Source organism: Amphiura filiformis, chromosome 4, assembly GCF_039555335.1.
Source record: "Amphiura filiformis chromosome 4, Afil_fr2py, whole genome shotgun sequence".
Lineage (NCBI taxonomy): Eukaryota > Metazoa > Echinodermata > Ophiuroidea > Amphilepidida > Amphiuridae > Amphiura > Amphiura filiformis.
In genome coordinates, this window is record NC_092631.1 from 30,204,803 (window position 1) to 30,463,397 (window position 258,595).

At 36.3% G+C, this 258,595-nt stretch overlaps 2 protein-coding genes across 3 annotated transcripts; both read right to left on the reverse strand.

The window, feature by feature from the left end:
• Nucleotides 1–16,014: 16,014 nt before the first annotated feature.
• Nucleotides 16,015–158,932, reverse strand: LOC140150792 (uncharacterized). Its single transcript, XM_072172916.1, has 2 exons — nt 158,415–158,932; nt 16,015–18,425 (listed from the first exon to the last, which is right to left on the reverse strand). The coding sequence occupies exons 1-2, from the start codon at nt 158,618–158,620 to the stop codon at nt 17,240–17,242; spliced, it is 1,392 nt and encodes a 463-aa protein (XP_072029017.1). The 5' UTR covers nt 158,621–158,932; the 3' UTR covers nt 16,015–17,239.
• A 63,394-nt stretch (nt 158,933–222,326) lies between these two features.
• Nucleotides 222,327–252,168, reverse strand: LOC140150790 (uncharacterized). 2 transcript variants are annotated; one of them, XM_072172914.1, is made up of 10 exons: nt 251,699–252,162; nt 241,855–242,579; nt 233,447–233,611; nt 231,598–231,758; nt 230,829–230,990; nt 230,302–230,416; nt 228,914–229,143; nt 225,254–225,372; nt 224,364–224,536; nt 222,327–222,748 (listed from the first exon to the last, which is right to left on the reverse strand). In XM_072172914.1, the coding sequence occupies exons 1-10, from the start codon at nt 251,719–251,721 to the stop codon at nt 222,570–222,572; spliced, it is 2,052 nt and encodes a 683-aa protein (XP_072029015.1). In that variant the 5' UTR covers nt 251,722–252,162; the 3' UTR covers nt 222,327–222,569. The 2 variants fall into 2 exon arrangements, 1 of the variants encoding a protein (XP_072029015.1); XR_011858846.1 differs by lacking the exon at nt 222,327–222,748 and having other exon boundaries at nt 224,439–224,536; nt 228,910–229,143; nt 251,699–252,168.
• Between the last annotated feature and the right edge of the window lie 6,427 nt (nt 252,169–258,595).

The following is a 258,595-nucleotide window of genomic DNA, read 5'->3' on the forward strand; positions in this document are numbered from 1 at the left end:
CAACAGTAACTATGATCAGAGGTAGTTCATCAGTTACTGTAATCAGAGGTAGTTCAACAGTAAATGTGATCAGAGGTAGTTTAATAGTAGCCGTGATCAGACGTAGTTCAACAGTAAATGTGATAAGAGGTACCGGTACCAAAAGTAAATGTGAGCAGAGGTAGTTAGTTCAACAGTAACTGCTATCAAAGGTAGTTCAACAGTTAATGTGATCAGAAGTAGTTTATTAGTAGCTATGATCAGAGGTAGTTCAACAAAATGTGATTGGAGGTAGTTCAACGGTAACTGTGATCAGGGGTAGTTCATCATTAACTGTAATCAGAGGTAATTCATCATTAACTGGGATCAGAGGTAGTTCATCAGTAACTGTTATCAGAGGTAGCTCAGCAGTAACTGTGATCAGAGTTACCAAAAGTAAATGTGATGATTGTGATCAGCGGTAGTTCAGCAGTAACTGCTATCAGAGGCGTAAAAACAATAACTGGGATCAGAGATAGTTTAAAAGTAACTGTGTTCAGAGGTAGTTTAACAGTAAATGTGATCAGAGGTAGTTTAACAGTAACTATGATCATGATCAGAGGTAGCTCAACAGTTATTATATAGCATAAACTATTCTTTTTCTGATTTATTATGGAAAGATAAATAATTTGAGATATTTTCAACAAAATCGGAGCAATTTTGATTTACGCCCCTACATTGTACAAGTCGTTGCGTTATTTCTAAATTGCTAACATAGGGGAGTCGGTGCATGCTATTATAATCGAATGTTGTATTCATTTGCCAGAATTACGTTAAATCAATGTAAGCACACTTTCGTATATACCTTTTCCCTGGCCATTTCCTGGAAAGAATTGTCATTGCTGTGTGTACAATAAACCCTACACCAGGAAAACCAATATAACTAGAGCTCGTTGATCGAGTGTGGTGGTTGTTTTTCATGGATAGTGTTACCACCACTGGGTAATCAAAAAAGTCCTCTTGCTATCCTGTTGACAAAATTAGTTTACAAAACTACACTTCAGGCTGCTACTTGTAGAACTAGTATTTCAAACGTAAGTGTATAGAAGCTTATAGATGCCCCGCGCATTTTGATATCAGTGCGTTTTTCTTTGTTAGTGGTGTGTGGGTGCGCATGCGCTTTACTTGTGTAGACCAGACATGAGAATTTTTCTGGTTTAAAGGTGGTCTTAACCCAGGACTTACGGAAACTTTTGGCCCTCATAACTATTATGTTGTCTTAAGGGGGTATAATACCCTGATTTTCATCAGTACCCATCTTCTTTTTTTGTTGCAAATTTATGAAGTATATAAATATGTTCATCACCTCATGTCCTGAACTTATAAAATATCTCTACATACAAAGTGCTTTTAAACCATTTTAGAAAATCATTTTAGCCCTATATATTTTTTTGTTTACTGTATCCTAGTAACTGAGATGTGTGCGTGTTTCATAACAAACCATAATTTATTCTATTCAACATGTCCAAGTAGAATACATGAATAGAATACATTAGTTTGTTATACTATCTATAGAAATGTACTCACTGATTATAACACTGAATAAATTAAATAGGCCTAATCTCTTCCACATAGACAATTTAATACTACACCATGTATGTATCTTCTATAATGTGTTGTTAGGAAAAGAGATTAAAAAAAGGCTATAAGGTCATCAAAGGTCAGGTTATAGTTCAATTGGTTCAGGTCAAATTCAGGCATCAATTTTGAATACATGTGATAGTCTGTGATATCATACACATCAATTTTGATATTTTGTCTGTTACTAGATATATAATGGAAATGTGTGAGGTGGATATACTAAAATACCTTGGGATGTAAATGGTGAGTACAATTTAGATAGCCTAGTTGAGATGGATTGGGCAAATAAATATAAAATAGTTACCAAAATCACAAAAATGAAGCTTACGGAAAACTACCTAATATGGTGGTATAAGAGAAAAAAAATACAATCTTTTTCAACATTGCTGTAGTGTGGTTGTGGTAACCTGTTACCTATGGCTTAATTAAGTTTCAGTGACATAGTGTTGCAAGTTCAAAATACAAAATATAGCTCAACATTGAAAATAGAAGCATTTTAACCGGTTCGTTTTTTGATAGTTGTGGAGCACCAAGTTCATGAAGTCATAAAAGAAATCAGGAACCACTGATTCCCATTTTACATATCAACATTATTTCCCTAATGTGTTAGCAACACATATCCAAAATTTTAACGAAATCCGTTGATAGTAAGCTTTCCAAAATGAAGTGAATTTAAAACATCAGTGATGTACCACTTTTTGGCTTATACCATTAGAAGCATGTACGCTTCATTGATACTGATGCCACCAATAATTGAACGAGAAGATTTGCCCCTTCATTTTGCATACCACTTTGTCCAATTTCTTTTTCTCATTTCTTCACAAAATGCAAAAAAATGCAATGGGTGTAGTACCCCCTTAAGAATATAAAAGTATATATATTAAAATGGCAAAGACTTGATGAATTCATCTGTGAGGTCAAATTAGGTCAATCAAAATGCTCATTTTTGGAGAAAATTTTAATAAACTGGTTGTTTTGCCCAAATCTTTTGAGTCAACGTAATTTTTTTGAATTTTGACCAACTTTGAGAAATTTGCACCAAAAATAGTAAAAAAAAAAATGCTAAATTTAAAAAAAAATCATGAAAGTCTGATTTTCGCCCAAATTTCAAATATATTTGGTGAAGTTGGTCAACATTTTACGGAGCCTCATGGGTGACATGTAATAAATATTTTTTTGAAAATTATCCCGAGATAATCAGGTTATCTCGGGATAATTATCCCGAGATAATCAGGTTATCCCGGGATAATCAGGTTATCCCGGGATAATTATCCCGAGATAATCAGGTTATCCCGGGATAATTATCCCAAGATAACCAGATTATCTCGGGATAATTTTCAAAAAAAAAAAATTGTTACATGTCACCCATGGAGCTCCGTAAAATTTAAAAAAGACGAAAATAAATAAAAACAAGAAAACGGTTCCTAAATATTTTTATCTAGTTTTTAAAAATTTATAAAAAAAAAAGAAACATTTTTTGGGATTTTCTAAATTCTAAATATGTATAATGGTATATACTTTAGACCGGCCCAATAATTCCAGGGTTAAGACCACCAATAAGCCTGAATTCAGGTGTGTTTTTTTGGGTCAGTTTCCGCACTTTCTTTTAATTTCAGCCCCGTTTTTGGCCTTTGAAGCCTAATTTCACGCGGGTTTTTTCAGGTTTTTTTTCAAACTTTACAGGTTTTTCATGGGTGATCATTCTCATACCTGGTAGGCCTAGACAACACACAGACACGGCGAGGACCTCGTGCATGACAAGGACGAGGACCGAGACACGTAGGACATGTAGTTACAAGAGAATTTGCGAAATGAAGTTTACTTCAACTTCCACGGCAACTTCACTTGGATTTCTTGCTCAAATTTGCTTCAACGCGAACGTCTAATCGGTTATTGCACCATCATCGTCTTGTCGCTGAAACCTTGAAACATGTGAATCATAAGGCGATCAAAAAAGGGCATGTGGGGGCACTTCAATATGAAATGGATATAGGTGTAGGGCTGGCACTTCCGCACTAAGGGGCATTCGGTGAGAGCAAAATGTAAAAAATATGGGGTCATTGGGTGAGAACATGACCTTTTTCTTAAATGGAATCTTTGGGTGAGAGCCGAAACAGCGCCACAGAAACCTCGAAAATCAAATTTTTAGTTCTAAATGGCTTCAAATTTCATTGTTTTTTCAAAATAAGTAGCAAAATCAGTGATAAATGAAAATTGCTGTTCAAATTGAACATGTAAGGGTCTTTGGGTGACAGATCAAATGGAAAAATAAAGGGGTCTTCGGGTCACAGAGCATCTGTTCGTAAAAAAATATGGGGTCTTTGGGTGACAGCGATGCTGAAAAAGGGGTCTTAACAGCCCTACATACGCGTCACCTCCAAAGTTGAGTGCCCCCTGGGGTTTAAGTGACTGCTGCAGAATTTCTCCAATTTGTTTGCTCATATGGGTTGTTGGTCACACATCAAGACAAAAGACTCTACCTTAGTCGCTTCTTTTGAATAAACAAAATGGGGTGAGGGGACCCCCTCCACTCTTCATCTCTTCCTGCTATAAGTAATTAAAGAATTTGAGCCTTGAATGGACGGACCAAAACAGAAACGACACATGCCTGCCCAACGACTACGTGAAACGGACCTGTCTTCTATAGACATGAGTGAACATCAGAGGACTACGTTCGAACTGTCCAATCTGTGCCATGAACTAAATCCGTCCATTACTGTCATGTCATCGTGAAAACCTTGGATACCATACTGTGAAGATGGTGCTGACTGTATAAGTACTCCAACAAAGGAGGGATCGCCATCTATTGCATGGAGGGTATAGCCATATTTCATGACTTCATGACAGTGCTCTTGATCCAGAGGACATGGAGCTGATGTGGTTTTCAGTAACAGTCACAGAAAATACTCTTTGCTCCTGTCTATAGGCCACCTAGTGCTAACAGTGATATCATCAGCTATCTGAACTCCACCACCTTTTCAAAGCTTTCTGAATTCAATGCACGATCAGTAGTTCTAGTGGGGAATGAGAGGTTTTCTTGCATCTGCAGGCTGATCCCTTGCACTCCAATCTGATGACCCAGAAGAAGCTTGCAGCAACATCACTACTATTATCAATGATGCAATGGAGATTTTTATACCAAGAAAGCTTGTTTTTAAGAAGACTTGTGACAGGTATGGTTTGATAACCACTGCAAACGAGCAGCAACCAAGAAGCGAAGCATATTCAGGAAGCTAAAAAGAACAACACCAAGGAAAATAAGGTTACAAAAGCTAGAAAGGAGTACAATCATGTAGAGAAGGTATAGCCAGAAGGAGCTATAGCAACAAGTTGAGGAAAGAACTCTCAGATGGCAGCCTCAGCAGCAAGATATGGTGGAACACTGTTACCCTGTCAGGTAAGTCCACCAGAGTTGATATGCCAGTGCTGAAGGATGGGCGTCAAGTCTACACTACATCAAAAGTCAAAGCTGAACAATTTTGGCGTGGACTTTGCTGCTAAATGTCAGATTGCCATCACAGAGGAATTTGCTCCTGAAGTTCAGCTTTCAGCAACATGCTCAATGAAAAAGATAGATGTTATGAAGCTTCTCGGGAATCTACAACCCGATAAAGCTACTTGTCCTAATAACATCCCTGGACTATTCTTGAAGGAGTGCAGCGCAGAACTTGCATGACAACTCAGCCTGCTTTTTGAGTTTTGCTTCTCCGAGGGAGTTTTTCCAAGCCAATTGAAAACTGCACCTGTCATCAATATTCACAAGAGAGATTCGAAGTCTAATCCATCTATGTACCGCCCCATCTATCTGGTGCATCATTAGCAAGGTCATAGAAGCTGTTGTACAAAACCAACTTCAAAAGTACCTCCATGGAAACCAACTGATTGACAGTTTTGATTTAGGCCACACCACAGCACAACTGACATCCTTACCATTCTGACCCAAGAGTGGTCCAACTGCCTGGACAGAGGCAACGAAGTGCGTCTGATTGCCATGGATATCATTGGAGCATTTGACAAGGTCTGGGATAATGGCCATTGCTCAAAATATATGGCAAAAAGCGTACCCGGCAAGCTGCCCACCTGGATTAGGAGCTACGTGACAGATCATTCCATTAAAGTATCATCTGGCCAGTCATCAAGTACTTCCTCGTAGGGTCACGATAGGAGCGCCCGTACATATGTACACGCGACCCTGGATAAAGCTTTAACCAGCTGAACTAATCCTATCACCACCACGTACAAGTAACAAAGAAGAAACATCACCACGATGCCTCGACAACTACCACGAGGACCCTTTCTAGGACCTGCGTTGACAGTCATATCATCCAATATCGAAGGTTTCTCAACTGCTAAGCAAAGCTTATTAACCGAAATGTGTAATAATCTACAGTGTGATGTCCTCTGTTTGCAAGAGACACATCGAGGAAGTATCAACATCCGCCCTACTATACCTGGCATGTATTTATCTACATCTGAAACTTGGAAAAGATCCATCAATTTTAAAGAAATATCGCCAATATCACTTCTATTATACAAGCTCTTTGCACGCCTAATACTTAACAGAGTCGCACCTGTCATCGATGAACGCCTCATCCCTGAGCAATCCGGCTTTCGCCCTGGCAAGTCAACAAGTAGCCAAGTTCTCAACCTTACCCAGTACATCGAAGAACGTTACAGGGAAGGAATGGTGTCTGAGGTTGTGTTCGTCGCTCTATCACAAGATCCAGGAGCTGACTAAAGATATACAGTTAACAGAACTGATAGAAAGCATGCTTAAGGATAGACTCTTCTTTGTTGAGCTGGGTAGCAAGAAGAGCAGATGGCGTAGGCTCAAGAATGGTCTTCCACAGGGAAGTGTACTTGCACCACTCCTCTTCAACATCTACACGAACGACCAACCAAGAAGTGAGAACACTGTTCGATTCATCTATGCTGGCGATCTCGGTATAGGAGCTCAAGATCTAGATTTCACAGTTGTGGAAGATCGTCTCTCTAAAGCTCTGGATGAACTTACACCATATTATGAGGATAACCACCTGCGAGCCAACCCATCAAAGACACAGGTGTGTGCCTTCCATTTACGCAACCGTGAAGCCAAACACCATCTCAAGGTCACCTGGTCTGGTACAGCACTTGAACACTGTGAACACCCTGTTTATTTTGGAGTTACTCTGGATAGGTGTCTCTCCTTTAAGAATCATGATGCTCACCGGAACAAGCTGGGGTGCAAGTGCTCATACTCTGAAGGCAACGGTCTTGGCTCTATGCTACTCAACAGCAGAGTATGCATGCCCTGTATGGGAGAGATCTACTCATGCAAAGAAGATGGATCCAGCCCTGAATGCTAGCTGTCGCCTGATAACAGGTTGTCTTCGAGCAACACCAACTGAGAGTCCATTCACTCTAGCAGGTATAGCGCCACCAGATGTAAGCCGTATGTAGCAAGCATGAAAGAACGCCAGCGCCAAGCCACTGATGTCAGACATCCCCTGTTTGGACATGTCCCTCCAGAAAGTCGTCTGAAGTCCAGGGATAGCTTCCTTAACAGTGTCACTCCACTTGGAACATCAGCTAACAGTAAAGGAGTGGCAAAATGGGAGGAGAGATCAACCAATCACCCACAAATTTCGAATATTCCTGTTGGCGAAGAACTACCACCTGGTGCAGATGCAATTGTGTTCATTGGTGGTATCGAAAGAATACAGATGTAATCTGCGATTGTGCAACAGTACCACAAACAATGGATCACCTACTGCGTTGCCCTCAAATGGAGCAAACATGCACAACTGCTGACTTAGCAGTTTACAATGAGAATGCTAAAAATGTGTGCAGCACTGGCTGAAACACGTTTAATCTTGTGCCGTGGTCATGCTAAGAAGAAGAACTTCCTCCATCAATGCATCAGTTCCCACGTATGTGTTCTGTATTTATTGATGTCTTGGGTGATGAGTGTGAAAACCAACTCTACCTCTACGCAGATGATTCCACCTTTTACATCAAGAGACAACCCTGAAGCCGTTATTGCTAGCTTGAACAGAGATCTGGAGAAAATAATGATCTGGGCAGACATATGGAAGGTGACCTTCGAGCCATCGAAATGTAAGGCAATGACAATATCAAGAAAGATGAATCCAACCAAGCTAGATATTCTGTTCGGTACCACCAAACTGGCTGAGAAGAAGGAGCTGGAGATACTGGGAGTCGACAGCAAGATGACCTGGACAAAGCACATATTCTAACGTCTCATCCAGAGCAGGAGAGAAGCTGGGTGCTCTGAGGAGAGTTTCAAATAAGTTTGATGTCAGAGGCAGAGCAACCGTTTACAAGGCTCAAGTTCGCAGTGTGATGGAACACGCCACACTGTTTTGGATGAGTGGCAGTGCCACCACTCTATGATTACTAGACTCTAACCGGGCCCTTCGAATCATAGGCGTGAGCGAAGAGCAGATCAAGTACAGAGCTGAATATCACACCTCTCCATCAAAGACGTCAAGTGGCTGCAGCAACAGTCCTCTGCAAAATGCACATCAGCTTGTGCCCACCAGATCTGAAGGCACTGCTGCCAAAGCCACTTGTAGTCATAAGAGATACCCGCTCATGCATTGCACTGCAGGAGGAAATATAGAAACTATTGTTCTTAAATTAACGTATTTTCGTGCATAATTTACTGCTTACTATAGATTTCGACGTTCACTTCGACTTCTAGTGGCTATATCGTGACATAGTGGTTTTGAATAGATAATCATCTAGACGTTGAAGTTTGTACTTTTGAACCGCATTTCGCAAACTCTACTCTTTCGGTACAACAACACCGACAAACAGGACTTTTGCATTGCAACCTTTTTGTCATTTTTCAAGTCATCGGAAATAATAAGCGTATATCTCTCAATGTAAAAGAGTGAAAAACTCATCCTCCAAAAGAGTGAGAAGAGTGAAAATTACTCCAAAGGGAGTGAAATCACTCCTAAAGGAGTGAAATCACTCTTTCAAGGTATGATATAAAAACATTATTCGAAAACGAGTAACATCCCTTATATCATACAGGGTGTCCCAGAAAAAATTACCGGGCGAATGAATTTGAACGTAAGTCGAGAAATAGACATCAAAATCCAAAAATCTAAACATCAGCGTGTATCTCATCTTATTCTACATCTTATATGTCAATTTTACTGGAATCGGTTGACTGATTGCGAAGAAATAAGCGATTACATAACGCATGCGTCAATTCACTTCATTCCAAGTTTGAAAGAAAGATCATTCAACACAATGCACACTGGTTAACTGTCAATGGGCTTCATAGTTTGTTCTGTGAAATCATTTTCGTTCTTTTTAAACAATCTGTTTCTTGCAAAACATTCAATTAACCTGCACGATATTGATAATGAAAGCTTGTATGTAAGATGATGCTCGGTACTTGTAAATATCTTTTTTCGTTAATGTTGATATAAATGTTACAAAAAGAATTATTGCATAAAGAATTCTAGCTGGCTTAAAAATTTCTCACACACATTAATGTTTTTGGAATATTTCCAAGAAATTGTAATGCAAAGTTTAAATCTTTTAAAACTTCAACATTAATGTTGCATGGTATCAAATATGACGCGTAAACCTGTAAGCACTTGATCATTGTCATTCTTGGTTCAAATGTTCTTTGGAAAGTCAAAATGTAACATATTTGCACAACCTAAAGAATTAAAGTTGGAAAGCTTCCAATAATTGCAAAAATTAAAGTTTTCTCGGATAAACTGTTATTCATCTTCAGTGATCGCATGAATAACATAACACCGTCGGATTATGAAATAGATAATGTGAACTACATTTAATGAGATACACAAACTTTAGGAAGCGGTGAGCTAGTATGAAAGAAGTGCCTATTGATCAAACTTGGAATGAACTGCATTGATGCGCGCATTATGTAATCGTTAATTTCTTCGCAACCAGTCAACCGTATCAAATGACATTTTCGTATGTAATGCACAATTAAATAGGCTATGCGCTTCATTTTAATTTTTTTGAATCTGATGTCTATTTCTCGACTTACGTTCAATTTTATTCACTCGGTAATTTTTTCTGGGACACTCTGTACATTGAAAGAGTTTTTTTTTTCATTTAGGAGTGGTTTTTCATTCCCTTACGAGTGGTTTTCACTCTTGTGGATAGTATGGATAAAGTGGTTGATGTGGGGGTGGGGTGTGGGTTTTGTGTGTTTGGAAAGGAGAGGGTTTTGGATGAAAGTGTACCTGTGGACATTACTAGCATTGTTTAAAATATTTTATCAAAACGAACGAAGATTTTGACCCCATTTTCATCAAGATCGGAGCAAGTTTAAAATTTTGACTTCTGACCTTTTTGGTAATAACTCAAAGACGGTGATGATTTATCTTTGTTTACAAAGTTAATGAGTGATGACATTTTGGGGGAATTCCCCTCTCAAATTGAGCAAAACAAGTTGAATCATATCTAATTTGGAATATTTGGAAACCCCCTGAGATTGTAAATTGAAAATGATGTCATGGAATGCCCCTAAGGAAGTGATGTAATGAGAAAGGTTAATGTTATAAGTAAGACTTGGGAATTTCACGATTGAGCATAGTGTGAAGCTAGTAAATGGCCCATAATAGAATGGGGTTTTTCCCATGCTTGATATATAAGAAAATGTAAACACAATTATTGTCACAGTTTATAGTGTTGATCTGGGCTAGCTAGCTAATATGCTTACAGTCCAATTCCTTCAAAGAAAGGAAATTGCAAACCAGAAATATTTTATGTAGTCAAAGTACTACTATTTGCCAGTGTTGTCGGAGAAGATCTAGAATACGTCAAAGAACGTACTTCTTCCAAGAAAGGAATATATATTCGTCTGTCGACTTGCTGAAGTCTGGTGTTTTGATTCAACGCAACTGTCAAATTAAGTGGGGACAACTGCATCGCAGTCCTGCTTCCTGAAGATATTGTGTGAAAGGTGGAAATAGCACCAAGTTTGGAGAAAGCGGCGCAAGGAGTTTAGTATTGGAGAATGGCGCAAGGAGTTTAATATTTGGAGAACTGCGCAAGGAGTTATAAATGTGTTTGGAGAACGACGCAAGGAGTTTAGCACTTGGGAGAAAGTAACACCATTTTCGTATGAGGATTTTATACGCAAGAATTTATAAATGCAAGTGTACAATGGACTTAGCTGATTTTCGCAGGACAAGTGAATAAGGATATATTACATCAGTCGTCCAGAACATTGCAAGAACTTTATAATGACCAAGAAGAAGAATGCTGGCTAAGTACTAAATAGATAAAGAGTGATTATATTTGATTATTGTGTATGTGCATTTGTTGTCATATATTGTACCAATAATAACGTGCTTTCAATTAAAGACTTAGATTTTGTTCGCATAATCAAACAGTGTATAATTGTGTTGTGCATTCGTGTGAGTTCGGGTAAAAGGTGATTTTGGCCTTGAGTCAAGTACGGCTCGTAACAAGGGGAATACATTAGTAATGTTTCGAAACAATTGATGAAGTTTGAAATTTGACCCCATGTAAAGTTTAATGACCTTTCCGCCACCAAATGGGACAATATTTGTGTACTGGGGACTTTAAGGATTACGAAGAAATAGGTAAATCATCTGGGTACATGCGAACAATAGCTAGGTACAAGACTTAAAGATGGATCTAACTATTTCTTACTTGACTTGTTTTTTCATGACAAGCAATTTGAGTTCATTTTCGTTGAAATCGGTGCGTTTTTAATTTTTGACCCCTGGTTGGCCAAAGAAAAGTCCTTTCTTCTTTTCTAGATGTTTCTCCATTAGGGCCTATTTGTTTTAGGTTGAAGTGATTGATGGTTGACCGTCCTGGTCTACATCCTGTTTGAGCTACTGACAGGATTTCTTTGGTCCTTTTCATAATACTTATTTTGCATGAATGTCTGATTGCCACAGTCTAGCTTTATCAAAAATGGGGGTGATGATTGCCTTCACCAGTCACTGGGAGAATTTCTGCGTCCCATATGTTTTGCAAAGTTTGTGTATTTTCAGTTTTCAGTAATGCTATCGTAGCCCGGGTTTTTTTTTCATCGGATAGCTTTCTGGTTGACGTTCTCGTCGCGTATAATACCTGGTTGCACAGTTGCATATCCGCATTACTTGGCATTTGAGGGATGTTATTTGTGACTCCTTTGTCAAATGGGATGTGCTTGTCACTGTTTCCATCTTTCTTTGACTGCTCTCCTTGCTATTTTAATAAAACTCTCTGCATCTTGGCGGTTGCTTTCCTTGTTTTATTCTTAATGGTCGTGTTGACTTCTTTTGATTTAGCTGCCTGATGTGCGTGGTTTTGTGCATAAAATGGATAGCAACGTTTGCACAGTATTTTGTGGGACATGAGAGCACATTAGACATACCAAATTACATTTTGAATACGAGGCAAATTATTAACATTTTTTATTTATCAATCCTCGAAGTAAACTTGAATCCAATGATATGCACTTAAAGGGTATGTAGCTGGGAGGAAAAGCCACCCATCACTTGAAAATTTTGACCTTTCGTATTGAAGATATACATTTTTTTCCCGAAAAGGCTAAAATGTTTAGGGTTTTTTTTTTTGGAGGGGGGATATACATACACTTTAAGTCCATATCATTAGATTTGTAAGGTTTAGTTCAGTTCAGTTCTCTCCATATGGAGAGATTTTATTTCTCAGTATATAGGCCTTCGGCCTTACAATACAACAAAGTACAGTACAATATATTTACCCATCACCAGGGGGCAAAAGATGATGTGTATGTAAGGTTTACTTCGAGGATTGTTAAATGTCAAAAATATAAATTTTTTATAATTTGCCATAAAATTTGTATTATATCGCTAATTTCAAGAAATCAAAATTATTTGATATCAGAAGGACATTCCTCGTATTCCGAATGCAATTTGATGTGTATGATGTGCACTCATTGCCCACAAAATATACTGTGGAAAACGTTACTATCCGATCCCTGAAACTTGTCCCGAAATTATTTAGTTTATTTCATGTAAGAAAGCTGTATCTGCTTCGCCTAGTTGAATCAAGAAGTTTCTCTTACTTTATGTCACTTCGATTGCAAAAGGGCAAGCCCATCACAACATCCTAGGACTTCTTCTGATGAAGATGTGTGTCACACATCGAAAATTGAAGGTTAGTTGGATTTTTGTGCTGAAAGTCAGTTAAACTTTTAGAAATTGATAAGTAAGCAATAAGAATAAATGCATGCACTTGGAATGCGATAATTTTTCCTTTCTCTGTTTCATTTCTGGTCGAATACGATAGACTTTCAGTCTTAGGCACGTAAACACAGCTACCCAATAGGACTAGGGTTGAAACTTCGGCAGGCGATCATGCAAGGAGGCTTATAGGCTTGAAATAGACACTGTCATTGATTAAGGTTAGTTTAGGATTAGGAGCTATTAGGGTTCGAGTTAGGATTAGGGTTATGAATAGGCTTAGGGTTAGCTTTAGACAAAATAATTACATGAAGGTTGGACACCGCCCCCCTCAAGTAGCTTGTTGAATCAAAAGCTAGATAGTGAGGGCTCAAACATATGCGAAGCGCTCGTCAGAAAAGTTTCTTAGTATTAACACCTGAAATCCTATCGTGATCGACCAGTAATGTTAAATCTTGCAGATGATTAGACATCATCTCATTTTCATGACACTTTGTGAAAATAATACTTGATAATAATTGCTTTGTCTGGTTTTATACATCACTATTTAAGTACCGACAATTTGCACACCAATAAATGGACAAGAAAGAGACAGTTAAAAAATGTGATACAATGTTTTAATTTAAAAAAGTGCTTCACCTGCATAAACAAACTACCGTAGAATTCCATATACAAGCATAATGCCTCAAAATGACTTGTTATTTTTGACGACAGAGACGAAAGGCAGACACCCACTACAAATCATTAGTTGGGTTTTTGAGCAACTATATTACTGATCGGGGGTTTTCTAAAATTTTGTACGAGAATGTACCACGCCGAATTTTGATGTTTTTACAACCCATCAGTAGTATACCAATTTTTCACAAAAAGCACCCACAATTGCCCTATTTGGACAATTTTAAGGGCACTTTTGCCCAATGCGCATTGGTCTCCACTAAAAACCCACCCATCTATATATCAAAATTCTGAAAAGGTACCCCAAGACCGTGGCACATCCTCGTATATACTTTGAACCAGGAGTCTCTCCCCCAGTTACTGGTACAGGCGGCTGTACAAACACATTGTTAAGACCAATCTATTGTAATGTATTTGTTGAGGGTGTCTGTCTTTCGCCCCCACCCCCCTCTATATATCAAAATTCTGAAAAGGTACCCCAAGACCGTGGCACATCCTCGTATATACTTTGAACCAGGAGTCTCCCCCCGGTTACTGGTACAGGCGGCTGTACAAACACATTGTTAAGACCAATCTATTGTAATGTATTTGTTGAGGGTGTCTGTCTTTCGCCCCCACCCCCCTCTATATATCAAAATTCTGAAAAGGTACCCCAAGACCGTGGCACATCCTCGTATATACTTTGAACCAGGAGTCTCCCCGGTTACTGGTACAGGCGGCTGTACAAACACATTGTTAAGACCAATCTATTGTAATGTATTTGTTGAGGGTGTCTGTCTTTCGCCCCCACCCCCCTCTTCCGTACTAAAAAATCCTCACATGTTTAGAGGCAATATAAATGCTTGTACATGGAATTCGACGGTATATCAGACATATCTATGGCGTGATAACTTAACATTCAATGTGAACCGTCAAGTGTTGTTGAGATGGAATCGTTTTAGTTGCACAGTTGACAGAATAGTGTAAGTATATGGGCCAAGATCCGAGTATTATTCTAGATTTGGCTATATTACACTCTGAGTTTCTAAAGCAGCTTAACCCATAGCTCGAGCGTAAATTCAGCCAAAGAACACACTACACGCTTTAAAGCCATATTATAACATTTTCAAACAAAATAGATTAGCATTTCTTAAAATGTTAGCTTTTACTGTCAGATATATCCCTTTTATTTTTGAGCCGAACAACTACGGCAAAGCAAAGAAAATTGGATTTTACTACCGGCGCACATGTCGCCAATACGTACCACTCCTTCGGTCATGTTATAGTATTAGTACGACCTTAATTTGTTGTGTATATCACCGTCCCGCACGCCGCCCGTACTGTGTGTTATGAACATCGTGTATGCGTTCGACTAATAATTCCATCGTAAAAACGGCGTTTTATTCAAAATCTCGGATTTTGACAAAACTACAGCACCTAGAGTATTGATTTTTGCAGGCTATATTGGTTTAATAAAGTACAATTTAATCGTGTAAAAAAAATGAATTTAAAAATTTCAGTGAGGGCGTCCTCCTCAGCAAATGTTATAATATGGCTTTAATTGAACGCTCGCGCTCGTCAAATCTTTTGTGTAAGAGCAGAACAGGGATTTGAAGAGGTCCGTAAAGATTTCAACAAAATACAGGTGTTCTAACTTCCAATCAGGGTTTATTCTACTCTTGTTTGAAACTTTAAAATCCTAGTCCTTAGGCAATTGTTGCTTAGATATTTGTATCAGGAGGGTGAAAGTGCATAGGAATAATGCCGGAAACTACGTCACTCTATTGTTCGACTTAGGCTACATCATTTTTAACGCATGCGTGTTCGTTAATACAGCTTTAGTCTCCTCCACCTTCTCAACATGGTTTGTAAGCTTAGAAATTTGCAATGAATTCATATCAAATCATACGGAAGCGTCTTGCCACGACATTATCTTGCCATGTCGACTTACTATCAGCATTATGTTCACATGTCAAGATAAATTATCACGCCGCTAAATCAATTTAGCAAAAAATTGGATGTTGACATGAGATAAATTAACATGCCAAGTCGACTTAGTAAAAATGGATGTCGACATATTAAAAGTAGAATATATATTTTGTGGTGTCAAATTACATTAAGGTCAATGTTACATTAAGATTACTGTTTTACATTAAGGTTATTCTTGCTTTCTTGCCCTGCGGGGTCTTTATACTGGGAATGTTTAGTCGTCGTATGGGAGTCGCGGGCCTGATGGCTCTGCGGCCTTAATGTTTTTGTTAATGCTACGAATACGTACACCGCAGTACGTATCTTAGGCTTGGTGAACGTATTGGATCGCTTCACATATGATTTAAATTTGTTTCAGATTTAGCAAACCATCCGCTGGAAATCACAATTTTGTAAGATTTTTTTGTATAGAATTTACAACATTGCGAGGGCGCACTCATATTATGACGTCAAAAGTGAAATCATATGGAATAAATTTGTACTTATTTTGGTATCACTAGATAGCAAAGAATAATAACTATACATAATACCAACATGCAAAGCATTGGATGTTTACTATGGAATTCATGGTGGTTAACAACCCCATTAAACCCCAACGCATTAAAAAAAAAATATGAGAAGGAGCTTTTTATTTTTCATTATTTAACGAAAGTTAGGTGTAAATACCCATATCTGACCCTGTATTTAGCGTATACAATAATGCCGGAAAAAAGGAGGCGGCTATTTTTATCCCCCCCCCAATGATTACAGAACTTTCCAGAAGTGTTTCGTGTATTAGCAATGCTATAGAAAGCGTCTCAATTCAAATAAGGAAGCGGGAGGGAACGAGAAGCGTGTTTGTTTTTTATTCGGCCTAATAAAACTCAGAGGATGATTTAAGCACTTCCCACCACGCCACTGTGTTGACTTGCGGTTAGCACAGCTGTGTGAGTGAACATGACACCACTGCTCGCACATTGCATTGACGGGCATGGTTAAATTTGAATTTGGATTGATATATTTACAATAAAAACGCATTCAAAATGCTAGTCGATTTCACATTTTATGTTACCTACAGAAGGTGTGAATTATCCTTTATGCATACATCACTTTTGTTCTGAAATCGACCAAGTAATAATGACACACGCACAATTCTTAAACAACATCTTTTGCACAGAATTCAATGGGATTTGAAAAGTAAAGTGGCAGTTGAAACTCTAGTGATAACACGTTTGCAGTGCATGATGGGGCTTCCTTAAACCATCCTCTGAATAAAACCTTAGCAGGACAAAAACTTAGATCTACGATATTCTCGTTTCGTGACTTTTTATAAAAAGTAAAAGATATAATTGTTTGATTATACATCTCTATTACCTTTCCTGAAAACATTATTTTGCCCTCGACACGACTTCAAACAATATCAGAGTACATGTACCTTTAATCATGTAATCTTATTATATAGGGATGTAAGGAAAAATGTTAACCTTGACAAGAAATGAGAATTGCAGAAATAAGTACCAACTCAGTTTAAAAGCCTTAGGGATAAAATCAGAACTCGACCGGCGGTTGACCGCCGGTTCCGTCCTGTCCCGTCCGGTTTCCATTGTTTACATGCGAGTGGTAAATGTGATTGACTTTGGGTCTAAAATCTTGGAAAGCACCCTTTTCAGAAAGCAATTCGATGAAGAATATATCATTGTATACAGAGATGTTCATTTTTAGTTTGGCATTTCGTGTGTTTGTCCTTATGCTCATAATAAGCCTATAATCTAAACAAATAACTATATATAATATGTACAAATGATATAAAATGCGTCTAGTGTTATATAGTATTATTGTTTCTTTTCTCGTTGCTCTAAAAGTTTAAAGAAAGTCCTTTTTTGTTGATCAAATATTTCAAGTGCTCGTTCATAAAGTTGAACATCAGCTTCCAACACTTGCCTAACTTCGGGATCCGACATAAGTTCCCGGATATTTTCATTCACAATATCCGTTCGAGTACCATTTGTGTTTCTTTTAGCGGAATCAGTTTGCATATTTTTATAATCACTTACATTAATTTTTTGTCCCGAACAACGGGTATGAAAAGGTAGTCCATATGCTTCCTGAAGCATTGCTAATGATAAGTCGTACTCTTGAACAAGTCCAATTACAGTGAACCAGTTTTCTAGATTCTGAAGAGCGTATTGTAGTACGTTGTCCATTTGTGTTTGGTTAAAGGCATGATGAAACACAACTTTTTGTCTAAACCAACAGGGTGCGCCTGTGAAACCTGCTTTGGAGCGAGCAAACTCATGTGGAATTTTACTTAAATTACTAAATGCAGTATGGTCATAAAAATGTCTACAAAATATGGGATCAAATAGTAACTGACGAAAGAGAAAGCTGCCTTGATGCAGTGCCCACTCACGGAGCGATACTTTCCCAGCATTCAAAGCAGAACATAGTTGATCAGATCTTGCACGACGACAATACGAATAAGAAGAAATAGTTCGTTCATATGGTTCTCTTAAAATGGTAAAATACGAACATGATGCATTAAATTCATCACATAATCCAAAAGCATAGCCGCCCATCAATATATTATGTTCATGTTTAAAATCTGGAAATCTTCCAATTAAATTATGCACATTGAGTCGTCCCATACTGTCTTGAACTGGTCCTAAATGGCGGCCGGTAGAGAATGCAACTTTTCCGATACAGTCTTTGGTTGTGGACCCAGCCGCTTTATTATGATGCATATAGATAATGACGTCATTCTCTGCCGCTAAGGACGTCCTATTGCTCAAATTTAGTAGCGATGAGGAGTTGGTCAAATAGAAATTCGGACGGAAGTTTCTTCTGATTGGCCAGACTGCCACTGAACTTTGCTGTGACGGCACTTTTGGTAATTGTCTACTTTGGCGGGAGATTTGATCGTGTGCAAAGTGTAACGTGGATTTATCTGGTTTTTGTAGATTGTTATTTAACAGTGGCAGGTGGATGCCTTTTAGAAGTATATCTGGAGATATGTGTTTTCTGAAAAGAAATAAAAAGAAATATGGAATAGATTAGTTTATGATAATTTTTATATTAAGAAAACATTTTTCAAGTTTGAAAACATTCCTACGCTCTGAAACATTGTTTACGTTATACAACTTCAACAAAATAAGTTTTATTTTGCACTTCTTTCGTATGAAAATATTAATAATTTCACGTAATATAATATAATGTCCAACATGTCCAAGATTATAACACTCATACGACACAGCCCCTACTTCATATTACTACTAAAGATAAATAAGAAATCAGCCAAGTCATAATAGTCATAATTTTGTCTGAAACTGTCATTCTTTATCTAAACAGACTATACTGTTTATATAGTCTGCGAATACAACTTTGACAAGATAGTGCCAACTTTCCGCTTCCCGCGTTTCCTTGCATACTAATTTGCCAGCAGACAATCGTGACAAGCAAGTAAGGCAATTCCTTTTGTACCCTATAGTAGTTTGATTTGAGGCAATTGAAGCGTGAAGCGTGCTAGGCATAAAACAGTAAACCTGGTTACTGCTGCAAAGGACTTATTGTTATTTTCATGTTGAATTACAAACCATATACATTGACCCAATTGATAAACGTGCCTCGTAATGCTACAGGCATTATGGATATTCCGTCCTCTACTTTTGAGATGACATTCTGTGTTTATTGCATTAAAATAGCATTCCTAAATTTAAATTTGATTTGATTTGACTCTTATGTATTTGTCAATCAACAAGGTACTGCACTGTCGAAATGTCATCGACAGTCGTCTTAGAAAATCTCTGATGAATTTAACAAAGTTGCATCTCTCTATCAACGTTTCTAGAAGCAATCAAAGAGCACATTTCCGTTCATTTCGCAAGCTTCATTCGCCGCGAAAGATTTCATTTTGTTGCCTCATATTAAATTGTCTCGCATTGCCGTTAACTTCAGGTTTCTCCATTCAGTCTTACACAAACCCTAGTTCACCTTTTACATATAGATTGTATTTCTGGCGTATAAAAAGGAAAGATTCGGAGCCTCATCTAGTACTTCGAGTCTTGTCTGTCCCAAAGCATGATAACGTCTGTCGTAATTGGCACATAAGGCAAACTCTTCTTCGATGAAACATAGACGATATAAATGACACTGCAATGTGCCGTGTCTCATTTCTAAAATCTATCATTTTGAGCTTAGATCAGGATCTGTGCAAGAAACATGTTGCAAATGGTCGCGTGTTTTTAATTTGCATAATCATTATTCTCACTACCCAAGAACATATTTAGGCACCACTAAGTTCAAGTACACATTGTGTATTTTGTTGTAACTAAATAAAATGATAAAAATATATATAATTTACAATCGTACAGCTCAACTGATCATACTTTTCCTACATTCGACCTTGCATGATTTTTGAGTTGACACAGTCATGAAAATAACTATAGATACTTGACAGACCATTAGTAGCCCAGTTCTGAACCTTTTCATTGATCATTCATAACAATAGGTATCTGATGGATCAGTGAAGATAAGAAGGGATTATAATATATCCGTAACCTTGATATTACAGTACATCTCGAGGAAAAAGTGCAATGTTTTCATTTTATGTTTCAAATATCCCGCGCATGAAAATTGAGTATTTAACCCAAAATGGAAAATTTATTGGAAATCTGTTTAACAGATTTTTTTGACATCTTTTTCTGCACTGTATTATACCTAAATTAAGAAATTTGATAAATATTCAAAGAAAATATACGTCATCCAAAAAAGTTTGATTTTTACACATTTTGGGGCAAAAAAGGAAAAATAAGCAAAAATATCAAAATCTGTTTTAACAGCTTCATTCATCAAGTCATAACAAACGGCCTACATGCTTAATTTCTAATAAAATATTGAAATTGTGAAAAATATAGGTATTTATTGATTTTCATGTTTTTTCTTGCAAATATGCTAATAATATGCAAATTATGAAATTGCAAAATAAAGTTACTACATAGCATACATCTTTCAAGTGTGATGTTCAAAATGACAGACATCAAAAAGAGATTCAATGAAATGTAAAGGTGTAGTAACAATTTTGGCATGGACTGTCTGGTTAGGAAAAGTACGGTAAGTTGAGCTGTAGTGTAAATATTTTTATTTTCTCTCTGTCCCCTCTATCCATCTCTCTTAACCTGTATATTTATCAATCTCTCCCCGATATCCTGAAACATTCGAGGTGACTGGCTCTCCAACTACTATTCATATTTTATAAAAGATAAGAAATACGGCGCAAATTTTATCAATATTAGTTGATACGTTATTTTTTTTCTCACAAATTAGATCTCTAATATATATCTCACCAACTCGCATTTCCTTTTCCTTTTTAGCATATTAAAACTCCGCTTATTTGCACAATGGTAGAATGCTGACCGCAAACCAATATGGACTCCTTTAGGCCATGCAATAAAATTATCCTGGTGTATAAAAATGTAGCTTTGAATATCAAAATGGACGAATCTCAAGGTAAATACTTACTGATGTTATTATGTTAACTTATTTGAGTTCATGTGTGATTTTTAATAATTTTACAAAGATATGTACAAATGACTTCTTAATCGGCAGTGTCAGTTGACCCCTTGATTTATATATTATATTTCCCAATTGCATTGTAAAAAAATCCTACTTTAACACTATATATATATACTAGAAATGTGTATGCACCCTTTTTGATCATTGAACCCAGTATATGTTTTGAGCACATTGTGAACATGGTGAATATGCTTGTAGCTTTGATCAAGCTGTTACATTGTCACATTGTGACAATTTGTTATTATACACAACTAAGTTAAAGCGCACATTGCTGAAAGACGAGGTTGCATAATTGAAAAGGCAAATAAGTCTTACAGAAACGCTAACGAATTATTAAATTTAATTTGAGATCAAGATTGGACTTATTCGTGAAGTATGGGTAAAAAGGATGATATGGTATTAGGGTCTCGTAAGAACGGTCTGCAATGTGTTCCATTTTCGTCACTTTAGTATAGATTAAGCCTGAAATAGGACATGTATACGCTAAAAGAATTCCTAGCTAAAGTATAAATGTAATATCGCAATATGAATATAGAAAACCCTCTGACCCTCCCTTATATACTCTCTACCAACCTCTAATCTGTAAATTAAACTGTTTCCTAGCTCCTGGTATTGATATTCTAGAATATTTATAACGAGTCTGTAATATACCGAGTCGAATTATCCTAGAGGTATCAGCTGGTGTCTTTATTTTGTTAGTTCCTTTATATAGTAGTAGCGCCGAAAGCTTTTTTGTAATTTAAGAATTAATTCGCGCAGAAATTAGTGAGCTATTATAAATTTAGTCACACCATAATATGTACATATTATTCTAGCAGCCCGGGGCAAGATCATCACTTTTTCGCTCTCTGTCTATTACCATTGCAAGGCCTTTTTCTTCACTGGTCTCTTTGATGAGCTTCAAAATATTAATCAGCTCTACTCTGCTGCTACAAAATAAGAGCAGTATTATCAGCGTACCTATTGGTTAGTGATCGTTGTACCGGCAAACTGTTCTCATGTCTTCAGAGTAGATGTAAAACAGGTTTGGTGATAGTTGTAAACAACCCCCATATAATTATTCTAAGAAAATCATGTTTAACTTATGATCAAAATGTACACACAATCTTTAGTTATATAATTCATAATTTTTGCGTGCTCCGCGAGCCTTCTTTACACTTCCGATCAAAATTTTAACGCATTCCACCAAGTTTCTTCGCATTTGCGCGATTCGCGCCTTAGTTCCGGCGATGAATAATTTGTCGCCAGTCTGTGTAGACGGAAGGGGGGGGGGGGTCATAAAATGTTCGAAGTGGGCGAGTCAAAAGAAGTGCAATAGAGAAACTAATCCATTTTTATTTAAGAACCGAGTTGAACCTTTTAGGTTTTAAATCATTTTATAAATCACATATCTATTAGTGATCTTGTGTGAAAAAAATAAGGAATTAGCATTTACCGTTTTGTTTTTATGACACATTTTATAGCGATAGCCAATTTTAATGTTTGTTCAAGAGACATCTAAAATGTGAATATCAGCCCACCCTGTGTAAGGTTGATTTGGAACAACTGCCATTTTCTTAACCTAATTCAGGCTCATTTGCATTGAAATAAAATGGAGCACCGAAATGTTATTGCCCTTGGTCTTGTTTAAGGAGAAGAACTATTATTTGTTGTTATTTTCATATAAATTTGTAGGCGGGTTTTTCAAATGTCGAAATGAAATGCGCGCAAATTGAAGTGGCGTGAATAACAAGATATCCAGTAAGTTGGACATATTGGGATAAAACAAACTGGAGTTGGAGTCGAGTGATGTATGAAGGACTTAAAGTAATGTTAGAAAGTTTGTTTGAACAGAAAAAAAGAAACTAAAATAACGTAAAAATCTACCTTATTTAAGTTAAAGTCAGTTTCAGAGCTGGTGCCTTTGTCGTGCATTGTGTGCTCTCATTCAAAATATATGGTACCTCGTGGACAAATAACGAAACTGGGTATCGCAGCAAAAGGACTCAAAATTAAACGGTAGTAGTGAGTCACTTCATTTATTCACACTATTGAGTGTGGCATTTATAGAAACTTTCAATAATGGGAAAGTTCAACTTGGTTCTTACATAAATATCGATTCTTTGCTCTATTGCACTTTTGTTTTTGACTCACCCTGTATAAAGCTTTCATATTACGATGTACCTGCTTAACATCACGGTTTTGCGCTGTATACATACAACATACGCTTAATATGTGTTGCACCGAAAACTGTTAAATCAACCTTTTGGTTGTATTAACTCGTTTGGGTTGGTATATGAATGAACATAAAACGATTCCATGTTGTCATTATCGTTACATTAAGTTAAAATCTATGTGTCGTTAAAGGCATACATTGGAATGTCATCTTTCCCTGGGTAAGATCTGATACCAGGCCAGCCCATGGCCAGAGGGTAAATGAGTAGGTTTGTTTCACCTTGAAGGCAAGGTTAGTCTTACAAATATGGGTTAACTTTCCCCTAGGCCATCCAATATGCCATATACAGTAGGACTACAAATTGTATCTACTGGTCAGTTTATACTCCTATTTCCATATCTGTTATTCCAATGTATGCCTTTAAGACATCTTCAAGTTTGGGGGAGTATGGCTGATTATGGATAATAATATTGGTAATTATATCACGAGGTATAACATTTCTTGCCTGTAATGTAAAGAACTTATCGCACACTATTGACAAAAACAAAAAAACTTTCGAGTTCCCAATTAAACTTCCTAAAAATAATAGCTTAAAAAACCAAAGTGTTCATGCAAGAGCAAACTAAATCCCACCATTACCTATGCGTAAAAACACGCTCTTAAATGGAGCGGCAAATTAGTCTCGGATCGTGACCGCGAAGCGAAAAGAACTTGGGAGAGAGACTTTGTCAGTTTGACCTAATCGTGCGTGTCAGGTTCATCTAGTGTCTTCACTTTGGCATCCAGGGATCTGCAAGGTTCTAACTCTTACATATTAAATATGGGATGTGTAGACTCTATGTCACGAATGGTGCGTTTCTCCTTATGAAAAAAAATATACATTTTCTCTTGTAAGAATTGACATTATCATGACTATAGCAAAATACACATATAAAAGATAATTAAAGCAACGTGAAAAAAGGAGCTTTTCAAAAGTGACGAAAATGTGTTTTGACTCATGTCATCGAGGCACACAGATATTGATCATAGCGGAGTGAGCGTTCATCTGGGCTGTATTGAACCGGTAACAAAGGGTAGCAGAAATCGCCTTGTCACTTTTGAAACTCAACCATTTGTCATTCAAAAAATGTGAACAAAATTCTCAATCTATCGACTATTTTATTTTGCAATTTAGATTTAGTGTCTCTAAGCATATTAAGACACGGCTTTTGTTTTAAGTGTTCGGATACTCTTTGGGTGCAAAAGATAAGTTCTTCATTGGTAGAACACCCTGCGAACTGAATCAAGTTGTGTGGTGCCATACGAATTTTTGTCACAATAGGATTTCCATTTCTTTTGGCATCCTGGCGGTCGGAGCATTTCGCTTAGTGCCTCTGTATGTTCTACACAGCCGGATGTACTTTTTCCATGAAGCCTTTCTGAATGGATTTGTCAATGTAGTTGTTTTCAGTCAGGTGGGTGATGGTCCTTTGAGCTAGGATCCCCATTCCAAGATTACAGCTGAAGTTCTTCAGTGTGATTGGTCTGATGTGGGAGGGATACCGATGTGTCCTCGCTTCAGCTTCTTAGCCTCCACCTTGTCTTCATTTTTAGCGCCAATTTGAATCGGCGCTTGTCTCCTACTTGAGACGTCTCAACTTTCTTTGTTGTCTTGGCGTCTATCTGCCTTTCTTGATGATGCTGGTTTCACCCCGAATCTGTCCACTAATCTTTTATGGACGTTGTTGAGTTGCTCGACAGGTGATCCGCCAATTTATGTATCATCTTGTAATGTCCATCAGAGCTCATCAGCAAGTACAATGTACTAGTAATCACTGTTCTGACAGACTGGTCAACACAAACAGCCTCTAAAAATGAACGTCTGGTCATCTAAAACATCTGATTATTTCTCACATGATAAGAACAGAGAATTACTCCAAGGCGATCAGTCAATAAACAAGTGTGGTCATGATGTGGAAAATACTTTGACAGGTAGACATTCAAGATTTTTACGCAAAATGAAAACAAACTCTTGCGGGGGGAGGGGCGGGGTGGGTGGGCTTACTTTACGCTACGTTCAGGAGTTTGATTAAAGTGATGTTTGCCTAGACATGTCCTCTGTCAAAGTTTTTTTATACTACCATTGCTACATCATAATGTTATTCACTCTTAGATTCGTAGAAATATCAAAGTTTATGCTCTGACAAAATTGATCAAATAAATGAATTACAGAATGATTTACCTAACAGAGACACATCATAATCGGCATCAAGAATCAAGTCTTATATCGTGTTTTTGTACATATTGATATTCGACTGTACCATTGGACTTGAAGGTCAAGTATAACACTGAGATTCAATAAGCAAAGCACATGTGTGTTTACTTGCTTGCCAGACGCTATTTCTCATGCATCACTGGAATAATGTTTTCCAATGTTGAATTAATATTTTCATTTCATTTCAGAGTCATGTATTAGTCATTACTTGATGTCAACCAGCACAAGAAAATTGCTCGGTCAAAAATAATTAAACAAAAATGGATTTGCATGATTTTACTTTTGGAGAATAATATTGTATACAGCGGGCTTATACTGTACATAATTGCTCGACATGCTTAATGTAGCATGAATAGTTATTAACGACATTTACGAAAATGAAATTTCCGGGAAATGTATATTTCACGTGCATTTTATGCAGCGGATATGATGTTCAGTTGATGATGATGATGATGATGATGATGATGATGATGATGATATTATCATTGTGGTATTGTATCACAATATACTAATTACTTCCAAGTTAATGATAATGTATGTGCCAAGAAAACATAGCCTCAACTTTAAATGCATGTAGTGGAACAGTGCCTAATTTGCATAAATCTAAAATGGCCGCTTATGCAGGGGTAAAATTTCAAAGTTGGTACAATCGTGCTAAAAATGCAAGGGGCGGCCTACATATCTCATTCTTAGGTACTTTGTACTGTAGAAGTCAGAGCTACTCCTGACGAAAGCTTGATAGTTCTAAACTTGTCCGACGGCGAACCCGCTAAAAACCCACTAATTGAAGTTCATGAACGTTGGGTATAAGGCCGTATAAAATTAATGTTTTGGTTCTCGTCCAGAGGATTTTCATGAATTGATGAGGGAGGAGGTGTTTTTTTTTTTTTTTTTTTTTCCAATGTAAAATTAGCATTGTCAGTAGTTTTCGGTCTTCTCCAACAGTGCTCGAGGAAACGATGAGGCCCTTTTTTTTTTTTCAAATGTGAGATTCTGAGGGATAAACCCCCTAGAGTACCACAAAAAAAGACTTGGAAGTGATGCTTGTTCTCTAATAAACTTATTTACATGTATGAAGATTTCATAAATCATTCCAAAGTCTAAAAAATCAGAAAAATCTAAAAAAAAAAAAAATCTGACAAATCCCAGAAATTGAGGAGGGAGGGACGAGAACCAAAATATTAATTTTACACGGCCTAACGAATACTTGTACGAAGAAATAAATCATTTTTTCAATCTCTAAGGATGCCAAAAACTAAGAATTCTGCATTTTTAAAAGCTCGTTGCATGAAAAGTAGTCGATTCTTGTCAGTGTAACTTCGGTCTTTAAAATTCGGTGCTAATAACGATAATTTACTTTTATCTTCCTACTGCAGTTTATGATTTATATAGATTTGAATTCATAACCTGATCAAAATCAATGTGCAGCAGAAATGTCTCGATATTCATGATAATTGCCAGTAATGTATCATTTACTTCTTCCATGCCCCCTTCTCCGTCCTCTTATCTTCCTGACTCACTTTTGTTACTTTTGAATCGGTCAAGATCCCCCATCAGATGTAGGGCCATATACCAACAAAACTGGAATGAAGTATCTGGATTTGTATCCACCAATATTTGTGCGTCCTTCTATTAAGGGTTTTATTTTTTTACTTGAATAGGTTATTTTGAATAATGAATAAAGCCAGTTGAAATCAATCTATATGACTACTTTGACTACTAAAGTCATAGCAGTCATAAATTTGAACAAGTTTCTGGGACTGTGTCATTCTTTATCATGTTTATCTAAACAGACTATACTGTTTATATAGTCTGCGAATACAACTTTGACAAGATAGTGCCAACTTTCCGCTTCCCGTGTTTCCTTGCATGCTAATTTGCCAGCAGACAATCGTGACAAGCAAGTAAGGCAATTCCTTTTGTACCCTATAGTAGTTTGATTTGAGGCAATTGAAGCGTGAAGCGTGCTAGGCATAAAACAGTAAACCTGGTTACTGCTGCAAACGACTTATTGTTATTTTCATGTTGAATTACAAACCATACACATTGACCCAATTGATAACGTGCCTCGTAATGCTACAGGCATTATGGATATTCCGTCCTCTACTTTTGAGATGACATTCTGTGTTTATTGCATTAAAATAGCATTCCTAAATTTAAATTTGATTTGATTTTACTCTTATGTATTTGTCAATCAACAAGGTACTGCACTGTCGAAATGTCATCGACAGTCGTCTTAGAAAATCTCTGATGAATTTAACAAAGTTGCATCTCTCTATCAACGTTTCTAGAAGCAATCAAAGAGCACATTTCCGTTCATTTCGCAAGCTTCATTCGCCGCGAAAGATTTCATTTTGTAGCCTCATATTAAATTGTCTCGCATTGCCGTTAACTTCAGGTTTCTCCATTCAGTCTTACACAAACCCTAGTTCACCTTTTACATATAGATTGTATTTCTGGCGTATAAAAAGGAAAGATTCGGAGCCTCATCTAGTACTTCGAGTCTTGTCTGTCCCAAAGCATGATAACGTCTGTCGTAATTGGCACATAAGGCAAACTCTTCTTCGATGAAACATAGACGATATAAATGACACTGCAATGTGCCGTGTCTCATTTCTAAAATCTATCATTTTGAGCTTAGATCAGGATCTGTGCAAGAAACATGTTGCAAATGGTCGCGTGTTTTTAATTTGCATAATCACTATTCTCACTACCCAAGAACATATTTAGGCACCACTAAGTTCAAGTACACATTGTGTATTTTGTTGTAGCTAAATAAAATGATAAAAATATATATAATTTACAATCGTAGTGTAAATCTTTTTATTTTCTCTCTGTCCCCTCTATCCATCTCTGTTAAGGGGGTACTACACCCCTGTGGTAAATTTGTGACTATTTTTGCATTTTTTCTCAAAAATAATAACACAGTGGTAACAAAAGTTACGTATATTATAGGGGCAAAGAATCCAGTTACTACACTGGAATTTCAGTGACTAAAGACAAGTAGTTATTGATTTATTGATCAAATATTGGTTTTCCCTCATTTTTGACTGTAACTCCACAACTGTTGTCTGTGCTGAAATATAATTTCCATTGCAGTAGTTGTAGTCCTTGCCCCTATAATATACATACCTTACTTGTCACCAATACGCTAGAATTTTTGAGAAAAATGCAAAAATAGGCACAAAATTGGGCAGGGGTGTAGTACCCCCTTAACCTGTATATTTATCAATCTCTCCCCGATATCCTGAAACATTCGAGGTGACTGGCTCTCCAACTACTATTCATATTTTATAAAAGATAAGAAATACGGCGCAAATTTTATCAATATTAGTTGATCTCTAATATATATCTCACCAACTCGCATTTCCTTTTCCTTTTTAGCATATTAAAACTCCACTTATTTGCACAATGGTAGAATGCTGACCGCAAACCAATATGGCGACTCCTTTAGGCCATGCAATAAAATTCTCCTGAAATGTGAATCGCAAAAATCACGATTCGTGGTGTATAAAAATGTAGCTTTGAATATCAAAATGGACGAATCTCAAGGTAAATACTTGGTGATGTTATTATGTTAACTTATTTTAATTCATGTGTGATTTTTAATAATTTTACAAAGATATGTACAAATGACTTCTTAATCGGCAGTGTCAGTTCACCCCTTGATTTATATATTACATTCCCCAATTGCATTGTAAAAAAATCCTACTTTAACACTATATATATACTAGAAATTTGCATGCACCCTGTTTGATCATTGAACCCAGTATATGTTTTGAGCACATTGTGAACATGGTGAATATGCTTGTAGCTTTGATCAAGCTGTTACATTGTCACATTGTGACAATTTGTTATTATACACAACTAAGTTAAAGCGCACATTGCTGAAAGGCGAGGTTGCATAATTGAAAAGGCAAATTACAGAAACACCAACGAATTATTAAATTGAATTTGAGATCAAGATTGGACTTATTCGTGAAGTATGGGTAAAAAGGATGATATGGTATTATGTACATCAAGTCGGGTCGCGTAAGAACGGTCAGCAATTAAATGTATAAGGGTCACATTTTCGTCACTTTAGTATAGATTAAGCCTGAAATAGGGCATGTATACGCTAAAAAGAATTCCTAGCTAAAGTATAAATGTAATATCGCAATATGAATATAGAAAACCCTCTGACCCTCCCTTAAATACTCTCTACCAACCTCTAATCTGTAAATTAAACTGTTTCCTAGCTCCTGGTATTGATATTCTAGAATATTTATAACGAGTCTGTAATATAGTCGAATTATCCTAGAGGTATCAGCTGGTGTCTTTATTTTGTTAGTTCCTTTATATAGTAGTAGCGCCGAAAGCTTTTTGTAAGTTAAGAATTAATTCGCGCAGAAATTAGTGAGCTATTATAAATTTAGTCACACCATAATATGTACATATTATTCTTGCTGCCCGGGGCAAGATTATCACTTTTTCGCTCTCTGTCTATTACCATTGCAAGGCCTTTTTCTTCACTGGTCTCTTTGATGAGCTTCAAAAGATCAATCAGCTCTACTCTGCTGCTACAAAATCAGCGTACCTATTGTTGTACCGCCAAACTGTTCTCATGTCTTCAGAGTAGATGTAAAACAGGTTTGGTGATAGTTGTAAACAACCCCATATAATTATTCCAAGAAAATCATGTTTAACTTCAAAATGTACACACAATCTTTAGTTATATAATTCATAATTTTTTGCGTGCTCTGCGAGCCTTCTTTACACTTCCGATCAAAATTTTTAACGCATTCCACCAAGTTTCTTCGCATTTGCGCGATTCGCGCCTTAGTTCCGGCGATGAATAATTTGTCGCCAGTCTGTGTAGACGGAAGGGGGGGGTCATAAAAATGTTCGACCCGGCGAGTCAAAAGAAGTGCAATAGAGAAAAGAATCCATTTTTATTTAAGGGCCGAGTTGAACCTTTTAGGTTTTAAAACATTTTATAAATCACATATCCATTAGTGATCTTGTGTGAAAAAATTAAGGAATTAGCATTTACCGTTTTGTTTTTATGACACATTTTATAGCGATAGCCAATTTTAATGTTTGTCCAAGAGACATCTAAAATGTGAATGTCAGCCCACTCTGTGTAAGGTAGATTTGGAACAACTGCCATTTTCTTAACCTAATTCAGGCTCATTTGCATTGAAATAAAATGGAGCACCGAAATGTTATTGCCCTTGGTCTTGTTTAAGGAGAAGAACTATTATTTGTTGATATTTGCATATAAATTTGTAGGCGGGTTTTTCAAATGTCGAAATTGAAGTGGCGTGAATAACAAGATATCCAGTAAGTTGGACATATTGGGATAAAAAAACTGGAGTTGGAGTCGAGTGATGTATGAAGGACTTAAAGTAATGTTAGAAAGTTTGTTTGAACAGAAAAAAACAAACTAAAATAACGCAAAAATCTACCTTATTTAAGTTAAAGTCAGTTTCAGAGCTGGTGCCTTTGTCGTGCATTGTGTGCTCTCATTCAAAATATATGGTACCTCGTGGACAAATAACGAAACTGGGTATCGCAGTAAAAGGACTCAAAATTAAACGGTAGTAGTGAGTCACTTCATTTATTCACAGAAGGTGACTATTGAGTGTGGCATTTATAGAAACTTTCAATAATGGGAAAGTTCAACTTGGTTCTTACATAAATATCGATTCTTTGCTCTATTGCACTTTTGTTTTTGACTCACCCTGTATAAAGCTTTCATATTACGATGTACCTGCTTAACATCACGGTTTTGCGCTGTATACATACAACATACGCTGAATATGTGTTGCACCGAAAACTGTTAAATCAACCTTTTGGTTGTATTAACTCGTTTGGGTTGGTATATGAATGAACATAAAATGATTCCATGTTGTCATTATCGTTACATTAAGTTAAAATTTATGTGTCGTTAAGACATCTTCACGTTTGGGGGAGTATGGCTGATTATGGATAATAATATTGGTAATTATCACGAGGTATAACATTTCTTGCCTGTAATGTAAAGAACTTATCGCACACTATTGAAAAAAAAAACCTTTCGAGTTCCCAATTAAACTTCCTAAAAATAATAGCTTAAAAACCAAAGTGTTCATGCAAGAGCAAGCTAAATCCCACAATTGCCAATTGCTTTAGTTACCTATGCGTAAAAACACGCTCTTAAATGGAGCGGCAAATTAGTCTCGGATCGTGACCGCGAAGCGAAAAGAACTTGGGAGAGAGACTTTGTCAGTTTGACCTAATCGTGCGTGTCAGGTTCATCTAGTGTCTTCACTTTGGCATCTAGGGATCTGCAAGGTTCTAACTCTTACATATTAAATATGGGATGTGTAGACTCTATGTCACGAATGGTGCACTTCTCCTTATGAAAAAAATATACATTTTCTCTTGTAAGAATTGACATTATCATGACTATAGCAAAATACACATATAAAAGATAATTAAAGCAACGCGAAAAAAGGAGCTTTTCAAAAGTGACGAAAATGTGTTTTGACTGTATTGAACCGGTAACAAAGGGTAGCAGAAATCGCCTTGTCACTTTTGAAACTCAACCATTTGTCATTCAAAAAAATGTGAACAAAATTCTCAATCTATCGACTATTTTATTTTGCAATTTAGATTTAGTGTCTCTAAGCATATTAAGACACGGCTTTTGTTTTAAGTGTTCGGATACTCTTTGGGTGCAAAAGATAAGTTCTTCATTGGTAGAACACCCTGCGAACTGAATCAAGTTGTGTGGTGCCATACGAATTTTTGTCACAATAGGATTTCCATTTCTTTTGGCATCCTGGCGGTCGGAGCATTTCGCTTAGTGCCTCTGTATGTTCTACACAGCCGGATGTACTTTTTCCATGAAGCCTTTCTGAATGGATTTGTCAATGTAGTTGTTTTCAGTCAGGTGGGTGATGGTCCTTTGAGCTAGGATCCCCATTCCAAGATTACAGCTGAAGTTCTTCAGTGTGATTGGTCTGATGTGGGAGGGATACCGATGTGTCCTCGCTTCAGCTTCTTAGCCTCCACCTTGTCTTCATTTTTAGCGCCAATTTGAATCGGCGCTTGTCTCCTACTTGAGACGTCTCAACTTTCTTTGTTGTCTTGGCGTCTATCTGCCTTTCTTGATGATGCTGGTTTCACCCCGAATCTGTCCACTAATCTTTATGGACGTTGTTGAGTTGCTCGACAGGTGATCCGCCAATTTATGTATCATCTTGTAATGTCCATCAGAGCTCATCAGCAAGTACAATGTACTAGTAATCACTGTTCTGACAGACTGGTCAACACAAACAGCCTCTAAAAATGAACGTCTGGTCATCTAAAACATCTGATTATTTCTCACATGATAAGAACAGAGAATTACTCCAAGGCGATCAGTCAATAAACAAGTGTGGTCATGATGTGGAAAATACTTTGACAGGTAGACTATCAAGATTTTTACGCAAAATGAAAACAAACTCTTGCGGGGGGGAGGGGGCGGGGTGGGGTGGGCTTACTTTACGCTACGTTCAGGAGTTTGATAATGATATCTTTTAGTGTAATGTGGACTTATGAAGTCGTTACACTGCATTAATGCAATTTTATAAACTAAAACATTCAACCAGACCACTAAACTGATTGAATGTGGCAAATAATCCCATTAATAAAGTGATGTTTGCCTAGACATGTCCTCTGTCAAAGTTTTTTTATACTACCATTGCTACATCATAATGTTATTCACTCTTAGATTCGTAGAAATATCAAAGTTTATGCTCTGACAAAATTGATCAAATAAATGAATTACAGAATGATTTACCTAACAGAGACACATCATAATCGGCATCAAGAATCAAGTCTTATATCGTGTTTTTGTACATATTGATATTCGACTGTACCATTGGACTTGAAGGTCAAGTATAACACTGAGATTCAATAAGCAAAGCACATGTGTGTTTACTTGCTTGCCAGACGCTATTTCTCATGCATCACTGGAATAATGTTTTCCAATGTTGTATTAATATTTTCATTTCATTTCAAAGTCATGTATCAGTCTTTACTTGCTGTCAACCAGCACAAGAAAATTGCTCGGTCAAAAATAATTAAACAAAAATGGATTTGCATGATTTTACTTTTGGAGAATAATATTGTATACAGCGGGCTTGTACTGTACATAATTGCTCGACAGGCTTAATGTAGCATGAATAGTTATTAACGACATTTACGAAAATGAAATTTCCGGGAAATGTATATTTGGTTAACACTCCAACCCGGGGGGTCACTCCCATTGTGGCCTGTACACCATCCGCGATAATCAACTTTTGAAAAGCACCCAAAACAAGGATTTAACCCTTGGCTAAAACAATACCCTAAACCTGGATTTTATTCCTTGCATCAAATTTCATACCCTAAATTTCATTTCCGCGTATTAGCAATTGCAATTTTGCTACCCTTTTTTCCAATATTTCATGTTTTTGACACCCTAAACGCGTTACGCGCGTATCGTGCTTACCCACGAAAAACTACCCTTCTTACGCGTTGTCATTATCGGGGATGGTGTACAGACCACAATGGGAGTGACCCCCCTCCCGGGCACTCCAAACACGTGCATTTTATGCAGCGGATATGATGTTCAGTTGATGATGATGATGATGATGATGATGATGATGATGATGATGATGATGATGATGATGATATTATCATTGTGGTATTGTATCACAATATACTAATTACTTCCAAGTTAATGATAATGTATGTGCCAAGAAAACATAGCCTCAACTTTAAATGCATGTAGTGGAACAGTGCCTAATTTGCATAAATCTAAAATAGCCGCTTATGCAGGGGTAACATTTCAAAGTTGGTACAATCGTGCTAAAAATGCAAGGGCGGCCTACACATCTCATTCTTAGGTACTTTGTACTGTAGAAGTCAGAGCTACTCCTGACGAAAGCTTGACAGTTCTAAACTTGTTCGACGGCGAACCCGCTAAAAACCCACTAATTGAACTTCATGAACGTTGGGTATAACGAATACTTGTGTGAAGAAATAAATAATTTTTTCAATCTCTAAGGATGCCAAAACTAAGAATTCTGCATTTTAAAAGCTCGTTGCATGAAAAGTAGTCGATTCTTGTCAGTGTAACTTCGGTCTTTAAAATTCGTTGCTAATAACGATCATTTACTTGATCTTCCTACTACAGTTTATGATTTATATAGATTTGAATTCATAACCTGATCAAAATCAATGTGCAGCAGAAATGTCTCCATATTCATGATAATTGCCAGTAATGTATCATTTACTTCTTCCATGCCCCCTTCTCCCTCCTCTTATCTTCCTGACTCACTTTTGTTACTTTTGAATCGGTCAAGATCCCCCATCAGATGTAGGGCCATATACCAACAAAATTGGAATGAAGTATCTGGATTTGTATCCACCAATATTTGTGCGTCCTTCTATTAAGGGTTTTATTTTTATACTTGAATAGGTTATTTTGAATAATGATTAGAGCCAGTTGAAATCAATCTATATGACTACTTTGACTACTAAAGTCATAGCAGTCATAAATTTGAACAAGTTTCTGGGACTGTGTCATTCTTTATCATGTTTATCTAAACAGACTATACTGTTTATATTCGCCACTTGCACGGTTCCGCCATTATGCACTATGTGCGGGAGAGCCTCGAACTGGCAGCATACATGAATGGGAATTGAACCAGTCATATAACATTCTGTGTAAGGTTACGTAATTCTTCCTTTCATGTATGCTGCCAGTTCGAGGCTCTCCTCGCATATAGTGCATAATGGCGGAACCGTGCAAGTGGCGAATAGTCTGCGAATACAACTTTGACAAGATAGTGCCAACTTTCCGCTTCCCGCGTTTCCTTGCATGCTAATTTGCCAGCAGACAATCGTGACAAGCAAGTAATGCAATTCCTTTTGCACCCTATAGTAGTTTGATTTGAGGCAATTGAAGCGTGAAGCGTGCTAGGCATAAAACAGTAAACCTGGTTACTGCTGCAAACGACTTATTGTTATTTTCATGTTGAATTACAAACCATACACATTGACCCAATTGATAACGTGCCTCGTAATGCTACAGGCATTATGGATATTCCGTCCTTTACTTTTTGAGATGACATTCTGTGTTTATTGCATTAAAATGGCATTCCTAAATTTAAATTTGATTTGATTTTACTCTTATGTATTTGTCAATCAACAAGGTACTGCATTGTCGAAATGTCATCGACAGTCGTCTTAGAAAATCTCTGATGAATTTAACAAAGTTGCATCTCTCTATCAATGTTTCTAGAAGCAATCAAAGAGCACAAAAGATTTCATTTTGTAGTGTCAGATTAAATTCTCTCCCACATTTGACTTCAGGGTTTTTTTTTATATCAAAAAGCAACATAATTGTGTTCTCCCAATAACAACAGATTCAGTCTTACACAAACCCCAGTTCACCTTTTATGCTATAGAATGTATTTCTGCCGATATAAAAGGAGAAGATTCAGAGGCTCCTTTGGTACTCGCTCTCTTGTCTGTCCCGAAGCATCGACGCCTTTAATAACGTCTGCCGTAATAAGCCCAATCGGCATTGGAAGTTTGCAATGCATTGTAGGACATTTTTGCAATTTTAGGACACTTTGTCCTTTGACCTTTCAGAAAATTCAGAAATATTGGGTTTTTGTACGTACAAAATATAATCTAAAATGTTTTACAATATTTAAAACAAATATAAAAAATATTAGTGTTTCATAAATTAATTATTTGGTATTTTTAATGATCAAAATTGTGACAATAATAAGAAAATTAATAATAATTACGTAAATTTTCCCGATATGTCAGAGGTCAAAGTGTCCCAAAACTGCTCTCAAAAACCAGAAGTTAGAATGGCGATTGGGCTAATTGGCAGATGAGGCGAATGAATGAAATATCTTCGATGAAACATAGACGATAAACTTGACAATTAAAGGCGCAGTGTCTCATTTCAAAAATTCATAATTAGGATCAATACAAAAAAAAAAAAACATATTACAAATGGTCGCGTGTTCATTACAGGGACATAATAATTAGATAGCAGTAAGGTCAAGGTATATTTCGTATTTTCTTAATAAAAGTGTGATTTACAGCCGTGGTGTGACTTCGTTTCTCTTATGTCTCCTCTTTTCATCTCTGTCAACCTGTATATTTACCATCGCTCTCCCTGAGTTTCAGAAACATAGGTGACGAGCTGTGACGGGCTCTCCAACGACTTCTACTACTTTTAGAATTCCAGAAATACAGCGTGTAACATTGGTTAACAGGACGTTCTAAAATGTCATGAATATAATATATCATCTAATATTCTATTGTTTCTTCTGTTGTATTAGATTCCACCGATTAGATCTCTAATAGATCTCATCGACTCGAAAACTTCCCTAGTCTCGATCTCTTCCACACCTTAAAAATCATACTTATTTGAACAAAGGTAGAATGGATGGTGACCCCAAACCATCTGCCCCCAAACCAATATGGACTCCAGGACATGCAATAAAATTCTCCTGTAATCGCAAAAATATCCCGTTTTGTGGGGTATAAAGTGTAGCTTTGAATATTAAAAATGGAACAGTCTCAAGGTAATACTTGGTGATGTTATTATGTTAACTTAAATGATAAGAAGATTTATCTAGACTAGAGTTAAGCATCTTACGAAAATGTATTTTTCTTTCCTGTTTGTATTAAGACCCATACTCGCTAGTTAATTTTAGTTCGCGTGTGATGTTTAATTTGACAAAGATATGCATTTTATGAGTGTCTTGTTAATGCCTTGATTTGGATGTTAAATTTCCCAATTTGATTATCATCCTGTTTTAATGACTTCACTAGTAACATAATGATGATAATAAATAGTGATAATAATATTGATGATAATAACGCTAATGAAAATAATAATAATGATAATAATAATAATAATAATGATACTACTTCTACTATTAAAAGGATGGAGACAAAGAGATACCCAAGATAACCATTGAGGGCAAAACACACGGAACGAGACCAAGAGCAAGATCAAGTAAAATATGGCTGAATGGGCAAGCAAGAGGAATACCAACCCTAACAGAAATGAGCAGGCTAATAACCAACCGAGGCAGATGGCAGGACATTGTGAAGCAGAAGCCATCACACAGCCCACTGCTGGTGTGGACGGCATAAGTACGAAGAAGTAAATTACTTATAATACAGCGATTCTTTTACAGCGCTTTACACCGAAGTCCCTTAGGGCTTAATAAAGAAAACAACAACAACAACAACAACAACAACAACAACAACAAAACAGTTAACAAACAAAATAACATTTACAACCAAAAATCATGAGAAATCACTTATTACAAAATGCCAGAGTATTAAAGGTGAACCTCATTGAAAATAAAGTTATATATCAATGGAAAGCTTATGATGTCAGGAAGCAGAAAAGAATATTTTTTATTTGCATAGCGTACCAGGCTAGACATAATCTCCATGCAAAGATTGGATATTGGCACCCCCCCTAAATTACAAAACGAAATCGTTCAAATTGGGCGCTTTCGTTGATGACGTCAGCCAGGGACACACAGTTACTTCCGGGTTTGATTGTAAACACAATGTCCGTGTATTACTGTGGCATGCATCGGGCCAATGCACGAATTCAGTCATTGTCAACTTACTTTACATGAAAACTATCTTCAATAAAATAAGAATAACATGAAGGAAATATCATGATCAAATTAAGAATGAAGTTCCTGAATAAAGTGTGTGGATTTAAAAATGGGAAAAGTGCTGGCCGGGGTGATTTGGGATAGGCCAAGCCATCCACGATATGCATAGGGAATATTACAGTAAAGCACGAAGCCCGGGGCACGAAGAGCGAAGATTCGCCGAAGAACCGGATGAAAACAGATTACAAAAAAATAACTGCTAGTGCTACCAGTACAGATCGTCACACCAAGTTGAGATGAACTTATCACAATGAGAAAATGAAGGAATAGAATAAGGTACATGTACAGGATTTTTTAATTATTTCTTAGCTTTACAACCAGTCATGGCCGGTCATGTATGATAGGCGAACTCGTATAGATACATACGGGATGAGCTCAGTGACTGAGTCTCACTACGCCGAGTGTTCAGTATCCGCGACTGTACTGAACTTGCAGACAAAATGACCGATTTGCCCGATTTGATATTCACATTCTGATATTTCCAACTTATTGCTACTTCATCAGCAAAATTTATTCAATTAAATGTTCCAAATATAAGGGAACGATTGATCAAATCTGCTGAAACACCCCATGAAACACGGAGGACGAAGCCCCGAAGCGAGTTGCTGTGTTTGTGCATATCCGTCCCTGCAATTCAGCAGCAATTTACGCATCGTGTTCGGTAATCCATAAAACATGAATGTTCCACTTTTTCAGTACCGTACACTGATTGTACTATCATTAAAGAATCATGACACAAGTGACAATATTTTAATTTTATTCAGATTTCAGAATTCCATCAAATAACGGCATACTACGCCTAAATTGTATTTATTTTATAATAAAGTATCTGCCCGAGTATCTGTTTCTTTCAATAGCGATTGTGTGGAAAGAATGTATTACCGCAATACGCTAAATATGAAAATCTTTTATGGGCTGGATTTGATGAAATCGGCGGTTTTTTATTAATTTTTAATTACTGCAAGACGATATTTTTTTAAATCAGACATTTTAAAATGAATCAAGAATATATAGGGAATGTCACAAACAACTATTTAATTTGTTATTCGATCATGTTTATTCTTCAGTCCATGACATGAACGGTAGCAGCATTTGCGCATGGGATTGATCCCAGCGCGAAATTCAAACTCAATTACCCAGTTATACCCAGCCAGTTATGACTGATTTTGTCAAAAATGTACGGAAAATTTATGTGTTGACAATAATTCTATTATTTCTAATATATATAGAAGGAACCAGCAATTTGAAGATTCCTCTAATTTCAAGCTTTATTGTGAAAATCAGACTTGCCGGGCAGCTTGCAAAGTACAGGAAGCAAGTCTTGTTTACATGTTTCCGAGTAGGATCACGTGACTGCGAACCCTGAGCTTACGTCACGAGCATTCCCAAGGTCATAGACGATTGATTTGGGTGCTTTTTGGGCGCCTTAAAAAAGACCAAAAATTCAATAATTTTTTTAATTTTTCAGCTTTATTAGCCATCAAAAAACTCGGAAAAATTATTTTTAATATCCTGACATCATAAGCTTTCCATTGATATATAACTTTATTTTCAATGAGGTTCACCTTTAAAATAAATTTGTTCAAGAGTTTTAGAGTCTTTCATATGATAAAGTGAATGTCTAGGGTGTACGCCTCTTAGCTGCAAGTCCCTGTGTTGTTGTTTAATGGTTTATGGAATGATGTAGGGCCGAAGTGGTCGGCGACAACCTGTAACGTGTGCTGAGGATTGTGGATCAACTTTTAGGCGTTGTGCCTGTGCGTAGCGCACTATAAACCATGACTGCGCTTTTTTGCTTTAATTTTACAAGAAGAGAAAAACTGATGTTGAAACAGGATTTAGTTTTGAAGATGAGCGTAGGCTACGAGATGGTTTGTATTCTTGAATTAAGTCAGCGAAGTAATCAGGAGCAAGTCCATGAAGACATTTGTAAGTCAATAGAAGAATACATGACACGATACTTAACAGGTAGCCAGTGAAGTTTGCGAAGCACATGAGTGACGTGATCATAGGAGCGAGTACGGGAAACAAGTCTAGCTGCTGAATTTTGAGTTCGTTGAAGCTTTGTGGTTTGAGAGTCAGGAAGGCCATATAAAAGACTATTGCATTGATAGCTACTGATCAAGATGACAGGTAATAAATTCACGCACTAACTTTCAGTTGATTTTTCATCTAGAAAGTTTCCAATGCGACCAATTTTGTAGAGAGAATATGAGGCTTAGCGACAAGTAGATGCTAAAACTTGCATACATCCTGTTTGATCATTGAACCCAGTATATGTTTTGAGCACATTGTGAACATGGTAAATATGCTTGTAGCTTTGATCAAGCTGTTACATTGTCACATTGTGACAATTTGTTATTATACACAACTAAGTTAAAGCGCACATTGCTGAAAGACGAGGTTGCATAATTGCCAATAATACAATCGACTTACAAAAAGAAAAGAAAGGGAAAATAAGTGTCACAGAAACGTCTACAAATTTTGCAGTTAATTTGGAATCGAGATTGTGACCTAATCGGTTAGTATCAGAAAAAAGAGGAGCTGGTACGAGGAATCAAGTTCTCGGTGGAATGATATACAATGTATTGCGGATCGCATGTTAGGTATAAAGCCTGAAAGAGGTCATGTATACGCTAAAACATTCAAAGTAACGTAATATCGCAATATAAATAGAGAAAACCCTTTTGACCCTCCCTATATACTCTCTACCAACCTCTAATTTGTAAACTAAACTGTTTCCTAACTCCTGGTATTGATATTCTAGAATATTTATAACGAGTATGTAATATAGTCGAATTATCCTAGAGGTATCAGCTGGGGTCTTTGTTTTGTTAGTTCCTTTATATAGTAGCGCCAAAAGCCTTTGGTAATTCAAGAATTAATTCGCAGAGAAATGATATATTTTAAGTTTAGTCACACTATAATAATGTACATGGGGCTAGCAATAGTTATGAATCTAAATGTATCAATGTTAATAATCATACATTATACTAATACTAGTGAACATAATATGAATGAATAAACATTATTTTTCATCAGGTTCGCCGTCGCAAATAATAAAGGAGACAAGTAAAAATTGATTCCGCCCGGGAATCGAACCATAGAAGAACTCCTGGAAGCGGCAGTTTTGATTAGCACGAGGCCGCATTGATATGTAAATAGCGTATTGTTATTTAAATTTGTGCCCAGACGTATTGAGGGCGACAGTCATGTTGGCCAGACGGAGATTGCCTGGATCCCGGGGTCTGGATATGCCGGGCATGTCAAATTGCTGAGTCAAGGCTGATAATACCTTTCTGTATAGGTAATAAGCTAGTATATTTCGTGTACCAGTTGGTTATAACAAAAAATTAGTATCATATTAAATATATTAAGTGTATAAACTTTGAAATTTACATGAATTTGAAGAGCAGAGCTTCGATATCTAGCTAAGTCAGGTGGTGTGAAATTCTGCTGCGTGACCCCCTCTGCGTGGTAGAATTATATTCATAAAACATTGAATTTAACAGATATCATGTGCAGCCAACCACGATTTATCAGCCTTTAAAATATATGTTAATTAACAAAGATAAATAATAAAGAGTACAAATGGCAATTAACTAGTAAACAAGCCTGAAATCTTAAAATGTTGCCACGTGATTTCCCGAACACATGATATGTCAACATGTGACCACTATTCAGATTTACCGTAAATATTTGGAGTATTGTTGCACGGCTTGCACATACACTGTGCATTTCTTTACCTCCGTATAAAATCAATAATTCATGCTGGGAGCCAAGTAACATTCTGTCTGCTTAGTGCAGATTGGTATTTTATTTTACTTGAGAGCATAATAGAAACACATAAAACGAATAAGGCGCCATGATGGAAGGTCAGGTCGGGCATCAAAGGTTATTGTAACTCAAATACTCCTTGTATTTCACACCTTGCCTCTGTCACATATTTCCTTCATGTTATTGACAGCAAGTCCTAATTTTGACTTTGCTATTGCAAAATGACATTTCTTATCAAATTAGTAGACTTTCTTTGAAAAAAACATATCACTGGTGCCTGATGGGAATATCCGTCCGCCATTTCATTAAACTGGATCGTTTTCGCCTGGTTTGTGCCCAGATGTATTGGGGCGCGCTATACTCTCATTGAGCAGGTAAAGTTCGCAGAACTAACAACGTTGTTATTTGCCAATATCAATTAACATGATCCAAGGGGTCGAACATGAATTATTCATAACGGATCGATAACTGGCCTCACTTTCTAGCTAGTAAACCAGCGGAATTTTTCATAGGTTTTGCGTTGCTAATAGAACAACCGTGAATTTAGTGTCACCCCTTGATCGAACCCAGGGCCTCAGGTTTACCATGTTTACAAGACCGCTGCCTTAATCACTTGGCCACGGAAGTTTCGTGATTTGGCTGATCATGCCACAGTTTTGAACGAATCCAAATTACAAGGTTCAGCATTATAAAGTTTGATTACTTATTAATGTATATTTTTGTCAACAGAAATTTTGTTATGTATTATGAATCTTGATCTAACAATTATTCCTATTCAATTGTTTATAGACAATTCCAGAACATATTAAAAATGACAACCACCTCATATTTTTCCAAGAAAATCATGTTTACAATAGTTTAAGGATTTGCAAGTCTGGTTTGTTTAGAAATGCACCTCGTAAAATGATAGTATGAACTCGATCTTTCTGGAAATTCTTGGAATATATAAGGCAAGAAAATAATCATTCTTGGCAGATGGATGAATATCATGTTTGATGATCTTCCAAGAGTAGGCCTACATTAGCTGTTCAGCAATTGTGAATAAATAATTGGTATTGGCCTTCAAGCCCGTTTAATTATCATTTGTGGAAAGATTAACCAGGAACATACTGGCATAGAGATAGCAATTTTGTACCAAACAGAATATCTAGCTTGGTTGGATTCCTTTTTCTTTGATGAAAAGATCTGTCATGTAGCTTCTAATCCAGATGAGCAGATTGCCGGATATTCATTTTGCCACGAGTTTTGAGCAAAGGCCATTATGACAGACCTTGGCAAATGCTCCTTTGAGGTCCAGGGCAATCAGACGCTCTTCGTTGCCTCTGTCCAGGCAGTTGGACCAATCTTGGGTCAGAATGGAGAAAATGTCAGCTGTGCTGTGGTGTGGCCGAAATCCAAACTGTCTATCTGATATTAGTTGGTTTCCAAGGAGGTACTTCTGAAGTTGGTTTTGTGCAACAACCTCCATAACATTGCTGATGGTGCTAAGTAGAGAGAGATTAGACTTCGAATCTCTCTTGTGAATAGGGATGACAGATGCAGTCTTCCTTTGGTCTTCCGTGGAAAAGCAAAGCTCGGGAGGGGGGGGGGGGCAATCATGATGGGGGTGGGGCACAAGCCGTTTTGGAAATTTTCCTATGGGATTTAAAACAAATTCAGATCGATGGGGGCAACGTGCCCCCGTGCCCCTATGACGCTACGCCACTGACCGCCTTAGTAGTATTACACATTTGTGAAGAACCTCGTTCCGTCATGAATTTATAGTTAAGTTTTGGCGCCAAATAGTAGTACATTAGTCGCCGAATATAATTAAAGACAGAGATAAAAACAATTTATCGCGTCTGATGTCACTGTCAATTACGATCCTTGATTGGTTTACACAGGTTAATCAGCGCGTAAAATCAAGAACGATCTATCTGGTGCTGATCGGAGAAAAGGAATAGCAGCAAATGGCGAAAATTACGTACTTTTACAAGGCAAAAAGCAGCTTTTCTAGGCATTGTCGACATGGTGCCTTCACCAAAGAAAGTTTCCTACTATAAAGACCTAACTTTTGAGATGGTTTGCATGTCAAAAGGTGCAAAATTAACAATAAGGCGCCCAGTTATAAATCCGCGTCCAGCAAGTCATCATCGCGACACTTGTAAACAAACCGTGCTCGAGTTTGATTCACAGGTGACGTCAGACGCGATAAATCATGTAAATTGTCTTTATCTTTGTCTCTCATTATAGTCATGGTCAACGCTCCATCTCGCCTAGGAGGATAAATTATTGGCCTGAGCCTTTCCTCTTTCAACCATATGGCTACAGCATATATGCTATTTATTCATAAGAAGAAAGAAACTTTGGTGCTTAAAAGTGTCCAAGTTTTGTCTTCTTTATGTGTTACCAAAATTGGTCAAATAAAACGAATTACAGAACGATTACTCCTTATTACCACACCTAACCCGCGATAATTCAGTATTTTGGCAAGTAAAGCCTTTCCTTCAGACGGTGTAAGATGAAAGCTAACATTCAATACAGCTTCAGTAAAACAGAGACACGTCATAATCGGCATCAAGAAGCAAGTCTTATATCGTGTTTTTGTTCATAATTATTGACAGTCGACTGTACCATTTGACTTGAAGGTCAAGTATAAGACTGAGATTCAATAAGCAAAGCACATGTGTGTTTACTTGCTTGCCAGACGCTATTTCTTATGCATCACTGGAATAATGTTTTCAATATTGTTAGATAAATATTTTCATTTCATTTCATAGTCATTTATTTGTTTATACCTGTAGTGTACTAGCATAAGAAAATTGCTCGGTCAAAAATAAGTAAAAAGGGGCTTTGCGTGATATTACTTTGGGCGAATATTATATACAGTGTGCATGTTCATAATTGCTAGATAATGTACCATGAAAAGATAAAATGACATTTACGTAAAATTACATTTTTAAGTAATACTTGTTGTAACACCCCAACACGCCTATTTTATGAAAATATATAATCAGATATGACGACGAAGATGATGATGGCAACAATGATGATGATGATTATGGATAATAATGATAGGAATTAATACAATATTTTGAACTACAATCTAGGCAACTGGATTTACGTTTTTGAGGTCAATGAACCTTTCCCGGAACTTTTAACGCCAGAAGATTAGTCGGGCTGATGATGCGTTCAGGATCGAACGTGAAAATTTCCTACTAAAAAACGTAAGTCCAGCTGCCTAAATTGTAGTTCAAAATATTATATTGTTTACTACCGGGATGAATGATAATCTTGACAAACGTAATGATAGGAATTATATCACAAGATACCTAGCTACTTGACGTCACCTCGCTTGTTATGTATAGAGGAATCCAAATTCACGCATTCCTACACTTGACTAGCAGCCTTTAGTTGGGTAGCCGCCGGCTACAATGCACCCAAAATGTGAAATGATTCGGCCTTGGCGGAAATTTTAAACTGCATTCCATCACCCGTTTTACACCTTCCGCGAAAACACAGGTGGACAAAAGAATGATTAAACAGTACAGTTCCCTTTGTCAAAACACACAGCTTCTATATTCTCTGTTGAAGTGATATAATAATCGGATTAACTACACGCGGTATCTATGCATTGATGTACTTGCGAACAAAAGGACTATGTATGAATAGATGCGACGGGATTACCTGGGCCTCAAGGAAGAACAGATGATTAATCGTGTTTTCAACTGATTGAGTGTCCCAGGTTAAAGAAGAAATAAAACAAACAAACAAACAATTACCTGCGGAATTATCTATATTGTATAATTCTTCTATTAACCCCCCTCGTCCTTGCATCTTCTCTTGGTGTTAGGCGGCTTTTATTTGCACAATTGAACGCTCAAAACACCAGGTTGGTGCTAGCGGCTACCCAAGGATGTCCGACCAAATCCTGACCATGACCACGGGGGTGACACTAAATTCACGGTTATTCTATTACGCACGCAAACCTATGACAAATCCCGCTGGTTTGCTTGGTAGAAAATGAGTCCAGTTATCGATCGGTTATGGATATTAGCATGTTCGACCCCTTGATTATGTTAATTACGGTTGACAAATAAAGCCGCTATTCAGTTTGCGAACTTTGTCTGTTCAATGCGAGTACCAAGCTTGAAAGTGCGCCCCTCTGAGAGCTGAGACCACTGACCTCCACTGACCTCGTTTGTTTTGTTTCCTCGTGTGATGATAAATATCATTCAATCTATAGTTATCGGACGTACACGTTGTATTACCGCCCTAAGCAGTTTGTTTTTAAAAACAAGTAAATAATCATTACTCGCCGTTCTATTTGATCTTGTGCATTTCCCAAATCACGTAATAAATTGAAACGCCCTCAATTGAGCTGAGGCCACTGATTATGTAATCACCCGAGTGATTTGAATTTTGATTTATACACTACAGCGTGTGAGCCGGTTAGTAATATTAATGAAGTGACACACTGATGCACGGCGTTTATAGCACTTGTATGATGATGTCAGTTGCTCAATACGTAGGCCTATAGGCCTACTCATAGTATTTAAAATCTATGGCCTACTAGAAGAGTTTAGGTCTATCAAAAGAATGATTGAATGATTTTGGAGATTATCCCCGGAGATTACCAAGGGCTGTGTAATAATTCTGAGCCGTGGGGGTAGGGGGTGGGGGGGGTTGGATGGGGTTTTTTGCACATAGGTCCTATTCATGGTAGGCCTACGCCTATTAAATAAAATGCTCTAAAAAGGCTTAGGATAACAGTACGTTACCGGGGGTAAAATTTCCGAATGGCCCGCCAAATATCGTTCCCCCTCTCAGCCTGCCAAAATCGCTTGCACCCCCTCTCGGTCCGCCAAAATTCTTAGCCCCCCCTCTTGCACATGCCAATGATTTGCGGGTATCATGCGGTATGGCTTATTATGTTGCGAGCGCGGCGAGCAGGAAAATTTGCATATTAAAGCGTTTCCGTACTGTTTTTCGAGGCCTTTTTAGAGCGTTTTATTTAAAACGCACCCATGGATGTGTGCCAAATATTGCTTGCCTCCCCCTCTCGGCTGGCCAAAAATTGCTTGTCCCCCTTGCGGCTCGCCAAAAATTCTTGCCCCCCCAATTTTACCCTCCCCAGGGATCATAACTATTGCACAGCCCCTAATGATTTCAAAAGAGAAATAGGCCTACAGCAATTTTATGAAAAAAAAACAAATATACAGATAGATAGCCGTAAACGAAATGGGACATCTATTGCATTGATTTTTCTTGCATAACTTTTATTTATTCATCTAATAATTAATTAGTTAATTAATTAATGAATGTATGAATTAATTACTTAATAAATTAATAAATAAATAAATTAATTAATAAATTAATAAATAAATAAATAAATAAATAAATAAATAAATAAATAAATAACTAAATAAATAAATAAATAAATAAATAAATAAATAAATAAATAAATAAATTAATTAATTAATTAATTAATTAATTAATTAATTAATGTATTTATTTATTTATTTATTTATTCATTTATTCATTTATTTATTTATTTATTTGCTTGTTTATTTATTTATTTAATTTAGGCCTATTGAAGTAACTCAGCTCTTAAACATTTCACGTACTCACTTGCAACGGCTCAACGAATTAATTGATACATCAATTCTTCAAGTTATCAATCAATCAAACAATAACAATATTAATAATTATATAATAGTCAATTTCGATCAATAGACTTATCAAACCATCAAACAATGAAACAATGAACTGATCGACCAATCAAGTTGTCGATCAATTTTAATTTTATGACTTGTGATGACGTGAGACTAAGGCTAGCTTCAGACTCCATATTGTACGTACAATATTGTATGTACAATACTTTTCGTGACGTCAAAAATTATTGCACGTGCAATAAATATACGTGCCACGACTAGTTGAATCAGATTAAATAACGCGCTATAACCCTGACGGTTCATTGTTTGCTAAATCCAAGCGAGGACACCAGAAAATCTATGCAAGATAAATTTCTACTGCTGCTGATGAAAAATCCTAGAGTGCGTTTGGAGGGTTTTGCTGCACTTTACCAGTAGGCCTAATAAATTCAAAAAAAATAAAAATCAAATAAAGATTTAGGGTGAATGTTTTTAATCACTGCTCATCTGATCCACTTTCCCAGGAAACTAAATACCGATACTCCTTAGTTTTTCCCTGACTTTCCAGACATAATTATGAGTAAACATCAAATTTAATGTTTACAAAACAATAAAATATATATACATTCGTTTAAATTTTGTACATAAATATTAATATTAATAATGTACAAACATTAAAAAAGGGGGCCTAAGAGTATGTCTATTTTTAATCATATACTAATTCCGCCATGCCCAAACATATTTTATATAATATGAAATACCCAAATTCAATCAAAAATAAAAACAAATTTGTTATCAAATACACTAGGCCTATGTTGTATTACAGGAATTTAATAGATGGTGCATTTTAATAAATAAATAGATTAACACGGGTAATGGACGATAAATATTTGGCAATACCGGATTTACCACAGAGCCAGTGGATAAAGAAATCAATTACAATTAAAACAATTAAAACAAATTAAATGAGAAAATGAAAGCAAGGACATTTTGGTGTTCAAAGTTCCGGTTCAAAGTATTGTTTTAGAATGCGAAGGAGTCCTAAATGTTATCCTGGCCCAGGACACTGATTAATGTAAATTCGACCCATAGTTATTTTATCTACTTTTGCCACCATTCAACCTGTTCAATGTGATTTGTGCCTATTTTTAATACAATTCCGAAATCTGACGTATCAACGTTGTATCGGTCCACAAACTATGATCCGAGACTATTTCATTTGACACGGTTGTATGGATTTCAAAAGATCGGTCCTAAAATAGATAATAGATATCGATTAGAGAATTACAGCATGAGGCTTTGAGGATGCCGTAAACCTCTTGACAATCAACCAATCAGAGAGACATATTTCAGATATATGTTCGTATAATTAAAACTCCTTCAACTCTGAAATATATATTTCAAGTAATCTCGTTTCACGTTTATGGATGTATTGGGATGATCATAAGTAGGTCTATAACATACACCATCATAACATGCCTCAACGATATCAACATGTAAAAAGCTGTTGCAAATTCATAACACAACGTGTTATAATGTATAATGTTATATGCCAAAACTTTAAAAACAATAAAAATATCGGTATCAATCAAATCAAAACCAGAATAAATACATAGGCCTACAAATAATACTTAAGAAACTGACTAAATCAATATATGACTAAATGTCGGTATAAATGAATCGCTAAATCAATTAATCAATCAGTAATCAATCAATCAATCAACCAATCAATCAACCAATAAATAAATAAATAAATAAATAAATAAACAAATAGGCCTAAATAAATAAATCTATAAATAAATAAATAAAAACTGAATGTGCCATTTATATTATTATTACAATTTTAATATTATTATTATTAGTAGTATTAATAGGCCTTTTAATATTAAGTACAGTTGAATACAAGAAGACATAAAAAGATGTTCATCATTCCGTGCACGAACACTCACTAAATTTACCACTCTTAGAAATTTGGCAACTCCGTATCAATTAAGCAACCAATGATTGTAGCAAAATATATATTTTCCCGGTACATACTATTTATTGCACGTGTAATACTTTTTGACGTCACGAAAAGTATTGTACATACAATATTGTACGTACAATACGGAGTCTGAAGCGCGCTTAAATGACTGACAGATTGACTGATTGATATGTTGATGTATGGGTTGATTGATTGATGAATTGATTGATTGATTGATTGATTGATGATTGATTGTTGGAATAAAGTGTGAAGGTATAACAGGTAAATGAATGAATGCAAGAGTAATTGAGAGGAGGGAGTTGATTGGTTGATTGATTTACTGACCATATATTATTTCACACAATATTATTTTGTAAGATGGATGATTACTGAATCTGTCATTATGGTAAAATAGACAGTGGTGACGGTAGATTTCTTGGCATTGGTGGATGAATTAATTTTCTGAAATAAATGCGAGCAATAAATTGCCATTTTGAAATTAAAGTGAGACAGGTGTCAAGAGAAATCAAAAAAGCATCATTATATCAATGTGTTTTTCATTATTAGACACATTAACATAATGCACTTTTGATAATACATTAAACAAACTTTCAAAAGTTATGCAAATCGGATAAAAACATTTAAAAACAACGTTTTTTTTTATTTTCAAACGCGTTTTTTACACATTTCATTTTTTCACCATATTTCGACCTGAAATAAAATGTAGCTCCAAAAGTATACCCACCATAAAAGGCCTTAAACTTTGCATATATTGTCTTTAGACTATTTTCTACTGCATGCACCTACAATCAAATTAATCTTTCTGGGACAATTATAAAAATATTTGGTCAAATTTACAAAATTTTAATAATTTAAATAATATCGTTCATGATATAATTAATTGGGTTGTTTTGTCATCAGAATGAGATTAATTTTAAGTGAGTGAGTGATGAAGTGAGTATAAATGTTAGTGATTAATAATAAATAAATTAATTAATTAAGTTAGTAAGTAATTAATAATAATATAAATAATAAATTATAGTACACACAAGTTATTGTAATATATTTTTTTCCAATAGAGGCATAACATTCTGTTTCAAAATATTTATTTACATTTATTTGATTATTTTCTAACTTAAATATTTTCTTTAGAGCAAAGACAAATATTTTCCCTTTTCTCTAGTAGAGCTGTCTCCAATTTGAGCCCAAAATAAAACTCTGCTTCTTTTATTATTGATTTAATTTCACGATTTATTCCATTGAGCAATATCAAGGATTAAAATCACACGTCTCACAGCAGATAGTTACTTGGCGTAGTGGTCGTACGCTGTGCCTTTCAACCGAGAGGTACCGAGATCGATTCCCGCCTCCGCCTACTATTTTGTTCAAGACTGGAAAGAATGAAGCTTATTTGACTTTACAACACTAAATTATTCATGGCTTACCCTACCTGGTGGTGTAAAGTGCTACTGGTAAACATGAATATGAATTTATAACACAATGGCTAATTTAAATAAGAATGCGGCCTCATGCTAATTAGGGAGTGCCTCTTCCTATCAATTATTCCATGCCATGACTTGGCTCGTTGGATTCGTCTATAGAAAGAAACGCACGGTATAGAAATAGTCTTTTCGGGTTCCCAATTCTAGCAGTAATACATGTAGCTTTAACAAAAAGTTCTCATGCGACAGCAAACTAAATCCCACTACTGCCAATTGCTTCAGTCTACGCGTAAAACACGCGCTCTTAAATGGAGCGGTAAATTAGTCTCGGATCGTGACCGCGAAGCGAAAAGAACTCGGGAGAGAGAGTTTGACCTAGTCGTGCGTGCCAGGTTCATTTAGTGACTTTGCACGGGCTCTGGGGATCTGCAAGGTTTACCGTCATATCAACTCTTACATATTAAATATCGGATGTGTAGACTTATATTCAATCACAAATTGTGCGTTTAAATATATGTTTTCTCTTGTGCGAATTGACATTATCATGACTATAGCAAAATGCATACAACACAAACAATTGGTCATTAATCGTTTCAGGATGATTATTACATAATCTCTGGCATCAATTGTTAGTACAAAAGTATTGGCTACATCAGGGATATGGCTACATACAAGGTAAAAGCTTTACATTAAGATTCATATTCTGGATGCTTAGCGCATTTTACCCCCATGATTTTACCTTAATACAAGAGGACAATTAATAAGCAAATTGTCCTCTTTCAAAGATGTTGCTGTTTATGAGATGTCTAAGCCTCTTTCTTCTTTATGTGTTGACAAATTCGATCAAATAAATGAATTATAGAATGATTAATACCTACCATCTGACATTTATTTTGGCAAGGAGAAGTAAAGCCTTTCCATTTGACGGTGTAAGGTGAAAGCTAACAATCAATACAGCTTCAGTAAAACAAAGAGAGACGTCATTATCGGCATCAAGAATCAAGTCTTATATCGTGGTTTTGTACATAATTATTGACATTAGACTGTACCATTGAGTCATTCTCAACTTTAATTTTCCCTCTTTTGCAAAATTATTCACTTTTATAACATCTTTATAGCTTTTTCGGATACAAAATGTATCTATGAATGACAAAAATGGTGGCGCTATTTAGTTACTGGAAATTGATCTTTCAAGCTTTTAATACAAACAACTCCTTTTATTGTTTGATAAAATATGTTTATAAAATTTCCTTGTTGCTTGTTTCACCTATTCCAGCTGTTTTAATGGCAGTATTAATCACCTACCCCTTGCAAATAAAGAAATATGATTTAGGATAAATAGCGCCATCTATAGTTTGCATTTAGTTAATAATGAAGCCAATTCTATATACATCAAACAGCCGTGACTTAAAGGTCAAGTATAAGACTGAGATTCAGTAAGCAAATCAAATACGTATTTACTTGCTTGCCAGACGCTATTTCTCATGCATCACTCGAATTATGTTTTCCATTGTAACCCCCTGATACATTTTGTGACTAATTTGGCATTTTCTCAAAAAATAACAACAACACTGGTAACAAAAGTTATGTATATTATAGGGGCTCGGAATCAATTACTTCACTGAAATTTCAGTGATTCAAGACAAGTGGTTCATTATATGTGTTAGGAAATGAGGTACATTCTAGCGGTACCTCCTTCCTTATCATAAATAACGTACCGCTTGTCTTGAGTCACTGAAATTCCAGTGTAGTAACTGGATTGCTTGCCCCTATAATATACATAACCTTTGCTACCAGTGTGTTAATATTTTTTGAGAAAAATGCAATAATAGTCACAAATTTATTTTATGAAGGGGTGTAGTACCACTTTAAATACATTTTTCATTTAAATTCATAGTCATGTATAGAGATCTAGTCATGTATAATTATGCAGGGTCTGTGCATATTTTGATAAGAATATTGCTGTGTCAAAAATAAGTAAACAAAAAGGAATTTGCATGATTTTACTATGATGATGATGATGATGATGATGATGATGATGATGATGATGATGATGATGATGATGATGATGATGATTACGGTGGTGGTGGTGGTGGTGGTGGTGATGATAATATACTAATTACTCAGTTCCAAGCCAGAGATAATGTATGTGCCAAGAAAGCCTCAACACCTGTATGACTCGTTTTCATTACCTAGCTGGGGGGTTTACACCCCCCAGCTAGGTATTGTAATCGTTTGGTTCTTCCGCTGGCAACAAACCACTGTAATCTTCCCGTTTTCTTCCGCTGGCAACAAAGTTAGTACGAGGAACCCATACCGTAGTAGCTCTGCACAATAGGTAGATAGATAGGGCATACAGATAAATGATGTGTCTGTTTTGCCCGTTATTTAACCCTGTTCTCAAAATGCAATTGTCATCTGTTCGTCATCCAAGCCCAGGGAATGTGTGTATGAGAGGATTGATGGCTAATATGATTTTGGAAGGGCTCAGTGGGAATTGAAAGGTTATTGCAAAAAACTTGAATAATAGTGACAGTGATTGGTGTACACTCTAAATTAGAAAGACTTGAAATATTAGTTGAGACTTGTAAATGTTTAAGTCTTATTTATTTTACGCGGGGTTTGATTTAAATGTTACTTTTGGGATCGGGAAATGAAAATCTATTTTTAAATCTTTCGAAAGACTTAAACATTAAACCAATCACAACGCGATGGTGCGTGCACGTGATCAAATCGAAACGTTTTCCTGAACTGCTCAGCCGCCATCTTTCTTTTGCGATTTTGTGTGGTGGCGAGCGAATGAATGAAGTGATATGGACGAATTTGTTTTGCAGAATGGCATCCCAAATGCTGTAATTGCCAATGTCAGTGACTATATGATCTTCCATGAAAAAGCTTACATTGTTGTGCACGAAGGGCCAATGTGAACATTATCTTCAATCGCCAAGGTAGTAGTCTGTGCTTCTGCTGTATAAGCTTACCTATACACATATATAATTTATAAATGGGTAAGCTTATTTCCATGAAGGATCACACTCGGCCACTGCAGTGACACTGGAATTATCATGGCACTGCAGACTATTGCTTGAACTTTATGAAAGAAGTAGTCCTGACTTGGTATTACTTCTGTGAATAGACGTATTACTTGATAAGAAGTCACACAGACTTGTAATTAATATCGATATTTAAATCCCCATAAAGATTTATATTATTTTGAAATAAATCCCAGATATGCTTAAAAGTAAATCTTAAAGGACTTGAATATTAAATCCAATGGACTTGCTGTCACTTGCATTTTTAATCTTTCAAGGATTTGACATTTTAAGTCTAAGGATAGTCTTATTTTTTATTCCAAAGGTTTTGTCACTGATTACAGTCCGCCTTGGATTTAAAAATTAAATCTTTTAAACTTGAAAATAAGTCTTTGAAGTATTAACATTTCCTCTTTGTAAATTTAAACTTTTAATCGGAAAGTTTTATTTTTTAAATCCCTGTGGGACTGAAATTGATAAAACTGTGTAAAGACTTATTTTAATCCTATATTGATTGGTCCTAACTACAGTCTTTGAAAGTTTTGTAAGTAAGTCTTTTGGATTTGAATTCAAATCCCTGTAATTTAGAGTGTATAGTAAGCAATAGTTAAAATAATGGCAGGTGAAAGCAAAGCTACCAGAGTGCCCTATTTTACATCTCTGTACAGAAAATATGTTAGTTTACAACCATTATTATAATAAATTATACCAGATATAGTACACTCTTAGGGGCATATACCAGTTCATCGACCCATTATGTGGGTCACTACTGCTCTGAGCGAAGACAATAAATAAAAAAAGGAACATTTCTGACCAAATTTATGGTCCCCAAGAATTGTCTGGTCAATTATCCTTTTTATGATTGAAAGAAAAACACTACATTTTATAAACTCTTGTGATAAGAACGGGGTCACCAGTGAAATTGGTTTTGAAATAGAAACCAGATTTTGAACCATATAAGAGAGTGAGATTATTGGGATCTGCACAAGGACATTACTTTGTGAAATTTTTGTAACCAGTTTTAGTTCTGCTGTATTCTGTTCAAGTATCAGTATAGATGCAATCCCAAATCTGAAAGGTTTTGAGTAAGGGATTCACGATCTTTGAGCATTTGCTATTATAACTGTTTACATATTTAGTTGATGTCAACTTATTTGTATTTTCTGTGTTTTGTCATCTTGAATGAGCAACAAACAAGGTAAGAAAATTATATCGATTCGATTTCATTGTATTAATTTGGTAATTCTAATATTGGGTGGATGACTTAAATTTAGATTAGATCAATACGTGTCGATATTCATAAATATGTCAATTCAACAATTTAAGGGTAGATGCGGTATTGTTGGTCGAAGCAGCCAAAAAATCGATTTATATTGTCTAAATCAATATATTATTGCAAAAAAACACTTTGATGTTTTGCAAAAGTTCATTATACAAATCATATACTTTGAAAAATTGCTTAATTTATTGTTGTTAATAAGTTATGTACATTTTACAAAAGTGTTGTTGTTTCAGCCCTCTTTACAACATAACTCAAGAACCACAGGACCTACAAAATATTTCTGTGATATTTGAATTCTTCTACACGCTCGCAAGGAAATGAGCAATGCAATTTTTGCCAAAGCTCGCTACCAGTCGCAAGATGTTGTGAACTACCAAATCGCAACACTTTAAAATAGTGTATTACCTTAAAATGAGTGCTGTAAGTCCAACCATCATAATGTGTGCATCTTTTTACATCTTGTGGTTTAGATATAAAAAATGTTTTAATTAATGCAGCTCCATTTCATATTCTGCTGTATGTATTGTACTGTAATTATTTCAACATTGCTCTGTACACTTAGGTTTTTACCTAGCTGGGGGTTTACAACCCCGAAGCTAGGTCCTGTTTTTCTATCCAATCCTTTCTTTCTTTCTTTCTTTCTTTCTTTAGGGGTGGTGCAATAATTATGTGTACCGGGGGTGAATTCTCAAAATGGTCTGCCAAAAATCGCTTGCCCCCCTTTGGCCGTGCCAAAAACCTTTGCCCCCCTTCGACGTGCCAAAAACCTTTGCCCCCCTTTTGATGTGCCAAAATTCTTTGCCCCCCCTTACACATGCAAGATTTTGGGGAACCCGAATTTAAAACCTTAAATTGTCTTAATATCTAATGCGAGAGCAGCGAGTAGGAAATTTTGCATATTTGAACGTGTTCGTAACGTTTTCCTACGCCTTTTTAGGGCGTAATATAGAAACGGTGCCCAAAATATCTGTGCCCAAAATTGCTTGCCCCCCTTTCGACCTGCCAAAAATCGCTTGACCCCTTTCGACCTGCCAAAAATGCTTGCCCCCGCCCCCTTTTGGCCTGCCAAAAATCTTTGCCCCCCCTATAATTCAGCCCCGGGGTACACACAATTATTGCACCACCCCTTACCTAGCTGGGGTATTCTAATGCTATCCGATTCTGCTTTCTTCTTCTGGCAACAAAAACTAGGAAATTTCCCCGGGGGGTCACTCCCCTTTGTGGCCTGTACACCATCCGCGATAATGAAAACGCGTAAAAAGGGTCGTTTTTCGTGGGTAGGCACGATACGCGCGTATCGCGTTTAGGGTGTCAAAAACATGAAAAATTGGAAAAAAGGGTAGCAAAATTGCAATTTCTAAATACGTGGAAATGAAATTTAGGGTATGAAATTTGATGTTAGGAATGAAATCCCTGTTTAGGGTGTCGTTTTAGCCAAGGGTTAAATCCTTGTTTAGGGTGCTTTTCAAAAGTTGATTATCGCGGATGGTGTACACTTGTACAGGCCACAATGGGAGTGACCCCGGGAAATTTCAAAATGCTTCTCCTCCAGGTTACACCCTACAATTACGTATCTTGCACATATGTATCAGCTATATCCAGTGCCCATAAGGTGCAAACAGAATTGGGGTCAAAGGTCATTAAGGGGGAATTTCCGGTATATAACCAAATACCTTCGAAATGCTCCTTCTGCCACATATTACATAGCACAATGACGTAACTTACACATGTGCATCGGCTTTACCCAGTGTCCATAACTTGCACACGGAATCTGGGTCAAAGGTCATTAAAGACCCATTCATGGATCCCAGCGAAAGTGTTAAAATTTTAAATTGTTCATAAATTGCTTAAAAGGGAAGGATAAGTTATTCAAATTCAGGGGTCAGGTCAAAGGTCATACAGAGGTCAAATTTTAGAAATGCTTTTCCTGGACAACTTTAAGGGGGTACGGGCTCAAACTTGGTGACAACAAACTGAATGATCAAAGGAACATTTGAAACACTTTGCAGGGGTCAGGTCAAAGGTTAACTGGGGTCAAATCTTATAATTTCATTTTCTGGATATCTGTAAGGGTACGGGGCTCAAACTCAGTGACAACAAATCTCATGACCATGGGGAACATTTTGCAAAGGTCATGCAGAGGTCAAATTTATTTTTGAAATGCATTTCCTTGACATCTGTAAGGGGTACGGGGCTCAAATTATGTGACAACAAACTTACTGACCAGGGGAACACTTTGGAACACTGTGCAGGGATCAGGTCAAAGGTTATCTGGGGTCAAATCTTAGAATTATATTTTCTGGACATTTGTAAGGAGTACAAGACTCAAACTCGTGACAACAAACCTCATGACCAGGGGAACATTTTTGGAACATCTTTCAGGGGTCAGATACCTCCAAAATACTAACATGCCCCAGCTAGGTTTGTGGTCTATGACCACCATTTGCCTCTAGTTTATACTATAATGTTCTCAACATCTGTGAGAAAATATAAGACAGTTGCTGACTTTCTCAATAAGTCATTTCCACAGAGAGAGACAGAGAGAGAGCCTCTGGATGACATATCAAAACATACTCTATCCATCGTGACATATCCAAACATTTTATAATGGTGGAGGCTGGAGCGTAGTGGCGACAACCGGAACAGTAATGAGGTATAACCAGGGATATATGAGGCAACTCGTGTGAAGAAAAAACAAATTCGTTTTCTCAGGTTCTAAAGGATGTCAAAAACGACGGCCAATTCAAATTCTGCATATAATAAAGCTCAATCCAAGAAAAGCAGTTGATTCTTGTCAGCATGTTAATACTTCGCACACAATTCCTTCGATTTGTACAATGTGCTAAAATGACCAAGCAAATTGTTCATTTGTCACAATAATTCTTTTAGATTTTCAATGGGGACTTTAAAGTACAGTGCTTATGTGCTATTTTGCGACGTTGGGTTACGAAACATCCTAGATGGTAATACTGGTACTTATTTGTCTTCCTTATACGTGACGAGCAAATTTGAGTCCATTTTCGTTGTAATTAAAGTGTTTTCATTTTCTACCCTGTGCGGCCCATAAATGATTACCTCCAGCTTTGACTCACAGGCTCAAGAAGAATATGTCGCAGGTAGGTGAAACTATACTATTTCTGAATACTTGATATGGTATTTAACAAAATCTGAGTAAGTTTTAAAATATGACCACTGTGTTGACGTTTGATTGCCCCTTACACGCATAGAGCCACTTTTTAAGTTAGGGAACATCTCAAATTGGAATAAACACCCCTAGCACTTTAAACAAATTAGGGGTTCATTCATAGGATTGAGGGCATGATCGCCGTTCATGCCCGAGGCGTGAGCCGAGGGCATAAACAGCGATCATGCCCGAAATCCCATGAATGAACCCCGTTCCTACATACCCAACATTCTTAGCAATTCAATACAGATGAAAATAATAAGGGTTTACAAGTTTAAATAACATTTCCATACCGTTTTCCTTCATAAATTGGAAGAAAATGAGTAGGCCTACTTGCAGGAAGCAGCTCGGCTCATGAGGTCAACGGCCGGGAGTCAACGCGTGATACGTGTCATCTTTTGCACTCCGCGTGAGATGGGCGCGGTGACATGCGCGTGTACGCAACACTAGCAAATCGTGGATCGTGTTAATTGGGTTCCAACGCTGCGTGACGCAGCTTGTTTATGCCCCGCGTACTGGTCATAAACGGTATTTATGACCAGCAAAACCGAGCGCAAATCCAATCAGAAACGTTGTTATATCGTGAGTATGTATGAATAGGAGTTATTTAACCCCAGATGGGTGCAAACTAGGACCAAACAAATTTTATGTGATTTTTGCTTGCTACATAACTCCCGGACATAACTATTCTTAGTTGACAATGGTTGAAAAAGAGGTAAATATTTTTGTATTGAGATTAAGAGTTTCTATACGAGTTTCTATTTCTTTCTATACGAGTATAAACTATTCTTGTTATCATTTGTTTAACGTCTGTGGTTTTCTTTCCAATACACCTTTGTGTTTTCATATTTCTTAGCTTAGCATTTGTATTTCATTCGTCGACTGAGGCTTCATGGCCCATCGATAACTAGGGTACAGGTAACAGCCAAGGGGTGATTCACAAACATTACCTTCCTGTTAGATATTTACATTTTGAATACATGGTATACGTGTAGTGTCTCTATAATGCATTAAGAATGATGTATTTTCAACGACTTGAAATGGCTGCCCTGTGTAGTACAAATTAAAAAAATCACGCTTGAATCGACTTGATTTCTGTTTGTTTCTACAACAAGGAACTCAATCAACACTAAAAATAAAAGAACATGGTCTTGATTTTTTGTAAATCCACTTTGTGGTGGATAGGTTATTCCACTATTAGTTGTACCTAACCATATAATACCTAAACCATGATAACATTATAACCCTACACTGTAAATCCCTTGTATACACTTATTAAATACGTTAGGCGTTTAGCCATATTGTTATTATTATCTACATGTACCTTTTAGAAAAAAAGTTTCATATTTTAAAACATATTCTCCTACACATCACAAATCCAAAATAAAATCAAACCGTTCTCCGGGTTTAAAAGTTATCACACTTTAAATTTGCACCTAAACGGAAACGCAATTTAATGAGATACACGTAGCACCAAATTGAAATACCTATGAATATGACCTTCATGCCCATTTTACACTGTAACTCAGAATACAATTGAGGACATTTACGGCTCATTCGTGCTGTACCGTCACATATGTGACGTGTCATGTCAAAAGCAGACACTTTTGGGCAGGATCGTAAATGGAGAAATAGCCAAATGTCTGCCTGGTGGTGATTTTTTCACAATTTGGGTTTGTTGCGAATTTGTAATGTTATTAATGTTAAAAATATTGTCAGATAGTTTCAGACCAGAATATAACTGGCATCTTGTATTTTTTTAGACATTTTTCAAGGTAATTCCTACTCTCAACATTAAGGGGTGGGGTATGAACCTTTAGACAGTATTTATTGTGGGACACTAGAACACATCAGACATATCGAATTGCATTCTGAATACGAAGAATGTCCTTCTGACATCAAATAATTTTGATTTTTTGAAATAAATTCGCAATGTAATACACATTTTATGGCAAATGATTAAAAATTGATATTTTTGATATTTAACAGTACTCGAAGTAAACTTTATAAATCTGATAATATGTACTTAAAGTGTATGTAGATGGAATGAAAAGCCGACGATCAATTGAAAATTTTGACCTTTCGTATTGAAGATATGGATTTTTTCCCAAAACACCAAAAAAAAATTGGTCTTTTGGGAAAAAATCCATATCTTCAATATGAAAGGTCAAAATTTTCAATTGATCGTCGGCTTTTTCCTCCCAGCTATATACACTTTAAGAATATTTCATTAGATTTATAAAATTTACGTCGAGGATTGTTATATATCAAAATGTGAAAAATATCAAATTTTAATAATTTGTCATAAAATTTGTATTATATCGTGAATTTCAAAATGAAAATTATTTGATATCAGAAAGACATTCTTCGTATTCCGAATGCAATTCGATATGTCTGATGTGCTCTCATGTCCCACAAAAATACTGTCGAAACGCTCATTCCAGATCCCTTAATGTCAATAATATATTTAAAGGCCGATATTTCAATTTCGAATTTTATAATACCATAACTTACAAACTCAATATCTTCGCTTAGGAATGTCCGATTTCATTGGGGAAAACCGCGTTGTGGAGCAAAATATCTCTATATTTAAGATATGTAAAAACCTCAAAATTGATAACCTGCCCAAAAGTGTCTGCTTTTGTCATGACACGTCACATATGTTTAAGAAGTGTTACAGCTCTACTGTTTAACTACACGACATGTTTAGATATTAAACATCAACCTGTATATGTGACACGATCAAGCAAAATCAGTCGGAACTCGGCAATATTGATTTTGAGATATAGCCAAACAAAGCGAATATTTCCTTTTGTTTCCTCTTGTTTTGGAAACACTTTAATTGCTAATATCTTTGGAACTGGTTGTCCAATTTCAATGGGTTTTTCTGCAAAAGCAGCTTTGTAAATGCTATTTAATAGCCTATAAGAAACTGAAAATTTAATATTTCCGAGTTCCGACTGATTTTGCTTGATCGCATCACATATAATCTGTTTAGCTTAGACACAACATCTTATTTGCTCCTATAGTGCAATCGGTGCCCCGATAGGTTCCGATCGTTCTTTCATATTGCTTTTGTTTTTATTAACATAAAAAACGAAAACACTATGCAAATGTTAATTATTACGTTTGTATTGAAAGAACCGTCGGTACCCGAGCATCGGTACCCGAGCATCGGTACCCGAGCATCGGTACCCGAGCATCGGTACCCGAGCATCGGTACCCACCGGGCACATGTAGTGCTATAGGGACCAAATTAGACGTAGTGCCTTAGGGTAACGCTGAGCATCGGTACCCACCGGGCACATGTAGCGCTATAGGGACCAAATTAGACGTAGTGCCTTAGGGTAACGCTGAGCATCGGTACCCACCGGGCACATGTAGCGCTATAGGGACCAAATTAGACGTAGTGCCTTAGGGTACCGTAAAATGGGGTAACTTCGGTCACCGGGGTAACTTTGGTCGGTCAAATATATTTTTTTTAATGGTCATATTTTCGTACAGCAATATTGTTTTTAGTCATATTTGGTGTCAATTTGTTACGAAATATATTTGGAAGAAATAATAATCACTCATGTCCAATTTTCTTGAAATTTACGAAAAATTCGGGATTTTTGGCCAAAAATGAGCATTTTTTTACATTTTTTTTCAGAAAAAATATAAATCGATATTTGTGAGCAAGGATGTGTGCTTGATTAATTTTGCAAGGGGTCAAATGTCACAAAAAACAACAACTTGCCCATATACAGCGAAGATCAATTTTTTTGATTTTTTTTTTCTTCATGGAATGTAATACTCCGACCAAAGTTGCCCCAAATGCAGGGTAACTTTGGTCAGCCTATTTTTAACCCCTAGGGCACCCTTACAAAATTATTAAAAAATCTTTTTCAACTTCAAGGTGTAGAAGGGAACCCTAATGTCATAAAAAATTAATTAGAAAGTTAATTAGAATTATATTTGGTTTTGTTTGGAAGTAGTGGTTTAAAAACTCTGAAAAGTGCCCAAAGTTACCCCATTTTACGGTAACGCTGGAGATGTTCGTAAAAGCATGATAAAAGGTCAAATATATAATTTAGGGATTATGAGGTAAGGTACAGTGAGATCTAATAAGCTGAAATAAATATGGCGATGATTCATGACCAATGTTACGAGCATGACTAATTAACTATCGCTCAACGCTAGTTAATGTGTGATAATGACCATTTATTATTTACGCCAGGGGGATGGGAGAAATGAAACAAAAAATCGACACAAACTATCGCGTTCATCTCTCTCAAAATGTTCGGATTCACCCCTTGTTTTCACAGCTGTCTCCATTTATAACTTAACATTCCCGACTCGTGCTTCGAATTTTAAAAAAAATCGATTCCCCTCAAGAACCACAAAAGTTAAAAATATGAAACTGTGCCTAATTTCAAATTAACAGTTCGTACCAAAATTGAATGGAGCCTTTTGGGATGAATTTCATTAACAAGTTTGTTAAGTATAAATACATCAAATTACTGTGCTTTCAAGTTTAATTTGTTCACGTCGGACATCAAATAGTTTGTGTAAATGACAAGAAAAATTTAGACGTAGAGCGGCAGCAACCCATACCAGGAACTGAATTAAACTGTGAAGAAGTAATCGGCTCTCTATCCCGGGTCTCTATCACTCTCTCGTCCACCTGTTTTGAATAACTAAATAATATTTGCCAATCGGTGTCACTTACAGCATTACAAGGACGCGAACCCGGGCTGCAGGTAATGTATCACTTGCTTTTGATCTAGGTACGCAAACAAAGACAGTAAACATGCCATTGTTTAACATATTTAGTCTGATGTCCATAAAAAGATGGACCTCCTTCTTGCACAGGTTCAATAGATTTCCAAATATCTTCCACGCGAAAAAGGTACAATGTAGATTAAATTCCAATAATCGCCTGCCACATTAGTGAACGTAATACTATTATGCATATTAATATTCCATTGGTATGTACAGACTACGTCTGTTTTGTGATTGATTTGACGTCAAGGAATATGAAAATTATCGAATAAGTCTTTCCGTTGCTGTAACGTTTTAAAGTATGCTGAGGAAAATTGAAAGTGGCTTTATTTTGATTTCGCGTTAGTTAAGTATGCGAGAAGAGATTTACATTATTTTCTTTGATACTTAGCTATAATTTGACATGCTTCCCAAATTTGATAGACTATATAGTAGGCACGTTTGTACATAACAGGATGCACTCTTCACGTAGAACTGATGATAATAAAATCAGAAATCTGACATTTCAAAAAATGTTGTACGTGTTTTAACTCGACCTCAGCTCAGAGTGCATTTCGGATATGTTTTATAAAGCATGATTTGAAACAAACGTTGTTTAATGCTGTTATGACGCAGAACTCCTTTACTAAATTATAGTGAGAAATGTACAAACTAATGATAACGTTAGTAACTAAATGCAAACATCTAATTAGTTTTATCATCACGCCTCTTTTGTCTTTAATAAACCACAAAGCTTCTTCCTTCTAATGTATCTTAAGACCCCTATGACCCCTGCGTGACCTTTGACCCCACGAGTTTCATATGACATGTAGGGGCATGGTCAATGATGGTTATGACCAAGTTAGGTCAAAATCGGTGTAAGCATGTAAGTGCTAGAGCAAATGAAGTGGTCGGCAGAAAGAAGAAAGAAGAAAGAAAGAAGAAAGAAAGAAGAACTAGACTTAGCTGTGGTCTAAGACCACGAACACAGCCGTGTTGTGACCCCTTAATGACCTTTGACCCCAAAATATATAAAAACGCCCATAGACAGTGGCTAATGTCAATGTATGGGTGCACGTGGCACCACTTTGCTATGTTATTTGTGGCAGAAGGGGCATTTTGAAGGTTTTCGTCTCAGACCGGAAGTAACCCTCAATGACCTTTGACCCAAAATAAAAAAATACCACATATGAATTGGGTAACCACAATTCATGTGTGAACATATCGTTACTGTCCTATGTTTTTTTAGCAAATAAAAAATGTTGAAGGTTTTTCGTTTTATACCGGAAGTGACCCCTTAATGACCTTTGACCCCAAATATGTGAGGACCCCATAGACACTTGGTAATAACAATGCATGTGTGCAAGTGGTGTCACTGTCCTACGTAATTTGTGGGAGAAGAAGCATTTTAAAGGTATTTTAGTTTTATACCGGAAGTGGCCCCTTAATGACATTTGACCATAAATTAAAAAAAAATACCACATATACACAGGGTAACTACAATTTATGTGTGAACATACCGTTACTGTCCTATGTTTTTCTTAGCAAATAAAAATTTTTGAAGATTTTTCGTTTTATACCGGAAGTGACCCTTTAATGACCTTTGACCCCAAATCTGTGAGGACCCCATAGACACGGGATAATAACAATTCATGTGTGCAAGTGGTGTCACCGTCCTATGTAATCTGTGAGAGAAGAAGCATTTTGAGTTGAAATCACGTTTTTGACCCCTATGACCCCTGCGTGACCTTTGACCCCACGAGTTTCATATGACATGTAGGGGCATGGTCAATGATGGTTATGACCAAGTTAGGTCAAAATCGGTGTAAGCATGTAAGTGCTAGAGCAAATGAAGTGGTCGGCAGAAAGAAGAAAGAACTAACCCACGAACACAGCCGTGTTGTTACCCCTAATGACCTTTGACCCCAAAATATATGAAAACGGCCATAGACATTGGCTAATGTCAATGCATGGGTGCATGTGGCACCACTTTGCTATGTTACTTGTGGCAGAAGGGGCATTTTGAAGGTTTTTCGTCTCAGACCGGAAGTGACCCCTTAATGACATTTGACCCCAAATAAAAAAATACCACATATGAATTGAGTACCCACAATTCATGTGTGAATATACCGTTACTGTCCTATGTTTTTTAGCAAATAAAAAATTTTGACGGTTTTTCGTTTTATACCGGAAGTGACCCTTAATGACGTTTGACCCCAAATAAAAAATACCACATATGAATTGGGTATCCACAATTCATGTGTGAACATACCGTTACTGTCCTATGTTTTTCTTAGCAAATAAAAATTTTTGACGGTTTTTCGTTTTATACCGGAAGTGACCCCTTAATGACCTTTGACCCCAAATCTGTGAGGACCCCATAGACACTGGATAATAACAATGCATGTATGCAAGTGGTGTTACTGTCCTACGTAATTTGTGGGAGAAGAAGCATTTTAAATGTATTTCGTTTTGTACCGGAAGTGGCCCCTTAATGACCTTTGACCCTAAATACAAAAATACCACATATACACAGGGTAATTACAATTTATGTGTGAACATACCGTTACTGTCCTATGTTTTTGTTAGCAAATAAAAATTTTTGAAGGTTTTTCGTTTTATACCGGAAGTGACCCCTTAATGACCTTTGACCCCAAATCTGTGAGGACCCCATAGACACTGGGTAATAGTAATGCATGTGTGCAAGTGGGGTCACCGTCATACGTAATCTGTAGGAGAAGAAGCATTTTGAGTTGAAATCGCGTTTTTGACCCCTATGACCCCTGCGTGACCTTTGACCCCACGAGTTTCATATGACATGTAGGGGCATGGTCAATGATGGTTGTGACCAAGTTAGGTCAAAATCGGCGTAAGCATGTAAGTGCTAGAGCAAATGTAGTGGTCGGCAGAAAGAAGAAGAAAGAAAGAAAGAAGAAAGAACCTGTAAGAAAAAAGACACAGCCGTGACTAACGTCACGGCTGTGTAAAGAACCTGTAAGAAAAAAGACACAGCCGTGAAAGTGTAACAAACAAATGCCTCAGCTTAAGTAGTAAACATATCTAAGATTGGAGTTGATCAAGGTGTTTATCCCTGGGTCTGCATCGACATGCATTACAGCACATAATGAGATAGACAAAGAATACCACTATTGGCAATGCTATTAATTTCATGTCTTACCTTAGGGTAGAATAATGAGTCTGCGGATAATGTGCAGCTAAATGGCACAACTTTAAATTGGCAGATATATTGCAATGCACAATCGATGCTGAAATCTACATTGCATTACACATCATTGCTAACTGTGTTTAGACAATCTGCACATGTAAAAAAAGTTGATAGTATCTCTATGGATAAGACATATTTGTCAGGTACATGAATTACATTTAATTAACCAGCTATATTTGTCCAGTGACTGCTGACGACGGACGGTGCTTGCATGGTATGCTTTGTGGAATTTGGAGCATCTGTGGGAAAATCAACTATCTGTATTGCAACAAAATCGATTTTGAAATTAACACAACATTTAGGAACAACGTAACGTTGATAGCAAACTGCAGTGGTAAATAAGCAGTATTTGGTAAAGAAGGAACCTTTTAAAACACTTCCATTTTTTTATTGTATTGGGAATTGTGCAGCCTCTCTTCACCTACCTGCCATGCTGACAAAATCCTAGCTACGCCCCTCGGCAGACCTCAACGTTTTGTGCAGACAATACCACTGTTAAATATGTTGATAGGCCATAGACAATTGCTCTAAGTGAATACTTTGAAATTGTTGTAACTTCGAAATATTGGTTTTAACTCGCTCAACTTAATTGTGTGCCATACGGAAGCTTATTGTAGTACTAAAAGTATCTTCGGGGATTTTTGATTTTTTGGGGACTAGGGGTTGTTGCAAACGTTGCAAGCAATTGTTTGGAATATTGCCAAAGAATATTACGACAACAGAAGGAAACGCTGAAAATAATTCTTAACTCTCCAGGCGTATCAATCTGCTTCCCTGGATGAAGAATTACCAGGTATGGAAAATGTTTGCTTTCGTCACTAACACATAATATTAAAGGGTTGAGGAACTATAGTATACTTTGAGAAAGTATTCAATGAATGTCTAGATTGTCTTTATCACCCAGTGATGACGGCATTAAAGACGGAAGGTATGTGTAACTCAAGGTATACAACTCCTTTTTCCCAATTCTACTATGCATCCAGGGATGAATCATAGATAAATTGTAAAAAAAAAAAAAAAAAGAAAAGAAGAAAAAATACCAGTGAACTTTGTACCCTATTAGCTCACGTTTTCTCAATCGATGCCTTTCGTCAGGATGACCAAGTCTGCAAGTGAAAGTACTTGATTTACTTGGTCCAATACAAAAGGCAGCCATTTTAAACCCACCGTATCACAAATCTCGCAAAAAAAAGAAAATACTATTCCATGTAATCGGAAGTTAAAGCTAAAAGTTTACGAGTCTCACACCTTTTGGCTGAGATGATAATAATGCATCTGCGATCAACACCTCTATAACTTATGAAATATGGCCTCGTTGTTAATGCATAATGTATACAATTTGAGCCTTTCCTGCAAATTCTGCAAGGTGCATGAATTCCTACCAAATGTGTGCTGGATGCATTGAATGAAGCATGGAAATGATAGATGGTACGTAGCCCTATCAATCATGCAAATATCACTGATTAATTGAGTGATGGTTGAAGTTCAATTCCTGTGTGAAGAGGCATTTCTGTACCCATCATTGGCATGTTACTAACCCGGAAGTACTTCTTCACGTCAGGGTTTCTCTTTTTCCGCCATGGGCGGGTTAATTCTGAAATGACACTTAATTTAGGTGACTTTTGTCTTGGGTCTAATCTCTACCATGGAAAGTTTGCTATATCTTTATGAATATAATGAGTGTTTGTTCTAGATTTGGGTTTTAGCATTTCATTTTTGAAAGAACTAATGTTTAATAGCAATATTTTGAAACCACAAACCCAAACTGGGTGCTATGATGTACGAGATTGGGCCACGAGTATGCATTTTACCATTAGGAATTTACTTATTTTGCATATTATGCATGACTTTCTTCATTGTACTAAAAACGGATTTTAGTATACGAAAGTTATCTAGTGCACATTATAGTCTCCTTCACAGCCTGTTTCTGTCGTGTATGTTTGCGATAGAGCCACATGATCATAATCATAGATAGACTAATTGAATTTGAACACCAAACGATTATTTTGTAAACCGATAATACTCTGTATGAAAACTACGAAAATTGCTATAAATGGAATAATTAATATATTAAATATACATTTTGTTTTGTCAACGATGAAATCCGTTCACAAATAGTTTTTAGGACCTATAATACTGTTACTGTACCTAAGCACACTGCCAACTCAAAAACTTTAAATTCAAACATACCATGTAGATAGAGCCTTGACCCAATAATTATTAGGTTTCCAATTAAAGCAAACATTACTGGGTAGATAATAGGAACTATTGACTCTTCTTGTTTAAGTTTTAGCCATTTATTAATTTAAAAAATGTAGTGTACTAAATGGTAAAAGACACAAAAGGCAAACAGACAGAAGTTTAGAGTTATGAATTAGAGAGTTGACAGGAAGTTCCATAAGAGTCAAATTGTTATGGACATGATGGGTGTAAGCGCGAATATGTTGACGGTCAGGTCAAAGTCATCCGAGGTGATTATCTGATTGTCGATCACTGACATTTCTGCGCCAAAATTGTTAAAGGTCATATGAGGTCGACTAAGTATATATTGTTGGATTGTCAGAATGTTCAAAGTCGTGTCATAAAACATAATTACAATTAAGCATCAAAACCATCACGGTCATATCAGAGTTAACAGTTACTGATAATAAAAATCGTCTGAATATATTCAGAAAGTTGGAAAATAGAACCAAACAAGAAATGTATTTTTGTGCGTGGCACATGCACAACTAATCGGGTGGGAAATATCGTTACCACCAATGACATACTAGGAAATTCTCAAGAATTTTCATGTTGAAAGCTAAATTAACTTTAAAATTTAAAAATTTAAAAAATGAGTGATTTAGCTTTTTAGGTAAATTGGTAAATAGGTATTATAGGTTAAAGGTCATTAAAATATAAATCGTCTATAAAACGCCGGCGTCTAATTAATTATGTGGGTTCCCGGTGTGGGTCGGGGTCTGTGGGTGTGTGTATGGGGGAGGGGTGTAGGGGCGAGGGGGGTGCGTGTGTGTGTGTGTGATAACGAAGGTTATACATTCCACCTGACTAAACTTTGTTTGAGGGGAATAGTACTAAATGTTCAATTTTAACTCACTGAATTGCTTGTGATGTGGCATAATTGGATAAGACGTAGATTCAGTGAACATAAACTATACTCACACGAATCATGTATTAAGTTGTTTCTTATACCCATTTTGCGCCATTTTGGGTTAATGACAAATAACTGGTGGCATTTTCCCGCTGGTTGACGTCGAAGGCGGTTAACTCAAATACGGGGCAAAAGGTGGCACCTAAAAATGTGAACAGATGATCGACAGGTGATTGTAACAAAATCTGCACCTGCTTCAAATTATTCCCACAAAATAATGTAAAAGACTGTCACTGGCAAATTATGCAAAGAGAATAATTTTCGATTTTCTTCTCATGTTCGATTCAAGAAAGAACGTCACACAAAAGTCAATGCGAGAATAATTTAGCACTCATGTTGAATATTTTAGGTAAACTTGTTAAAACGGAAGACGCTTAAGAATAAGGACAACGACGTGAATATTGATGTCATAATTATACAGATAAGGGTGCGAAATTCAAGTTAACACTTGAATTAATACTCATTCAAATTCGAGTTGCAATGCAAGTTAATATAATATCTGAAAAATGTCATGTTGTGCCCTTAGATAAGTCTTTTAATCTCTAGTGTCTCTCTCCACCCAGGTGTGTAAATGGCTACCTGCATAATATAGTGATGGGAAAGTAAAACAGGCTCGTTGTGCGGGAGGAGTTCCAAACCCCCCACATCGAGTTAATTCAGGGATTATGGCCCAAACACCAAGGAAAAAGAGATGGGAAATGCAGCACGTAATTATTGCTCATATTCTTTATAAGTAACCAAAAATATAAAAGGCTTTACTTAGGTGGTGGCCGCATTGCATTCTCTAAATTCAGTAAATTTTCATCGTCAACCGTGTAAATTGAATGGGATTATTTTGAAATTTTAAAACGCTTGAAATATCACAAACAAATAGGCCTATGTTAATAAATAATATAAATACAAGTTAAACCCGTTGGGGTTCAATAATGAACCCCACAAAACTAACTGAGTATATGGAAAATGCCATACGGCCGGGCGGTTTCACAAGTTGCCGGCTCGATCATGCCATTCGCCGCCTGGCTTTACTTAGTGCAATGTACACTGTGTCTTGTTATAAGTATTTCACCATTTATATATGTTTCGGGGATACAATTACAACGATTTCTGTCACCATTGGGAGGTGCACCTGCCTGCCCGTATAAACTGATGTTGAAACTATTAATTTGACGTTATATAGTATATATGTAGAGAGAGATGGGGGAAATACACTTTTTATAAATCATTTGTCAACATATTATGTATGAAGTATCCCAAAAGGAGAATACAAATACAAAAAATCTATTATTGTCGCATCGATCTTTTTGATTTAACAACTTGAGCAGGGGAACGATTCCCCCAGGACAGTGAACGACATGCGTCATTCATCATATTCAGCATTGCCATCAAATGGAAGACATTTGAAGACGTGAGCAACCGATTTCAATATACATAATTGATTGGTTTTCGATGTGGAGCAAAATCTTGTTTGTACTGTATAGCCTTAGGCAATGCCTGAAAATAACTCCGCATGTCATGTGATTGGTATATAAATGCTTGTTCGTTGTTCCTCCTCCAACACCAAATGGCCAAATAGATATTGCACCTTATAGGAAGATGTATTAAATCTTTAATATGTCGTAGACTTGGATATGCTAACGTTATAATTGGGATGAATTAAAAACGTGCAATTATATCTTTTGAATACCACAATGAAGAAATTAAATATAGCTTAATAATTAAGTATTTCTTGTTGCTGACGACCAATACTACAGGCATTTCCATCACCGCATTGGTTTGCTTCATAAAACAATGTCTAAACGGTATGGGATATGTCATAGAATGCGTGACCCTTTTGTTTCTCAACTATTTCCGTCATAGTTAATAAGTCAAATTGTTGAAATTTTTGAGTACTTGAATTTTTTGCATGATCCACATGGCGATTTTAAATCTACTCTAATAACAGTGTCCTATGTTGGAGTTTATTGAACTTCCTTCTTTCATTCGTTTGGAGTAGAATCGATAAAAAAGAAAGAAAAAATTAGTTGTACATAAACGACATCCATCAAAGTTTACAGAATGTTCCAGCTGTAGCGTCAAGTCAAGAATTTTATGAAACGATGGAGACAATTTACTACGACCATGTCCCTGCTTGGACTTCTAAGTCAACTACATATCGATTGGTTTCCTTGCGCTAGTCTTCTTCAACGCGAACGCTTAATTGGTTACTGCACCAACAGCATCTTGACGCTAAAAACTCGGGACATGGTAATGTTTTGTTTTGAACCGTTTATTTTACATATACGGTACGATGAGCAAAATTAATTTGTTTATACCAAAATATGTAAATGTAATGACAAAATTTAATTTAAAGCCAACATTATCAAATCAATACTGAATTGATCTCAATTGAAAATTGACACAATCCGGCACTGACCATGCGATATTTTGCGATGTTTCCAATGTATCGAAACATCCTAGATGGTAAAACTATTCCGTATATGTCTTGCTTTTAAAGTTAGTTTCGTTTGAATCGGAGCCTCTGTCACTTCAATATGAAATGGATATAGGTGTAGGGCTGGCACTTTCGCACTAAGGGGCATTCGGTGAGAGCAAAATGTAAAAAATATGGGGTCATTGGGTGAGAGCACGATTTTTGGCATTCGGTGACAGCAAAATGTAAAAAATATGGGGTCATTGGGTGAGAACATGACCTTTTTTTAAATGGAATCTTTGGGTAAGAGCCAAAACAGCGCCACAAAAATCTCGAAAATCGAATTTCTAGTTCTAAATGGCTTCAAATTTCATTGTTTTTTCAAAATAAGTAACAAAATCAGTGATAAATGAAATTTGCTGTTCAAATTGAACTTGTAAGGGTCTTTGGGTGACAGATCAAATGGAAAAATATGGGGTCTTCGGATGACAGAGCATGTGTTCGTAAAAAATATGGGGTCTTTGGGTGACAGCGATGCTGAAAAGGGGGGTCTTAACAGCCCTACATACGCGTCACCTCCAAAGTTGAAGTGCCCCCCGGTTTTACCCTGTGTCGCCAAAAAGGCTGACCACCTGATCTTGCTTATTACTCAGAAATGGTATGTCGCAGGTAGGTCACTTTACGTTTGCTGAAACCTAGAGACGAGAGAAATAGACTTTCGTAAGTTAACCAAAAATAAACTGAGTAAACATGGTAAATGTAAACTTAGAGCCACTTTGTAATTTTGGGAAAATATCAGATTGGTAATAAACACCCTTAGAGCCCTCTTACATCCCAACTTATTCTGGACCCAAACAGAATGCACGTGAATTTTCTTTGTAAATGAAAATTGCTATTGTTTATTTGTTTAATGTCTGTGGTTTTCTTTCAAATGCCCCTTTGTGTTTTTATATTTTTGAACATTTGTATTTCATTCCTCGACTGACTATCAGGCCTCATGGCACATCGATAACTAGGGTACAGGTAACAGCCAAGGGGTGATTCACAAACATTACCTTCCTGTTAGATATTTACATTACATTCTGAATACATGGTATAGTGTAGTTTAGAATAATGTACCTTCATGTAGGCATGAAATGGTTGCTTTGTGTACACATTTAAAAAAGCACCTTTTATTGAAGTTATTTGTTGTTCCACAATAAGTACCTCAACAAATTGGTTCTTTAAAAATAAAATACCGTGATCTTAGTTTTTATAAATCCATTTTACTGTGAATGGGTTATTCTATAATACCAACATGACCCAGGTGGTTCTTCCTGGTTGAAGGTATATGGGGATGTACTTCGGTTTTGGGGTACCTATTCAGCGATTTCACATTGATGGGCGAGTTTGTCAGTGGATACCAATTGGGCGCATTTGGTCAAAAGTGCCCCCTAAAAACCCAATTAAGGCAAACTTGGGTGCTTTTTGCTATGAGTGGTTTTGTGAAATATTGATATACTGATGGGTGTCAAAACAGTAAAAAGTAGGTACACAGAAAATCAGCATCCGAAAGTCTTCGTGGCACATCCCCATACAAAAAATTTCGAAGACCACCCCCTCCGCATGTCCAGGGGACTCTCCAAATGGCCCAATTGAATAGCGCATATCAAAGCATGTCGAGCTAAGAACCGTAATCTGATGAAGCTATTTGTGCCGCAACATGGCAAATGTTGCAAAAGGCAGCGCAAATTCTTTAATTCAGATATTCCTCTCTTATATTCGCATGTCGTTAATTTATACATTCTTTTACAGTTTACTCGCCTTGTACTCACTGCAGAGAATAAAACACTCGAAGACATCAACTATGATTACACAATGTAATGTACGAAGAACTAATCGATAGACACATTGAATACTTGCACTCTTCATTTGTATGCCTGCTGAATACAAACCCAACATGTCAACACACTCTATCATAAAGCATATGCCTCATTTATATTTAATGACTAAAGTGCAAAAGATAGGGAAGTTTTGATTTCATATAGAGCAATGTTTTTGTAAATTCATTCTAAAATACAACAATGTATTGACATTATCTAAACATACTAACCTAACTATTCTATTGCTTGGATCACATCACGACATTTCCATAAAAAATAGATTTGTATTTCTATTTGTATTTTTACTGTCAGATTTTCCCCCTTTTAATTTTGAGCCGAACAACTGAGGTAAAGCAAAGAAATTGGAATTTACTACCAGCGCCGCGTCGATGTCACCAATGCGTGTCACTCCGTCGGTCGTGCAACAGTACAGTCCTTTGATATGAGTATGACCGTTCCGCACGCCATAGTTCGCCATGTACATACTGTGTTATGAACATCGCGTACGCGTTTGACCAATATTTCGAAGGTCGAGAGCCAGAAAGCATTAACTCACAACATATTCATTTGTTCAGACGGTTTATTCCAAATCTCAGATTTTGACAAAACTACAAGACCTAATGTCTTGATTTTTGCAGGGTATGTTAGTTTACTAAGGTACATTACAATCGTGTAAAAAACAGAATTTTGAAAAATATTAAGGGGGTCCTCGTTAGCATGTTACATAGGTCTTTAAGTAATTTTTCAAAATGACTGAGCATTGAAGTGTGCAGCCAATGACATTGGATATGTACATGTGAAGCCAAAGGCATTTATTTACACAGCCGTGACATAAGTATGTTAACACTGGAATAGCTGATACCCGGTGTATCTGTGATGTTATTTTAAATTTGGGATCAAAGGTCATCAAGGGGTCACTTCAAATACCGTCAACAATTTTTATCAGTCAGAAATATCATAGCAGAGTGGCGGTATGTTCACACATGAGGTCAAAGGTCATAAGAGATCACTTCTGGTCCGAGACGAAATACCTTCAAAATGCATCTTCTGCCACAAAAAATATAACAGAATGTTGCCATGTGCACAAATTCATTCACATTAGCCAATGTCTATGGGGCGTTCAGAGATTTATGGGTCAAAGGTTATAATGTGGTCACACCACGGCTGTGTTCATGGTGTTCGTGGTCTTAGATCACAGTAATATCTAGTTATATAGTTGTTGTTGTTTTTATTTAACCTGGGGAGTCCGATCAATGCACCGGATATTTTTGAAATGTAAAGTGCATTTATTTATTAAAATATGATCGCAGTACATATATAGTCTGATGGACATTATAATGTCCGATAACGGCAAATTACATGATCCATAATCCAGTGCACTAGTGAATGATTTGAAAATCTACCTTCGTTACTTTGCGTTATCGATCAGGTGACATAGGGCCTCGTCAATGACCAAAAATTTAAAATTGCCCAAATGAGTGAGGGGGGGGGGCATACATTGTGTGGGGTTTTTCGGGGAGGGGTTACCCCCTGAATTTCAAAGCACTGAAAATTAAGGAAAGTGTCAATTTTTGGCTTCAACTTTTCACTTAAGTACTCATTTCAATGGAGAATAAATAATTCAGACAGGTGATTTTTACATGGAAATTCACCCGGTATGTCTCAAGCAAGAAGCCCTGTGTCACCTGATCGATAACGCAAAGTATCCTAAAAAAACCAAGTTATTTTAGAATATCCCATGAAATTCAGTGTTATCCTAGAATATCTACTGATATTTTCCGTTATTTTAGAGAATGTTGTGTATTTGTGTGGTTTTTTTTTTACAATATTCTTGTTTTTTTGCAGTGTATGGCCTTTTTAATAATTAGTCGCGAAGTATCAAAATATACAAGCATCGTTTTACAAGACGTATAAACTGCCGCGTGAAACAAACTTGTAAGACTGGGTCAAGAACTATCTTGACAATACCATTTGAGGATACTAGAGAATTCAAAAGGAGAAAGGAGGGCAAGTATACTTAGGACTGTAACACTCTACCCTTCTATATCTTATTGTAGTATTTGCACATAAATGCACTTGGCAGGGACTAGTTGCTATCAAAGAGTTGCTATACGCTTAGGGTATAAAGCTGGAGATTTGCTCGTAAAAGGTCAATCATCTATCATGACAGTATAAATTTAGAGATTATGAGGTAAGGTACAGTGAGATCTCAGTAAGAATCGGAGCAAGTAACAAAAAGCTGAATATATACTTCAGTCGTCGCAAGCAATACGTAGCGATGGATCCCCGGGATGGATCATTGACAAATGCTCAGCGCTGGTAAATGTGTGATTAGGGGCCGTTCAATAATTACGCAAGGAAGATGGAAGAAAAAATCGACACAAAATATCGTATTCCACCTTCGCTTCTGTGCCTCGCTTCTGCTCAAAATTTCGGATTTGCCTCTTGTTTTCACAGTTTTCTCCATTTATAATGTGACATTCCCGCCTCATGGTTCAAATAAAAAGATAGATTCTCCTCAAGTCCCCAAAACGTTTTCGGATTTCCACCACAAATATCCCATTCCCTCTGCCGTAAATATGGAACGGTCCCTAATTTCAAATTGAAAGTTGTTTGTACCCAAATCGAATTGAACTGAATTAAGGGCGGTCTTAACCCTGGATCGAATAACGGAAACTTTCGGGCTTCATAACCATGATAGCTGCCAAATTGTTGTCCTAAAGTATATAAAAGTACACATAATTTAGAATGGTAAAGACTTGATTAATTCATCTGTGAGGTCAAATTTGGGGAAACTGCTCATTTTTGGAGAAAATACCCAAAACGGATTTTTGGGGGACCAAATTTTATCGGACATGGTAACAAAATAAAAGCTTGAGTAAAAAAAAATTATTGACATTTAAAAACTCGATAAAAATAACTAGGACCCGCTTTTTTATTTGTTCGAATTGTGACCAACTTTGAGAAATTGCACCAAAATGGTTGAAATTTTGGCGAAAATCAGGTTTTATGAATAATCGACTTTCTCTCACTCTCTCGTCCACCCTTTTCTCTGAATAGCTTAATAATATTTGGTCAACTTTAATACACTAACTTCCAGAGACGTACGGCAGTCTTTTGCTCTGATTGACACGAGCGCCATTTTAAATATGCGGAGCTTTGTTTTAACTTTGTGTCCATAACGGGGAAGGTTGAGTTGGACCTCCTTGCGCAGGTTCAGTAAATTTCCAAATATCTTGCCCGCCAATAAAGTAAATTAAATTGCAATAATCGCCTGCCATATTAGTGAACGTAATACTATTACGCATATTAATATTTCATTGGTATGTACCAACACAGACTACGTCTGTTTTGTGATTGAGTTGACGTCAAGGAATATGAAAATTATCGAATAAGTCTTTCCGTTGCTGTAACGTTTTAAAGTATGCTGAGGAAAATTGAAAGTGGCTTTATTTTAATTTCGGGTTAGAAGTATGCGTGAAGGGGTTTAGCTAATTTGAATGTCTTCTCAAATTTGATAGACTTAATATATAAGTCACGTTTCTACATAACAGGACGCACTCTTCACGTAGAAGTGATGATAATAAAATCAGAAATCTGACATTTCAGAAAATGTTGAACATGTTTTAACTCTCAACCTCAGCTCAGAGTGCATTTCGGATATGTTTTATAAAGCATGATTTAAAACAAACGTTGTTTAATGCTGCTATGAAGCAGAACTGACTCCTTTACTAAACTATAGTGAGAAATATACAAACTAACGTTTGTAACTAAAATACAAACATCTGAATGTTAAGAACAATTATTTTTATCATCACGCCTCTTTTGTCTTTAATAAACCACATTAAGCTTCTTCCTTCTAATGTATCTTAAGGTCTCAGAGCGCAGTTTAATATCGAGCCACTAGGCATGCGAGTATCAGTTAATCGCTACCGGCAAAATGGTCAATAAAAAGCGTGCATCAGAAGCTCAAGTCGTTATCAGGAGAGTTTCAAATTTCAGACATACATATATCTTTTCCTTCTCCAGCTCCATCATCTTTTCCCCGATGGGCAAGAAAACCTGCTTGTTTAAATGTGTGTATACAGCGAATTCCTCGATTAACCAAATGCAAGTAAAACCGCTGTCGAGGTAAAAAAATGTTGCGTTTTCTGTGTTATTTTGTCTACTATCGTCAAAATATTACCTCTATCTCCTTCCACAATAGCCAAACCAAAACTATACTTTGAATATAATATTTCCTTTGCCTGTTTGAGCATATCAAATAAGAAAATTCGAAATCATAATCAGTGTTAGATCGCCACAGACGTGTCTCACGCACGTCGATACTCAACGCATGTGTTACTTTCAATGAGCATTAAACCCAAAGTTCCATATATTAAAAAAGCAACAACATTGTCTTTCCATATTTTACTATCGTGAGGAATAAAAGGTGCCAAAGAATACGCGAACGCTTAATAATGCTAATGAAAGTCAATGTTATGTTTATCTTAACATTTTTTCAAGCCATAATGAGGCAACTATTTCATTATTCATTATTTTTATTTTATCAACACTTAGTGCACTATATACCTTAGTAGTAATATTCTGTTAAGGGACCGGATAGCAACGTTTGCATAGTATTTTTGTGGAACATGAGAGCACATCAGACATATCGAATTGCATTCTGAATACGAGGAATGTCCTTCTGATATCAAATAATTTTGACTTTTTGAAATTCGCGATATAGTACAAATTTTATAGTAAATAATTAAAAATTTATTATTTTTGATATTCAGCAGTCCTCGATGCAAGTAAACTTTATAAATCTAATGATAATATGTGCTTAAAGTGTAAGTAGGTGGGAGGAAAGCCGTCTATCATTTGAAAATTTTGGCTACCTCAGCTTATAGCTCAACTTGATGACAGAATCATGTTTTAAGGGTAGACGAGGTATTGTTGGTCGAAGCATCCTAAAAATCGATTTTCATTATCTAGATCAATATAATATTGAAAAATAATACCTTGATGTTTTGCAAAAGTCATTCTACAAATCGTATACTTTACAAACTTGCTTAATTTATTGTTGTTAATGAGTTATGTACGTTTTACAAAAGTGTTGATGTTTCAGCCCTCTTTACAACGTAACTCAAGAACCGCAGCACCTATAAAAGTATATCTGTGATATTTTAATTCTTCTACACACTCGCCATGAATTGAGCAATGCAGTTTTTGCCAAAGCTCACTACCATTCGTAAGATGCTGTGAACTACCAAATCACAACAGTTTAAAATAATTAATAACCTTAATTCTATTTTATTTTAGAATAGGTTGATTGATCATTCATACACGCTAAGATAGCGCGAACCAATCAGAGCAATCGTTAGAAAAATCCAAACCATGCCATTGATTGTGTATATTGTGCACTCCGCGTACTACGCGCAGTGCTTTCACACGAGTTCGCGTCGCGTAGGCTTGATTCATTTTTGTGCGGGTTGATGCATTTATATTTGGTTCTGTTTTCCAACATTTTAGTGATACTTTTGTTTAAAAAACCCAGCAAAAATCATGTGTTTTTTCTTCTCGTGTATGAAATAGGTTAATGAAAGCGTATTACTTGTTGGGAGATAAATTGGACAAAATAATGCACGCGCGCTGATGTTGATGCGTCTAATGCACGAGCCCCGAACTATAATTGGCATGTGTGCTTGTGTGTCCATTTTGTACAAACTACAAAATAATGAATTGATTGGGAAAAAATCCAAAGACAGGCGGGTTCCGATAACATCGACTTTCATTAGCCCAATGGTTCAAAATTACAGCCTTGACAGTTAAAAATGAAAATCAAAGCCGCCTCCTTTTTGAAGTAAAACCTCTGACAGCCTCAGCTAATGTATTAAACATGTTAAAGATTGATGTTTGATCGAGGTCTTTAACGCCAGCCATTACAACACATATGGGATAGTCTTTGTCGAAGAATACCACTGTTAGTAATGCTATTAATTCTATGTCATACCTTAGAGTAGAATAGAAGTCTGCGGAGAATGTGCAACTAAATCAGCTTTAAATTGGGAGATATTGCAATTCAAAAGCGATGCTGATTACATTGCATATACGAACTGTGTTTAGATAACCATGTGTAAATAATACAAAAGTTTTATAGTATCTCTATGCAAGAAAATGATTTTAAAATAGTTGCATTATCAATGCATTTATGAATAATTGTGTTGAATTAAATTTAATTGAACATATGTAGCTGCCCGATAGCTATTACATTGAAGTCCACAACTCTATCCTGGCAGTCGATAGTAGTCATGATCATGCTGTAGCTTAGCCAAACGCATCACGTTCATTCAACCAGTACCCAGTACTAACTGTCTCGTTCAGTAGCGCTAGTGTCAGTGTTTGAGTTCTAGATTGTCTTGATTAAGATTTTTTGGGTGCAAACATTGCAGGGAATTATTTTGGACCGTTGCATTGTTTAACTTTAAGTGTCGCATATCGATATCTTTTCTTTACTACCAGAATGACCTCTTACTCGTGCTCTTACTTCGACTAAAATTCTACCTTTACATGTTCATAAATATTCTCAGTTAGATAATGCCTTTTGGCAACTTTATTGAGTTTCCTGGTAGATGTAGATGTTAAAATCAATTTAAGTGTCGATAGATTTTCGCCTCCAATGATGAAAACTAGATAATATACGTTTATTTCAGAAAAGACTTATTTCCCAATTGTATAATAACGTTGCAAAGAAGTGATGTGTTTGATACATCTTCTATAAAGGAAACCCAAATCTAGTTCTAATTTTCTAACGACTGCATTCCAAACTATCACTACCAAGATGACCTGTTATTTCGACTTGAATTCTAGCTTGATCTGTTCATAAATAACTTCATTATATAACATAAGAGCAACGTAAGCAGTAGAACATGACACCTTTCATATACTAAGCCCTCGATATGTGGCTGGACGGGGCGAATGAGCCGTAAACTCGGCAAACTTCATTTCGAGCTACAGGTGAAAATATATGCAAATCTCGTATTTTGGCGAAGTTCAGATTTTTTCAGATTTGAAATGTTTAAGCTTTCTTCTAAACACATACAAAGTTTTATTTTAAAGAAATAAGTGGAAATATGAAATAATCTACATTTTTCTGAGGCCCATCTGATGAATGGTCATTATGCTTCCCTAACTTTAAACGCGTTTTTCTCGGTTTCGCGTTTTGATTCATGACAACTTATAACAAGCCATAACTTCGCTTCTAATTGTCATATGAAGTTCATTGAGGTGTCATTTTAATCCCTGAAACATGCTCTTTGCAAATATGTAAAAAAGTAAAAATGACCAGACGGGAGCTTTACGGCTTATTCGAGGTGTCCAGGCACATATGGAATTACTATACTGTACTGACGATAACTTCATGGTATTTACCATGATTACAATGTATGCTCTGTAATTTATATTAGGTGTTCAAATTTGTCATTTTTATTTACCAAAGTAATGTTTTTTCTTATTTACGGTCAGCTGTTTTAATACGCATAATGCTCTCTATGTATTTGCACATTCAACTCTGATTATAAAGTAAAATATCGAATGTCTTTAACTCTATTGTGACATTTGACAGCCGCATAGATTCATATTTAAAAAAAATCGAAATATCTAATATAACACTAACCTAAAGGTCTTTTATATCAAAGACATTGAACCCTACACACCCAATGAGGCCTCTTGCCTTGTGTGCCGGATAGTAGTCCCTCTCTCACGCCCAGTAGCTACATTTTCATCGTCACAATATTTCCGAATTGAGCGTAAGATACAACAAAATATTACCGTTCTTAGAATCTTATTCTAGGGTTAAAATAATATGTACAATATTCAGATATTTGGAGAATAAATGTTGGCGTTTGCTTGGCAAATGCATGGGAAGAAATCAGCGATCAGTGACTAGGACTTGTCCGGATAGTATGGATAGACTTATTTTCGTTATTTTTTAGGTAGAAATAATCTCTACTATCGTTAAATGTACAAAGATATATGTGTAAAGATAATGTCGCTCAATTCTTGAATTTCGTTTTTGACGGTGTTCAATATTGTTTAAAACAATTTGAATGGGATTTTGAAGTACTTAGACAACTGCGTAATGATCTAATAAGACACTTCTATTCCCGATTCCAGACAAAGTACAGCACAAGTAATTTTAATCCCCCAAGTTAGTATTTTTTCTGGAATCAGGAGTAGCCACATCAAGTTAAATTAAGTCTCACACCTTTTGCATGAGATAATAATAATGCATATGCGATTTATACATTTTATAATTATATGAAAGATGGCCTCGCTATTAATGCATAATGTATAAAACTTGAGCCTTTTCTGCAAGGTACATGGTTGCATACAAAAAATATGATGGAAGAATTTAATGAAGCTGAAATGTGGCAAATGATAGATGATCAGGGACATGGGGCTGCGCTGTACGTGGTCCGATTACTCATGTAATACCACTGATTTGAGTAACGTTTGAAGCGAAAATCCAGTGTCAAGAAGCATTTCTGGAAAATTTCTGGAATCTTTGGAATAATCCAGATATAATTCGCCACATCCGTTGTTCTCTTCGGTGGTTCTATTTTCGTCCTTTGGCGTAACAATGATGTGTAGGTTTTCATCATGATTTTTATTTGATTTGATTTTCGTAATTGTTTGCTTATAAATCATTTCAGCGGGACTTCACTTGATTGTTGTCGGAAATTTGATAATAAATGATGACATTGATGATGAATTAGCTGTTGCAATATTGGTAAATTGGTGAATGGGTATTATAGCTAACGGTGAATGGTCAAAAAAGTAATCGTCTATAAAACGCGCCGAATTAATTATGTGGGTCAGGGTATGTGCGTGTGAGTGGAATGGGTGTGTGGGATGGGTGTGGGTGTGTGGGGTGTGTAGGGGTGTGTGTGTGTGATCACGAAGAGTTTACCATATTGCCTTACCACATCCCTCCTGATAGTATAAGCTTTGTTTGAGGGGAAATATGTTCAATCTTGACTCTAATTGGTTACTTTTTGCATCACAATATACTTGGATATAAGACGAAAAACGAAGTGAACACAAAATGTATTCCGGCGAAGCATTTCATGTATTAAGTTGTTTCTTCAGCCCGTTTCGTGCCGAATTGAAAAGGTTAATGAAAAAATTGCTGAAGGCATTTTCCCGCTGGTTGGCGTCGAAGGCGCTTTAATCAAATATAGGGGAAAAGGTCGATAGATGACACCTACAAAATGTGAACAGATGATCGACAGGTGATTTGGAAAATATCTGCACCCGCTTCAAATTATTCCCACAAAATAATGTAAAAGACTGTCACTGGCAAATTATGCAAAGACGATAATTTTCGATTTTCTTCAATATGTTCGATTCAAGAAAGAATGTCATAAAAAGTCAATGCGAGAATAATTTAGCACTCGTGTGGAATATTTCAGGTAAACTTGTGAAAACGGAAGACGCTTAATAAGGACAATGATGTGAATATTGATGGAAATAGGACTGTCGTTATAAAGATAATAGTGAGCTAAGTCAAATTGACACTGGCATTAACAATACACAAATTTAAATTCGAGTTGCACAAAAAATAATATTTGCAAAAATATATGTTTCAAATAAGTTTTTTTTTTATGTATGTATGTATTTTTATGCATTTTTAAGTATGTCCTCTGTGTATTCTTGGTATAGGTATATATCAAATTCTTTGCATGCCAATTGGAATTCAAAGCGAACAGTACCAAGGCAACAACATTTTATTATACACATACATCATAGATTGTCAAAGCCCTCGTCTACCTTAGGGAGCGGGGTAGATACAACAACCCGGGATTTCAAGCTCTTGTCGCTACCACTTTACACATTTTCGTACGTTTTTTGTATGATATTTTACTATTACTATTTTATAGCGTGAAATTTCTATATGTTTGGGGATGTGCGATAAGCCCAGGGGTAAAATGAGGGGCAAGATATTTTGGGCAAGCCACAAAGGGAGGTAAACAATTATTGACACACATTCATGAGGTGTCTTTTTAATAAAACGCTATAAAATTCATGGCCGTAAAACAGTGCGGATATATGCTTTATTATGCACATTTTCCTACTCATTGCGTTCGCATTTTATGTACATCATTCAATCCTAACGCTGGTAGGCTAAATATTGGCCGGTTATTCACTCAGTGACGTTAACTAGGCAATTGCCTATACTTCTAACATACACTACTTGTAGAGGTCACGCGTCAATTGTGAGAGCTCTGTGTATTGGGTATAGGAAAACGGACAGTAACTGCAATATGATCTATTTAAAAAGGGCAAATGGTAAAATGACAAAGGCTTTTAAGTAATTCATTTCTCAAATCCGTTAAAACATTCTGTAGGATATAAGATAAACGTGACAATTGTAAATATTCCTTTGACTATTTATTCAGATGTTTCCTGTTTAACACGCTTCAATTCAGTTGTGAAAATAGAGCGTTATTGTCAACTTTGTTTATCATTAAATTGTATAACGAGAAGTTCCAAAATTGATATGCAGGATATGTTGTTTTTGCTGATATGACACACGACAGACTCAGTATACATGGTATATTTCTTAGCTTCATTTTGAACTAATGGTGAGAGATAAACAAATTACTAAACGTTAGTAAATAAAATGTAATTACAGAATATTATAAAAATATTAGTTTTAGCATGACGCCTTCAAACCTCTTTTGATTTTAATAAACCACATTAAAGTTCTTCCTTCAAATATATCTTAAGGTCTCAGAGCACAGTGTAATATCGAGCCACTAGGTATACGAGTATCAGTTAATCGCTACCGGCAAATGATCAAGCTCAAGTCGTTTTTGTAATAGTGGAAAATTTTCCAGCTTCCTCTATATCTTTTCCCAATGGGCAAGAAAACCTGGTTGTTTAACTGTCTGTAGCAAATTCCTCGATTAACCAAATGCGAGTAAAACCGCTAGAGATGAAAATTATGTTGTGATTACTGTCGTCAACTGGTTTAAAGCGTCTTGAAATTATTTAAGTTCTCCCAAAATCGTCAAAAGGTTATCTCTCTAACATCAATATCAATACCAAAACTATACGTTGAATATTATTTCCTTTACCTGTTTCAATATATTAAATAATATCAGTATTATTAGGTGTTCACAGCCCTGTAAATAAGGAAGACCAATTTAAATATTGAAAAAAGCAACAACATTTTCATTCTATACCGTATTTTATTATCGTGAGCAAATAAAGGATAACCCTTAGAATTTGAGAACGAAAATCAATGCCCGCTTCCTTTTTGAAGTAAAATAAACCTCTGACGGTCTCAGCTAAACTATTACGCATGTTTAAAGATTGATGTTGATCAAGGTCGTCGTCGCCAGCCATCGCCAGGCATTGCAACACAGAACCGCGTAGACTTTGTCGAAGAATACCACCGTAAGCAGTGTACTTCGATTATATTTATAAATGCGCTTTTACGCACATTTACTCATGGGCACGACATACCAAGACCAGCAAGCGTTACCAAATTCTCATGCATTGGCCACTATACAGAAAAAGATAAGAACTCTGTAGATAAATATCATCAAATTTAAGAATTAATTGAATAGCAAAATTATTACAATTTGTAATATGTTATCAAAAACAACATTTTGAAAGTATTTGACGACGGAAAAAGTATTCAACAACGAAAACGTTTACAATATAACCACAAAGTTGAACATAATAGACAATCTTGCTGCAAAGTAGTCTCATGTTGTTGCGCCTTTGCATTCAAATGTATTGGAAGACCACCCGCTATCTATATGTAGAAGGTCACTTCGAGACTTATTGCCTACAAGCTGTTATGGCAGCGCGGATATGTTCACTCTTATATATTTATATCTTTATATATTTATAAAAGCGCATTTATAGATATAACCGAAGTTCACTTGTTAGCAACGCTAAATTAAAATTTCATGTCTTTTCTATAGAGTAGAATAAACACAATAACATTCTGCGGAGAATCATTATCAATCAGAATGTGCAACTAAATGGCGCAGCTTTGTTCTGGGAAATATTGTAATACAAAAACAATGCTGAAAGTTTTATTGTATTAAATATCATTACTATAGGAACTGTATTTAGATAACCTGATAACCATGTGTAAATAATAGAAAGGTTTTTATTGTATCTCTATGCAAGAAAAAGATTTTCAAACAATTACACTACAAATGCATTTATGAATCAACAGTGTTGAATTGATTGACCAGCTGATAGCTATTACATTGGAGTCCTGGTAGTCAATAGTAGTCATGATCATGTTTTAGTGGAGCCAGTCGCCTCACGTTCATTCAACCAGTACCTAGTACTGTCTGTCTCGTTCTGTAGCGTTAATGTGTGAAAGGACTGATATACCTATTTTATACCTAAGTATTAACTGTCTCGATCTGTAGTTTTAGTGTGATATGCCTATTTTAATATTTTTAAGCTAAAACTTTCTTCGCAATCCCCTGCTCTATCGCCCATCGCCATACAGAAGCAGTTCTTTCACGGTCGCGTGTCAGCCATAAATCTTGACTGTTAAGTGATCCATTCCCCCAACCTGCCCAATAACAACGAAAAATTACAGCACGATTAAAGCAGATTCTGAAATTAATACTACATGTAGAAACAACATTGATAGCAGGAGACAAGCCCGGGAGACAAGAAGGAACCTCTGATAAAACACTTTTCTTTTCAGTGTGTCTCGGGCACTGTGCAGCCTCTCTTCACCTGCCTGCCACGCTGACAAAATCCTAGCTACGCCCCTCAGCAGACGTCATCGATTTGTGCAGACAATACCACTGTTAAATATGTTGATAGGCCATAGACAATTGATCTAAGATAACACTTTGAAATTGTTATAACTTCAAAATATTGGTTTTAAGCACGCGCCATTTTATTGTATGGCACATGGAAGCTTATTATAGTCAGAGTATCTTTTGTGTGTGTGTTAGAGTTTTACTTTTGTGTGTATGCAAACATTGTAAGGAATTGTTTGAATCAATGCCCAAGGAAAACGACAAAAGAAGGAAACACTGAAGATGGTGCTTAATTTTGCAGGCCTGCGTATTAATCGTCTGCTTTCCCGGATCAAGAATTACCAAGCTTGGGAAATGTTTGCTTTCGTCACTAACACATATTAAAAGGTTGACGCACTAGAATACTTTGAGAAAGTATTCAATGAATGTCTAGTTTGTCTTTATCACCCAGTGATGACGGCATTAAAGACGCAGAAGATAGGTCTGACTTAAGGTATACAACTCCTTTTCCTCTGATTCTACTATGACTCTAGGGTAAATCATATATAGATCAATTTCAAAAAGCAGTGAAAATTATAAACTAACGTTCTTTCTTTACCAGATCTGCAAGTGAAAGCACTTGATTTAATTGACTCAATACAAAAGGTAGCCATTTTGAAACTACCGTATTAAAAATCTCGCAAGATTACGTTTCCGTACGTGAAGAAGATGATGACAATGAAGTAAGCTCAATAGGCACATGGATATATTGTGCTTCCTTTGGGTTAAGAAATTACAACGCATGTGCGTGGGATGTGCTAGTTTTGAGTGCAATTCTAGATTGTCTTGAATCGATTTAAGCGTTGATAGATCTTTCGCCTCCAATGATGAAAACTACATTATGTTTATGTCAGGATATTTCCTTCCCAATGGTATAATAACACTGCAAACAAGTCGTATTTTATTATATTCTATAAAGGATGGCCACATCTAATAATCTGCAATTTTCTATTATGACTCCATTTCAAACTATTAATAGGCAAATTCATAATGTGAAGTTTTTGATTGGATCATATTTATTCATTGTTTCATTATTGTAAAATAAGATATTTGTAATGATTGTGATAATTATGTTAAAGTCCATTGTTCATTGTTTCGCTATCAACGTCGTTTTTCCACTACCAGGATGACCTGTTCATAAATATCTTCATTGTATACCATAAGAGCAACGTCAACAGTAGGACATGACAGTGCCAAACTCCTTCATATAATGATAATTGTCATGACAGAATTATATAAGAACTATACGGAATAAACAATACTTAACATACCTATACTGATCATTTTACCTTTAATATATTAATAATAATATTCACTTCGTGGTATTACAATGTATGTCATACAATTATTAATATTGTTTATAACTTTCCTTTCCGTGTCATTTCGGTCTTTATTTATTAAAGTAATGATTTTTCCATTTTACGGTCCGCTGTTTAGATACGCATTGTGCAACATATCGTGGATAGAGCGCAAGACCATCATAAGTGCAGTACAATGTAATAGCTGCTTTATGTAAAACACCTGCAGCACAACCCCCTCATTGTTCACTTTCTGCATTACTTAGAGAATAAAGGTATTGTTTTTAGCTTCTGTAGTGCATCTATCGTCTCATATAACACGGGCGACATCATTTATTCTAAGTAAAACTTCGAGGCGAATTTATTTACGCCGAAAATAATGATGTCGCGTGTTATATGAGACGATAGATGCACGACAGCGGCTAAAAACAATACCTTTATTCTCATTCTTAAACACTTCAATTCAAATAAATATATTATTCATAAGTATACCAAATTTAAATCAAATTAAATCCTAAATTTTACAAGGACATAATTACCTAGTGTTTAGAATCGATCAGTCCGGTTGTTGCTATGCACATCCGATTGGTTCAAATAGCGCGTCCGAGTATCGCGTCGACATGCACGCGCTAAAGTGTGTCATATCGTGTCATATCGTAAGAACCAATAAGATTGCAAGAACATTCTCAAGTATTTAAACATTTCATATAAATGGCGAACCCATGATATCAGGACCGCGACACTCCGGCACTTGTTGGAAGACATCTAGTACAGCAGACAGTACATGTACAATGTGATTTTCTCATTTATAATTAGGATTACGTCATTGCCAGAGCTTGTTTATTTGTTCATTAGAATGATTGACAGCGGTGGGCGGACTTATACTCTTTGTTTTGTGAGCGGTACAAGAATGTGATTATCTAATTAATTATAGGTCAAGGTAGGTCACTTCGGACCGTCTCTTCCCCAGACCTCTATGTAGGACTCTATGGTATCTTAATTACACGTTCGTGGTAAGGCTTGGCCGTCGACGACGCTTGCGAATTGCCTGTCTTCAACTGCGGTATAGCATGGTATAGGCAGTTTGTAGAGAGTGTCTTATCTCATTATTATAGTATCTCTGCTATACATTAGTTGGGATTATGCGTGTGTTGTTGATCAAAAGTTAAAGTACATTGATTGAAACCGTGTAAATGACGGGTATTACATTATACTTCACTTACGATGGTCTGCTGATCTGTCCACGATATACTCTTGCAAATTCAACTCTGTGACCGAATTATAAAGTAAAATATCGAATGCTTTTAACTCCATATGTTTCACATTTGACAAGAGCATAATTTTTATATTAAACGAAATCGAAATATCTCACATAAACCACTAACCTAAAAGTCTTTTATATCAAAGACATTGAACCCAGCACACCCAATGAGGCCTCTTGCCTGGAGTGCCGGATAGTACATACATGTCCCTGTCTCACGCCCAGTGGCTACAATATTTTTGCTATCGTCACACGGTGTATACTCCTTTCAGAATTGAACGTAAGATATAACAAATATTTTTAGAAACTCATTGTGGAGGTAGAATGTGTGCAATATTGAAATATTTGGAGAGTACTAAATTAAGGCATTTGGCAAAAAGACAACCCAATGCAAGAATGTACAGTGACCTAACAAATTAAAGATACTTATGGCCCTTATTTCCCAAACTTGGCAAAATATTAGGATTGATCTATGTTTTATTTGGCAAAACAGGATAATAGTTTTTAATCCCAAACATTTAGCATTATACATGTTTGGAATCAGATGTAACTTTTTACGAGTTTCACGACTTTTGGCATAGATAGTAATAATGCATCTGCGATTAACACCTTCTGCATAATGTATTTAACTTGATCTTTTTCGCACAAAATGTGTGTTGGATGCATTTAATGAAGCGTGGAGAATTATACAGGATCCCTCATCCCTAGCATCGGACTACGCTGTTGGAACATGTAAGTGGCTCTGATATCCCAGCAAACACAAAAACGTTTTAATAACGTTTTAAATACGTTATATTTTGGCTTTTGGTTTAGGTAAAACGTTTTAATAACATTAAAATGTCGGGTTATATAAAGGTCATGATAACGTTTTAAAACGTTTTGTATGAAAACACACTACAGCAATATTTTTAAATGTTTTCAAAAAATGTTATTGTAAACTATTTTTGAAAACATTTTTGCCAAATATTGTGTCAATACTTAAATAACATTATGTTAAAATGTTTGAACCCAGCAAACACGGAAATGTTCTTAAAATGTTTTTTCTAAAACCTTTTAATAACATTTAAATGTCGGGTTATATAAAGGTCATGAAAACGTTTTTAAAACGTTATTGAAAATATTTTGAGCAAACATTTTTCGCAAAATATTTTTTCAACCCCAAAATGACATTCTGTTTAGAATGTTTTGTATCAAGTTTTCAAGAATGTTTTTGGAATGTTATTAAAACGTTTTTATACCCTTTATATAACCCGACATTTAAACGTTTTCTGTAAAACATTTTTGTTTGCTGAGCAGTAGATTATCAAAAATTGTTTTTAAGGTTATGAAAACGTTTTATACTGTTAATATACCCTTTATATAACCCGACATTTAAACGTTTTCTGACAACCTTTTATAACCTTTTGCGAATGATGTCGAAAACGTTTTGTGTTTGCTGGGATCATTGGTTTGGGTATATAATATTTCTGTACCAATCATTGGCATGTTACTACTTCTTCACGTCAGCTTTTCTCTTCGTTGCTTCTATTTTCCTACTTTTTCACATTTAACGTATGACTGTTTTAGGTTCTCATTTTACAATATATGTATCCGTATTTGATCTCTATAATTACATGCCTATACATCATTACAGCAGGACTCCATTTGATCTCCATAATTACATGCATATACATCATTACAGCAGGACTCCACTTGATCTCCATAATTACATGCATATACATCATTACAGCAGGACTCCACTTGATCTCCATAATTACATGCATATACATCATTACAGCAGGACTCCACTTGATCTCCATAATTACATGCCTATACATCATTACAGCAGGACTCCACTTGATCTCCATAATTACATGCCTATACATCATTACAGCAGGACTCCACTTGATCTCCATAATTACATGCCTATACATCATTACAGCAGGACTCCACTTGATCTCCATAATTACATGCCTATACATCATTACAGCAGGACTCCACTTGATCTCCATAATTACATGCCTATACATCATTACAGCAGGACTCCACTTGATCTCCATAATTACATGCCTATACATCATTACATCAGGACTCCATTTGATCGTTACCGGAACTCAGTTTGATAAAAATGATGATGAATTAACTTCGACAAGATAGAGGTAAATTGGTGAATGAGTATTGAAGGTATTACCGTAGAAGATCATTAAGGTAATCGTCTGTAAAACGCGTCGAATTAATCATGTGGGTCCCCGGTGTGGGTTCGTGTGATCATCATATTGCCTTACTACATCCTTCTTGACAGAATAAAGCGTTGTTTTTCATGTTTTTTGGGGAAAAGATAGTACACTATATGTTCGATCTGAACTCTAATGGATTGCTTATGGCATGCCGAATATATGTGGATGAATGTTAGATTCTATGGATACAAAAAAGTTACTCAGATGAATCATTTGATGTATTTTAATACTTGTTTCTTTTTCCCATTTTGCGCCGTGTTGAAAGAGTTAATGTGAACAATAGCTGAAGGCATTTTCCCGCTGGTTGGAGTCGAAGGCGCTTTAATCAAATACGGGGCAAAAGTTCAATGGATGACACCTACATTATTTCAATATATGATCGACAGGTGATTGTAGAAAAATCTGCACCTGAATATGTTCAATAAAAAACGTCACACAAATGACAATGCGAGAATAATTTAGCACTCGTGTGGAATATTTCAGATAAACTTGTGAAAACAGAAGATGTTTAAGACACAGATATGAATATTGATGGAAATGAGACAGATATAAAAGGTGAGGAATGCATGTCAAGTTGACATTTGAATTAATACTCATTCAAATTCAAGTTGCATACAGTGTAATATCTGCAAATATAATGTTTCAAACGAAATTTACCCTCTGTGTATTCGAGGTACATATGAACAATATCAAATTCTTTGCATGCCATTTGAGATCAAAACGAACACTTTCGGCAGAAACATTTTATTTTAGACATACATGAGAGAGTCCAAACCTCCTTTATTCCTCAGGTCAGACAGCTGTATAAAACCGCCAATTGGCTCCGTGCTATTGTAAGACCATTATAGTGAGCCCTTCGCCAAAATCTGACCCTATGGGTACGGTGTACCGTCCAACATTAGAGTCCAACATTGACATTACTAGGATGTTGTAGCCCAGTACATATATTTGTCTATTTTTGTATATAAGATATTTCAATAAAATGGGCATTTTTTTTAATTAGGGAAATGCAGCTAGGCGAATTTATGTATGGCATCTGAAGCAGTTAAAACTATTGCACGTCGTATCTGTAATGTGACGGGGAAAGTCAGAACATTTTGGGGGAAGCGTTAGAGTTAGAGTTGGAGTGATAAAGAAAAGCACCAGTTCTGGCTTTGAGATGGTGAAAAATAGGGTGATCAGGAATGGACATATTCGCGCCTTTGGGACAAATAATTGCTGTCCAGACGTTCCAAACGATCATCGTTTCTGATGGAAAATAGCCCTGGTAACTGTCCTCTGAACGCGTTCAAGAGCATTTAAAGACGCCTTTTGTAGGGGATCCAGACAGGGGAGCAATAATCGAGGACAGGCAAGACCATGGTCCGATGTATATAATTGAGGAGGACCTCGGGGAGATCCCCGGCCATATGGCGAATTAAAGCAAGACGTTAGTTGCTTCTTGTTATAACATCCTTAACGTGAGTATTCTAATTAAACTTGATATCAAGATTGATATTGACTGACTGATATGCAGTACGTTTACGAGGGATTGATATTAATTTACATTAGAATTGTAAATTGTAGGATAGACAAATGTATTATCGGCAAATTGCCCGATACCAGAAGTCAAGTGCTGGCCTAGATCATTGGCATAAATGGTCAAGACCAGGGGCCAATATAGCCATGAGGAATGCCAGAAAGGACCGAGACCCAGTCAGCATTCTGTCCTCTATGAGTTACCCTCTGAACCCGACCCAAGACAAAGGAACTGATCCGGGCAAGCAGTTGATATCTAATTCCGTAAGTTTTTTCAAGTTTAGTAAAATAAACCTCTGACGGTCTCAGCTAAAGTATTACGCATGTTTAAAGATTGATGTTGATCAAGGTCGTCGTCGCCAGCCATCGCCAGGCATTGCAACACAGAACTGCGTAGACTTTGTCGAAGAATACCACCGTAAGCAGTGTACTTCGATTATATTTATAAATGCGCTTTTACGCACATTTACTCATGGGCACGACATACCAAGACCAGCAAGCGTTACCAAATTCTCATGCATTGGCCACTATACAGAAAAAGATAAGAACTCTGTAGATAAATATCATCAAATTTAAGAATTAATTGAATAGCAAAATTATTACAATTTGTAATATGTTATCAAAAACAACATTTTGAAAGTATTTGACGACGGAAAAAGTATTCAACAACGAAAACGTTTACAATATAACCACAAAGTTGAACATAATAGACAATCTTGCTGCAAAGTAGTCTCATGTTGTTGCGCCTTTGCATTCAAATGTATTGGAAGACCACCCGCTATCTATATGTAGAAGGTCACTTCGAGACTTATTGCCTACAAGCTGTTATGGCAGCGCGGATATGTTCACTCTTATATATTTATATCTTTATATATTTATAAAAGCGCATTTATAGATATAACCGAAGTTCACTTGTTAGCAACGCTAAATTAAAATTTCATGTCTTTTCTATAGAGTAGAATAAACACAATAACATTCTGCGGAGAATCATTATCAATCAGAATGTGCAACTAAATGGCGCAGCTTTGTTCTGGGAAATATTGTAATACAAAAACAATGCTGAAAGTTTTATTGTATTAAATATCATTACTATAGGAACTGTATTTAGATAACCTGATAACCATGTGTAAATAATAGAAAGGTTTTTATTGTATCTCTATGCAAGAAAAAGATTTTCAAACAATTACACTACAAATGCATTTATGAATCAACAGTGTTGAATTGATTGACCAGCTGATAGCTATTACATTGGAGTCCTGGTAGTCAATAGTAGTCATGATCATGTTTTAGTGGAGCCAGTCGCCTCACGTTCATTCAACCAGTACCTAGTACTATCTGTCTCGTTCTGTAGCGTTAATGTGTGAAAGGACTGATATACCTATTTTATACCTAAGTATTAACTGTCTCGATCTGTAGTTTTAGTGTGTGAAAAGACTGATAAGCCTATTTTAATATTTTTAAGCTAAAATTTTCTTCGCAAACCCCTGCTCTATCGCCCATCGCCATACAGAAGCAGTTCTTTCATGGTCGCGTATCAGCCATAAATCTTGATTGTTAATTGATCCATTCCCCCAAACTGCCCAATAACAACGAAAAATTACAGCACGATTAAAGCAGATTCTGAAATTAATACTACATGTAGAAGCAACATTGATAGCAGGAGACAAGCCCGGGAGACAAGAAGGAACCTCTGATAAAACACTTTTCTTTTCAGTGTGTCTCGGGCACTGTGCAGCCTCTCTTCACCTGCCTGCCACACTGACAAAATCCTAGCTACGCCCCTCAGCAGACGTCATCGATTTGTGCAGACAATACCACTGTTAAATATGTTGATAGGCCATAGACAATTGATCTAAGATAACACTTTGAAATTGTTATAACTTCAAAATATTGGTTTTAAGCACGCGCCATTTTATTGTATGGCACATGGAAGCTTATTATATAGTCAGAGTATCTTTTGTGTGTGTGTCAGAGTTTTACTTTTGTGTGTGACGTGTGCAAACATTGTAAGGAATTGTTTGAATCAATGCCCAAGGAAAGCGACAAAAGAAGGAAACACTGAAGATGGTGCTTAATTTTGCAGGCCTGCGTATTAATCGTCTGCTTTCCCCGGATCAAGAATTACCAAGCTTGGGAAATGTTTGCTTTCGTCACTAACACATATTAAAAGGTTGACGCACTAGTATACTTTGAGAAAGTATTCAATGAATGTCTAGTTTGTCTTTATCACCCAGTGATGACGGCATTAAAGACGCAGAAGGTAGGTCTGACTTAAGGTATACAACTCCTTTTCCTCTGATTCTACTATGACTCTAGGGTAAATCATAGATCAATTTCAAAAAGCAGTGAAAATTTTAAACTAACGTTTTCTTAATCGACGCCTTTCTTTACCAGATATGCAAGTGAAAGCACTTGATTTAATTGACCCAATACAAAAGGTAGCCATTTTGAAACTACCGTATTAAAAATCTCGCAAGATTACGTTTCCGTATGTGAAGAAGATGATGACAATGAAGTAAGCTCAATAGGCACATGGATATATTGTGCTTCCTTTGGGTTAAGAAATTACAACGCATGTGCGTGGGATGTGCTAGTTTTGAGTGCAATTCTAGATTGTCTTGAATCGATTTAAGCGTTGATAGATCTTTCGCCTCCAATGATGAAAACTACATTATGTTTATGTCAGGATATTTCCTTCCCAATGGTATAATAACACTGCAAACAAGTCGTATTTTATTATATTCTATGAAGGAAGGCAACATCTAATAATCTGCAATTTTCTATTATGACTCCATTTCAAACTATTAATAGGCAAATTCATAATGTGAAGTTATTGATTGGATCATATTTATTCATTGTTTCATTATTGTAAAATAAGATAATTGTAATGATTGTGATAATTGTGTTAAAGTCCATTGTTCATTGTTTGGCTATCAACGTCGTTTTTCCACTACCAGGATGACCTGTTCATAAATATCTTCATTGTATACCATAAGAGCAACGTCAACAGTAGGACATGACAGTGCCAAACTCCTTCATATAATGATAATTGTCATGACAGAATTATATAAGAACTATACGGAATAAACAATACTTAACATACCTATACTGATCATTTTACCTTTAATATATTAATAATAATATTCACTTCGTGGTATTACAATGTATGTCATACAATTATTAATATTGTTTATAACTTTCCTTTCCGTGTCATTTCGGTCTTTATTTATTAAAGTAATGATTTTTCCATTTTACGTACGGTCCGCTGTTTAGATACGCATTGTGCAACATATCGTGGATAGAGCGCAAGACCATCATAAGTGCAGTACAATGTAATAGCTGCTTTATGTAAAACACCTGCAGCACAACCCCCTCATTGTTCACTTTCTGCATTACTTAGAGAATAAAGCCAGGTATTGTTTTTAGCCGCTGTAGTGCATCTATCGTCTCATATAACACGGGCGACATCATTTATTCTAAGTAAAACTTCGAGGCGAATTTTTTTACGCCGAAAATAATGATGTCGCGTGTTATATGAGACGATAGATGCACGACAGCGGCTAAAAACAATACCTTTATTATCATTCTTACACACTTCAATTCAAATGAATATATTAATCATAAGTATATCAAATTTAAATCAAATTAAATCCTAAATTTTACAAGGACATAATTACCTAGGGTTTAGAATCGATCAGTCCGGTTGTTGCTATGCACATCCGATCGGTTCAAATAGCGGGTCCGAGTATCGCATCGACATGCACGCGCTAAAGTGTGTGATATCGTGTTATAGACCTTTTTCTCAGACGTCACCAATCAATCGATATTGGGGTCCAGCATTCGAGTCATCAGCACCCAAACGCAAATACCGCGCCGGCGCGCGCGATCAACTTTGCGCCACGCTAGGCATCCTGCGCGGAATTGCCAGCTCGCAGTACGCGTTTAGTTCGCTACGGTGTAAAAAGTAAACAAAATTGTGAAACAAAACAAAGATTGAATTTTAAATAGCATCGCGGTTTTTCCGCATCTTTTGTATTTTATGGCATCAAAACAAACTGGAACAAAGGTAATTAGTATACAGTTCCCGTTTAAACAAATATTTTATGGAAGCTAAAGTGAAATATGACAAAACAGAGGTGAAAATACGCAGTATTTGGTGTTTTTACACCGTGGACATGTGAGAAACGCACGTGTTGTTTGTTTACATCTCAGACCCCAATATCGATTAGGTGACGTCATCAGAAAAAGGTCTATATCATGATATCACACGGGTAAGAACTAATAAGATTGCAAGAACATTCTCAAGTGTTTAAAAATTTCATATAAATGGCGAACCCATGATATCTCCTATACATTAGTTGGGATTCTGCGTGTGTTGTTCATCAAAAGTAAGTACATTGATTGAAACCGTGTAAATGACGGGTATTACATTATACTTCACCAGGACCGCGACACTCCGGCACTTGTTGGAAGACATCTAGTACAGCAGACAGTACATGTACAATGTGATTTTCTCATTTATAATTAGGATTACGTCAGTGCCAGAGCTTGTTTATTTGTTCATTAGAATGATTGACAGCGGTGGGCGGACTTATACTCTTTGTTTTGTGAGCGGTACAAAAATGTGATTCTCTAATTAATTATAGGTCAAGGTAGGTCAATTCGGACCGTCTCTTCCCCAGACCTCTATGTAGGACTCTATGGTATCTTCTCATTACACGTTCGTAGTAAGACTTGGCCGGCGACGACGCTTGCGAATTGCCTGTCTTCAACTGCGGTATAGCATGGTATAGGCAGTTTGTAGAGAGTGTCTTATCTCATTATTATAGTATCTCTGGCCGGGATCTCTGGTACATTGATTGAAACCGTGTAAATGACGGGTATTACATTATACTTCACTTACGATGGTCTGCTGATCTGTCCACGATATACTCTTGCAAATTCAACTCTGTGACCGAATTATAAAGTAAAATATCGAATGCTTTTAACTCCATATGTTTCACATTTGACAAGAGCATAATTTTTATATTAAACGAAATCGAAATATCTCACATAAACCACTAACCTAAAAGTCTTTTATATCAAAGACATTGAACCTAGCACACCCAATGAGGCCTCTTGCCTGGAGTGCCGGATAGTACATACATGTCCCTGTCTCACGCCCAGTGGCTACAATATTTTTGCTATCGTCACACGGTGTATACTCCTTTCAGAATTGAACGTAAGATATAACAAATATTTTTAGAAACTCATTGTGGAGGTAGAATGTGTGCAATATTGAAATATTTGGAGAGTACTAAATTAAGGCATTTGGCAAATGCATGCAATGAAACCAGTGACCAGTGTCTGGCATTTGGCCGGATTCTTTTTGATAGAAATAATCGTAGACATCTTTAAATGTTTGATGATATTTCGATCCACATGAAATTCGTTTTTTATAAGTGTTCAAAATCTTTTAATGGATTTAAAATTGTTAATTTCCAGGAGCATTTTAATTGAAACCAAAAAGACAACCAAATGCAAGAATGTACAGTGACCTAACAAAAGATACTTATGGCCCTTATTTTTTTTTTTTTTGGCAAAATATTAAAAACTTACGTTTATTACCAACTTAAGGATTAGGATTGATCTATGTTTTATTTGGCAAAACAGGATAATGGTTTCTAATCCCAAACATTTAGCACTATACATGTTTAGAATCATGTCAGATCTAACTTTTTACGAGTTTCACGACTTTTGGCATATATGCGACGTGTCATGTCAAAAGGAGACACTTTTGGGCAGGTTATCAATTCTGAGGTTTTTACATATCTTAAATACAGAATTATTTTGCTCCACAACGCCGTTTTCCCCAATGAAATCGGACATTCCTAAGCGAAGATATTGAGTTCGTAAGTTATGGTATTATAAAATTGGAAATTGAGATATCGGCCTTTAAACATATTATTGACAATGTTGAGAGTGGGAATTACCTTGAAAAATGTCTCAAAAAATACAAGACGCCAGTTATATTCCGGTCTGAAACTATCACATAGTATTTTTAATATTAATAACATCACAAATTCGCAACAAACCCAAATTGTAAAAAAAAATCACCCCAGTCAGATTTTGGCTATTTCTCCATTTACGATCCTGCCCAAAAGTGTCTCCTTTTGACATGACACGTCACATATGGTAATAGTGTATCATTTATGATACATGGATCGTTGTTAATGCATAATGTATTTAACTTGATCTTTATCGCACAAAATGTGTGTTGGATGCATTTAATGAAGCGTGGAGTATTATACAGGATCCCTGATCCCTAGCATCGGACTGCGCTGTTGGAACATGTAAGTGGGTTTAATATCATTGATTTGGGTATATAATATTTCTGTACCAATCATTGGTACGTTACTACTTCTTCACGTCAGGTTTTCTCTTCGTTGCTTCTATTTTCCTACTTTTTCACATTTAACGTATGACTGTTTTAGGTTCTCATTTTACAATAGATGTATCCGTATTTGATCTCCATAATTACATGCCTATAGATCATTACAGCAGGACCCGGGAGCAGGACTCCACTTGATCTCCATAATTACATGCCTATACATCATTACAGCAGGACTCCATTTGATCGTTACCGGAACTCAGTTTGATAAAAATGATGATGAATTAACTTCGACAAGATAGAGGTAAATTGGTGAATGAGTATTGAAGGTATTACCGTAGAAGATCATTAAGGTAATCGTCTGTAAAACGCGTCGAATTAATCATGTGGGTCCCCGGTGTGGGTTCGTGTGATCATCATATTGCCTTACTACATCCTTCTTGACAGAATAAAGCGTTGTTTTTCATGTTTTTTGGGGAAAAGATAGTACACTATATGTTCGATCTGAACTCTAATGGATTGCTTATGGCATGTCGAATATATGTTGATGAATGTTAGATTCTATGGACACAAAAAGTTACTCAGATGAATCATTTGATGTATTTTAATACTTGTTTCTTTTTCCCATTTTGCGCCGTGTTGAAAGAGTTAATGTGAACAATAGCTGAAGGCATTTTCCCGCTGGTTGGAGTCGAAGGCGCTTTAATCAAATACGGGGCAAAAGTTCAATGGATGACACCTACATTATTTCAATATATGATCGACAGGTGATTGTAGAAAAATCTGCACCTGAATATGTTCAATAAAAAACGTCACACAAATGACAATGCGAGAATAATTTAGCACTCGTGTGGAATATTTCAGATAAACTTGTGAAAACAGAAGACGTTTAAGACACAGATATGAATATTGATGGAAATAAGACAGATATGAAAGGTGAGGAATGCATGTCAAGTTGACATTTGAATTAATACTCATTCAAATTCAAGTTGCATACAGTGTAATATCTGCAAATATAATGTTTCAAACGAAATTTACCCTCTGTGTATTCGAGGTACATATGAACAATATCAAATTCTTTGCGTGCCATTTGAGATCAAAACGAACACTTTCGGCAGCAACATTTTATTTTAGACATACATAAGAGAGTCCAAACCTCCTTTATTCCTCAGGTCAGACAGTGGTAGCTGTATAAAACCGCCAATTGGCTCCGTGCTATTGTAAGACCATCATAGCGAGCCCTTCGCCAAAGACCTGACCCTATGGGTACGGTGTACCGTCCAACATTGACATTACTAGGATGTTGTAGCCCAGTACATATTTTTGTCTATTTTTGTATATAAGATATTTCAATAATATGGGCATTTTTTTAAATTAGGGAAATGCAGCTAGGCGAATTTATGTATGGCATCTGAAGCAGTTAAAACTATTGCACGTCGTATCTGTAATGTGACGGGGAAAGTCAGAACATTTTGGGGGAAGCGTTAAAGTTGGAGTTGGAGTGATAAAGAAAAGCATCAGTTCTGGCTTTGAGATGGTGAAAAATAGGGTGATCAGGAATGGACATATTCGCGCCTTTGGGACAAATAATTGCTGTCCAGACGTTCCAAACGATCATCGTTTCTGATGGAAAATAGCCCTGGTAACTGTCCTTGGAGCATTTTTCAGACGCTTTTTGTAGGGCATCCAGACAGGGGAGCAATAATCGAGGACATGCAAGACCATGGTCCGATGTATATAATTGGAGGAGGACCTCGAGGGGAGATCACCCGGCCATATGGCGAATAAAAGCAAGACGTTAGTTGCTTCTTGTTATAACATCCTTAACATGAGTATTCTAATTAAACTTGATATCAAGATTGATATTGACTGACTGATATGCAGTACGTTTACGAGGGATTGATATAAATTTACATTAGCATTGTAAATTGTAGGATAGACAAATGTATTATCGGCAAATTGCATACCAGAAGTCAAGTGCTGGCCGGGGTGCTGGCCTAGATCATTGGCATAAATGGTGAAGACCAGGGGCCAATATAGCCATGAGGAATGCCAGAAAGGACCGAGACCCAGTCAGCATTCTGTCCTCTATGAGTTACCCTCTGAACCCGACCCAAGACAAAGGAACTGATCCGGGCAAGCAGTTGATATCTAATTCCGTAAGTTAAGAATGTTATGTCATATACAGTCAAATGCTGAGCTGTAGTCTAGAGAAGACTAGAAGTGCATGTAATGGTAAAAGCATTGTGTGGTCCTTGAACTTGTATATTCAAATTTCTTACAAGCTGACGATATTTTAGCTATCTTAGACAAAAATCTATATAAAGAGAGCTTTTAAGCAATCCATATCTCCAAACCGTTCAAACATTCTTTAGGATATAAAGCCGAGTAAAAAATAAAATATGTTTCTCGTTCCCTCACGCTTTTGAGGCCGTGAAAAAATTCCGTTATAACATTTGAAGAAAGATGTCTAGGAAGTTGAGATGCTTTCTATAGCCATGCTAATATACAAGAAAGACTTCTGGAAGGTTATGTGATCATTAGAGGGGCATACCTATCAGAACAATGGAATAAAAAAAGGCCTCCTCCCTTTTTCAGGTATTATTCTAGAGGCTAAATGCAGGCATCAATATGGGTATTTACACATATTTTTCGATCAAAAATAAAAAATAGAAAGCCCCTCCTCCTTTATTTTTACCCAGCCTAAGACAAAGTTGTTTTCCTTTTCCTGTCAGATGTTTCTCGAGTAGCTTTTTTTTCAATCACATATTTAAAAAAAAAAAATTTTACTATTCAATTATTTTCCGTTTACGTATAAATCATTTTTATCGTCTTTGTCATCCTTCTTCCTGCATGTTCTCCCTGCAATATATTTACAATACATTTTCATAGTCTATAATAGTTTAAAATAATGTTTTTAACGAAATGGATAAATATTACTGGCTAATAATAACTTAATTTTTCTGAAGGCCGTTTCTACATCATGTACTTAGAGCCATTACATTTACCTTTCAACATGAACGCATTACTGACATAATTGGCAATGCGTTTGGACAACATCCATTAAGTTATATTCTAAGCTAACTGTGCAAATGGGAATGCTAATGTTGAGTCTATATTGTTTCCCGTGATACTGACTAAACATCTCAAAAAAGTAACCAACCCCCTTTTATAATGACCATTATTCAAAAACGGGTGATTGTATTGCAAATCTGTAAAATGCGTTGGAAGCAGAATTTATTTCTGCACATTTTGACACCTCATTTGCCGCAATTGACTAAATATTGACGTCACAGCGTACAATTAAATCGATGTAACCAAAGATTTGAAAGTTGCAGTCAATTGTATTGATTTTGTATTCAGTGTAATGGAAGGAAATCTGTGTAATGATATCTGAGTGTTTTTGTATTGTAAAAATTTGTATGTAAGTGCAACTTTCAAATCTGGACTCCACTATATTAAATTGACTGGTGTTTTATTGTTTTTTGGGCTATCGTATCAAATGAGGTGTCAAAATGCGCAGAAATAAATTTTGCTTCCAACGCATTTTACAGATTTGCAATACAATAGCCCATTTTGAATAATGGCCATTATTTAAGGGGGTTAGTTACTTTTTTTGAGATGTTTATTTAAACGTGGCACATATTAATTCTTATCTACCAGTCCGTCAAAATAATATCGTACTAGATCGATATATACAAGTTTGGTGATCTGACATTATTTATTTTATACCCCAGCAAACACAAAACGTTTTCGACATCATTCGCAACATGTTATAAAAGGTTGTCAGAAAACGTTTAAATGTCGGGTTATATAAAGGGTACATGGGATATGAACGTTTGGACAGTATTTATTGTGGGACATTAGGGCACATCAGACATATCGAATTGCATTTTGAATACGAAGAATATCCTTCTGATATCAAATAATTTTGATTTTTTGAAATTTGCAATGTAATACATGTAATACACATTTTATGGCAAATGATTAAAAATTGATATTTTTGATATTTAACAGTACTCGAAGTAAACTTTATAAATTTGATGATATGTACTTAAAGTGTATGTAGATGGGATGAAAAGCCGACGATCAATTGAAAATTTTGACCTTTCGTATTGAAGATATGGATTTTTTTCCCAAAACACACACAAAAAAATAGGTCTTTTGGGGGAAAAAATCCATATCTTCAATATGAAAGGTCAAAATTTTCAATCGATCGTCGGCTTTTCCTCCCAGCTACATACACTTTAAGATATATCATTAGATTTATAAAATTTACTTCGAGGACTGTTATATGTCAAAAATGTGAAAAATATCATATTTTAAAAATTTGTCATAAAATTTGTATTATTTAAATTATTTGATATCAGAATGACATTCTTCGTATTCAGAATGCAATTCGATATGCTGATGTGCTCCAATGTCCCACAAAAAATACTGTCGAAACGCTCAAAACGCTCATTCAAGATCCCTTAAGTGTTGACAAAATATTTGGCCAAAAATGTTTGCAAAAATAGTTTACAATGACATTTCGAAAACATTTTAAAAATATTGTTGTAGTGTGTTTTCATACAAAACGTTTTAAAACGATTTCATGACCTTTATATAACCCGACATTTTAATGTTATTAAAACGTTTTTACCTAAACCAAAACCCAAAATATAACTTATTTAAAACGTTTTTGTGTTTGCTGGGACGCTATTTTTTTTTTATCTCGATGGTCCCAGTTTCAAGTAAAGAATATGAGACCTGAATTTTGGTTGCATTATCTTGAATACTTGTTTTGAAATTCTATAAAGCAAAAATTCAAGATTTAATTTCGGGAGCGGGGCTTCCGCAGCGCGCAATGGCGCTATGGGTTTGGGTTTATCTTTTGATATAGTGGAACCGATGTTTTAAACCTGAAATGATAAATATTTGATTGGTTCCATTATTTTCTATGCCTTCTGTGGTTCCCACGAGTTGTCGAAGGTCACAGTGGGGCCAAAATGTAAAAATAGTCCCATCATGTCGAAAGGTATCTCAAATTATTCCTCTCAAGGCTCTCATCATAGGCAATAACAAAGTCAATTGTCATGCCGTATTTTTCTACGCTGCTTACAGTCTTCCACCGGGGCTTCCACTAATGTAGGAAAGCTAGATGCTATGTAAACTCAAAAATCACCCCATCATAGCGCCACATACTAAAGGCCTTCAGGCAGTCAGACGGCAGGTCACGATCTATGCATTACGAGGTCACAGTTTCTATGCTCGCAATTTCTCAACCCAGTCACCGCGCTGATTTTTCCGAAGTTTGCCGAAGTAAAGGCCCATCTTAAAATCATTTTCTGATAGTTATGGAGTAGTCATCAGTTGTGTTAAAAGCCTCAAAAGTATGTTTGTAGGTTTTTCCTTGTCTAATCATGCAAAAAACAGGTATTCATAAAATATTTCTGGAAAATAATTGCGTTAAGATAATATGTTAAATTTGAAGGTTTTAAGAACTGTGCCGAAATAAACCGTGGGCCTGACCGTTTACAACCTTCCCCTAGAAAATAACCATAGGTAAATTGCTCATAAAACATTGATCTGTCAGTTAATAACAAAATCAGAAGTGTTCAACGGTTTTCATTAGGACAAAATGGAAGTGAAAGTATATAAAATTACGACTAGATCGGCTTTTTTACGCCATAGAATATTATGGAATCTGCACCCTCATAAACATGACAAAGTCGGGCAGTATCACAATGGATTTTTGTCTAATAAAGCCATTGCGACTTTATTCATGTTTTGTTGTAGCAGGTCTGATATTACACAGTTTTCCGAATACCACGAGTCAATCCGATCGGTTGAATTCACGCGCCTGTATAAACTCCACGCACGATTGGTTCTATGTCCTTGTCTACTACAAAAGCAATATTGATTGATTCCGTGGCTTCCACACAGACGAATTTTGACAAAATATTTTATATTCGTTTTTTGGACTATTTTCGTGGATTTGACCGTTTGCAACGTTGATATGATATGTTTTTCATGGCTTTTGGAAGGGAATGATGTAAAGTTTGTACACTGAAAAAACCAGAAGTATCTGTCTGCTGGAGGTATTCTTTAAGACAAAAAAACTACCCGACTTTGTACCCAAAAATTGAGCAATCTGTTTTGTTCCAAAAATCACATTTCTTCACTCATTTTCGCTAAAGTGAAATCTGGTAATGATAGATTGGACCCTTTACTGCCAGAAAACGTTTATCATTTGTCATTCGAAAATGGATAGCATTGCAAAATTAAATAAATACAAGGTTATCTCCACATAATTTGTACAATTTCACAGAGGATAGACCAAGTCAGATGCACTCAGAAAAAAGAAACCAAGGCCTGTATCTGTGACCGGCCGGTTGACTGTCAGGGGGCAATTCGAATGATAATACAATAAAACAGGTGATATGTATGAATGGTTGTGGAATCGAACTAGAGACATGTCTCTCTGACACTTTAGAACCAACATGTCTGCCATGTTATACCGTTCCGGTTGAGTTTATTTGATAGGGTCTATTGAAATATCCAACATGGCACATAAAAATAAAAGTGGGGAAATTGGGTAACCCTGAAAGATGCCAGTAGAATGGCCTGAAAGGAACCTGTTATTCATGATACAGATAGATCATCAATATTGTAACGATTGAAAACTTCTCTAAAGCGTTTGCAGTGGTGCCCAGAGCGACCATTAAATGAAAATGTTTGTAATAAAAGAGAAAGAAAAAATAATGACCAATGAGCTCATTTCATTTTTTTATCATCAAATATTTCCTTTTTATCATGTTAATAGAACAACTAAGTGCAAGTGGGTTTTTACCCTTAAGACCGACTGACTGAGCGGGCTTGTTGTGTTTTTCCTCATTCGTTGCTTTGTACATATCCTACTGTTACTGCTTTACATGGACTAAAATATCAAAAGTCAAGAGGAATTTAATTCATGCATGCCCACTTCTAAATTGTAAATAATTCATGTTGAAATGAAATTAACATCCCCATACATGTCATAGTACTTCAATAACTTCACTAATGGCTGTATTTTCCTCGAATAATATTGTTTCTGTAATTTTTGCATTTTTATATAGAAACTCAATAGATGCGGATTGCAATTGGTATACAACTGAGCCGCATTCATAAAACACTTGAAGCGATAAGCATTGTAACATTTCACATTTTAGTATAATTATAATTAAAAACCGTGATGTGATTTTAAATCATTTCCTTCACATATTTGGTCAAGTTTTTAATTAGACAGCCCTTAATAAAATAAAAAGGCAGACTCAGTGATCTAAGTAAAGTTTAATACTATGTATCGGTGACGTAAATGATATAAAATATTTTTCCATTAAAACAAAGCAAAACGAGTCACGAGGGAGCGCTGGTTTCCTCATATGGCCCCTTTTGTATTGATTTCAAATCCGAATTCGTCTGTGTTATAATATTATTTATACGCTTTTCCAGATTTACATGTTCTTATTTTCATTTAAAATACAATGAGCCGCATTGGATGTTCTCAATCTTCTAAAAAGTATATTAAAATTAGATAAAAACTCGAAATTGCGATTCGACATTCCAATTATGACGCATCTTACTAAATGTTATATGGGGGTGTGGGGTGAGCATTTATGTGTGCATGTCCATTTAAAAGGCTCCGTCAGTTTGGATCCAAATATCGCCAAATGCATACGGAAGATCGAGGAATATATCGGTCTATCTGCTCTACTTAAGATTTTCATGCAGCATGGACAAAGCTTCTTGTTTTATTGAGATGTATCTACATACTCTGATTTCATTCTGCCCGGCTGTCATAAATACACCTTTGAACATGCACCATGTGCACATGGGCGTCAATCCGGGGCATGTCCGCGTAAACTTGACCGGTAAAAATCATTTATCTATGTCTTCCCCCTGGTGTCTGGTACAGAAAGGAAAATCCTTGAGGAAAAAGAGGGCTACCAGGAGTCTAAAGAAAAAGACGGAAGTAGAAGGATTGAAGAAAGTAAACAAGACGCAGATGCAAATGGCAAAGCCGACTAAATATTAAATCAGCAGGTATTAAGTATTTCCTTCTTAAAGTTCTTTTTGACCCCCCCCGGACAATCGTAGAAAAAAAATCCTTGTTCTTATTTCTGTTTAAATACGCATACTTTGGTATAAAATGGTGTAAAATTGCACATTTTGCGCACTTCGTGGGAAATCAACCCAATGTGTATCCACTTTCACTTTAAATAGTATGAAACTAAACTTTTTGCGCGCTGCTCCCCCCCCGACAAATTTTTTCCTACTACAATTTACACAATAATAGTATAAAAAGCGTCCACCAAATGCCTTCATTTGGCGGCTCAATATTTCACAAACATTGTTTTCCCCACCTTCAACTTCGGATTGACGCCCTTGCATGTGAATCATGTTAGTGGTTAACGTTACGACTGTCTTCAATTAATGCCAATTGTGTTTGCAATCCAAATGAAAAATCACTTTTAAAGAAAACAAGACATGTATTAAGGTCTTATTCATGCGTCCTAGCCTTTTACCAAAAAGGCAGCTATATGACAGCAAGATTATGTTGATTTACCTTCTTTCTGCTTGTGCATATGTGTTGATATTTATGAATTAATATTATACATTCACCCCTACCATGCCTACAGAATGCCTTCACAATTATTAGTATAATCGGCGCCTCTGATTTGCAAGTAGGCCTGTGGACATAATTACCTTTGGGGGGGGGAAGGTATCATAAATAACAAAATTTTAACTTCTTTTCCGAAATTCCAATACCTAAGACCTTTACGCATTTCACCATTTCGTCATTTATAAATATTCAAACGGTGCTATACCACCTCGTGATCGAAATAGAAACTTCAACACGACATTACGTGTATGGCATATTACAACTACCTCTGTGCTCACACTAAAATATCTGAATCTGTGCGGCTAAGAAAAAGCCAATAATTTGCCAGTAATGTGCTACTCCTTTCCAACATTTTATGCATTTATATGCTTAGATGGCAGTTGCAAGTTGCAAAACAGTTGCAAGTTAAATAAAAAACATACTTTTCGCAGTGGTGCCTTTGCATTGGTAGCAGGACGCACGGACTTGAGATTCTGATCATACTACAAGCGGGACTACAAGGCACATTCTCCGATAAAGTGTCCAAAAAGCCAAATTTGTGTCGCCCATAGTTTCAAGTCGTATTCAGACTTGTTTTGTCAGAAAGAAATGACTTTTATTAATATAACTAATACTTAGGAGTTGCTTTCTAAAATGTGTGAGGCTAGAGGTTGTAACATGCCTAGAAAGTATAAAACAATAAAGCTGATTATGCATATCCATTGTTTTCCTCCATGTCGCCAGCCAAGGTGCGATCCGTATAATGTGTCCCTGTTCGCTATACATGCGCGCATAATAATGGATTATAGGTACTTTTCATTAGCTGGTATCATGCCCTAATTATAAAGTATAAAACATCACAACGCAGGTTATTAAATTATTCCAACAGGTCTTTGAGACTATGTCGCCAATATTGTTCACAGATACGTTACCATATTTCTAATGGATAGCAATCTGTCAAAATAACTAGCTATATGAATGTTCTCATATGTGATGGATCAAGCAGGCTCCATGGTTTCAAGTAAAAAAAATCAGGTCTATTAATGGCAAAAAATCCCGGGGGGGTCACTCCCATTGTGGCCTGTACACCATCCGCGATAATCAAATTTTGAAAAGCACCCTAAACAAGGATTTAACCCTTGGCTAAAACGACACCCTAAACAGGGATTTCATTCCTAACATCAAATTTCATACCCTAAATTTCATTTCCGCGTATTTAGAAATTGCAATTTTGCTACCCTTTTTTCCAATTTTTCATGTTTTTGACACCCTAAACGCGATACGCGCGTATCGTGCATACCCACGAAAAACGACCCTTTTACGCGTTTTCATTATCGCGGATGGTGTACAGGCCACAATGGGAGTGACCCCCGGGCAAAAAATCCTGACGTTACGTTCATGTCGTCACAGATACGTTACCTAAACTCTACTCCCCTCGGAAAAAACGCTGTAATAAATGAAGCAAAATACCATACCAGACTTTAGTACATTGGCTGATGACTGATCAAGTATAAGTACCGTAAACGTTCGCCTAATGGCGCTTTTGGATTCTTAGAAATGTGAGAGCGCCACCCTTGTAAAATCTCAACAGCATTAAGGATACGTATAGTATGTTAAATTGAGCAACCTGGACATAATGCCTCAGAAAAAAATATCGTGACATGACCCAATACTTTAGGTCACTAGGTTAGTTGCTAGAGCAGCAAATGTTTTTGGGTTTCTTCAGGTATTCTTTCTCAAAGTGCCATTGGACTTAATTTGTAAATCGATTCATACGTTATACCTAACTCATTTTGGTAAAACTTTTTATAACATTGTAATTTCTTCATATTTTTTTAAATATTCTTCAGTTCAAAATTACACCCTTCTATTGTCTGACCCGTTAGCTCAGTCGGTAGAGGGTGCGCCTTGAATAGTGAATGGTACTTGTTCGAATCTTGATTTCTGCCCCCACTTTTATGTGAAGAAGGGTCAAGAAATGTTTTTGGATTTTGTCCCCATTTTACGAACGAATATTGTGATTTTTTTTAAATTTAATTTTAATTTTCTTATTTTTTTTTTTTAGATAAATAGGCACTGCGAACAAACGGCAACAAAAACCGCTGACAAAATTTGCTCCACCTGCTACCTATCAATGCGTTAAATGACCTTTGAAAAATAGAACGGCCTCAATGTTTCAAATTGTGTAACTACATTACTTTATTCATTTATGCATTATAAATGATCAGCTATTTTTTCTTTTCTTAAAAGGATCGAACCCAAGTAGATCAGACCATTGATCATATAACTATCAGACCACGAAGTAGTTACGTAACTCCGTGATGGTATCGGAACCAAGCACTGTTTGTATGGCGATCATTACGATCACGCTATTTTGGTATGCCTTTTTTGTGTACTGATTGTTTCGATCGTGGTTCATTACTTAAGCGCGTGATCCCGTTGACATAGTAACATTACGTAACTTCGATACCGGGCTTCGATACTGAATAGTTGTTGAGTGCACATAATATGGAAAGTCATTGGGGTATTTTGTGCCTTCCAAAGCACCTTATAACATGTTCTCATTGTGTTGTGGAATCCTAGCCAGTATTCAATGATATTTATAGAGGCCTTGCGTTTATCGATTGGCTCCAAACAAAGGATTTGAACCGGTTTCTTCCCCGTAATTATGGCGCAGTGCAGTCTATTCAATCAAATGTTGTCATCAACCTATTTGATCGTAGTGCATTTTGTTATGTGTGTGAGACGAACTGTCGCGGTAGATGCAATCATGCTTTTGTTGAATGCATTTGAGTAGTCCGCCATATTTACGGGATGATACGTCATATGCACAGCCTCTATCCAGTTGGTCGTTGTATGATTTTGTTCGTTCACTCATTCAAATTTTATTTATATCATTTGAAGACTGAGCCTATTATGATACATCATCCGTGGAACAGTTTCAAACAAATATAGCTAGGGATTATTGGGGCAGAGGTTATCTTTTGAATCCTCTTAGAAGGCTATCATTTTTTCGGAAGGGGGGTCCCAAATTTACAAAAAAATGTATGATCCCAAACCCCAAAATTGTATTGAAATCAGTCTTTTTGAATAAAATAACACACTTTCTGTGGTCAACGTGTGACTCCCTACATTTTGGTCATAAAACATTTTATGACCCCCTCCTATTATTCTTTCCAAGACTTTATAACCCCCGTATATTTGGGACCCCCCTTCGAATAAAATGATATACCTCTTATGACCACTGATGCATAGGCAAGGACACTCGCGCGAATTGAAAGACTTGTCGCACGCGACAGTTCGTCTCACACACATAACAAATGCCTATACAATCAAATAGGTTCATTACAACATTTGATTGAAAATGAAACGATAAAAACAAAGAATCATGAAAAAAGACACATACAAGATAAAATAATAAAATTATATAAACAATGTTAAAGATAAAATCAAGAAAATAGAGAATAAAATTTCCTTAAATCAGAAAAAAAAAACATTGACAGACATCATAATCTGTCAGAAATTACTGCATGAGATTCGAACCATCAATCTTCACCACACGTTCTCTTTATCCTCGCACTATAGTCTAATGCTCTGCTCACTGGGCCACAACGTATCAGATGAATGATTACCGCATTATCATGAACAAGTTTGTTCGATCTTGTTCATAATTGTATGTGTCGATAGGTTTCACCCTTTAACTACACGTACCCTTAATGATCAGTAAATAATAGTCGGCTTTTACAGGGATGGCGCTCTCTCATTTCAATGATCTCCATAGCGCCATTAGGCGAACGTTTACGGTATTAAGTCGGTAAGTTTTTACACTTGCACGATTAAGACAAAGTGTGAAAGGGCTTCACAGATACGTTACCACCGATACGTTACCACCAATGCGTACAAGTAATATTGCTCAAAAATGAAGTATTGTTGAAAAATCACCCATGCATTGTTTTGTGCTCTGAAACTATTAAAGTTTACGATTCTGAATGATATTCATGATTTTTTCGTGGTTGGAATTTTGCAATTACCGAGACCAAACTTGAACGCTTTATCGGAGAATGAGCCACAAGCCAGTTGATACAGACCATCTGTTACGTGCAGCTCTGACTGCCTGGTGTATGGTGTAAATTATTCACAAAACGCCAAAATAAGGAAACATTTCAACACAACCATGACGCTGTTTCACTCTCACTAACATTTTTTTAAATTGAGCGGCCCAATATAAGAATCCCACATTTGAGTGAAAATAGAGGGCGCAGCTGAAAAATGTAAGGTCACCACAAATACTACAAACGCGAAACATCATCAATGTAACTTATAGTAAATTGGTAAAATTAACGTTTTAAGGAGAATAATTGTTATGTATTCTATTGAAAATTCACACACAAAAGTCCTGTTTTCTCAAAATAACCTAAATGTGGGATAGGCCATTTTTATATTGAGCCAACTCTGTAATTTTTGGAACCGGTAGTTTTTAATACAAATGTCATATATCAAGTTTACCGATGATATATTTTTTATTTTGTAATAATTGCAATATTACAATTATTATTCATTGTTACAGGGGATGTCGTCCCTCTGAGGACAACTTCCAAAAATGAATTGACAAAACGGGCGCTTTTATCTCTGCAAGAACCGTTCAGCCCAGGTATTACGTCTCGAGGCAATCACGCGTAGGACGGTACAAGCGTTCTAATCCAAATTACATTAATTATACATTTATAATCCAACGTGTAGTAAATATGTACATATTTCATTATTAAGTGGCTGGAGATCCGGAGGACCTGTTTTGGTGATTATTGACATTTCCTGGTTTCGTGTTATTAGCGCTATTATCAGTGCTAACGATCAGTTGCTACCGTCCGCCCGAACCCAGTTGGCGTAAAATGTAGTCCAAAAACAGTTGGTTTTGCTAGTAATTTTTTTACTAATTATTGCTTCATGCGTAGTAAAAAAAATATGTAGCAATATAAGAATTTCAAGGTCAAAGTTTAGGGGTCAAAATTCAAAACTGATCAAAATATTCCTCTGGTCACAAAAACTAAAGAAAATGTAGTTTAAGTTTGACTAACTGAAACTTATACTTCCCGAGTTATCAGCAGAAAAGGTACTTTTGATAGAAACACTCATCAAACCATAATGGACATAAACTGTAATTTGCAGATATGACAGGTTTGTGAAACGTGCAATGTGTTTTTTCTCCTGTCTCCCCCAACTCCACCCCCGCCCCAGAAAACATGCACGAGACGGATACTACGTTTTTCCATGTGAATGCAGAATTCATCATTATCCGTGTTTTCATTAGCTCTTCAAGCCGAAGTCATGTACTTGCATGTATATAACGTTCTGAAAATTCTGGCCACTAATGAGTCAGGAATGTGCGGGAGCTGAAATTTAATTCTAGAATTTTAATGTATGCTTTAAAGGGAAAAGAACATAAAATCTGTTTAAAAATGCATCTGCTATTTAGATGAAGTCACATGATCAAATAAAACAAAAGTGAATGAATATTATAAGTTATCTTCAAAATTTATATGAATTAAACAAATTTGGGATTCTTGTAGACACAATGGATTCAAAACCCTAGCCTTCATAAATGATAATCCAAGTACTGGAAAGACCTGAGAAGAATATAACTATTTAGTTATATTCGTCTCAGGGAAAGACAGCGTTGATGGCTGTGTGACTTGAAACTAACGTATATTGAAAAAAAAAATCTCCCCAGAAAACCAGATATTGTCGCATTGTCTAATTTTAGAAATGCATACAAGCAGAAAATCTGACAAGAGATGTCTAAAAACGTCGGGAGAAATGGCGCTAATTTAATCTGTCTTCTACTTTCCTCCCTACAATAACAACGTGTGTATGGAGATAAAACAATTTGCCTAGTACATTTACTACTGTTATTGTGTGATACATATTATACAATAATTAAATGTGAATTTTAATCATGATAATAACAGACAAATATGTAACACCAACAAATATTCGACGACATTTTACACCCGAGTTATTCCTATGAATATAAATTGTATAAATCTATTTTAATTATTCAAATCACACTCGAGATTTTATCGAATGATTTTATCAAATGAAATTTCCTGCATGAATATCTGCTCCAAGTGATTCAATACATATTTAATGAATATGTATATGACATGCTTCATGTCATATATATGTTGCTTTTTGCCTGTTCCGAATCAGACTTTAGATTATCTATCTTTGATATGTTATCGGAATAGTATATACTCTGATGAAATATGCAAATTAATATTTAAAAATTATATTTATAAATAATTACTAAGTCTTATCTTCGAAGCTAAATAAGCTAAATATAATACGTTTGTGGAAGTTGTCATTCACCAAGGTATTCATACACTCTTAGCTAGCATGAACTAACAAATCTAACGTTAGAAAAATGCGAATATCATGCATTGATTGGGTATATGTTTTGGTCTATTCCATAAAACGATTCTGAGCACAAACTATGGTTTATATAATGACATGTCCTTTCAGCACATTTTTAGGATGTTTAACTTTGTTCATACCTTTTGTGTTATTCTCCCATTGTATGTGTCATATTTAGCTTGTTTCAGCACAGACAGACGTGGCGTATAGCGCTACTGGACAGTTTGTCACATCTCGTGTCATTTAGTAGAGTGACATTTGCGCTTTAGTGGTTTGAAATTCATGCTACAAGAAGCATTTATCGGTTGTTTATCAGTAACCATTTCTTCACATAATAAATGCTGAAACGTGTCTAATCATGCTATTTGTTGTGATGAACATGTTCGAAATCTTGTTATAATTCCGATAATTTTTTATGAGTATTAATAACTTTTTTTGCAAAGGTGCCTCCTTATTATCATATAAACCATGATGTCTTCCATCTCCAAGAGCGTGCGGTTTTTTTTTCAAATCCTGATATTTTTCCATTTTATCTCGTTTTATTTCGATGAATTCGTTTATAGGAACATTCGTAAATAGAAAGACGACCGTCGGGCGAAATAAATTGCTTAACCTCCTGAATTATTACAACAACAAGCTTTGAAAAATTCAGTGGTTCACTGACGCAACTGTTAGCAAGAAAATGAAGTTTCTTCATTTGGTTTTGACAAATTAAAATCTCTTTCATTCTTAATTACCAAACCTGATGAACCTGTTTCAAGTTGAATATGAATATACTACAGGTTCAAACAACGACGTTATCAATATTTTATTTTTGAATAGCGGAAAGGTGACACTAATTAATCTGACCGATTCAGAGTGTCATAACATATTTGTACGTAAATGTTCAAGTATGACGATTTTGACTTTTCAACTGGTTTTGAATTGCCATCCAAAAAACGTCATCAGCAGAAAGCACCCAATACCTGATCGAATACGGAATAAAATGAATCAATGACAAAGCTCTGTGCAGTGGCGTAATGAGTTGCTAGCGCACGGGACAAGAAACTAAATTGGCGCCCCTACCCCCCACCCGAGTATATCTTAGACGCGAGGATGTGGGAATGGCATCGGCATTATGATTTGGCGATTTGGCGCCCCCCCTAGTGGTAGCGCCCGGGGCACGTTGCCCCCCCCCTTGCCCCCTTGTTACGCCACTAGCTAAAGTGGAAAGAGTTGCACATTTTTAAAATTTTATTCGATCTGGTCTTTGTATTAGTTTTTTATATGTTCCAAATACAACTCCAGATTTATCATAATGCAATGTAGCCTAGTTAGTGGGGAAAAAACCATAAATAATAATTCATTTCCATGTAACATGATGTAGTTTCAAATGATGTAGTTTCAAATGTAGTAACATGATGTAGTTTCAAATGGCGGCCATTTTGAAAAATGGCCGCCATATTTTTTCAGTAGCATATTTTCGATCTGGTCTTTGTATTAGTTTTTTATATGTTCCAAATACCACTCCACTCCATTTGAAACTACATCATGTTACTACATTTGAAACTACATCATTTGAAACTACATCATGTTACATGGAAATGACCAGAAAAGTGACGAGAAAAGCGTGCAAAGATATTCTTACTGCCATTCATTCATTCATTTGATGCCTTTCATGCATTCATTTTTTTTTACTTATTAAATAGCTCAGGACCTCATTTAAAATCCATCGGCTGATCCTAATTTTCTCAAAAAGGCGGTGCCTTTATTACCTCGGCTCTGTTGAAGCTCTATCAAAACTTGTGGAATAATTTGTGCCTTTCCTGGTTGATACCTTTTCATGAGTCGGAAATTGAAAAAACGGTTTAGACGCCGAAATAGATTTTCAAGCTATACACCAAATTCGTCTTTAATAAGTATCTTTTCAGTATTAGCGTCCCAAATAAGTTTGTGCTCCTTCGTTACTAAACTAATCAAAGTCTTATTTAGTGACGATTGACCGGCTGGGACCGAGATTAGGTCAAAATGCGCTTTGAACTCGAAATTATGCAGATGTTTATAACAAGTAAAGCATTAAAAATAGTGTTGTGGCGATATATTTTATCCCCGCGTCGTTCTATTATTAAATTATCATTTAATCAAAATTATAGTGTAATTCACCCCGAGTTAGGAATCACTCCCCCGTGTCATTTTGGTTAGTCCAACGGAAACGTCACAAAGACCTTTTGTTTCCGTAGTTCTTGAGGTACACTCGAGGCATGATGTAACTGTAGTCTGTTAGCACCACTCAGTGATCAGTAAAACATCTCTCTCCAATATCTCCGTGTATGTCCTTTGGAAGATTCAGAAACAACATGCTAGACTAGAGCGAGTAACGGTCTCGCTATATGTGACCATCCATCTCAAACCGCTCGTAAAGTCGGCAAATTGAATTTCGAGTTACAGTCCAAAATGTGCATAAAGCTTGTATTCATAATGTACCTAATAATTGTCCTACAAGTTTCTCATTTCAGTCCAGTCATATACCAATCATTAATCCTATTGTTGAAGAGGATAATAAGCTTATACTTATAGTAAATAGATTTAGTCTTTGTTTGCTTTGGCTAAATCCTGTTCAAGTGGCGGGTTAACCAACAATTAACAATGAGAGGACATTCCTGAACCTCGTTGACTTGGGGATGATTTGAAGTGACCGCCAATTATGACCGTTTGATATTTAATACCAGCAATGTAGAAAAAGAGATATATTGTAGCACCAAAATAATGTACCTTTTTACTGAAGGAGCAAAGTTTAACAAGCCATACCTCCACTTCTGGATATCGTTTGAAGTTAAATGATATATCATTGTAAAGCTTATGATATATATGTTCTAAACATGGAAGAAAACAAAATTGATAATGGAGTTTGCAATACTCCCAGTTCACCTGTTAGATTAGTTTATATTTGCGGACGGAATGAAGAAGATGTGGACATAAATAAATAACGCAAGTAATAGTAAATTATAGTTTGGATTGTCTTCTTGTTTGTGGGATAATTGGCTGAGTCTGAAAGCCTAAATAAGACCTCGGTTGAACTTCTGGTTCTATGGTGAGCTTTATACTCTACTAGCGCCCATACCAATTCCAACTAGAGCCGGTGGACCAATCTTAGGGACTCGCCGAGACAAGATGCATCTACCAAGCGTGATTATGTCCTGGTACCAACCTCGCCAACTGGGTATAAAATATTTAGCGAGACCTTTTCCCCCCAACGCTCATTATTAGAATAGCCATAAAAGGTTTTATTCCACATTAAAAGTACAGTATATCCCTATACGAATGTTATCGAATGCAATATATACCGGCATTTAATGAGGGCTCACGTATTGAACAATTATTATGGTTTGGGAACTGCTGATTCATTGACCGAAAAAGCTCGAGTAAAATATCGACTATGATCATTGGATTTTGAACAGGCTCTTTGCCCGGGAACTTTGCCGAGAAAATTAAATTTGTCACTGACTTTGTTATCAATTCAAACTAACCACAAGGACCAAGTGCGGTTTCATGTAATGTGATAATACAACCCGCAGTTTCATGTTAACTTTCACGCCAACACAGATCGCAGTTAATTCCACAAATAGTTGTGTACGCATTCAGTGAAATTCAGGTATATTCGCCCGAGATATTCCCGGGACCGGCATGAATCGATTTGAGTAATGGCACGTGCCCGGAGGATTTAAATCATCACGAGATCTGGACGACCAATCACAAGCCAGATCCACGTAAAGATTCAATTTTAGTAGTCCAGTTTCTGGGATTTTTCTCATACACGCCCGTATCTTTTGCATAAAATCCTCGCACAGATGACGATCTCCAAAATGGTGCTCTTTTCACCTTCCCATTATATTAATAACCCATAATTTTATTCACAACATATGATGTAATCTGGTAATTCTCAAGCCTAATTATAAACATTTTAACCTTTCACATTACAACACTTCGGGCATTTACATTCCCGGGGATTCCGCTAATAATCCTGACTTTGTTTACTGTGATTACATAGAAAAGGGGATTCCCAACCTTTAAATTGTAAACAAAGATAGATGATCAAATTAAATTACTCTGGAGACATCACAAATCCAAGCCTCGACTTTTGGATTTCGCACAAATGTAGCAACGGTTGGTAATATATAACTTGAAAGAGAAAGTATTGGTAATTACAAGAGGGGCCGGCCAAGATTGACTGAATTTTGACGTCGTCATTGGTTTAAAACTATGACAAATAATTCCAAAAGCGTATTTATGTTATTGAGCAATATGTTACTAAAGTAAATTCGTTGGTGTGATAATACAACCCACTGTAAGCCCCATTTAAATACACAGAGCTTGTTTCTTTATTCATGTAAAATGTCTTATTTTCAATTTTTACTATCCTCTCACTGATGACAAAGAATGTACTGTATATGACTTATAACTAATTTGGTCGGAATTTTACCGGAGAATTCTAACCTCAAAATGACTACTTTTGTTGAAATTCGCGAGATGCACTTTCACCCAGCTACGTCCCGGTCAAAACACATTGAGATGAAAACCTGATTCGTCATTATGTAAAACCATGTTTACTTTAATTCGCTAAAGCGATAGATTGATCTAATCTGGCACTTAAGGTGTAAAGTAAGAGCTAATACGAAATGTAATTCATACTCCGAACATCAATATAGATGGACCAACATGCTTGCATTGCTTAATGGACTTTCTATTGACTTGACCCATTTGGTATATACACGAGTGGCAATGAGAGTTTAAACCCTGCTAGAGAGCCAATTGATACTGTCCTGTCTTTCAAAAAGCACGACAGCTATATCAATACCCTCAAGCATAATACTATGCTTGTTCGTACGTTTTGATGTGTTTTAATGTACACTGTATAGGTTTAATTGTAAATCGTCTTGTAATCGATGGGATAGAGTTAAAGTGCCAAAATTGGACGCTTTTCTTTTTATCCAAGAACAGGCTTTAAATTCATGATGGGAGGAAATATTGCTGCTAATCTTATTTCCACATTGATTTGTCAAGTACATGAGGTGTATCAACTGATATGGTGTCGAGTTAAATAACAAGATTGCATGCCAAAGAAACAGGGTTGAGTTCAAGTTGGGATATTGACGCGAGGTTGCAAGACGCAGAATTATCTTGGCCACATTTCTGCAGCGCGAGATGTGGAATCAGCAAACCCGCTTGCAGACTAGAATGTTTTCACCAGGTGGTTAAAATTACGCAAGCATCGTATGCCTGACTGTCTTGAGTCCTGTGTTATTTGCATATGTACAATCTCAGTATGCTTTTAGCTTTTTCTAAGATGTCGGATAAAGCATTACGTTACTGCGTCTTAATGAAGAGTTGATAACACCTTTTGACAATTGAGGCTTATCCACGGGGATTTGTTTCTATTCTGACGTACTCAACCTGAGGAATATTCAATTGATGTGTACATACAACAACAGACATTTGTTAATTAGCCATCGACGTATGCAATTAGCGTAATACATGAATACGTACAGGTTTTAATGAGATATACACTCGTCAAAATTACGTGTGATGTTGTTGAGAACGACGTTTATGAGCTTTTTAGGGTAAAGCAAATATGCCAGACAAATTCAATTTTTGAATTAAAAACCTTTTCGTAGCCAACGGTTAATTACAATGTGTAGTATATTGCTTATTATAATATACACAGAAACGGCAGGATACTTTTGGTGAAAAGTTTAATTTTACGAATAAAATATTAATCTTGGATTGTTTACCCAAGATAAATAACCAGGCGGTATTAAGACGTTGCCTAAAATGTGCCTCAGCGCTCCACGCAAAGAATACCCTAGTGTGGCGTATGATTTGCAGCAGCGTGCATTGCAAACAAACATATCCCCATATGTGACGCAAAAATATACAGAACAGAACATCCCAGCTGCGCACTAGCAAATCTTGCTGCTCTGTTAGACTACAGCATTTTAGAGCAACTTCGACTGTCAAATATTGATACGGATGCTTTAAGGTTTTATGAAATAAATTAGGTTAAAGGTAAAATGGATGAAGCAATGTTGTGCACCTGTCATTTTATTTAATCAATCAAAATATATCACATTATACTACTTAATTATTTGTGACCTAATATAGAGTTCGCGCCAAAATCGACACTTCTAAACACGTGCTCGTCCATCTGGATTTATGGAAAGTCATATTCTCATGACGGTAGCTCGATCATAACTCATTCAGAAAAGCTGATACAAAAAGAAACCGTGTTTTAACAGTAGTCTCATGAGTGTGAGCTGGGGTCCCAGTGGCGTAGTATTAGTCATTCTATGGGGGCGGGGGCACCAACCATGGGGCACCAGCCATGATTGGGGAAATTGGGCCTGAGGTAGCCAGAGGTTTCCAGTGGTATAAAAAACTTTTTTTGAGAAAAGTGGGGGGGGGGATGAGGCTGTGGATCACGAAATGCCCTTTTAAGGGTTCTCTGAAAAATGCCATGTGTCTGTAAATGTGGTACCTGTCATTATGTTATTTGTTTCCGAACTTAAGGGAAATGATATTTTAGTTTGTTACACAATATATATATTATACAAACTTTGGTATCACAAAACTACACCCGAAGTGAAAACGGACTTCAATAAACAGTACTACTCTCTGCCACAAATCTACTTTGCTCATTAGCAATTTATTGCTGTGCAATAGAGATTCAGAAAATTGAGTAAAAAGTCAGACATGCAAGCGCCACTCGAGTACATGGAAATGCTTTATAGAAGAAGATGTACTTCGTTAAGTGATAACTGATAGTTTGATATATCGTCGGGTAATGCTTCTTACACACTAACGGCAAAATCCAAGTGCGAAACAACGGAAGGAAATGTTCTTATAAATACGACTGGTATGACGGCATTTTGTCGTTGAGTATAGTACCCAAAATTAATGTCCTCAACAAAGATAATCAATCAACTTCGTACATCTTACCTATAGGCTGGTATAACGATAAGGAAATGTACAATACTTTTATCTAAATGAGGATAGATGAACAGACAAATCCTGTCTTTGCTTAATACAATTAACTACAAGACAAGACACGGGGACAAGACGAGTCATACTTTATTTTGTAATCACTTTAAATAAAGGGTTTGTTTTGAAAGGCAAATATATATACAAAACGCGTACTTTGTGTGGAGCGTGGACGTGCGGATAATTGTCCTTTACGAAACAAGCAAACTCTGATAACTTAACTAGCTAATATAACTAATATTCCACATTGGTATATTAATAACAACAATGAACAAAGAGCAGTTATATGGCTGCCCATTGTCGTGTCTTTTTGAGAGTTTCAGCTACCTTTATATACATGTTGTATAGCGTTGTATGCAGATAATCGTCAAAAACTTTCATAATTGGTAGGTAAGCCCAATATGAATTAAACTTGACTGACGAAACTCCGTGCAGAAAACGCACTTGTCGGGGTCCACCAGGTCATACTAGTATTTCGGCATTCGAAAAGCAATATGCATTTACCAATATCATCATAATTTGTTACGAATCTACGAATGTGCATTACAGAGTTGTGACTGCAAGGTAACTCCCAGATCTGTACACAGTCTCGTCCATTCATTAAGCATGTTAAGCAGTTGGATTATCTTCTCGATGGATTAAGCTATATTCTACGTCATTTATTTAAAATCACGATTTGATCACATTTCGATGAGAGAGGATGATAACAAGATGACTGCCATGCATGCCCTATGGGTGACAGCGATAAGTAACGTAGGCCATATCTAAATGCATTAATGTTAAGAATTCATAATGAGGCAATGGACCAATATTCATAAACGGTATTAATATTCATGAAGTAATGAACCAGTGGCAGCAGATCCATTGATCCATTGATTGATCCATTCAGTGCGTTTCGTGCATTGATTTTTGTCAATGCACGGATGGATGCGGAAACGCAATCGTGTTTTACAATATGACTCGCGCGCATCGACAAATACCTGGCTGGCATTTATTTATGATTTGCGTCTTTAAGCCTGGGTGTTACAAAGGTTTGTATTGCTCGTATAGCGCTTATTACGCGTTATTGGCACAATGCATTACACGCAGGGATCAAGCCATCACGCACATTAAGTCGCAGTTGACCCTCGCATGGGGAAATAACCTGGAGGTATACAATTTTGCCGTCCATAAGCAAATGCGTTATTATATTAATTGAAATCATTGTGAATCGTATATGCAAAATTACAAGACAGCCATCATTAAGTATTCTTGTGATGATATTGCCTCTCATAGTAATCACAAACAGAACTAAAGGTATTTATTTTAAAAATGATGAGTTCATGTGCGTGCCTAGGAAGTAATATGTCACCATAATGTCACCAGGTTTTATTGGTATTTATCTCATTCTATCCTACGGGTGTGATCATGTCGAAACTGGCCAACGGTTTTATTATGACAAGACAAATGTCATATCATGTGTGATCCAACCTCAAGCAAGCTGCTGTTATCTGTCAACTTGATTTCCTTTAAAGGTATAGTAATACAAATACAGGATGTTTATCAGTTGAAAGGAATGACGGACCGTGTGGCTGGCACAGCAGTGGTTAGTGCCCGCGGATTAGCGTCTCCGGCTTCATCGTACTTCAGCTTCAATGCAGCCTTAACCACACCACTTATTGACCAGAATGTGTATGATTGGCAACACTAATCTCCTGCTTGAACCTTCGACATAGTGATCTCCTGTTTGATCTCTCTGATATCGCAACTATTTGTCATCTTTAGTCCCCGGGGGGGGTTCTTCGAAAAATTTTGTACGGGGGTGTGCCACGCAGATTTTCGGATGCTGACTTTCTCTATACCTACTTTTTGCTGTTTTTGCTACCCATCAGTATACCAATTTTCAAGAAAAAGCACCCAAAAAGCACCCAAATTTGCCATAATTGGGCGCTTTAAGTGCAATTTTTCCAACATGCGCCCAATTGGGCGCATTGGTCTCCGCTGATAACCCACCCATCGATATACCAAAATTGCTGAAAAGGTACCCCAAAACCGTGGCACATCCCCGTATACCTTCAACCAGGAAGAACCCCCCCCGGGCTTTAGTCGATCTACAAATTACCGTGTTCCAAATCCTTGCAAACCTCATCCCAGACCTCATCTCAGGAAGGAAGGAAACCTAATTTCGAATTTCTAACACAACTGAGCATAAAAATCCCTTCATAACAATAATGTTGTCCTAAGCCAGACAAAATCCCCAAATCAATACATTTATTACAAAAGAGAATCCAGACAATGACACGTCACCAGCACCCAAGGAAATAATGAACATCATCCCACAATTCACCTGCTTTTGACAGCTCTTTTTCTAAACAGCAGAGCTTCCAAGGATAATGGTCTGCCGCAGTACTATAATACATGTTAGCTTGTCGCGCCACCACACATGTATTGCCTACACACACCGACATCGCCCGGTTAATAATTACATTATTCAACCAGAGACACTGAAATGAATACACGGGATCGATACACGTAAATGTGCTATGCACGATTGATATTCAGACGATAAATCTTTGGATACCGGGGTGGAAAATGATGAATATCTCCCGTAAATGATTTCGTATAAAGAAACCAGATGTGGTTCCTTGCACTTGAATATATATTTTGAACAGATATGATAGTCGTTAGTTTGCGCTTTGAGAGAATAGCTTGCGTCTTGAGCTGAAAAAGTGACCAAATTCAAGATTTTAAATACCGCAGCGTAGACCCTCATGGAGGTAGTCTCGGGCCAGACTGTATGTGGCTATCACGAACATACAGGATCGACGAGTGTCAGACCGACTGACACAAACTGGCTGTGTAGGAGACTATAGTAGAGGCAGTCTATAAGCAGATGACAATGGCGAATGTATTCTCGCTGACCGTACAGAGGTCAGTCACAGGCTAATGTCATTAGCCTTAGTCGGATGTCCTTCAGCCCACTATGCATTTAAAAACTATTAAACAGGTGGTAACACAATGCCATGCGTGGTTGTGGCTTCAACCTACCATGGCATTTTCTGCCATGAAGATATCGGGGCGATGACACTGTGCTACACTGGTTTGTGGGTAGTGATTTGTATTGAAAGTGTAGGCTCTTCAACCTTCACAACAATTCATTACACTCAAATCAGTGTATAGATTGTATGCATGGCTAGGTGTCAATTATAGTGTGGCTTGTAAATGAGTCCTTTTGTGTCAGGACACCTGTGGGTCACATATTTAAGGTCAATTCTATACTGGGCACCATTTTGAAAACATGTGTTTATTATCTGGCTGGAGACCTTTCAGAGTTGGTCTATTTTACCTGTTCTTGAACCTGAATTTGGATATAACATACAGAATGTATACATTTAGCTTGGAATATAGCCTAAATGGTGAGTACAATTGAAATAGTAAACTAATTCAGGCATGAGACAGAGGTTCAATCAAAAAAGAGGAAAAGCACCAAAAAGGAGGAAAATTAATCAATTTCCTATACTTTTGTATACAGAAGAAAAACTCTAAAAGAAGGAATTCCTCTAATCCGAGGAAGAATCTCATACCTGAAACTTAGAACGGATTTGACAAACAATGGTAAAAAGGTACCTGAATCACAAAATTGATTGAAACGGATCCTAATGAAAAAAGTGTGTGAAAGGATGGTGGCAAGAAATTTTATATTACTATTTGTCATCACTGCTGTAGTTTGGACATACAAACTTTGTGCCTGTGGCTTAAGCAGGATTCAGTGATAATTTGCAGTAATATTAATGTGTGTTTTGACACTAGGTTGATCGCAAGGGGACCAACGCAACCATCCCTATCTATCTCAGACCCAAATCTCTGTTCATCAATGTTCAATTTAAAAAGAAAACAGCAATTAATAAAGGAAATGCTTTATTGCAGAAACAGCCACTGATATATATATAATGGTATGCAGCCTGGGAAGAAAACAGTGAAGCTACACCAGTCTATTTCGGTCAATGTTGACTGTGTATCTAGAACATCGAGGCCCTTATAAAATTATACTGCGTACAAATAGTATCTTTACACTGGGAAAAGAGGCCACAGTTTTAAATCTGTACAATAATTTTATTGGTCCAATAGATCTGATATTGAACATTTTGACACCACGTTGGATCTGATGCATCTTCTACAAGACAGGAATGAGCAAAGACCGAATTGTAGAAATAACCATGATAACAAACTGACAAACGTTGCAACAGGCGGAACAAGAAGTCAACACACTGTCTTCATTCGGTTTATTTGAAGAAGTATGGTTTTTGTTTCTTTAACTTCTTTCTTCTTTTGTTATAGCTTTGATTATTCTTTTGTTTCAGTTCTTTTTGTTTGCTTCAGTATTTTGTGTAGCCACCATTGTTATTTACGACTGTTGTGCAGCGACGTCGCGTGCTCGTGACTAGGCGTCAGGATCAAGCGGTCACAGAGAGGTTAGATTGACATTCATCATGTATTCATGGAGCATGGAGAACGTATGCGACATCCTAAAGAGGAGTTCAATAAGAGATGCTGTGTTTGCTCCGCATTCTATTCATTCAGAGGAACCGGGGTAAATCCATGTGTCTGACAGGTAGGGGTCACCGAGCAGATTTCCATTTGTAATAATGTAATAATGTGTACATCCATGTCGGGAGGGTGGGCTTGTCGGCTGCTGCATGTGTCTCTTTTCATTTGTTAGCCTTGGGTGGATGCCGGACTCGTCCCGGGTCCCGGTCGCCTGGGATCGTCCCCAGGTTGCCTGGTTTGGGAATGTTTTTTGTATTCCTTCATGTAGGCAATGTGGCTTGGGGATGATTTGGAGTGGCCTCCACGTGGCATGGGTCTGGTTTTTGTTCCTGGCTGGTGGGTGGGGGAGACACGTGTGGTGGCTGGCGGGTGCATCCTTGTGATGTGGATGTACACACAATGTGTTTAAAAAGTGCAATAGTATATATTTTTATGTAATTGCCCCAATGGGTTGGAGGAGTCACACCTTTTGGTGACAGTGTCTTGATGCTTCTGACTCTTCCTGGCTAGCCCATTGGGTGCATTTTTGCTTTTGTTTCCTTTTGTATGTATTGCGTAATTTTACTTTGCTTTTTGATGTATTTTTAGCCGAATTTGTAAAATAAAAAATAAATAAAAACAGAACCAAAAGAACTAACAAAAACTAAATAAGTCATAGGTCGACATTAATTTTAAGCAGCAGCTCCAAACACAGATCTACAAAAAGAGAAGTGTCGGAATAAGATATTGCATATACTAAATACATACATTTTCCCGAGTATTGTTTAGTTTTAGGGCTCTTTTCCAAGTGTAAAGATATATACTTTTATAGGATTTGTAAAGGTATGTTAGTTCTGATCATGGTATCCTCGCGCCCCATTTAAAAAAAGTAATCATGAAGGCCCTATGCTCAATATGGGGAGGGGGGTAAGGTAAAGGTCCCAAACTAGGAACCCGTAAAATTATATGTTGAATTTAGACATGTTTCACATAATTATGTCTAGGAACAGAGAAATCTTTATTGCCAAGTTTGGAGATGCCGCAAAGGGTGGCCATTTTGAATTTTAAAATGGCCACCATTTGCGCTATTTTTTCCCTTTATCTTGTGCAACACAAAGCTATAAATGGTGAAAATATCCGTGTTTGTGATACCAAGAATTTAGCATCCATCTTTGTTTCAAAATGGCTGACATTACGCCACGGTTGTTTGATGGCATGCAGACCTGTATCATTTCACACTGATGGCGCTTTTTATCTTTAATCTTGTTTGCATCTTTACAAGTGGTGGACAATTGTATAACGGCATTAAGGGATCTAAAATGAGCGTTTATTGCGTTTCGACAGTTTTTTGTGGCACATGAGAGCAATTCAGACCTATCGAATTGTATTCTGAATACGAAGCATGTCTTTCTGATATCAAATAATTTTCATTTTTGAAAATCACAATATAATACAAATTTTATGACAAATTATAAAAAATTGATATTTTTCGAATTTTGATATATAACAGTCCTCGAAGTAAATTATATAAATCTAATGATATATTCTTAAAGTGTATGTAGCAGGGAGGAAAAGCCGACGGTCAATTGAAAATTTTGACCTTTCATATTGAAGATATGGATTTTTTTCCAAAAAGACCTAATTTTTTTTGGTGTTTTGGGGAAAAAATCCATATCTTCAATACGAAAGGTCAAAATTTTCAATTGATCGTCGGCTTTTCAACCCACCTACATACATTAAAGTATAAATCATCAGATTTATAAAGTTTACTTCAAGTACTGTTAAATATCAAAAATATCAATTTTAATGATTTGCCATAAAATGTGTATTAAATTGCAATTTCAAAATTCAAAATTATTTGATATCAGAATGACATTCTTCGTATTGAGAATGCAATTCGATATGTCTGATGTGCTCTAATGTCCCAAAATAAATACTGTCCAAACGTTCATACCCCAGCCCTTAAAACATCATGACTAACATTATAGGAAGGCAATTTTCAAACTACTTTATCATGAAATGAAAGGAATAACTCATTTTATTTGGCAAAATTAAATTTAAAATATATGTAAATTTGCGCAAAGTTTATAGAATAAAATTAACCACAAAAAGGTAGTAAAATTTTGATAAAGAAAAGAAAATCTTAGTTAAAAATAGTTGAAAAATACATGTGTATATTCCTGTGATAGCTGTTGGTATTGTAAAGGTCGAGAATTGAAAATTATGTAATGTTTTGTTGAAAATTATGTTTTGTTAGAAACATTAACAAATGATTATATCAAACAACCGTGACGCCTGTACCTCAGCTTGTGAGCAATGTGGAAGGCTAATAATGGTGGCAATACCCATGTTTCTGATATTGGGGGTTTCAATAGCCATCTTGAATTTCAAAATGACAGCCATTTACAATAATATTTTGTTTAATGTTCTAGCCTATTATTGTTATTGTGATACCCTGGCATGTTACAGTACGTTTCTCTTGGCTTTAAATTGTTACATTTTCCATCAAAATGTTCTTGGCTGTGGCAACAGAAAAGCATTATTCATTTTGTAAATGTCAACATCGGAAAGTGATACGGCATATTCGTTCTATAGTGATGTTACCGTAGAAGATGGCTATGACGCTTTACAATTCAACATGGTAAGTGTGAAATTAGAATGTGAATAGAATACCAATGCAAAGCTAGAAGATGTAGCAATCCAAACGAATACAGCCTCCTGCATATTAAAATAATGCGACACTACACATGAAACACTACACATGAAACACTACACACTATACATAGTGAAACTTCGACATAGCGAACCTTTGACATTGTGAACCTTCGATATAGCGAACCGTTCACATAGCAAACCTTCTACATAGTGAACCTTCGACATAGCGAAACTTTGAAATAGTGAACCGTTGACATAGTGAACCTTCTACATAGTGAACCTTCGACATAGTGAACCTTCGACATAGTGAACCTTCAACATAGCGAATCTTTGACATAGTGAACCTTTGACATAGTGAACCTTCAACATAGTGAACCTTCTACATAGTGACATAGTGAACCTTCGACATAGTGAACCTTCTACATAGTGAACCTTCGACATAGCGAATCTTTGACATAGTGAACCTTTGACATAGTGAACCTTCGACATAGTGAACCTTCGACATAGTGAACCTTCGACATAGTGAACCTTCAACATAGCGAACCTCTAACCTAATGAACCTTCTACATAGTGAACCTTTGACATAGTGAACCTTCGACATAGCGAAACTTTGACATAGTGAACCTTCTACATAGTGAACCTTCGACATAACGAACCTTTGACATATCGAACCTTGGACATAGTGAACCTTTGACATAGTGAACCTCCGACATAGCGAGCCTTTGACATTGTGAACCTTCTACATAGTGAACCTTCGACATAGCGAACCTTCTACATAGTGAACCTTCGACATAGCGAACCTTTGACATAGCGAACCTTTGACATAGTGAACCTTTGACATAGTGAACCTCCGACATAGCGAATCTTTGACATAGTGAACCTTCTACATAGTGAACCTTCGACACAGCGAACCTTTGACATAGTGAACCCTTGACATAGTGAACCTTCGACATAGCGAGCCTTCGACATGATGAACATTTGGTATAGTGAACCTTTTACATAGTGAACCTTCGACATAGCGAACCTTCGACATAGCGAACCTTTGACATAGCGAACTTCCAACATAGTAAACCTTCGACAACGTGAACCTTTGACATAGTGAACCTTCGACACAGTGAACCTTAGACATAGTGAACCTTAGACATTGTGAAATATTATATCCTAATCAAAAGAGCGTACTTCAATGATTCAACATTCCGCTTCACCCCCACCATCCCCTTACACGACTTACTTCCTTTAGTCACGAAAACAGCTTAATACTTGTTAAAATAACCATGAACAACACTGGGTATTTATATTGAAAATGATTAGTAACACGCTAGCTAGACAGGGGATATCTATTACATTGTCGAGTTGATGATATCACATACATGTACCTAGGGACATGATGTCTTAGCTGCAGTTTTGACCATTGTATTATAACACAAATGTATGTCATAACGTGAGTGGGCATGATGGAACAGGCATATACCTGCACATCTATCTGGTTTTAGCTCGCTGTATAATATGAGCCAAGGGGCAAAGTGGTCACTGTCTATGTGACTGCGTGACAATTGGGTATCCATGATCAGGCAATAAGTTAAATTTACATGTAGTAAGATTAAACATTTGCATACATAAAGAAACAGTATATATTAAATACAATATACATATCGATATCTAGCAATATACGTCTAGCCCTCTTCTTTTGTTCCATTATCTATTGTATTTCTTTTGTTCAAAGTCTGGTCAACTGTCGATTATATTAAGTAATGTGGACAGGTCAAGATACTCTTGGTCAGGTCAATAAATTTTGAACAAGAGAAGTACAGGTTTATATTTAAAAACAGTGGCCACAGTATTGGACTTTTTGAACATGTCAACAAACTTAAAATGCGTCAAAGTACATTATGAAGTGATCAAACTATAGAGGGCGCTAATTTTGAATTTATATTATTTTACACAATCAGCATAAATTATTGTGCAAGTTTATTCATATTATATTTAAATGAAGATGGTAAACAATACTTGTGTATATTGAATGACACCAAGAACACCTCTATGAATAATGCAAATTAGTTCGTATTATGTCTAATTGCATAATTAGGACGAGGGTGTCAATCTACCTTTGTCCCCCCTCTCCCAACAAAACGCATATTCCGACAAAAGGATATTTTGCACCTAAAAAGCAGTACATTACAGGCCACAAGACTAGATGTAGAAAAACTGCAACAATCCCTGGCCTAACCCCAACCAAAATAAGTCGAGGAGGGTACCCAGGAATATGCGTTGATTTGGTTCAGGACATTTGTTCTATAAGTGTATAAAAGATAAATATATATTCTATGGTGTTAAACGAGTTACCTTCAGGTCTAGGTAAAACACACCGACTTTGGTAATTTGACCTTTGTACTATTTACATAATTTTCATTATTAATATTACGAATATGTATAAGGAATTAATAAGACTATCAAGTGAGATAGGACCACAAGTGAATTGAATAGAATATCCCGTAAAATCGATTGAAATCAATTCTGTATTGTCTTGATTAAATCACTTGCATTTGCCACTAGATAGAATCATAGTCTCGAACGCAGGACACATGGGAAGAATAAAACCCTACACCTTTACAAGATAATACATCAACTTTTCCATTTTCTCTTTTTGAAATAAACCATCACAACAAATTCTTTTATTTTGGCTCGCCGTATAAATTATGTAAGATAAACGGTTCAAAACAGACCATTACCATAGATAATCGGTGTCTCGTTGAGGTATGGTTCGCATGTTAGTCGAGCGACTGACATGCTCACCATACCTCAACAAGACACCGATTATCTATGGTAATGGTCTGTTTTGAACCCTTTATCTACTACAAAAAATCTCTCTCTCTCTCTCTCTCTCTCTCTCTCGTTCTGTCACCCACAGACGGGGTAGCAAGCGAGCAAACGAGCATTGTAGTGAACCTTGCTTTTAATATATACAAGTAAGATGTCCTCGGGCTTAGTGTTATGTAAAATTAATTATTTTCACACGATTGTGGTGTATTTTATATCGATGTTATGTCCTGTAAGGGACGCACCATTAGATATTATCGGGGGGGCTAGGGAGTTTTGGTCAGGCAGAAATTTTTTTTTTTGGCCGCCGAAGACGGTGAAATTATTTTTTTTCGCTGCCTTTGGAGGCAAAATTGTTGTTTTTTTTCGCCGCCTTCGGCGGCGAAGTTGTATTTTTTTCAATTTTAATGTATACCTTTATACAGAGCTAGGTAGGGAAAATTTTTTTTGCTCATCAATGAGGCAAAATTTTTTTTTACTCATCAGTGAGGCAAAATTTTTTTTTTTACTCATCAGTGAGGCAAAACTTTTTTTCTTCAAAAAACTCCCTAGCCCCCGATAATATCTAATGGTGCGTCCCTAAACAGCCTGAATTGATCTTATTGGTGAAAATGCAGTTTTCTATTTACCAACTTACACACTAACATTTACAAGTAACCAAAATCTCCATTTAAATGACGTATGTTTCGATGACAGCTTTTCATAAGAAATAACAAATGCTAGTAAATAAATTTCCAGTTGATCTAGATTACGTGTTATGTAACAGAAATGAACAAACGCTATGATATTGCACCTAGAAGCGAGCAACATTCTATCAAAATCAATCAGCGCATTCTTCCCACAAATCCATGACAACAGCAACTCAACGTACAGCGTGCCGGGTAATTTTATTAGCTAGGAAACAAATTAATTCAACGCTACTATTTATAAGGGAAGGACAAAATGTAGCATAGACTTGGTACAAGTCCGCATGAATCGGCAGAAAAACCAGAGTCTTTGTTTCTATTGATAATCTTTTATTAATTCTGTTAAGGCAACAGAACCACATTTGTTTGATCTTTCATTCGACCATCGATACTTGGCCGATCTTATTATATATGAAAAGCAATTAATTGATTGCTGTTAACTGTTAACTTTTCTATTCCACTGTCAATATTATTCCATGTATATAATTGTAATTGATGCGAGCCCGGATGCGAGCTCCTTGAGGCTGTATCATACCGGGGGGAGGGTCTTCAAAAATTGTACGGTACGAGGATGTGCCACGCAGACTTTCGGATGCTGACTTTTTCTGTTTTTGCCACTCACATACCAATTTGTCACAAAAAACACCCAACACTTTTGACCACCTAACGATATTCCGAAATTGCTGAAAAAGGGTACCCTAAAACCGTGGCACATCCCCGTATATACCTTCAACAAGGAAGAAACCCACCCCAGCAATAAGGGCGTAAATGTCTATGTATTTCATTTACTACTTAAACGTTTTAGTCCATTTAATTATTCAGTGCTGACAATTTTGATATTAAAATCTTCTTCTTCAAAATGACCACGATGACTTTAAAATAAATATAAGTGTCGCTCACGGCAATAAATTGCCTCGTTAGATTGGCGTATTCATGCATACACATGCCCTGAATACAGAAGAAACATTTACAGCTTCGACATAATTAATTATTAAATCAATAGGTTATACAAATGTTTTGCTTACGTACATAATAAAAGCAATTACTAACTTGAATTACATTATCATAAAATAGTTATTTTCCCCCCAAATATATTTTCCAACATATACATTTTCCTTGCAATTTGGTTTCATGTACTTTATGTAGTTTATCCATAATTTATACTATTGTTAAAGGGCATTTCGTGATCCACAGCCTCATCCCCCACTTTTCTCAAAAAAAAGTTGAGATTTTTATATCACTGGAAACCTCTGGCTACATAATGTTTATGTACAAAATATTTCTTGCAGATTAATTCATTTAGCAAAGATATCGTGAAATTTGAATTTCGTTCTGGTGCACCAGAACGAAATTACAACGCATTGTCTATGGAGCAGTGTAACACACATAATCATGCATAACTCGCGAACTCAAAATCGGAATCAACTGAAATTTTGGGAATAGGTTTTTTTCGTGGATATCTTATGAAAAATGACATAAATAGAGGATGCTAGGATCCCGAAATACTCCTTTAATATCTAATGTTTAATTTCTGTTACTTAGCAATTATGAATAATTTATGTACTCGAATAAACACATTCATTACAATTTGTGTGACTCGCTACACCATATCACCAATGGCGTCAACTTGATTTAAGACTAGCTGTATCACGGAGTCTTCTCTTTGCAAATCAAAACACGTCACATTTTTATACATTGAAATTGAAATTTGATGACATAACAGAATAAATGAACGTTGACAAAAATGAACTCCATTTCCCTGTGTGTTTACGATGGTTTCTTGTATTACTTTTATTCCCCTTTCATTCATCCTAACATTTAAGATTATTCTTTCACAATGGTATGCCCATATGCCATAGGAAAGGGTGGTGTACAACCAAAATTAGATTCCTAGAAAAAAATCAATTGAGCTAGCCATTTTATGCAATTTGGTTAAATTTTTGGCCAGCTTCCTTTAATGAAACAATCAGATTTAGGATGCAACCAATTCTACCGCGTCAATGATGAGATTCACCCAGGGTAAATATGTGGCGTCCATACGTACTCACATCACATATGTAATTTAGATAGTATGTCTTGGTAAGTATGCTTACGAGGTGGCGAGAAGCGATCTAGATTGCTTCACGGTCGATTCTCAGTACTTTCAGTTGGCGCCTTTATCAAAGTCATTGTGTAAAGCAAAAAAAGCCGTTACGTAAAAAGCTGCTTTTTTCACTATTAAAAAAAATATGTGGCGGCCCAGCGTTCGAAATAAGCCCTATTGCAGTGCAATTTGCACCCCAAAATTCGCCTGTTGTGAAAAATGTGGTGCACAATTGAGATACCACATTGTACTGACTTTTGAGTTGATTGTCTGAGACTGCACTTCAAATCCGCGTCAGATGTAATTGCACCACAACCTTCAAAATTTGGTGCAAAAGTGCACCGAAGGTTATTTCTACATGTATACAATAGCAGTACTAGACACGATTCAGAAGTCTCAATCAATAGGCGTAATGAGCTTGTTTCTAAATGCCGTCATGGTAACCATCGACGCAAACCGCCCGACCGAAACAAAAAAAAGAAAAAATGATCTGTGTTATCAAGCATTAGTTGCCTGATGATCGCCGTACTGATCGTACGTGCGTGAAACTCCGAGTAGCACAAAATGTTTAATTAACGTGTATATTTATATATTTTATTAGGCTCTACACCAGTTGTATTGAGCACTCTCACTGCATTTCTGTGACTCTTATATTATGTTGTATACAATAGCTGTATTTTTATCTTAAGAAAGCAGCTCAAAAATGTTGATTGATAATGTGTCAAAATTGTGTATCCATTAATAGCATACGTCATATGAAAAAGACACACCGCCGCCATTATGGTGTAGCCTTCTTTAATATATAGTATTTCTAGGCATCATGACGTTTCCATGGGTTGAAATCAATAACTTGTATCGACACTGGTGAAAGTTGAGACGATTAGATAAAGACTATTGACCCAGCCAGCCACATATCTTCTTATGCCATGTGTGAGTTTACCCTTTGCCCCTTCTGTTCAGAAGACAGTATTTTGGACCACGAAGCTATTGGTACTAGTAAAAAGAGGTTGTGATAATTAAGGTGGAATATGAGGATATTTCTAATTAAGAAATACTCTGTGAGTATGTTTTAAACAAAATTGAGTGGAGGAAGTACGCTGATCAATATGCAGCTATGACTTTAGTTTGAAGCAAATCAGATACCGTAAAACCCCGTCTACAAGCATATATAGTGTTTTTTATAAAAGCTTAATTAATTCGAAGCAAGCGTTAATATACCAATACAATAGATCGGTCTTAAAATAATACCTGTTTGTATATGCTTGGATCCGTAATTTATTTGCTCAAACTCCATAATGGCGACTGGATTAATGTAGCTTTCATCAGAAGCACACTATATGCTTGTAGACGGGGTTTTACGGTATACGGTTTTTATAATATATCAATTTAAATTTTCTTTGTGTCTGATTGTTAACATCAATAATCAATAATCAATAAAGTTAATGAGTTAAAATGACTGGAAAGGCTCATTAATATGTGATTTAAATGCGTAAATGTTCAGGATACGTTTATTTTGCATACTTTTGCCTTGAATCTTGGTCAGTGTTAATAGGTTTTATTCTAGCCGCCCTCTAATTTTCATATTTGCATAGTTCATTAATTATGAAATAAATCGGGATTGCAGCAAGCGACCTCTATGGTGTGTATAAGACATCGAAACGTGTCGCTCATGAATTTGAATCGCGAACAGTAATAGCCACAAAATTTACATTCTAAACAGAAAAGCTTTTCAAAAACATGTCACTTCAATCGTCTTAAACCAACTATGGAAAACAGGACCATCTGTAAAATGCTTAAATTGGCATCAGACCTGTAATCAAGATAATTATGCACCCAAAATGGCTTTAATTATCACCCTTATTTGTTCAACTGCGACTTCACTTTTTAAGGATTAAATGATTTCATCGGGAAAACTTGGCGGGGAAGCACCACCCTAAGGGATAGTCCACTTAAGTGTCAAGCTACGTAGAATAGTATACCAGCACAGATAATCGTCAACTGTCTTCTAATAAAGCATTGATAACTCGGATCGTCATGACCTGTAGAGGATGCATTAACGACTTGACGTCATAGGTTGTCAATATACCTTATGGGGTGGGGTGTTACGAGTCGTAATGACTTAAGACCAAAATCACCTTTTACCCAAATCCACAACAATAACACACTGTTTGATTAAGTTAACAAAATCTTGATCTTTAATGAAAAGTAAAATATGGTTGGTAACTATTGTACACACAAACAATAAATGCACATACAATATAATCACTCTAATTTAATACTTAACCGGCAGTCTTCTCCTTGTTAATTACAACGGTCTGTTACAATGCCCTGGACGGCTGATGTATATCCTTATACACTTGTCCTGCGAAAATCACTGTCCAATGTACACTTCTAATTGTATATCTTTTGCGTATAAAATCCTCACACAGATAATAATCTCCAAAAATATTTCTTCTTTCACCAATCACTCTATTTCTCCATAAAACAGGCTTCTCTCTGCACTGATCCACTTTATTGACAGATATATTGTTTTATAAACCAAACTCCAGCAAGTCGTCAGAAAAATATTTATCTCTTGGGGGAGGAGGGGCACCTTCGTGTATGCTCAAAATCTCCTTTGTTGCTATATTAACTAATAGCACATTACTGGCTATACAAACTGGTTCACATATAACTATTTTTGAAGCAACGACGCACATAGTGAGCCTATAAACTCTCTTCATAATCACTGCTAAGAGAAAACTCTATTGCTTTCACCTTTATACTAAATTAATAAAACTGGAAATTCCCCAGCTATAATTACTTATGTCTGTCACTTCTACCACATGTGACTGGACACTATTAATGAGCCGTAAACTCGGCAAATTGTATTCTGAGTTACAGTGTAAAATGTGCGTGAAGGTCGTATTCATAGGTATCTAAATTCGGTGTGACAAGTATCTCATCAAACACTGTTTAAACCAATCAATAATCTTATTGCTGAAGAGGATAATAAGCTTCTACCTATTTCTATAGAATCCTAAAATAGTTCTTGTCTTTGTTTGCTTTGGCTAAATCCTGTTCAAGTGGTGGATAATAAAGCATTGTATTTTGTCAAGGTATGTATAACCAACAATTAACAATGAGAGGACATTCCTGATCCTCGTTGACCTGCGGATGATTTGAAATGACCGGCCGCCAATAATGTGTGATATTTATTACCAGAAATGTTGAAAAAGAGACACATGTAGAACCGATAAATGGTACAATTTTGTTAAAGGAACAGAGTTCAACAAACCATAACCCCGCTTCTGGATATCGTTTGAAGTCAAATGATATACCATTTTAAAGCTTATGATATCATATTTTCTAAATAAAACAAAATTGACCGGGCCGACTTTACGGCTGATTCGTGGTGTCCAGTCACATATTACATCCACGGGTCTTTTCCACATCATGCAATGCAATGTTCGCATTGAGACATATGCCCATCTCCAATATCCAAGAATAGAAATGATTAGGTTTGTGTTTCTGCCCAAACCGGGGTTTCCCAAATTTGGATCACTCATAATTATGCGTTAGTGTTACACACAATTCCAGTGCCACCGAGAGCCATTAATTAAAATTAACGCACGGGCCCCTTTTTACGCCCCCTCCCCGAGGTGTCGTTTCTTTACATTTAATGTATGTTTTCTTCACTTTTACGGTCCTCCTAGGACCTCGGGCCCGGGGGTAACGCACCCTCTTAACCCCCTTGTCGGCGGCATTGCACAATTCATAGTAAGAAATCAAAGATTTCTTGTGCACTTTACTTTGCGCAGAGTGCCTCATGAATAATACAATAGTTTTTCTAATAGCAAGTATCGTCATATCCAATCTATAATACATCAAACTGCAAACCGGTCGCTGGACAATACTATAAACCCACCACTCAGTTGAAAACAGTATCCATCTTAAAACTTTAATGTTTCAATTTAAACCATTGTTATTCACAAAGCTACCGGTGTCTGTATTGATTTCTATTGGCATCAAATATTCAACACGATTTGAGTTTGATAAAAGGCACACCTTGCATCGAATGAAACAGTTGAACCCTTGAAATTGCGTCTCTCTCGTAAAAACAACCTACAAATAATCCCAAATGTATGAAATAATACGGGCAGGAGTGATATATAGTTACAAATAGAGCTGGTAAGCTGTACAGGCTGCGCTATCATATCACCGATAAAGGATATTCATTTAATATTATGTGTATCATGTTCGTTCTCGCCGAGATTATACGTACAACGATCTATACATAATGCAAGCGAATCAGAATCAGCTTTATGGAGCTAAGTATAAACTTAGCTGGTTATATGGTAAAGATGCATTGATTATGAGACTGTTCAAAAGATCTCTATCGAGATATCTATATGAATGCGAAGATAATGTAGTTAACACTGATATATATGATACAAGAGCAGTGAGTTTCCATTGCTAATGTTTTAGCCGAATGATCAAATCTGCATCCGAATCTGTATCACCATGATCACGGGAGGGTAATCCAATTTCGCATTTTGAAACCCCTATTAATCCGAAGGAATTTTGACATGTATGATTGTATTTTGACATTATACGATGATAATATTTCTTTATTAATAATATTAAGAGATATCTTGATATTAAAAAGGTGTATTGACCTGAGCTTCATAGATTTGATTTTGATATTATGTCATATTGATATTTGTCGTGTAATCTTTCCATCTCAATCATAGTGTCTTTCCTTCTATTTTAAATAGCCACAAAGAATATCTAAAATAACTTTTGATGGTTCCTTTAAAACTGCTTTGTTATTAATACTATTCCATTAGGCCAGTGGCATTACATGCATGACATGAGATGCGAGTAATATGTCATGAGGTAAATAATGGATGTGAAAGGTAGTTGGTATCGGGAGATAAAATATACTCTCCGCAATATTGCATTTTACAAGATATTAGCTGATGAGATGAATGAATGGTCTTTTATAGCACTATAGCCACTTTACATGTGGAAATAAAGATGCATCACTGTCTAATAAATGATCTATCAAGTTATTTAATCATCTACGTGTACCAGAACTTGATTAATTGTTTTTGCATAATATTGCGTTAACCTGATAAGCAGAGAAGTGTTATAAATCCCTTCTGAGCATTATTTATCGTTTTTATATGATTTCACGGATGTGTGTATAATGTTCATAAATCACCGTAGCAGCTGTCTGATATTGCAAGAGTTGACACTGATGTAACACGTGTTGATGTAGTACGAGTATTGTTTATAGAAATAATTAATTATAATAAGTGTTAAAGAATGTACGGCGGCTATTTCAAAATGAGGAAAGGGCTCACGTGAAGTTGTGGAGGTGTGGACAATGCGCATGTTGAGGAAAAAGACCATATCCAGTGCTTGGACAAAGTATAATTCGGGTTAACAATTTGACATTACCATGTCAATCAAAACAGACCACCCGTTATTTTCTTTCAATGTTTTTTGTACATATTTTGAGTGAAATGATGTTGAAAGAATGCGAGCTGAATTTGCTCTGATGTGCCTCTCACCAATCACCTCATTCCCAACTTTTGTTTATTGATCGATCCGAATTAACCTGATGGAAAAATAAATGATATTTCATAAATATTAATTGCAATAAATTTGTGAATATTCTCAGTGATTTAGGTAGATAAACATAATAAAATGAATATTAAATCTGTTCATCTGGACTTACTATTTTTTGATAGCAACAGTATTGCGTCTCATCCAAGACGCATCACCAGGCTGACTGATCAGATTGTTGACTATTGACCTGTGACACACTTGATGGTATGATGTCACAGGAGAGTCGCCGGGGTAGTTTCCTGTTGTTCGATTCGCACCATCCGCTCATTCACAAACTCGGGGTAATTAAAACCCTATTTCATCGTGCGGATAAAATCCCATCTACCGAGGAGGCTAAGTTGGAAGAACGCAATCATCTCAAATCTGCGCTAGGTACTTGTGGGTACCAGAACTGGACATTTGAGAAAGATCTCAAACCTCGCGAAAAATCAAAATCCACCTCGTCTGATTCCTCTGCCACAAGGAGCACTCGTCCAAGGAACAGTACCATCCCATATATTGCTGGGGTTTCGGAGAAGCTTAAGCGAAACACAACATCCCCGTCTCCTTGAATGAAACCTGGTAATACTTTGAGACAGAAACTGGTGCATCCTAAGGGCACCCCCCCCCCCCGTAATAAACAAAGTAATATTGTTTATGCCATCCAGTGCAAAGACCATGAAGACTCTGACTGTGAGGACTCATATATAGGGGAGACTAAACAACCCTTGCACAAACGCATGTATCAGCACCGTAGACCCAGTTCTACAGGTTTGAACGATTCTGCAGTTTACACGCACCTCAAATTTGCCAATCATTCATTTGAGGATAAGGATGTGCTAGTGCTCGACAGACTAGAACATAAGTGGTTTGAAAGAGGAGTTAAGGAGGCAATAAATGTCCGGCGGGAGGAACCTTCGCTCAACAGAGGAGGGGGACTTCGCCACAACCTGTCAATGACCTACGACGCAGCAATCAGGAAACTACCCCGGCGACTCTCCTGTGACGTCATACCATCAAGTATGTCACAGGTCAATAGTCAACAACCTGATCAGTCAGCCTGATGATGCGTCTTGGATGAGACGCGATACTGTTGCTATCAAAAAATAGTAAGTCCAGATGAACAGATTTAATATTCATTTTATTATTAATTGCAATTCATTTTGAATACGGATAGCAAATGCGACAACAAACATCATGGTGGTTATAGTAATTATTTCAAATTTTAAAATAAATCCAAAGCTCGCTAATCCAAAGCTCGCCAAAGCTTTAAGATGAAATAAGATATAAGCTGCGTTTTTCGTGGATCAGTAGTGGGTGACGCAAAAGAGCAAATGAGAACCTGACGCTATATGATGCACATCAGAACAGAGTGAACACCTAACTTTCCCCAATTTCCCAACGCATAATGCCATATACAGTCTGTATGAGCTGAATCGAATCCGATTAATCGCTGTCTATGTAGTAAATAGTAGCTTGATGAAATGTGTCATGTGACATTTTCAATTTTTTTAAAGCAACATCAGAGGAACCGGTCTACTCTTTTTTTCAAACGGATTAACCATTTTTGGACACTGGGCACAGCAACATGATTTCCCCCTGGCCTTTCAGATCGAAGTGTTACACTCCACCCTCACCGCTATAACCGAAGTATTTTCCAAGCCGTCCCGCTGACCCGTTTCCAGACTTACTTTACTGGGAAAAGTGCTCGCGTAGCGCACAAAAAGTTGATCAACATCTTGTCCTCCCATAGCTGTAAAATCACTGACGTGTGACCATTAAGGCACCCAATGTGAGCAGTACAATATGCAAAAATATATGGGATACTGTTCCGCATCTCATGTTTAGAATTGTTTCCTCTGGAGGACAGCATCTTGTGTATATTGATGTCCTCTGTTGGTCAAAGTTACATTAACTCATGATTTGCTTTTTTTGCCCTGCGGGGCATTTATATATTGGAACTCCATTAGTAAACCCTCACTATGGGAGTTTCCGGCCTCAGCCCTACCGGTCTTGCGGCCTTGATATTTTTCTTGATACTGGGCCCCCAGCCCGTTAGAACTTAAAAAAGACTGCAAGCCCGGTAGGGATGAGACCGGACACTCCCATAGTAAGAACTTGCAACTAAAGGGTAAGAAAGCAAGGTGAATGCGTAACCTTAATGAATGAATTTTTAATAATTTTCCATAAAATTTGTATAATATCGCAAATTTCAACCATCCAAAGTATTTGACATCAGAAGGACATTCCTCGTATTCAGAATGCAACTTGGCGTATCTGATGTGCTCTCAGGTCCCACAAAAACACTGTGCAAAGGTGGGTGACCGAGCCCTTAAGCATTTTTTATCCCTTTGTGTGACCTTTGCCCTCAATTTGCTCAAGGGGGCACTCTTGGCTGAATTCTGAATTTACACAACCTTTGTAACTTAAAAGAACAAAATACATCAGCACGCAACTTCACACCCATACGGCCATTTTCCTCGACTATAGTATAATTTAGACAGAGTTCATAATAATGTGATGCGATCAAGCAAAATCAGTCGGAACTTCTTTTTTTTTATATCTAACACTTCCCCCGAAAAACACTGCTCGTCACTAGGTCAACAGATAACGCAATTTAATGTTATAGCAAGGCGAATATGGAAAATATTTTTGAAAACTACCTATCCAAGCACATTTTTGACCAACATGTAGGTTTTAAAAGTCAAAACCTGAAGTGTCAAATTTTATTTCATTAAATGAAAAAGCACACTTATATTGTACATATACTAGCGTCACTAGAATGAGCAATGACCAATTCTCTTTTAATTGCAAATCTTGTGCAAAAAGTTACTATTTTCGCCTGTTTTGTCATACGGTTGTAAATTCAATGAACTATGACTTTGCTAAAGAGCGCTTACAAATGTGACGTGTCATGTCAAAAGAAGACACTTTTAGGCAGGTTATCAATTTTGAGGTTTTTACATATCTTAACAACGCCGTTTTCCCCAATGAAATCATACATTCCTACGCGAGGATATTGAGTTTGTAAGTTATGGTATTATAAAATTGGAAATTGAGATATCGGCCTTTAAAAATATTATTGACAATGTTGAGAGTAGGAATTACCTTGAAAAATGTCCCAAAAATACAAGATGGTAGTTATATTGCGGTCTGAAACTATGAGACAATATTTTAAACATTAATAACATCACAAATTCGCAACAAACCAAAATTGTGAAAAAAATCACCCCCGGGCAGATTTTTGGCTATTTCTCCATTTACGATCCTGCCCAAAAGTGTCTCCTTGTGACATGACACGTCACAAATTTATATGGTATGATTAACATTAACAAGGCTGCCTTTTGCAGCAACCCCGTTAGAATTGAACAACCACTTCCAAAGATATGAGCAATTGCAGACTTTCCAAAACAAGAGAACAAAAGGAAATATTTCCTTTGTTTGGCTATATTTCAAAATCAATATTGCCGAGTTCCGACTGATTTTGCTTGATTGAATGCATTTTGACACAGCATTTTAGCAATGATTTACATTCAGATGGGCAAATTACTTAAGCTTCAAGACAAATAAAACGTCAACACCCAAACACGTATTTACATGTAGGCATTTTTAAGAACCTGGGTAGGAATCTTGACCACATTTTGCTGTAAATGTACTTCAGGGTATATATATGCAACGCACAATGTTCTTTCTTTTTTTTCACCTGATGCGCCCCGTAAACCTAAGTCGTATCTCACTCTCCAATCGAATTGTATTCAAGAGGACATTTGGGGCACCTCAATAATCTTATCGTTAATACGTCATGTGGTTTTGCATGCAATACTAGATACATGCACGTTTATATACTATACTTTTTTCTACATGTACGGTTATACGGTAGTGGTTGTTTAAAGAAGAACTCCGTTCATTGAAAAAACAAACAATATTCTTCATCAAGACCTTAACATAATTAAGATATAGACTTATTGGGACCATATTCAAACCATGTAAAATATAAAAAGCATGATATTTTATGTTTTCATTGTGTCGAAATAAGTACCCTCAAAAGTTTAGAAATATTCACCATGTTTTAATACGCGACATAGCTGACGCACAGCACACCAGCAACTTGATTGGCCAGAAACTACATTTCAATAGATATCCGTGAAAGCCCGTGGCCCATGAAATAAGCTTAGTTAATGCAGGAAATTAAAACCTACTTAGTGATGATCTTTAACTCCATCTACTCAATTTGACCTTTACCTGATTAGATAATGATCCATCAGTTAGTCACTTGTTTGCTTTTACGGTGTTCTCATCTAGAGCTCTGTGACAATATTGTAAATTGATCATATTAAATGTTAAATTTGAATTTCTATGGAGCAATCGATGACAATGGCTATATCGGCTATTTTTACAGTACAAACAAACAACCTAAGTTTAAAAGAGGAATGATCTCAAATCCGACGCACTTTGCAAATGTCAGTAAGCTAATTGATGGCTTGTGGTATTTTGTAAAGGTTGTTGAAATGCAAAGACAGATAAACAACGACAAACGTAGTCATACGTTTATTAAAAAAACACGTTAATTGGACAATATAAGTACCGTACTAGTATTGAGAAAACTATATAGACAAAAACGCTGCTCGAGTGGATTTGATTATTTAAAGTCATAATGTACGATCTTTTTTCAGAATTTACCTTTATTTTTTTCAAAACCGATTTTTTGGCATATTTGTAATATTTACACATGTTCTAACTTAAATCTATGAGCAAACTGTCAAATTCGTCCTATTTGTAGTAAAACGGGACGATTTTCTGTTGGTCCGACATAAAGTCATAATTTTAGATTATGACTTTATGTCGGCCACGATCACAAACCGTAGTCTCCTACAAAACTAGCTTGGTTACGCTCCCTCCACATGTGGAGGGAGCGTAACCAAACTGGCCGCGTAGGAGACTAGCTCTGAGGCCGCACTCGCTGTCCTAATCCAAATAGTGCGAGATGTTTCGAGTGATAGAAGTGAAGTTTATGATGTTGTTTCTTTGCAAATTCCCAATGTTTTTCGCGTCCAAATGTATTGGGAACTTTCATAATGATTGCATATTATCATTTTAGAAGAAAAAAAAGAAAAATCTAAAAATTTAAAAAGATCGTACATTAAGGCTTTAAGGAATAATGATATACTTTTCTCACATAAGTGGAGATACTGAAACATGTGAAAAAGTCACGTTTTTACAGAGGGTGGCATGACACGTAAATGATTGATTTGATTATAACTCCAAAAGTACAAACTGGAATCACAAAATTTGAGAATGAACCTGACTACATAGCGCAACCCGTTTCCTACATATATCAGTGCACATTTTAATTCGATTCAGTGTTTACAACAAAACGATTAATTGTGTAATACATGTCACAATGCAGTTCATTCTAAGCCATTTCATATGCGCTCATTCTTAAATTGAGTTATTTGATGCCAATATTTCATTTCTCATTAAAGACCCATTCAGGGATCCCAGCAAAAGTGTAAAAATATTTAAATTGTTTATAAATTGCTTAAAAGTGAAGGATATGTTATTCAAATTGCCTTTTGGTACTTTTGAAATGAAAAATTTTACAAAAAAACAACAAAGAAAACATCAGTATCGACGAAGTTGAAGCCCCATTCAAATACATGTAACTAATTTATATAAATGTCAGTATATAAATTACAGATGTTAATTCCTTATTTTTGTCTTAAATACACGGCTTTCGGCTGAACCACTCGCAGGCTATATATTATAAACACATTTATGACAATGACCAAAGGTACCAAAATCTAAACTTTGATGATTTTTACGATCGTCCGGATGAGCAAATCACTGAATGGGCCTTTAATATATAAGTAGGCATTGTTCATATTCGAATGTGCCTATTTATAGTTTTGTTTTGCAAGTAAGTTTACATAACCCAAATAAAGAATGGGAAATGGTTTGGAATGAACAGTCTCTTATAGATATTGCATAATAACTGCAATATAATCATTGATGCATTGGAATAGTTCCAAATTACGACATATCATGCAACACGTTATCTCTCTTATTTATACAACTCATTGTTATTTTTATGGGAGAGGTGAGGTGTTGGTAGGTTGAACACCGAGACAATAGGGTACATAATATAGACAAATTACATACAACAAATCATTTGGAACAGTGTATTCATTATGTTTACCAATACTCTAGGAATTTGTCGACAAATCAATCAAGATACCTCAACATATAAACTCAACCCAGAAAGTATCGAAACGATTATAGATGGTCAGATATATCGGGAACTGAAATATATAGCAAAAACTTATTTAATGTATATAAAGCGCAGCTTTCTCCTGCGCATTTTGATACCTCTTTTGTTGCTCTACGATATCATTTGGCTTGAATAGGAGCTAAGTGCAACTTTCAAAATCCGACTTGAAGCCACTCAAGCGCCCATAACTCGACCAAATGATATCGTAGAGCAACAAAAGAGGTATCAAAATGCACAGGAGAAAACTGCGCTTTATATACATTAAATAAGTATTTGCTATATATTACAGTTCACGATATATCTTACCATCTATAATCGTTTCGATACTTTCTGGGTTGAGTTTATTATGGCATGCAGAATGCCATCACAAGAAACGAGTATGCAGCGAACAACACCAGCGACACTAATGGTCCGATTCGGGGGTCCGATCAGAATGAGGGCGACTGAAGAAGCGCACGGTCAAACCTGGAATGAACTGCATTGGTATGTGCGTTACATGATCATTAATAGTTTCTTTGTAACCACTAAACCAAATCTAATGCAATTTGCACTGACATGTACAAACATATTGTGCTGTATGTTTCCTTTTTAAATGGTGTGATTCCAATATGTACTTTTGGAGTTATATAACAAAAGTAAAGCATTGAGTAATTTTGATTGGGCCGTACTATACATACCAGGTCACTAAGAAAATTGTTACCAATTTATATAAATTCCTGAATGAACCTTTATCAAATCCTAGGCTTTTCTATGTATGTTGTAATATTTTATGTCGAACCCTCGACAAAGGAGCATCGCAAGGACAATAACAAATTGATAAAAAATGATATCGTATTTAACTTAGACTTACTCGTTAAAATCTACGTACTTTTCGGATTAATAAAATCCTTGAGCAATAAAAATTATGTGTGTTAAATAGCACAAATCCGGGGCAACTGGTACTAGCAGAAAGGCAAAACAAAGTAAACGTCTTTACAACAAAATGAATCGTTTTATGACGCCTTCATAACTAACCAAATAAAATGCATGGCTTTTAAATATACGTTTCATTGTATCGATGGTGATCATGACTCTTTGGTGTGAATTGTTCTTGTATGTTTGAAAACAATACAAAGTGTTGCATGTGATAATTAATTCAAATGTGTATTCTATACTACTAATTAAACAATGCATTATTAATACCCGGTATTAATGCCACTATTTAGTAATGCCAGCCATTTCATAACAACTCATATGACTGTGTCTGTTCTTGACTTGTCTGGGAAGACACTTCCTCTTCATATTCAACTCTTCCTATTAATTTGCCTTTCCTTTCCCATCAAAAGATGATTTGGTCTCTGTAGTAAATCAAGTGTTTATGTCTGCAGGCAACAAACGTGGATGAAATATTCCCCGGACTTGAAACTGCTAAGGGAATACATTGGTAGCTCTACAGCGCTCAGACTTCACCATTCTTTTGTAATTGCGTAGTATTGCAGGTGGTACACAGGGATTGAAAATCTACCAATTGTCTAACCATGCTTGAGTATAATCCAATTTGCTAACGTACCAATAGAGGCCGTCAGCGTGACGTCATATGCCGCCATCTTGTGGGTACACGCTGTGATGGTCGTTCGATCTGCATGCGTGAGCAGCAAAATCACCGCGTTGAGGCGCGATCAACAGCTGCGTGGCAAGCTGCGCCCTGCGCGTAGTGTCAGACGCTTGAACACACAGATCATTTGTACCCACAAGATGGCGAAAGGCTGACGGCCTCTATCCACACGATACCAATCAATTCTTCGGATTAATTATGAACCCATTCCCGATTGCTTTGCGCTTTATGATAAATAGATGACGTAATAATTAACATTTAAAATGAAAACAAACGCCTTATAAAAGTGTCTTTTTGTTGCGCATGTGCATAATTGAGTTCTGTAGCTACAGAGAGTGTAAAATGTTTTAGATTGTGAGGAAAGGGATTGAAGAGTCCTAAAAAGTGGAAAGTGTACAATACATGAGGCAAAATAGTTGCAATATGTGGCCAGGTCTACCGACTATTTCTCAATGTAAATTTAATAAATAAGCCTAACAGTTGCAATACGTAACCAGGTCACAGGACCAGGTCTCATGCAAAAAATATGGCTATCGGTTGCAATACGTAACTAGGCCCCAGAACCAGGTTTCATGCAAAAAATATGGCTATCGGTTGCAATACGTAACTAGGCCCCAGGACCAGGTTTCATGCCAAAAAATATGGCTATCGGTTGCAATACGTAACCACTCCACGGGACCAGGTCTCATGGAAAAAATATGGCTATCGGTTGCAATACGTAACTAGGCCCCAGGACCAGGTCTCATGTAATAATATAAGGCTTAATAGTTGCAATACGTAACCAGGTCCCCGGTCCCCAGGTTCTGAGGTATCATGCAATAAATAAGACTATTGGTTGCAATACGTAACCAGGCCTCCGGACCAGCTCTCATGCAATAAATAAGGTTAACAGTTGCAATCCATAACAGGTCCCCTGACCAAGTTTCAGGCAATAAATAAGGCTAACAGTTGCAATACGTAACCAGGCCTCAGACCAAGTATCATGCAAAAAAAATATATAATAAGGCTAACAGTTGCAATACGTAACCAGGCCTCAGACCAAGTCTCGACCATGCAAAAATAATTAATAAGGCTAACAGTTGCAATACGTAACTAGACCCCAAACCAAGTTTCATACAATAAATAAGGCTAACGTTTGCAATACGTAACTAGGCCCCAGACCAAGTCTCATACAATAAATAAGGCTAACAATTGCAATACGTAACCAGACATCGGATAAGGCCTCTTATTAAGCGCATTTCATTTCATTCTTCATTGTATTCTGTCATCAATACAAAATTCGACTTATTATTCCTCTGGAACTGATTCGCACTAAGTGTAAAAGAGCTTAAAAGCGTCAAGACAATGCAGAACGGATCGGATCACTCAAAGAACGTGCTGAAAGTGCCTGTATCATGCATGCTGTTCAATGTGAAAAAGCCTGACTTGTTGAGAACACATACGATTTGGTGTCATCTTGAACTAAATTCACTGATTGAAGTAGCAGTGTCGGTTGCAACTCACTTCGTATATAAGAGTGGCATTATGACGAGAATCTATGTATTCTGTATTTTTTCATGGTTGAAATAGCTAACAATATACAGTCTTTGGGCTTGTAAATATCTTTCATTATGATTTGTTTTTCTATCTAACTCTATCCGTTAGAGAATTTAGAGTATACCACTAAATAATCGTACCATTAAAATACACGTAAAAACGCAAGTAGCATGAGTGTCTTCAAGAAAGAAAAATTCAATTTAACGTTGCTATATCTATGCTTGTAGAGGTCGCATCAGATCCAAAGAGTTGTCAAAATGTGCAGAATAAGATATTGCATCTTTCCAATGCATAAATTTACTTTATATTATTGTTCAGTTAGAACATAATGTAAAGATCTTTTTGTGCACAGATATAAATGCATCCAAACACGTTAAAGGGGCATTTCGTGATCCACAGCCTCATCCCCCACTTTTCCCAAAAAAAGTTGAGATTTTTACACCACTGGATACCTCTGGCTACATAATGTTTATGTACCAAATATTTCTTGCAGATTAATTCGTTTAGCAAAGATATCGTGAAATTTGAATTTCGTTCTGGTGCACCAGAACGAAATTACAACACATTGTCTATGGAGCAGTGTAATACACATAATCATGCATAACTCGCAAACGCAAAATCGGAATCAACTGAAATTTTGGAAATAAGCTTTTTCGTGGATATCTACTGAAAAATGTCATAAAAGAGGATGCTAGGATCACGAAATCCCCTTTAACATAATAATAAGTATGCATCTAACACAAACCGACTTTGAGTTTTGTGATATTCTTACACATACCCACCATGCCCACGAGATAACCTAACTCTAATTTGATGAATGATTAACAGAGTCAATATCTCACAGCCAGGTGGCAAGACAATTGGTCCTCGAGTTTGACGAAGCTACATTTTACACCATTCTGAAAAGGGAATAGCACCGACGACGCCATACATGGTGTCACCATGGTAACAAATTATATGTTGAATCTACTGTTTACCGGATTTTAATCCCTCCACAATAATAATGAACTAAACTATTAGTAACGACTAGATTAACAAGATTGATTGAACGATATCTTAATATTTTTGCTTTCAAGAATTAGCCCAGTCAAATTAAGAAATATAATCGGTCAACCCACCACTAATTGCAACAGAATCCATTTAATCACCATTCATTTTAGAAAAGCATTATGAAATAACACATCAAAAGTCCCGTCCCGAAAATCCAATCCAAGTAGAGGAACAGTGCTTAATTTACATAAATCCAAAATGGCTGCTTCAAATGCAGAGGTGAAATTTCAAAGTTGGTCAAATCTTGTTGTAAACCATACCAATTGCTCTCATCATAAGGATTCAGAAATGAATGGTGATTAAATGGATTCTGTTGCAATCAGTGGTGGCTTAACCCCTTATTTTTCTTGAGTCGAGAAATACAGTAAGCCAAAAAATTAAAGGCCCATTCAGTGATTTGCTCATCCGGACGATCGTAAAAATCATCAAAATTCAGATTTTGGTACCTTTGTAATTGGCATAGATGTGCTAACATAGCCTGCTAGTGGTTCGGTCGAAAGCCGTGTATTTTAGACAAAATAAAGCATTTGCATGATTCTGGACTTTTGATACTGACAGTACAAAAAGTCCGACTCGAGATCGAAAGAAGCTCACTCTCCACGTACCAACACGCGTTGCGTATTGTTTCTACTACTTATTACATCAGTAGCTACTATTTTAAACAAAATACACAATTTTAACTGTTTTTCATATTTGAATTGACCGTTAGTTTGCCTCGGTGACCTAACTGACCTTTAATTGCTTATTTTGTTTTCTATTACAAAAATTAAACGTCTGTTTTAAATCAATTTAGACTCTACTTCCCCGTGTTAGAAACACTGGACTAGGAAGTTTTTCCAGTCGATTGGTGGCGCACTGTACGAAAATCTCGATTTTCTCGAGTCGATCTGAGTTGAAGTAGAAAACCTTTCTAAAACTTCTGTTTTTTGACTAATTTGTCGATGTATTCAGGGAAAAGTGGTTTAATGAAATTCTGTAGACTTATTCTTTATTTCTAAGCAACTCTGACAAATTTCCATTTTTTTTAATGTTCCTGTGAAATCACTGAAAGGGCCTTTAAGGTACCAGTTATGTTCACCCTCTGTATATCCTAAACAAAGAGAGATATGTCATAATTGGAACAGCAGCCAATTTGAAATTGTTCTAGAAATAAAAACACGACGACGATCCAAACACCCAAGGAAGATGCCAATTTAAAAGTTACAGTTTGCTCCATTGCATGCCCTATTGATTTTTGTACACAAAGCGTTCGCGAACAAGAGAACATCGCCGTGCTTCCATTGATTAGCATGTTAAAACTAGCATCGTGTTTTCATTGATTAGAACACAAAAGTATAACTTTTGATTACGTTTCTTCATTAGGTTTTAGATCACCGTTTCTTTAATTCTCAACCAATTTCAACAATAACGTCTTAAATCAGAGCTAAAGAGTACATGTACTGTCTGCTTGTTTTAATTTTGACATACTTGTCTTTATTTAGGATACAGGGGTGAACTAACTGGTACCTTAAATTTTTGCTTGGCTTACTGTATAAAGAAACTGGGAATTTTTATTTCCATGTCTCGATACCAAGGATGAATAAATGCGACACTAAAAACTAGAAATAGTTTAAATAATGTATTAATAATAATCTTATCCCAATTAATTATAAAATGAATACATAATGGAAGGATATGCTAATTGCCAATTGGCTTTAAGTTGTGAAAAACGCTGTTCAAAATGGCCACAAACATAATACTTGTTTATAAAACATGAGATTCATGACTTAAACACCAGATATAAAGACGCTTAGTTTTATCAAAAGAATTTGTGTGAAAAATCAATTACGTATGCGGCTAGGGCTACTAAGTTATGGAACAATGTTGATAACAGCATTAAAGGTTCATCATGAAAGGCTCATCAATTCCGCCATATTTAAAAAGCATTATAATGCACTGAACACATTGGATATAAATTTTGAATATTCATTTGTGTCGTGTATTTTCCTAAGTTCCTATTGTTTATTATCATTCTGTTTTATTTGATATTGGTTAATTCATATGAGGATATGACAGCTTGTTGTTAGTTAAACCATATTATAACATTTTCAAACAAAATAGATTAGCATTTATTTGCCATAAAATGTTAGCTTTTACTGTCAGATATATCCCCTTTTATTTTTGAGCCGAACAACTACGGCAAAGCAAAGAAAATTGGAATTTACTACCAACGCACATGTCGCCAATACGTACCACTCCTTCGGTCATGTTCACCGTCCCGCACGCCGTGTACGTACTGTGTGTTATGAACATCGTGTACGCGTTCGACTAATAATTCCATCGTAATAATAATCAAAATCTCGGATTTTGACAAAACTACAGCACCTAGAGTCTTGATTTTTGCAGGGTATATTGGTTTAATAAAGTACAATTTAATCGTGTAAAAAAGGAATTTTAAAAATTCAGTGAAGGCGTCTTCCTCAGCAAATGTTATAATATGGCTTTAATCATTGAACTGACATTCTGCTGTCATGTCCAATGATGAATTAAACAAACAGGGGATAACAGACTTCCAGGCCTCCCATTGGCCATGTTGGCCTTTCCTGTGATTTCCGCACATTATTATATTATAATTTTATATTATGTTTTCAATTATTGTTATATGCTGAGTGACAAAAAGGAATGAATGAATGAATGAATGAATGAATGAATGAATGAACGAACGAACGAACGAACGAACGAACGAACGAATGAATGAATGAATGAATGAAAGGAATGAATGAATGAATGAATGAATGAATAAAAGAAAGAATAAAATGAATACCCCTGCTGAAACAATTATTCGCAATAAATTAAAGTCATGGACAATATGAATATTAAGATGAATGCATTGTGTGTGCGATTACCAATGCTTGTAATGATAAAGACAGTCATCATCATCATCATCATCATCCTGTGCGTTTTCTATATTAAAGTGAAGCATCCCTGTGAGCATACATTAGACCATAGCTAATGCAATAATAATCTGTCATTTCATATACTAGGGGTGGTCAGTATGTAATAAAAGTTTGGTTATACATTTTAGATTTTAGAAATTAAAGTATTACCGGGTGCTGCGGTTTTGAAAAGTGGTAAAACATACAAGACCCTTTTGATAGTTGGACATTTTGTTTGCTATTTATATAACAGTGTGTTCTCAAATATGTGTATTTTTATAGTTTGTTGATATTGCCAATAAAAGTGAAAATTCAAAATTTTATGTCAATTCTGTTGCCCAATCCCCACACTTTAAACAGGGATTTTCCCAAGAAAATATCTAAAACCATGATTGAAATCCATCCGTTATTCTCCTACTGTTACATCTATACCAAAAAGTAAGCACGCATGTGGTGCAATGTCCCTGCCATCGGACCTCGAGCCAGCAGCAAAGAAGTTAATAGATATGTGGGCGCAAACCTGTCAATAGTCTCTACAAGATGCTATGAGCCTGTTGTTATTGCCTATATAGACATGCTAAATAACATCGTTCGATATAGTTTTTGATATTCTATGGGCTATATTTTCACAGCCGAATCTTTTTTGCGGTAATGTATTCGCTTGTCATGCTCGTGGTCTGTCAAATGCTTTGTGATGACCTAACATGCCTGATATCCCAGAGTTGTAACGACTTGTGGGTGACATAGGACGGTATAATGAGGCAACTGACTTGACATACTCGGTAACTCGACCCCATTGAATTTGTACAGCGACTTGACCTGACTCGAGCTAAAATATTAAGGTCAAATGACTTGGCTAGACCTGGATTTTAGGCTCGTTACAACCCTTTAATATCCATCGATATCTCCTCACCCGTCGTTAACGTAATCTCTTACTTGGCACACCTCAGGATGCAGTGTTTTTTGTGTGTTAAAATCACACATTTTTAAATTGAAGCCAAATGTGGTAAGACAATACAAAGGTTATCGTCAGTTATAACCTTTTGCCAAGACCTGACATTTGGTATTACCTTAATCTGGGTTAACGAGTGCTATTTGATAACCTCGTTTGGGTCATTAGGCGTGTTTAGGGAATCCTCACCGATCGTTGCAATTTAAAACCCACACACATTAAGTATCACGAACAAAATGTGAACACGCTGGAAAACATGCCAAAATATGCATTAGTATACGTCTATTAAAAAGTCGGTCTCGGAGCTACCTATCTAGGGATTCAATGCATATTGAGGAGAAAAAATGGTAGCTCTACATAAAGGTATATGGTGAGGTATACTTGACTTTCTAAATGCAATAAATCCTTGTGTGTACGTATATTGGCTTATTCCTTGGTTTTTCATCGGTTGGGTGAAATTGCCAGGTGTTTTTTTTTTTTTAATTATGTGGAATACTGTCACATTTATAGGTTTTTATAAATACCTATATTAGCAGTGATTTGGATTTTCCAGCCAATGTCAGGATTATGAATCAATTTATTAACGCTCATATTGCAACAAATCTGATTTGATATCAGTTTCTGGTTACCATGGTTACCATAAACCAGGATCTGTGGTTTAAAGGTGTGTGGTTCCATTTTAGAAGGTGTTTTCATCACCACAACATTTGACACCACATCAAAATTGATACGTTTACCTTGAACACGCGGCTTATTTAATAACGTTGAAATTACCCTATTTATCTTTATTGCTTTAAACTAGTAAAGTCTTCGTAGCAAGGACTGTGCAAAAATCCATATGGTCATAATATTGTGTTCTTAGACTAAGAGTACGTTAATGGGCCACGCTGCCACAGTATGCAGTACATTTCTAATCGAGTCTGATTTAAGCAGTATACTGCTCTTGCATACAATAAAAACAACTGCATGGAGGGCCATGGCCGTGCAGTAAGCTAGAGCAAGATGACCCTGCAGGTTTTCGATTATTTCATAACACACCTCACATTAGGGAAATACACATTTCTTGCAATTCGCTGTCTGGATTGGGATTGATCATCTTAATGGTGGCCAATTGCACCACAGTGGAGCAATATATTGACAAGTTGGTCATCAGGGTGATTGAATCTATGTGTAATAACGTACACTATTATCTTATATCTTTTTACTTAGCTTCGGGAAACCACTTTGTACCGCCAATATTTTCATTATCAGCATCGTCATTATTCTTATCATCATCTTCGTCGTCGTCAATGTCATATTATCATCATCAATATCAGCTACACTTGCAGTACAACAGCAGTAACGCTAACACAGATCTGCACTATCAGAATTTCTGACCTAACGTACATCCAGGATGTGGTAAACGTACACCGTTTATAAACTTTAGAATAAGAAGCTTGATGTATTTATTCAAGACTTGTTAATGTTTGAACCCATCAATATTACACGAAACGATGTCGGTATTTAGCAAAGGCTTACAAATCTCAATTCAATCAAATCATTTCTAAATACCACCAGGTAAAGATTTCACCACTTCTTAAGATTTGAAGAAAGCATCTTGTGCGGTTACTTTTAATCTTCAATTGTACCATTTCAATGTGATGCAGCACAAATGAAGCATAACTATCTCATCACCATACAATGTAAGAGTGTCAGAGATTAAACCAATAATTACATCTTCAAGCAATGATATTACATCAACAAGAAATAAAGTAAAAAAGATAGGTGTGATATAAGGCTTACGAGTAATTTAACACACTTTTCATCGTAATTTGTCCACGGGCAGTGTTGTTATCCTATAATACACGAGCAACTCTCACCGGCAGATTCTCTCAATCTATATAGCGCGCAAAAGAGGTGTCGGTTATTGCATTTTGGCGGCATTATAGTTATATAGTTTTTATTGTATAAGAAATTTTCAAGAGTAAGATAAAAGTGAATTATCGGGTGGTTTGGCATCAAGGGCTTATATCCAAAACATCCAGATATGGTAAATTTTGTGGAAAATTATTAAGATTTAACCTTGGGCAATAATGTGAGCTCTATTTTTGTTGCAGAGTTGTCTTCATCCGCTGTTCTATCACGGTGAATTAATTGTTGAAAAAAAAACCCACCTATTTTTATTCCATCAGCATCATTAATAATACATTATTGCAAGGTCCGGCTAAGCAATAACGACCTCTAATAATAGATGCTACTCCAAAGTCATTGCCAGGTTTTTTCTTAATAAGCAACATTTCAATACGAAAACGAACAAAACAAAAATACATCCGTCGTCTAATGTAACCACCCAGCAAACACAAAAACGTTTTAAAAACGTTTTAAATAAGTTATATTTTGGCTTTTGGTTTAGGTAAAAACGTTTGAATAACATTAAAATGTCGGGTTATATAAAGGTCATGATAACGTTTTAAAACGTTTTGTATGAAAACACACTACAACAATATTTTTTAAATGTTTTCAAAAAATGTTATTGTAAACTATTTTTGCAAACATTTTTACCAAATATAGTGTCAATACTTAAATAACATTATGTTAAAATATTTGTACCCAGCAAAGACAGAAATGTTCTTATAATGTTTTTTTTTAAACCTTTTAATAACATTTAAATGTCGGGTTATATAAAGGTCATGAAAACGTTTTTAAAACGTTATTGCAAATATTATGGCCAAACATTTTTCGCAAAATATTTTTTCAACCCCAAAATAACATTCTGTTTATAATGTTTTGTAACAAGTTTTCAAGAATGTTTTTGGAATGTTATTAAAACGATTTTATACCCTTTATATAACCCGACATTTAAACGTTTTCTGTAAAACATTTTTGTTTGCTGAGCAGTAGATTATCAAAAATGTTTTTGAAGGTTATGAAAACGTTTTATACTCATAATATACCCTTTATATAACCCGACATTTAAACGTTTTCTGACAACCTTTTATAACCTTTTGCGAATGATGTCGAAAACGTTTTGTGTTTGCTGGGCAAGTGTCACAATAATAATAATAATAATAATAATAATAATAATAATAATAATAATAATAATAATAATAATAATAATAACACTAATAATAATAATAATAATAATAATAATAATAATAATAATAATAATAATAATAATAATAATAATAATAATAATAATAATAGTAATAATAATAATAATAATAATAATAATAATAATAATAATAATAATAATTAATAATAATGATAATAATAACAATTTATTGTTCAAAATATTTTAGGAGTGTTGTTGTTTTATTAAACTAAAATGTCTATGATTATATTTGATTTCATTGTGGGCTAATGCTCAAATGAATCTCATTTTAATTATGTTGACTCAGTTTTCTATTTAGGATTCTAAATCAAATAGACCATCAATCTTTACCAATTACGTTTGACATCGATTAAAAATAACTCGTTGTGAAACCATTATCAGCCGATAATTATTGCTTATTTATCAAAGTGCTTTCTAAATGTATTTTCGACTCGTATAATAGTGAATACGTAAATGGCAAGTGTCAAGAAAGTTGACTCTTTCTCTCCGATTATATTGGCTGGTTTGATACTTAAATATACCGAATTGTGATTTTAAAAGTTTAATACGCACAATGCGCTAAACTAATTCATTGGAAAGCATTGTTTATCCAATATCAAAGCAATTTATTTGATATCATTCCTACACGAACATTGTGTTGGTTCAAATTAGTATTAATCCATAACAATGGCTAATCCGTAAGGTTTCGTAAATGCCTACAAGGATTGATTGACAGCTATGGCTGAGTTACCATGTGTTATTGACATTGATGCCCGGCATTCACAGGTCGGTTCACAATTAACAAAACCCAGTAGTCGCTAATGCATTTTGGTTTCATATCGTATCATTTGAGTTACAGGGAGCAGATACAGAAAACCCAGAGGGATATAATGTATGTTGGCAAAGAGATGGAATACATTGCAGAGACAATGTACGCATTAATTTGGACAAAGCTAATCACAAATTTGATCTCGGCCAATGTTTGATGCCATAAAAGGTTTCTAAACATGCTGCAGCTGTGTGTGCTAGGATGAAATACAGATGCAAAGGGAAGTCCGTATTCATTATTGAAACAAAAATGACAAAAGAAATTATTTCCCTATTATTTTACGGAATATATCGAAAAAATAGTAAAACAAATAAATGTTTTAAGCATATTTATAGTTGAGATTTTGAATCCAATTATTATTTAACTTAAGTTATTGTAAACCGCTACGTTATTTGAATCTGATTACCCCTGATCATACTAAGGAGAGAATATCCTTAATATTACATACATAATGAACATTGCTATCCCTTTCAAAGAATTACGTAATATAGATGTGACAAGCCTACCTGTCTATTTTATGTTGGCTGGGACGATCATAAGGATTTAAAGTTGCACTTTGAACACGTGGCTCTCCAACTTGCATAGGATTTATATCATCCTGTATTCTTTGTACAGTTGAGCAAGGAGTATTCCTATAATACACATGATGTAGACATATCACTGATAGTACTACACAAGTAATAAGAAGCGAACGGGTCCTCCTGAAACGCATCTTTATGAGTTAGATATGAGAAGACGGTGCACAAGACCTGCTTACTGTGCTGAATTCGTTGTATGACAGCGATGTTTACACTCCAGTAATGTGTATCCTATCCCATCCATAATCCATCTGACTTGCTATCTACTGCAGATGACATTAAGTCGAGTATATCACACATGTATACAGCAGTAGCTGCAGTAGTAAGCAGCCGCAGCATCAGACACTTGCTATAAAAAATATATATAAAGAAACACCTTGCATTTTGCGCATGGCATCTGGACCATAAGAAGGGAATTCAAGTGCATCGATGTGTTATCGTGCCGTTTAGTTGCCTGCCTGCCTGCTAATATGCATGCGCCAAGCGTACAGAACGCATGTCTAGATTTAATAGTAAGATTTTCTCGTAAGTGTGTGCTCACAATGGAATTTTGCCTTAATCGTGAGTAGAATTAAGCCCCGGACAAATGTGATTGAAATTTGCCATCAGTGCTGTCTATGACTAATAAAAGCAACGTTTTTCCCATACGAAGTGTCGTCCTCATGTGCATTATTAAAGACCATCTACTATATCGAGGAACAGGAAACTATATAAATTATACCTCAAAGCAAATAATATCAAAATTAATGTTCCCATCATATTTTTACTCTGTTGAAAAGACCTCAAAATTATAACCAATCATCATATAAATTTATTAATATTATTTAATTTATTTTTTGTTTTTTCTTGTGACAAAATATCTAAATAATGAGTTTGTTCAGGAAGGCTGCTGGAAAATAAGCTGTAGTGAAAAATAGTACATAAAAATGATGGCCTTTTTGTGTATATTCGAGTCACTTGTTTATTGTGTGTTTTAGCATATTTCAGCGCTTGAAATCCCCAGGTGATTACCTATATTAGTGTGACACAATTTTTAATTGTTTAAGGGCTGGGGTATGAACGTTTGGACAGTATTTATTTTGGGACATTAGAGCACATCAGACATATCGAATTGCATTCTGAATACGAAGAATGTCATTCTGATATCAAATAATTTTGATTTTTTGAAATTCGCAATTTAATACACATTTTATGGCAAATCATTAAAATCGATATTTTTGATATTTAACAGTACTTGAAGTAAACTTTATAAATCTGATGATTTATACTTAAAGTGTATGTAGGTGGGATGAAAAGCCGACGATCAATTGAAAATTTTGACCTTTCGTATTGAAGATATGGATTTTTTTTCCAAAACACCAAAAAAAATAAGGTCTTTTTGGGAAAAAATCCATATCTTCAATATGAAAGGTCAAAATTTTCAATTGACCGTCGGCTTTTCCTCCCTGCTACATACACTTTAAGAATATATCATTATATTTATATAATTTACTTCGAGGACTGTTATATAATCAAAAATTTGAAAAATATCAAATTTCTATAATTTGTCATAAAATTTGTATTATATTGTGATTTTTAAAAACTGAAAATTATTTGATATCAGAAAGACATGCTTCGTATTCAGAATGCAATTCGATAGGTCTGAGGTGCTCTCATGTCCCACAAAAAATACTGTCGAAACGCAATAAACGCTCATTTTGGATCCCTTAATGTAGCGGAAGTTATGGTGTGCAATATTTGCGGCTACAACCTACTCGAATGGAAACAACGTTGGTAAATGTTTCCTGAGAAACACGGGCTTTTAAGGCGGGTTGGACCAAGCGGTATTTGCACTCAAATATTGAGACAAATAAAGCTGACAAGCAAAAGGAATGGTATGGATTCTATAAAGGCTTGATAGGGGTTTCATTTTTGCCCGGCGTGCATCAGAGGTTGTTTAAATGTAAGCCCAGAATACATTGCAGCCACTGACAGCATGTTTGAGAAACACATGGTTATTTTCAGAAAACATCACACTGGGCTCCTGCTTTGCATGGTCAAGGTTGTTATACAACAAGATCAGATATGCGCCTGCATGCATGCATGTGCAAGAAACTTTGCTGGTTCCACCTTCTTTTCCCAAGAATTTAATATATCTAAAATTGTTTTAAAAACACAAGACTTTTTAACTTTCTTGGTAGCAATGTATCCACAAACATTACCCATACCCAATTATCAATTCAAAACATAAAAGTCTCGATGAATATTCCATCAAAACCACTGGTTCTTATTTTGTACATAAATTTGAATGGGAAATGGTGTTGAAATGGCTCCTTTATTACATTGCACATAATATCATACTGCATGCTGGGATTACATTGAATCAACCTCTGGGCGTGCATGGTTTTTCTCGGAAAGGAAAACACGCCCAAACTATAGTATTGGCCTTAACTCAAGAACCGCTAAACATAGGCTGTGGAAATATATATGGTCGAATCCAACCAAAAGTGTTCACGGGCCAAAATAAAAGTCCGAAATAAACATGTCTCCACAATTTTTTCCTTTTGCCCATTGATTGAAGGCATGTTGGCCTTATAGGAACCAAAAGTGCCATTACTAATCTTGAAAAATAAATCCAGGACGTGTGATAGTAAATGTGATGTCAAAACCCAATATTACCTACGAATACCACTAGGATGCTTTCACTATCGCAATACTAATCAACCTAAAACAAATGGAATATTCCCATTAATGCTTTTTTCGTGTAATGTAGACCACAGGGTGTCAGGAAAATGCTAGCTCAACCAGACAATATTTCTTTTCATTTTTATAACGCGATCAATATGATCTTATTCAATTTATGATAGTTTATTTTTGAAAATGAAGTTTAGGTCAGTTTCTGTATTTTATTTATCAAATGAGTATGAATTAATTTACATATCGTATAAGAAAGAGTGGGATATCTGTTTTGAGGAATATTAGGAACTATAAGCATACACCTAACGCTTTATAAAATGATAGGTGAAGAAACCCGGGTATTCGTAAGTAGCATGATCGATTTAATAATATCTATATTGAGTTTAGAGGATCAAATTTTGCTATTATGTTAATGAATGCATAAAATTGTAGTTTTTAGATTTGTTTCAGATGGTACGTCCAAATGAATAAATGTTATTACCTTAGATCAAACAATTTTTGATGCTTTTAGCAAGATTTTGAACACTTCATTTTGATATACAAGTAGTTAAGGGCGTACTACACCCATATATTGGTTTGATTGGTCTAAAAAAAATAATTTTCATTTATAGCGAGGCGATATATGCACGGATCATGTGAAATAAAAATAAATATTAAGTAAAAATATCAAATTTTTATAATTTGTCATAAAATTTGTATTATATTGTAATTTTCAAAAATGAAAATTATTTGATATCAGAAAGACATGCTTCGTATTCAGAATGCAATTCGATAGGTCTGAGGTGCTCTCATGTCCCACAAAAAACTGTCGAAACACAATAAACGCTCATTTTAGATCCCTTAAACCAAATGATAAATTTAAGTATAATCACTTGGACTATACGTCTAGATATTGATTTTGCAGCCTAGCAGGCCTTACGTCATTCAACAATAAGCTATGGCAACTGCAGTGTTGCCATAAAATAAACCAATTTAGTACTTGGTCACATTTTTAAGTTGGTACCTCATTGGTGCACATTTGGAAATTTGGTTGAAATCACCTCTTTTGCACCTTTTTGGTTATATCTCAAATGTAGTTCAAGAAAAGTATGCAAACCCATACATTTCTGGAAAGCTTATGCTTCAAAGATGGCCATTACATTAGTTAGCATTTGAATATACAGGGTGATCGATAGGCAATATAGGGAGTAACAAAATAATTTCACACAAAAAGTTTAATAGTACTGGTATTATTAGAGGGGTGATCTCTGACCAAAGTTTTAAAATACTTGTGGAAATATTTGTAGTGACATTGTGTGAGTGGGAAAATAACCTTTATTTCGTTTGATTCGGGCATTTTACCCCCTGGACATAGCTTCTTGCGTTTTTGCTCATTTTAGTACATTGTAATGCACAGTGTGTTAGCTGATAATAGTTTATGGGTGGCTTCAAAACTCAACAGCCGGTTGACCGGCAGTTAGTGGCGGTTGAACTGCATTCCATAATAGAACAATAGAAACCGGCTATAAGGCGAGTCTGCACATTATCGCCTCCCACTTTCGTGGTGACCACGAGCCCTTCGTCGTTAGCTTACCACCGCGTCGAGTTGTATGCTTGGCCACTAGCAACTACTAGAAAGCTACAGCAGTGGACGCCGCTCACCAGTATTTCTAAAAGGCTGCTAGAATAAGAACAAATGTTGATGCTCTTTTCTTGCACATACTGAGGAAGCCAAAATATTTTCTGAATTTAGTGGAAATTAACTATGTAAAATTTACATAGGTCCCCACTAAAAATTACTGTTTCGTCTTTATGGGAATCTAATCTCCAATATCTGGGAGAAAATTTTGAGGACCTACAAGGACTTCTCCTATAAATTGCAAAAATCCATAGGCTCCATACTGACCCGGTATAATATAGGAGTATAGCACGTGCGTTCAAATCGATAATGTATTGTGCATGTATAGCTGCCCATTTTATTGTCGGATTTCTGTATGTAGAACACGCAGTTATCAACAATTGAGCGCTATCAATACACATTAATGTTTTTAAACATATAAAATTTTAAAATATGGTACGTTACTGCATACATGATAGCGGCGCAGTGCAGCGTGGGTTCAAGCCCCACCTCTGCCGAAATTTAATTTCCTTTTTTTTTAATTTCATATTATGTTAGGGAAATATGGCTGCGAGAATTTATGTATGATGAAGAGTGGTGTGCTAGAAAGCTATGCTTTCCTCACCGGCTTACACAACCTGAAATACTGGTACTTGAAAACTTACGACTCTCGTTGGTGTTGATATGTCGACTATTGTCAACTGAAATTAAATTATAATTATCCCGTCTGTGATGAGCGTTATCATGATAAAATATTCTATGCATGGCAAACTTGAGAATAATATGGTTGGTGTTTCTTTATTTGATTTGTGATAATTGTGTAGGCCTGAAATGAACGGTTTTTTTATTGCATTAAATGACTTGTTTGAACTGACGTAGGCCCTACACTTCCAGGCTGTTCTTCAGCTGTAACTTTTATGATAAATTTAGGAAGACACTAATTAATGTAAACAAATATCTGGACTGACGGTTATCATTGTGTTTTTAATACAACAAATTAGTTAATAATTATGCTTATGCTAAAATAATTATATAATGTTTTATAAAGCTTTCTTTATGTCTTTCAATTATATTAAACTGGTAAGAAGTATACAGTACATGAGAAAATTGTGGTGGTTTTTTTAATTATTATTTATTCTATGGTTTTCTAACCACTTATTATAAATCTGACATATTTCTGGTGAGTTTTGTAACTTTTTTAATTCTATTTTTTGATTTAATTTTTAATGCTATACAGTAATGATAATGTGATAACCGTTACAGTTTGTTAAAAGACCTGACTCAATATGTAAGACTCATGTAATATGTAAATATTACATTATTACATGAACCCATGCACGTTGATAGGGAAAACAACCCTTCAACAAATATCTACGTGCGTTCTTTTTGACAATAACACGCAACAGATGTTGACCATTAATTCTGTTTAAAGGAGAATTTCGTGATCCTAGTATCCTCTATTTATGTCATTTGTCATTAGATATACACGAAAAAAACCTATTCCCAAAATTTCAGTTGATTCCGATTTTGCGTTCGCGAGTTATGCATGATTATGTGTATTACACTGCTCCATAGACAATGCGTTGTAATTTCGTTCTGGTGCACCAGAACGAAATTCAAATTTCACGATATCTTTGCTAAACGAATTAATCTGCAATAAATACTTTGTACATAAACATTATGTAGCCAGAGGTTTCCAGTGATATAAAAATCTCAACTTTTTTTGAGAAAAGTGGGGGGATGAGGCTGTGGATCACGAAATGCCCTTTTAAATGATGCTGTAGTGACATCAAAGACCATTTCAAACAACTGTTACATGTAAAAATATTCACATAAACGATCAATTAAATACTTTGTTAATGTCTATTTTATGGATAAATTTGTTAAATATTGTAAGATCCGTGTTGTTGAGTTTGTATTGTCGACTATGCTGACGTGTAGAAAACGTCATTCGGACCAGCTGTGTACAAAGAGTTTTGCAATGATGTGATGTGTAGATCTGAATCGTGGCAATATGAGCGTGTTTATATTATAGTAAATTTGCTGAATTTTAAGTACGTCTTTGACGATTATCTTTAATTTATCGCTACGGCTGCTGTTTATAACGAATCAAATTTACCAAATTTAAAATAAATATTCCTCCCTCAAATGGTAAGATAATAACTGCAAACATGGGCATCAATCCTGGGAGACAGGGAGACATAAATCCCGGGGGGCAAGGGGAGTGGATATCCCTCATGTTTTTAGATATATGACACAATATCAAATCCTCCATGTTTTGTCAAAATGCAAATTTCATGTCAGTATACGTATACAGAATTACAGTAGATCAACCGATAAGCAAACATTTGGAAATTATTTGTTAGTAATGACAAAAATTCACAAGCAGTTTCACATTTACAAAACAGAAACATAAAAAAAAATCGAATTTATGTAAATTATGGAAAACAGATGCATGTGGCATGATAGAGGCAATGCTCTTGTATTGTATTCGCAAGTAAAAGTTGATGTAGGCCTATATTATTTCGGTAAATTTCGCAAGAAGCGCGCGAAAATTTGCAATTTCACACTATTCTATACCCAATTCGAGGGTTTATCAGATGTGTGAGTGTTTCATACTGCAGTTACTGTCCGTTTTCCTATACACAACACACAGTGCTCTTACCATTGACGCGTAACCTCTACAAATAGCGTATGTTAGAAGTATGGGTAATTGCCTAGTTAACGTCGCTGTGTGAAAAATAACCGGCCAATATTAAAAGTACTCTTCTAAAGTTCTAGAAAATATAGTTTTGTAACATATCCTAAATTTTTAGCTAATTTAGATGTTTGGAAATATTCGTACTTTGGTGTTTTAGTGTATGTTATAGGTAATAGTACATTGCCTAGTTAACGTCGCTGTGTGAAAAATAACCGGCCAATATTAAAAGTACTCTTCTGAAATTCTAGAAAATATAGTTTTGTAACATGTCCTAAATTTTTAGCTAATTTAGGTGTTTGGAAATATTCGTACTTTGGTGTTTTAGGAAGGATATGGAAACGACAGATAACACCAAAAGATATGAAGAAATTATTTCCAAACCGTGTTAAGTCTGCAAACCACCATGCTTCTCATTTTCAAGAACGTTGGTTAACAATAAGCAGAGTATTGTCTCATTTCGTAAACAAAAGCCCACACAGAATTGTTTTCTAGCGTTCGCTTTATAATCGTTCACCCAACTGAAACTAGAATACCAGCTCATTGCTCCATTGTACATGTAAAGCAGAAACATATGTTGTGTGGATTTAACCAGAGAAGATATGATTTAATCAGTTGAGCTGTTTTCAATGAGTGTTATCTTGGTTTAATAGCTTTTAATGGGGTTTAAGTCCTGCAAAGGTCGTGGTGAATTATACTGTAGACATGACTGCATCATGTAAACGGTACTAAAGAACAAGGAATATTTCCTTTTCTGTTTTTGCTTGATAGTCAAGAAGCAAGCAAAATCCCAGATAATGGTCATAATCTGATCTCAAGGAATACGAAGCCAATACGTTGGTACGCGCGAATTTTGACATTAGGGGGGATGGGGTTGGAAAAAAATCTTAAATCCAGGGCTTTTGGGCGAAAAATTAAGTTTATGACACAAATGCGCGCGAAGCGCGCGAAAAATGTTGCCATTTTGAAACAAAACTGTTAAAATATGGTGCAAAAGGGGGATTTATCCCCATCCCCACACCCCCGGATCTACACCTATGCACCTTAGGGCCTGATTTGCCTTTTTGGGGGCCCTGGGCCCGGCCAAATTTGGAGGGCCCCAAACTCACTGTAAGGAGGGCATATACGAGCGCTCAGGTGGCTTAGTTTAATTTGATTTACGTATAAGATTGCGGCAGAAGCATAACATTTTAGAGAGAGTCGGGCATATTTTGTTTTCGATTTTACTATGACATTTGCGGGTGATCGAAGCACGAAAAAAATGAAGGTGAATTTTGCTGTAATATAGGGCCAGTGAGCGCTTCGCGCGGGCAAAATTATGCAATTTTACCCTATTTTGGCCCAAAACATGGTGTTTTAGGTCTAAAAAGGAAGGTGCACAGGCCAATTGGGAGGGAGGCACATTTTGGGGGCCCTGGGTCTGGGCCCATTTGGGCTCTGTACCCAATAATATTTGACATTATGAGGGTCATATACCCATGTAAAAGTACACTGCCCAAGTGCTGAACCATGACCTGTTATTGCTTTAAATTACTTTTTATAAACATTTTAGACCCCGGGGACCTATAATATTTGACCTTTGGAACTCATGAATATTTATTGAGAAACGACAGACCCTTTGTATTGACATTTTGGGCCCCCGGGAACTCTTGATCTTGGGTATCCGGGCCAAAATTGGCAAAATTCATATCTAAGGGGAAAGACCTTCAGGCTTAAGTGCATCACGGTCCACATACGGAGTCCTTTGTAGTTTTAGAGCCAGCTTTGATGGTACGCGTATATCATGGACCCATACTAGATGACCTAATTGTATTTTGAGAATGTGTAATGCACCAATTCGTAGTCCTGATTCTATAGAAATTGTATTCCCAAATATTAAATTTGGGCAGCTAGGGCCCTTGACTTTTAGCTACTTTTGATCTCTTGCTGTGGCCAAAATGGGCAAAATTTAATGAAACTTTTCAAGAATCATAAATGCAGGCATAAATAGAATGTCCTCTGCATGCACGGGCATAGCCTTTTCAGTACTATTCTACCCACCGGACCTTTGAACCTTGCAGAAACAATTAAAGCAAAGGGGGGGGGGGGGATCTGTGGGTCTGTGAAAAATGAAATTAGTGCTGGCACATTTTGTCACAAAATTCAGTACTAAGATGGACTAAATGCTGACTTCAATATCAATCCATGCATGATTTGTAATTGTGGGTCTCAAGTCTTATAAAGTGTCAGTGGATTTGCACATTGTGTGCGGGCCCTTATTTTTGTTGTTGAAAGCAATGATAAAAGTGTAAAAATAATGCACCAAATAGCTTCAATTGGACCTTCATTTTGCACAGATTTCCAACTTCTCAGGGGGAACATCCCCCTCAGACACCCTATACATATGGATAAACAAGTGCCTGTTTTCGCTTCTGTTTTGGACACCCGTACACTTTATGTTTTAAGCCATAAGACAAAGGTAATTAAAATAATATGTACATAATTATTATCAGTTGCTTTGTTTTGATAATGTGATATCAAACACCCAGGAGAATTTTATTTAACCATTGAATTTACTCAACACACTTCAAAATCAAGATGAAACGATCGCTTGTAAACTTGATAACACCACGTAAGATAGTGCAATCAGCGATTTTCAAGAAAGTTTATTGGCCCAATTAGAGTGGTTCGTCGTGACCGCCGCTAGTCTTCGCTGTGAAGGATGCTGTGAGTATTCAGTCATGCATTATATTGGTCGCCGATACATTGTCAGTCAGTGACCGTTATGTTCTTAAACGGCGAAGCTTCGTGGTCACCACGAAAGTGAGCGGCGATAATGTGCATACTCGCCTAACAGGGTAGAACCGGGCGTCACTAGTGCGCAACTGGCGGATGAGTTCTGAAGCCCTCCCTATAAATTATGTGAACTTATGATAATTGTTTTCTGTGCTCTCAGACTAATGAATAACAAGAATCAGCACAACATTTATAAAAAGAAATTGAACAACTTTGTTACTGATGATATAAGGGAGTGTTCAGAGATGTTTTTATGGGATGGGTTGCTTGCATTCTGAATTTTAGAAGGTTCAAAACATCTTGGCTCCCTAATCCAAGCCATAGAGTATTATTAAGCACTTCCTAAATGAAGAAAATCAGTGTAGGGAGTCAGTAGCACAATGTCGTCAAAGTATATCGCCCAGTTTGGGTGCATGGTCTCAAAAATATTTCACTTGAAATTGTTTGCTTCAAATAGCCTATGGGATATAAAATCCTAATTCTAATCTTTACATTTTTAAAGCTATATACATGATCCAAGACACAGTACACCCAAATTAAGTGTTAATGCGGAAAAAAAAACCAAAACATTTCAGTACCACCTTCCATGCGTGTTGGTGTAACCCACAAAAAGACATCTTTATTATGACGTCATTGTGACGTTAAATGGGGGGGGGGGGGTGTTGGAGCTTTTTTGTTTGTTTTGTTTTTTTAAAAATGAAAATACTCTATGATATACATTAATATAATTTTGTAAAAGATTTAATGATAAGTTATGTTACAAAAATAACATGGAAAGAATATATGGTTAACTTGTTGTAATTGGCCTTATAGTCATATAATCAGAAGTTCAGACCCCATGTCCAGGGGGTAAAATAACCGAATCGGATGAAACAAAAGGCATTTTCCCATTAATACAATGCAACTACAACTATTTCCACAAGTCTTGAAATAATATCTCACAAAGTGGTTCAGAGATCACCCCCCCCCCCTAGTATTATGCCAATCTCATCATTTCCCAGTAACTGAAATTCGTTTTTTTAAAAGAAAGTACACAGTTTGCCCTTTCAAAAACTACAACATTTATGTTAATTAATTATCTGTACAATCACTATTATACAGGGTGTGCAAAACGGCGAACATAATTTATTCGGAAACTATATGATAATATATAATCCCATTGAAGTAGCTCAATATCCTAAGCAAAGATTACTGACTAAAAAATCAGTTTTGATGCTGCATATACTTGTGCTGCATATACTAGTCTGAAAACAGAATGATTTCATATCAAATGCTGACATGTACAAAGCATGTCAATGTTCAAGTACACTTTTATATATATTCTAGGATAATTGTAAGAATTGCAGAGAATTCTTTTTTCATTTTAAAAAGTACACCATTTTTATTCCATTTTTATGGTCTAATGTTCAAGCCAACACAATCAATTGGCAACTTGTCTTCCTCATTATTATATTAATTAAAACAAAATTAGAAATTAACAGGAAGCTAGGAATTACTTTAAATAAATGATTTTGCAATAAAACTTAAGATTCAGCAGCACTTTTCTTTAATACATTGTAGCTAGTCCTGGTGCAAGTAGGCCTATTGGAATTCTTAAAAATGCATTCGACTAATTAGGAGTATTAAGTGACTACTATAATTAATTAACGTCCCTGATTAATGGAAATGGTTGTGATTCTTCCCCCAATATGCTCCCCCCTCTGAACATGTCCTGTTTATGCTACTGTATCTGCTGGACAAAGGCGGGATAGAGGGCAATGATACATTGATAATCATGTTACTCTAATTTTCTCTAAATGTTCATGATATTCGCAATTTTAATTCCTTTTTTTTCTTTGTTGCATGATTTTGCCATTTAGGTTTTCAATAGGCCTACATTTCAAGGGTTCTATTTAGCATTAATATTAGGCTGCAGTTTCTTGCTTATTTTTTCTTCAACATTTTCTCAATATATTTGCACTACGGTGTTTCGATGTTTTCAGACTATTGGTGTTTTGCTATATAGTAATATATATGTTTTCCTGATGTTAAAAAGAGTTCATTTGAACTTGTTTTTCTTCAAAGTTGGAATGTTTTTACCGTTCTTAATATCGTGGTTTTTTTCATTTAAAAGAAATACATAATTGTTTAAAATTTATTAGGGGAAATTTCTATATAGCCTGTGCTGTATTTCAACCAAATATACTCACATTATATAAACGTGCATATTGCACTAGGTTCTTTCTTTGCATGTTCTTCTCCTCTTTCTTTTTTCTTTTATTTGTAAAGTTTGTGTAATTGTATGTTGTAACTTTTAAGTGTAAGGGGGGTGCTCGCTTCAGGCCTTAGGGCATTTTGAGCATCTCCTCATTCAAATTTTGTGTCTTTTATATATATTTTGTATGTTGATTTGAATGATGTATGTATATGTACAAGGTGTCCCATAAAAAGGTTACATGTAGAAAATGAACCGCATTTTGTGATGGTACAGCAAAACAGTGTCATTTTTGCAGATATTATTTAATCATCCTTCTTGTAACTGTTTGCTAAGTTTCAATTCCATATCTTAAAAGCAACTTAACTTATGAGTGGAAGATGACATGAGTGTCAAGAGTGGCTACCCAGCAAACACAAAAACGTTTTAAATAAGTTATATTTTGGCTTTTGGTTTAGGTAAAAACGTTTTAATAACATTAAAATGTCGGGTTATATAAAGGTCATGATAACGTTTTAAAATGTTTTGTATGAAAACACACTACAACAATATTTTTAAATGTTTTCAAAAAATGTTATTGTAAAATGTTTTTGCAAACATTTTTGCCAAATATTGTGTCAATACTTAAATAACATTATGTTAAAATATTTGAACCCAGTAAACACAGAAATGTTCTTAAAATGTTTTTTCAAAACCTTTTAATAACATTTAAATGTCGGGTTATATAAAGGTCATGAAAACGTTTTTAAAACGTTATTGAAAATATTTTGGGCAAACATTTTTCGCAAAATATTTTTTCAACTCCAAAATAACATTCTGTTTAGAATGTTTTGCACCCATTTTTCAAGAATGGTTTTGGAATGTTATTAAAACGTTGTTATACCCTTTATATAACCCGACATTTAAACGTTTTCTGTAAAACATTTTGTTTGCTGAGCAGTAGATTATCAAAAATGTTTTTAAGGTTATGAAAACGTTTTATACCATTAATGTACCCTTTATATAACCCGACATTTAAACGTTTTCTGACAACCTTTTATAACCTTTTGCGAATGATGTCGAAAACGTTTTGTGTTTGCTGGGTAACCATCAAATATCGCACAACGAAAATTGAACACAATCACACTTTCGTTTTCAGATTTTTTCTTTATTACTATTTATGTTTCTCTTATTTTTCATTGTTGAACTTATTGCACAAAAGAAACATATTGAAAAAATAAATACTGTACGCTGAAAATGAATCGGTTTTAGAGCTTCTTGACTCTTGGTGGTAACAAATAAAGGAAGATGGTCATTAGAGAAGAACACGTTTTTGGTGAAAGCAGTTCTGCATGCTGTATCTCCTGTTATCAAGATAGTGAAATGAATACCAATCTTTTGCATTTAGGGCTTGCTTGGATTTTGTTGACTTGAAATCGCTGCTGTTTGTTTTTACATTTCTGACTGAACTCTTGAAATAAAACTGAACAAGTTTTACTGCATCTGCCATGCTATGGCTGGGCCTACTCAAGTGCCCCGCCAAATGCACGGTGGCTGTGACGGTGGCAGCGTTCGAAATAGGGCCGGTCAGCCGGCCATTGGCGTGTAACTTTTTGGCCTGGCCGGCAACTTTTCTGACTGGCAGTCTAGTTGCCGGCCCGGCTGGCCGGTAACTTTTTAAAGGTCAAAGTATTAGTTTTTTAAATGTTCAAACACATGATTCATGAATGCACCTTCAATCTGTACTGTCATTATTTATTAAACCACAGCACGGTATAAAATTAATTTAATTTCGATAAAAAAATCGCGATCTTGCCAGAAACATTTATATTATACAAGTTATATTCTGTGTATTATAATCGTGCCAACGTATTTATATCACACTTGATTTGTAGTAACGAGATGTCCGTTTTGAACAGCCCAAGTCAGACTCTTACATCAGTGATGTGGATTATGGTGATTAGATGACGTTACGATTCCGGGGAGGTACTCGAATTACATTTTGACAGGGGTGTGCCGCTGGGACTGGGAGTCTGAAACCCAAATTTTTACCTAAGAAACGGCTGATTTGGCAGTTTTTGACCATTTTATTTCTCAAATAGGGTGCCATGTTTGATTTTTTGCCTAAAAAACGGCTGATTTGACTTTTTTTTACCAATTTGTTTCAAATCAGGACCCATGTTTAGGGATATTTTTCTCAAATTCGGAAGGTCCCATTTTTAGGGATTTCTTTTTGCAAAAAATCGACCCGTTATAGACATGGTACAGGGGCACATATCTGTATACCTTATGCATGAGTACCCGAGTGAGGAGGTGGGCGGGGGGGTTCGATGGATGTACTGGTAGCAGTTGCCACTTTAGTTTAACTCTAATTTCTCCGTTAGTTACAAACTTACAGCTGCAAACTAAAAACTGGGGTAAAACTATATACATAGTAATCTATATACGTCCTTAGTTACCTGTTCAGAATTAAAACAAATAACAATATCTTTTTATCATATAAAATGTATAATTATAATTTGCAGTTCATTTTAAAAACGCATGACAAATAATTCCTTGGTTTAAAACGTCACTATTGAACTTTTTGTAACTATGTTGATATTTCCCGGCTTAATTTCCCGTTTAGAAGCTCTAAAAAGTTTTGGCCGGCAACTTTTCAACCGGGCCTGTAACTTTTCAGATTTACAGGCCCGGCTGGCCTGTAACTTTTTGAGGCATATTTCGAACACTGGACGGTGGTATAATGAACCTTGTGTGGTATTATGTCACGTAAAGAGCTTGGTCAGGAATGTCTGGAATGCGGGCTAAGTACGTAGGTTGTGAACTTGACATTCACAGGGGTACTAGTAGAGGGTACATAGATTATGTCATGAAAAGGATATTTATATTTGTTGACATTAATTTAGATTATTCTCAAAAATCTACATGTAACCTGTTTTTGGGACACCCGGTATGTATGACTTACGGCAGTCAAGTTAGCTCAATCGATAAGGCGTTCGACTGTGGTACGAGAGGTTACGGGTTCGAACCCTGGCGGTGCCTAGTACGCTCACGTGAAAAAAAATTGAGTTAGCTTGAAATTCCCCTGGACAAGGAACTCACTGCTAATTTGTCTCGTTGTAACCCGTACGAAACTCGGGGAGCTGATCCTGGTTGCGATGGTTATTTGTGGAATGTCTAGGGTGTGCGCTCTTGAAGCAGCAAAGTCCCTGATTTGTTGTTTAATGGTTTGTGGAATGATGTGGGGCCGTAGTGGTCAGCGACAACCTGTAAAGTGTGCTGAGGCTTGTGGATCAACGTCTAGGCGTTGTGCCTGTGCGTAGCGCACTATAAATCACTGCGCTTTTTTTTTTTTTTTTTTTTAACATACGGTTAATGTCGGAGAAAGACAACAGTTCGAGGGGTTTATTTTTTGTTACGTTATGCGCTTTAGGTTACACTGTCGGAAAAGTTGTTTTGTCCGGATTATTTGAATGGACTTGACTTTACCTTCAGTTTTTTATGGAAAAAATTCCAGAGGTTTTGGACCACTTCGGCGCAAAAAATGTTTCGTCATGCGTCGAAATTTGTCGTAACGTAACAAACTTGTTGAACGGCACTTAGCAAACTCTCTAATTACTTTTTAATATAAAATCACATTAGCTTACTCAGGAAATGTAATGTCGCATTCAATTAAGGGAGGTGTAATGGGCGTGAACCTGGTTTGGATGCAGAGGGAGTGTGCCTGTAACAGACACAGCCACCAGAAAAGGACCAGCTCAGATCGCGCGCCAAATAAGTTTGCAGTCCAGAAATTTCATTTTTTTCTCAGCCTTGCAAAAAATAGGCAGAGGTGGGAATCGAACCCGGGACCTCGGTGTTGTAAAACCTACTGCGTTACCACTGAGCCAACTGACAATCAGCTATGAGAAATTTGATAGTAATCCTTGATATTGCTGAATAGAATAAATCAATACTGATAGGTCTATTTATCGAATGTACGATGTTATTCAAATTGGCCTATAAACTAGGAATATAATGTGAAATGACTATCAATCGATCAATCAATCAAGTTGTCAAGTTATCAACAATCAATAATAAACCGACGTAGGCCTATCATGGAATATTACTAACTAGGCCTACTAACTAATATACCAAATAAATAAAATAAATAAATAAGTCAGTAAATAAATAAATAGGCATAGGCCTAAATAAATAAATAAATACATAATGCAGAATGCAGTTAGTATTTTAGTTGCAAAATTCCAAACATTCTATTCACACATTCTATTATAATTTTCTGCTATACACGCAAAGGACCTGTGCCTTTAATATGTCCGCGCCTAATCAATAATGAGTCTTTCACCATGCTCACACACCATGTTAAACTATTGTATCCCTGCAAGTATTATCTACTGACCAAGTCCTAACACCTCAATGAAATGGATGCTATAACGTACCCAATCAAGCGAACATATGAAGGTCATATCAGGGCGTTATACAAAGAATGGTCAAAGGTCAACGTTTCCAAAGAAGTATAGTAATAGATGTAGACACAAGCTTTCGTGCGGGAAACATAAACACATAGTCGTCAGTCGTGTGGTTTTTATGAGATTTCTATTGGCTGTCCCAAAATCAGTACCAGACCCGGTTTCCAGACGGCAATGTGTGTGTTGTTACAAGGAATGCAAACTCATTTTATCAATGAGTGAACCACATAGAGGAATACGACATCTATCGTGAGCCAATCTGCATTCTGTTGCCTGCAAAAGCCGACGATCAGGTAAAAATTCTAAAAGCAGCGTGACTAGATATTTGCGTTAATTTCATGATACGTGTAAAATGCATTGAAAACGCCAAATTGCAGTCATAAAATATATAATATTAGTAAATCACCCAATCGAATGTTAACGTAGGTATGTGGAAAAGAACTGCAATAACAATAACAAACTATGTGCCCAAAGAGTTGTCTTTGGCATGTCGCTTTTTTGAAATATGACCAAATATATCAAATTTTGGAAAAACGCCCCAAAATTTAAAACAAACACGAACCTTCCAAAATAAATATATATTAGCACTCGGCGGCCCAGTCACTACCTGCCGCTGTGATTTGGGGTAACTCATTGCTTCCCCTCTCCAGATACCGGAACTTCAAGGTCGCTCATACCCCAGCCCTTAAGCCATGTGCACTTAATGGATTATATCTTATACTTTTCACATAATTATTTATAATTGACGCCCTGTTACCTATAATAAAATCAAGTATATCACAATGTGTTGATAATGTCTGTAACGTACTGTTTTGCAAAAATGTTGCACTAAATGGCTTAAGGGATCGGATAGCAACGTTTGCAAAGTATTTAGATTTGTTTCGAAATGCCGATATAAAATAAAACATATTTTATGTCAATGTATTAAAAATGCATTAGGTTAGCCGAAAACCTGAACGGGCTACACCGCTCAGTCCGACACGCCGCTAGTCCGACACGCTTCTAGTACGACACGCTTCTAGTACGACACGCCACTAGTCCGACTACACAAATTTCATATACTTAGGGGTGCGTCACTCCGAAAATGAAAACCACTGCGCTAGTCCGAAAAAAGCATGCGCTAGTCCGAAAATGAAAACCACTGCAACAGTCCGACACGCCGCTAGTCCGAATCTGCAAACACGTTTTAGTCCGACACGCCGCTGGTCCGAATCCGAAATACACTGCGCTAGTCCAAATCTGGAAAACACTTCTGCAGTCCGATCCTACACTAGTCCCAAGTTTTATAACACTGCGCTAGTTCGAAGTTGAAAAACACTGCGTTATTCCGAATCTGGAAAACACTGCGTTATCTGCTATTACAATGTTTTTCAAATTCGGACAAGCGCACTGGTTTTCAGTTTGGATTAGCGCAGTGTTTTTAGATTCGGACTAGCGCAGTGTCAGACTAGGGGATGTTTCCCAGATTCGGACTAGCGCAGTGGTTTTCAGTTTCGGACAAACGCAGTGGTTTTCATTTTCCGACTAGCTGCGTGTAGGACTGGCATTGTGTATTTTCGATTCGGACTAGCTGCGTGTCGGACTGGTGAAGTGCATTTCAGTTTCGGACTAGCGGCATGTCGGACTATCGGAGTGTTGGACCAGTGGCGTGAAGGACTAACGCCCTGTTCCCATGCGTGTGTCACAGGGGCCCCTCAAATAGCTAGAAAAATAGGATAATGATATAGATGAGCGTGGTACCAATTAAAGCCACCGCCATAGTGTTTGCAACGCAAAACTTTCATTGATCAAGCTCATTATATCAAATTTGGGTTTTATTTAAAAGTGTTTTGAACTATATATTTAGCAGCATTTAAAAACATGATTTTATGGTAAATTTTAAACAACAGTTGCATGTTATTCTCAATTAGCACGCAGATTTAATTTGTTTTGAAGTCATGAGATCTTGTAAAAAACAAACATTTGTTAGAAATGATCTCATAATTTTTTTATTTATAGCAACATTAATGAGTTTTAATGTCGTCATTCACATTATCTTTTGATGCAAAGCATTGTTGAAAATGCATTTCTAACAACTGTTGTCGTTTCGCACGCACGTTGATTTAATCTACTTTTGATGTATTTCTTGAATTTTTTCCCTATATCGTTATTTCCATAAAAAATACATTGAATTTACAAATCAGATCATAAATAATACAAAGGCAATATAAATATATACATTTGATTAGGGTGCATACAACTTATTAATTTATAATATATATTGAGCGCCTAAATTGCACATATCGAAATTTCCCAACATGTAGCATTTCAACTAAGTTCATCTTTCAAGTTCACATAAATATATGATGTGTATTAAAGTGTACATCGTGACTACCCCAGGTTGACCAGCACACTAAACTAACTACCTGAAGTTGACAATATGTCTTCAACGGTCACCCTGGGTTGACACTGCAAAAGATGTATAATGTTCATAGACATTGCACGTTGGCAAGAAGTCATACGTCATTATACCCTGTCTGTGTTAGACTACCCCGTAGTCCACTTGCCCATTGTGCATATGGATAATGTATTTAAGCTTAAAACTCTGATTTAATTAATGTGTGCACAATTGATAGATTTTCACATCTGGTCTTTTCAGTCACCCTACTCCCTCTGTTTGTTAGCTTGCCAAGTGGACTACTGACTTTGGATTGCGGTTTACATGCTTAACACGGCTGTCTATGAGCTTCTATGGATGAGATTGTCGGAAATCTGGCCTACTAAAATTGGCCATGATGTAATGCATCTTTAAATGGATCTGGCTTGTGATTGGTCGCCCAGATCTCGTTATGGTTTAAATCCTCCGGGTACCTGTCATTACCATTAATAACTACATGGTACACAAGTATGCAGCCTTTGTGTTGTGTAATTGCATGAACGCGTCAGTAAGTGCATGAGCGCGTCTTGTATTTGCTTGCGGTTAAATTTGATTGATAAACAAGTATGATTGACAGTGTGAGTGTTAGGGACTTTGCCCGTTCAAATACCCGTTTAAAATTGAAAGTCCATAGTCGATTTTTAACCTGGAATTTCGCAATTAATAAACTGGCAGATTCTAAAATCAGAATTGTTCAGTATTGAAGTGCCGATACAATTATGACATTATGATATGTTGCATTCAATAATATAGGTCTACGTACACTTTACTTTTACTGTCACTAATATAATTATATAAACTTTTTCATAACAATTTTATACTAGTATTTTGATGTAATAAATATCAGTATAATTTCGAGTTCAACTGAATGCTTTCATCATGATTAACATTAATAACATGCTAAATCGACTATGGCATAGTCTATGTCTGTGTTAGCATGGTTAGTAACAGCACACGGATATATATCCAGATTTTTACAAAGTAATATAGAGTCTACCCAGCGTAATACCCTGGGTAGACGATCGGATAGGTATTTCCATTCGTGCACATAAATATATAGAGGATCAATAAAATACAGCATATAAAGCCGAATGATGCAAAACTCATTTTACAGTCGGCAGTGTTATCAAATCCGCGCTTGGGCAACTTTTGATGCTTTTCACCTTTGGACAATTCTTTGTTCAATAGAGGCCAGGGACAGGGAAGAGAGTGCCCCCCCCCCCGACAAAAATGAAAGAGAAAAAATTAAAGAGAAGTGGGAGAGCAAAAAAAAAGAAAAAAAAAAAAGAAAAGAAGCAAGGAGCATGTTTTCCTGGGTGTTTTCCACCAAAATTCACCCTGATCATGAGCATGTTAAGGGGTACTACACCTGGCCAATTTTGTGCCTATTTTTGCATTTTTCTCAAAAATGATAGCGCATTGGGGACAAGTAAGATATGTATATTATAGGGGCAAGGACTACAACTACTGCACTGAAAATTCAGCAACTCAATGCAAGTAGTTATTGATTTATTGATTAAATATTGGTTTTCCCTCATTTTTGACTGTAACTCCACAACTGGTTTGTATGCTGAAATAAAATTTCCAGTGCAGTAGTTGTAGTCATTGCCCCTATAATATACATACCTTACTTGTCACCAATGCGCTCTAATTTTTGAGAAGTAAAAAATAGGCACAAAATTGGGCAGGGGTGTAATACCCCCCCCCCCCCTTAGATAATTCTTGCTAGGAGAAATAAGGCAGAAAAATTCATGTTATCATCAGTGTGTAATGTTTACAATGCAGAAGTGTGTCTTTTTTCCTGTTAACACAGGTGTATATCATAACATAATACACTTTGTTTAGAATTGAATTCTCAAATTCCCCAAAATCAGTGCATAACAATGTAGTCTGTAAAAAGAAAGTACTAAATTTGCTTACTTTATGGCAACACTGCAGTTAAAATCCCCGGAGATTATTGCTGAATGATGTAAGGCCTGCTACATCAATATTCAGAAGTATAGTCCAAGTGATTATACTTTTATCGTTTGGTTTTAGACTTTAGATATGTGCCAACTTCTAGTCATTTGACTAAAATACCTTAAAATGCCATTTTTGAATACTGGCAACACTTTAAATATCAAAATAGAAATTGAATTTGTTTAATATTTAATATCTTGATCAAAAACATTCAATTGTGAGATAACATGATAGACAAACATAAAAAAATATGTTTAGTAATACCTAAATACAGGGGAAAAACACTCCATGTCAAATTTAGCTCTTTTCAACAAATGTGTTATTTTCTGGCAACACTCTGCTTTACTGATATAATCCCCCAAGCCATTTATATCAATTTTGAATGGGGCATGGTCTGCTTTGTTCTTAACCACAATTACAATATTCTGGGAGTCATGGCCAATAGTTTTTTTGCACCTCAAAAATTGTCACTTTTTCAAAAGGGCAAAACTATAAGTGTTGCCAGGTCAAAAAAAGATATAAACGAACACCACATGAATAATTTTTGTTGGAAAGTAGAAAGATGGTCCATTGTAAGGATCTAATCAAACTTTTTCTATCTTCTCGAATATTGGAGCTATGGCCCGTTCTTTATTAGGCAAATTTCAGCATTTTCAGCCTGAAATGAGCTAAAATCGCCTAAAATACATTCCGGGTCGTTACCATGGCAACGGGTAACATATGAGCGAGCAAAGTGGATTTTTACAATCTACATCCAAAGCCCTTTGGACCAACACGATAAAAAAAATTTGACCTTGGCCAACTGTGTATGTTAATTAGGTGGGGTGACACTTAAACAGCAAATTTACATAATAAATAATTGTTGAATGAATCCGTATGTGGGTAATAATATTGTCCGGGGGTACCGTTTAAAGTTTTTGACAATTTCCATTGGTAGGGACACTTCATTACATATGTCATGTATTATGCTGTATTCGTAAGTAACATTTCAGTATTTGTAGGTAAAAATTAGACTTTTGGTGGATATCGCAATCAAATCTTCATTTTATAAAGCACTTTGAATGTATTATTTTCTTTATGTGCGTTTATTGATACTAGCGACCCTATCATGTATTAATAATGTCGGTTCATAGCGGTTGAATGTGGATTGAAGTAAGAAACAAAGCCACTAAAGTGACTTTATTTTGCTTATAATAATAATAATATTTATTTGAATTACTTGCAATACAAAAGTAACAAAATAACAGTACATTTGACTTTACATTTCTTAAACATGACAAAAGCAAGTAATTCAGGATGAGTGAATGGGCTAAAAGTCCAAACACATAAGTGCCCACTCATCCTGCACATGAATAAATAGTTAAAACTAAAAAGTACATAAAATAGCAACAAAAAAAACATTTCTTAAAATAAAACCATTATGAAATCTTGAAACAACTATAGGCCTATACATAAAATACAGGTACATTGTATTTGAAAGTATATAAGTCAAAGTATGTAATACCACAAGATCATTTAAGCATATTCAAATAAAAAGATTTACATTCAGACTTTTAAAAATACAACAAGATTATTAACATGATGCAATTCAGAGGGAATTCCATTCCAAAGACGTGGGAGGGAAACAAACATAGAATTAAAGAAAGATGAAGATTTGGCAGTTTGGTGCAACAGCCTAGAATTATCTAAAATACTTCTTTGAACCAGAGAACTAAAAGAAGCAGGCCCAATCTCATTGATTATTTTAAATCCTAAGACTAATCTTTGACACTTGTAAACATCCTCAAGCTTAATCAATTTAAGATCTACAAGCCTCTCAGAATATGAAGGACGATCATCAAAATCAACTTCAGGAAAATCTTTGTAGAACAAAGTACGTGTGATTTTCCTCTGGATTTTTTACAATCTATCAATATGATTCCTTTGAAATGGAGACCAGACACAAACACAATAAACAATATGAGGCAAAATGAGAGATTTGTAAAGATTAAGTAAAGCATCAGAAGTCATATTTCTAGTACAGGGTGTCCCCAAAGTAACTTAACATTGTAAACTTGCCATAACTTTCGTTGGGTTAATAGTGTTGTTACAAAAATTGCACAGTATGTAGATAATTTTTTTAGAAATGTTATGATACCAAACATGCCTATGTGGTCATGGCCCTTTGGCATGAAATTAACGGATATCTACCGTACCGTAAAACCCACTTTTAAAAACGCAAAATAAGTCTCGTCATTTGAGACGTGATAACACGATATAACGTGTTATCGTTTTAAAATCTGTTTTGTTTAATTTTGCTATGTTTGTTTGATTGTTTGGTTGTTTGTTTTTAATGCGTTATCTTCATTTTGTGTTTTATCTGGATTTTACATGGATTTTTTCTGAGGATTCGATGAACAGATGTACGCAGTACGTTGTTCTCCATTGAAAGTCGACGTACTGATCGTCTTGGGCTTTTCGCCACCGCTCTTCGTATGACATCGATGATTGTAGCCGATCTTTCTGTTCTTCCACGTCCTGCCCGAGGTAGATCATGAACAGATCCAGGTGATAGGAATTTCTGCACTAGTTGCTGGATTGTATTTCGGCTGGGTGCATAATATACATTAAAATGTTCCTTAAACTTTGCTTGAGTGAGTTTGTCCGACTTTGTCTCGGCAAAGAACCGATCCATACGATCTGAATCCGTTGATCTATAGGAAATTCATGGCTTCAACTGTTTTAAAATAAAGTTTAATATTGTCAATATATCCTATTTATAATCTAAAACAGCAGTCACGCAATGGTATCAGAATAATTCTAAAAGATCAATCTATGTGAATATGTTATCCATTTTGGTATGAAGTAGGAAATATTTGACAATAAATTCACAATGTTAAGTTACTTTTGGGACACGCTGTACATCTAACTATGAAACCAGAGAGCTTAGAAATTTTATTAGCAACATTACCAATATGAGAGTCAAAAGAAAGGTCCTTACTGAAAGTAACTCCAAGCAGCTTGAAATCATCAACTTCTTTAAGCTCATCACTTCCCATAGTATAAGAACTGCAGAATTTAGGAGACTTAGATCTAGTCATGTGCATGGTGGAACACTTTGAAAGGTTCAAAGGAAGTTTATTACAAACTGACCACTGGAAAATATTTTCAATGTCCTGCTGAAGAATGTTATGGTCTAAATCACCATAGATAGGACGGACAATTGAATTATCATCAGCAAATTGGAAAAGAGAAGAAGAAACCACATCATTTAAGTCATTTACAAACAGAAGAAATAGAATCGGGCCAAGAACAGAGCCTTGAGGAACACCAGAAGTTACATTACACCATTCAGAAACTACACCTTTGAAAGTAATCCTTTGCTTACGCATGAACAAAAAGTTTTGAATCCACTGAAGAAGTCGACCTCTAATTCCCATAGAATGAAGTTTACCAAGCAAAAGATTGTGATCGACTTTATCAAAGGCAGAACTAAAATCCAAGAAGATACCATCAACAAGCCAACATTTACGATCATCCAATGATTTACTAATTATTTAAATGATTTGTGTGCAATTTATTATTAATTGCACACAAATCGTTAAAACCGTTATTACAGACTTGTGAAGTCCATCTTGGAGTCCGTTACGTCTTGTGGCCTTTCGTTTGAGGGCAACTACAATTAGGGTCCACCACTGTGTTGTATAGATCATGAGACAATGAGAACAGTCGTTTTTGTCCATGGTATTCGTAGGTAACTTTAGCGAAAATGTTAAAAGTTACCTTCGAATAAACCAATTTGGACACAAATTACTCAGAAACCTGAAGGTCGATAAACGTTTAAAATGAAACACACATGACAGCTGACAAATCCAAGTATTTATCCCCTTCTAATTTTCCTCGAATCTGATTTTTCTTTCAAATGAGCGGACCGTCGTCTACACTACATATTTTTCAATAATTAAACCACATTCAGTTTTGCATGGCAGGCATGCATATGAATTTGCAACTTTCATTGACATATGATTTGATAGCGAACATATAGGGCTTCTTTATGTACCGATATGGGCATTGGCATGAATGGTGGTGTTTCACAATACTGTCGTGAAGTCAAATTGTATTCGTAGGTAACATTCGGTTACCGAAATTTACCTACGAATACTTGCTTTTATTGTTGATATCTCAGAAATATTTAAACGCAGGCTATTGAAACTTGGTAGTATTAAAGAGTGTATTACCCTGCACCTATTGTTTAAATATAATTTACTATTCTCTCAGTTTGTGGAAATGATAGAGCTTTTAACATGTATTCGGAGGTAATGCATATTTTTTACCAAACCTACCTTTGTGCCATTTAGAATTTCTGGCAGCTAAACACAATAATAAAGATGTATGAATGCAATGCATTTCAGTATTGGACATATCAAAGCTTGTATCAATTGCGCATTTATTAGTGATTTCCATTTTTTAAAGATATATCTAGTGCTATGAAAAATTGTATTCGTAGGTAATGTAAAAAAATACCACTCAAAAAGTATCACAAAAAATTCATAATTAGGCCTATATACAAATATGTGAAAAATTGAACAGGCAATCTTTGAATACACACCTTTCAGGAAATCAATTTAGATTCAATCCAGTGACTGCTTTTCATAACTGATGTAGATGTTTTTAAAAATACTTTTTGAAAAATATTTTGAAAAAATGGGTCAAAATAGCATGTTTTTTTGGTCTCTGTGTCCAAGTTTTTCACAGGAGGGGGTCTTATTATATATGGCGCGAATTCAAGGCGAATAAACACAATACAAAAACGAAAGCCAATTGTTTTATACTTTTAAGTTATGGCCCTGAACATGCCGTGTACACTTTTCGTTGGATATACGATTATTGGCTTCCTTGACTCATTTCCTATAGTAGCTTATAGTCCATACTGCAGTTACTGTCCGTTTTCCTATACACAATACACAGTGCTCTCACCATTGACGCGTGACCTCTACAAACAGTGTATGTTATAGGTATATGGGCATTGCCTAGTTTACATCACTGTGTGAAAAATAACCGGCCAATATTTTAACTATTCTCCAAACTTCTAGCAAATATATTTCTCTAACGTGACCTAAAATTACAGCTAGGTTAGATGTTCAGAAGGGGTCGCACTTTCGTAGAATATGAGTGAGGGCAAAGCATAGCTAGCTCATAGCTAGCCAACTCCTCGTGTTAATTGAATGGAGATTTGACCGAAAATATTGAGCTATATTGATAACGGACCGCTCCGTTCTGAAGGATGCCACAAAAAAACGGTACAAGCTACATTTAAACTATTCTAAATAGGTTCTAGAAAATATAGTTTTGTAACATGTCCTAAATTTTAGCTAATTTAGATGTTTGGAGAGGGTCGCACTTTTATGTTTTAGGAAGGATATGTAAACGACAGATAACACCAAAAATATGAAGAAATTATTTCCAAACCGTGTTAAGTCAACAATCATTATGTTGCTCATTTTGAAGAATGCTGGTTAACAAAAAGCAGGTCATTGTCTCATTTCGTGAACAAAGGTACACATACCATTGTTTCCTTTCGTTTCCTTTATAATCGGTTACCCAACTGAAGCTATAATACCAGCTTTATTGCGATGTCGCACATGTAAAACAGACACTTGTGCACAACCAGAGAAGATCTGATTTAATCAGTTGAGCTGCTTCAATGAGTGTTATCTTGGTTTAATAGCTTTTAATGGGGTTTAAGTCCTGCAAAGGTCGAGATGAATTCTACTGTAGACATGACTGCATCATGCAATGTATTAATATGAAGAACTACAATGCAGTTCTTTAGTCAAATGCTCATACACTGCAGTTCTTTAGTCAAATTACTATTGAAGAAATATTCCTACCACCATTTATCTGTAATGCATGAAAAAGAGAGTCAGAAACGAATGAAATTAAGCACATAAAAGCCAGTAACATGAGTAACATCTACAGGGTGCCCGAAAAAAACTGTATCGTCGGGAACTGATTTTGTGGATATTTTAACATATAAACCATCATAAACTAAATAACCAATCACCGTTCGAAATAGGGCCGGTCAGCCGGCCATTGGCCGGTAACTTTTTGGCCGGGCCGGTAACTTTCCTGACTAGCAGTCTAGTTGCCGGCCAGACTGGCCGGTAACTTTTTAAAGGTCAAAATATTATTTTTTTTAAATATTCAAACACATGATTCATGAATGCATCTTCAATCTGTCATTATTTAAAATCACTCACGAAGCATGGTATAAAATTAATTTAAATTCGATCCAAACATAATCCCGATCTTGCCAGAAACATTTCAACGTTTCAACGGCCGCTTCGACCAACCCAAGTTCTATTCTGTGTATTTATTATTTTAGTGCCTACGTATTTTATCATACTTGATTTGTAGTAACGAGATGCACGTTTTGAATAGTGGAGTCGGACTCTGTCATCAGTGATGTGGATTATGATAGCAGTCAAGTTAGCTCAATCGATAAGGCGTTCGACTATGGTGCGAGAGGTTGCGAGTTCGAACCCTGGTGGTGCCTATATGCTCTCATGGAAAAATTGAGTTAGCTTGAAATTCCCTTGGACAAGGAACTCACTGCTAATTTGTCTCGTTGTAACCCGTACGAAACTCGGGGAGCTGATCCTGGTTGCGATGGTTATTTGTGGAATATCTAGGGTGTGCACTCTTGAAGCTGCAAAGTCCCTGAATTGTTGTTTAATGGTTTATGGAATGATGTGGGGCCATAGTGGTCAGCGACAACCTGTAAAGTGTGCTGAGGCTTGTGGATCAACGTCTAGGCGTTGTGCCTGTGCGTAGCGCACTATAAATCACTGCGCTTTTTTTTTTTTTTTATGATGATGTAGAAGAAGAAGTTACGATCACGGGGAGGGGTACTCGAATTACATTTTGACAGGGGTGTGCCACTGGAACTCTGAAACCCCTACCCAAATTTAGGGATTTTTTAACCTAAAAATGGCTGATTTGACAGTGTTTGACCATTTTATTTCTCAAATAAGGACCCATGTTTGACTTTTTACGGCTGATTTGACGACTTTGTTACCAAAGTTTCTCAAATCCATGTTTAGGGATTTTTTTCTCAAATCAGAACCCATGTTTAGGGATTTCTTGCAAAAAAAGTGACCTGTTAGAGGGGCGCACATCCCCATGCGTGATGGACGTACCTTCATGATGGACGTACATGCAACATCAGTTGCCATTTAAGTATAGACTCTGTAACTTCTCCGTTAGTTACAGCTGGGACAGATTCCCAGGAACTGGGGTAAAACTACACGTAGTAATCTACGCGTCCCTAAGGTACTTGTTCAGAACTAAAATAAACATTATCTTTTTATCACGATACAATGAATTATTATAATTTGCAGTTCATTTTAAATACTCATGACAAATATAATTCCTTGGTTTAATACGTCACTATTGAACTTGGTGGAACTTTTAATTCACGGAAATATGTTGATATGTGTCCCGGCTTAATTCCCCATTTAATTTAAGCTCTAAAAGTTTTGGCCGGTAACTTTTCACCCGGGCCTGTAACTTTTCACAATTTTGACAATTAACCGCTCCGTTTTTGAAATAAAAGAATTTTACGAAACTAGCTCATTTTCAATCCGTTCCACGGAGTCAAATATCTATCAATGATAATACGCCTCATGCGCTGATATTGCGCTGTGGTTAGCACTCGGAATACAGATCATTGATTGATTTTTGAATCCGTGAAAAGGTTTGAAAATGAGGGAGGTTCGTAAAATTCTTATATTTCAAGAACGGTGTGGTCAATTGTCAACATTCAAAAAGTATGTGATAGCTAATAATTATATTCCTCAACCACACCAGGTATTTAGTTATGTTTAGTTGCGGCGATAAAATACACAAACAAATAAGTTTCCAACGATACAGTTCTTTCAGGGACACCCTGTAAATTGTGTACAAGTGTTTACAGAAACCGCGCAATGATAATAAAAACGCGTTCATACATACTCACGATATAACGACGTTTCTGATTGGATTTGGGCCCTTTTTTGCTGGTCATAAATTCCGTTTATGACCAGTACGCAGGGCATAAACAAGCTGCGTCACGCAGCGTTGGAACCCAAGTAACACGATCCACGATTTGCGAGTGTTGCGTACACGCGCATGTCACCGCGCCAATCTCACGCGGAGCGGAAAAGATGACGCGTATCACGCGTTGACTCCCGGCCGTTGACCTCATGAGCCGAGCTGCTTCCTGCAAGTAGGCCTACTCATTTTCTTCCAATTTATGAAGGAAAACGGTATGGAAATGTTATTTAAACTTGTAAACCCTTTTTATTTTCATCTGTATTGAATTGCTAAGAATGTTGGGTATGTATGAACGGGGTTCATTCATAGGATCTCGGGCATGATCGCTGTTTATGCCCTCGGCTCACGCCTCGGGCATAAACAGCGATCATGCCCTCAATCCTATGAATGAACCCCTAATTCAACCTTCATCCTTTGGGGTCATAGATTATGAGGAAATGCAAAAATGTGTAGCTTTTAAAGCTTAATCACATACACATTTGCGCATGTGTGCTTATCCACACAGTGCGCTTACTTACACATGACTGTGTGCTTATATAATCCATATGCAAACAATTAAAGGATTAAATAGGCGCACATTATCAAAACTGGCATACTTCTACATTTAAAATCTTGGACATTTGCACACAGATATACATTAGTTTTGTATACATGATGCAGTCATGTCTACAGTAGAATTCATCTCGACCTTTGCAGGACTTAACCCCATTAACAGTCTAAACGCAGGACAACCGATTCTTTTGTTCTGCTTAGTCGCGCTAAAAGTCGATCGATACATGTTAAAATCAGCACAATTCCGAGATACACCTTTTGCTATGAAATTTATTTTCTCGGTCAAATATAAAGCAAAAATTTTTTTTTTCTTCAGTAATGTCAAATAAAAACATAGTGCTTGGATGAACTTTTTTTTTAAATCCTGGTGTTAAAATTAAGCATCAAATTGTGTCTTTTAGTGTGATATTTTTGATTTTTATGGGCCTTGAGTTCGCCCGCGCGCGTTTTACGGAAGTGATGTTTTAGCGTTGCCAGCAAATATAGTTTGCTAAAGAAAGATATTTCCCACCTCTGTAAAGCACATCGTGTGGGTCTATATATTATAGTTTTGTCAGAATTTCCGTTTTATTTTACCCTTTTTCCCTTCATCCTCCGAAAATGTCAAAATCAGTACTTTATCTCGAGAGCAACCAGCTGAATTAATCGATATTTCAATTGTTGTCAACCAGGTCCCTTTTCCATTGAAAACCAGGATTGCCTGACCAGCGATTTGGTAGCCCAAATCCCCAATTCTGGTAAATGAGGTGAATTTAGGAAATTTGCTCCCGTGATAGCCTGCAATTTCAATTTATAGGGGCTATGGATTCCATGATTATGAAAACCATTTTGTCTGTTTGTTTGTTTGTTTGTTTGTTTGTTTATTTACCTAGGATGATGTCCATGGGAAAATCCACTGTCCAAACCTAGAAAAATTCGCGTGTTATTAGAGGGGATTTTAATTTTCTGGCCCTCCTATCTCCAGGTGAATTTTGAATGACCCCCCCCAAAAAAAAATTGCGGGTTGGCATTTTCATTACACCCTTCAGACTTGCGTTCGGGTTTGTGTATGCCTATTTGTCATAATTTAGCGCTATAGGACCTACTTTATAAATGTATAGCTATAGCCGTGCTATATAAATATTATAAGGTACCGGTATGTAATATTATGTAGGCCTATGGGGGTGGGGTGGGTACTCAACACATTTTAACCATGACTTACAATGCAAGGCTCATTGTTGCCATAAATGATTTTTCCTTTAGGTCATTATAATAGGTTGTTATAAACTTCCATGTTTAACCTTGTATTGTTTTGGCTGCTTCATTATGACTTTCGGTGGGTTTAAGCAATTTCAAAGAAACACAAACTAAAGGCACTATACCCAGTCACCTTCATGACAATTGAAACACCAGGTAATTTCTTTGCTATATTGAAGTTCTGGCAACACTCTATCCAGGCCGGACACCCAGAGATATCGATCCACAATGCTAGTATTAGCCGAAGATTTCACGCGTGGATTTGAAAATATTTCAGCTGGTAGTCAAAAATTATGGAATCAAAACGGAAATTCTGACAAAACTATAATATATAGACCCACAAGATGTGCTTTACAGAGGTGGGAAATATCTTTCTTTAGCAAACTATATTAGTTTGAGACGCTAAAAAATGAATTCTGTAAAAAGCTCACGGGCGAACTAAAGGCCTATAAAAATAAAAAATATCACACTAAAAGACACAATTTGATGCTTAATTTTAACACCAGGATTTTAAAAAAAAATGTTCATCCAAGCACTATGTTTTTATTTGACATTGCTGAAAAAAAAAAAATTTTGCTTTATATTTGACCGAGAAAATAAATTTCATAGCAAAAGGTGTATCTCGGAATTGTGCTGATTTTAACATGTATCGATCGACTTTTAGCGCGACTAAGCAGAACAAAAGAATCGGTTGTCCTGCGTTTAGACTGTATATGGAGGGGAGGTCAGCGATCTCTGAGCAGCACCATTTATGCTTACATTCATGACATTTGAAACTTGGGTAGGCCTATACATACAGATGCCCACACATACAATTTTTAGTCGATGCACATGCACACATATTACAATTTCTAGTCAAATTATTTGTCTCGATGTTTTACCGAATCACCATTAAACCGAACTGTGTTTATATCTAATAATTATGTTACCTGTAAGGAAATACGTTTCGAGAAAAACAACAACATACAAATATTATAAACACATTTTAGTCTTACCGTTTTTGGTTTCTAGGCAGGTCGGGAACCAGGTTCATAATGCGCTTGCTGGTTGTTGTCGATGAGATGTACCGAGTACCATGTAAAATCCCACATAATTTGAAAACACCGACACACAAAAGAGCAAAAACGCAGACTTTCGTGTATCTAAATATAGTCTTTTTATCTTTCATTTTAGGTAAACTCCGTGTTTTAATGCTATAGAATACGAGACTCGACTTATTTCGTGCGCTGTGAATGTTTATCAAAGGCCTAACCCCGGGATCGTAACCCGGGGATCGTAACCTATGTGCATTACTCCAATTACGACGTTTTGAACCGGGGGCTAGCTTGGTAAAATCAAATGTACGCGCGGGGCTGTGCCCAAACAGTCTAAACGCAGGACAACCGATTCTTTTGTTCTGCTTAGTCGCGCTAAAAGTCGATCGATACATGTTAAAATCAGCACAATTCCGAGATACACCTTTTTGCTATGAAATTTATTTTCTCGGTCAAATATAAAGCAAAATTTTTTTTTTCTTCAGTAATGTCAAATAAAAACATAGTGCTTGGATGAACATTTTTTTAAAAAATCCTGGTGTTAAAATTAAGCATCAAATTGTGTCTTTTAGTGTGATATTTTTGATTTTTATAGGCCTTTAGTTCGCCCGTGAGCTTTTTTACAGAATTCATTTTTAGCGTCTCAAACTAATATAGTTTGCTAAAGAAAGATATTTCCCACCTCTGTAAAGCACATCTTGTGGGTCTATATATTATAGTTTTGTCAGAATTTCCGTTTTGATTCCATAATTTTTGACTACCAGCTGAAATATTTTCAAATCCACGCGTGAAATCTTCGGCTAATACTAGCATTGTGGATCGATATCTCTGGGTGTCCGGCCTGGATAGAGTGTTGCCAGAACTTCAATATAGCAAAGAAATTACCTGGTGTTTCAATTGTCATGAAGGTGACTGGGTATAGTGCCTTTAGTTTGTGTTTCTTTGAAATTGCTTAAACCCACCGAAAGTCATAATGAAGCAGCCAAAACAATACAAGGTTAAACATGGAAGTTTATAACAACCTATTATAATGACCTAAAGGAAAAATCATTTATGGCAACAATGAGCCTTGCATTGTAAGTCATGGTTAAAATGTGTTGAGTACCCACCCCACCCCCATAGGCCTACATAATATTACATACCGGTACCTTATAATATTTATATAGCACGGCTATAGCTATACATTTATAAAGTAGGTCCTATAGCGCTAAATTATGACAAATAGGCATACACAAACCCGAACGCAAGTCTGAAGGGTGTAATGAAAATGCCAACCCGCGATGCCCGATGGGGGGGGTCATTCAAAATTCACCTGGAGATAGGAGGGACAGAAAATTAAAAAAATGTTCATCCAAGCACTATGTTTTTATTTGACATTGCTGAAGAAAAAAAAATTTTGCTTTATATTTGACCGAGAAAATAAATTTCATAGCAAAAAGGTGTATCTCGGAATTGTGCTGATTTTAACATGTATCGATCGACTTTTAGCGCGACTAAGCAGAACAAAAGAATCGGTTGTCCTGCGTTTAGACTGTTAAAAGCTATTAAACAAAGATAACACTCATTGAAACAGCTCAACTGATTAAATCGGATCTTCTCTGGTTGTGCACAAGTGACTGTTTTCATGTGCGATATCGCAATAAAGCTGGTATTCATAGCTTCAGTTGGGTAACCGATTATAAAGGAAACGAAAGGAAACAATGTTATGTGTGGCTTTGTTCACGAAATCAGACAATGTCGTGCTTTTTGTAAACCAGCATTCTTGAAAATGAGCAACATAATGATTTTTGACTTAACACGGTTTAGAAATAATTTCTTCATATTTTTGGTGTTATCTGTCGTTTACATGTCCTTCCTAAAACACAAAAGTACGACCCTCTCCAAACACCTAAATTAGCTAAAAATTTAGGACATGTTACAAAACTTTATTTTCTAGAACCTATTTAGAATAATTTAAATGTAGCTTTTACCGGTTTTTTTGTGGCATCCTTCAGAAGTGAGCGGTCCGATACCAATATTTTCGGTCAAATCTCCATTCAAATAACACGGGGAGTTGGCTAGCTATGCCTTGCCCTCACTCATATTTTACAAAAGTACGACCATTTCTGAACATCTAACCTAGCTGTAATTTTAGGTCATGTTAGAGAAATATATTTGCTAGAAGTTTTGGAGAATAAATAAAATATTGGCTGGTTATTTTTCACACAGTGATGTTAACTAGGCAAGTGTCCATTCTCCCAACATACATCATTTGTAGGGGTCACGCGTCAATGGTGAGAGCACTGTGTATTGTGTATAGGAAAACGGACAGTAACTGCAGTATGATTGCCATTCAGTGCCCTCTCTGCAGCCATGCACCTATACTGGCGTCACACTTGTAATTATAATATTATCTTTACTGGGGTTGTAACCATATGATTAAGGCTGTTATTTTCACTAGCATCAGATTGAGCGTATAACAACATTGTACTCACACAAAAAACCCAGCAGTATCCTATTATACAATAGACCAACAGAATATCAGTATGATCCGTGAGTAGTTCTACATGTATAACAGTATAGGATCCCCACAATTTTTACAAACCATTTTGTTGTTGTTTTTCGTATTTACATGTTGCTGCAACTTGAATTTTCCCGTCGTATTCCACGTTAATTTAATCTAATCTAATCTTTAGATAATATAGATCTCTTGAAAGTAAAGAATGACAAACCTACTCATGATTACTTAAATCTAATGCCAGATTTAACAAACCGACCAGAATAACAACTAGACTTAGCTGTGGTCTAAGACCACGAACACAGCCGTGTTCTGACCCCTTAATGACCTTTAACCCCAAAATCTACGGAAACCCAATATGCATTGGCTTATGTCAATACATGTGTGCACATAGTATCACTCTGCCATATTATTTGCGACAGAAGGGACATTTTGAATGTTTTTGTCTTGGACCGGAAGTGACCCCTTAATGACCTTTGACCAAAAATAAAAAAATACTACGTGTAAACTGGGTAACATCAATTCATGTGTGAATATACCGTCACTGTGCTATGTTTTTCTTAGCTAATAAATTGTTGTCAAGTTATATGGTTTTATACCGGAAGTGACCCCTTAATGACCTTTGACCTCAAATCTGTGTATGATTCATAGACACTGTGTAATAGCAATGCATGTGCGCAAGTTGCATCACCGTCCTACATAATTTGTGGGAGAAGTATTTCGTTTTATACCGGAAGTGACCCCTTAATAACCTTTGACCTCAAACAAAAAATACCACATACACATTAGGTTAACATAATTCATGTGTGCACATACCGTTACGTCACTCTCCTATGTTTTTCTTAGCTAATAAAATTTTTTGAAGGAATTTGGTTTTATACCGGAAATGACCCCTTAATGACATTTGACCTCAAATCTGTGTATGATTTATAGACACTGGGTAATAACAATGCATGTGTGCAAGTGGCGTTTACTGTCCTGCGAAATTTGTGGGAGAAGTAGCATTTTGAGTTGAAAATAGTGGCAAATGGTGGTCACAGACCACAAACCTAGCTGGGGCGTGTTGGTGTTGTGGAGGTATCTGACCCTTGCAAAATGTTCCAAAATGTTCCCCTGGTCATGAGGCTTGTTGTCACCAAGTTTGAGTCCCGTACCCCTTACAGATGTCCAGATAATGCATTTCTAAAATTTGCCCCTGTTCATTAGATTGTACTGCATATTTCGGTTTAATCTTCACTAAGCGTGTTTATGGCTGAAAAGGTCACGGTGAATTTGCCGTGGACAAAACTGCAATATCCACGGTGTAAATCGCCCCAAAATGACATTTTACATGGTAAACACTTGAGGATGACCCTCTTTAGTTATTGGCATGAAGATGTTTTACGCAAAAAAATGGAAAGATGAGTTTAAACAATCTGATCACCCCTTCCCAATTACCCATTAGGTTTAAACTGTGTAGCAAAATCATCTTGAGGGATTCAAGTACACATCCCCAAGGGCACGTATTATATCCTATAAATGACACGCCTTTCATCATACAAAACTATAAACATGGTACATAAAATGCCTTGTGTGTCGCCGAAAATCCGCACAATTGAAAACATTGTAAACATAACTGCTAGCGGTTGTGCTTTGTAGAACGTGTGCATTATGTAGTGTAAGGGTTCATCCAATGGTCATATCCTTAATTGATGTCATGTCATTCAGGCGTGGGAAAGTGAATCAACGTTCACATGCATGATTTATATGTTTTAGCTGTGAAGAGCACAGTGAAGAGGCGGTGATAAGGAGTCCCGGGAAAGGAGTTAATCACCGTAACCTTCCGAGTCCAATTGTGTAACCCGTAAAATAGTTCTTTTAAAAAGAAGACATTGCGCTAAAATTGTTACAATTTATACGAATGATTTACTTGATGAACATAAACGAGTACTTTAATGGAAAAAAAGCTAGCAACAAAACGAAAGGCCAATTATACATAGGTATTGATCGATACTATCGAAAGAACCTTTGAAGAAGTATTTTGAAGGTATTCGGTCAGACATCGAAAGTGACCCCTTAATGACCTTTGACCCACCCGAAAAAAATACCACGTGTACACTAGGTAACATCAATTCATGTGTGAATATACCGTCAGTGTGCTATGTTTTTCTTGGCTGATAAAATTTTTGAAGGTATTTCGTTTTATACCGGAAGTGACCCCTTAATAACCTTTGACCCCAAATAAAAAAATACCACATATACATTGGGTAAACACAATTCACGTGTGAACATACCATCACTCTCCTATGTTTTTCTTAGCTTATAAAATTTTTTGAAGGAATTGGGTTTTATACCGGAAATGTCCCCTTAATGACCTTTGACCTCAAATCTGTGTATGATTTATAGACACTTGGTAATAGCAATGCATGTGTGCAAGTGGCGTTACTGTCCTGCGAAATTTGTGGGAGAAGTAGCATTTTGAATTGAAATCATGTTTTTGACCCCTGTGACCCCTACGTGACCTTTGACCCCACGAATTTCATGTGGCATGTAGGGGCATGGTCAATGATGGTTGTGACCAAGTTGGGTCAAAATCGGTGCAAGCATGTGAGTGCTAGAGCAAATGTAAAGGTCGACAGAAAGTTTTCGTACGATACAAGACACAGCCGCGGCACGGCTGTGTAAAAACCACTGCTACAATAATGGATAACATACTATGAATAATGACAATGTTGTACAGTCTGCTATCTTACCAATGTATATTATATTAGTCGATTACGCCAAAGTGCGTAGTTCTTTGTTTCCTTTCTACACTCAGGTGTAGGTTTTTCGATTGAAAAACTAGGTTTATCAAAAAAAACTATGACAACGAATTGAAAAACCAAGTTTATCGGCGAAAAAACAGGTTTCTCGGTCGATAAACTTGGTTTATCAAAAACTATGACAATCAAATTCGAAAACCTGGATTTTCGATTGAAAAATCAGGTTCATCAAAAAAAAACTATGACAACGAATTGAAAAACCAAGTTTATCGGCGAAAAAGCAGGTTTCTCGGTCGATAAACTTGGTTTATCAAAAACTATGAGAATCAAATTTGAAAAACCTGGTTTTTCGATTGAAAAACCAGGTTTATCAAATCGAAAAACCAAGTTTATCGATTCGATTGTCATAGTTTTTGATAAACCTGGTTTATCAGCAAAAAAACCCAAGTTTATCAAAAACTCTGACAATCGAATTGATAAACCTGGTTTTTCGATTTGAAAAACCTGGTTTTTTGATCGAAAATTATTTCTTACGCTTGGACTACGCGTACGCGCTCCACCTTGAGCTAAACAACTTTAAATATTTTGGCAAAAAATGTATATTTTCTCTTTAAACCGTACTTTTTTGTGGTAATAAGATATGCAGTAAACACGTTTAAATAATGGGTTTGGCTGCGCCTCACCCATTACGTTTTTACTGCCTCGGACACATTATTTTGGGTGTCGAGGACAATTGATTAGTTTGGAATTATAGAGCATGGTGCGTTATTTGTTTATCTTTGAGTGATTTTAAGTACAGAGTGTCTCAATAAAAATAGGCCCTGTGGATTGGGAGACTTACCTTAAAATGTCGGCAGTAAAATCAAAACTTTTTTAAAGATTCAAAAACCACAACGTTTCTTCTTTACAATGGTGCACAAAACATCAAAATCCGTTCACGCGTCACTGAGATAATTGGGATTTTACAAATAGACCCATTTTTGGACCGTTCCAATGGAACAATACACATTAAACACTAATGTGCTGCATTGTAGTTTAGAATGTACAAAAAAAGTACAACTCTAAGTCTTGCTGGGTACGAGTTAAGCAAAAGTAACCAATCAAATAATCTCTCAAAGAATGTTTTTCACACCTTTCTGTTTGGGTTAACAATAATAATTATGTGAAACTAATCTTTTAAAAATATTGTTCAAACATTTCTCAAGCAACACCATGGTCAAGGGGCCACTTTTAGTTTAATAGTATACACATGTGACCAGAGAAACGCGAAAAAGGGTTCTTTTCCAAGAATGAATCCTACAAGTGGCGTTTACGGGGTCAAAAACGCTAGTTGATGCACGACTAGTGATTTTCAAAACAGCCTAAACAGCATTTGCCCTTTTGAGCAAACACACCCAAGTAATTTAGCGCATATAAGTCGTGTTCACACAGTCGGACTTAAATCACTTATTACCGGTCTTAAATTACGTCGGTAATAGTATCGGATATAAGTGGCAGTGTGAATTAGCGTCGGATATAACTATATCCGACGTAATGTGCTTTAAATCCGACAATTTGTTCACACAGTCGGACTTAAATTACGTCGGTAATAGTATCGGATATAAGTGGCAGTGTGAATGAGCGTCGGATATAAAAAAATTACTATATCCGACGTAATGTGCTTTAAATCCGAAAATTTAAGGCTGAAGATGACCAGGGTTAAGAGCTGTTAAGACCGATAAATCCCCCAATGTTTTGCCAGGGGGGATGGTCCGTACAATCACCCCCACCCCCACCCCACCCCATGTTGACGCCTGATAATGGGTTTCTGACCAAATTAACCTCATATTTGCCCATTTTTTGCCCCAAAAGTGCAAATTTTCGCGCGCTTCGCGAGCATTTATTCTACTTTTACACCATTATTTCATCAGTTTAGCTTCAAAATAGCAAATTTTTCGCGCGCTTCGCGCACAATTGAACCAAAAACTTATTCAGTCGCCAAAGGTGCTGGATTGACTATACTTGAATTTTTTCCCAACTCCATCTCCCCCCCCCCCAATGTCAAAAAAGAAATCTACGCCACTGAGCAGAGTAATTTACTGCGTGATGTCATCATGGCTGCACCTGCAAATATTAATATAAATAAACGCAATAGAGTGGTCAATTGGAATGACAAGGGAACATTGGCTATTGGAGAGACACGGAAAGTATTTATGGGATTAAAAAAAGCTTTGGGAGGAGATAGCCACGCTATTACATGACAAGGGGGGATTCCACATACGGTCGGGGGAGCAGATACATGCTAAGATAAAGGCACTGAAAACTCTCCATCGCACCCTCCATGATCGGGTAAAAAGTTCAGGCGCAGGAGCAATTATCTACATAATACAGACACCCTGTAGATTGTAACAAGAGGTCTTAGGAGCTATCCGGTTGCTGGAACTTGAGATCGAAGAGACCTGCTAGGAGAGTATAATAGTAATGGTACAATGAGATACTGTGAAACATTTGTAAACAAAAGTCATAGTTTTTTTCACAGAAAATAATAACTGGATAGTGAGAAGTCAGAGGAGGCTTAAAGGCATTCCTACAATGCACTATGATTGGGAAATTTGATCAATACAACCTAATCTTCCTTCCTTCCTTCCATATACGTGCTTACCTCAAATGGTTGAGTATCAACGCACGGGCTTTACGTGCACAGTTTACCTATGCACGATACTGGAACCTAGGATTGATTGCAGATATCAGAACCGGGGATGGTCCCCCTTCTCTTTTTCGAATTGATCTGACACTTAACGTGCACAGGGTTTGACTCTTCCTGTACACGGGACCAACGGCTTTACGTGACTTCCGAATCACGGACGAAGCACATACACTACCTATATCTGCACGTGATAAGCAGTGTATGGGGGCGAGAAGAAATTCTTCAATTAAATTCTTAAAGGCAATGTCCCCATTACCACACACACAAAATGGTAATTTTAAAATTGCAGACAACGAGCTAATAGTTGAGACTTATTAAATTGGATTTTCTTATAGAAAACATTCATAATGTCCCACTGCATTAATTTTATTCATAAGTCTCAATGTTTTGAATCAGAGGAGGCTTAAAGGCATTCCTACAATGCACTATGATTGGGAAATTTGATCAATATAACCTAATTTTAAAGGCAAAGTCCCCATTGCCACACACACAAAATGGTAATTTTAAAACTGCAGCCAACGAGTTAATAGTTGAGACTTATGACTGATATTTGATTTTCTTCCAGGAAACATTGATATTGTCCCACTGCATTAATTTTATTCTTAAGTCTCGTTGTTTTGAATGTTAAATAATAGGATATTTGCACCAGATATTTGCACACAAGCCCAATGCAAGGTATGATCAACTGTACCGCATGTGTACAAAAGCCAGACATACAAGGTCAGAAACCCCATTGGGTTATGGGAATGTCTTTAAACATCCTCTGGTTTTGAATGTTAAATAAAAGGTCAGATATTTGCACACAATCCCAATGCAAGGTATGGTCAACTGTGCCACATGTGTACAAAAGCCAGACATACTAAGGTCAGAAACCCCATTGGGTTATGGGAATGTCTTTATACATCCTCTGGTGAGAAGTTTATCTGGTCGTATGGGAATTTCCATAACCTGACCACCTTTTCTGACTACCTTTTCTGACCACCTTTTCTGACCACCTTTTTTGACAATCTTATTTGACATTATTTTGATGTTTGCTTCATTACACAGCCGTGACATTAGTCACGGCTGTGTCTTTTTTCTTACAGGTTCTTTCTTCTTTCTTCTTCTGCCGACCATTACATTTGCTCTAGCATTTACATGCATGCATCGATTTTGACCTAACTTGGTCACTATCATCACTGACCATGCCCCTACATGTCATATGAAATTTGTGGGGTCAAAAGTCACGTAGGGGTCACAGGGGTCAAAAATGTGATTTCAACTCAAAATGCTACTTCTTCCACAAATTTCTCAGGACAGTAACGCCACTTGCACACATGCATTGTTATTACCCAGTGTCTAAAAATCATACACAGATTTGAGGTCAAAGGTCATTAAGGGGTCACTTCCGGTATAAAACTAAATTCCTTCAAAAATTTTTATAAGCTAAGAAAAACATAGGAGAGTGACGGTATGTGCACACATGAATTATGTTTACCTTATGTATATGTGGTATTTTTTGTTTGAGGTCAAAGGTCATTAAGGGGTCACTTCCGGTTTAAAACGAAATAGCTTCAAAATGCTACTTCTCCCCACAAATAACGTAGCACGGTGATGCAACTTGGGCACATGCATTGCTATTACCCAGTGTCTATGAATCATACACGGATTTGAGGTCAAAGGTCATTAAGGGGTCACTTCCGGTATAAAACCATATTCCTTCAAAAAATTTTATTAGCTAAGAAAAACATAGGAGAGTGACGGTATGTGCACATATGAATTATGTTTACCTAATGTATATGTGGTATTTTTTTTTGTTTGAGGTCAAAGGTCATTAAGGGGTCACTTCCGGTATAAAACCAAATTCCTTCAAAAAAATTTATTAGCTAAGAAAAACATAGGAGATTGACGGTATGTGCACACATGAATTATGTTTACCTAAGGTATATGTGGTATTTTTTTTATTTGGGGTCAAAGGTCATTAAGGGATCACTTCCGGTCCAAGACAAAAAACATTCAAAATGTCCCTTCTGTCACAAATAACATGGCAGAGTGATACTATGTGCACACATGCATTGACATAAGGCAATGCCAGTGGGGTTTTCGTAGATTTTGGGGTCAAAGGTCATTAAGGGGGTTAAAACACGGCTGTGTTCGTGGTCTTAGACCACAGCTAAGTCTAGTTCTTTCTTTCTTCTGTCGACCTTTACATTAGCTCTAGCACTGACATGCGTACACCGATTTTGACCTAACTTGGTCACAATCATCAATGACCATGCCCCTACATGTCACATGAAATTCGTGGGGTCAAAGGTCAAGTAGGGGTCACAGGAGTCAAAAACGTGATTTCAACTCAAAATGCTACTTCTCCCACAAATTTCGTAGGACAGTAACGCCACTTGCACACATGCATTGTTATTACCCAGTGTCTATAAATCATACATAGATTTGAGGTCAAAGGTCATTAAGGGGTCATTTCCGGTATAAAACCAAATTCCTTCAAAAAATTTTATTAGCTAAGAAAAACATAGGAGAGTGACGGTATGTGCACACATGAATTATGTTAATCTAATGTAGGCCTATATGTGGTATTTTTTTATTTGGGGTCAAAGGTCATTAAGGGGTCACTTCCGGTATAAAACGAAATACCTTCAAAATGCTACTTCTCCTACAAATTACATAGGACGGTGACGCAACTTGCACACATGCATTGCTATTACCCAGTGTCTATGAATCATACACAGATTTGAGGTCAAAGGTCATTAAGGGGTCACTTCCGGCATAAAACCAAATTTCTTCAACATTTTTTATAACCTAAGAAAAACATAAGAGAGTGGCGGTATGTGCACACTAGACTGCTGCCCTCAGTCGTCAACCGTCTGGATTGACGACTGAGAAAACTACGTGGAAAAAAAGTGACGGATTTTGCAACAGGATTCCTGTGGCATAGAGCATGCGCAGTTGTGTTCAAATTGACCTTTTGACCGAGTTTGTTGTTTTTAGAAGTTCAGAGCGCGATCTTGTCACAGCGGCGCGGTACAGCGACGCGGTACGCGGGCGCCGCAAGTCAGTCGCGCTACGGCGCACAACTGAAAGTCGCATTGAATAGTTTTCAGAAGTCCGTCATGATATTGGCTGTAAGATAATCAGTCGTCACTACGAAGCATACACAGTACATGCGAAGTGTAGACGGCTGATTGGAATTAGTCTAATGTGCACACATGAATTATATTTACCTTATGTATATGTGGTATTTTTTTGTTTGAGGTCAAAGGTCATTAAGGTGTCACTTCCGGTATAAAACGAAATAGCTTTAAAATGCTACTTCTCCCACAAATTACGTAGGACGGTGACGCAACTTGCACGCATACATTGTTATTACCCAGTGTCTATGAATCATACAAAGATTTGAGGTCAAAGGTCATTAAGGGGTCACTTCCGGAATAAAACCAAATTCCTTCAAAACATTTTATTAGCTAAGAAAAACATAGGAGATTGACGGTATGTACACACATGAATTATGCTTACCTAATGTATATGTATTTTTTTTTTTTTTGTTCAAAGGTCATTAAGGGGTCACTTCCGGTCCAAGACGAAAAACATTCAAAATGTCCCTTCTGTCACAAATAACATGGCAGAATGATACTATGTGCACACATGCATTGACATAAGGCAATGCCGTGGGGTTTTCGTAGATTTTGGGGTCAGCGGTCATTAAGGGGTTACAACACGGCTGTGTTCGTGGTCTTAGACCACAGCTAAGTCTAGTTGTTATTATCTTTACACTTTGCACAATAATGTTGTACCATTCTGGATGTTAAGTGACATAAAATTGAAATTTGTTTTGTTTTTCCATACTTCCATGGTTTTTCACAGGGCAGTTAACTTCTCAGTTTAGAGAGGAGACAGTTATCATTTCAGGTGCTGGGTCAATAATCAATAGAGTATTTCCACTTCTCAAGGTCACATTCAGGCCTATGGTCAAACATGCCCTGATATATTAAGGGTGCAGCATGAATGTGAATATGGGTTTAAGGGTATACGAGGTATTGTTGGTCGAAGCAGATTTTCATTTATCTGAATCAATATATTATTGAAAAATAACACTTTGGTGTTTTGCAGAAGTTCATTATACAAATCATATACTTTGGAAAACTTCCTTAATTTATTGTTTATGAGTTATGTACGTTTTACAAAAGTGTTGTTGTTTCAGCCCTTTCTACAACATAACTCAAGAACCCCAATTTTTCTGAATTTTCCTGATAGGTCAAAGGACAAAGTGTCCCAAAACTGCCAAATGTGTCCCACAGGCATTGCAAAATTCCAATGCCGATTGGGCTTATTGAGCAATGCAATTTTGCTAAAGCTCACTACCATTTGCAAGGTGCTGTGAACTACTTTGTTTTCTGCTGCTTCGACCAACAATACATCGTATACCCTTAATTGTCCATCAGACAGACAAAGTCTGAACAGGGAAGTGCTGAGGGTAACTCTAGGGAGCACTCGTTCGAATGAAGTCAGGAAAATTGGATGTGTGTGCAAAATTTTATTTTATTTGTTTTAAATAATTTCATTTACCATGTTTTTAAGTTTCAAGTTTTTATTTGGAAATTGCTTTTACATCAGTGGCACTCGATCCGATGGTGCATCCAAGACATTAAATATACAAACAAAACTGTATTAAACAAAACAAAAGCAAAAGCAAAAGTACAAATAAATAATCTAAAGTGAGAAAGAAATAACAACCATGTACCCTTAAAAATGTTGTTTATCTATTAACAAGTCCCAGAGAAAAGCTTGCTAAGGGCTGTGCAATAATTATTTACCCCGGGGTAAAATTTCCAAACGGCTCGCCAAAAATCGCTTGCCCCCCTCTCGGCCCGCCAAAAATTGCTTGCCCCCCCCTCTCGGCCCGCCAAAAATTCTTTGCCCCCCCCTTGAACATGCCAAATTTTTGTGATCCCAATTTGCAAACCTTAAATGGTCTAGATGTATGTTGCGAGCGCAGCGAGCAGGAAAATTTGCATATTTAAGCGTTTCCGTACTGTTTTCCTAAGCCTTTTTAGAGCATTTTATTAAAAAGGCGCCCCAAGAATGTCTGCCAAAAATCGCTTGCCCCCCCCTCTCGGCCAGCCAAAAATCGCTTGGCCCCCCTTTCGGCTCGCCAAAAATTTCTTGCCCCCCCCAATTTTACCCTCCTTCCAGGGCTCATAATTATTGCACAGCCCCTAATTATCACCCAGCATGACTGTCTATGATTATGGTGCAAAACACTAGGATCCAAAACATTCTCATCTATTAGTGCACAGTTCTTTAACTCCAATACATTTGTACATTCATTGAATGACCTTTGAAAATTGGGGTACAAAAACCTCATACTCTGCAACGTGAGGTCAAATTTTGCGCTATGATTGTTTAGTTAATGTTATTGGATATGGCATTGGGATAAGGCCATTGTGGTCTATAGTGTAAGAATCAAATATCACAGGGCTCACTGTAAAAGCTGGTCAGAAATGGTAGTCAGAAAAGGTAGTCAGAAAAGGTGGTCAGGTTATGGAAACACCCTGGTCGTATTTGCGAACCTGAAGTCTTGATCAGAATTAAGGCAGGTTGGAGTTGCTTTAGTTTCCTTAACGAAATTCTATGTGATAAAAAGTTACCAATGTATCTTGAGAAGTACATTACCAACAATAACATATGGGGTCGAAACATGGACAACAACCTAGTACCTAGAACCTAGCTGTATCTGGAACAGAAACTGCAAACACCCCAAAGAGCAATGGAAAGGAAGATGGAACACATTAGTTTAAGAGATTAAGAACACTGAAATAATAAGGCGTCAAACTCAACCCATAGCCATTATGGTGAAATTTTTAGCAATCATAGCAGGCATAGTTTTATCATTTTCAACAGGGTTTCAGTCATGCATACATAAATTAATAATTGTTTTATTCCTTGCGATGGGATATTGTTGTAACTGAAAAAAGCACCCTAAACTTGAACTGCGTAAAATGTGCATATTGCACGCGTTACGTACGTGTTTATTATTACAATGACAACAATGAACAATGACAAAATAATGATCGTATTTATATACGACTGAAGTGAAGTGAAATGTGGGAGTACCCATTAGTGAAAGAACTAAACATCTCAAAAAAGTAACTAACCCCCCTTAAATAAAGACCATTATTAAAAAACGGGCTAATGTATTGCAAATCTGTAAAATGCGTTGGAAGCAGAATTTATTTCTGCGTATTTTGACACCTCATTTGATACGATATCCCAGAAAACAATAAAACACCGGTCAATTTAATGTAGTGAGGTCCAGATTTGAAAATTGCACTTACATACGAATTTTTACAATACAAAAAACACTCAGATATCATTACACAGATTTTCTTCCATTACACTGAATGCAAAATCAATAGAATTTACTGCAACTTTCAAATCTTGGGCTACATTGATTTAATTGTACGCTGTGACGTCAATATTTAGTCAATTGCTACAAATGAGGTGTCAAAATGTGCAGAAATAAATTCTGCTTCCAACGCATTTTACAGATTTGTAATATAATCACCCGTTTTTGAATAATTGTAATTATTTAAGGGGTCAGTTACTTTTTTTGAGATGTTTATTATTACGAAACCAGTGATGCGGTATTAGAACCGAGCCAAATTATATCGTATGCTATTAAGGGGGTACTACACCCCTCGATAAATTTGTGTCTATTTTCTCATTTTTCTCAAACACTAATAACACAGTGGTAACAAAAGTTACATATATTATAGGGGCAAGAAATCCAATTACTACATTGGAATTTCAGTGACCCAAGACAAGCGGTTCGTTATTTATGATAGGAAAAGAGGTACCGCTAGAATGTACCTCATTTTTATCATATATACTGAACCGCTTGTCTTGAGTCACTGAAATTTCAGTGTAGTAATTGGATTCCTTGCCCCAATAATACACATAACTTTTGTTACCCGTGTGTTATTATTTTTTGAGAAAAATGCAAAAATAGTCACGAATTTACCACAGGGGTGTAGTACCCCTTAAAATAAGACTTACCAAAGTTGCTCCCATATCGATTTCATGTTAATACCATACAGCAAGGCGACCTAATCAGTTTATTCTAGTTATATTGACATTGCAGAAGCTGGCAATGAACGACTCATTAAATCGATGTTTAACGATTTAATGATTGATGAATTCTGAGATAACAAATGCTAAGTGTACCGCCAAGTATAGCCCTTGATTACCTGAAATGTTTGTATTTAAAATGTCATCCAATACTTGCCTATTCTAGACCAGTGAACATGTATGAGGAATATCATGAGATCAGACACCTATGTCTCATTATATGCGGTTAATTGCGTCAATCTTGTTGGAGTTAGAAGATATCCATTGCAATCATTACATGGTCAATGTTTGCATGGGTTCGTCTTTAGTATACCACTATATCGTGTGGATATTAAAATTGAAAACTTTTGCCGTTCACAAGAATTATAACACGCCCAGGTCCAGTGAAATTATTTGTCAACCTAGTGAAAATAAAACTTGTTGCTAAAGAATTTCGTTATTATACAATCATTTGGTTCCGAAGTAAAATATCAAATGCTCAAGTCTCGTGGACATTTCATGCATTAAAAGCATGTGTAGGCTACCTTGCAGCTTGCTGTGGATATCTTTTACTGCATTTTATAAGTAAAGAATTTGAAATCCAAAGTAAAAATTGTGATATATTTAATTTTGAGAATTACAATTATACTTTATAGGTAAAGGAACACGTTTAGCCCATTCAGTTAAGTTCCAGGTGCAAATCCTATAACACAATGCATATGTAAACTTTCTTTATCTGTGTCAATAATAGAATATTGATTTCAACGGAGTATAGAGCTGTATGGAAAACATATTTATAATACAGGGTGTTGACATAAACGCCACTAATGGTTTACAATATGGCCCAATCCCCAATTTAAACGCTTAATGGCAGTGACCTTGAAATAGTTGATAACTTTGGGGTTGGATTGGTAGAAGTGAAAAAGACTTTTATAATGAAGGAAGCAAGCATGGCAAGCATGTAACAGTATGAGCAAGATCTGGAAGAGCAGAGTGCCTAGAAATTTAAAAATAAAGCTTTTCACGTCAATAGTTGAATCAGTCCTTATGTATGGTGCAGAAACCTGGACAACTTCATAACGTTTATGAAGGGGCTTGACGGTTGTAAGTCGACCTAAGCAATAACTCTATGCTATAATTTCGCAGTGCTTTAGAATCAAGTTAGTTAGCAAAAGATAGCTTCAGATCCATTCTGATATTAAAGCAGATCAACAATAAATGTATATTGATGTAGTTGACAACTACACAATTAACATTATTCAATGTGATTAATGTCCAAATAATGTATGCACCGTATCATCTATTTCCGCAGTGACTAGTCTACTGTATCAATCGCTGCATTCACAGGCATCAATGCACATCGTTACGCTTTTCTTGCACCCGCATCTATTTGTTATTCATGAATCATTGCAGGAACATCGCCGTAGTTCATGCAAAAGTGCAGAAGATCGGTATTAATTGTCCATCTGCTAGTGTGGGGTTGGAACTAGAATACGACTGAGACATCATAATATTCCTAGATGCTATAAATGATTCTAGAATGTAAAGAAAATGTGCTAAGATCATTTATACTTCTATTCCTTAGTTTTGCATTTGTTTCACTAAGCTGGTAAACTTAAAAACACATTTTTTTTAAACATTAAATATTCAAATAGAGGAATGTGATACTCTGCAAGACTTGAAAGCCAAAAACAAAGCAAAACAAAACAAAGAAAAACAACAACAACAACAACAAAACAATCTGCATTTTGCCGGTACATAGGTATGAACATAAATAGGATTCTTACTTGGCTAACAAAAACAAATTTTGGCAGCCATTTTAACGCGATATCATGCATTATTTTACTTTACCTGACCATATGTGAAACCTTCAATCCTGTTAAAGCATTTTTCCCTTTGAATGTATAATCATGAATATTCAGCTTTAAAATGATTTTTAATGATTTTAGTAGCCATTTTGAAAAAGCGCCCACTATCAGTGAAAATCGTTATTGAGAAAGTTGGCCCTTGTGATGTCATTAAAACCATGAAAGTGAAAAATCAAACTTTCGAAAATTAAATCTTAAAACCATGCATTATCAAGTGTAAAACCTGAATAGGTACCAGTACATAACATAGCAGCCTGCAAAGAGTAGCGTTGGTTTTTTAATATTGGGGTCTAGAGGGACTAAACAACTCAAAGCTGCTTCATCACAGCTTCATCCTCACAGAGTGACAGGTAAATGTAACTCAGCAGACTACACAGACGTAATAGAAAACAAAGGGTACATCAGAAATTCCACAACATGATATTCCAAAAATAATACAAGATGCGAGATCTCAAAGGAGGATGTAGGAGGATTATGGACTGGACCCTTTACAATGCAGGTGATGTAGCCAGGTATCTACTCTCGTAGATAACAGTTAAATTGAAGATGACAACATTAATGGGTATATTTTCACGGGAAAATTTTCTGGACACGTGACCAATATGGGTATCAATGTAAGTGTGACCTCGAGCCTGGTCTCTGACCCCCGGCGGTGACCTTGCTATTCAAGTCTTAGTAATTTTGAATTAGAATCTAGTATTCTTGGCTGCAATTTCGATAGAAATTCGTGTCTTGCAAATTTATTAAATATCATGCAATCTTAATTTCTTCACAATATCATCAAAATGTAATTTCAAAAGTATCTATCTACGGAAAAAAATATTTATCTACGGAAACTCTTACCATAATATTATTAACTTGCGACAAGTTACTTATTTTGCATTAAAGGAGGAATTCTTCCTATTAAAATACATTGGTAGACCACCCGCTGTGCTCGGGGTCACATTCCATAATGCTGATATGTCTGCGCCCATGGATGTCACGTGTCCAGAAAATTTTCCCGTGAAAATTTACCTGAAACCTTTAGGTACGGATACTGCTTTACAAGATTATTAGCAACTGTAACGTGATTGTTTTCCATCTAAATATTAATATCGCCCGTCACTAGAACCGCTATAATTAATGCACAGGGCTTTCCAAAAGCGGGAAGAACAAAAAAAGGTAATCCCAAAACTATTCAACTGAAACGTTTCTTTGTTGTTTTATAAATAACTAATTCTGCTATGAACTTTGCTTAGGATAATAGGAATGTCAAAACACGTCATTTAGGTCATCCAGCCGGGTCGCTTGGCCCTTTGGGCAGGGTCGCCGCTGACCCGGGTCGATTGGGAAGGGTCGACAAATTACTGAACCCTAAACCCTCAGCTATTTGCCGACCCTACCCAAACGACCCGGTCGGTTGAGAGGCAGAGAGGTAAGCTTAATGAACAGAAATTATGCACTTGTTGATCTCTGTATTGAAATTCAACCGAATGTAAATGATATTATTAGAACATGGGAATCCTCTTTTAAAACATGACATGATCCGGGTCGTCCCCGGGTCGTTGTGGTAGGGTCGGCAAATGGCTGAACCCAAATTATAGTCAAAGTCGCTGGAACATAATCTACAAGACGTCTGTTATCAGAGACGTGTTTGGCAATCGGGACTGACAGTTGATGAAATGGGCAACTATATACACACAAAGTTGATAATAAGGTAATTATCGGCAATGTTAGTTTATGTTCTTAATAATAGTATAAATACACTAGTTTGTAACGTCGCTTTATCGGTATGATTCATTTATAAACTATGAATTTTTATTAGCATAACCATGATAACGTGTTACCTTATAAAATATTGACGTCCTTTGACGCATTTTGCTTGTCACTTTAATCGCTTTCTTGTATTGCAGGTATTATTTCTTGCATGTAGACTAAAATTGGTAATGTATCATTCATGCATCATGGCTGCATCTAGAAAGGTCAAAAGAAGAAGGAAGAAGTTGATGATGATGATAGGAGATGATGATGGTGATAAAGAGGCTGATGCTTTATCCCTGTATACACAGAATGAACTCCATAATAGAGGTGAATATGTTCATAAAAAGTGAAGGCGGGAGCTTTAAAATTTAGGTGTTGGACGAGCAGATTTTTGGCTAGTTTAGTAATAGAATAATATTGCTAAGCGCGCGAATAATGATCAATTTCAGACTATTTTAGCCCAAAATGGAGGCGAATTTCAGTATTTGCTTGGTGGTTATTATGGCATTTATCGGGCTAAAAGGGAACATTTTTGGTCGAGGAACGTCCCTCATAGAAAATATATGGACGACGTGTCCCCTCCGCCCGCGTTAATGCATTAAAAGAGTTTATTTTGACCTTTTTACATTTTATAGATTAGCATGCATAAGAACAAAATTGAATACAGATTGCGAATTCCATAATTTTTATAGTTTTAGAAAATATCATATTTTAATTATTAGAAGGTCTCAACACAAAAATGTTTTATAAACATTTCAAGCGTAAAAACGCATTTTGGTTCAAACGTTTTAATAACATTTAGATGTCGGGTTTATACGAAAAGGTCAAGAAAACATTTTAAGAATTTGTTTGGCAAATTTGCAAAATGTTAGAATTAAGATTTAATTTAAATCAGGTCACATACCTAGTATTTTTGACGGACGAACCGACGCGTCGCGACGTTGCGACTGAAACCTTTAGTCTTCAGCTGGGCTGTGATGCAAATGACCTTAAGTACCAGACACTTCCGGTAATTGATGATAGTCGGCGAGGAATGTCCTTCCTTTATGATCCTGTCCCAGCCGTGTGATAGTTTGGCCTGGACGCCTCCACCGCGGCTGATGGATGGTTGCTCAGCCCTCACCCAGATTGCCTCTTTCACTCCAAGCTCAAACCAACTATGCTCGCGATCTAGGATTCGGACATCTTTGGTGTCAAAATGTTATCCAGTGGCTTTCAGAATGTAAGGTCATTTGCATCACAACCCAGCTGAAGAATGAAGGTTTCAGTCGCAACGTCGGTTCGTCCGTCACAAATAGGTATGTCTGGTTGACCAGATTTAAATTAAATCTTAATTTTAACATACCCAGATGAATGATATTTCGCAGCAAGATTTCAAAAAATGCTTTTGAATGTATTTTGAACGTTTGATACCCTTATACCCTTTATATAATCCGGCATTTAAGGGACGTGGAATGAGCGTTTCGACAGTATTTTTGTGGGATATGAGAGCACATCAGACATATCGAACTGCATTCTGAATACGAAGAAAGTCCTTCTGATATCAAATAATTTTCATTTTTTAAATTCGCGATACAACACAAATTTTATGACAAATTATTAAAATTTGATATTTTTAAATTTTTTTGATATATAACAGTCCTCGTAGTAAACTTTTAAAAATCTAATGATATGTACTTAAAGTGTATGTAGCTGGGAGGAAAAGCCGACGATCAATTGAAAATTTTCACCTTTCATATTGAAGATATACATTTTTTAACCAAAAAGACCTAATTTTTTTGGTGTTTTGGGGAAAAATCAATATCTTCAATACGAAAGGTCAAAATTTTCAATTGATCGTCGGCTTTTCATCCCAGCTACATACACTTTAAGTACATATCATCAGATTTATAAAATTTAGTTCGAGGACTGTTAAATATCAAAAATATCAATTTTTGATTATTACCATAAAATGTATATTACATTGCAAATTTCAAAAAATCAAAATTATTTGATATCAGAAGGACATTCTTCGTATTCAGAATGCAATTCGATATCTCTGGTGTGGTATCATCTCCCACAAAAATACTGTCCAAACGTTCATACCCCATCCATTAAATGTTTCCTGTAAAACGTTATGTGTTTGCCGGGAGTCAAGACTGAATATGGCCGAGGATCGATGATAAACAGAAAATGGGTTCCAATGAGGTTATGCATATGAGTACCTGTTACGCATTACAAAGCCCGCCGACACCTTAACACCTGTTAATGCATTCCTTGCTGCATCACCACGTTGGACTTGTGAATTTTAAAGATTCAAAACACACCTGGGACAAAATAATGCATGCGATAGAGCAAGTTAACTAACTAACTTCTATTACGTATTTGATAAAGGGTGAGAAACAGACCATTTCCAGAAATAATGGGCGTGTTGTTCAGAGATGTTCAGGACTGAGCCTCAAAACAACTAACATTGAGCCAGTTCAGAACAACACGCCCATTCTGGTAATATGGTCTGTTTTGAACCGTTTATCTTACATAATAATGGTGAGCAAAATGAATTGTTTGCACCAACATTTGTAAATATGGTAGCTCTAAAAGAAATGTGATGCTAAAGTTTAATTTGTTAAATTAAAGGCACACATCAGAAGCCAACATTGTTAAGTCAATACAGACTTGATCTCAATTAAAATCTGTTTTTGACGCGATTCGGGAGTTCATTCACTTGCTATTTGATCTCGCAAATTGCAAATAGGTGAATTTATGAATTACTGTTGGCGTTATCATGGGCTACGATCTGTTTAACACCATGTCATTTATATCATTAGAAAGTGTATATAGACGAATCCAACGAGCCAAATGATGGTCAGAATTTAGTCGGCCGTGACTGGGTCCCCGGCGCACCAAACTGGTGTTGTGCCTGCCCAATTGGGTGGATTAAAGCCGCTTGAAAATCGACGTTATGTTGTATTGTATTGTAACCTTTCATTATTCTATTGTCTACGTGTAACACGGGTGATGAAATACAGTTTAAAATCCCCGCCAAGGAACCATCATTTCATATTTTAGGTGAGATATACCCGGGACCCAGCTATGGCTGCCATTGAGGTGCAGGAATGCGTCAATTTGGAGTCTATAGACAGACCTTTGCAGAATCTGGTATTCATGTACACCCCTCATTGGTAGGTCCAGGTGGGCGGCACTAAATTCACGGATTTTATATTACTTTAGCCACACAAACCTACGGCGAATTTTGTTGGCTTACTCTCAACAAAGTTAGGGGTTAGAGTCCCCCGGGGAGTAAAATTTCCAAACGGAAACGTACAACTGCCTCCATGACCTTGCTGATGATGCCGAGCAGAGAGATGGGCGGTACATAGATGGATTAGACTTCGAATCTCTCTTGTGATTAGGGATGACAGATGCAGTCTTCCATTGGCTTGGGAAAACTCCCCATGATTCAGTCATGTCTACAGTAGAATTCATCTCAACCTTTGCAGGACTTAAACCCCATTAAAAGCTATTAAACCAAGATAACACTCATTGAAACAGCTCAACTGATTAAATCGGATCTTCTCTGGTTGTGCACATGTGTCTGTTTTATATGTGCGGTATCGCTATGAGGTGCTATAATACAGCTTCAGTTGGGTAACTGATTATAAAGGAAACGCAAGGAAACAATGGTATGTGAACCTTTGTTCACGAAATGAGAAAATGGCCTGCTTTTTGTTAACCAGCATTCTTGAAAATGAGCAACATAATGATTGTTGACTTAACACGGTTTGGAAATAATTTCTTCATATTTTTGGTGTTATCTGTCGTTTACATATCCTTCCTAAAACACAAAAGTGCGACTATTTCCAAACACCTAAATTAGCTAAAAATTTAGGACATGTTACAAAACTATATTTTCTAGAATTTCCATAGAATAGTTTAAATGTAGCTTGTACCGTTTTTTTTGGCATCCTTCAGAACGGAGCGGTCCGTTACCAATATAGCTCAATATTTTCGGTCAAATCTCCATTCAATTAACACGGGGAGTTGGCTAGCTATGAGCTAGCTATGCTTTGCCCTCACTCATATTCTACGAAAGTGCGACTATTTCTGAACATCTAACCTAGCTGTAATTTTAGGTCATGTTAGAGAAATATATTTGCTAGAAGTTTGGAGAATAATTTAAATATTGGCCGGTTATTTTTCACACAGTGATGTTAACTAGGCAAATGCAATATACTTCTAACATACACTATTTGTAAAGGTCGCGCGTCAATGGTGAGAGCACTGTGTATTGTGTATAGGAAAACGGACAGTAACTGCAGTATGCTTGTAGAAGCAAAGCTCAAACAGCAGGCTGCGTGGTCTTGCAAGTTCTGCGTTGCACTCCTTCTTGCAGGGATTTCGTCAGGATCAGTAGCTTTATCTGGTTGTAGATTCCTGAGAAACTTCCTAACATCTTTGACCTTGAATGCTATCATTTCCAGCTAGGGTGTTAACAGTGTTCTACCATTTCTTGCTGCTGAGGCTGCAATCTTCTAGTTCTTTCCTTAACTTGCTGTTATAGTTCTTCCTAGCTACCTTCTCTGCACGATTATACTCTTTTCTAGCTTTCGTAAACTTATCCTTGTATTCCTTGGTGTTATTCTTTTTCAGCTTCCTGAATAATCGGCGCTTCTTGGTTGCTGCATGCTCGTTTGCAGTGGTCATCAAACCATATACATTGTCTCCAGTCTTCTTGATGACGAGCTTTACTGGTATGAAAATCTCCATAGCATCACTGATGATAGTGGTGATGTTGCTGCAAGCTTCTTTTGGGTCATCAGATTGGAGCTCAAGAGACCAGTCTGCAGATGCAAGAAAGCCTTCTCATTCCCCAGTAGTCAGCCTTGTCATACTGCCACACTTTGCACTTGTATCGTTTATCTCTGTACAGCGGTACGTTCAGTTTAAAATAAACTGGGTCTGAAGTACCTAGTCTTGCATGTACTGTGCAAGTGGCATCAAGATCAGTGATGACGAAGTCAAGAATCTGGTCTTCACGTGTAGGTTCTTTGACAAATTGTGTTAGACCAAGAGCATTACACATCTTAAATGTGCGACGTCCAGCAGCATCTGCTGTACGACTGCCAAGCCATTCTTCGTGGTGGATATTGAAGTCGCCAAGAAGAACTACTGATTGTGCATTGGATTAAGAAAGCTTTGACGAGGTGGTGGAGTTCAGATAGCTGATGATATCACTGCTAGCACCAGGTGGTCTATAAACAGCAGCAAAGAGTATTTTCTGTGACTTCATTAGTACATATAAAGTCCTAGATATTGCTATTTTACACTATTTTGGCCCATGATGGGGGTGAATTTTGGTGGCGGAAACGGCCCCATGTCCGTTTCTGTTCCTTTGTCTTCCCAATTTTCTCTTTCATTGTTTGTCGGGGCACTTTTCACTTTCATTTTTGTCAGAGGGGCACTTTTCTCTTTCATTTTTTTTTTCAGTCGGTCGGTCGATATGGTTCTTATAATGTATATTTTGTCACAGAAGATATTAACAAGTTCCACGTGTTTGGAATAGATCAGACTTATGCTGTACAAATTCCAAACATGAAAATTTTGGGTAATGCAGGGGCAATACAACTTCTCTTTGTTTAATTTAGAAAAGCCCCTTCTTTCTAACACGAAATCAAATAACACTCGTGACTGTATGCATGCCAGTACTTGCCCTTAACTGCCCCTTCCTGTTTTTCTGATTGCATTTCACATCAATGCATGCAGGTCCAAAATTATGGCCTCACAAAAAGTGAAATTGTATACTTTATCATAAGGCACAAGCAAGATATTCAGTTTAGTCTTAAGAGCTCATACCTGTGGATGTAATTGAATCTACCATTCTGCACTAGTCATTTTCAAGAGTTTCCATAAATAAGCCCTTAGGTGGTGAATAGTGTGCCCAATCGTCTAAAGATAGCGATCTGACAACACCTCTTAATTTGTTGCTTGCTGCTTAAGCACCTGTGATCATGAATGTGAATACATTGACATGCATATTGAATCGATGTGAAGGCAATAATCACGCCGCACAGTATTAGTTAAGGAGGCCATGTTTTATTTAAGACTCTCGTTAAAGGAGTATAGCCATGAGAGACTGTACAAGTGTACAGAGTATACAACTTCGACAAAATGAAAATAAGCGGAAATTAACTGAGCAATCTACTTTGAAAACAATGTAATAATAATAACAAAAAGGGCACAGACAGATATATCGATAATGATGTTAGTCAAGAGCTTAGGCAGGATAATAGGAAACCACGTGACCAAAATTAAAACCAATACTGAAACTCATAACTTGAAACGACCGAGTGTCAAAGAGAAAAAAATATTGGAGGTTACGATGCCTTACAAAAATCTATAATCACCCGAATATGAATGAAAACACAGAAAGCACGATTTTTGTATTGAGATCCTATAAACATGATAAAGGCTACTATAAAAGAGGGGTAGTTCATTGGTTCATCACCAGCGCGGTCATCTTTGGAGTCTAATTTTCACCCTTCTTAAGATGAGCACTCCTGGTGTAGTTCTCTCTTGGAAGATGTCAAAATTGGAAAAAAAATCACCTTGTTGCACAGTTTAACTAACAAACAAACAAAATCAGCTTGTTACACTAGCAAGTGCCACACCGTTGCAATGGTCCACCCGGGTGATGTAAGGCAGCAGGCAGGACTAGTGTATAGCTATGAAAAGTGTCGTTGAGGAATAAGCATTGGTAAAACATCAACACTGTCACCATCGAAGCCTATTTTCACAGTTAAGCATGTTAAGTGTGCACTGGGGTCTCTGGACTTAGGACCAGACTTTGTCGGATTAACCGGTTTATGAGCTCAACCTTCCCCGTTCCCTCAGAGCATATCGATGGTGTTGGTATATATCTGTCGGCATGCCTTTGTCTTTCTGCATAGCCAGATGATGTAGCTGGCTCTCAGAGCTGTTTTGGAGGCAGTGTCTACGATTGGTTTTCTTTTCCCCTTTGTTACTCCTAAGGCAGCTAAACACTTGGTTAGTGATGTGTTATAAAAGCCTCTGCTCCCCACTTCTACTGGGAAGTAAAACACAGTCCATCCTCTGTTTTCATATTCGGTTACCAGGTCTTCATATTTACACTTTTTCCTGGCGTATGCATTGGCTAGGTTCTCCTCCGATGGTACTGTCAATTTCTACGCTTTTGGAGATAGGCATTAAACTCTGACAAGCTTGGTGGCTTGGTCTTGAATTGTGTTGTTGGTTTTGGTGGTCTTTTCATGCCCTTCATAGGTGGTATTTGTATTCTGGCCTTTTGTCGTTGTTGACATCTTTTAAGTATTTCGCAGCAGCTATTTTACTGAAGGATGGAGTTCTGTGTTGCATATCATTAAGCAATTGTTTTGCATATTGGTAAGGGTTTTGTCGGAATTGTTGTTGAGCTTTGCTTGTTGATTTCTTCTCTTGACGTTTTAGCTCCAACTTTCTGACCTTGTTGTGTAACCTGACCAGCTTGAGCAAGTCCTTCTTGAGATTTGCAGCTTTTGTCTTGTCTCCGTCTTTGAAGGATATTTTGTATTGTGTTTAGCTTCCTTTTACAGGCGTCTGAGTTTTCTTTGTTGTCTTGAGGCACGCTGTTTTCGATGTGACATTTTAAATGTGACTGGTTTAACACAAAAATAGTCTACAAGTCTTTTGTAGACATGGTTCACTAATAGGTTAGTTGTTCATCAGGACTACCTCCTATTTCTGTGGGTAGTTCTTCGTATAGTGTAATTTAGTGTTTCGTCAAAGGCTTTCCAATTCCAGATGTTGTCAGATGGTTTCGATAGATGTATATATTTAATTCTTAACAGCTAGGTTTCTGCATGCTTGGTGAGCTTCTTCTTTGGTCTTTCGTTTATGGTGGAAGCTCTTACCCGTCAGCGTAGAAGCACTGTGGGGTTTATCCTGACTCCTTGCCTCTTCTGGTGGGCATGTCGGCTGGCTTGACTTACGTCTGCCTTCGGTGCGAGGACATGGCTGCGATATGAGCTTGTTCCACATCTTGATTTCGCTCGATGGAGCTTAACGTTCGACCTTGAAGCCTGTTTTTCCACATAGGTAGCACTAATGTCTTGCATTGTTACAGAACTACTCCTCCGTCTATTCAGTTCTGGAGGTTGTTGCCGTTGAGTCCGTCCGTTTGGTCCAGTCTTCCGCCCAGCTCTCGAATGGACCCAGGGGTATTTCTCTTTGTAGGACTTTTGTAAGCCAGTAAATCTGATCTATAGATCTATAGGTTGCCAACCTGATCGAAGATCAACCTGGCTGTTTCCCCATGCAGCGCCAGTGGTCTTTCCCAGCAGTCAGCTGTCTTTCCAGCAGTCTTGTGGTACTTTTCCCCACCAGTCAGCCAGTCCTTTCCTGAATGTCAGAGATATCCATCTCAGGATCTTTTGAGGGGTAGTTCATTGGTATAGATCACCAGCGCGGTCATCTTCGGAGTCTAATTTCACCCTTCTTAAGATGAGCACTCTTGGTGTAGTTCTATCTTGGAAGATTTCCTGGCTATTCATAAACAAAAACAAGCAAGACTTCGGTGTAAGACCCTGAAATCCACTCATCATCTCTATGTGTGTGAAGTGGGCACACTCCAATGATGTCCCAGCGGCTGACCATACAGAACAATGAAGAAGGGTGTTAGTGCCACCATTAAGGGGTTATAGGGTGTGTAGAATCTATGTCTGATGTTCTTTTTTCATTTCAAGCTCAAGGTCAGGTGCTGAAGGTTAAGTATCTAAGATGGTCGCCGGACGCCATCTTGAAAATTTCACTTTTGAACACCTTGCTCTGTAATTTAAGGGGTTCCGGGTGTGTAGAACCATTTCTGATGTCATCTTTTCAATTCAATGTCAAGTCAAGTGCTGAAGATCAAGTTTCCAAGATGGCCGTCGGATGACATCTTGAAAATGTCACTTTCGAACCACTTGCCCTAGAATAATGTATAATACCACTTTACTTAAAGTGTCGAATCCATTTCTGATGTCATTTTCTAAATTCAAGGTCAAGTGCTGGTGCTAAAGATCAGGTCAAGGTCAAGATTGACCCTTTGATGATGACTCTGAAGCTAACACATTTTCCCGGCTATTCATAATAGATAAAAGGCCGTTTTATACAATACTATGCTATTACCGTATTGAGCTCGATGTTCAATTAACAGGCTGAGTCCACAGTATCAAAATCAAAAACATTTAAATTTGAACCTTTGTACGGTGACAAAGGACATTGCATCAGGATGTTACATAATTTGTGATTCCGAGACGAACTCGGCTTTTCAACATCAGAAGGAATCTATAATCAACCGAATATGCACAATGAAAACACAGAAAGCACGACTTCAGTATGAAGATTCTGAAAAGGCTGATCTATAAAACAACAACAAGCAAGACTTCGGTATAAGACCCTGAAATCTTCATCTTTACTTGCAGTCATCATCTAGAAAATCAGGATCAGCAAGACCATCGTCAACCTTCTCCATCTCATTGTTTTTATCCTCAAAATCCTCTCCCTCAACATCCTGAGCCTGAGCGTCTTGTATCATAGCGTATTGCAGTAGAGCAGCTACAGTATGGCGTGCACGAAAGATGTTTTGTGACAGTCACATATGCCTTGCACTTCTTGTCCTGTACCCTGACACCGAATCACATCAAGTAACTCTGGAGGAGCTAGGTCACATTGAGCAATGACAGGAGTCGGGTGCTATCCTGGACCTCTCACCCAAATTGAGTGATATCGGCGGGCTCATTGGGTGGTGCTTGCTTTTCTGCTGCTTTGATAAATCCCCCCAATCATCCCCCTCAATGTTGACGCCTGAATATGGGTTTCTGACCAAATGAACGTCATATTTGCCCATTTTTAGCCCCAAAAGTGCAAATTTTCGCGTGCTTCGTGCACATTTATTCCACTTTTGCATCATATTTCATCACTTTAGCTTAAAATAGCACAATTTTTCGCGCCCTTCGCATAAACTTTTTATGTCGCCAAAAGGTGCTGGATTCACTATACTTCAAGAATTTTTCCAACCCCATCCCCCACCATTCCAATGTCAAAAAGAAATCTACGCCACTGTCGATGTTCGAGGTTTCTGTGGCGCTGTTTCGGCTCTCACCCGAAGGTTCCATTAAAAAAAATGTCATGATCTCACCTAATGACCCCATATTTTTATATTTTGCTTTCACCGAATGGATACATGCATGTAATTATTTTACGTGTCGTGATAGGCCTATTGAAAGGGCAATTTTTGATTTGGATGCTAGACGCTAAGGGACTTTCCTTTCCCGACATCTCCGTCGTTTTATGCTCACTTTTCACAAACAAGGCTTCAAATTAAAGACGACATCTCCCATAACAAAATGTATATTTTTAGAGTTTTGTTTTATTGAACGACTTACAAGCAATGACGGTTAATAAAATTGTGTTGGTATTTCTTGGGCTATAGGTGTAATATAGTTTACATACAACATAATTATACAGTGATGTATTAAGGGGGTACTACACCCCTGGCCAATTTTGTGCCTATTTTTGCATTTTTCTCAAAAATTATAGCGCATTGGTGACAAGTAAGATATGAATATTATAGGGGCAAGGACTACAACTACTGCACTGAAAATTCAGCAACTCAAGTCAAGTAGTTATTGATTTATTGATCAAATATTGGTTTTCCCTCATTTTCGACTGTAACTCCACAACTGTTGTCTGTGCTGAAATAAAATTTCCAGTCCAGTAGTTGTAGTCCTTGCCCCTATAATATACATATCTTACTTGTCAGCAATACGCTATAATTTTTGAGAAAAATGCAAAAATAGGCACAAAATTTGGCAAGGGTGTAGTACCCCCTTAAAGTACTTATAATTAGCCGATAAATTCAACTTATTAATAGGACTATTATGCGTATTAAATAATATCATTGTTAATTCGATTTAAATATGAATTCAACATATCACAAAAAGGTACAATTTTCGGTATAAATATAGACATGTAATTAAAATATAATTAAGATGAACACAAGCATTAGGCCAAGTAAATAAAATGTGCAAGGCTCAATGTCCAATAATTCCAAAATCCAAGTTTTTCTATTGAAAATCAAGTTTTGCAGTATGAAAACTTGGTTTTTTGAATTACATTGCGCATCGTTAATCCAAGTTTTTCAATCGAAAATCCAAGTTTTTTTTACAAATCTGTATCGATAAACCAAGTTTTTTCGATTTGAAAAGCCAAGAATGTCAATTGATAAACTTGGTTTATCGACTGAGCACTTAAAACCTAGATTTTCGATCAAAAAACGTGGATAATCGACGCGCAATGTCCGGTAATTCGAAAAACTTGGATTTTCGAATTATTGGACATTGAGCCTTCCATATGCACTCGGGGCTTGCTATCCAAGGTCATGTGCCTAGCACCCGATGTGTCCGTGGTTCCAAACCGAACCGGAGAAAAACTATTTTTCTCTTCATCGTCTTTCTTCCTTTCTCCTTTTGTTCCTTCCCCTTCGCCAAAATGCCTCAATTTTAAGGAACTAACTTGTTTCTTTTCTTGGCCTAACAAGAAATGACCTCTTGACCAATACGTACAACAAAACTGCTACTGTACATCCAAATGACATGACTGATTGTACAACGACAGAATATAATGATAATGTAGATGGCGAATTATTTCAATATGGTGAAAAAGAAAAATTTTACACAGACATAATCACAACTTGGGGATCTCCCCTTCAGTCCGAAACACCGTCAATCCAATCCACCGTCAGTCCGAAAATCTAATTTAAGTTAGGGTTAGGCTTAGGGCTAGGGTTAGGGTTGACGTCTTTATGAATTAGATTTTCGGACTGACGGGGGTTCAGATTGACGGTGTTAGGGCTACTGAACAAAATATGATCTCGGGCTGAAAATTGTTATGCCCCACCCGCCCACATAGACTCAATCCATTGTGGAAACTAAGGCGCAAAGCGCCGAACAACTTTGATTGTATAGGTATTGAAGAAATGGCGTGAACATTTCGCATTATATTATATTTCGTACAACTCTAAAGTCGCTTGTGCACACATTTTGTGCACAATCGACTGTGCAGAATGCCCGCGTAGCGCGCAAAAATTTTGACCAGCCCTTAATAATTTTACAACCCCAACTTTTGGTTTGAAAAAATTACGACCTCCCTATTTTTGGCATAAAAATTCTATGACCCCCCAGATATTCATTCCTAAGAAAATGACAGCCCCCTAACACTCGGTTTGGGTTTGTATAGCTTAGATAATAAATTGTAAATAGACCAACAAATGTTTTGTGGACAATGATATTATTTTTGTCAGTCTCATCTTCCAATAATATTGAACATGAAAGGTTTTGAGGTTCTGAGCTGGGGGAAGGTCATTTTGAACGGGGATGTGATCATGTGCCACGCAGACTTTCGGATGCTGTTAATGTTGACTTTCTCTTATACACTGCAAAAAAGTGTTTAGAAATCGAGGACAGATTGGTGTTCAGAAAGTTCAATCTTAGCATTTAACAGGCTTAAATGTATAGATCGTAAACATCTAAACACATAATCATTATGAAATGCGTTTAGGATCTAAACATTAAAGTGTTCTTAAAAATGCTAGACACTTCACTTGCTAAATACCAATCTGTCCTCGATTTCTAAACACTATTTTTGAAGTACATATCTACTTTTGCCGGTTTTCAGAACCCATCATGCAGTATACCAATTTTTCACAAAAAGCACCATAAATAGTCGGGTAGAACTAGTTTGTGAGTGTAAAGTTCGGTATGACCATGATGACTAACATGGTTTGCTTTAATATTGACATCTGAGTTGTATTGAATAAGAATATAGGCACCCTTGAACGTTACGAGAAATTCAAGGTCAAAGTTTACACAGGCATGACAGGGGTCAAACTGTGCCGATTTAGTTCCAAAATATTCCTCAGGTCACAAAGATGTAGAAAATAATTATATAGTTTGACTTACCTGCGACTAGTCAGTCTGGAGTTATTGGCGAAATGGCTGACATTTTTATCCATAAAAGGGTCAAACAAAGTTATCCGATTTTGATGAAAATGGTCTCAAAGTGTTTATCTTGTAATGTTAATTCAAAAAAAGAAATAATTTGCACTACTTTCGATGTTTCTTTACCATTGTAAGTCAACAAAATAAGTTATGGGCCCGTTGAATCCAAATTATGTTTACATTTTCCCATGTTACCTAGGTAACGAAATGTAGCGTCGTCCACAGTAAAAACAATTTTTTTTCTGAATTATTATAACACGACAAACATTTTATTTTGAAACTAATTGCGGATAACAATCTGATAAAGTTCTTTGCTTGACCCATGTTGTGCCTAAATTTCAATCTTTGACCTTTTCGCTAACTCCAGCAAGATTGGTCATTATTCTGAATCATTGTGACCATAGGAATTATTCTGTTATATTTTTAACCAAATCGGAGCAATTTTGTTAGGCATCAAACAAGAAAATGTTTTAAATAGTCACACGCAACTTCTACTTGACTACATAGAGTAGGCCTATGTGTACACTTACAAATTGACGAATATAATTCGTTCGTATGGGTGATCATAATAAGACGATTATCGGGATGATACAATCAACTCTTTCAAAGTTAAGGAATTGACGCGACATGACTCAAATCTAATTTTCAATATTAATATGGCGCAACAAATTATTTACAACTTTTGGCATAATACTGATATGGATTATCCAACGTGTTTGAGTTGTTATCAAGATGATAAGTTGGTAAACAATCCGCTGTCATGGTTACTTGATCGCTGTGTAAAATTGTGAAATGCACGCAGTGTCGGTAATAATGTCGGTGTGTGTGTTGTCGGGAGTAGCCATCGCTGGTGTTGCGCAGTTGAGATTGAGTTGATGTTGGTCACGTGATGATGGTGTGTCGAAAATGCATCCGCATTTATTGCATGAGTAAGTGGTCTGACCTTTAAAACAGAATAACAAAGAAATAAAACTAGATAAGTTTTTAGGTGTTTTTTTTCTTTTGAAAAAATTTGATGTAGCCATTGTAATATTCCATACTGCAAGTTAAGTTGAGGGAAACAATGATAGGGGTGCGTTGTTGCCTGTATAAACGTTAGCAGGTTTTTTTCATATATACATCGAGCTGGGATGAACTTTCATACCCAAAGGCAGTCCAAGCTATAAGATGTTCTGAGGACATCTCGCTTTTTCCTTTGTAGGGGCCTATCCAATTCTTTGCGCAACTGTTGGTCAAGTTGTCATCTCATCTGCATGGACTGGATGGAGGCTTTGGAATGCAATCTTTTTTCCCCTTGTTCTCATGCATAAAAACTCTGCATGCATTGTCTTTAGGATCATTTAACTCTTGAACAGACCGTACGTTATTTTCATGTCAGTTTTGAGGCCCAAAAAAAGTTTGTCTCAAAGCTCACGAGTGGTTTGAAAACAAATGCAAAATACGATTTTTTTGTTGTTATTCTCGACTTGGTAGGTCTATATTTATGGTATTTTGAGAAGAAAAAAATCAGATTTCGCCGAATTTTTCCAGACTAAAAATTGATTTATTAATTTTTCTTTTTAAAAAAAATCCCTTCTTTTTTGTAGTTTTTCTCCACGCCCCAAATATTGGTTTCATTTTGGCGACATATGCTGGAATTAAATAACGATTTTCTCTGTATTGCCTCATCTGTTTGGGTCCAACTTAAAAGGGGACATATCTGACAGTGAAATTAACATATTGTGTAAAAGAAATACAATTCTATTTCTTATGGAAATATTACGTTATGGCTTTAACTAATTCGCATCTCATGACTCTACTCTCCATTATTTTTTGGATTAAAAAACATTATCCTATTCTGCCTAATGAAACATAGCTATCACTAGCTGGAGATATTATTATGTTTGTGGCCCATAATTCATAAATTTGGCCAAATAGTGAAGTTTAACTTTTATTATTGCCAGTAAGTGTAATAATTAGGATTGAGCTGTGTTTCTTTTGGCAGAAGGTGATAATATTTTATTAATCTCAAAAATTGAGTGATGTATCTTTCTGTAATGGAGAGTAGAATCATGAGATGCGAATTAGTTAAAGCCATAACGTAATATTTCCATAAGAAATAGAATTGCATTTCTTTTACACAATATATTAGTTTTCACTGTCAGATATGTCCCTTTTAAGGGGGTACTACACCCCTGCCCAAATTTATGCCTATTTTTGCATTTTTCTCAAAAATTATAGCGCATTGTTGACAAGTAAGATATGTATATTATAGGGGCAAGGACTACAACTACTGCACTGGTAATTTTATTTCAACACAGACAACAGTTGTGGAGTTACAGTCGAAAATGAGGAAAACCAATATTTGATCAATAAATCAATAACTACTTGGCTTGAGTTGATGAATTTTCAGTACAGTAGTTGTAATCCTTGCCCTATAATATACATATCTTACTTGTCACCAATGCGCTATAATTTTTGAGAAAATGCAAAAATAGGCACAAAATTGGCCAGGGGTGTAGTACCCCTTAATACGTGTATTTTTCACGAATCTGGAGTAGAAGTAATGTCCAACTTACCAGTGTGAATATTCATATGGAATTTCAGTTCGTATGTTTGTGAAAATGCTTTGCCACACAAATCACAAATATGCGGCCGTTCTTTGGTATGGGTTCTTCGCACATGACTGTCATGTGCCGCGTGAGACGCGAATGCCTTGCCGCAGAATTTACACTTAAATGGACGCTCACCACTGCAAATAGATAAATATGTAAATAAATAAATGTTAAAATAATGTAGAAATAAAGATGAATATTGACCAATAAAGTAAGCATTATGCCAAAGACAGAAGAAACACCATGCACTTAGCATGGAAGATGAAGTTGTACCTCAAAAACCTCAAAGTAGCCTCTCTACTATTAGCATTATCTCGTTTGCATTTGGATTTTAAAAAATCAAGGTTATAGGTTGTCTGATAACCTAAATGAGAAATGTGTCTTTAAATTTTAATTTGTAATTATTTTAAGAGTCAGGATGTATGGTGTGAGTGCCTTAAATTTATTGGCAATTGGTTCTTTTAAGAAAATTATAGATTGATAGTTTTAAGAAAATTATAGATTCATTTTCACAGGATATCAATTATCAAGAGAATTCATATTGCTTGTAAACAAAAATGAAATGTAATAAAAATAATGAAATGTGGTAAAATTTCTCTCGAAAACGAAATGTGCGCAGCCTATAGAAAACAAACTTTTTAGCTTTATCGTGAGTTTTACAGTTTTGGTATGAAAAAAGCCAAATAATTTATTTGTGTCTGTTATTTTAAACAAATTTTACATTCACTGTCTCTAAAAATATTTTGAACAAAACTATTGACCAAAAAATAACCTAAATAGTCGCTTTATAACGCTAAAAAGTCACATTACCCATTCACAGAAAGAAATGTTCATGTAGCCTATTTGAAACTTACCTATGTTGACGGATGTGAGTTCTCAGAATACTTGACGCAGTGAATGCCTTGCTGCAATAAACACACTTGTATGGACGCTCACCACTATGAACGCGAAGATGCTTATTCAAACTTGATGACTGGGGAAGAAAAGTGTAAATATAATGGTTAATCAGATGCATGACTGGGGAGCAAAATATGATGGTTAATTAAAAACTAAACTGATTATTACACTCATTCTATATCTATACTCAGGGACCATGAAGGCTGGAAACGGATTCCATCCATTTGTATAATGCATTGAGATGCACGCTTAATACTTTGATCGATAGACCCTGGTACGAATCCCAGCACAGTTACAACACGATACGTGACTTGTCTTGCACGATGGGAAAGGATCCTACATAGTTGCCTACAATAAAACACTCTATTTTGGCCGTTTAACATGGCGTTCGATGGGGTCTCATAATCATTGATAATGTGTGACATTATGTCAAAATTGCTCTGTTGACCTGATAAACAGCGAATTTGGCTGATTTCAGTTAAACCGTGTAAGTTGGGACATATTGTGTAAACTAGAAGCCAAACTTTCAATTCTCTTGTCATTCCAAAATAGAACATAAATCCTGATGGGAGAACTTTTCACTACAGATCATGTTATGCTTGGAATGAACTCCCTCAAGACATCCGTGGAAACTTTGATTCAATGACCGTTCATACTTTTAAAAACTGTATTTCAAAATTATGATTTGACTAAATTATTTGATTGATCAAATTCCACAAATTTATATAATTTTTGTCTTTTACTTCCTATTTGATTGCCAAACTTGTACAATGTTATAATTCTATTACTGTATAATGTAATTATTACTTGACCTGATGTATAATGTAAATACTGTATTTATGTAACTTTTGCTTCCATGCATTGCTTTTAATTTTTATCAACTTCTATTATCATATTGTGTTTTGTAAATTGTCACTCAGGGCCCCCTTGGAGATCAGTACCAGTTACTGAAAGGGCTACCCTGGTTAAAGAAAGAATTAATAAATAAATAAATTACAAATATCAGGTTTGACCAAATTTCATATTTCAACCATACATAATAAGAAGATCGTATGGCTTTATTGAATATCAAGGACATACTTCTAGCTGTGCAACATTACGCAGCTGTCTACTGAAGATAGCCCAGCAAACACAAAAAAACATTTATTCAATAACATTAAAATGTAGGTTTATATAAAGGTCATGAATACGTTTTAAAACGTTATTGTTAAATATTTTGGGCAAACATTTTTGCAAAATATTTTGTCGACACCTAAATAACATTCTGTTACAATGTTTTTTTGCATCACGTTTTCAAAAATGTTCATTGAATGTTATTAAAACGTTTTTATACTCTTTATATAACCCGATATTTAAACGTTTTCAGGTAAACGTTGTATGTTGCTGTATACGAGGGGGTATCAAAAAGTTTTAGAAATCGCACAGAAGTAAAAGAGCTATATCAATGAAATTTTGTCAGTGCAATCACTGGTCCTTATGTACACTATGGTGCAAAAATGGTCTCATAAGTATGTTTACTTTTCTTTACAGGAGCTAGATGTCACTACCTGCCTATGTTACCACATAACCAGCAAAATGGAGAAAATTGAGGCATGTAGTATGATTAAGTTCCATTTTAAGGGTTACAGTGCCCAGAAAATCTGTGATGAAATAAAAATTCCTTTTCCAAAGAGCGACAGTGACATATCACAATCACCACCGAAGATAACTTTCATTTCATCATCAATTTTCTAGGCACTGCAACCCTTCAAAAGCAGGATCTTAATAATGCTGCTTGCCTCAATTTTCTCAATCTTGCAGTTTATGCGCAGTAACTGGGGCAGCGGGTTATTGGCATCTAGTGCCACCTGTAAAAAAAGTAAACATACCTATGAGACCATTTTTGGATCATAATGTACATAAGGACCAGTAATTGCACTGACAAAATTTCATTGATATAGCTCTTTCACTTCTGGGCGATTTCTAAAACTTTTTGATACCCCCTCGTACGTTGTGTTGCAAAAATATAATTATTGTATGGTACTATACGATATTGCAAACATGGCGAGACACTAATTAGCTATCTACTGAAGATAGCACAAATGACACTAATACCTCTATCAACTGAGGATAGTGTGAACATCGGGTGACCAAACAGTTATCTACTATACTGAATATAGAAGACATTTGACACAATACATATATATATTGAAAAAATTCACACAAATATATCCATTGTATTGTGTGGAATATGAATATAGCACAAACGTATTGTAAACAGCTTTTTGTGAAGTAAAGTCTACACTGCAAAAACAGTGTTTAGAAAGTGAAGGCAAGAACGTGTTTAGAAACGTTATTTTTTGAATATGGATGTCAGATGTTTAGAAATTATACACCACCACTGATCAATGTTCAGACATTTGACAGGATGTTTAGCTTCTAAACGTGTTTACAAAGTGAAGGCAACATTGTGTGTAGAAAAGTGTTTAATTTCTAAACGCTGTTTTTGCAGTGTCGTATTCATTTCAATTGTATTTGAAGTTAATGATTAAAAACGTAATATTGTGCACTGACAAACCTACAAATAGACATTAAATAGGAATGATTATATAATAACTAAAACGCCGGCTCATTACAGAATTTTAAATCATATAAATATTGCACAAGAAAATGTGTTGATAACACCAAGGACATGAAGGAGAGCCCAGTTTAATGTTAAAAATACTTGTTTCCGTCGGGATCCTCGAAACAGGAATTTGAATAAAGAACTAGAACCAAAACAAGAAAGTACAACAAGAACAAACCAGAAAAGAAGATTCATGCCAAAAAGAAGAGCACATACCGTAAAATGGAGTAACTTCGGTCAGCGGGGTAACTTTGGTCGGTCAAATATATTTTTTTAAATGGTCATATTTTCGTACAGCAATATTGTTTTTAGTCATATTTGGTGTCAATTTGTTAAGAAATATATTTGGAAGAAATAATAGTCGCTCATGTGTAATTTCCTTGAAATTTACGAAAAAAGCGGATTTTTGACCAAAAATCAGCATTTTTTTACATTTTTTTCAGAAAAAATAAAAATCGATATTTGTGAGCAAGGATGTGTGTTTGATTAATTTTGCAAGGTGTCAAATGTCACAAAAAACAACAACTTGCCCATATTCAGCGAAGATCAATTTTTTTAATTTTTTTTACTTCATGGAATGTAATAGGCCTACTGTGACCAAAGTTACCCCAAAGGCGGGGTAACTTTGGTCAGGTAATTTTTAACCCCTAGGGCACCCTTACAAAATTATTAAAAAATCTTTTTCAACTTCAAGGTGTAGAAGGGAACCCTAATGTCAAAAAAAGAGTTAATTAGAAATATAATTGGTTTTGTTTGGAAGCAGTGGTTTAAAAACTCTGAAAAGTGCCCAAAGTTACCCCATTTTACGGTATAGATCCGTGCATGCCACAATAGAACAAACCCCTGTGTGTAGGTGCATATAGCACAAACATTCTTGACGTAAGTAGTTCCAAAGCTTTTACCGAGGACACCTCACACTGATATGGCATAGACTCTGGCATAGACTAAAAGCTACTAAACAACATTTCAATTGTGGTCTGACCAGAATAGTCTGACTGACCTACCTACCTACCTGTGAGAAACTCTTTCCGCAGACAGTGCATTTATGAGGCCGATGTTTCTGATGCACATGTAGGATGTGTATTCGTAACCTATCTCGCTTTTCAAAGGATCTGGTACACAAGTGACAGGGGAATTTTCTGTCACCTTTGTCCACACATCGTGTGTATTTAAGATGCTTGTCACGGTAGTCCTTATAGGCGAAAACTTTGCCACATCTATCACATTGGTACCCCTCCTTGTCTGCATTAATATATAGGTTAAATAACTATTGTTAAACAACACGGAATTGTATGTGCTAATAAAAATACTTTTTGAAGTGAGTGACTGAGAAGGCAACCATATCCAAATTATACTAACGGCTACACTGTTAGAACACATGTTATAATTTTAACCAACACGGATGACCAGGTGCCAAACACACAATTTTAACCAATTCAACAAGTTTTAACTTTCTTTAAAAGTTTAAACTTGATGGTTAAAATTAAGCGTAGGGTTTGGAAGAGTAAACAGTTGGTGGATTTAATATTTAGATTATGGTTGAACTCAGGACCAATTTGGGGTATTCCCAGCCTTGCGTATAAGATCATTGCACATCGTAACACAGTAAAAATGTATAGTTATCTGCACCAACATATCTCGCAATTCTACCATAATCTTCCAAACATTGGACGGACTATACTTATTCCTTAAGTGAAGTGTCATATCTGCATAATTATGTATTACACAAAAATTGGCGGCATAGATACACGTAGATCGCTGAGCTCGAGCTAATACGTTGCCCTTTCATCATGAAAATCACACGCTGAATAACCGCACACAAAATGAAGGGACCTAACAAAAACAACACCAAATACTATACAAACTGAATTTACTTGTAAGTTGTATGGATAAATAAATTTAAATGAATTACAAATAATTTTAACACCTTCAACTTTACTCTGTATCATTGTAATAGCGTAAGGCAACTCAAATCTAGTACGGGGATCTAGTTATTCGTCCATGCTTCCAGTTGACACAGAAATTCTATACTGTGGAATTTATCGGGCAACACATGACGAAACCTATCAGATTTAGAGGATTTGCTTGCGTTCCTTTAATTTGGCAATAATTACAAAAAATAAAGGGTATATTAAACACAGGGAAATTTAATGTGTTTATACAAAAGAGTAGATCCCTTGGCTAATTTGGTAATATTTGGTGCTGTTTTTCATTTCATGGTGGGCACTATGATGAACCGGCAACAAGCAACCTTGAGCAGACGACTTCATCGGTTCGGCGAGCAGGGCGCTCTTTCCTTATTTTGAGTCCCTCGTTGGTCCATGTCGACAAGTTTCGACTTTCCTCCTTTCCTTTTATTCGATGGTTCTACTTTCTTCAAACTTAAAGTAAATCACTTACTTTGTTCATTAGCCTGGTTCTCGGCAGTTTCTGTCCTATTCATGTCCTTCAATGCAATAGGTATACCCATTATCTGCCAATAGCCATCACCATACCATACCAAAAGTTCAGTTCCCTGCGATAAGTCAAAGTAACACGGCACAGATGTTTTTATTTTCTAATCGACGTTTGTTCTTGTTATATACGAGTTGAGTTGTCTCTTGGTCAGGTCCCCTCTCCCATCCCATGATCACATAAACCATTATTTGTTATCGATTATGACGGTGTTTCAATATCATTATTTGTTTTCTTTTATCAAATCATCTTTAGGCCTATAGATGAGTTGAGCTCAATTTTTATCAACAAAGGCAAGGGACTAGTATGCTTGAGCCGTTGAGCGAACTGCACTGCAACCATGTTCAATAGCCTTATTGTGATGTGGCGGGACTTTCAAAAACACGTGTCCTGAACAAAATATGATTCGCTTGCATACTGGCAGGCAATGACGTCATAAGTTAACTCATCTATAAGTGCCCACCCATTCTTACCCTTGGTATATCTTTGCATGCCTCGTAGTAGATACTCTCTCCCGTTTGTGTGGCTATCAAATTCTGTTCACGAGCATGACGAGCACAGTTGACATAACTCAGCCAGTTGCCGGACACATTGCGGCCATCTATAAAATGACTCAACTTCCCGTCCATGAATATCTGTAAAAATGAATTTTATGTTTCATTAGCAAGTGTATTAAAGTAACTTAGATATGATTTTCTATGATGAATAATATATAGTTTATGGGACCGAATTCCTGGCTGTGATTGATTGACCGTTCGATCACGAAGCGTGCATTTTTATTTTCAATTTCAGATCATTTTAACCAGCCCAATATGAACATGATGAAGATGAACTTTGGTGGGCCTATAGGAAGATGCACGGGGCAATTATTGCTTTAATTATTCTTCTATGAGGATTTTAAGAGCTTTTAAGGGGGATAAAAAATCTCCCCCACCTCCCCGCTTTCGCCGCCTATAAGTAGGCGGTATAAGTCAGTGAAATAATATAGTTGCTTTCGAATTATTTTTTTTACCTTGGGGTGCACTTCACTTTTTCACCCCATTTTGAAAGATGTGGTGGCGCAATTTCATTTGGCGCAGAGCAATTTGAAGTGCAGTCTCAGACAAGCAGCACATTAAGTCAGAACAATATGGTATTGCAATTGCACCACACTTTCAAAGTTGTGTGGCAACAGGCGAATTTTGGGGTACAAATTGCACTGCGATAGGCTTATTTGGAACGCTGCCTATAATATATACATACCTCCCACATATAATTGGCATCATCATTAGCTTTTACCTCGCTGGGGTGGACAATCTTGCCAGTGAATGGTCCAAATCGAGTGCCTTTAGGAATAATCGTTTGCTGACAAAAGGCACTATGATGAATGCTGCCTCCTACTATGGACTTGATGATCGTAATACCTGTTAATAAAACACATCCAAAGTTATTCGAATTTAACTAATATATTTAGCGTTATAATAGGCCTAGTACATTTCGTCTACGGTGCACGGTTCTGGCACTAAGTAGGCCTATAGCACGGCTTGAGGCAATGGAGCCAAATTCTTCCGATCTTAAGATCGAACGAATTTGGCTCCATTGCCTAAAGCCGTCCGCGATCGACGAGAATCGACGGCTTGGTGAAATATCAATTAATTGTGAAAATCTAACTACATTTATCTTTCTGATTAATTAGTCGATCCATCGAACAAATTTGGCTTCAATACCTCAACGTTACATCCCCTCCGAAGGACTGAATACTCTCAGTGTCCATGTACCGTATTCAATTCTTTATAAGATATCTTTAAAAAAAAGAAGATTGTTTAGCGCTTTTTGAACGAGCCTAAAATCTGAAGAAAAAAATAGGGTCGCGATTTTTTTTTTCATATTTGAATTATTATTTGGTATACAATTTGCAAAATGCTTTGCCTGTTTATAATTCGTACCGCAAAACTCTACTTTATTAATTAAGGCCAGTAGTAGTAACCGGGGGCGGGGCAGAGTAACCTTAACAAAAAAAGAAACTGAGAGTGCTACCATCTGACAAACAAAGAATTAATGGAGAGAATCGGAAATGCAAAGGAAAAGCAAAGGCAAAGGAATAGCAAAGGGGGGGAGCCCAATTCCCACCAAGATTTACCTCGATCATATGGGCCAAAATAATAAAATACCACATTTTTGTGCGCTACGCGCAATTGTCGATGTCCCAATGCAATCTTTTAAAAAAAAACCGGTATAGCCCGGGTATATAGTATGTAGCACCGCGCCGATAGGTCCCTGGCCTAATGCATTGATGCAACAACCAGGATATTTGTTCGTCCTTTCCCCCTCCCCACCAGTCTCCTCCCCACCTAAACCGCGGAAGAAATGGCTATTTTTCTCCCGGCCCTACCCGACCGCGAAAGCTAGGTAGGCCTACTCCCCTGTTTAGGCCTAATAAATCCATTAGGAAACGAATTTGGAGAAAACCTTCTGTTAAGGGTAGACGAGGTATTGTTGGTCGAAGCAACCTAAAAATCGAGTTTCATTATCTAGATCAATATATTACTGAAAATTAACACCTTGATGTTTTGCAAAAGTTCATTCTACAAATCGTGTACTTTGCAAACTTGCTTAATTTATTGTTGTTAATGAGTTATGTGCGTTTTACAAAAGTGTTGTTGTTTCAGCCCTCTTTACAACCTAACTCAAGAACCGCAGCACATATAGGCTAAACGTAGGCCCTATATCTGTGATATTTTAATTCTTCTACACGCTCGCTATGAATTGAGCAATGCAGTTTTTGCCAAAGCTCACTACCATTCGTAAGATGCTGTGAACTACCAAATCACAACAGTTTAAAATAATTAATAACCTTAATAAAATACTATGCTGAGCCACCAGCCTGGGTGACTCACGCTCCAATAATTTCAGATGATTGAGCTCAGTAATGCATTAAAGAATGTCTTCCAATCCATGAAAACAAACAGATAATCAGCTTATCGGATTAAAAGCTTAGAGGGAAGGTCTTGCTGCTCAGCGAGTGTTTGTAATTATCAGAAGGTTTTCTCCAAATTCATTCTCCAATGCATACTATCATTGTTGACACTCTATCGCAATCGCAACCGCATACCTTCTGGGAGAACGACGCTGTTGACATCAGGCAAATCACGACCGCTCGATTTATTGCCACACTGCCCTCCGTCAACGTCTTCGCTTAGCTCACTTGGTTTCTTTTCAAGTAAACCGTCCACGCCATGTGAGGGCGGTAAACTACTGCCTGAAGTAGGAGGTACTCCTGAAAGAAAAAACACACATAATTTTTTATGGTGTTATTAAAACTTTACACACAAAAACATTATGACAAACAGTACCGTATAAAACTGTCAGTGCAATGAACTGTAATAATGTCACACTATCATTGTAAGAAACCTTGTACAATAATGGAGAGGGTGACACCCAAGGGGGTACTACACTCCTTGATAAATTTGTGACTATTGCATTCTTCTCAAAAAATAATAACACACTAGTAACAAAAGTTAGGTATATTATAGGGGGCAAAGAATCCAATAACTTCACTGAAATTTCAGTGATTCAAGACAGGTGGTTCATTAATGTTAAGAAATGAGGTACATTCTAGCGGTACCTCTTTTCTTAAATAACGTACCGCTTGTCTTGAGTGAAAGCTAGTGAAGTTGAGTCACTGGATTCCTTGCCCCTATAATATAGGGCCTACATAACTTTTGTTACCAGTGTTTTATTATTTTTTTATAAAAATGCAAAAATAGTCACAAATTTTGGTAATAAAAGTTAAAAGCCAATTTTGTGCCTATTTTTGCATTTTTCTCAAAAATTAGAGCGCATTGGTGACAAGTGAGATATGTATATTATAGGGGCAAGGACTACAACTACTGCACTGGAAATTTTATTTCAGCACAGACAGCAGTTGTGGCGTTACAGTCAAAAATGAGGGAAACCAATATTTGATCAATAAATCAATAACTACTTGCCTTGAGTTGCTGAATTTTCAGTGCAGTAGTTGTAGTCTTTGCCCCTATAATATACATATCTTACTTGTCACCAATGCGCTATAATTTTTGAGAAAAAATGCAAAAATAGGCACAAAATTGGCCAGGGGTGTAGTACCCCCTTAAGCCTTAAATGTCCCCGGAAATAACGGGATAATCACGGAATAAGTCTGCTGTCTATAAAATGTAAAAGGGTGAATCAGGGTGAACGAAGGACAACCCGTTTTTGAGTGGAAAACACTCTCAAATGAGAGGAAATACATTTTCTCTAGGCAATATTCACTCTTTTGAGAGTATACAGACTACTTTTTTTCCCAATCCTTTTAGAGTGAAATTTTTCCAGTCAAAAAGGGGTTGTCCTCCATTTCACTCTTTCACTCTTTTTTCCACTCGGTGTGCATTTATGAGAGGTGGAAGCCCGGCCTGGAAGGGCTTGTTTAGGGCCTACTTTACTACAATTGCTGTTGATGGTATAAAAGAACATGAAGCCAATTTTCACCCATTAAGGTTACATAAGGGTGAAAATTCCACTCAACTTGTCTTTTGTTTTGTAATTTTTATTTATGAAGTTTATATTAAACATCTCAGAGAGATGTAGATTGAAAAAATTGTATCAACAAAGTATAGTATTTTGGCAGAAAATGAAAGTTTTGGCAGAAATGTGTCAATTTCTGCAAGTTTTGTGAAAATCAATTGATACTTCCCATGCAGTAAGGATTATCAGTAGTAATACAGGAGCACTGCACCTGGAATATTATGGGATTGTGAATTGATACTGTGAAATAGCAGAAAATGTGAGTACTTGAAACTAAAATGTGTGCATATGTCAAAACTCCATTTTGGACCATTTGGCCTGATATGCTGAGATAAAATAAATTATTTTTAATGTTTCCCGTAGCTGATTCATAAAATTTTGATATGCATGTGTTAGCTGATACTTCAAAGAAATAATGTAGGGAATAATTGTGTCAATATATTGGCACACTAAATTAATATTGTTGTTGCAAAAAAGACGACATTTACCCCATCATTTTCATTGACATTCTGTGAACATGTAAGCTTACTGTTTCAAATCAGGAGGACCTATCGAAAGAATAAATAGGTACATCATTTCATTGGTTTGTTTGTAACACATATCCGAAATCGCAATGAAATCGGACCCTCTCCCCATATTTTCCTGGCCTCTTTCCCAAAAAACCTCATGCTCATGAAATTGAACACAAACAGTACATTTGTGTATGAGCTATGACGTTAAAAGTATTACAATAATAATCATTAGAGTGTCAACTTTAAGATGAAGTATGATTTTTAGGCCTGCCATGTTTATTTTTTGAAAAACAAAATATTTTAGGTGGCTACGTGCAGCCAATTTGCCTACACAAAATTTCAAAATCCTGTATAACCTTAAACATATCATTAGTTAAGGTTGGCCTTACACCCTGCAATACAGAAACTCGGGCCTCATAACTGCTAAATTGTTGGTCTAATGTATAAAAAAGTATTCATATTGAGAATGGCAAAAACTTGATGAATTCATCTGTCAAAACTGCTATTTTAGCTCATTTTTTTGTTGAGAAAATACCAAAAACGGGTTTTTTGTGTGTACATGTGGGGTTTTTTTTGGCTCAAATTTTTTCGGACCACGTAACAAAAAATTCTTGAGTAAAACTAAAAAAAAAAAAAAAAAATTATAAACACTAAAACACGTAAACAATATCAAGATGTTTTTTTAAAACATGAGAGTGTTAAAAGTGTGCCTTTCAAAAACAAAATAAAAAACATAAACATCTTCATATTTTTACGCGTTTTAGTGTTTATAAATGAACACCCCTCACTTGCAACCTGATCCATTTACACTGCAAAAACAGCAGAGCAACACTTAATAAACACTTCATAAACACTTGTTTGTACAGTGAAGGTATAGGGGTGTTAATTTATAAACACCAAAACACGTTTAGAAATATGAAGATGTTTATGTTTTTTAACACAAGATAGTGTTTAAAACATGTATTTAAACACTATCTTGTGTTAAAAAAACATAAACATCTTCATATTTCTAAACGTGTTTTGGTGTTTATAAATTAACATCCCTGTACCTTCACTGTACAAACAAGTGTTTATGAAGTGTTAAAGTGTTTATTAAGTGTTGCTCTGCTGTTTTTGCAGTGTAGAGGTTGTGCAATGCCGGACACGCGAGACATTAATCATGCATTAACATGCGTCATGTGTTGAATGGGTTTTTTTTCTTCTTTTTCTTTTCAGATGCGTTAATACATAGAGACGTATTAATTTAATTGAGTACCATTTGTGACATGATCAAGGGGAATGAGTCGCATGTCGACTATGCCCGAAAATGAGTTTTACATAAGATTCTAAAGAGGACATTTAGAGCTTTCAGTAACTGAAAACCCCATGTTGATACAACTTTTCTTTGCGAAGTTGGGTCAATTTATCAATCACCTGAAAACAATATAAAACAAAAGAATTTTAACACTTTCTTTGCCAATATCTCAAAATCAATATTAGCGACATCCGACTCATTTCCCTTGATCGTGTCACATTTATCAGGGTTCATATAGATTGTCCATATTAAATGAAACTCGTAAGGGTCGGTTCAATATGAATTCATAAAGAATAGACCATAGTCACCATACCCAGTATAATTACTGAACATGTTGCAAACAAGTCAATTATGGGCTTAAAACACGTATATTTACAATTAATATACATCACTTTCACTCAAGTCGGCTAAATGATCAAAAGCCCCTATTTACAAAAGAATTCCCACCCGCAATTCTTTATGTTACAATAACATAAGATTGAACAAATGATTCTTTTGTTGATTTTGTTATATAGAGCAACAGTTAGAGATCTATTCTTATTCAATGCTGGTATTTTGGTAAATTTGTCGAGGATAGCCAGAGGGACTTTTATACTAAGAATTCAAATCACGCGAAAGAAATGTGTTAACTTGTTTTTGTTGATTCAAAAACAGAAAATCCTTGATAATTTGATGTTGAATGGTACGAAAAGTTAGAGTGCCTTTCATTCATGTACATTACATGCAATAATGAGTGTTGCCGATTCCTAGAGCTGAAATTTGTATGTAACGTACAGAATTCTGAAATATTATATGCATATTGCCTAATGATAATATTTCATATGTTTTAACTCGAGTCTGAAGTCTGAAGTTTTGCTGATATCTTCAAAAAGTTTAAGGTGGTACTACTCCCCTTGATACATTTGTGACTATTTTTGTATTTTTCTCAAAAAATAATAACACACTGGTAACAAAAGTTAAAAGGGGAAAGGAATCCATGCAGTTACTACACTGCAATTTCAGTGACTCAAGCCCGGGACTCAAGACAAGCGGTACGTTATTTATGACAAGAAAAGAGGTACCGCTACCGCGCTAGAATGTACCTCGTTTACTCGCCTTGGTTATCATGATGTTCATTTATATGCCTGAATCATGTACAACTTCGGTTTTAAATTTGACACTGATTTATGAAGTCCGTCGTAATGTTTCTTTATCATCTCCACATATAATATTCTTATTTATTAAGCAATCATGACAAATATATATCGGGAAGTTTCACATTGAACTAAATTGCAGAATCAACCAATCAAGCTATCTACTGATGATAGCACTATATCGCACTGATCGTGCCAGCGGACTCAGCTGCACATACATGCATGACATGACAGTGGCTCGCACACCGACACCGCCTGGCTAATAATTATTTGGTGGAGCAGGGACACTAAAATGAATACACGGGATCGATACACGTGAATTGCTATGCACGATTTTGATATCAGACGAAAATCAATCTTCGAATACTGGGTTAGAAATTGATGAATATCTCCCGCAAATGAATTTTTCTCAAGAAACCAGATGTGGTCTCATACACCTGAAAATACGTGTTGAACAGATATGATAGTCGCTAGAATGCGCTTTGAAAATTGGCCGTGCGCTTTGAACTCAAAATCTGACCATTTTATATTGCGTTGGTTATAGACTACAGCGTGTAGTACAGCTGCACTCACTGTAGGCAGTATAAAAGTCGATGACCATTGACGTCAATGGGGTAGTAACAAGCTTATTCACGCACAACCAAGATCAATTACCCGGTATTGTGAGTAGCCTTAGTTATGTCCCTCGACTAATTATTAGTTCTAAAGAGCTTTAATGGTTTGAACCAAATGGCTAATCGTGGCTGTGGATTCAACCTACCATGGCTATTCCTGCCATGAAGATATAGGGTCGATGACACTGTGGCTCGGGATCTAACATTTGTTCTCGCAAGCAAAGTTAATTGACGATTTTTTGGCCAATTTAGACAATTTCTCAAGATATAAGTTAAAGCACAAAAACACCCTAGCGTCATTGACAATGGGTGTCCCCCACCTCTCGTCAAAATGAAACATTTTATGTTCTTTTCATCTACTTTTTATCAATTTTGGGCGGGTGTAAGCCGGATTGGCGCTAATGGTCATTGTTATATCCCACCCACCATTTATAAAATGGTGATCGTAAAAACATGAAAAGCATATTTAAATGATGATAATCATGATAATTCTGAAGATAATACATCTTAGGCAACTATCACCTTCTCGCGGTCGTTAACATTTATAGGTTTAATAAGTGTTCAAATGAAAAGAGGACAAATCTTTTAAACTGATCAAATCAACACAAAGGAAGCAATCAAGAAAAAACAACAACCACATGTTTATCCCATGCCTTCAAGCTACAATGCGGCGATTTCTCTGTGAAGGTTTTTTTCTAAAGACATGAAAGAGCAGATCATCTTTTAGTACACCTTTCATGTTTATGAAGAGCAAAACAAACAGGCGCATGCAGCTTTTTGCTGGCGTAGTATTCTAACAATACCGTGTTTTCTTTCTCTCATGTAGGTAGGCCTACTTGTATAATGTGTCTTTAAGCTTATTTAAAGAGGGATGTTACCTAAATTGAATTTATTTGACGATTCTTTTCATTGCAAATCCTTATTGTTGTGAAATATTTTAAGTCTTCAAAGAAACGAATAAAGAAGTAGACTTGTTATTGTAACGTGTTTGGTATCAGTTATCAGGGCTATACTTTTTCAATTTGTAACATAAAAAGAACAATTATTAAGGTATTTCATCATTATCCTATATAATTGGAGCCAAACATATAGCTTTATATAATACGTGAAAGCTCATGTTATAGGACCAAAATGTTCATCAATTTCCCCCGGACCAATTCTTTCAAATAGCGCGAATGAAAAAAGTTGAAGCCGGGAGTCGGAGCCTTCTTCTGAAATTGTTCTTGCTCATGCATGACTGGGAGGCTTGATTTCTTTCTGCAACCACAAATGAGCCGCAGCAACAATTGGCCACAATACAACCTTTATAGGGTTTAGTGATAGGGTCCCAGGATAGGGTTAGAATTTAGGGGGTAGGGATAAGTTATAAGCTGTTATAGGATTCGGGTTCGCGTATTAATTGCGGCCCATTATGGTTGCAGAAAATAAATACTGTGACGCGACCGTGTATGAAGAATGCATGAGGACAAGGCTCGATTCCTACCTTTTATTTAGCGTCAAATATTCAATGCAATAGGTCCGGAAGATAAGAAAAGCTTCTCTGAACAGGTATATTACTTATTTGATTTATTCCCAGTCATTTTGACTTTCTAAAGAATGTTTTTTGACGTGAAATCGATCATACTACTAAGATGTATGGGTCTATTTCCATTCACCAGATATTCAACATGAAATATAAAGTTTAGGATTTTTCGTCAACAACATTTGTTAAAGGGTAAAAATTAACACCAGAATACTTGTTGGCTGCATGTATTAAACATTCGATATATAGGTATACCTACCAAGTTATGCCTAAAATCAAAGTATTCTAGCCATATTATACATTTATGCAGTTGCCATGGCATGACAGAATACAGTATTCTTATATGCTTGTTACCTCAATAATAAATTTTACCGCTTTTGGTTATGCAGAAAGACGGTATTTGGTATTAGGGAAACAATATGCGCAGTGTGGCCGAGTGGATAAGGCGCCCGACTCATAATACATATGTTGTGAGTTCGAGCCCCGCTCGTGCCAACGTGTTGTGTCCTTGGGCAAGGCACTTTATCCTCATTGCCTACTTGGGGGATGTGGTTGGGATGGATTGGATGTTTGTATAGTTGTTTGTTTCAATGTTGCAATATTGGCGCTGATTAAGCTGCTGCCTGCAAATTGCATTGTGTCTGTTTAGGTGTGTTTAATGTACAATTCTAGCAATTTGACCTGCGGGTCACGATTAGAGTTTGAAATAAAAACCTTTTTTTTTTTTAATATGCATCTGGTTTTCGAAAATGTTTGTAAGGCTGCGTTCACATAGAAGTATACTATTCGGGTATACGGTGCACGTTTTGCAGGTTCACGCGTATAGCTTAAATCGAGCAAGGCAATTTCATAGTACCGGGTCACATAAGGCTACGATCGCATAGAGGTATACTATTCGGGTATACGATGCACGTTTTGCAGGTGGACGCGTATAGCTTAAATCGAGCAAGGTAATTTCATAGTACCGGGTCACATAAGAGCTATTCGAAAAGGCCGTATACCTGCGTTTAGTATAGTGGGAATCGCGCGTGTTCGATTTTAGTGCAGCGTATACCGTCCAAATTTTGAAAACCTAAACCATATGTGGGGGAAATTCATTTTTTTAATAGATGCACTATCTAATTCTGCACATTATGACACCTCATTGAATGCAATGTGACCTCAAGAAGTAAAGTTACAAGCATTTGATAAGACGAAGAAAATGGGTAAACTGACATACTCGCTGTTCGCTATACGAAATACGCTCATTCGATCAGGCTGAGTTCACATAGTATACTCCTATATGAACTCAGCCTGATCGAATGAGCGTATTTCGTATAGCGAATACCGTATACCGTATACTTCTATGTGAACTCAGCCTAAAGGGTTAGGCCTACTCCATCACGAAGTGCGAGGATAAGTGCTATGTTTTCGTGACCGTTAATGCTCGTCGGCATCTTTTTACTTTGAGTTTTGTTTACTCATTTTAGCATGTTGGGAGAGTTGTTCCCGGGGAGACACGTAACACAATGACCACATCGGGTATGCTCCCCCGGAAAGACCCCTGAAGTTGAACCGCGCAGCTCCAAAAGACCCCTGAATTTGACCAATTAGCGCCCAGATTTTGATAATTTCAGGTAAAAAGGTACACATTTCTGGGTGTTTTTTTCTGACTATTTTCAACCAGAAAGCCAAGAAAGTTTCTTTGACAAGGGAAACTATCCAGATGGGGACATAACAGATTTCTCTTCAAATGAGGTGTGGACTTGACATTCACAGGGGGTACAGTAGAGGGCTCTAAATTCCAAAGAGTGAAATTCCAAGTTTCTATGCAAAAATATAAGTGAGTGAGAGGGCGAGTGAGTACACTGGATAATGCACATTAAGATATTACACAATAAGTGTCTTCAGAGTCCATACATACCTTTCAAGCGAAGTCCGGAAATGGCACAACTAAGGCCCTTGTTCTCTTTGTTGCGCACATAACCGTACAAAACGTTCTCTAAATCTTCCGTAGTGAAAGCGTAAATTGGAGGTCGTTCAGAAAATGGTAGTGTGGCCAATGTCGCTGTTGTCTTGGTCGTCGTCGAAGTTTCTGCACTGCACACACTATCTGCTCCAGGTGTAACGGGAACCGGGATGTAAACAGATCTAGGAGTGCTTGATCGGGAAGGAATGCTTCTAGGAGTCATTGCTCCGGAGGGCGGAGGAACAGACGGTAGTGAAAACGAATGCACCACTGGAAGTGGCGACAGGAGAGGCTGAATCCTGGGCGAATGTATGTTAGGAGTCATCGGTACATGAGTGCGTACTGGAGATGGTGTTAAAGGTGGAGAGCTGAAAGGAGTAGGCAATGAGGTTGCAAGATGTACGGGGAAGTTTGGAATATTGCACTGTCCAGGAGATGGAGGCACATGGTAACCATAACATGACGAGGAGATGCCATTTGTTGGTTGCATAGAGGTACAAGGGTAATATGATGGCGCCAATGATGCGGATGAGAACTGACTTGAAGACGGTGCAAGATTGGTAGCTGTTTGTGGTAGAGATGCTGGTGGTGAGATGGCAGTCGGTGAGAATGGTACAGTGTTGAAATGACCGGCTTTGTACATCAAAGAAGGAGAATCACTCCATGGTGATATTGGAAATCTGAATGGAAGAGAACGGAGAATGTTTACTATACTTGCCGAAGCTGAAATAGCTGTCTGCTTGTCGTTGTGAGAGATAACGAAATAAAATACAATAAAAACAAAAATAAACACGATAAAACAAAAAACAAACAAACAAATAAAAAAAAACACGAACTAAAAACTTTGAAACAATTACATTATAGTGTGTATAAAATTACAACGTTTTAATCCAACTCGTTCATTCATATTCCTGTAGCCTACATACCGGAAATAATGGAGTTTTTCAATCGAAATCACTTGAAGCTTTTACCAAAGATAGCTTTTCATTCAAATTCTATTCAATCGCTGATATAAGTTAATGTTATCTGTTTTAACTACCTGATTTATGTTCAGTAAGTCAATTTGTCAACAGGATATATACGTATTCTGCATGAGCTAGCTACTACTGTATCCCGAGTATTTTATCTAACGCTATAAAAATATCGGGAACAATAAGTTTCTTATAGCATAGGTAAAAACGCTTAAAAAACTGCATTTTGCAGAAAATCCCATTATAATTGAACAACCAGTTCCAAAGATATGAGCAATTAAAGAGTTTCCAAAACAGGAGGAAACAAAAGGAAATTTCATTTGTTTGGCTATATCTCACAATCAAAATCACCGAGTTCCGACTAATTTTGCTTGATCGCATCACAAATATGTTTACCCCCGGTGGTGAATAGAGGGCAAAGATTTTGGCACACCAAAAGGGGAGAAGACAAGCATTTTTCTGACAGGTCTAAAGGGGGACAAGCGAATTTTGGCAGTCGAAGGGGAGGGGAAAAGCATTTTTTTGGCACATATGTTTTGGCACCGTTTTTATTATATTACGCCCTAAAATGGTGTAGGAAAACGTTATGAACACCTTCAAATATGTAAATTACTGCTTATTACTGCGCATTATTTGATAATTAGACAATTTAAGGTTTTAGATTTGGGTTTTTGGCACGTCAAAAGGGAGGGGGCATAGATTTTTGGCACGTGGAATGATACTTGATATTTTTAGGCCTTTTTTGCCCATTTTTGTCGATTTTCGTCAACGGTTTCCTGCAGTCGTCTTGCCTGCCCCTTGAAAAATCATGGCTACACTACGTCATTTACAGTTACTTTACTGTGCTTTACTTTAGTTTACGAGGCTAGGCCGGGATATAGGCTAGGTCTTCAATGGATTTGACCTATATATCGTATGCGATCAAGGTAAAGCATAATTACGGTAAGAGAAGTAAATACATGTTACTGATTATAAACAATGTTTAGTAAACATCTTCCAATATTTAATTTAATTGCACTTAAGGGCATATGTGTATAGAAGACTTTCATAATCCAGTTAGTCAAGCAGCTTGTATCATGGATATCTACCAAATTCTTCATTTTGTATCTTCTTGAATCTTGATTTTATCGTCAAGTTGTCAAGATTATCCAACATGCTTCATCACAATAAATGCCGTACATCACTGCCTGTGCATCCCTCCCTTGGGTAATTATCACTTATTGTATACATGATCATTATCATCATAACATCCTCCTCAATTTGGAATTAAGTGCCTTTAACTAAATTAACTATAGGCTAACGATACTTGATAACGCAATCAAGCCAAAGGATTGTAATCCATCATGACAGCTATGACAATCCCAGGAGGGAACGGGATAACAACGGCACGGTCGTGTGCACGGCCGCGCCAAACTAATCAATTCGATTAGATTTTTATAGCCCACCTCGATCACCTTATTACCCCTCTTACATGTATTCATTTGATAATCCTACTGTAAAAATCAGGAAATTTAATATAATTTTTTAATTTAAAAGAGGAAGAACAAGTGTCTATTTATATGCCCCTTTCTTTCTTTCTTTCTTTCTTTCTTTCTTTCTTTCTTTCTTTCTTTCTTTCTTTCTTTCTTTCTTTCTTTCTTTCTTTCTTTCTTTTTCTTTCTTTCTTTCTTTCTTTCTTTCTTCCTTCCTTCCTTTCTTTTTTTTCTTTCTTTCTTTCTTTTTCTTTCTTTCTTTCTTTCTTTCTTTCTTTCTTTCTTTCTTTCTTTCTTCCTTCCTTCCTTCCTTCCTTCCTTCCTTCCTTCCTTCCTTTCTTTCTTTCTTTCTTCTTTCTTTCTTTCTTTCTTTCTTTCTTTCTTTCTTTCTTTCTTTCTTTCTTTCTTTCTTTCTTTCTTTCTTTCTTTCTTTCTTTCTTTCTTTCTTTCTTTCTTTCTTTCTTTCTTTCTTCCTTCCTTCCTTCCTTCCTTCCTTTCTTTCTTTCTTTCTTTCTTTCTTTCTTTCTTTCTTTCTTTCTTTCTTTCTTTCTTTCTTTCTTTCTTTCTTTCTTTCTTTCTTTCTTCTTCCTTCCTTCCTTCCTTCCTTCCTTTCTTTCTTTCTTTCTTTCTTTCTTTCTTTCTTTCTTTCTTTCTTTCTTTCTTTCTTTCTTTCTTTCTTTCTTTCTTTCTTTCTTTCTTTCTTTCTTTCTTTCTTTCTTTCTTTCTTTCTTTCTTTCTTTCTTTCTTTCTTTTTTTTCTTTCTTTCTTTCTTTCTTTCTTTCTTTCTTTCTTTCTCTGTGTATGCACAGTGGACTCAAGTATTTTAGGCTACTCAAGAAACGCGAACAATGTTAACTTACCACTCTTTGCAATACCATTGCATTACATGTATATATTTTATGTATGAAATATGGTTTAAGCCGTTATACATTATTTGCTTATTATTATTATTTATAAATACCACATCTTTTAGCTATCCTTTGAAACAAAAATGGAGTTAATTTTCATAAAACAGAGATATAATCTCGATTAAAGTGGGTTTTTTTGTGTGGACGTAGGCTACGTGCGAGTGCCTCCATGTGTGCATTAATTTTCTATTTTTTAATCAAACATAAGAACATTTTCATAAGACGTGATACCGGTATTGCATCGCATAGGAAATTTTCCAAGAATTATTTCAAAAATATCTTTTATTTCTGACGTTATTGGTCTAAAATGGAGAAGCAATGTCAAAATATTATACGTGGCACCACAAGCTTGATATTCTGATAACATTATTTTTGCAAAATTCAATCACATTTGTTAGGAAATTGACCCAGTTTCGTGAATAATCCTGAGCCAAACACACCCTAGAGAAAATTGGTCAAATTTGGGTTTGATTTCGCCTAAAATCTGGGCCTCGCGCCGGCCACGGGTATTAGAAATGGGTCCCATTTTTGTCAAAAGTTGATGCAAATATAATATGGATCCCACCACTACTACCAGACGCTCCACTTCGTATATAAACCAAACTTGATTACCCCCTCCCCCCGGATTTTATCCCGGATTTTATCGGGGACGATGATTGCTTGTGGTGCGGCGTTGGCTTTAGTCAACATATAGGCCCTACACTTGTCAATGGTCGTATCATGAAAATGAATACCAAATGTGCAGCAAACCATGGAAACGGAATGCTGCTCTTTTTACGCCCTGATATGGTTGGTTGGTGATGTCTAAAACTTAATCGATGATTAGCCGTTTCAGCATATGACATTGCTTTTATTGTCATGGATGTTGTCAATGTTATGATTGTTAGCTATTGTTCTTGTTATTGTTGTTCTTGATATAAACCGTGCATAACCCCGTCACAAATGCGTCTCCCCATAGGCCTATCCGAATATAGATGTAGAAAACTGGAAATTGAATTTTCATATATTGCAAAATTGAGTAAAAGAATTCTGAATTATTAATCATACACCCCATCATACACTTGTCTCTAGCATCGACGACAATAATGTATTGGTCAACATTGAAAATCCGCATGCACTCCCCCACTAAAAAACGCGTACGCCCCAAAATAAACATGGCTAATTTGCTATCTACTGCAGATAGCACTATCTACAGTAGATAGCACTATAATACACACGTACCTGTTTAGTGCATAATTAAAACCCATAATTACGGGTCAATGGGCATAATGACTCTTATTACAACTTTATTCAAATAAGTGAAGACAACTTAATAACACGCAATTCTTCTTGGTATTAATAGATTTGAATATAGTTCAACGTTTAGTCCACCAAACAAAGATGGGTTTTTTTGTTGGCTCGACTTGACACAATTAAGGGCAGACGTGATGTTGTTGGTCGAAGCAGCCAAAGTATCGATTTTCATTATCTTAAGGGCTGGGGTATGAACGTTTGGACAGTATTTATTTTGGGACATTAGAGCACATCAGACATATCGAATTGCATTCTGAATACGAAGAATGTCATTCTGATATCAAATAATTTTGGTTTTTGAAATTCGCAATTTAATACACATTTTATGGCAAATCATTAAAATTGATATTTTGATATTTAACAGTACTCGAAGTAAACTTTATAAATCTGATGATTTATACTTAACGTGTATGTAGGTGGGATGAAATGCCGACGATCAATTGAAAATTTTGACCTTTCGTATTGAAGATATGGATTTTTTTTCCCCAAAACACCAAAAAAAAATTAGGTCTTTGTGGGAAAAAAATCTATATCTTCAAAATGAAAGGTCAAAATTTTCAATTGACCGTCGGCTTTTCCTCCCTGCTACATACACTTTAAGAATATATCATTAGATTTATATAATTTACTTCGAGGACTGTTATATATCAAAATTTGAAAAATATCAAATTTTTATAATTTGTCATAAAATTTGTATTATATTGTGATTTTCAAAAACGAAAATTATTTGACATCAGAAAGACATGCTTCGTATTCAGAATGCAATTCGATAGGTCTGAGGTGCTCTCATGTCCCACAAAAAATACTGTCGAAACGCAATAAACGCTCATTTTAGATCCCTTCATCAATTATTGAAAATAACTCTTTGATGTGCTGCAAAAGTTCATTCTACAAATCATATACTTTGAAAACTTGCTTGATTTATTGCTGTGAGTATAATGTACATTTTACAAAAGTGTTGTTGTTTCAGTCCTCTTTACAACATAACTCAAGAACCACATGACCTACAAAAGTATATCTGTGATATTCGAATTCTTCAACACACTAGATCAATACTATTTTTGCCAAAGCTAACGACCATTCGCAAGATGCCGTGAACTACCAAATCGCAACAGTTTAAATAGTTGCAAAACTTATTTTTCTTTGTTGACATGACATTACCATGATTGCTATTTTTTCAAGCTAAAATTGATTAGATCCTGTTAGTTGTTGTAACCCACTTTTCTCAAAAAAGTTGAGATTTTTATATTACTAGTAGAAATCTCTGGCTACATAATGTTTATGTATAAAAATTTCTTGTAGGTTAATTCGTTTAGCGAAAATCGTGAAATTTGAATGGTATACACGTAATACACCAGATAAGAACGAATTTACAATGGAGCAGTGTAATACACATATAATCATGCATAACTCGCAAACGCAAAATCGGAATCAACTGAAGTTTTGGAAATAAGCTTTTTTCGTGGATACCTACTGAAAAATGACATAAAAAGAGGATGCTATATGGGATCAAGAATTACTCCTTTAATACTCAAGTAAACCTAATATATATAGTTTCTTTCTAATAGGTCGTTGCAATTGCTTAGTCTTATCAAAGTGGCTAGAATACTTTGGTCTCATGAAAATAAGGCCGTATAAAATTAATGTTTTGGTTCTCGTCCAGATGATTTTCATGAATTGATGAGGGAGGGAGGTTTTTTTTCAATGTAAAATTAGCATTGTCAGTAGTTTTCGGTCTTCTCCAACAGTGCTCGAGGAAACGATGAGGCCTTTTTTTTTTTCAAATGTGAGATTCTGAGGGATAAACCCCCTAGAGTACCACAAAAAGACTTGGAAGTGATGCTTGTTCTCTAATAAACTTATTTATATGTATATGAAGATTTCATAAATCATTCCAAAGTCTAAAAAAATTGAAAAATCTAAAAAAAAAAAATCTGACAAATCCCAGAAATTAAGGAGAGAAGAGAAGAGAACCAAAATATTAATTTTACACGGCCTAAATGGCGGGAACCACATTGTGAATTGATGGTCATATGTCAGCTGGCAGCCGAGGAGGTATAATTGTAGAGATTAATGTTATTTGGTTAAATATGTAAGTCAGCTTGTCAAATATAGATTCATTATGCTTTTGTTACAATTTACTGGTATACATATTAAACTAGAGTCAACAGACGCTGATACAAGCCGCAATTTGACCCCTATAACTTGACCCCTGGGTTACGGATGGGGTCAACTGCTCTTGCATTGTGCTTAGGAGGTCATAAGAAATATTCCTGGTGAATTTCAGCTTAATCGGAACTTATACATGGATTTTGATTTTTGAAAATTTTGATTGACCTTTTGACCCCCTTAAATGACCTTTGACCTCAATGAAAAAAAAACCTATGTACACCGACAAAATGCATTGTTCCAGTTTTAATTAAAAAATTCTAACATGTTTAGTTCTTGAGATAAAAATTCTTGAAGTTATTCAGCTAAAAACAGGAAGTGACCCCTTAATGACCTTTGACCCCCAAAATAAAAATACCATGCATACATCAGGAAACACTTATTCATGCATGTTGGTTATATTATTCTGGTCTGTTTACATTTTGAGATAAAATTTTTTTAAACATTTTTGATAATTTCCGTTTTTGACCGGAAGTAACCCCTTAATGACCTTTGAGCCCAAAACTGTAGGCATCCTAAAGACCCTGGCTAATAACAATGCATGTGTGCTAATGGCGACTCTCTGCTATATAATTTGTAAAGACAGTGATTTTTTGAATATTTTTTACAAATTTTTCAGACTTTCACCGAAATGACCCCTTAATGACCTTTGACCTCAATCTTTTTAGGAAGTTTTAAGCACTGCCACATGTTGATTCATATGCATGAGTCACATGATCATCGCATGAAATTTGTGGAAGGAGTAGCATTTTTTGAAATCACATTTTTGACCATTATAGCTAGGTCAAAGGTCACAGCGAGGTCAAAGTCAAATGGAAGGTTTGGCCTAGCCCAATGGTCATTTGGGTCAACTTTGGTTGAAATCTGTCAATCCCTTGCGGAGCTACATGCAGTTGATTGCGGTTGCCAGAAGAAAGAAGAAGAAAGAAGAAGAAACTAGAGTCAACAGACTCTGAGTACAAGCCGCCGCAGTTGACCTTTGACCCCTAAACTTTGACCTTTGGGGTCATAAATATTATTATACTTTTAACATGTTTAGAATGTCGTAAGAATAATTCCTGTTGAATTTGAGCTCGATTGGACCAATTTTGACCTTTGACCCCTATAACTTGACCCTTGGGTCACGGATGGGGTCAACTGCTCTTACATTGTGCTTAGGATGTCATAAGAAAGATTCCTGGTGAATTTCAGCTTAATCGGAACTTATACATGGATTTTGATTTTTTAAAGTTTTGATTGACCTTTTGACCCCCTTAATGACCTTTGACCTCAATGAAAAAAAAACCTTATGTACATCGACAAAATGCATTGTTCCAGTTTTAATTAACAAATTCTAACATGTTTAGTTCTTGAGATAAAAATTCTTAAAGTTATTCAGCTAAAAACAGGAAGTGACCCCTTAATGACCTTTGACCCCCAAAATAAAAATACCATGCATACATCAGGGAACACTGATTCATGTGTGATGGTTATATTATTCTGGTCTGTTTATCTTTTGAGATAAAAATTTTTTGAACATTTTTGATAATTTTGGTTTTTGACCGGAAGTAACCCCTTAATGACATTTGACCCCAAAACTGTAGACATCCTAAGGACCCTGGCTAATAGCAATGCATGTGTGTTAATGGCGACTCTCTGCTATGTAATTTGTACAGACAGTGATTTTTTGAATATTTTTTACAAATTTTTCAGATTTTGACCGAAATGACCCTTAATGACCTTTGACCTCAATTCTTTTGATAGGTTTTAAGCACTGCCACATGTTGATTCATATGCATGAGTCACATGATCATTGCATGTAATTTGTGAAAGGAGTAGCATTTTTTGTGAAATCAACATTTTGGGTCATAAGGTCAAGGTCAAAGGTCACAGCCAGGTCAAAGTCAAATGGAAGGTTTTGCCTAACCCATTGGTCATTTGGGTCAAATATGTTTGAAATCTGTCAATGCCTGGCGGAGCTAGAGCATTTTGATTGGTTGCCAGAAGAAAGAAAGAAAGAAGAAGAAAGAAAGAATTGGAAGAAGACAGAACAAGCCGACATTCGTCGTCGGCTTGTAAGAATTGAGAAGAGACAGAACAAGCCGACATCCGTCGTCGGCTTGTAATAATTGTTTGCCAATTTATCATTTCAACATGTTCAATGTTCAGTGACTTTGAACAGTATCGACGGAAGCATTAACATTGAGGGGACAATTATTGTCATGTTCCGATGTTACTGGGACCTATTTTGGCACAAAACACGTTGTTTTTCGGGTTAAGTAAAAAGGAAGATATACAGGGCACTTAACCCCAACTTATTGCTTTATTTTTTCTCCTAGTCCTACATGTATTAGGATTTTATGTGGGGGGGGGGGACGCCCCCATGGAAAAAAAAAATAACGGAGGGGTATAATACGTCCTTCCGCTCCCCGCTTCCACAGCCTCATCCCCCCACTTTTCTCCGAAAAAGTTTTCTATACCACTGGAAACCTCTGGCTACATAATGTTTATGAACTAAAATTTTCTTGCAGATTAATTCGTTTATCAAAAATATCGTCAAATTTGAATTTCGTTCTGGTATACCAGAACGAAATTTCAATAGTGTCCTATGGAGCAGTGTAATACACATTATTAATCATGCATAACTCACAAACGTTAAACGCAAAGTCGGAATCAACTGAAATTTTGGGAGTAAGCTTTTTTTTGTGGATATCTACTGAAAAATGTCATAAAAAGAGGATGCTAGGATCACGAAATCCTCCTGCATTTGTGATTGGACATGAGAATGATGCTTTCGCAGACATTTTGGGAGAAGGCATTTTCGTGGTTCTTCTTTTATCATGTTTATATTATTCTGATGTATAACACTATTATAGAGCTGTAGAGGTTCCATCACATAAATTCAAGATATGTTATAATTTTGTGTTTAATTTATACGCATTATTCATGTCGATTTCCCTGGTCGATTTCCAAATGCCCAACAACTTTGTGCTGAAAACAGTCTTACCTTGGATATGGCGCCACAGCCATTCTTTAGAATACAGGTGGTCCAGGGATGCTAGTATCTTCTCCGGCTTTTTAATTATTCTGCAACACGTTTTTCGTCTGAGGTACGAAAAAAAGCTGATGACACGATGCGCGACCAAAGGCGAAGTTGATTCAATATATCAAAGGATCCACGCAGTTTGCACATATGTGAAAAGAAGTTCAAATATGCGATATCATCACAATATCAAATTCAAATCAAATAGAAATTTAGTTTAGTGTCGGCATTAAAACAGATCGGCTATGATTTCTCGCTTAACCTCATTTTTCGTACCACGGCGACGTACTTTTCAAATCAATTCAGCTTGCAAGTCAAAACTGCCCTATCCCCTCTTCAAAGTGCGACATCATATCTTAATCACTTGACTCCTCTCTAACAAACTTTAAGTGGTTAGTGCTTTAGATATTCTCTATTACAAAGTAGCCAATAGGCATACAACCAGTTTGTATACATTTGGTATTATTATACTGCAGTATTATAATTGTTTAAGCATGTTAAGACCGCCCAGTTGATGTAGCATCTACAGGTGTTTAGCTTGTATAAACCACTAAACGAACTCAAAGAACCAATCACAATCGGGATGTGGATCTGTAGCTATATATTATTGGCTGGTTTAGGCTGGTGTCGTATTGGTTGGTGTGGGATGTGTTGGTGTTGAATCAGATTGGTGTACATCCCATATCATATAGTTGGCTAAAGTCATTTGCCAAGCTTTTTGTTTTGAGTATCTGTATATTGAACTTGGCCTTTGAGTAAAGCATACTCGAAATCCACTCAGAGAGTGGATCTGGGGTGGCGTGGGTGCGGCGGGTTAATTGTGCGCCATAATGTACAATACATTAAAAGTGCGTGGTACATTAACGTCACGTCACTAATACTTCTTGAAGCGTGTGCGTGGTGTGTGTGTGTGACAATTCAGGCCGATTGTCCCCTCCCCCCACATGTGGGGGCGGGGGGCGGGAATACCTGAAAAGAACAAAAAAAGGGGTCATTTTGCCGAAAGGTGGGGACATTGACCGCGCCCATGGCGTGGTATATATAAACAGTGGTAACGGGACCGTTTTCGCCTGTTCGATGATTTGGACTGTGGAATCCATCGCAGACAGATAAAAACTCAGCAGTAGGCCTATATATCTTTTATTTTAACAGTTTCCCTTTCTCTGACGCCCCGGTCCCGCTCGCCCCCTGCATCATGTGCATCTGGGCATCCTTCATATTATTAGCTATTAATATATTTAAGCTATAACCATTTTGGATACTAAAAAATCAAGACGCAATTTGGTTAAAAGTGCAAATTTGGGTGCTTTTGGTAAAAAATGGTGTACTGATGTGGCAAAAACATCGAAAAGTATCAACATCCGAATCCCCGTACAAAATATTTCGAAGGCCCCCCCCCCCCCGGTTTTGTGTCTAGTTTCAAATTAGTCTATAATTCATAATTTCAAGCCAAATTATGACCAATTGACATCTTCATTGGCAGCCAGCTGCAACCTCGTGCTCTCGCGGCGAGAGCGTTTTTCATCTTTTCGTTATTTATCACCGTACCGTGCACTTCTAACGCGATTATTATATACCATTATGGTATCGTATTACTAAAGAACCAAAATACAATTAAGCAAATTATTCCGGATTATACCTGGTATCACCTAATAATCAAATTGGCTTTTCACAAAGGGTTAATAATAATATTAATATATGAACACTGATAGATGTCTGTAGTCTTGTTTTGTTATCGCTATATAATCATGATAATAATATAGCCCCAGTCATATTTGCAGTGACCATTGACATAGCCGATGAAAGGGTCTACCCCATGAACGAGTATCAAATATCGTGCAACTATCTTCGAAAGTGCAAACCAGTCTACATCTTACGCGACGATGGCCATGCTGGTTGATACAATGTAACTTGTGAGCTAGCTGGGAAGGCAGAAATAAAGATGAAGCGACTTTAATCGGTTAGCTGTCTACTGAAGATAGCAGTTTACTCTAACTAGCGATAAGTATCTTCTGTTCTCTACGTTTGAGGCCACGTCCGAGTTTTGGGAAAAAAAAGAAGAGGGGCTTTAAATTTTCTATTTTTTATACTTCGAGCTGTTTGGAAAAAGGAGGAGGAGGCCTTTTTATTATTTTGTTCTGAGAGGCAGGCCACCTCTAATGATCATAAAATCTTCAAAAAGTGTTTCTTGTATATTAGCAATTAGATATCTCAACTTCCTAGACATATTTTTTGAAAAGTGATAACTGAATTTCAAAAAATGTATGACACCTGAAGGAAGCGGGAGGGGACATGAAACATTTTTTTTATTTGCCCTTTATGTTTCATTTCATTTGCTTACATGCAATTCGATGATTATTTTAACTTACATGTAGAAACTCAGTGGAATAGAATAGGCCAAACTATAGCTATACACTGACACACTTGCTCGATGATTGCGCGTGTATGCCGTATTTCAGCGACTCAATCAATTTTTCGTTGTTTGAAGTGTTGCAATTGAGATGATTTATTTACTAAGCTCAAATAGTACATCGCATGTTCATGTCATAATCGTTTACCAATAACCTCATTATATTCCAATCCGCCTTGTTAAACATGTTTCTGTGTATTATAATAGCACTTAGTATGACTAGTCACAAAAAACATGCTGACAATTGGAAGGTAATTAACATTCTAATTGGCAATTGAGACCCACCGTTGAATTCATTGTGCAAACTATGGCAAGTGGCTTGTACATTTGCTCAGCCTTTTGACTGTGCGGGAAATAAAGGTGTCTCCTTTGAGTAATAATAATTTCATCGGTCTTTATTATACCGTCTGCCTGGTCGTAGGATTCATCCCCTGACCTGAGGGCTTATAGACCAAACATCAGAGTTGAATAGGTGTGATTATTTGAAATAAATATTATTGTGCAATTGGAATATTGAGTATTTAATTAGATACGTCTGGAAAATAGAAATGAGGTGATCAATGACGATTATCAAGCCTATTTTGAGTAGGCCTAAGCCTTTCATTTCACATCATATGTATTAGGCAAAATAAAAAATAAACATGTTTCACGTCCCCTCCCGCTTCCTTTTTTGAGGTTTCCTCAAATATGTTTTTGAAATTCAGTTATAACTTTTCAAAAAATATATCTAGGAAGTTGGAATGCTTTCTATGGCCTTGTTAAGATATGAGAAACATTTTAGGAAGGTTTTGTGATCATTGGAGGGGTGTAACTCTCAGAACATCAAATAAAAAAGGGCCTCCTTCTTTTTCCAGGCATTTATTGTATACGCTAAAACAGCTCTAAGTATGGGTATTTACACCAATTTTGCGATAAAAAATAGAAAATAAAAAAAACCCTCCTCCTCCTTAATTTCGAAAACCCGGACGTGAAACATGTTTTATTTTTTACTTGGCCTTAGTTATACTAAAGCTCTTTGCTTCAAACGTGGTTTTTGTATTAATGCACGCCCATTTTGCAAGGCAAAGCAATGACTTTTAAAACACGCATTATCTTAAAATGAGTAACAGTGTTCAATCTATTATATGGTTGCCATAATACACAGGTGATAAGTACCGTAACATTCAAAAGTAGCCTGTAGATACGGGCCTGTAGACCCATCGTTATGGTAATCAGAGAAGATTCTTCTCATCTTCTCTGTGGTAATTAATGAGGCTACATCACTACTTCAACAGCGAATTGTGTCTTTCCTCCACCCCACACCGCCAAACTTCAGGCAACTGCAACACCCACAAAAAGCGCAGATTTCTATTGTTTACTACAACCGCTATATCTGCGTCAAATGGCCTTATGGAAATGACATAATTATTTGCAGTGTTACGCAGGTTATGAAAAGATTGATCGCCTTAATTAGTGTGAAACGAGACAGTTATTAATATTTGCCCAATTAACTTAGTAACCTTGCTTTTAATTAAGGGACTTTAATATTGACCATGTTCAATATATATTCAAGTTAAATGTGGTGTATAGAAACTTGCTAGTAGTACATGTAATACAAATGTAATTTGTAGGCTGATTAAAATATACTGCGCCAAAAAAGTATCCTTACACTTGGAACAATTTCAAATCTGAACCATATTGGGGGTAAATTTGTTTAATAGATGCACTATCTAATCCGGTACATTATGACACCCCATTTAATCCAATGCGACTTCAAGAAGCATAGATACAAGCATTTGATTAGACGAAGGTCCAGTTTTAAAAGTGGCAAACTGTCCTATTCAAAACTCCAAGGTACTAGATATCTGGTTTGAGAGTGGCGAATGGGTAATCTGTGCGTGCCTTTAATTTAAAACAAAAGGAACAAAAGAAAACTGAAACAAAAGAAATGACAAATAAAATGAAAGTTATGAAAAGTACAGAGAAGTAAAAACTTAAATAAACTGTGTTGTCTCTTTCTTTCGCTTGTTGGAATCTTTTTGCACCTTGATAATAGGCCAGTTTGTCACTTATAAAACTGGACCTACGTCTATTCAATTGAATACCTGAGTGGAAGAAGGGCCCAACTCCAACTTTTTACAAAAATGAGTTAGACCCAGCATTTTATTGCCTGCTGACTGTTCTTCCTTGTGTGTGAAAGATGAGCCAAAATCCACTCTCTAAATAGACTTCCACGTACACTTAATCATGGTTTTCATGGAAGAAAGGCCCAACTCCATGGAGTTGGGCCCTTCTTCCACAAATATTGGGTTAAAGAGAAATTTTGTTCATCCATGAAATCTGCTTTTACTACAATAAACTTTCTTGCTAGCATATTACATGCTTCTACTTGTGCAATTAATGGATAATTATCAAATTTCTGTAGCTATTTATAACACATCTGCTTACGGAACTTGTACTTGCAGTATATTAGTGGAAGAAGGGCCCAACTCCAGCTCGTATTAAGACCTGTACTGTTGCCATGGAAACATCATATATAATTTTGAATGTATATAATATTGTATGTTCATGCATTAAAGGTCCCTGAAGATGAAAACATTCTGTCTATAAAACTTTTCCAAATATTAAGTTTTTTCTTAATATCTCAAAAACAGTTTTGATGGAGTTGGGCCCTTCTTCCACTCAGGTATTCAATTGCTTGTAACTTTACTTCGTGAGGATTCAATGTGGTGTCATGAATCCATGATGTGCAGGATTACATAGCGCGTCTATTAAAAAAACAAATATACTCCAATATGGTTCAGTTTTAAATTTAAAATTGTGATAATTTTTTCAAGTGTAAGGATAGTGTTTTTTGGCGCAGTATACAAATAAAACATGGGATCAAACAGTCTGATTTTAAATACGGTCTTCATAGAAGTCTTAAATAACATTGTTTTGCGTTTTATTGTTATATAACCCAATTTTGCTGTGACATCTACTGCAATGTATAGAAATGAAAAAAAAAATGAAAATTGAGTTCAAGTGAGTCTCACCACTCACTTTTGTTGATCACCTCATATTCGCCTGTTAAATTACTCCTAGGCTACAATTATAAGTTTTCCTTGCGTTAGACTTTGCAGACTGTTTACAAGGTAATGACCAAATAAAGAGCACACATGAATTAAACGCATATTTTGCAACTTGGCATTTAATGTGACACAAAAGTAGTTTATTTCCATTGTATTCACGATGCATGTTTAATGGGGTACTACACCCCTCGATAAATTTGTGTCTATTTTGGCATTTTTCTCAAAAACTAATAACACAGTGGTAACAAAAGTTACGTATATGATAGGGGCAAGGAATCCAATTACTACAGTGGAATTTCAGTGACCCAGGACAAGCGGTTCGTTATTTATGATAAGAAATAAGGTACCGCTAGTATGTACCTCATTTCCTATCATATCTACTGAACCGTTTGTGTTGATTCTCTGAAATTTCAGTGTAGTAATTGGTTTCCTTGCCCCAATAATATACATAACTTTTGTTACCAGTGTGTTATTATTTTTGAGAAAAATGCAAAAATAGTCACAAATTTACCACAGGGTGTAGTACCCCTTAATGCTTACGGTTTCACTTGTGACACTGTCCTTATGCACACCAATTTTTACACACACAAATGTTCATGATTAAAACACATTTTCCTTTCCACAAAATATCTTTGTACATAAGTTAACTTTTATTGAGGCTCTTTTGTGTTTTGAATTAAGGAAGAACTTCCCAAAGTTCGTGCAGTTTGTGTTTGTCACAAGTACAGAATTACCACATATATTTATTTAAAATTATTTAAATTAAAAATGAACAAACCATTATTGTCAAGTTCTAAATGTCATAATGCATGGTATAAAGTGATTATTAATATTATGCATGCTCATTTTGTCATAATTAAATGCTTTTCTTTTGAATGACTCCCATGTGTGTAAATTACTGGAGTCTGGACATATGTAAAGACCTCAACTCAGCCATATACCATTATAACTTAAAAAACTAATCACGCTAATTTTGACACCTTGTTTGTTACTATTGAGTGCCCATTTTCCTTTTTTTTATAATTCAGCGCAACATTCAGCTTGCATTAATAATGATCATTGTACCTACAACTTTTAAATTCGTTGTTTTTCTTAAAAACACTGCTGTGTTGTTTATTGAAAATAGTTAAATGTGTTATCAAAATGCCCGTAAATAAACCACCTTTCTCTTTATGTTAAAATATTTATTATCAATTTTGCCATGGAGTCTTTATCAACTGATAAAAATTATTTCATCATAGTTTGCTTATTCCCATCAAATTTTATATTTAAAATGGCTGAGGTACATCTTTTGTGGTCTTTATTTGTTACAGGAGAGCATCGCAGTTCTTCCATGATGTGTTGTCCTCATTCAATACATATAGAGGTTATCCACTTTACTCATGCGTGACTTCTAACAAA

Coding starts and splice junctions, on each gene's coding strand:
- LOC140150792 (XM_072172916.1), bottom strand. CDS start 158,620: ATGCGTTTCAGGAGGACCCGTTCGCTTCTTATTACTTGTGTAGTACTA. Junction 18,426..158,414: donor AGCCAACATAAAATAGACAG/GTAGGCTTGTCA, acceptor ATTTCTTTTCAG/AAAACACATATCTCCAGATA.
- LOC140150790 (XM_072172914.1), bottom strand. CDS start 251,721: ATGGCTGTGGCGCCATATCCAAG. Junction 229,144..230,301: donor GAACCAGGCTAATGAACAAA/GTAAGTGATTTA, acceptor ATATTAATGCAG/ACAAGGAGGGGTACCAATGT. Junction 225,373..228,913: donor GCGGAAAGAGTTTCTCACAG/GTAGGTAGGTAG, acceptor TTTCTTCCCCAG/TCATCAAGTTTGAATAAGCA.